The following is a 278,812-nucleotide window of genomic DNA, read 5'->3' as shown; positions in this document are numbered from 1 at the left end:
CACCTTAATTCCCTTTGTTCCAGGTTTCTGCCTTGGCACATCCCACCTCAGCAATGGGACAAGTGGTGGTCGTGCGAGGCTTCGATGAGGCAGGAGAAAAAAAAAAAAAAAAAAAAAATCACAGAGAGACTTCTCCCACCTTCACCTACCACCAAGATTTCTTTTTCATCCCACTCCAAGCCCCAACACAGAACAGACAAAAACTGCCAAAGCCTCTCTGTTTAGAGCAGGGAGCCCCGAGGCCACTGCCCTAAAGTGCCATACCAGGAACTCATGCAGCCACAACTCCTTGTCTCGTCCAGAAAAGCTGCAGTGGAACAACTCCAGGCTCACACTGGCCTAAATGAGGCCCCAGGTGTCCAGATTAGAAAGGCATCCAGCTGGCTCCCCACTCACGCAGCTCCACGAGTTACTGCTCCAAATCACTCCAACCCGCAGGCTGAGAAATAAAGCAGCAGGTATGGGCAGCTGTCTGGCTCTGTCCACCTTGACGCACGCCCATCAAAAAGGCAAATATTTCACCTCACCTTCCTGTAAGTACACATATCCCATCCAGAGACCACCAAAACCACCGTGAGATTGGAAACACCCCCTGAATGTCAACAGGTATTCCAGGATGTAACTCTGAAACACAATTACCAGCCCTTACTCCTCATGCATGGTCGTGCAGCCAGCCAGACTGCAGCAGCAAGACAGGTGTGAAGGTGCTTCCCCCCGGCTTCTCACTGGGGTGTTTGCTTCAGAGTCTAATTACAGCCAATTAAAAGAGCATCTGTAGTCATGAAGTGTCTCTCTAATGATGTCAGAGTGAGAGTCCAGATTTATCTTCTCTCCCCATGCAACTTCTAGCATGAGTTTTCTTCCTGAACGAGACACCAGCATAGGCGAGATGCAACCACCAGTAAGGAGCAGGTCACCCAGCAAAAAGATTTACATGTAATCCTTCAGCTCCGTCCCTGGGCCGGGAGATGTGGCAGCCCAAACTCCTCCAGAGCACACGAACAGCAGCAGGCTGTGGTTAGAGATGAGGTTGATGAGGCCCTGCAATATGAGCAGCTTAAGAAGTTACCACCCCGCAGCCACGAAGTGGGAGCCGACTGTGAGAGCGCTCCTTCTCCTGCTCATGGCTAAGTTAAGCTGGTTGACGACAGGCACCCCCAGCAGGGTCACTCAGATTCTTTCAATCACATGGATATATTGCAAACACTCAACCAACTGTGCCCTCGCAGCTCTGGCTAGCTGGAGCTCACCAAAGAGGCTGGGTTGTGTCAATACTACCAGCAGAAGTGACGCAGATTAGTGGGGAGCCAATAACTTTAAGCAAGAAGATGGCAATTTGACAGTGACTTTTCCTGACATGACTGTACTTAAAATGACAGCCTGGAAGTGTCTTGCTGATGAATGATGCAGCAGATGCAGAAGGCTAATGCTTTGATGCGGTAACAGCTGGGAATATGCCTCCCTCCCTGCTGAAGGTGGAAACTGTTGCTTCTTGATGAGTATATTCTACAGGGTGCAGAAATGCTGAAGCCAAACTAGGACACGCTCTGAGCTGTTACAGAACAGCGAATCGTCCAGAAATCTTCCTACTTAACCCACAAGACTAACACAAACAACAGGGTGAATTCCCTGCATTAAAAAGGCCAAATGTTAAGAATAATGTAATGTTTCCTTTGACTGTAATAAAAATGCGTCATTAGCAAGGGAGCTCACTGACACAGAACTACCAACACCAAACACTTCACAGGGATTCAGGGACAGGTTCAATATTTACATGACAAAGAAAGTGCCATCACAGTTTAGCAGTGTTAAAAAGGTCAGAAAAGGCTTTGCTTTAGTTTAGGATGCAAACCCACCCCTTAAGGAGGGTCACGCCACTTCACTACAGGATTTCTTTGCACCTTTTCCCGAAGCATCTGCCCCTGGACAAGGGGAGACACGGGTTCAACGCAGTCTGGCAGCTCCTCTGCTTCTACGCCCATGCACCAGGGCTGAGGAACGTGCAGTTAAGCAGCACTGTGGACTCACCCAGAGACCATCCACTTTTACCCCACAGAGGCAGAGCGTGGTCCTTTCCAGCACGGTCACACAAGGCTCTGCACAAGATGGTGAGAGGGCTCTGGAGCTTCCAGCCTCCCAGCTCATCTCAAATCCCCGACCACCCCCGGCTGCAAGTCTGCCAAAACCTCCCAGACGCTGTGGGTTCAGACGGGAAACCTCTGAGGACACTGACAATTCAGTGCAGGGCAGCCTGATCCCAACCACTGCTCTAACTGGCACCATATCATCTCAGCGGCTGTGGCCTGCGATGCCCCGTAGCACAGAAACACCAGGACTAGGTGCTAATGCCCACAGGGACGTTACTGACGGAGACGCTACGAGGGTCACGTCTCCTGCGTGACTAACGCAACCTGCGGTCCAACCTGCCATCACACCAGCTTGGCTTAAACTCTGCCCTAAGCCTCACCATCTGAGACACTGATGCCTCAGTAGCCTAAGGAGGGGTTGAAATGTCCCCCCGACACACCGAACAGCAGCTTGGCTTTTGCAGCTGGTCCTTCCATCCAGACTACCATGTTACAGACTGTACCTCTCCTCCACCAAGTCCTGCTGAGATCTTCCCTCCATCAAATCCCTCCAAGCTCTCGGTGGGCTCAGCTGATCAGATTTAGAGGTCTGTGTGCTGCTCAGCCTGCTCGCTCAGCTCACACGGGATTTCTGTGGAGCAACACCACTAGAGAGGTGAGCAGGATTTAACTCTACAACCAGGCATTAGTGTTAGAGCAGCACAGCCAAGGATGAGGCACCCTGCTGTCCCCTGGCCATCGCTCCTTTAAGTCTAATTGTTTAATTAAATGTTTGACTTGGTAATACAAATGCAAGGTTTCCAAGTAATCTCCCAGGAATCAGCTCTCTCACTAGCCAATTCTCCACTTACACCTGACCCATTTGACAGAAGTCAATATCCAATAACAAGTGTAATTGGCAAAGAAACCTGCCCAAGCGCAGAGGAGCTTGCCAGCCTTCCCCTGCAGCTCCGCTCTGCTCCAAAGAGCTCTCACTTCCCCTGCAATAAACAGCCTTCAGTGACTGGAAACGCTACAGGTTCCTGCAAATACGCTGGCATCCTGTGCCACCTCTCGGGAGCCCAGCACTTCAACCCCGCAGCAGAGAAGGGTCAGGGGGAGGTTCTGGGCTAGCGGCGGGGAAGAGGAGCACGCCTGCCAGCCCGGCACTGCCGCTCTGAGAAGGGCTGGCTGGAGTGCTCCATCTCCCACGCAGCCCGACGAGATGGGTTTTATTGACTGCCAGAGTTGTTCAGCGATTGATTCAGAGTCGCCTTGGGGACTCACAGACTGACTCAGCAACGGCGAGGACTGGAATAGCTCTGTAGTGCCTGCCTTCCTCCTGCTCTCCCAGGTCACCAGAGCCCTGCCTCCCCAAATCTGATCCCTCAGAAGGTCAGGAGAGTCTCTACCCCACATACACCCCAAATCTCATATGTATGCACACACACTTCCAATACTTAAGCCTGTTTTTGCCAAACTATTGGCAAAACAACAGTTGGCTTCAGCTAGCAGTGTGGGCACAAGATCTGCTCAGACGTTGGGCTGCATTAGGAAGAGCATTGTCAGCAGGTCGAGGAAGTGACCCTTCCTCTCTGCTCCACGCTGGTGAGGCCATGGCTGGGTGCTGTGTCCAGTGCTGGGCTCCCCAGTACCACAGAGACAGGGACGTACCGGAGAGAGACCAGCAAAGGCAAGAGACAATGGGCACAAACCAAAATACAGGAATTTCCATTTAAATATTTTTTTTTAAATACATTTTTTCTGCAAACGTGGTCAAACATTGGAACAGGTTGCCCACAGAGGTTGTATCCAGCCTTGGAGATATTCAAAACACAACTAGACGTGATCCTGAGCAGCCTGCTCTAGTCTACCCTGCTTTCAGCAAGGCAGGGCTGGGACTAGACAATCTCCAGTGGAGACCTCAACCATTCTGTAAGTTCTCACCAACACCTGACTCACATTTTCTCTAATCACCAAAGTAATGAATCCTATGGAGAAAACAGAGCTTCTACCCTTTGTAGGGCAAGGAGGTGGTACTCCCAGAATGAAAAAGTTCAAAAGTGCTCTTGGAGACTCACAGCAGGGGAGCAGTCGCCATTCATCCCCTGCCCAAACTTCAGTTCCACCCAAAGCCATGTGAGCAGAGGCCGTTTCTGGATCCAAGACCCCACGTCCTCTCTTCAGGACAACACAACTGACAGCAGGCTAGCTCTTCCCAAGAGTGGAAGAAGCAGCAGCTCCCTGGTAACAGTAGAAAGCTGGGGGGGGGGTATCAAATCCATAAATTTAAGGGGAAGTGATGTACCAGTGCCCTCTGCTGCCGACAGTTTTTATTCCCTGACTGAACAGAACCCTGAGGGCTCAGAAAGCCCACTCCCTGTTTCAGATGCTTGCTGCTAAGTAGTAACAGCATTGCTCAACTCTAGGTTTGTGTCTGTGCCAGCAGCTCAAGAGCAGAAAGCATATGAAAAACTGCAGCACTTACAGCCACGCTACAGGCTCACACAGCACTGAGAGGCAGGCGAGAGGGATCCACGCTCGGCTCGCTGCGTACAGGCAGCACGGGACCGCAGGCTATCGCTGCACAACCCCTCACACACCCCTTTGCAGCCCCACACTCCCTGCAGCAACTCCCCCTCCTCAGAGAGCCCTGGCCATTTTCTTGTTTGAGGACTCACCTTGAACCTGGGCACTCAGCTTCTCCAGGTCCTGCTCTGTCATGTGGGAAAATCTGCAGTTGGACCCAAAATCACACTGTCCTGGAACAAAAGCCATGGAGCAACATGTGAGCCACACACACAAGGTCCTCCCTTATAAATGTGCATGCAAACCCAAGGTCCATTACACCTGCATGCTGAATACACACCCAAGACCTTCAGTGCCTCCAAGACACACATACCTGGGCTCTCCAGACCAGCCTTGGGTCAGCTCATGAAGGTGCTGCTGGAGCTCAGGCAGTTATTTCTACCTCAGAAGAACTCACCTGTTTGCAGAAACTTCCGACAAGGTTTCTTGGTTTGCTCCTCTTGCAGGATAGCAGCAGCATCTGGGGGAGACAAAGGACAAACCAGGGTGAAGATCTCTCACACAGCAATACCCCATCCTATGGTGGTCCCAAACAGGTCAGTTGCCTAGTGGGAAGCCATTTGACATGACAACCAGGAGCTTAAGCCACAGCCAAATTGACAGTTAACAGTCCCTGTTTGCACCCCTGGCCTGAGTTTTTCACTGACTTGCAAATATCACCTTCTTTGCTTTCTGCTTCATGCTTTCTCCCCACACCAGGAGGAAGAAAGAAGCGTAACACAAAAGCAATGATGCTGCCGCACTTCTGTGCAGCAGAGAAAGACCAGGCAGACTCACAGAGCTCTCAGAAAAGCTCTGTGCAAGGCCTCACAGAACCCTGTGCTGAGTCTCCAGTGGACACCACTGAAATGGTCCTTCACCTCCCAGAGACGTCCTCAGGAAAGTGAGCCCCAAAGATACAGCAGCTCCCACAGACTGTGGAAGAACTTGCACTGGCTGATGCCAGGCCACGGAGTCTGGAGACAAGAGGAGACAAACCCCCTAATCAGGGATGGCATGAGGAATTTTATCAGAGGAAAATCAAGGGTTGCAGCCTGGTAAGAAGACAAGTACTAGGTGATCTGCCTCACCATCACTAACCCAGCTAGAACTGTGCTGGGCTGGGGCTGTTGGTCCTCCACACTTGGCCAGTACAGAGAACCTTTCCAGCTTCCACATGCGGGTAAGCAGACAGCAGAGCCACCCAGAGCTCGCAGGGTATTCCTCACCCAGCTAGCCAGGAGACAAGCACAGCCCGCAACTTCTGATCCCGAGGAACCAGAAGGAAGCAGAGGAACATACAGGAAATGGTTGCATGATCACTTTAACCCAAACTAAGTCTTTGCTACTGCCAAAATACCCACTTCTGCGCTCTTGCTCACACCCTGGACACACATTCCCACCATATTCATCAGGCTGGCACTAAGACACATGTAACTGCGTGGCGAGCCAGGTCAGAGCGCTGAGCTGGGTGAGAAGAGCCCTGTTAAACAGGCAAAAGACACAGGGCTTTCCTCCCAGCACGTCCTGACACAGCCTCCAGCCCCAGAATTCCTCCTCTGCCAAAACCTAAATGCACCTGGCCCTCCTCATCCTCCTCTGTTTGCCCCCTTTGCTAAGACAGGTTAGAGCATTCCAGTGCTTTGAGCTTCTTCCCCAGCCCTTTCATCCTCCTGTGCTCTCCAGTCAAGCAGTCACATCCTCAGCCTCTCCCACAGCCACCCTCATCACCGACATCTCCGCCCCGTGCAGAGCACTGCTGCCAGCTTCCTGCCCGTTCACACCACACGCTCCAGCCTGCCGTCCAGCCCGCTTTCTCCACCCCACCCCCCACCATTTCTTGCTTCTCCCATGTCAGAGGTCAACTCTGGTTTGCAGAAGGCACCTAACTCACCTTCAGAAACTGCAACTGACTTTGTTCTCTTGTCTCCCATCTCAGATTTGCTCATGATGCCAAGAGAGCTTTATCTTCAACTCCTGGTCTCAGAAACAACCTCCCTATCTCTTCCACCTCATTTCAAGTCCCAGCTGACATCTGCAGTTTCCCCTTCCCACATCCAGACACATGAGGATTTTGCCTCTGAGACTGCTTGACAGCAACAGTATAAAGTCCACAATTCACTGGCACAGACAATCTGAATATAAATCATCAGTGCTGATTTACTTTACCTATCCCCCACCCCACACCTCATCCATCACCTCCCCAGTCCCAGAATGGGAGGGGCAGACAGTTGGTACTACCCACCTCGGAATAAGTCGTACCAGACTCTCTTAGCCCTGAGATGCTGCACTCCATTGAGGTGTTTCTTCCTGTTGTGAAGGTTGTCCTGAAAGGACCTGTCACAGTAGTCGCAGAAGTATCTTTTTCCCATCTCTCTTCTGGCAGAGCAGCATCAGCGCAGCCTGGGAACCATCAGACAGATCCTCGGCATTCAGCCATGCCTGCCCTGGGGACGGAGGATCCAAGATTTACAGCGCCTGCTTCCAAAGGAGAACTCAAATCATTTAGGCTTGGCAGATGGAGAAAGAGGGGAGACCCAATAGTATATATTCTTGTCCACCAGAGACTGGTAAGGCAGCATCTACTGCAGGTACATGGGAGAAGAGGCTCGGAGCTGCATTTCTTACCTCCGTTACCCAAAGCAATGACATCTCTTCTGACAGAATTCTCCTTCCCCGAGCGCGCTGGAGCTCGGATCACACAAAGCAGAGACCCCAGAGAGCCAACGGCTCCCAGCCACCACCTGCACCGAGGAAGGTGCAGCAGAAACCATCCAATGTGTAAACAGGAGGAGCTAGAGGTCCGTGCCACAGCCTGGGGCCCAGGACTTTAACCCCAGACTACAGACAACCTCCCCAGGCTGCCGTGCAAGAGGAAGGAAATTCCCCTGCGTCCGTCTCTACAACATAAGGAAGAAACTCAGCAACTCCTCAAAGATGAAAAAAAAAGCTGATCTCATCTGTACTGCAGGTGGGAAGCTGCATTACAAACACTAAAGGACATACCATTTTGTTCAGTTCACCCAGCCACCTATTTACTCCTGTACATCATGGACTGCTCCCCTCATCCTCGTCCTCCCCAGCCCGTGGCAGCAAGATGTGTCTGCTTCACCGAGTACAGCACTTGCAATAACTAGGATCACAACAGCCTTACAGCCAGGAGGAGAGAGCCCCCATCTCCACGGCCACTGAAAGCAACCTGGAGATGCCTGGTCCTTCTCCTCCCACAGGGGAGAAGGCCTTATCACACATGTACTCGCAGTCCGGAGACTCTGCTGCGGAGCATCGAGAAGCAGCAGGACAGAATTTGGCTGCTCTGATCTGTGCTGGGCCTGGAGCAGCCCAGAGCCTGGCAGGGCAGGTGGGGTTTGGGATTCAGTGCAGCCCTGTCCCCATCGGCTGTCCTTGCTGGAGGTGCAACAGATACCCTGAAGGAGCTGTAAGTTCTCTCCTGAGTGATAAAAAGCTACCTGATAAATGCCAAAGATGGATGGACTGGGAGATAAACTCCAAAAGCAATTCTCCAGTTTTTGACACCTTGACAGCCAAATGCATTAAAAAATGGCACGGAGACCAGCGCAAGAAATAAAGATTTTATAAATAAAACAGGGTCAGAATCAATCACAGCCTCCCTAACAATTCCTCCAAATCAGTGGGCAGACCAGGAGCAACAGGCAATCCCTCAGAGCCAAGCACGCTGAGCTAAGGCAGTTCTGCCAAGCCCTCCTGCCAGCCATCCATCCTGGCACCTCACGAGCAACTGCGCCAAACTCCTCTCCTTTCCCTGCTCCCGAGAACTGCTGCTTCAAAATCAAGTCCCTGGAAATCTCTCAGGCCTCACACCACAAGTTAAAATGTAGTTTCCTCCATCTGCATTCAATGGAAAGATCTTCTCATTTTTTTTTGAATCAGCTTGCAAAACTCCACACCGAAGGCAAAACATTCAGAGACTCCAAGTAAACTCGAAATCTCTTTGTTTTAAGGTCCCTTCTTTGTTCTCCAGGTGAAACACCTCGCTGGGAGGTGATGCTGATCAGCCAGCCATCTCTCTGTGATGCGGCTGCAAACTGCTTCACCTGCAAACACAATCAGACCTGGCTCCTGCTTGGAAGGTAGAACTCAGCTTTGTAGAGCTTGAGGTCTGAAATTGTCCTACTCCAGCCCAAGAAACTAAACCCAAATGCTGCTTAATGAACATTAAATTATAATTTTCCCTCACCCTTTAGTAGACCATCTGAGTTTTGCAGCCAGCCTGGCAGCCAGCTTTGCTGCACTGTGCTGGGGCTGCTGGAATCCAAAGAGAACGCTCCTACCCTCAGCGTCTGGCCCACTGACAGGCTCTGCTGTGGCTTTTAAGTATTGAAAAATCCCCCTTCTGCATCTAATGCCATAGTCTCCCAAAGTTTCTGGTAACATAAAAGCTCCCTGCTTCAGCTGCTGGCTCCTGCACTCCATCTCTGCAGAAGCGGCTGCTGTGAACGGGGAAAACAAATGAGATTCTGCAGCGGTCCCACACAAGTTTCCACAGAGCTCAATGGGAATTCTGCCTGCAGAAGCCCAGCAGCAGCCAGGCTTTGAAATTGTATTTCAAACTTTTCCTTTCATCACCCCGACAGCAATAATTGCAGAAGCTTGTTCCCCCTCCTTCCCCACAACGAGGGCAGAAAGCTCCTACAGATTTCAGGCAGCCAGACCCCACACCCCAGAGGTGCTGGCTCCCAAATTCTCCCAGCAGTTCCCATAGCAGGGGATGAACGGAATAAAAAAAGCAATTAGAGGAGCATCAGATTCTCCCAGAGACTGCCCCCTCCAAAGATTACACCGAACACTTATTTCCATCTTTTTAAGAATTCAATGGATTATCTTGGCTGGATTCTGACAACTCTGCAGTATCAGCAATCCACAGTGCTTTGCGCTGAACTAGTACGTAGGAATAAAAGCTGCTTCTGAGCAACACTGGCTAACCTATTTCCATTTTCCCAAACGGCTCAAACAGTAAACAAAGAGCATTATTCAGTCGAAAACAGAGATGTTTTCTAATTAAATCCATCTTAGTCATTATGAAATAAAGTAAATGTAGCTGCTTTATAAAGAACTGCTTCAGCTTGGCCATTTCCTCTTAACGTTTCTAGACCCTAATTTGCAATTGAATTCGGGCAAATAGACCCCTGGACCCACAGGCAGCCATAAACGATTTCAGACAGGCTTTGTACCAGCTTAAAAGTCTTTCTGCATAAATCCAAATACAAAAAAACCCAGGGCTTTGTCTTGTATCTCGATGCTTAAAAGTATTAACAAAAAAATCCTCCGCCGTAAGCCTCTTGGAGGCTTACATTGGCGCAATGTTTTATAAGAAATAGCATGTTCTAAGACACCTAGCCAGTGTTTCACTCATCTAGCTGAGGTGCTTGGTAAAACTCCAGGCAAGATCTCATGTGCACCATCCTACATTTTTCCTTCTCAAATTGCTGCCAAGACACTCCACCTTGCGCTCTACTAGCTACAGATTTTATTTAGGACTCTCGGGGGGTTCTTTCACTGATTTCCCCGAGATGTGGACAGAGACAAGAAGGTGACCCAGAAACAGGCATACGGCAGACTTGTTTTCATCTGGGTGTAACTGCTTTTCTCCACGCTGAACCCTGAGAATTGCAGCTGGGCCTTGACCTCAATTTCCTGCTTTCTTACAGCCCAGGCTTGGGGCCATTTCAGCCACTTTGGGTATCCAGACAGATGTGAAGTTAATTAAATCCAAGTGTCAAGCTTATGACTCTCAGCTGCCAATTTAAATGTGCTCATATCTCTACGGGAACACGCAAAAATACTGGCAGAGTCTGCCAGCACCTTCACAATGACAGAGGGACAGATTCTGATTTTCACTACACCTGGCATAAACCTGGAGCTCGATTCAGGATTAACACCAACCTGACGGTTACACACACCCATCCTAGGGGTAGCGGTCTACCGGCTGTTGGGGAGATTTGTCTTAGAGACAATCCTTAGCGGTTAACTTTGAAAAAATAATAACTGAGCTTTTCAAAGGGCTGGCCTAAGGGATAACACTACACACCAGGCACAGGAGTATGTCAGGTACTCCCAGCCTCTGTACGGGCTTCTAGCACAAGCAGAGGCTTTGTCCTACCCCAGAAATCCCACAGATCTCCACAGTAGCTGCATGCAGGGAAGCAAACATAAATAAATTAAGAGAAATGACTATGCAGCCAGACCATGTGCTCTGAGTGGCTGAGACAAATGAAACAACAGCGAGTGTCACTTGAGGATCTGCTCTGAAATTTAATGTAGATGCTTGTTCAACAAGAATGCTGCTGAGGGATGACTTCAAGATTCCCCCACCCCCTTGTCTGTCCTCCCTTTCCAACCCCAAATCCACCTCCCCATCACTGCTTGAGTCATCTCGGGGCGCCTTTGCCCTCGCTGAGGTGAAACGGAAAGAAAAACGAGAAGGTGACAAGCAGGAACGGGAACGTTTTCACTTCAGTTATGGCACATGGAGCCATGTCAGGCTTTTCTTGAGGTCTCTGGAGCAGCCGCCTGAGCATCCTCTGGCTTTTCAGAGCCACAGCACCCGCTCGGACTACACTGACAACACTTACTGCCCCCCGCAGCTGGTCCGAACAACGAGAGAACACCCAAACACCGAGGGGGTGAGCAGAAGAGGACACGAACGCAAACCCCTCTTTCTTCTCCACTTCACCCCTCGCAGGTGACCCTAGCAGGGGGTGTCCCCTGCCCCCCAGCAAGGCGCCCCACCCTCAGCCGCCCCTCGGGGCTCCACAGCCGGCGCCAGGCCCGTCCGGCGGCCGGGGAGGGCGTCCCCCAACACGCCCTGGAGCTGGAGCGAAGGGTTTAGCGCAGCGGCCTGCGCCAGCGGGGCTGACTTCACCTCAGAAAAGCAGGAAATAAAGACTCGGCGGAAGCCGCTGAAGGGAAGGGGACGGCGCTTTGCACCCGCAGCCCGGGCGAAGCCCCTCACACCGCCCCCCCCCCGCCCCGCCCGGCCGCACTCACCCGCCGCCGCCAGGCCCGGGGCTGGGCCGCGCGCGCCGCCTACACCCCCCAGGGGGCCCCGCGCGGGCCGCGCAGGCGCAGAGCGCGCGGCAAGATGGCGCTGCTGCGGCAGGCGTACGGCGCGCTCTTCCGCCGCACCTCCACCTTCGCCCTCACCATCGTCCTGGGCGCCGTCCTCTTCGAGCGCGCCTTCGACCAGGGCGCCGACGCCATCTTCGAGCACCTCAACGAGGGGGTAAGGAAGGGGCCGCGCCGCGGGCCCGCCCGGGCGCAGGCCTTGGGCCTTGAAGGTCAGGCCGGCCCCGCCTGGGCACTGCCGCGGGGCCCCGCGCCTCGGCCTGTCCCCGGCCTCCCGGCGGGCGGTGGGCCCTCCCCCGGCTGAGTTGCGGCCTCCCCGAGGAAGCCCCGAGCGCCAAGGCCGCGGGGGGCCGCAGTCCGGCGCTGCGCCGCCGGTGGAGGCTTTGCCGGTGTCTTGGCAGTTGGGGCTTCGGTGTGTTCACGGGTTTCCCCGGCTGCGGAGCCGCTGGGGACAAGGTGTCGAAGGCGGTGGGGGGATGCAGGGAGGTTAAAATGGATTGAGCTCGCTTTGCGCTCAGTGTTCCTCTGCCGTTCACGATCTGCCCTTAGAAGAGGAGGGATAACGGCTGGTGAACGAGCAGCCCTGTTGAGACGTGTCCGGGACGCGCAGTGCTGCGCGGGGCAGCCGAGCGTTAGACAAGATGTGTCAAGTCGTCCTTACATCTCCAGGTAGAGCTGCAGTGGGATAAGAATTGCCTGGACACTGGGTCATATAACGGCTCCCTGGACAGGATGAGGTGATGCAGTGTGTACTGTGAGAAAAGTCAGGACGTGCTGTTATTTTCATCTTTCACCAAATACAGAAAAACCTTAGTGTGTTGCACATTCCCATCTGCAGCACCGTGGTCCTCTTCTCTGGCCTGCAGTGCTGATGTGCCTCGGGTCTCTCAGAGCACGCAGGGCAGTTTCCCGGGATAGCCAGGTCACCTGAACAGCTCTGAGGCTGGAAGGAGCTGCCCTGCGCCTTCCCTGACAGCACCACGTCTGCTCTTTGGCCTCCTGAACCAGGTCATGAAACCAGCTGAAAACTCATACCGCCCAAAGTGACAGCTTCACCGCCCAGAAGGAACGCCCCAGGGGTTGGGTGAGCTGAGGAAATACAGTGAAGAGCAAGACCAGGGTCCCTGTCTTCTCCTTTTTAGCAAAGGTCATTTGTTAAAAGCTAACATGAAATCCCATCTGAACTTCAGCTTTGCACTCAACTCCTTTTTTTAAGCGTAGTATTAATTTTCTGTGTGCTAACGTCTTCTCAAGCAGGGTTGGAAAATAATCAAGAAAGTTAACTTTTTTTAAAATCTAAAGCATTGCCTACGACAAACAGCAAATCACGATACGTGCCTTGCCCTTGTGCAGCGCTTCCCTTGGTTGGGATTGTGCTGGCAGATTTAGTCCCTCCAGATTTTAGTCTTTTGTGCACCCTGTATCTCTGGGAGCAGAAGTGCCCTCTCCAGTCAGTGTGGGAAGCCGAGGCAATGTGACTGGAATGCTCTAATAACCTCTTGCTTGCAGAGTAGGAGAACAGGGATGTCTGCAGCTTCCTCCCTGTCTAGTCTAGAAGCTGGGGAGCACCCTGCGTGCATTCCCTGTCCCCAGACACAGCATTCCGTCTGCCACCTCCTCCATGGGCAGGACGGGTGTGGGGAGCTGAGGCATGGCTAAGCCCCGAAAGAAGGGTAAGGAAGGTGGAGGGGACAGACAAAGCAGTAGGAGAACAAACTTCCACAGCAGAAAGCCGCCAGAGGGGCTCGTGACTTCTCAGCTGCTGTCCAGCTGCTCTCCCGAAACCTCTGTGTGGGACTCGCTGTTGCGGAGCAGGAGGTGCAGGGTGACAGGGCCCATGCTGTCCTGTACCCTCGTGGTACTTGTGGATGTGTTTTTGTACAAACTCTTCTTCCCCCCCTTGCTGTTGCCTGTTACGAACAGAGGTTTCATGATAACTTGCACTTTAAAGTGAAACTTTATCCCAGGACCACTGAAAAGCTGGCTAAGATGACTGTTTGGGTTTTTCTTGTTTGTTTTGCATACAGAAACTGTGGAAACACATCAAGCACAAGTATGAGAAGTGAAGATTGAAATGCTCAGCAGCGGGATCCAGCAAAAGACACCGCAGAGAAGGATGCGGCCTCCTGAAACTGGTTGTATCAAACCAGAAATGGATTCCTCACTGAACAACTCCGAGGCAGGTTATATCAGCCACCTACTGATACGATGTAAACCAAGATGGACTCAAGGAGTTCTGCTGCTGTACTCAAACTTACTGTATTAAAATAAAAACTTCTTGGTCCGTGCCTCATGTCTGGGTGTTCACCTGACTTATCCTTTGGCCTGCTTGTAATTTGGACTAGATGATCTTCACGGTCTTTTCCAGTCTAGATGATTCTGTGATTCTTACCCAGGAGAAGGCGAATGTTTCAGTATGGCCCTCCGCTGTAGGAGCTGTGGTCTGCTGACACTACCCGTGGCTTCTGCCTGGGGAGATCTTTTAAGAGAGGGCTAAGGAGCTGTCTGCTTTCTTCTAGTCTTGTTCAAAGACAAGGGACTTCAAATCATTTACATCTTTGATGCAGGATTGGGCCAGTTCCTGGCCTGTTATCCTCTCGCAGCTGCCAGCCCTGCCTTACCCAGGGAGAGCTGCCTTGCCCCTGAACTACTGCAGGCGTGTGCTGGGGTGGTGGGTAACTTTTAGCCTCTATTGAAATGGGATGCAGATCTCTTTCTTAGCTCTTTCTGTGTCTTCTGGCTCTTCAAACGGCTTGAGGGACAGAACTGTCTTGCCAGGCTTCTGTAGTAGCTACAGCCTCCCTCCTCTGCTCAGAGGGGAGAGGAATGGCTTGGTTCTGCAGCTCCAGCAGCACACTGTCAGTAACTCTCTCCTCAGCGACCGAAGAGTCCACCCCCCCTTCTCTGTGGCCATTTCAAACATCCTCATGGGGAAGGGCAATTCAGGTAGTGTTTGGGGTAATGATTCAGTTAATCACTCTGGGCTCTCAGGCAGCTGTAGGAAGATCTGGCTGAGTGACTCCTGCTCTTCCCACTATACCAGCCCAGAAGCCACGCCTTTCCCTCCTCACTATATTTTCACTAATAAGGAGGAATTTTAGCGATGGATGAGGCAGAGCAAATTAGAGCCTGCACTAATGAAAGCAGCTTTATAGGGTTTGCAAATAGGTGTCAGGAGTAAAGCTTACTCTAAGAACACAAAGAGGACTTTAAAAATCATTGTGCTGGTGTTTTTTTGAGCAAAACACAACTACAGCTTTCACAGTCCCAGCTGTGCTTTTATAGAGATGCTTAAGAGGAATGGTTTAAGATTTCTTGGGATAATCTTGTACAGTATAAGACTGCCTGCTTTACTACCAGCTCTGCAGTGCTGATGATAGCTTCACGCTATGCTGAGCAGGTGATAGAGATTTGCAGCTGCTTAGAAGCAAAACTAAAGATGAATGCAGTATTAGGAAGGGGGAGACAGCATTGTAGCAGACTGGCAGAGAGTAAATGAAGCTATTAGTCCTGAGAACAGTAGCGATAGAAGAGTAGAGAGGTGGTTATCCCAGCACGTGATTTGCCTTGACAGTGGATTTGGGGAAGTTGGTAAATTCCACTCCCTTTTCCCTAGGCTGTGTCATTAGGGGGTTTAGGCAGTACTGATATGCAAAGAAAAATCTTGGCCTCAGAGCACTCAAGACTTCATCTTATTTGCATAACGGTGACAGCCATTTCTACACTTTCTGAAAACAGCCCCAGCACAATGGTGTTTGGCAGCAGCGCTAATCATACAGCCCCCTAGTCCCCGCCCTCTGCGTAAAACTAGGCAGCAACCTACGTGCCTACAGAGCTTATTAGCGAAGTGCTCCTTCTGCAGCGTTCCCAAGTAGCTGGAACAGTAGCTCTACTACTACATAACCCGCTGCTCATTTGCTCAGCACGTGGATGACAACCACAGGCACCTTTGCAGTATGAGGAAAAAACACAGAGTGTGGTGGTGGGGACATGGCACTCGGAGCAGATTAACCAAGCAAAGCCTAATTGTTTACCTGAAGTTCATCTCCATGATGGGGACAGCACTCCAAAAATGTGCTAATGCTCCCTGACAACAGTGACTGCAACAGTTTTACCACCAGCTGCTGGCAGATACTCCAGGCTCACCTACGTCAGGGCATTTAAGCACCTTACTAACAGGTTACAAAGTCAACCCAGTACTTTGTGTGTCTCCCTGCCTAGGGAACAACTGCATAACAAAAGACAGCCCTCAGGAGAAGTCCTTTCAGCAACTACAAACTGCTGTTTACTATTAGCTCCCAGCCTTCCCAACAGCAAACATGATGATCAGGGCAGTTCTGCTTCACAGAGTGTGACAAGTGGTTATTGAGGAGGCAGCCCCCCAGGGACTCTGACCCTGCTGCCTTCAACTCCGATTTCCATATTATTGTCATCTTGATCCCGATTTTCAAGTGTCTTTAGTCTCAGTGGCTGTGGCTAGATCTCATTACACTAAACCAACACAAAACAGCAACTGAATTTCACTGCCTGCAGATACAGCACATTAAAAGGTTTGTTGAGATTCCTCCAAGTTCAAGATCAATACGGTTTGTAAGAGCCTAAAACACCAACTAAAAGATTTAAATCATTTATTTGCACGTTCTGTTTTCACACGCCTCACTCAAGGGACAGAAATTTATGATAAGGTTTTATTTGCCCGAACTCCTGTGTCTGTTGGCAACGGAAACAGCCTGAGTGTTTTCCTTCAACCTTCAGGTTGGACTTCAGGATAAGGCATTTCAGTGGAGCAGAAAGCTGTGAGGGCTGTTCCAGGGAAGCCTTGATCTCAGAGCTGCCCGCTGCGGGGCCTGGAAGCCCGCTTGATTTGCGGAGAGGGCGCAAGGAGCCAGTATGAAAATAAAATTCTCAGAATTATAAATAGTACAAAAGGAAAGAACCAGCTGGCGCAGCCTGTCCGAGGCATGGCGGCGCAGCCCGCTGTCACCCACGCCGTCACCCACACTGTCTCTACGAACTGAGGAGCAGTCAGGGTCTGCCTGGAGGGGCGTCCGCCCTCCCCCAGGGCCTGCAATTCCGCAGGAGCCGAGGCGCCAGGTATTGAACAGCCAGTCCCCTGAGCAAAGGGAGTGCCGAGGGAACGGAGCGCAGCTGCCTCCTCCTAAGCAGAGGACTGGGGATGATGCAACGCCTGCGTGAAGAGTCTTTCAGGAAGGAATCATGCCTTTATTCCGCTTTCTGTCAGCCATGACTCGCCGATTATGGTTAGCTCTTGTGCTTTTGTTTGCTTCCTTCTTCCTTCGTTCCTGCACTGTTTCCCGGTTCTGCCCGTGGCCCTTCACATTCCCAACAACAGCAGAGCTGTCGTGCTTGTGCCTGGGGTACACAGAAAAAGGACATCACAACAAGCACACTGCATGTTTGGGGGGCAAAATACACCGATCCTGTGAAACAAGTGGGTGTGAGGAGTTCAGCTGTCAGGCCTTGAGCCTTGGCTCTGCAGGGCTTCTGCAATAGCTGAGTATCAGCATTAGCCACACAATGACTGCATCCTTCTACACATTGAGTCTGGCAGCTAAAACCAGCTATTAAACTGTCCTGAAATCCCTGTGGGAGCTGTTCAAGCTCTGGGAAGCTGTGCTCTCCAAGATCCTATCTTGCACAGGGTTCTGCTGCTTATGATAAAGGGACAAGCCCACCCATTTGATGGGATAGAACAACCAGCAGTGAAGTAAAAGCTGGGTGAGGAAGTTACCACCACTGTGGCAGTGACCCTGATATACAGGAATGTTAAGGAACAGGTATACCCTCAACAATTCCAGTCAGCAGCAAAACACCTGCTAACTGCAGAGCCATGGTTTCACCCCGCAGAGGGAGATGCTTACTTACCCCTTCCTCGCGAGGTAGGCCAGCCGCCTGGCTTCAGCTCTCTCCCGCAGCACAGCTGGGTCCTGCACAAAATGGTCCTGCCATGGGAAGGAAGGAAAGAGGTCAGTAAACTCATCAGCATCGTGCAAAAGGCTAGAGCAGGAGGTGATTCTGTCGGACCATGGAACAGAGTCATTGTTCATTATCTCTTCCAGATGAGCCAGCAGCGTTTGGTGTCAGTGACTTCAAACACAAAACCTGGCAGAAAACCTGAGACTTCTTCCCACATCCTACCTCTGCCAGCAACACCATCAACATCACTATTTTCAGTATATCCATGACAACAGAGCATTAGTGACCCTCAAAGTGTTCTGCTGGCATCATCTGCCTATGGAATAAAAGAGATTAAACCTCTCCACGGAGTAAGTGTCATTGCTCCAGTATGGTTAGCCTGGGAAGCAGCGGATGGCTGTACTCAGGGGACATTTCACAGTCCAGCAGACCGCAGAAGTAGCCACTCTGAAAAGCAGCTCACTCTCCACACTGCTGTTAAAAGATTCACTCTCTGAAAGAGGAAATCTGCTCCATATCACTCTGCAAGTGAAGCAGATAAGACGTATGTAAATCTTAACGCAGCTCCAACCACAAACTGAATGTCACCTTTGTTCTTTCCTTTTCAGCTTCCTCCTCCTCCTCCTCTTCATCCTCTTCCTCTTCTTCCTGTCCTTCCTCCTGTCCTTTAGGTCTCAAGACCTGGGGAATTGTGAACGGCCTGAGAATTAAGACACAAACCAGTCAGCAATGAAGACAGTACAGCCACAAACATTTCACTGAACAGCATATCCTTTTCGGTTTGCATCATGTCTTTCAAAAATGAGAATCTACAAATTTCATGGACTTGTTTCTGAAAAAAGAAAAAAAAGAGACCTAATAGCTAATGACACATTTACTATGGGCAATTAATGAATACATGTTCTTCACTGGGGAATGTTCACTATGAAGTTGTTACTGAAAATAATAATAGTTAAAAAAAGGAGCAGGTCAGGAAAAACCTGAAACCTCACAAGGAATTTCTCCAAGGAAGCAACTGCTTCCTCTGGTAGAAGAGGATCCAGGCACAGCCCCAAGGCATTAGTAAGGAGCATACTTTGCTAGGCTTGAGCTCACCAGTCAGGGAGCATCTACTGTACAAAGACAAACCCTCAGACCTCGAGCTCAAACTCAAGACAGAAACATTAATGTTCTGAAAAGTGCTGTGCTCTAAATCCTCCATGACTGGTCAGTGGTTATCCATGGAGCCCCAATTTCATTGCTGTGCCCCAGTTTCATACAAGGGGAAATACTTGGAGAAATCCATCAAGCTTTATGAATCACCCTGAACACACAGAGCAGCAAAGGGCCTGGGGGGTTGGAGGCAGAATTTACCACATGCCTGTAGCTCTTCTTTAATATATACAGGTGTGTGTGTGTGCTTAAATTCTGTTGGAATTCAGATCCACCATTCCACTGCCAAAGAAATAAATGTTAAAGCAGAAAAGCCTTTGTTACTTCAAACCTATAGATCTAGCTTTTAGCAGTAACATCCACTAATTGCTCCTACTGCCTCTCTAGGAGCAGTGAGCACTGAGCACCTGAAAAAGGGGAAAAGATGCAAGTGCCACACTGTTACAGGCAAACGCAAAAAGGATTTAAATTGAAGCCTCACCATGCTTTAGGAGGAAAAAAAAAATAAAGGAAAACGGACAAAGGAACCCCAAAGATGCATTTTGGTTTGAGGTTAGAAATGGTGGCATCTTCATAATACATCAGAATTCAAAAGGCCACTTTCAGAAATGTTAAACCAGCTTTTAAAACATGTTTTCAATCTCCAACTCTTATTTCTAAAATATTCTACAACCCCCAGCCCAAACTAACCCTTTGCTTCCTAAAAGTTAATTGTCTTCAGCTGTCAGTCATCGTGCAGAGAGCTGTGCAGTCCATCAAGGACTGAATTCCAGGCATGGGCGCTCTGAGATGTCAGAGGGGGTTGGCAAAGAGAAGTAGTCCGTCTCTACAATTTTCCAAATTTTGAAGTTTTCCTTTGCTAACCCGCCATTTTACATGCCCAGCTACACTCAATCCTGGTTAGTCAAGATAGTCCATTTTCCCCTGCTGCAGGATAGTTTTCTGTAAGCAGAAGCACTGCTGAGTGCAGGTTTCAACACAATGGCAAATTCCCCTCTTAGATTTGTTAATTAGTTGACACAAGGGCTGTCCTGCAGACACAGAAAGTGGAAGCCTGAGAAGGGCCTGGGTGCATCCCATGGCAACACTCCCTACCAACAGGAGAACAGAGACCCAAATATTAGAGACCCAACGTTACAGAGAAAGCAGCAGAAAAAGGGGTGGTTTGAAGCATGCACGTCCTCATTGAGAAACAGAGCCAAAACCCAGTGTTGAACAGGTCTGTGCGAGCCAGACAATTCTAGGTGGTGATTCCCACCAACCTCCCATTCCCTGGCGCCACAGCACCTACCTCCTACTGATCAGCTCATCATCTGAGTCAGCATCGTTTGCCCCCACTTGGTTTCCATCGTAAGTGTCGTCGTACTCGTCCTCATAGTCCTCTCTGTAGAGCTGAGCCTCCCCTTGCTGCACAGGGATCTCCTCCACAATCACGCTGTACTGGCTGTAGCGCTCCTTCTGCTCAGCAACCAGGCGTTTGTCATTCAGCAAACTCCTGGTCGTGTCCTTCTCCCTCCTGCACTCCACAGCACGGGAACAGAGGGGCAGACACAGAAAGGCAGTGTAAAGATCTTCTACAGAAGTTACTTTTTTTTTTTTTTTTCCAAAGTGGAAGGTGAAGCAACAGAAGTCTCATCTCAAACTCCACAAGCACTACTTAAGCCTACCTATTTCCCCTCTGATTTATAACAGGGCTGTTTGTCTGGCTACTAAAACCGTCTACTCCTGGCTTGGAACAAAGTCATTTTTAAACAGAAGCCCAGCAAGATTACACAGCAGATAAGAACAGGAATTGGAGACTGCCACTGTCATCTGAGACAGAAAGGAAGCTTTTACAGGAGGCCAAATGCAATTATACTCAAGCTGAAATTTGGCCAATATCCAAACAACACAAGAAGTCCCATGAATCTTGAATGGCAAGCTGCTAGGGCTAAGACTCCAGTTTCCAAGACAGCTCTGCAAGGCCCAGAGTGCCCTCTAACACCATGCTGCAGTATCGTCTCACTGCGGTAGCACGCACAGCTGCAAATCACGGGCCAGAGCTGCATTAGAGTAACTGCTGCACAGACACGTATGTTCCTGTAGTCAAGAACCTCAGCTTAGAAATGCGAGATGCAAAAGAGGAATGTAGATGGGAAGAGCCAAAAATTTACCAGTGCAGCAAGTAAGGATTAGAATAAGCACAACTAACAATGAAAAGAACAAAACAGAGGTTGAATCAATCGCTAGTCTACTATCTCAAAGCACTGCACGTACAAATTTTTTTAAGAAATTTAGGAGGCAAGTAAATTACAGTCATTTTAAAGAAGGGAAAACCAAGAAACAGAATTTTGCCAGAGGTATTAAAAAACAGCCACCGACATGCTGTGTCTCAAGCTGCACAAGCATAAACTCTTTGAAGTCCCATTTTTCAGACCAGCCAAGTACATCCTCACAGCAAAGCAACAAGGGATTCCACCGTCAAGTAGTCACAGGACAATTTGCAGCCCTCAAAGTCTAGGAGGAACATGCATCAGTGGTCTATTTGGCATCTGGATATTATCAGAGAAAGAACCCATCCAAGGCAGACTGTCAGCGACTCAAGAATGGATAGGCTTACGTGACATACTAGCAAGCACTGGGGAAGTGATCTAAGCAGCCTGATTTTCATTAAGAATCTCAAAGCAAAGTAACACTGCAGATAGATGTGGTTCCCCTCTCTTCCATGACTCACTCTGTTACATACCTGCATTTATCTGCAAAATGCCCTACAAGGCATGGGGTTAGTTCACACATACCTAGGCTGGGATAACATCTTCTGGTGGTATTCAGCATGAGACTGCACTAAGTATTAGATAATTGTTTCCTGTTGAGCTGGTCTGATGACTGCAGAAGAGCTGCAATGAAGTGTTTCAGACACCAATTCCAGGAAAAACAGTGGAATAACTCCTCTAGTCCCGTGGGGTTCAGGACACGCTCTGACTTCAAGAGACAGATTCACCTAGCAATTATGGCTGGACAGGCACAGACAAGCGTGATCACTTTTCAGGATCAGCAGAGAATCACGTATATGCTAGTACGTTCATTTCCTCATGCTTCTGTCCCTCCTCACCCTGGTGTGGCTTTCTCTTTCACATTAACAGTCCCTGCCCCAAACTGCTTCCACTTATCCGCACAGCAGCTAGCGCAATGGGACCCGACCTGATCTGGCCCTTGAAGCACTAGTGTAACACCATGCTTAGGCAGCAGCAGCACTATAAACACAAGCAGAATTTGATGAGCAAAAGATTTTAAGACGGAGAAAAAAAAAAATTAAAAAAAAATACTGATACAATTTGAAAGCAAAGCAGATCTCAAACTAACTAGGAGAACCCTGTTACCCCGACGCTTGGGTAAAGCATCAGGCTTCTTGCTTGTAGAACAAGGACTACTGAGGAAGTTGCACTTTGAGTGATGAAAGGACACGCTTCTATTTATGGAGTTGTGAATGTTAAATCCTAGAGAGCAAGGTACTATAGCTTATCCTTTGACTTAGGTATGGTCAACTTTGGGCATAGGGTGTACATTGCAGATCACAGCCAGTCACCTCCAGGTTTTAAAAACCACTCAAAACATAACTAACATGTCTGGAGTCCTGCAGAAAGAGTGTTCTCAGCATAAGAACTGTTTTGAAATGAAGACATAGCCTGAGGGAGGCCAAGAGACACCAGGAACAGCAGCAGTAAGAGGATAATCCCAAGAGGTCACGTAACAGTTACAGCAGAAGAGCTGACAACTGTCCCAAGGAGTGGTGTTACCACTGGAGAGGAGACAGAGGCTCCCTGGCAGCAGCCAGAGGACAATGCCACAAGAGCAGGGTCCCGCAGCCCAACTCAGGGATGACTTAAAAGCTTTCAAAGCTCTCCAAGTGATCTGCAGAGAGAGCTCCGAGCAGGGTTATTCCATACACTGGATGCACTGTGCTGCTCTCGGGCTTTGTTACCCACATGGGCAAGACTTTGGGGAGATGGGAAATAACCAAGCACACCTGGGCACAATGTCCTGCTGACAAGGTGCCTGCCTGCACTCTGAGCAAGGCAACACGATGAGGACAGAGATCGTGTCTATGAATTCTTAGCTATGGACACTTCAAAAGTCATTGCCTTGGCCAGAGAGAAATTATTTTCTTGCCTAGCCAAGCCAGTATAAACACTATAGCAAAGCTGCCGAGAAGCTGTTTGTCTGGACTTCAGGACAAAAGTGGTTTTCTCCTGAGAGTTTGATACAGCTTTGCATCCAAAACCTTAACTGGGAGTGCCCAGCGTCACGTGGCTCAGTCTCCAGCCAGACTTTTATTTACATTCTGTGTAAATATGTACAGATATAAAGATCACACTTGGCTGGTTAGAGAAAGAGTTTAAAAAGAATTTGAAACAAGTCAACCATATTATAAAGATACAGTTGACACCAGTGGGAGCCAGCAGGGCAATGCCCTAACCGAAATTCGCACGGAGCGTGGCACAGCACAGCATGCCAAACTAGGCAGAAGGCAAAGGAAAAGCCTTTCTGCAGGAAGCCTACAGCAGCACGAACAACAAAAGTAGTCTGAGCCACTGAGTGTCTTCAGGTTTTGAAGTAGATAGATGTTGAAGCTTCACCTGGATCTAAACCAAATCATTATTTATTCTCAGTTCTGAGTCACGACCCCAGGCTCATAGAGACGGTTGCTTTTCAAGGTTTGTTGTTCAGTACAGGTTTAACATTAAGACCAAGAAGCGAGTGCCTGACATTACAAATGAGCTTGGCAGAGCAATCTCTAGCAGCATACAGAGGAAAGCCAATTAGGAAAAACACTAACTGAAACCAAACCCCTAATAATATTTCATTTTACCTTCTCAGAGAAACAGAAGAAACAGGTGGGAAACATTTCTGATAAGCCTTACCCCCTGCCAACAAATTCCTGCGGGAGGTTTGTACGAGAAATGAATTTGCAGGTTCGCAGATATTTATTGCTCCTGACAGACAGGGTTAATTAAGGGTGCATGATACTCACCGCTTGCCTTTTTGTATCCGAGAAACATCCACTGAATCCCTACTGAAAACATCAAACTCATCATTCTGGAAAACATTATAGCGAGAAGTGACTAGAGGAGTAGGGTCTGGCTTCAGCTGTCTGTTAAAAAAAAAAAAAAAAGAAGAAAAAAGAGAGAATAAAAGCAAGGGTGAACTAAGGAAGACCAAGTCCTCTCCTTCCTAAGACCTTGGTTTATTCTTTGCCAGTCTCAAAGTCATCCACAGCACGCCAAGATCCTCTTCGTGGTGCTGGCTGACTGGGTCACGGATTCCAATCCCTTCATTTCATATAGTACGTGCACAACCACTACATGGCACTGGTCTAAGATAAAAGGCACAGTTTTCAAAGCTTATCTTTGTGGGGAAACTAAAGCAACTTACAGAAATCAAAAAGAAAATTCTTCTGTTCATTTAAGAATAAATAAAACTGTACAGCAGCATGGAATATTCAACAGACTGCCTGGTCTCAAAACAGTGACTCAGTAAAGCCAAACACTAAGTATGATGAATTACACGCTGGAAAAAATTCCAATAATTTGCCGTTGTTGATTTCTGGATATTTATCTCCCTATGGTTCCTTCTTAATTCTTTCTCAGGGTTCCAGGTTTATGTTTGTTCAACTTACAAGTCAAAAGACCATTATTTCTACATTCATTTTGTTGGTGCTGTTCGCTCAGCTGGGCATCTGAAAATGCTGCTGTGCTCACTTCTAAAACCAGCAGTGATCAAAATTCTACATTTGCTATTGAACTGACAGTTTTGTTTCAAGATGCAAAAGGCAGGAAAAAAAATCCAGCTCCATCTTCTGTAACTGCTGGCTGTGCAGAAAAAAACCCAGCCCTTCCAAAAGCCCACCCCACGTGATTTGTGCCAAAGTCAGCAGATCTGACTGTGAAAGCATGAAGATTGTTGCAAAACTAAGATTTTTTACATCATTTTTCTGATAAAGATGCATTCCTTTTTTAATGCAACAATGAGACAGTCTGCTCATTCCTCCATGAAATGTGAACAAACAGCACATTCACATCCTGACACTCAGTCAGAAACTGCTGTTGCAGCATAAACACACGCTAGCAGCTGCAGACAAACTAAAACAACTCAATTCCACTGCCAGCTATAAACTCTACGTCCCATGTACAACCCAGAGAAGCAAGCAAAAGCCTGGCAGGTTTGTCAAAGGGTAGATAAAAATGGATCTGAATTGCTGTTTCCAATCTCTTTCTGCTTTAACTTCAACAGCAAAACAGTAGCCTGTCAAATACCGGATTTGACCTTGCATGTTGAATTTCAGCTGAATTAGTTGCTTTGAAGATGGCCTTTCCTGCAGGACAGCTGGGATTTTAACACCTATGACCCTGTTCTCTGCAGCAAAATAACTTTTGAAGGCAACACATTCTATTGCCTGGCCCAGGCTAAGCCAGTGTCCCCATGATGGAATTTTAATGGTCCTTATTTGAGCATTTAATGTACAAGTATTTTTGTCCCCATCACAAAACACAACCCAGCACCTGCTCTACTGAAATGCTGAGCAGTGAACATTCCAGTTCTCTGCAGGGACACAACCAGGGCAGAAAGCGAGTGGCAGATGGCAATGAGAAGCTCTCGCTGCAGCTATCCACCCCAAGAAAACACACATGCAACTTCTTAGAGCTCTACAAGCATCTAACCTTCAGTAAGACTGATGTTAAATGATAACCCACAAACAAAAGGCATCAAAGCCGTGCCAGAAGTTGTCCCACACCTTTGCATTGTTCGATCCAGCTTATCCAAGTATGGCACCAGCTTATCTTCTAGAATGTTGTTGATCACTTGCTCCGCATTGTAACTGTACTCTTCCAGGCAGGCCAGGATGAAGCCCTCACCAAGGTCTGGCAGCAAGTCTTTCACTTGAGAGATCAGAGAGTCCAGCTCCACCCCTGACACCTTGGCAATGGGCGCAGCAGCTGCACCAGCACACTACATGTACCAAAGAGAATTGGTGGCGTTACTGGAAAGAGACAGCAGCTGAGGGAAGGCACGTTAACAAAAGGGAAAGCAGCAGTCTGGGTCATCAGAATTTAAACACAAAGAAGTCAAAGACTGAAGTCAAAAGAAGAGAAATCAGCTAAGTTTTTTATACTACACAAGGCCTATGACACAGACTTGGGCATACAACTACTTTTGTCTGTCCCCGAGACAGCAAGGATACTCTGGAAAATCCTCTCCTCAAGTAACATATGAGCTGTGCATTTAAAAAATACCCACATGAACTACAGTGATGAAGCACAGTATTTGAATAAGCCACAGCAACAGGAATCCCAGGCAAATGGGACTTAGAAGCAATTTGCTCAAAGATAAAACCAGGATTCAGGCGTAGCTTTGTTTTTCATTTCACAAGGCACATGGGCTGCACTGAAGTCTAGCAAAGGTAAGAAATGAGACTAAATCTCATGTAATCCCCAGAACCAAGCAAACCAATCCTCTCTGCACAGATGAATGAAGGACTGAAAGAGCAGAGCCCAGCTCTACTCACCTCATCCTCTGATGCATATGCAGCCCCGAGCTCTTCCATGTCCTCAGCAGTGCTCTCTGCTATTGCTGATGCTCCATTAGATGCTGCTGGTGGTGTTGGATCTTTAACGACTTGTGCTTTTTTCCTGTCTACCCCTTCCCACGCACTTTCCACTGCTTGGAGGATATAGGCTGTCCTGGTCTCATCTCTAAGAGGACAGCATTAAGGACATTTCTAGATGCACATATTCAGACCTTGCCTTGAGGTAACTATGCTATTTGCAGCGACGCCCAAGACTGTGACTACATCAACATTCTCCCCGTGACCCCTTTTTTTCTTTTCAGAGAAAACTTTCCATCACTCATTGCCAGTCATGCAGCTTAACCAGAGGCAGCAACAGTGGAAATGCCACAGGCGTGAAGGAATCGAAGAGCAGCCAGGTCTGCAAAGCCCCAAGGTGACAGCAAAGGATACAGTGTGGAGGATGCTTGCTGAAGCAGACTGACATCATCCTCAACAGGAAACAGCTCATCATAGTCACGGAGAAATCTGAAAACGCAGAAGCAAATTTAATCAGTCGAACTTAATAAATTACCAGCAGACCTGTCACACACTATCATCCCTGCCATGCCACTTCGACTTCCTCACTGCTCACGGAGGAAGACATATATCCTCTCATGCAATACTGGATTCCAGCGTGTGTTGCCATGTCTGATTTTGCTCCCATTATACTGCAGCAACACTTCTCCCCAAGCCATCAGAGCCAGTTGCAACACTCCTCATGATGTTAAGACCTGTAACCCAGTGCTGCATTACAGAGAAAATATGGTTTATGGTTTGAACATGATCAGAATGACAGCACTGTCAGGAGGACAAGATCAAATTCCCAGTTCTGCCACTTACTTTGCATCCTCAGCATTAGCACTTAATATCTTTCTGGTCTGGTCACCCCACTTGAAAAGCACAGATCAGTAATAATAGTCTAACTTGTCAAGGTAGCTAACAGCTAAATTGCTATCCTCCACTTTGAAAGCCTGGATTAAAGAGAGTGAAGAATAACATTCTCCAGCGTCATGCAATATCCTCCTCACCTTTACAGTAAAGTCTACACTGCAGTCTGAAATCCTCTCGCAGCAGTTCTCCCAACTAGTTAGAATGATTTCTAACTCCCAAATGCATCATAATGCCTCATAATAATGTCTCGGGCAGTTCTATTGTAAAGAATGGAAGAGGAAGGCAAGCTGACCCTCCCTTGGGCCTGTTTTCAGCCAGACTCACCTCCTTTCCTGAAGCACCGAAGTGAAGATCTGTAGAAATTCCTCAATAAAAGGCTGAATATTCTCACAGCTGCAGAAAACAATGGCACAACAGTGAAACACGCAGTGGTAAGCCTACCACATTGCACAATCTCCCCATTCTGTCTCACTAGCCAAACTATTCCCATTTATACATCAAAGGAAAATCCCATTTGAAAATAGATTTCAGACCACTTTTTGGCTTTCACAGGAGCAAAGGGTCAAATGGAAACAAGTTTCTTTTATGGCTTCAGCAAACATTTCAGCCAGCTAGATCTAAAGCTGTATCACAGTATTACAAAACTTGAGACAGACTTTACAAATCACAGTTTGATGCCCCAGACTTGCAACAAGCAGAAAAGGGTGTGTAACGCTTTTGTAATTGTGCTCTTATTATACGCCTTGCGATTATACCAGTGAATGTCCCAGAAAGTATGTGCTCACCTATGTAAGAACACATGCCAAGCAAACTCCTATTGCAACCTTTCTGTTATAAAGCCTAAACCTCCCATTGCTGCTGATGCATCAAGCCTCACAGCAAGCCAGAATGCTCTCTGCAGTAGATCAGTGTTAAGAAAAACGTATTTCTCTAGACGCCAGACACATTTTCACAGTAGCCCCAGCTCTTGTCAAACTGGCAATGAGTTTCTGGAGCTGTCCTTTCCTACCTCTGAAGTACATATAGTCCTTAATACTGTGGAATCTGAACACGTTACACTCTTTGGTTCATTTATACTTTCAATATTCCGGTGGGTACCAAAAGGCAATACTCAGGTAAGCGAGGGTAAGGCAAGACCGCTACTGCTCCTTTACAGCCTGGATTTACAGCACAGACAGATTGGGTGGTAAGAGCTCAGGTCTCAGAGGAAGTCAAGGAAGCAAATCCAGGGGTCTCATAAGAAATTCCACCAACAGACCCTCCTCATCTTCTCGGACAACTCTACTGATATCAAACCAGGGAAAATATTCAAGCAGAACAAGAGCTGCAGAGACCAGTAATCTAGAAAACCTGTAACAAGTACAGGCAAAGAGAGACCAGCCCAAGGGAGCACTGGCCTTGCAATCAAGATCCAGGTTCTTGGCTCTGTCCCCGATATGCAGCACGATTTTGGGTCATTTCAGTTCATTTCTCTATTTTAAAATAAGGATGGCTATACTTGCCTTCCTTTTGAGATTACTCATAGATCTGTCAGTTAACCATTTTCACAACAGCAAGGGGGGAAGAACTAGGTCAAGGCACCACTACCTAGACTTTAAATGACTGTTTTCAGTGATCTATAACACTGCATCACTTTTATCATGGCATCTCAGTCAAGGTGTCTACACACACCATTAGAATTTGCATCTTTGTCATAAACTGAGTTTAGAAAGCTCGTTGGACCACAGCATTATCCCACTCTAGTGGGGTCAACACACAGCTCACCTCACCAATTCTAAATCATACAGCTTCATCTGGAACATTCCTGCTTTGATCGGAGCCAAAGTCTTTGGCTACAACCCCAAAACAAATAACAGTATCTGTTCATTTTTTCCAGTAAATCTGAAAACGAGGAAACAATCTCCCCCACAACGGCAATCAAATAACTGGCTAGTACCACAGAGCCCAAGTGCCAATACCTGCTTTCTAAGATGGGCTGCAGACAGACTTGGTTTATTAGGATGTGAAAAGCTTCTATCATCTTCTTTCTGGAATGCGAAATTCTCCTCCACAAATCAGCAAAAACACTTCAGAGAGAGTAAAAGACACTGTTGGTGTCAGCATAAGAAATCTGAATCTTCAACACACCTTCACTCCAGAGTTAACACTCTAGAGGAGGAATTTCATTAGCAGAATCACTTCTTTGCTGTAAAGACCAGAGATTAGAGCCATTTCACAGTAATTAAGGAAAATCCATGCTCTAAACAAAGTTGGTCTCAATCACCAATTGTCCTGACAGCTAGACACATGATATCTCAACTGTACCAGGACAGTCTGTGCCTTAAAATGAGACCAATCTATACGTGGAGATATCATTCATGTTTTCACAGTGTTACAATTTGAATGCATCTCCCATCAAATTTCTTCTTAGACAGCAGTGAAAGAAATCATTAGTCACCCTACTGCCCAGGAAAATTTAGAATTAGAAAAGCCATCTCTTAAAGAGTTCTTTGAAGCAGCATAAAAAAAGATTGAAAGACTCCGCAGAGGTGGGTAAAGCACCATGAAGTGAATTTTTAACTAAGCCCTGGGAGAGCCTTACTGAAAAGGCAAGCCTTTGAAGACATTTTCACCTGTTATCCTCATAACGCCTCTTCTTAATTGCAGATTCCAGCTCAGCAACTGCCAATTCATAAAACGAAGCCAATCTGTAGAAAGAGGCAACAAACCAGTAACTGTCGACTGACGTTTCAAAAATCATTTGGTAAAAAGACAAATCAAACGGTTAACGTCGTTAAATTCTTCTCACTAGCAGTACTCATTAGCATTACCCCATTTTTGTTATTTGTTCCCTGAAACACAAGCAAGCAAATGTGCACTAAAGAGCAGCACTCTAAGGAAACCATCAAGGTATCTTTGAAGATGTAGGCAAAGAAACGCATTTGAAAAGCGCCACGCTACCGACCGGAAGAACAACCTGCCCACCTGAGAAACACCCCAAACACAAATCTGTAGTCTGCTAAGAGCCGATGTGCTTGAGTCCATCCTGAAAAAGCCCCTCCTGCTCCAATATCCTTATGGGCCTATCTTGCTGTATGTTAAAAAGGGGGTATGAAACAGGGTATGATTTCCAACAAAGTCCTACCGGTCTTGCTATTCAGATCTGCTCTAGGTGGGCATTTAGATGAAGGGATCCAACATGCAGAAAGCCTGAGAGAATTTTCAATAGGATGGGGCAGGGAGGCAACAAAGAAAGTCAGTTTGCTCTAGTTTCACATTTTCCGTGCCAGGCAGCCCACGGAGACCCTTTCCATCAGGGATGGAGCACCAAGAGATGCTGAGAAACACCCTCATAGAGTAACAGCCAGTACTGCTTCATCAGTAGCTAGATGTTACAAATAAGGGTTTACAGGACTTTGCGCAAAAGCCAAGCTGAACTGATGAGCGGAGGCTCCATTAGGAACATTATGTCCATGTCTCATATTAAGAGCCAAATATGTTAAATGGGTATTCTTGAGGCAAATGTAGCAGAAGCTGGTTGATACTTTTAGTCAGGGGGATAAATTAGCAAGTGCCAGCAGACTGATTCAGACTCAGAGGTTCCAAAAAGATGACACGTAAATCAGTTTTCCCTCCCCACACTCCAAAGACCCAGCCATTAGTCCATATTGAGAAGTAATGAAAAGGTTGCTGTTGTCCCACTGCACAGAGATCAAGACTATTTTAGCACATCTCTGACATCAACAGTAGAATTAAAAGCAAAAGGCTTTCCTCCTCTGAGTAACCAAGCATGTAAGCAGTGCTGCTTGCCAATCCAAACAGCCACCAGCAGTCCACCAATCTGCTCTTCTTTCAATAACCAACTCAACAACATCCAAAGAGGACAGAAACCTGCACACCCCAGAGCAGCATTACTCAACCTGTGGTCCTTAAACCACTGGCAGCTGTAAGACTTCAGAGGTCTGCAACACGATTGGAAACAAAAGCAAGAGACAAATGTGTGTTCGTTCACACTAACAAGCAAACAAAACAGGGGAAATAAGGACAATAAATTAACACTCCACTTGGTCCTAAACAAAGGCTGTTATGGCAAGACTCTACAAGATGATCTGGGGGCTTAAAACACCTGGAGCACGCCGGGTAAGTGCCACTTGAGGACTCGCAGCCTCTGTGGGAACACACTCTGCTGCCTGGTGTTTGAGCCCATCCTGACTCATCACCACCATGATCCAGAGTTAGACAGGGAGTTAGCTGTCAGCCCAGCTGTGACAGCGCTGGCTTGTCATCCTCTCCCAGACACTCAGCTTTTGCCAAACCTCAATAATATTCTCTAGCATAAAACTTGGGCATAATATCAAACAAAAATGTTTATTTTCAGACCTTGATGGACTATCACTCTGAAACACTTTCTACTTCCCTTGCTTTGGGTCCTACGGCAGGAAGCTCCTTATGTCCACAACTCTTCTGCTCATCCCTCTCCACCCTTTCCAAAGCACACCAAGTACTGTTTAGCTGGGTTTTGAAATCGTCACGGCTGCTGGCTCTAGGATCACTCATACATAATGATGAGGGTGAACATACAACAGACAAACTCTAGACATCCCTATATTAATTTTTTATTATTCTATATTCCTGTCAGCGTGAACCTAGCATCCTCTAGTTGCATTAAATCTATCTATGCTTTTAACAATGAAGGGACTTGGACAGGACACAGCAGCACATTCAGTATTTTTACTTTGCCAAGACAAGCTCTGTCTGCAGTCCAAGATGTACCTGTAACAAAACTCATGTTTTTGGAAGGTCTGGCAAGCCAACGGGAAGACATCAAGAAATGCCCAGAGTGTCGTGCAAGTGTCACATAAGTACAGCACAATATCCTTCAGCTCCTGAGAGAGAAAGAGCAATTACTGAGAGAAAAGCCAGACAAGTTTTCCTAGGAACACATTATAAGTCACTAACAGGGACACATCATGTTCAGACCAAGTCTTTTTCCTGACTGCACAAAGAGACTGATACCAATTATAAACACATGTTACTGGGTCTAGAGGCAGACACCACACCTCTACTAAAATTTCTATCCTTTAAAGAGCTATAATGCAATTCCAGCTGCTCACTCTCATTAAAGATTCTGTGAAGTTATGAGAATCCTCATCATATCCTGTTTTGGACAGTGGTTTTGTCCTCAATATATTTTCCACATAGAGTATTCCTCCCCATCGAGCTGGAAGCACTGCATAGCAGTAATACAGGAATTAGAGGGAGGATTTCTGTGGTCTGCTTCAGTGCAAGATGCACTTTCAGGGTGGCTGTAACTCCTGCCACACACAAATTGTATGACTAAGATTTTGTAGATGACCATGCTCACTGACATGGGGCCTGTCTTTATACAGCACCCAGCACAAAAAAATCCCTCTTAATTATCTAGAGTACACTGTTGTTAAACAAACATTTCTGAAGAAAAAAAGTCAACTCTGATCTCACTGTCAGGGTTACATGGAGACTTCTGCTGGATACTCCATTACATTACTTATAAGCTGTTTAAGCAAAAAAGATGCCAAGTTTAAAAAGAACCCACAATACGTGGATATGGCTGAAATGCACACGAGCAAAGCAACCAGCTCACGGTGGAAAGGCTTTATCATAAGTCATACGACAGTGAGACAATGACAAGGAACCACATGCTGTATGAGCCACAGGTACCTGGGATGAGAATGACCCTCTGGACTTACTGCTCCATTGGCCGTTTAGCCTGCAGGACTACAAACAGTAAAGTGCAAGAAGCAGTGGTTCTACCTGGAGGGGCATGTTCCCCGGGGTCACACTGACTTTTTCTTCCAATTTCTGGGGCTCAGCAGAGGCTCCTTCACACTGCAAACCACACTTATGCAAAATGTTGTTGAACACCTAAACCAAGAGAACGGAACAGTGTTAAAACAGATGGGAGAAAGCAGTGGGACATGTTTTATCATGTCAGCAATCACTGTTATGATGACATATGCAATGTGGGACTATTTCCATAGATCACGGAGCTGTGTAAGATGAAAGCTGCAACAGACTCTTGCAGGCTACAGCTGGAAGGGCCACGCTGCGCTTCTGAAACACCATGCAACTTGCAAGTCATGTAAGTGGAGCTGCATATGCTTGTGGGGCTGAGACAGGGATTGCAGCTAATCCAAAGCCTTAGCTATGTGAGAAAAATCAGCCAGCAAGGCCAACGCTGGGAGGCCATGTGGGATCCCTATTTGCAAAGGAGTACTGGGGCAGCTGGGAAGTTAACACCACCTCCTGCTTATGAGCTAGTCCCCAAGCCTTCCTGCCCTCTCCCCTGAGTTAGCAGGACAGATTTTGTGGCTCTTGTTTAGGAACAAAGAATGTGGGTAGAAGCTGACAGAATTAGGTTCCGGATTGCTAACAACCTTTGGTGTAGGACCGCCTTAAAAGCAACTCCTCCGCATTTGGACCTTGAGAGATCTGTCAAACCCTCCTCCCAAAGGTAGGTGAATGGGTGGCTAAAGGTACTGAAGTTGCATACTTGAGATTAATGTTACTATTCTACAGGGCATGAAAGCTCCTAAACCTGCACAGGTATCGACTCCTTTCAGTGACAGTGTAAGCACATAAATAGTTTTATGGACCAGTAATGACACGTCTTTGTTTGAGTTGTTATATCCATACACTTGAGACACGCTGGCATCACCCTGCAATGCTTACCAAAACACAGTAAAGAAATCAGTGTTCTGCAGAGAAACTGCCCTGACATGGTACATCACAAAAAGCAAATGGAATCTCTGCTCTCCTCCCCAGTAATTCATTTGAAGGTTTGGTCTTGCATCCTAGAATATTTTTCAAACATGATACCACCTCTGAGATTTACCTCTAAGAGTTTCTTAACACACGGGAAAAAAAGAATGTGGGCTTCCAAGAAGTGAAGTGACATTATAGGTGCCTTGGGGTAAATGGTAAAATGGGTTTGCTTACTTTCGTGCATAGGTGAGCTTTTTGAGGACACAAACATGACGTAAACATGATGTTTTCAGGGTACAAAGATGTCAAGGCACCTTGATTTCCCCTTCAGGTTAAATGTGAATCCTGCTTACCGAGTCTGGGGAATATAAAAGCTGCTTATAAAAATGAAAGCTTAGACATGGAGAGGTGCTAAATACCTTTTATATGGCAACAATGCATCCCTTCCAACAGATTTTCATTTACTCCTGAGAACCTGCAGTGTTAACGCTAACCCACTCTACTACATCAAGTCTTCGCTACCTCTCACGGTCTCTATTTTGTTGTTTTAAGTTTCAATGCTCCCCCTGCTTGGGGGAGGGGATACAAAGAATACTTTTGGAACCACCTAATGAAAATTCCTTGAGATTAACTGCAGAGAAGGCCAGAAGCTGAAGGAAGGTAATAGGAAATCACTTCTAGATCAATGTTCAAAACCTGCTGACACACATTAGCGTGAACTAGAGAAAGTAAGCAATAGCAAATAGATTCTCCTTGCCTATGACCACATCTGCTCCCTTCCACCCTCTAAGCCATGCCACATTTCCAGATGAAATCCAAGCCCTGGGCCAAGCAGGAAAGCAGTACCTGGAGGACAGTGGGCAGAGTTTCGTCTAGGTCACTGAAGTAACTTGGTTGCTGAGTGAAGATATTTTCTGAGAAGAGAGGGGGAAGGAGACCATTTGCCATTAGTTCAGGCATTCATGCCAGCAAGTAAGTCTGCACCAGAAGATGTACTTGTATTATTACTGACACCCCCACCCCCTGCAGATAGAGCTAATAACCATTTAGGACATGGGCACGGGCTCACTTCTATAAAGCTGGCCCATCAACTCTTTAGTGCAACTGGAGAACTGGTAATGAGAATATGCTCATCAGAGCAGAGCAAACGAGATGTTAGATCATTCATGCCCCAGAGGCTGAATCAATGAATAATGCAAATACTATCGCTAAACATTCCTAGTTCCTTTATTTGACAACTGGAGTTGACTTTTAATTACTGATAACAGCTCAGCATACACTGGAAAATGTTCTGCAGAATATTTCTTAAAGGTAATGAGGCTTTAGTAATACCTGCTATTATATTACTAGGACTTCATTATCTTTACAAAATACTTCACTGAGTAACGGCATACCATAAATCCTCACCAAGTAAGCACAGAGGCTGCCTATTTTCCTGTGAATTACTCTTCTGACAACGAAAATTAACAGAGTTCTCCAGCAAGAGCAAAGGTAAGAGTTACAAGACGAGGTTTCAGAAAAATTTATAGCCTGAGAACAACCTAAAGTTTATCAAGTCATGAACTACACACCAGAACTGCTCATGCCATTACTGTCACAACATAATGCAAATAATCAGGTGAGCAAATCACTGGTCACCTGCGTGCAGCATTACTGTGTTGCACTCCAGAGCATATGTATAATTCAAATGAGGTTTCATACACTCAGGTCTTCTCTGGAATATTTTAAGATCCAGATAATCTAAGCTTCACATCTGAAAGAGAACTATCAATCTTGTCATGCCTTCTTTCCACCTCTGAGGCTTGACAGATGAATTTAGAGTGGAAGTTACTGAAAAAAGGATAAAGCGATTAAAAAATGCAAAGGTTTATCTAAGATTTTCTGGTCTGGAAATTTGGCTGCGTCACATGATCTCTAATGCTTCTCATGTTAGTCAACTTGGAAAGGAGACAAAAATAACTACCAAAGAAAAAGTTTCATTATGTGAGCTGCAAAGTGGGTTAGAGTTTAGGAAGAAGAGCTCACAATCCAAGGTTAGGTACTCTTCCATCTGTGCTCAGGTGGATGTTAAAGATCACAAGTGGTTCTCTTGTGAAGAGAGCACAGGATAAACACAGAAGCTAAACCAATATGCCCTGTCTTCATTACGCAGGTTCTAGCGTCCAAGACTGAGGTGTTACTTAATATGCACTTGCCACTAAGACTGCCTGTATAGATACAGAGAAATCCAGGGATAAGCACAGCTTGAGCAATGCTCTGAAGTGCTTTGTGGTTTGGGGGCACTATATAAATCAATGTCTGCATTGAAACTTCAAGTTCTCCCACATCATAGACCAGTGATTACCTCATGCTGCACGTTTCACCTGCCTCCCAACTCTGGGAACAAAAGCACTCATATGAGCAGTTGGACTGTGCCCCATCTTCCAACCCTCCTCCCTTCCTGCCTAGGAATTGAGTTCCCATCTCTACCAGAATTTTACAGAGCCCTCACGGTCCTCTTACAGTGGCTCAGGACACATTTAATTGGCATGGGAAACAACTGCTGAGGTATAACTGAGCCTTGGATCATGCCTAACGCCACAAGCCCAGCTCAGGACAGCTAAGCAGCAAGACACGATGCTTTCCTTGACATAAATGCAGTTCAAAAGAAAAAAGTCATCTGACCTAGAAATTGATCTAGAAATTACAGATTCTTGCTGCTACTGAACAATTCATTTTCAGAGCGGTAACACTGGTATAAAACATCACTTGCCATTATACGAGAAAGTAAAAGCCTAAATGCAAGTTGTTTCTTGGCTTTAACTAACCAATCATCTTCTGGAGCAGGAGACCATTTCCTTTCCCAAAAAGCACACAGAGATCCAGAATCTTAGGGATGTCAAACAGGAAGTTATTGTAAATAATTTCTCCAAAGACAGAGGGAGTAATAAAATGATCCTACAAAGGGGAAAAAAAAAAAAAGTAATTTAAAGGATGATCCATATCTTACTCGACAAGAACTCCAGCATTATAAAAACACCTGTAAAAACATCTCTCAAAGGAGTATTAAGGATTTTATTTCATAGAAGGCAGCAACTCTGCTTACACCAGCTCATGCAGAGCCCTCCAACTCCACATTCCCAGCTACTTGTCACTGCCATTACACCATCCACCCCACTGGCTTCACACCACCTGCAGGGCCAGTCTGCCCCGTGAATTGAACCAACTGACATAAACGTTAAAGCAAAAAGCTAGCTACAGTGTGTTCAGTTCCCAGACCTGGCTCGTGACGTGGCCAGATGAACAGCTGAGCTGACACAAGAACAGCTCAGCTCAAGAGCAGGAATGAGTAACCAGGCATAGGCACAGCTTTACTGGCACTGACACTGAAAAAATACACGTGAGATCACAGCCTGAGGTTATTGGTACCCTGGAAGAGTAAAATCAAGGCACCGAAGACGACTGCACCAGCGACAAGTAGGAAAAAACCCCAGGAACTGCAGTTCTACACCCTGACTGCTAGAACACTCTGTCAAAAACACGTGACTCGTAACATTGAAGGAATTTCTTCCAAAACTCTGGATGACAAAAATTTCCATCATCTTTGACACTGAGAAACAAGCAAGCTAAAACGTGACTTTGGATTTTCAAAAGACACATTTGCCTGTGATAGCAAATGTTTTCAATCACAGTGAAAGGTAGTACGCACATTTTCCCTGCTAAAGCAGAGGGACAGGGCTTTATGCTGGCTAGATTCAATTTCTAGAACTCCTGCTGACTGCCTGCATGACAACAGACTATTCATTCTCTTCAAATTACTCAACTATAAAATGGTTTCAAATGCTTGTCTGCCTCATTGGAGTGGTAAGATTTAATCAGATCCTGGAATGAAAGACACCATAGAGGTGTCGAGTACTTTTGCTGAAGTGGTGCCAGCTGCAGGCTCCAGCATTCCTTCTACCTATTCCCACCCCAGTCCGCCAACTCCCGCTCCAAGACCTTTCCTCAAAATGTCCTGAATGTCACCACTGTGATAATCAAGAGAATCAATACATCAGTAAATAACACATCATGAACCAACGAGGATACGAAGGGAGTAATTGCTAAAACACAAGGTGCCTCACTCATCCTGCCCAAAGGCCTTGTGAAAATTCCACAGCTCCTGATGGGAGTTGCACTCACACAATTAGGGCTGAGTACGTTTTTCAATTATGATGCCAAGAAAACAGTAATTTAGAGCAATTTCACTGTGTGTCCAAAACTTAGGGAAAGTTCAAGGAGAGATAAGTATGAGCACACATGACGCGACCCTGCATGGCACAGAGGAAGCAGCACTGAGGGAGCAAACACTCAGCTCCTGGTGGCCTGCAGGGCCTCTGTTCCATGCAGCCATACAAAGGCCAACTTGCTCTTTCTTCTCTTACAGCGATGTATCACACCACCACGCGTGGCTAAACTGCTATTACTTAGTTGATTGCCTGGATCTCCTTCCTAAGAAATCACTGCATAGTTCAAATCACCACTCAGAGCTGAAGTATCATCTCCATACGGAGAAACAGACTGATAAAAATAGCCAGGGAGAGGAATGCAGTTGGACACGCAAGTAAGAAACACAATTAATTTCTCTAATTGTCTTTTTTCTCAAGCTATACAGCCCGGAGCACCTGCAAGGCAAAGAAATATTTACCTTGGACTCCTTGTGAGTGGACATTCTGAGGAACGTCAGGAAGACACTCCGATGAAGACATTTCTGCATGTCATTCACCTCTGGATGGCAATCCAACAACACATCAAACTTGCGAGGGGCATAGCACAGGTAGGAATCCAGACATTTCTGAAGCGTCTCATCAAATATAACCTTGCACAACAAAAGATAAGAAAATGGAAAGAAGGGAATGTCACACATCCATAGGTTGCGCTCATGGGCAGCCCAGTGAAATTTAAAAGCAATCCAAATCATTCAAGAGTGCTAAAAGGACTCACACATGTATCAAATACAAGCAAACTCCTAAAACCTATAGGGAAATACTACTTTCTTTGCAATCTAAGGTGCAGTAATTGAAATTAAAATGCTTGACAAATGACATGATAAGCATATACAAGTGTTTCTGAAAATGATTTAAAGTTTGTGGCTTTTACAAGCACCTAGATTGTTCATGGTTTGTCTTTAGTCCACAAAACAATTATTACCTGGCACCAAAATTTGTCATGAGGCAAAGCCAGAAGCCAGTTCAGGTCATCTGCAATGAATTTTGCTCGCTCCAAGAATTCTTCCACTAAAGCAGGGTCTCTGACAACAGGTGGCGGTCTGTATAGCACAAAAGACCGATCTGCTTTTATTTCTGGGTGCTGCAGAAAGCCAAAACACTGTATTAAAACTACAGATCAAGTGACAAGAATGCCCAGTTACCGTTTGCACTGCTCACTGAATTTTAGGAAACCAACACAAAATCACATTTTAATACAATCTGACATTCAGTTCCCTGGTAACTTCCCATTTTCTGATCTTTCAAGGCAGCAGATCAGTGGGTTTGTACCCTTATTTATCAGCAATAGTTTCAGACCTTCATGATTTGGTACACGTTGCTCCTTGCATTCTATTAGCCAAAAGCCTTTCAAAGCAATCCTCCCACACCTTCAAAACAAACAGCAACAGCTTAATGTCATGCCTTTGAAATGTGGCCTGCACTCTCTCTTTTTCCTCCAAACTGGTTCTTGCACAACATTTCATGAAGTCAAACCAACTTGACCACCAAAAACGGAGAAGAAACATTTCACTGCCCTTCCCAAGGGTTACTGAACAGGCTTTGCCCAAATACTCCCATCCTAGAATGAGAATCATGTCAAGCAGTGAGCAGCAGCTTTGAGCTCTGCCTCAACCCACACGTATGCCCAGGGTAAACCTCCTCACAAGCAAGCAGCGTTAACGGCAGGTCTCTTCTGCAACACGCCCAGAAGGCTCTCTCCATGCCTTCTTATTTCTGGGAGAAAAGGGCTACTGTGGATTTAATTTTTTGATTTCACCAAGCTGAAGCCACAGGGCAGGAGGTCACAGGCTGCAGTAAGTGGATGGACTTATCCCAGTGCTATAGCTCAGACTAAACTTCACACAGAGCTTGCAAAAGCTCCCAAAGCATTCTCTCTATTGCAGCAAAGTTTATATTGCTAATCGGGCTGCTCCTCAGAAGAGTAAGTAGTTCTGGGAGAACACAGTTTACTACAGATTTTGAACACAGTAAAGTTTTTGGGTTTTTTTCTTCCAATGGCAGGTAAATTAAATGTCAGCTATCTGAATGCACTAAAACACAAAGAAAATTTCACTAACAGGCAAGCTAACCAAATTTCATCATATCCTGGACCAAGGGATAGTTTTGCCCAGGCCTCAACATAAGACAATTATTTCTTAAAGGTTTTGTCTGGCTTTCAGGAAAAACAGAGCTCACCAGTGCCGGTAAAGTTCTCAGCTTTCCTGTCTTGGGATCCCTTTCTGTCAGCTGGAGTTCATCCAGAGGCAATGCTGGCATTGTGATGACTTACTCCTGTCTTCAGCAAACAGAAAAACAAAAGCAGCACAGGATACATTTTACAAGGTCAGTCAACTAAAACCATAACAAAAGAGGCTACAGCCTTAGTGTAACACACATACGCACAGCAGCTGGAAATATCCTTATACAAAGCAATTTATACACCACTCAAATGCCAAACCTTGAGGGAACACTCAGGAGCCACCTGCACGTGCCTCAGAAGTAACCTGTAATGTGGTGTTATACCTTCATCCCTGGTCCTCACTGAGAGGCCACAGACACCTTCCAGGGCAACAAAAAGCATTTTGGGACATAGTTTAATACGGAAGTTTGATATTTAAATCCAGTTCCTGAAGAGTTAGGCTGAACTCTCTGCTTTTGCAGTCTTTTTTAACGCTTGCAGTCCATCTCCTGACAGTATAAATGGGAGACGCAATCAAAACACATCCTGACAACATACTATTAAAAGACTATTTTTGGTGCTTAAGTGGCAGAATCACTCAGTACTCATCCAGATAAGGTACACAGGGTGAGCCTACAAAACACAGCCTTCCTTTCCCCTGCCAACTCCCACATGCTCACAAAACCATGGTTTAATCTGCAACAACATTTTTAGGCTCAGAAATAATTCAATTAACTTTCTGAAATTAACTGTAAGTCAAACATTAGAGTAATTCAAAAGAAAGTATGCTGTTACATGCATTGTTAAAAAAGTTCAGGTATTAACAAAACCCAAAAATTGAAGGTTAACAGAGCTTTTAATTTCTTGGGGAATTTATAGTATTATGATTTCTGCGAAACGGCACTAGAAGTTATGTTCTTGTTCAGGTCTAAGATCACAAGTCTCCTCATATACATATTTAATTACATACACATTGCCTGGGCAGAATAACAATTAAAACAAGAAAAGTGTCTCTCTAGCTGGATAATACTGATTCTGGAGCAAGATCACAGTTTAAAAATGTTACTCTTTCATTTGCTGTCTAGTTCCAGAGAATTTGTCACCTATGGATTTAGGCAAAAATTATGCCATCTAACTTTTTAGAGTTCAATTAAAAAAAAAAAGAACAAAATTACAGTTGAGCAATGCCAATACACACAGCTTAGAAAGCTTAAAATAATTATGTCTTTCCAAGGGAGTTTAAAGATTAGAATATTGACAAGAGTGTTTTCAATTTTTTTATGAACAATTAAAAAAAACCCCAACAAACAGCTTTTCAGTTGAATAAGCCAAGCTGTTTAGTTCTCGTCATATATTTAGTTTGGCTTTTAAAATTTCTAGAGTCATTCTGAACACTGTGTGTGCTTGCAACAAGGAAAAAAGCATCAAGTGTCTCATTTCGAGCATGCCAAGCATCAAAACCTCCTGTCCAAGTCAAAACCATCTTGGAAGAGACAGGCCCCCTGGGTAAAAGCTTATTCATCTGGAGAATAAACCTGAGTACGGAACGGCCTCAGCGCAGAGAATTATCCCCCATCACTCTCATATGCTTTTCTCCCCAAGAGCTTTGGTGTAAACTCCCGGGACACGATTAATTTGTTGTACTCTGTGATTTCAGGCACGCAGTGTAAGAGCCAGACACGCCTGACAAAGAATACAAAGAACCCGACTTTTGCCAGGGAAAGTTCTCTTCCCAGGGACAGCCAAGGGGCCAGCCAGGGCCAGGGGTGCGCTGCTGGGGCCGGGGCGCCCACCCGAGCCCCCCCCCGCCCCCCCCCCCCCCCCGTGGCAGCGGGGCACGGCCCAAGAGCCAGCCCAGGCCCTGCCTTCTCCCCTTTTCCAGGCCTAACCTTCCCCCTGCTACTGCCCCCCTAGGGCCTCGCCAGCCCCCGCAGCACCCAGCCCTGCTCCCCGCCTATCCCCAAGCCAGGCTCCGAGCCGAGCTCTGCCCGCGCCTCCCCTCTGTGCCACCGCCGCCAGCCCCAGCGCCTCGGCAGCCGCTGCCACCGGCCTCAGGCCCGGGGCCGCCTGCCGGCCCCGCCAGCCCCACCGCGAGCCCCAGACACTCTCTCCGCCCCCGCCGGTTAAGCCCAGCCCTGTCGCTCCAGGCCCCGCTCTGGGTCACTGCTGCCACCGCCGCCCCCCAAGCCGCGTCCCCCTGCCCTGCCTCCGCCTTTACCAGGCCCTGCCCGGGCCCTGTCGCCCCGCCCGGCCGCAGCCACGTTCTTCCAGGCCCAGCCACCCCGCCGCGGTGCCCCAGTCCCCGTTACCGGGCAGCCACGTCCCTCCGCCGCCAGCACGGCGCTTCCGCAGCCAAACGGCCCTTCCGGTGCCGCGCGGAAGCGGGCGGGGCCTGGCGGGGCCTGGCGGGGCCGCCCCCCCGGCCTGTCCCGCCGGGCCCCGGGGCCGCCCCGCAAGGCGGGTCCGCCGCGGCCCCGGGGAGCCGGGAGCCAGGGTTGGGGCTGGGGCACAGGAGCAAGACTGCGCCTAAACCAGGTGGTGCTGCAGTACCCAAACCAGGCGGTTTTAGCCCCGAATCCCACGCCTGTCTGTGCCCGGCTACAGCGCTGGTTTTGTGATGGCAGTCACAGTCCATGGCGTTGTTTTGTGAGGGGAAGAAAGGCTCCACCTGCGAGGTGGTTAGCTGACTTTTGAAACAAAACCGGGTGGCTCACGAAGTCACCTTTTCCCTAAAGCAGGACTTACCAACCCCACGGCACCGACCCGTGCGGTGCGCAGGCGGGAGGGACACCCGGGACGGGATTCCGGGGGGACAGGGGGGCTGTCACAGCCCCCGCAGCCCCCTCACCTGCTCCCTCAGCTTTGGCTTCTCCTCGGGGAGGTTACCGCGTGTGGGTGTGAGGCTGCGGGACAAGGATGATTCTTGTCCGTTAACACAAGCGCCGTGGACGTTAAGAAGAGATGCGGTCAGTGACGCTTGTGGCACATGGGAACCCCGGAATCGGGTGTTCCCTGGCTGGCGGGAGGACGGAGGGGTGCGGGGGGCACGGACACATCTGACTGTCACTAATTTGGGTGCTCTGAAGGGTCTCGGTTCTCCTATTTGACCCCAGGGAACTCCTCCTAAACTTAGGCCCGAGTCCAGGTTTAGATGGTAAAGTAGCCTAAAAGAAAAACCACACCATGCCCTCTGCATGTGGCTAATTAGGGCTGTAATGAGGTTCCCGCTCCCCCAATCCAAGTAGTCGGTATTTTGACTTCCCGCCTTCCAGCTGCGTGCACTGGCGTTGGGGTGCCCGTGACCCCCAGGAGGGGCACGGGGACACCCCCCAAGGGCTTCCCGCAGCTCCCTGCTCCTCCCCAGCGCTGCCCTGGCCGACATCTCCTGACTCGCCGGCCGACACGCGGGTAGGCTCTGTGGCCGTCACATTTGGTGGAGTTCTACTGATTTGCACTTTAAATGTCATGACAGGTTGTCCGGAACCTGCCGTTTTCACCCTTCCTTTGCCATACCTTTTGAATTACTAAGTTTTACATAAAATATTTGTTATTTCTATTTCTCAAACATCACTACATGAGCCAGGCCCTCGGACTGGCGCCCCAGCACCAACACGCTGTGCAGAACGACCTACCAGAACAGAACTCTAGTAATGATGTCAGACCCAAGGTTTGCTCCGATTGTTTAGCGGAGGATAACATTTGGCAACTGAAATATGATTCCCTTGCAAAGGCATCTGTTTATTTCCTCTCCTGTGCCAACCTTCCTCCAGAGCAGTGCTGGCAAGACTCCAAGTGACTCAGTGGGCTTTGAATCTGTCATCGGGCTGTTTTGAATCACTATTCCTCTTTTTGGTTTGTTTTTGTTTTTTTTTTCTTGTTACCTTACCAATTGTGTATTACCTACTTGATTTCCTAAAGCACTGTGAACTGTTGGAGCGTCCAAAACACTGGTGATATTAACTGTGTATGTATAACCCAGTTAGATAATTATATGTATACACATTATTTGTACAAATCAAGTTTAATCTGGCAAACCAAAAGTGCATCTGTTCATCTGTGTAAAACGTGCCAGAGACCTTTAACACTTCACGACAGTAAAAGTCAAATCTGAACTCATAAAGCAAATCACATCTTTCCAATCCCAGCCACACAGGGCAACTGCTGGCCCCTCTTGCACAGATCAGGCAAAGCATTAAAAGCAGCTCGTAGGCTGCTGGGCTCTGCTGAAAAATCCCTCTTTCAAGGGTTGACCCAGAGAGGTCCGAAGGCAAGCAGGCTTCGGATCAGATCCCATGTGGAGAACTTCTCCGGACAAAAAGCTTTTGGAAAAGGAGCTTTTATTTAAAAAAGCTTCTTTGGTATGATTCACGGGCAGGAGGAAGTTGTTCAGTGCTGAATGTAACAGTGCAGATTAGCAGATGTCACAAGTCAAAGCCTGGGAAGAGCGCCCTGGTTCCGGCAGCACGGTCAGCGCTTGACAGATACATACCAATAACCTCCCGGCCTCTGTTTGCGCTGAGAACGCTCCCGGCTCGGCTAGTGATAACACACAAAAGCAGCTTTTTCATTTCAAGCAGCACAAAAAGCACCAAGAGCAGGATTGAAACGCTGGAGCGACCCCAGGAATGTGCTATTGGAGGTCAGTCTGGTCTCTTTGTCCGTCTGTCACGAACGCTGCAATGTGGCACTCTGCTTCCTGAACAGCACCCAGATTTCCACAGTTCTTGTGTTTTCTCAAATTCCATCTGAGTCCCAGCGGATGGCCCGGGGGCCGGTTAGAATATCTGCTTCACTTCAGGGCAGTCACGGAGGATGGCAGTTTCTCCCCTCCTCGCACAGCAGTCTCGGCGGTTAATGGGCCCCGTGACCTTCTTCCCCACACGCAAGCCAGGCGAGGCACACCTGCTGTCCCCTCTTCTCCTCCAAAAGGCCACCACAGAGGGGTTAAAGCCAGCAGCCTGCCCAGGCACTGTTTACACGCAGGTCTGACGGCGCAGGAAACCCTGAAGGACCGTCACTTCTAAACACATTTAAAAAATAGAATAAAATGAGTTATGAAATAACCAGAGGAAAATGTCAGTGTAATCTAAAAAAAGACATAACCATAGTACTAAATTGCAAAGTTGTGGAAATTGGCCATTATATTTTCTAAGCAGCTGAAGTGCAATTACAGTAAAAATGATGAATCAGTATAGCCTTGGGCTTGCAATTTTTCAACCCAGCTCTACTTTTTCCTTCTTTACATTTTATTTTAGTGATATATACGTTAGCTTATCAAGGACTAATGGAAGTTATAACCCTTCCACAGCATGTTCTTGATAGTCATAGAGACAGAGTTGTTATCATTAAACTATTGACCTGATGGATCCTACAATAATTTATTAACTATTTTCCCAATTTCCCATTGTTCTCCAATTAACCCCTCTAAGTATATTCTCGGCATAAAGTGTCATCGTAGGATACTTTTTATTTTGGTCACTAATGAAAGACACCAGGGATGGCCCAATATACTTCTTAGTTCATTCTCTGCGTGGCGCTGCGCATGCGGGGGCAGGAACACCAGTTCTCTCCTCCTCCGAGAGGCTGCGGGTACAGCGATCGCCTGGCCCCCGGAACCAAGGAGTTGCTCAACTTCTCAGAGCTTTAACGGCGCAAGTTCCTGTGGGTGGGAACTCCCTCCTCTGACACTTGCGCACCACAGCCGGCGTCCTGAGTGGATTACCAGCCTATTTCTACAGTAGAGAATTTTCACTTAAGATATTCAGTTAAAATAATACCATTTTCTAACAATACTTGAAGCAGCTCCTCTGAGCAGGCAGCTTCTTAGCCTCTCTTTGCCTGGTGTTTCTCTTCTGAATGATAGGATAGTAACAACTACCCAACTTCAGGAGAATTAGACTACTATAGAATATCACAGGATGGTTTGGGCTGGGAGGTAGAGATCATCCAGTTCCAACCCCCCTGCTACAGGCAGGGACACCTTCCACTAGCCCAGGTTGCCCAAAGCCCCGTCCAACCTGGCCTTGAACCCTTCCAGGGAGGGGGCAGCCCCAGCTTCTTTGGGCAACCTGTGCCGGTGCCTCGCAGTAAAGAATTTCTTCCTCGTATCTAATCTGAATCTTCCCTTCTTTCAGTTTAAAACTGTTAGCCCTCATCCTATCACTCACTCCCTGATCAAGAGTCCCTCCCCATCCTTCCTGTAGCCCCTTTAGGTCCTGGGAGGCCACTGTAAGGTCTCTCTGGAGCCTTCTCTTCTCCAGACTGAACACCTCCAACTCAGCCTGTCAAGGAAGGATCTTAAGTGTGCTTATTAAGAAAAATATATATGCTTTATTATTAAAAACATTTTTCAGGCAGCATTGTTGTAGCAACATAGCACATAACACAGCTTAAAGTTGTGTCAGTTAACTTTTCTGAAGAAAAGACATGCAGCATTAAATGCTTTGAACATTTTACTTATTTTTAGCTCACTAGGCAAACAGTATGGATTATTAGTCTTTTTAAGTATAAGAAAATAATATAAGCAGACATAAAACATGGCTTCCAAACATGCTGCCCTCATCGAACTGCTGGCATATCTTCAATATTGATGTCTTCAGCTTTCACTTCCAGGTACAGAAATGCCTTGCACAAACAAGGTGTCATCCATCATCCGCAGAGCAATGCTCTGTGCTCAAGGACCTGAGCAGAACTAGTATGTTCAATATAAATTCTGGAATGAAGTGCTGTCTGGCCTTTCACAGTCGGGTGTATCATGTCTCTGGCTGATCTGGGGGATGGAGCTGGGTTCTCACAGGCCAACCAGCTCACGCGTCCTCGCTGTGTACCTGGAAATGCTGCCCCCAGAGCCGTTTCCAGTATTTGCTCAAAAATGTTGTAGCTGTTCCCCTGGGCTTGAAGTTCTCAGGGTCCCGCAAATCTTCGTATTTGATTAGTCCTGTAATAATCATCTTGATGTGTAGCTGTAGCCATGTGCTAGCTTCCCTTCAGCAAAGCGTCACTAATCTTGTTTTAAAACAGGGTTATTACAAGACAAAAAATCCTAAAATGAGACTGTGGCACAACGTTCTGACAAAAATTATATGTAATAAAAATCTCATTATTTTCAAATTATTCATCTACTTTTCAAGGGAATGAGTCAGAGCACCATTTTTTTGGGCCCCATCAGGATGACTGACAGGGTGGGTGCCTCTCACCTGGCACATCTTAATCAGGGGGTGGCCTCATGCTGTGCTGCCCTGATGTCCCCCCCACCCGCCGTTTGGATTAAATGCACGATGAAATAACTGCTTGTTTGAGGGGAGCAGAAACAATGGAAGCACCTACACAACGAGGAACACAGTATAAATACAGTGGTCAGAGTTGGGTCTGAGCGCAGCATCCTGTTCAGGCGTTCGTAAAACAAAAGGAGGGTAAAATGAGTAAAACATCAAAATAAGGTAAAAGATGAAAAAACAAAATGGGAGAGAAAGGATGAAGAGAGCTGCTTTTGGGTAGGAAACTGGCCAAAGAAGTCAGTTTGGAGTCCTGAGAAAGGAAACTACCCTGCGTTTCATGGTCTGACTGTTCTAACAGAATCAGGACTTGGTGTGTGTTTTTTAAAGACATATCTGACCTTACCATCAGTTTTTCATCATAACAGCCCACAAAGTCTGAGTTTGGCTGTTTGGATCACACGAATAAAGTGTATCAAAGGTTACTGGATGGTAACAGGCAGGAAAGTACCTGACACACGCTTGTTTTCACCATTTCTCGCCATGCCAGGTGCAGATTGCTCAAGGATTGCATCTCACGTATGGGGTGGGCACAAGAGCCGGCTTCTGTGGGAAGCTGACCTGGGGCACCAGGGTGGGATGATCCAGAACAGGACGCTGTCAGCCTCCACCACGACCACACGCAGATTTTAAATGCGTCCTTGCTGAATGCAGCCAGTAACTCCAATGACATTTGGGTTGTGACTGCAGCCCGAAGAGTATCTTTCCACATCAGGTGCCCCTTTTCATAAGAAGCCAACTAGTAACTCAGTGCCTGCGTCTCGGACAGTAAGAGAGGTTTGGAAAGGACTTGTTGGGTCTTTCGGGTCAGTTCTCAGCTGTTGGTAGCAACTGCATCCGGGTAAGGCAGCTCTGGGAAGGATGACCCAGAGCCTCAGGACTCGAGCTGTTGGAAGCTCTGGTGTTCTCATGTTTCAGCCCAGACTTTTCATGGCCATCGGATACTTGTTTTCTCTTCCACTAACATCACCCTTGCTCTTAAGGGAGATGTGTTTACTTCTGTGTTTACTCCCTGAAGTTTCATAGAGAACAACTGTATCTCTTCTCAGCATTCAGTTTTTTGGCTAAACAAATTATTTCAAGATCCTTACATAAGAAAAAATCAGGATTACCCTGTCATTATTCTCCAGTCACATTTTAAGTTTGTCTCCCTTGATTAAAAGTGACCAGAGCTGCATGCATAATTCCAGAGAAGGTTGCAGCAGAGCTTTGTATACCATTTGTAAATGGTATCAGCATTTTCCCCTTCTCCTGGAAGTATCTCAGTTGATATCTGCTTCTCCTCAGAGCTGCTTCATATTGGGTGTTTGCAGTCATCTTGAAATCAACAAATACACCCAGATTTTTCTTGTCTTCTGTCATTTCCAACCGATGAGCTCCCAGCTTGCAGCAGAGATTCTCATTAGTAATTCCCAAGTGCGTGACCTTGTACTTTCCACTATTAAATTTCATCCCATTTCCAATGTGCCAGCACTCAACGTTATCCACCTCTTCCAGCAATACAGCTATTCCCTCTGCACTGCTGGTGCCACCCAACTTTGTGCCATCAGCTCACTCCTACCTTTTGTTCCAAGGCCTGCCTGAAAAATATTGTGCAAGATCAAAAGAACGGAAGACACACTTCGCAGGGTCAGCCTGTGCTCCCCGTGGTCCAGCACTCCATCCCTGAGAGGGGCAGCCAGTGATGCTGTTTAGGGCGAGCATCGGAGCCCAGCCACTTCCCACTCTCTCCTCCCTTTGCACTCCCCGCACATCCACAGGTGGTGTCTGTTTGACATGAATTCCCTACTTTTCCACATGGCTATTTTTGTATGAACCTGCTCTCTATTAATCTATTGAATTTTTGAACCTGCCAATAGTCTCCAAGTCATTTCTTAGGGAGCTCAGCTCCACCCTCAGAGTCTACCTTTCCACCCCAACTATTGTCACCCGTCTGTAGTAGCTAGCTTCTTACCTACCACATTGCTCCCCAGATGAACTATACATTTCCCATGTGGCATTGTTTTTAATATCTTATTCAATCCAGTTAGATTAAATCTATTATACATCCATTGTCTAGAAAACAAAGGTATAATCTTAGTTAAAGGCAATCTATCTTTTGTAAAGCTATGTCACATTTTTACTTTATTTCCCACTTGTCTGTCCCCAACTACTGTTTCCTTTCCATTTTTTTCTAAGCTTCTGCTGTTCTTGAGGTCAGACTAACTGGTGTCTAAATGACTGGATTGTTTTTCTCCCTCCTGCTTAACAACAACTAGTGATTCAGTAGTTCCCCGGTAATTCATAACCACCCTCAACCTGACAAATTAAAAACTTTGTACTGGATGAATGAGGATATGTTCCAGATCCGTCGGAACCACGGGCTGGGGAACACCTCGTTCCCTGAGCAGCGTGTCAGACTCTCCCAGGCCTCACTCCCCCTTTGGGTACTGTAATTTCCATTTCTATAAAATAATTGTTATTAGCTATCATCCTTTGCTCATCATAGAAAATAGAGGCAAAAGTAATTTAACATAGGGCCATACCTAACATTTATTAAAAAACAGACTGGAACACAAGAAATGGAGACTCCGAACACTCAGACATGGATAGTCTCCACACAATGTGTTTAACTGTATTGGTAAAGATAATGCCAAAGATGACGATTTGTGTCACTGAAATAAGCAGCTGGAAGTGCACAGCTTTTCCTGTCACAGTGATGGCACTCTGGCTAGTTCCCCCCCTTTAAAAACCAGAAGGAGTGACCAGCAGGTTCTGCTGCACCAAAGCCCCAGGTCTCCAGGATTTGACTTCCTGAAGTAGGTCACATTTGATCTCCGTCCAGGCATACTGCAAAAGGCAACTATTTAACAGGGACTTTTCAAAATTCATATTCTGCTTCCTAATGCTGTCAACACACATCCTTTTCAGATACAGCTATACTGGGTGAACATTTTTTCATTGCTTTTGGGTATAAACAGGGCAGGAATCCTGTTTTTCCCTTCAGTTACCTGTATTTCTTCCAAAGTTCCTCTGAAGGTACATATTGACTTTCAGATCACATTTGCATTCAGATGATGGCTTGTTGTTGGAAAAAATCCCTTTAGAGGGGCTGATTAACTTCCTTTCAGATGTTTACTGTCCCTGACCAAGGGAGCAAAACTAGAAAACAACTCACTGCGTGGCTTATATCTGAGTTTAAAGACATGGGATCCTGTATTTTGTATTGTTCTCTCTGAACATTAATGCTACTTCTAGCTTAAACATGACTTAATGACAGACTGAAGTCCATCTGTTACAATGACTAGCCTTGGACTCAGAGGGAGAGTCCTGTGGATAATTTAGGAGTGCGTTTTATAGTTACTTGCAAGCAAGCATTTCATTTCAGATCAAGGCGAACATGAGGAGCAGGTGAAAATATCTCTCAAAAGTACAACCTGACCTACATACACTATTGTAAATTAAAGATATGTATAAAAATAAAGCATTAATGATCCACCACAGTTGCAACAAAACCCAGATATAAATCTTGCTGCTGAAAAGGAACTCCATTGCACAAGGCTTAGTTACAGCTTCATTTTGGAAGCTGCAACGCTTCCTGCCAACTGTACCCTGCTGCCTCCGACACTGCTGCCTTTGCCTCCCAAGCTTTCTTGTGCCTTTCTGTTGCTTAACGCTCATATCCCTTTTATCACTTGTCTCTCAATTTCCATGTATTTTTTGGCTCTTGTGCCTCACGTTGGCTCTCTGCTCTCCATTACCTCATGCTCTAGGGGCTGCAGGCTGCTCAGGGTGGATTGGACGGTGCGTCTACTGATGGCATAGGGCCACACATGTTCTTACAGCTGAGCTGAATGTCACAAAAGCAAAGGAGGAAAGCCTCGGCCAGACGACCTGGTGCGCAAGAGCAGCTTTTATAGTCAGGCAGGGTGTTTCTCCAAGGGACACGTGGGCTTTGGAGGACTCCTAAGGAGGATCCCAGGGCTGCAGGCCCTGCTGCCTGGGGATGCTGCGGGGTGTGGGCAGCCCCCGGCTCTGCAGAGCTCCTCGCTCCCGCACCTCCCCTCAGCACTCAACTCCAGCCCGCCTCCACCTATTACCTGTCTTACAGGTTGGCCGGAGCGGCCGCAGAGCCTTCTCCTGAGGCTCCGTCTGTAGCACCGCATCGCACCTCCTGCCTCAGCGGGGCTCTGGGCTGCCCAAGGCCGGGCCGAGGGCCGCCCTCGGCCAGCTGCGGACGGTTAAGCACCCCCCCAGGGTTATAAAAGGAGGGAGGGGGGAGTCAGCGTCACCTGCCGAGGGAGAGCAGCTGCCGGGTTGTGGGGATAGCCGCAGCTCTGGCGAACCCGGCGGGGAGCGGCGCTGCCCACCCGACTCCCCGCTCCGGAGCGGGCCCGGGTGGGGGGGCTGGGTCCCCTCAGGGCGGCGGCTGGGCCGTGGAGGGCGGGAACGGCGCGCGCCCGGCCCCGCCCCGCGCGGGCAGGGGAGGAGGGGGCGGTGTCGGGCGCGCGCCTGGCGCTGCCGTGCGGCCGCCATGTTGTTGTGGCTGTGAGAGGCGGCGGAGGCAGCCCGGAGCCCAGCGACCCCGGCCCAGGCAGGAGGCCGCGCCCCGCGGGGGGGGGGTGTGGGGGCTCCGCGCCATGCCCTGCCCCGCGGTAAGGAGCCGGCGGGGGCGTCCGGGCTCGCCCGGCGTCTTGCGGGGGGGTGGGCCGGCCTGCCGGGCCGGGGCCTGGAGGAGGGCGGCCGGGCTGTCAGCTGCGGGGCCGCGGGCCCGGCACGCCCCCTCGGCCGGCGGGGTGAGGGGCAGCGGCGGGGACCCGGCGCCGGCTCCCTCTGCTCCGCGCCGCTCTGCTGGGCCGGGGCCGCCGCGGGAGGAGGCGGCAGGCTGAGGCGCTCGCCCGGCCCCGCGGCCGGGGGTGGCGGCCTCCTCCCCGGGCAGGCGGGGATGCCGTCCCGGGCGGCGGCGGGCCGCGGGCTGACGGCGCGTCCCTTCGCGGAGGGCTCGGGCGGGGGAAGGCGGGCTCCCTGCCTGGTCGCTGCCGGTGTCCGTGGCCCTGTGGGCCTCACCTAGCGCCAGCCCCCTCCCTGCCCTTCCCGCGGGGGTGGCTGACTCCCTGCTGCCCGCGTAGCTGAGCTGAGGGATCGCCTCATGCCGCTGGCAGCTGTGGTCCCGTGCTCGGCTTCTCCTGCTGCTTTGGCCGTGGTATCAGTTGTGTTCAACTGTCCTTGTGCATGGGGCCAAAATTTCGCTTCCTTTTATAAGTGAGACTTGTTAAGGCTTTTTTTATTTACGTAGTTTTGGGGCTTTAATTGTGCCTCTTCCCCGTGTTCCTCTTAACAGTCCTATTCTTTTGATGGGAACTGAGCAGATGTTGCCCTTCTCTGGTAAGTAGTGGTTTGCGACCCCCTCCTGCCACCCCCCAACGTGGATTTTTAAGTTTTTGCATTGAAGTTGTTCCTTCTGCTGTTCATTCTTTTAGGGAATGTTGTTTTATCAACAGATGAGACCTTGTGTTCCTTCACATCTCTCTGTACCGGAAACTGATTTCTTTCCTTTCCATACACACTTTCCTCACTGGGGGGAAGGCTGAGTGTAAGCTTCTAACTCTTGCAGACTTCAAGTCTGATAGGTGCTCTTCTCCTGTGTGCTTCACCTGTTTTTCTGATGTGAAGAGCCCATGTAACTATGGGCTTTCTTTTAGAAGAAAAGAGCCAGTCTAGTGAATCATGTCAAGTAGTGCTGAGTGTAGTGGTACAGCTTGGCTTTATGATGAATATAAAGGCATATTTAAATGCCGAGGTGAGTCCATTGGGAAGGGATGGTAGTGTGACTGAAGGAGCTATGGCAGGTTTCTTGTAATACCTGTCATGCTTTAAGCTCTAGATAAAGGGCTGAGGTGCCTTTTGTCTGTTATTTAAGCATGTGCTGTAGTACTTGAAAATTAACTTTTTGGTGCAGGTGAAAGAATCTTTATGAAGGAGTGCTCGTAGATAACTTCAGGGGAGGAGGCTGACATCTGATATCTACATTGCTTCAGCGGTTACCGATCGCAGTGGTTTTGGAAGATAGAAAAAATGTTTTCTTAGTACAGGAAATACTGTGAACTGTAAGTGTTGAAACTTTCTGCAGATAAGTAAAGGCAGGTCATGGGATTCTAAAATGCTTCAGTGACAAGTGTTTGTGTGTGCTTGCTTTGGAGTTTGGGGAGGGGCAAATGTGCAGAAAGAGTAATGTTGAGCAGTGGTGGGCTTTTGAGTGGTTGTGCTTAAGGGTGCTTTTGTCCTGCTTAACTCATAGGAGTGATATATTGAGAATCAAGTTTAGTTCTCTTGCTGGCAGTGTTATAGGCACCTATCTAGGATACTGTTAATATCCATTACAAAAACTGTGCTAGAAATCAATGTCAGCCTACTGAAGTAATATGCTGTGCAACCCACAGATGATACCAAGTAGGTGGAATAGGTCAGCTTGATAAGCTCTCTTTTTTTTTCATAAAAATGGCCATCCACAGCTGGAGGAGATGGAAAAGGAGCATGCCCAAGCTTCTGAAGATAGATACAATGTTTTATCTCAGATCTCATTCCACCTACATGCAACCCAGGATGGTGGAGCGAAGTATGTTGTCAGCCTTTCAAGAGTAGGAGGAACGTGGCTATGCAGTGCTTTGCTGGCAATTAACCCGTAAAAAAGGAGTAACTCAAGGAAGAGGGTATTGTTAGGCTGCTTGAGTAATGGGCAGGAGTCTGACAAGTCCACTGTAGCAAGGAAAAAGGAATTGTCTTCATGGAGTGAATTAGAGGAACTGGATTAGCATCCAGCACAAAGGTTGAGATCTTTTCACCTGCAGAGGTCAAAGGAATGTGATGGCTGTTCCTGCTCTCGTAGCTTCCTACTGGGATGTGTGACTGGATATGAGATTGGACTCTTCTACTTGGTATTGGTGGTGTCTTCTGGAGCATGTGACTTCAGATAGTGCAGTAGTACTTACCAAATACTGTAAACCAGGATGAAAAGTCCAGATACTTAAATATGTTTGTTTCATAGTTGCTTTCATTGGCTGAATCAAAGTAATATATGTTTCTTTCAAAAATAAGCTTCTAAGTACTAAATTATCTTAAGCCGTAACGTGCAACTGTTCTGCATTTGTCTCGAGCTCGAGTAACTGGTGATGTAAAGATCTGCCTGTTAGATGCCATATGGGTTTTAACTCTGAGAAATGAGCTTCATGATTTGTAATTCCTCGCTTCTTCTAAACATTTGTGCCACAACTTCCCAGTGCTGTTAGGAGAACTTTAGGAATATGCCTAGCACTCAATTCATGCTGTAATTCTTATGAATTAATGGGATTGTTAAAAGGTAACTATTTATCTTTGTGGTGCTTCACATTTACAGGGTGACTGAGTGGCTTGCATGAAATCCTAGAAGTGAAGTTAGTGCTAATTCAGGAATGTGAAATACTGACTTTTTACTGAGGCTTGCTATGCCCAATAACAAACTGAAGATCTCAACTCCTAATGCATCACAGCTTCTGCCCTGGATGCAGTAATCCTGAACGGTGCAGGGCTGCCGTATCCCGACTGGTGTATTGACTTGCATGCATGTCAGCTCCTTGTATGTGCTGCTTGTGGGATGGGAGGAGGTCACTAGCTACAGCATCGTTTGGTGCCAACTGTCCGTATTCAGAATGTAGTTGGTAACAGAAACAGCCAAGATTTTGTCCCCCTGCTTTGGGGTGAGCAGTTGAGAAGGCCTGACAGGATATGGTACCATAGAAATCTAATTGTAAGCTAGAGCATGAGTAGCCCAGACCTGTTCTTCCCCTTGTCTGATTAGTAGTTTCTGGTGGTGGTGTAAAGGAGGTGAACACCAACTGGCTGTAGTGATTCTGGAGGTAATGTTTTATCCCATGAGGAAGGCCTTAGGTCAGTCCCTGCTGATCAGAACTAGAGAGAAGAACAGCCTGTAGTAGCAGAGAAGTGTGGCATTATCTTGTTGAAACCAGTGATATCTTTCACCTTTAGTCTGTTACGAAGTGCCTGGGTTGTGTTGCTCTGAGCTAGAGGTGCTCTGTTCACCTTCACTAAGCAGGAATATGTGTCTAGAAGTGAAGCTTGGAACTGCAGTGCCACACCATGCAAAGCAAGCTAGGGAGGAAGAGCAAAGCAGAAGGCTTTCTGGAATGTTAATTGAAATGGATAAGCTATTTCTGGAGTCATAGATATCCATGCAAAAGCACTGTTTTTAAAGGCTTAGCTTAAAACACAATTGCTGATTCCTGGCTTTGGTTCAACTTCTGAAACACCTCTGACAGAATATTAATCCAAAGTTTAGAAAGCAGCAGTTGGTTTGACATGTGAATGCGACTGCAAGTTAAGCTGTTAACTGGAAATATGCTCTGTGGTCTTACTGGGGGGCAGCTGAGTGCCTCAGCATTAACACCCATGAGGAGGAACAATGCCTCTGAAAATAGTTGCAACAAAGTAAGCTTAGTATGATCCAGTTTGAAGTTTTTCTGAAATTTGTGTGTGTATGTCCATGAGCGAGGCAAGTAATGACACTGTAATAGCCATCATGTAGGTGGTGGAACCCTTCCAAACTCTGTTAAGGGGGGGGTGGCATGGGGGAACAAAACCCCCCAAACTCTGAAAAAGTCCCTAAATAGGTGGTTCTTGCCCTTCCCTGGGAGAGTTGGATTTCAGAAGACTTGAAGCTGGGTGGCCTTTGTTAAGTGATATTGTAGCTAAACTTGTACAAGCTGCTGTATTGAAGTATTACCACTTCTGAAAAAGTTAATACTTTGAATAAGATTTTAGTGGAACTGAATTTTAGAGAAATTAGTCTGTTATTTTTCCTCTTGACTAGGAATGAAGTGAAAAGCTGTAAAGCAGCATTGATAGGATGGCTTGGGGGCAGGCTGTTGTACCAGTCATGCCAGTAATGGAATGTGTCCTCAGTAACATGTGCTGATAGATCTTAAGTAGCATTAAACCCCTTTTTTAGATAAATTAAACCAAAAATATTGAATTGTAAAGACTTTAAAATAGAACTTTGCAGTTCAGTGTTAGTTGAAAGAGGACAGAACATCAAAGAAACCAAGCCTTAGAGAAGTGCTGGAAGGTGAAAAGCAAGGCAAGTTGTCTTTTGCCTTGCTCAGCACATCTCGCTGTTTTCAGTGTTCATTGTGATGGACTGACTGGCCGCGATGAAAATGATGGGTATGCTGTTGACGGCTTTCATCTGAGATGCTGATCCAGCTGATGCTTTTACTGACTTTTGTGACATCAATTCTTCATCAAATTGTTGTCCAGTGTGCGAATAGCATGGTAGTGGTCACCTCCAGGGTTTTGAGCTGTTGTGTATCTTGTGAAGCATTAGAACTAGTGCTGGATGTGAAGCCTGAGCTTAGCTTGGAAAATTATCCTGTCACCTGTGGAATTAGCTTGAAGTGAGAATGAAATCAGAAACTTAGTGTTAGTCCCTGGCTACTTAAGAGCAGCTGAGCTTTTGGAAGGGCAGTCAGAACGGCCCACCACCCTGACTGGGGTGTGTCTTTTATAGTGAGAGCTGAGATGGGGGTTGTTCAAATGTTTGAACTTTGGAGACTGGACAGCAAGGCAGGCTGCCACGGGCCTCTGGGCTTCCAGAACATGGCCTAGAAGACAGTGAATAGCCATGTAGGAAAGACTTGTGTTCTGGTACTTGAACTTTGATATTTAACTTCTTCCTGTTGTGTATGTTGATCTCAAGCTGTGTATTCTGTGCTCCCCTCCATTTGATTTTTAGCCCAACCACTCCTGCAGTTTCTGCAGAGTGACAGTTTCTGCAGGGTTAGGCAGGGCTTCTCACAGAAGCCCCTCTAGTGTGGCGGCTGGTGCGTACTTCTGGGGGGAATAAGTGGAAGCCTCCAGCGTGAGGAGAGCTGGACAGCTCTTCATAGGCAAGCACATGAATGTCAAAGCTCTTACAGTACTGTCTTTTTTTATCTTCTGGAAGAGCTTTAAAGTAAGAAGCTGTGATTGCATTTTGACTTGGTTACAGGAAGAATCAATTTCAATGTGCTTTTCTGCCTGCTGGATTGGGTCCCTGAGAAGGCTTGGACTGATCAGCATACTATTAGATCCTGTGAGGTAGAAGCAGGACTTAGGTACTTGGTTTCTTGAGTTGGGGCAGTTCTGCAGGTGCGTGGATCTACAGCTGTAGGTACTCAAGGCTGAACATACTTGGGGAATGTTGGATATCTTGCGCTTTTTTTTGTCTTGGTTTAATGTCAGAACTAAAGTTATGCTTTGGGACTACCCCTAGCAGATGTGCAGGATCTACCCTCTCAGCTCCTAATTTGTTTAGCCTTTACTGGGAAAAGAATTGGAAAAGACTTTTTTTCTCTAGAATCTGTTTCCTACTTTTCAATAAAACAGCATTATCAAAATAACTTACTATCTGTATGTGCTTCTCCCATGCTGTGAGTACACCATCCCCATGGATGGGACTTCTACCAAAGGCTCTCGTTTGTGGTATTTCGTACTCTATTTTAAGAGCGTGGAAGGATTTTCATCAGGAAAAACCTGTGAAAAGCTATACCTCATGCTTTAACTGAGATTTCTGAAAACTAAATAGCTTGATGTAGAGATCTCTAGCTAGGGTGCCTGTCTGTATGATGAGGTCTTTTGCATATACAACTCTAATAATCTCTTAAGTATTTTTGATTGTTCTGCTACTTTGTAACGCTTAGTTCCTAGAATATATAGTCAGTATGGGGAGAAGTAATGCACTTCAAGTTGAATTTGTGGAGAAAAGGCTGCTGCATTGCCATGATTAAGTCTTTGTAGTTTTTCTTTCTAATACCAGAGATTTGTGCACTGGTATAGACATTATTTATAGAAACACTGTTAGAACAGTTTTCTGTTGCCCTTTTGTGGGCCTCATTTGCTTCTCCAACTTTGGGACTGGAAACTAGGGCTATAATCAAAGCATTAATTCTGTAGCGTTACCTGAAAGGACAGCTTCAGGAAGAAATAAAAATAGTTTCTTGTTTGCTGTGCCTTTTAAAAGAAGGTTTTGACTTCTCTATCAACCAGGAAAGGGCAGGCTCTTGACAGAATGAGACTGCTTTCAGGAGTGCTGCTTTCTCCACTCGTGGAAGTGCCTGGGGGAGACAGCTCTCAGCCACCTGTGTGAGGAGAGGACAGAAGTGCCTGTCTGTGTGCTGAAAGGCGTGGGATGAAATCCAGTCTGTGAAGACAAGATGCACTTGGTTGGCTTTCTGACTACCCTTGGAGAGTGGAGCAAAGGCAGGACTTGCCTGCAGGGCATGTTGCATTTGCCATCTCCCCAGCTCACCCTTCTGAGCAGCCTTTTATGTAGGGGAGATGTGGATCACAAGCCTTCCAAGTCTTGTGAGTATGACTCCTCAGTTTCTCTGTGGTTTGACTGTCCTGCACAAATAGGAGTCTTATTTTTGGGGCATTTCTGTACAGCTAGTGGCAGGATTTCAGAAAATAGATGGAAAAGCAGATCATTCCTTGAGCCTTTGTCATGTAGAGTTTAGCACCTCATGGATCAAGGGTAGACTACTAGAATTTTGATTTCAGTTACTTAATTGCTAGAAATTGTAGTTGAAAGTATTGAAGAGTTGAGTGAAAGTGAAGGCTGAATTAAAGAAATGGTAACAAAAAGACTGAACACCCAGAGATTAGGAACAATTTATTTGTACCTACTGTAACACTGGAACTGCTTATGACTGTGGGGTCTTAATACCTTTAACATCTTACAGTAGATGTTACATGGTTAAGATAACTTTCAGTACTTTTGGAATGAAGCCTCAATTTTGTTGTACAGAAAATGTTAGAATGATCCAGTTCACTAGTTGATCTAGTATTAAGCTCTGTCCTATCACTCTTATGTTACCACTGTGTGCTTTCAAAATGAGTTTAAGTTCCTAGCTGCTCTGGAAGTGGTTGCAGCTAGGTTTGGAATTGGTGGAAAGCGTTTCCCTGGAATTTCCTATCTGGTAGTTAAAAGGGGACCAGCGAGCCTGACTCTCCTTGTTCTCTCTGCAAGTAGATCAGGAAAGGGAGTAAGCCAGTTGCCCTGGAAGTGTGATTTCATCTCGTAGCCGTAATTGACCTAAATGTGTACCTGTGAAAGCTTTACTTATTGCATTGCTATCTGTAAGCTTGTAATTGCTATCATTGAAACTTAAACCTGAGATAAAATGAGATGCTGTGAAGTTCTGTTTGTAATTATACTGTTTGTTGCATCCTTGATAGGGTGTTTGCTTTAAGATCTTTTCAGACCTAGTTCTGGATTTGTTGCAGCTGAAAACTGTCCTCAGTTTTACCTGCCTCCAGCCTTCTCTAACTTTCAAAACTAGTGTTATCAAAGCTGACTTACTGTCCTGTGCGTCCTCTGTAAGTTCAGGCTTTTAAAATACTTGTCTATCTCCTGATAAGGAACAGATGAGCCAAAACGAGAGGCTATGAGAAGAAAACTCATCTGTCATGTTGCAGAGCAGCTTTGCTTGAAAATCAGTGTGAAGACAGTGCTCTCCAGTCTGCAGTTGGGTTGCTATGGTCTGACTAGAGTAGAAACGCCTTTTCTACGTGTTGTGAGCTGATAGCTTTGATTTTATTGTTCTATTTGAGTTTTCCTTATTTCCTTTTTTTACTTCTGAGAACAAATATGTTAGTGTAATGTAGGCATTCTTGAACTCTTGATCCAGTAAACCTGACTAAAATGTCTAAACAGGTTTCATTTTCAGGTTATTTTGATTATTTTCCTTTAACAAATGGAAGCTGAAAGCAAGTGAGGTGTACTTAATGTAGACTGCAGGCAGAAGCAATAAACTTGCAAGACCTTTTACTTCTTTCCATCTAAACACTGTGTATGTTTTTCTAAGAGTGGATAAGATTTTCGTCAAATTAATGACTAATCCTTATCAAACAAGTGTTCATCTTTATGATTAAGTGTTCCTGTTCTTTAATTGTATGGTGACTGATGGGCATACTAGTCATGAGTGCATTTGAGAATTCAGATTCTTCATTTTCTCTCACTGCTGGTAGCAGGAATTTGCTGTGAACAGGGCATTATATTCTGGTTGGATACCCATTATTATTAAATTATCATCTTTGTCTATGTTCAGTGAACCTTTCTTTGAGTAACTTCCAAAAGAATGCACCTTTTTGCACTTTGGGAAAATCTGAACTCTCTGAGGAAAAAGGAGGAAGATGGAACAAGGTAAATATTTTGAGGTCTGCTAGGCTTTCCTTGTAGGTTTGGCTAATGGATTATGGTCAAGGCATAGTTGTTTGCTAATGCAGAATACAATAGCTTGCTTGTTTTCTTTTACTCTGGGCTGGAATCTCTTAATCCCTTCAGACTCAAGCATGAGTATCACATGATTTGGAGGTGTTTGGTTAGTGTACTTCATCGCTGCAGAGCATCCCTGTACATAACTGATGAGTAAATTTGGACTGCAGAGAGAAGCCACGTGGAAATTTTCAGTTTTGGAGTTCCATGTCTTAAGTGTTGAATATTTTGTTGCTGGGTCGTGTTCTGGCAAAACCAAGGGGAAGCATCTGATCAGACCTCTAGTAAGGAGATCAGATTTCTACTCTAAAACTCCTTAGTTCGTGATAAAAGGACTACAACTTCAATATACTAATAATTTATCTATATGTTTGGTATAACTAAAAATGCTCAAGCCATGTATTAGGGTATTTGTATGGAAATTTCCTTGCAAGAAAACTGTGGTGGTACAAGTAATCATGGGTCCTTCTTTCAGAATCTGTGACAAGATGGGACATCAGTGGAGGTATAGCTGTATAAGTAATGCTAATAAAGCCTTCTTAAAGTAAAAAAATCATTATTCATTAATAGATCATTTCAGAAGATAGCAGTTTCTTGTGTAGCTGCATAATAGTACCAACGTGCCTGGTCACTGTTACGTTGCTTTTTACCTCCTTCAGTTCTGCAGGAACTATCTGGAACCAAAATGTCTTCCACATGTTAAACTGGAATTTTGGCTTTTAAATGACAGGATGAATGCTGGTACTTGATAAGGATAACTGCTGAACACGATCTAGTGAGAGGACTAGATGAGTATGTTGTTGGGGTTTTCTAAAATAGAGTAAGATTCCCTAAAATGCTGAAATATGATAATGAACTGAGGATGGTAAAAAATCTCCAGTAATTTAGAAGATGCTGATCTTGACTCTTGGTGCTACTTTTGTAGAATTTGGTACCTTAAGTACCAAACTTTGCTTGGAGTAGCTTCAGTAACTGATTCTACCAGCAGCTGAAGCCTGCTTCTTCCCAAGCTGTTTCATTTGCATTGAAAGAAATGCAAAAATAATCAGGGAGCTCTAGTCATAGTGGCTCTATACTTAGCTCATTACTCCAGGCAAATTATCTTTTGCTTCTCCAGTGTTGACTGGTAGGCTGGTTTAAGAGCTGTCTAGCTTTCCATTGCTAGGTCATTCTAACTCCTCTGCAGTATTTTTATTGCATGGTTTGTATGAACTCTTGAAAGGCTGGCAATAATCTAACAGTGAAAGGGTCTGAGGATGGGAATTCTTAGTAATTCACTGAGAGAAAAGCAATGCCAAACCTGCTGTTGTAATCAGCTTGGAGTAGGAAGCAATCTTGAAACCTGCTTGATATGATGCTCACCTGCGGAGGGTGGTTAGGTTCATTACTGTCACTGCCCTGGCTGATGCCTGAACTGGGTGGGTGTGGTGGTCATGTGGAGGATTCAGCCTGGGGAGTTGTGGACAAAGGATGAAAGGATTTTGCTTGATTTGACAAGTATAAGATTAGTATAACAAGGACAATAAGAGCTATTTCTTGGTTTCATTTTTTTAAGACAAGTTTTTTCCTAAGCTGTTTGTATAAGGTACAAGTTTAGGTGCTCCTGTCCTTTCTGAGGGTCACGCCCAGAGAGCAGTCCTATTAAAATTAATAGTGCTATTGCATCATTCCTTAGACCGCCATGTTCTCATTCAGCACTAAGGTATGAAGACTTTTCCTCTTGCATAAGACAACTTGATTTGTTCTGGTTGGGGAGGAAACGGTTTGGCAGCTCACTAAAGAGTAAGTTGTGTGCTGCTGTGCCCCATAGCTTATTTTTCTAAACATTACTATTTCAGGTTATTGTCCAGCTTTCTAAACTGTCTTAGTAGTATGTATAACTGCCTGAGACTGGACCACTGCTCACACAGAGGTAGTGATTATCCGGCCAGCCCTTGCTGAATGCAGTTCCTTTACTGCTTCTAGCATACTTCTTGCTCCTAGACTCAAATTGTTTGGCATTGAAATTAGACACCTGGTAGGGCTAAGCCTTGTGTACTTGAACATCCTTCAAGAGCCCCAAAATTGCAATATGGTTTAATCCACCTCATCTCTTTTCAATTTCTAAGTGTTTATAACAACTGTTATTGTTTTTTTCTGGTTCTTCCAACAAAATTCAGTTTTTGGTCTCATCATAAACACTTGCCACTGTGTGTCAATCCCAGCAGACCAAGTATTATACTGGTTAAGAAATATTTTTTCTAAAAACATGCTGCAGATAGTAACATTTGTTATTGAGCTAAACTGACTTTAGTTACCAAAGGCAGGGAGTGATAAGTTAAAATATGCCTTGTTAAAAGAAGTCTGTATTAACTGACTTGTATAATGAAAAGGGCAAGAACGGACTTAATATTTTTGGTGAGAATTACCATGTTAGAAGTAAGCAGGTGGGCTGGGGAGTATCTGGTTAAGTTTACAGTTTAAAAGAAATGCCTAATGCCAAAAAACCTTCCAGAAACTAATTTATGTGCTTAAACTCCACAGTTTTTATACTAAGTCTTGCCAAGACAACTAAAGAGTTCCTAGAGCTAGTTTGAATTTCCAGGCTGGGTTTGGAGTGCAATACTGCTTCTGCAGGTGCAGAGGACACTCAGGTCTGTTCAGGTAGGTTGGTGAGTCTTGGTTTTATTGCTGGAAGGAGTTTTAGGAGTCTGAAGATGTTGCTGTGAAGCACATCTGTGGCACAGTTGCAAATGTAGCCAGCTGGGTTTTTTTACTGCTTGTAAAAGGTCAGCTTTTGAACTTTCATGGATTGATGAACAGTGAACTTTAAACTGGTGTTGTAGCACCTGTTTTCAAGAACTTCAAGCCTCCAACTTCCAAGACTCTGGAAAACTTAGGAGGAAGGGTCCCTGTGTAGGGTTGGTGTTCTTAAGATCTGCCTAACTATTTGTAGCTAACTAAAATACAAAAGGTGAAGAAATACCCTGGGGGCAATGCAGAGAAGCTCGTTCAGCTGAGTGAAGATCAAGTGTGGTAAAACAACTCGGTGCATCCATCATGCTTGCAAAAGAAAACACAATCAGCACCATATTTCAATAGCAATTAGTCAGGTTTTGCCATTGTATTCTCCCCTAGGTGACTTTATGCTAAGTATTGTTGAAAGAGTTGACTTAGCAGAGTTTGTACATGTTGAAACAAATATGATGGCTTGAAACTTGTCTGAAGAATCTGCTGCTTGTTAGCTGACTTCTGAAGAGCTGCTTTACCTGTAACCCCTCAAAAATAATGCTGATTTGGTTACTTTTTTAATAACACTTTAACCAGAACTCATAAAGAGTTTAAACAACATACTGATAGTTTATTGCATATAAGAACGTGGAAGAGAAAGTTGTGGATGTTTGAAGCGGGAATCAATAGATCGTGCTTAGCAAGTGACAGCTCAGCTTCTACAAGGAATTTGGAGCATCTTTGCCATAAGCTTGTTGCCTGGTGCTGATCTGTTCCTCCAACACAGAGCTTTTTGTAACCTTTAAACTCTTCAAGTATAGAATAGGAATTTATCCTGTCAAAACCTGCATTTGTTTAAAGAGTTAGCTCCTACTTACTCACCTATGTCCTACATCTCTAGATCTCAGTTATTTAAATACCAAGGTGTGTGTCACTCTAAACTTACTGGGTAGGTGTTTCCTTTAACAGAAAGAAGTAAATGTGACCTGTAGCAAGCAAGCAACTGTGCCTATCTGGTTACACTTTTTTCATTTTTTTGTTTTGTTTATGTACAGTGCTGAACTTCTAAATTAGGACTTAGGAGTTGGTCTGAGGGTGAGTTTTTGCCTGTGAAATCCTGGAGATTTGTCCAGATACTTGAAGTGTCTAACCTCACCTTTATCTTGAAAGTGATGTATTTTATGTTGTATCTGATGTCAGTTTTACAGGTTTTCTTTATTTGGGAGGAATGGGGAAAGGTCCTTACTAATGTCTCATCTAAACAAAATAGGCTGGCTGAATACTATAATGTATACTGGGTGTATGGAATATCTTAAAAATTAAGTGCTTGATGATGAAGTTGGTTGAATGGAAGGGTCTGAAGGCTTCAATTCTGAAGTAAGGAGTAAGTTTTCTAGTTTGTCTAGTTAGGTTTGCCCCACTTTCAAGTCTCACTGAATTTTCAAAGGGAGAAGTAGGAGTTTTTGTGGAAAACAGTAGGCTTGAATTATATCCTTTCTTAGTATTTTGAGGTAGCTTGGTGTAAACTTTTCCCAGAAATGTTGCTCCTACTGAGCTGGTGGAATGGGAGTTAGGGTGAGTTAAGTTTATCACAAGTGAAATGTGGTTCTTTGTCTTCCTTAGTTTTTTAACTCCTTGTCAGAAGTGACAGTCTTCCTTGCAGTCAGATTTGAGGTAGAAATCTGCAACCTAACCTTTGTTTCAGTGTTGCATCAGCCCATTGCATCTTCTAATTTACAGACTTGGTGCCATGTTTAGCATGACCAGACTGACTTGCTCTGAAGGGGGATTTTTAATATAGTGCTTCTAGACCAGGGTTGCTGCAAGTAAGGCATTAAACAAGTGCTTCTGTAGGTAAAATGGTCCCTATCCTAAAGTTGCTGACTTACAGCAGCCTTCACTAGGTAGGGTGCTGCTAGTGTGCTGTAGTCTAGGCTGGATGTGGCGTAGTAGGAGCCTTGTGGGTTGTGCAACTCTGGAGCTAAGGGTACGGGGCTTGCCTTAGGGCACTGGGGTGTTGGGCTGAACTTCTGGTGCAGGAAGGTCTAAATGCTGAAAGGGTAGCTCTTACTACTGATTTCAAATTATCTCACAAAAATGCAACTCCTGAAAGTGTTCTGTATCTCAGTCAAACTAAGTTTGAAAGTGTCACCTGCAGAGCATGCAGCAGCTCTCCTAGGGTTTGCCTCTCCTGCTGTCTGGTGCTGGGTTGTGTGCCTGTGGTGCTGCTTGAGTTGTACTTGAGATTTATGTAGCCAGTGGAAGCAGATTCATTCCTTTTCCTCAGAACTGTTTTATTAATTGTTAACTGAAACAGCTGAATTGCTGTTTTTTGTTTAGTATTTGTGGTAAGATTTGATGTTACTTGATATGCTCATGTGTTTTCTGCAGATAAAATGTGCTTAGTCCTTGTGGGTTATGGAGTAGTGGGTTATTGGATTTGTGGATGTTAAGGTGGCTGTGTATTTAATTCAGTAGTGAGAGCTAATGCACTGAAACTTCATACTGGAAAGTTATTCAGTAACTCTGTTTTCGTCACTGAGCTGCAAAAAATAATGCTGGTGAACTTGGCAAGGTTAAATGAAAAACATTCAAATCACAAATGTATGTATTTCAGAGCTTGTTACTAGGGGTAATAAAGCCTTCATTGGTAACTGTGCTCAAGCAAATATTCCTTTTGGCTCTAACAAGACAAAGTTATTAATGTTGTTTAATACCTATACAGTTAGGACCTCTAGCTCTTACTTCTGAGGTTTTACTCATTACCTGTCAGCTTACTGTAATGCCAAAAAGGCATGACTTGCTTCAAACTTACAAGGAAAATAGAACATATGCATTGCTGTGTTTGCTCTGGTGTAAGTTACTTCAGAGTTTTGGCAGATCTCTTCCATGAGATCATGTATCAGTCTGAGGTAGAAGCTAGTCTGCTAGCACATTTAATCTATTTTTGATTTGTCAAGATCTCAGAGGTAGAAACAAAGAGCGCTTTGTCCTGGCTAGTCTCAGGAAGACTGACACTTAAATAACTCTTTCTAGTTGTCTATTCACTTATTTTCTGAGCATGCTGCTCTTGCTGAGTGAAGGGCATTGTTTTGTAGAAGTCGCTTCCACTCTCTAAGTTCAGAGGCTTTCATCTATAGGCTGAACATCTCATACTGGCGATTTCAAATGAGGTACTTGTTTGAACAGTTCCAGGTTCAGCCTTGTCAGTGTAAGTCAGTGAAACTTCTCTGACAACTGGTAGCCCCTTCTGTAAAATAAGGCTGTGCCAGGGCTGAATCTTACTGCTGCTTTCCATCACATCCTTGACACTATCTGCTCTATTGTATGAGAAGAGTATGACTGAAAGTACTTTTTGATCAGTGCAGAAGAAGCTCTAGAGAACCAGTATCTCTGGAGTTTTGGTGGACTCTTCAGAGAATCATTCATACTTACTTGTGCCTTATTGCTGAGAGAATCAAAGTCTTACAGAATATCCTGGAAATATTGCATCCACTTTCTGTTTTGTTATATATTATAAACCTTTCTTCATTGCTGATCCCAAGTTGTCTAGATAAAGTAAAAAGTCTGAGTCTTTACCTTGCTGTTTAATTTTCACGTGGTCATTTTCTGAAGCTAATCATCAGGGCTTTAAATTTCTTGTGCATGTTAGAGCTGTGTGTGAATTTTCCTGACACTTCCAGGTGATCATGAAGTATTCAGTTTATCTTTAGGTAGTTGAGCTTGGTTTCCTACTGTGTATTTCATGCTTTTCAGGTTTCTGTTTGCATTTATGTTAGTTAAGCAATAATAATTAACTCAGAGCATTGAACTGATTGAGTTATCATATTGGGAGAACAAACCAATAACCATAATGTAATAAGCACTATTGCAACTTCCTGGTAATGAAAATTCCAGGAGTGGAATACTTGATTTAATTTTTAAGCTTTGAGAAAATAGTGGTGGTGATAGAATGACTTTGTAACTGACTCTCACTGGAGCAGCTATTTAATGCTAGTGAAAAGCTTGGGGTCTGTGGGAAGAACTGCAGTGGCTTTACAGCTGTTGAGGATTAACAGCTGTTATGTTAATACGGGGAATGTCTGGTGCCCTGCTTGTCCTTCCCATTTGAACACCAAAGAATGCTGTGTGCAGGTATGTTTTTTAATTACTGATGCTTCCACAGACAGTCTGGATGACATTGTTTACTTCCTTCTAGTGATTCTGTCTAGATGCATTTAAGCTGGAAACTGCAGTGTCAGGACACTTGGATAATGCTGTCCTGTCCTTCCACTAAACCACACAGTTGAATCAAACATGTGTGTCCCCTGAAGTGAGTGTCCAAAATAGAAAAGAACTGCTCACCAAGTGATAGAATGTGGGCCTTTTTAAGAGACAAGGTCAGACACAAAATCTGGCTTTAGGTGAGAAGAATCTTACTTAAGGCCTGTAGGGCAGTTCGTGTGTACAGCTGGTGTGGATGTGGTACTGAGGATGCTTCCAGTAAACATTAATCACTTTTGGCTGCAGATGGCTTTGGCAGTTTTCTTGGCATGAAGATTTGGTTAACCAATGCTGCTGTAGAAATAGTATAGATACAGCCTCTTAAGACCCCACTGGAAAGCTCTGAAGAACTTTGATGTCTTGATGCCTTATGTAAGGACGGCTCTGACTCAGTGGGGGATGTAAACACGTGATTAAACTCAAAGCAGTATCACTGTACAAGTCAGAATTGTTAAGGCTTCCAGCCTCACAAGTGAAGGCATTGGTTCTGTCCCATTACCCTCTTAAATTGCATGCTATCTCAAACTTGTTTCTTACCTCACTCTGTACTACTGTGCTTACCTTTAGGCATTGATTTCCAGCTGTGCTCTGCTGGGCTGCTGAAAGGTGAACGGGCTCTGGCTGCTGGGGGAGCCTCAGGACCTTCTGCTTGGCAGGAAGTGCCTGTGTGGAGGTGGTGAGCAGAGGCTCAGGCGGTGCCTGCATGCAGCAGATGCTCTTCACGTGCAGAGGTGCTGTTCCGTACCGGTTCAGAAACTTCTAATATAATAGAAACTTGCCCCAAAGCCACCTTTTGATAGTTCAGCTTACTGAATTTTCTATCAGTTTTACAGATACCACCATGGGATTAGTATTGTATCTTAAATATAGGTATTTTGAGCAATTATTCAAGAACTTAAGATGAATGCTTATAGAACAATAGTGGTTTAGAGTCTAGGATACCTTAATGGCATTATGGAAGCTAGCTATCATATTAACAGAACCCTGCTAAATATACTTCAGCATTGCATTCTTGAGAGAGTAGTTGTGATGCCAGGACTTGAATCTGAATACATCTTACATGTGCACACTCATGTGAGAACCACAGAACAGCACATGCTAGGCTTGAAGATAGTGTTTCCTTCAGAATGATTTGGAGTATGGTACAATTATCCTTTGCTTTTGATGTGTTATGCCAACTCAGTAATGCGTGGCTGTTCAGAAGTGACTGCAAGCTGCAGGTTATGGGAAAATCTGACTCCTTCAAAAGAGAATGCATCTCAGTTTGTGCAGTCCATGCAGAGAAACCTGCTTGCATTGGGTGCTCTCACTGGGTATGACGTGTCAGGAAGACAGTTCTGTTTTTCCATCTGCATGATGTCTACCTTCTAGCTTTGGTCTTGCAGGCTTTCTGTTTTTAACTCTTACTTAGGTTTTTAGCTTGCTTGTGTACTAGTTTATTCCTCATCAGTCAAGTTTTTAAAGGGTAAGTAATTACCTAGTAATACTTGCAAGCTTCTGTGATGAATTGTTATGAACTGGGCAAACGTCTGCTGCTTGCTTGTCTCTGAGCTTGCTCCAGACTGCATAATTTAAAGGAAGTTTGGGGGTGTTCTAGACAGGAAGGAACATGTATCCCAAGAGTCAACCTATCTGAAGGGCACTGCCCAGCATAGCTGTCCTGATGTCAGTGAGGATGGACTTCATGGTTATGAAATATGCAAAATACCATCTCTAAACATTGTCTTAAACTGCCTGGTCTCCTTGGCAGAACTAGACAGTCTTTTAAACATACAAACTCTTCAGGTAATCTAAAGCTCTTTTTTTTTTAATTGCAGGCAAATGTCTTGATGACCTGAAGGAGAACTTTGGTAGGCTGAGGAAATCTTTCCTGCAGTGGTCATCCTTGCTACCCATACTAGCAGGAGACGGATGTGAACATCTGCTTGAAGTCATAAGGCATTAGGTTCTGTAGTGAAAAGCATTAGTTTAAGTAAAAGTGAGGTAGCCTTGAATGCCAGAAGACAGGACTGCCAATGACTGGTGGAGGATCTATACGTTGTTTCACACTTCCCTGTAAGTGTCTTGGGTTTCTGATGGAGTTCAATAGACAGATTGACTTAGGTAGTACTAGAGACAGATGGTAACTTGGAGTGCAGTTGAGACTGCAAAAGTGGAGGGTGAGGCAAGAGAAAAATGTGAAGAGCTCACACACTATTACTGCATTGGTTTCCATACCTGTGCAAGGCCTATACATTACAAGTATGCTACTAAAAACTTCCCCCTCCTGTAGTCCCTTCTGCGGAAGCAAAATGACAGGCTTCAGTTCCTCACTCTTGATGCTTAATTCTTCCTAAGGCTGCTGTCAGAGTATCTCTACTTTGTGCTCTGGCAGTCCTGCTTGAGCTGCCAGTGCAGCCTGCAAGCCTTTCACTATGCACGCTGCTGGTGTAGCACTTGACTGAGCACTGGAAGCCTGAGTAAGTATCACTGGCTGGTTCTCAAGTCTGACATCATATCCAAGAATTAGATGGCTCTCTTTCACCATGGGGATAATGAAATAATTCCTACTGTGTTATTCATTAACTCACATTTCATTCAGTGGCTCCTAAGAGGATAATGAGCATGTTAGAGGTGAACTTGCATAAGACTTCGGACATCCTTTTGATAAGATAAACAAGAGTTAGCTATGGCAGACAAAGTTTAAGCATGGCAGAGATGCCTCACTGAGGCAGGTGGCATGTAGTGTATTGCATGTAGTGACTTCAAAACTAATTTAATGGCTTTCTCTTTTTTGCTTTAAAGAAAATAGCCTGCTTCTAAAGTTGATGGAGAAATAACTAGTGCCCAAAGCCAGATGAAGGTCTTAGCGTGGAGGCTGCACCTGGTTGGTTGTACAGAAAGGTGATGTTCAACCCAGCATTGCAGTGCTTCAGGGCAGGTGTGGGAACCCAACAATTAAACTGGGAGACCTGCAACAATAAAAGCATATGGAGGGAAAACATCTTAGTGAAGGACAGCTGCTCCTGTTTTGGTACAAGAGCCTGTTGGACCTTGTTGGGTTTCTAGTTTTAGCATTAATGTAGCTTGAGCATGTATAAAATTTGAATATCCCTTAAGTGTTAGTGCCATGCACGCTTCCCCCTCATGTATGCAGTTTTGTCAGCTTAAACTGCCATATGCTACTCTGCAAGAAAACTTTAAAGGGGAGAAAGATAACCTAATTTGCTAAGGGATTTTCACTGACGTTATGTTCAGAATAATAAAACTAGACAACTCTACCCCTAGCTTTAGGGCTGACTGTTTTAAAGGACCTCTATGGGAATTAAGTGTATTGACTCATTTTGGCTCTAATGTGAGTCCTTGATGACCTGAGCTTCCTGATAAATATGGCTGTAGCTGTTGATTGAGCTACCACACCAGATGAGTACTGTTCTATTCTGATGGCTAGCCAGGGAGTTCATCTCCCTCCAAAAGAGGTTTATCTGTACTGTGCAATTGAGATAATAAACTAATATAATCAGATTAAGCTGTTGGTGGGAGGAATGATGATTGGATATTCAAATGCCTAACAAACTGTCTGATCTTTTGACTGTTGCTGTGAGTGCACTGGCATCAGTAGTTCATCCCCATGGGTAATAACTGAGATAATCTTAAGAGGCTGCAGTAGGCTTGGACACCTGAAGAAATCTAGAACTTCTAGGTGGCCCAGTAAGATCTTAAATTACCCAGCATTTGTAGAAGCACTGGGTGAGGGAATAGTGACTTTAGGAAGAAGTTCTAGGTGGTGGACTGGTGAGTCAGGTGACAGCCATCCTGGGGAACTAGCTGTGTCCCTGCCCTGTTGTGGATTGTGGTGTGGGCTAGGAAGTTACTGGAAACTCTTACAGGTGTGTGTAGAGTTATGGCTTTGGTGTTAAATACACAACTCCAGACCTGAGTGCTCATTTCTGCAGCTCAGACCCCCAGCTAGTGGAGTTGTATTTCCCAAATACATAGCAGAATACTGTAAAAATTGGAAGTATTTGAACTAGACTTTAGGCATCTGTTCTGGGTACCAAAGCTAGAAGATCCTTCTGGTGCCTTGAACTCTTACTATGCGTAGTTTTTCAACCTTTTAAAAATACATTACTACCACTTAACCATATGGGACAGTGTGAAAACTGTGGTAAGCACTGTAGATCTTTAGAAGAAGAGGTGCTATAAAATGAGCAGTGTAAAAAAAAAAAAAGATTGACTTGATTCAGAACTCCCCACTGGCTACAAGATTTAATAAAAATGAATATAAGTAGAAGTTGCGGATTCAGGGAGTATTGTCCACTTAATTTGCTGAGCATGGGGGTTTATGGGAAGGAAAGGATGGAGAAGGGAATTAGGGGTCATATTATGTTCCAAGAGAAGCTGAACTAAAAGCATCCCAGGTGACCTTAGTGCTTGCATTTCCTAATGTGTAATTCTTCACTCCATGCTTTGTATTTATAGACATTTTAAGATGCAGTTACAAGTTGATTTCCCCAGCATGTATGAGTGGTGAGAATATCTGCCGTATCATTAGTACATGGGTCTTGGGCTGTCAGCTTTGCCTCCCTTGTTTACTTTATTGTGCAACTGCATGTAACAACCTAGTCCAAAAATCCATCACCAAAGCATGCCTGCCCTGTCAAGGATCTCTTCTTCACAGCAGCATTTACACACCAGTGCTCTGACTTCCTGAGCTCTTGTATGTGAAGCAGTAAAATGCCAGAACAAGCCATTGTCTCTTACCTGTTCTTTGGAAGATCTGTTTTTAGCACCGGTGGTAATGGGAGCTGGAAAAAAGATCATCTTTGGTTCATGTCAAGCTGTTCAGCCTGAACATAGAAGTCTGGGTGCAAGTGCTGGTTCATGGATGTCGTTGGTTTTTCTGGAAGCCTCTACCATCAGGGAAGACTTTCAAAACAGTTCTGTCAGCTGGAGCTGAAACTGATGCAGAGATATTAACATTTCCAAGCTAATGGCACAGATGTGGTACTTTAATTAAACATACATGCCTTAGATCCTTGTACTTGATTGACAGACTAATTTAAGCTTGCCAAGTAAGCTTTCCTACATAAAGATGTAGTCTTTCATCCAGGAAAGGAGTTTGGCTGTTTTTTGGCTTTTGGATCTAGATGTGCAAAGCTGTATGCAAGTTTTCAGAAAGACAAGGCCTGAATGCTGAGGTTGTTCGTACAGCGAGCTGTTGTTTATCCAAATTATAAACGCTTTTTCATCTCAGCTCTGAGCTTCTGGTACATCTTTTCTAAAACCTGGGATTAAACCATATTTAAAATGAAAATTACCTTACCTGATGCATCAGTAACAGTCTTCACATGTCGATTTGTTGCACCAACTGCATAACCTCTTGAAATAAGTGAGGTAGACGTACGTACTCTGAACTATATTGTTCTTATCCTTGTTTTTTTCCCTGTTTTTGTTCAGAGTGTGAAGGCTTCCTTTGCCTTTGAGTATTTTTCTGAACTTAGTTTAAGATCCCAACCCTAATATTGGAACAGGTTGTCTAGGAAGAATGGTGATATTCAAACCTTGGCTGGACAAGTCTTTTTTTGCAACTTGATCTGATTGGAACTGTGTCAAATAGGGGCTTGGACTAACTGGTGTTCAGTTGTCCCATTCAACCCAAATTGTTCTGGATTTTTTTGTGTGTGTATCTGTCCTGGTTCTTTATACTTTCCTGTTTGGACTTAAAGGAGCAGAGTGACTTCTGCTTTTTTTGTAATTGAATATTGAATCGTGTTCCTGTGACTGTTAACAGCACAAATGTCTGGTGTTGAGTTGAGTCTCTTTCAGAAGGAAAGCTTTCTGTAAAGTTCAGTCCTCCTGGACCTGATGGCAAGCTTTACTGCAGGCAGCTTTTATTTTTATAGTTACGGGAAGGAGAGAAATTCCTGCCCTTTTTTGGTTTGGACTTTGACCAAGGTTGACACCTCATAAGATCTTTAAGGAGATCCTGGAGTACCTGAGCAAACTGAGTTTCAGTATTGTGTTCCTACGTTGTCAGCAGCTTCATCCTGCTTATGCATCGTGAAGCAAGATGTTGTCAGTTGAGGTCAGGGGTTTTTTGCCACTTGGTTTCATCAGGAGCAAAGCAGTAAATAGGACCCAAACCTCAAGTACTAAGCCTCTTATTGCTCCTTATTTACATTGTATCTACTTTTTTCCAAAACTTTTCTGAATTACTTTTTGTATCTAAGCAAATCAACTCGAATATTTTACCTTCATGGGTTTAAGACTGACATTTCTGAGTTTGTGTTCAGTATGTACAGACTTGGATTTGATACTAAGTTGGTTACCAGAGGGTACTTCAAATTGAAGGATAAAGAATAAAAATAGACTAATCTAGTTAATTTTTACTGTGAAATGCTACTTCTGTGTATTTAATTGAAGCTTGATATCTGCAAGTCACAGGTAAGAATTGAAGTGTTACAAATGTGTAACTTGGCTATTTTCACATCTTTAAGCAAGCTCGTGGACCAATATGTACATGTTCTTGCATGTCTGTAAAATACTTGTAAAAAAAGCTTGAAGAGGACGTGCTAAATTTACTGTAAGGATGGTTATAAATATTTATATTTAAAGGAAGGTTAAGTCTTGCTGGATGATTCAAATGCAAAACAAAATTAAAGCGGATAACTGAAGTTTCCTGTGTACTGATGTACATCTTTTTTTAAAATCTGGGATTAAACCATATTTCAAATGAAAATTACCTTACCTGATGCATCAGTAACAGAATTAGCTGTTGAACTGCACTCAGTTCTACAATGCCTCTGGGAAGGATGTGGATGCGTTGTGTTTAGGTAACTTGCTGAAGAGCCCAAACTTGTTGGTACTTTAAAATGATGATTTATCTCTTAATTACAACAAAGTCTTTTTTAGTAAGCTAGGTTTGGTTAGTCACACAGGGAAGGAATGAATGTTCTCTAAAGGATAAAACACTTAAATGACTTATGTTCTTTGTATATTAGTGTTCCTCCTTCTCAGGGTTTGTTGTATCTACCAATATGAAGGAGTTTCTCTAGGGAAAATAATTGAGAGAGGTTTTAAATCCAGGTTTGCCTGACTTGAATGAATCCACACTAAACCAAATTTGGGGAAAAGTGTGTTCTGGATACTCCCATTAGAGTTCACCAGGACCTAAGTGTCTGTATATAGAGGCAAATGCATTGCTACAACAATTCAACACTAGAAGCAAAGATTGCTGTAGATAAAGTGTTTCTAGTGTTGAATTGTAGCAATGCATTTGCCTCTATATACAGACATTTGTTACAGTCTTGCATTATTTTGTCACAATTTTTTTAAAAGGGCATTTAGTATCAAGTAGGATACTGGAGTAGTACCTCTTTTTGGTAAAAACTGACCATCTGTACAGAACTTAGTGTGAACTAGTCTAATTCTAGAATTAGAATTTCATTAAGTGAACAGGTAGAAAATCCAGACTTAAGTCTTCATGTTCCCTAGAGAAATTAATTCATGTTGGTTGATCTTGCCATCAAAACAGTGATTTCAAAGGAGATACAGTAACTATACAGGATTGAGTTCTTTTTCCATGTAAGGCAAATATCTGCTGGTATCCTCCTGAGGAAGCTTGAACATTTGGTGGGTCAATGGATTTTTAACTGTAGGAAGGGGGAGGGGGAGAGACTGTGGCTAGTAAATATTAACTGGGGATATATCAAACCTTGTTTTGCTATCAGTTGCAGTCTACTGCAGAAATTAATTTCAAGTCTAAGTGAAACTCAGTGTTTTGATATACATATGTGCCTTAAACAACCACAAAACCTTCTTTGGTGCCTCTCTGAGTGCCTAAATATATTTAACTTTGGCTTCATGCTGTTTAGTTTTTTAGAATAAGCATATTCTGTTAATCCAAGTAAATTCTTTCCTGGCTCTGAATGTCTGTGTAACTTCAGAGTAAACTGACAAGCTTTTATACTTCCAGTATTATGGAAGTTGTTACATAGAGAGATTTTTAGGGAGTTGTCATGCCTGAACTCAGTTTCCCTGGGTTGTCTGGAAACATGACTTTAGAAATTGTAATTGTTCTTGCCTTTGATATGTTAGATTTGAACAAGATGGTTGCATAGCATACTACCTCAGTTTAGTAGCTGGAGGGTACTGGACTTAAATAAGCTTAAACTTACATAATAGAGCCAACTAGTTCCAAAACACCAGTGCTGTGCCTTTAGAGGAGTAAATTTTGCAGTGTGGCAAAATTAACTAGTCTGTTGAAGACCTCTGTACTAGATACTTGTATGTAATTGCTCTTCAAAATTAGTTATGGAAATTAAAACACACTAAGACTAGCTTCAGATTTCTGTAGGTGATACTAAGAGATGCAGGACTGCTTAGTGTGCCTCCTGCCTCCCGCATCAAAGAACGGCCATGTACAAATGCTGCTGAAACCCTTGGGATTTGATGATGCAGTCTTGGCTGTTCAGAGCTCCTCACTGTAGCTGGATATGCAGATGGCTCAGTGTGCTTTCTCTGCATATGTTTTAAAGACTATCTTTGCCTTTTGTTTTAGTTGTGGAGTCCCACCTTCAGGTCTTATTTAAGTGCAACTTGCAAATGGAAAGTAGTATTTTGCCAGTTACATTTCCTGCTTCTGAAAGTAACTATTACTTTCCATGAATGGAAAAAGATGAGAATAAACAACTGTCTTAATATTTGGAAGACACTGAAGTGATGTAACTACAGGAGAAAAGGTATTTGGTCTTCCTGCTTTTTCTCCTTTAGTGAATTGAATCAGCTGACCAAAGGGAAGGACATCAAGTTGCACGTTTCTTGGAGGCAGTGTGCTGGTAGATCAGCCAAACCAGTTTGCCCATTGTGATCTAAATATAGGGAGTCTCCTTAACTGGGAAAGGCATCTGAGTTCTGGTATGTCTTAATACACGTAGAGAGCCAAAGCTCTTCACTTGTGCCTAGCTGAAGGGTGATCCTAGTGTGAGTTTTCTCTCTCTCTCTGTAGAAACTTTGACTAGTAACAGAGTGTACTGCAGAAAGTTTGGAGAAGATGATACTGGAAATGGATTGATGCAATAACCTGTTTGTTCTAGTCTGGAAGGGCTTAGCTGCTCAGATGTAAGGAAGGCAGTAACCTGTTCTGGTAAATCATGTGTCTGGCTTTAAACTGGAATTTGCTATCTAAATAGGAGCTAGCAGAAAATTCCTTATACTGAAGCTGCTAGTGTTTCCTTACCCATCTCTTGCTGGTCTCCTTATCGTGCACAAGCACACATGGTCTTATCTCTTAATAATTTAACTTTTGCCTTACAGTATTTACACGCATTAAGTGGCTGGTTGAACAGTCATTGAATGCTGTTCATGTCTTGGCAGTCTTGTGGATGATGCCCAAACAAGTGTTTGGACTGCTCTCCAGAAAACATACTGTTTATGATCCTAGAAAAGCTAGCCTGATCCTTGATTAACTCCTGAAATGTGAAATTTAGGTGGTCAGTTCATAAAAAGGGGACTCTTGTGACTAAAACCTGGCTCTCTACCTAGGTCAGCTCTTTCCTAGTGACAATCAAATCAAGTAATCATATTGATTGCTTTGCATGTACTAAATAAATACCTGAACAGTGCTTTTCTTGAATTAACTTACTATTTTATACTGTAACTAGTAGTACTAATGCTGTCATCAGATGTACTTATGCCCTGCCATGGTTGGTTGGAAGAGACTAGCTCTTCATCCCTGAGTTCACAGATGCTGACAGAAATCCCTCTGTAAAATTACCCAAAGACAACTTGAGTTCCTGTTGGTACAGGATACAGTTATATGCTGAATTTTTGAGGGTAACTGGTATTTGAACTGTAAACTCTGCCATTTAAAATTAGTCTGCTTAATGCTTGGAGAAATAAATGTGTAAATAGTTTGAGATGAGCAAGCGAATTGACCAGTTCTGTAAAGAAAATGTCACTTCTGCAAGTGTTGAAATGATTCTTAAGCTGCCTCAAACTATAAATTCTAAATGTCATGCAGTTGCTTTCAGACTATGCTTTTTACCAGCATCTGCTCTGGAAGCAAACAACATGTACAACACTATAGAGTAGTGGTTCCATAATCTGATTTCTTTCTCTCTTGTATCTAGGAGCTAGATTATGTCATAAGGGGTCTGAAATGTCAGAGTTGGTGTAAGATAAGGGGAGCATTTTGTTGGGGTGGAGTATGGGAGCAGTACTCTTTCTGATGGCTCACCATGTTTCAGAGAATGCAAACATAGTCTAGTTTAGAGCAAAACCACTCTAAGTGTCACATTAAAGCACTTCTGGACTGTGCCACAGTTTTACCAAGTGCTAGTGCATTTGAAACTATTAACTTTCATGCTTACTGTATAAGGTAGTCTGGTGTAAGTCATTGAACACTGAGTGCTCATGGCTGCCTCTTCCTAGATGAAAATGGTGGAGGTGGATGTGCATCTTACTCAAATGACCTCCTTGACAGAACAGGTTTTTTCAGTGCAATTTAAGAATTAATGGATTAAAACAGTAGTCAATAATTACACTGTGCAAGGTGTGCAATAAAAGAAAGTGTCTTATTGGCCTTGATAACAGAAAACAGACTTTTTTTGTCCTGCCTGTTCCTAGATGTGTAGCGCATCAGTGCTATTGCTCTGAGTCTGTGGGGGGCTGAGTTTCCTGTTATGGACACCTTGTAATAACTTAACCTACTTAATACATTAAGAAATATATGTTTATTCATAACAGGTGTTTGGTATTTCAATAGTTTTCTTATGACAAAAGCATTGAGTGGTATTTTGCTGAAGAGGTTTTAAAAGCTTTGTGCCAGACCAAAGTATGGTGAAAATGATGTCAACTTACACTTGGGAGCTAATACTGTAACTGTGTGTACATTGTCCTAAAGTGGTTCAAGGAGGGGGAGAAAAAATAATCCCATGGAAGTGTAACTTGAAAGTCCTAAGGAGTCTTCAAATCAAATTTGCTTCTTGGTTCTTCCTATTCTCAAAACTTTTTTATTGTAGATTTCTTTAGTGTTGCATTGACTTTCAATAAAATACAACATGGCAGGAGCCTGTCTTGATGGGTATTGTGTAATGCTGCTCTTCTGGAACAGCAGCTGCCTTCTTCCAGTAGTCATCCAGGTAACAGAGTGGCCTGGGTTAAAGCAAAATGTAACCTCATGAGGCAAGGGGGATGAAGAGGTGGTTTTGGAGGATGAGTAAAACCTGTGATTAACAGCCTCTTATCCTTGTTTGTTGCCTTTCTTCTAGAAAGGAAAAAATATGGGAGGGAGGGTGACTTATGACAAAGGGGCTGCGAGGACCTCAGTGGAAAAATGGGAAGTATGAGGAGTAAAATTATTCCCTTCTTATTTTGTTCTGCCACTTCAAATGGAAACTTTGCTGCCTGGTCTCAGTCTTGCTGACTTGCTTTTTCTGTTTCACATGCCTTTTCACATAATAGCCCCTTCGCAGCACACTTGGGCACCTTCCTAGCTTAGACCCTACACAAGTCTTGAGTTTCCACCAACTCAGGCCCTGGCCTGTGTTCTGCATCCCGTCAGCTTTTATATAGGACTACTTGATTCAGCCCCCATCCTTGCAGCTCTGACTGCAGTTCAGACCAATGTGTGTAGCTTGTTGGTCCTTCTTGATAGATACTACTTGTCTGTCATGCACATAAAACTGAAGAATATGGAGTAATTGAAATAAAATGAACATAATAGAATGGGTTATTAATTTGAGCTTTAAACTTCCAGTGGTTTATCAGAACATCTCTGATGGGTAAATTGTGTCCTGGCGTATGTATGAACAATTGCAGCATTTGGATCTCAGCTTTATCTGAATGAAAAAGGAATTAAAAACCTGAAATCTTACAAGAAAGTATCATTGTCTTCAGATTTTGGTTTCAAGCTTCCTGTGATCTTTTGACCTGTGTTGTTTTGAGATCAGTGAAGCAGAATATTAATATATACTCTTTTATTCAGAAACTTTCCTTAAAAAAGTCTTACTGGAATAATTAATACTATAATCCTACCTAAAGTGACACTGATTTTTATTCTTTACATCAGTTATGGAAAAATGGACCTTTCCTAATGCAAGATAAAATTGCTTTTACTACCATTAACTGTTGTATAGGTGCAGTCTCAGAAGTGCTTCTACTGCCTTCCATACTGCTTTCTTCTGCCATTTCAAGCTTTGCTTACTGCTTGACATGGCTTTTTGGTTTAACTTTGAACCGTTGCTTCTGTATTTAATTTTTGAAGAGTGTAATAAGTGATCTTTTTTAACTAGTATGCAGAGATAATCAGCTTCAACTGCTTTAAAAACAGATGAATGCCTCTTCTGAGTGGGAAGACGAAGAAAGCTAATATGCCTACCTGTAAAGGGTTCTACAGGAAACTAAATTCCCTACCATTAATGATGAGTCAGTGCAGTGACAGATGTTGACAAAACTTTTTTGATGCTTTGGACTCTTATTTTTCACTCACAGAAGCGTGGGTATAGTGGAAGATGGACTAAGATGCTTTTGAAATGCTCTTACATAGGACACTTCCCATCTGTGGTGAGGGAAAGTAAGATACTCAGTATGGCTCTTGATCTCTGCTTACTCTGCCGTGCGTTTGAGTATAGATGGGTACACTCCATATTCAGCTGCTTTCCAAAATGGAAATTATGTAACTTCATCTGGGGAAGTGTATGACAGAGAAGACACATGGCAGTAGAAACCAGAAAATACCTCCCTGAAGATCAGCATTGCCCCTTCTCTGTGTATGTTTTAAAACTTTCTATTAAGTGGTAACCTTGCACTATCCAGCCTCAGGAGTGACTGTATTCAGGGTAGCAGTCCCAATGCTCTCATCCCTCTGTGGTTTTGAACTCAGCCACAAGCTAACCACGTCACCCCAAGTGGTAGGCAGCTGATAGTAGCATTCTGTTCCTTAGCACACCAAGAATGGGGTAAAAATTAGTTGGGGAGGGGAAGCAAGCTAAAATCCACTGAGAACAACATAAAAAGGAAAGAGGAGGAGAACAATCTACAGCCAATATCTTCAGGCTAAAGCTGAGCAGAAAGCAGCCAAACCAAAAGGTGACGAAATGGTAAGTGTGTGATAATACGGTGCAGAAGGAGGTTCAGTCACTGCAGAGCTTGGTTATATGGGACCAGTAATACTGCGGAGTTAGAAATGTAAACAGAAATAGAGAACTTCTGATTAGAAGCTGCACTTGCATAATATTAAGGTTGTGACATGGTGTGGCATAACCAATGCAGAAATGCTGTATTTCAGCAAAGGGAAGAAAAAAATACATCTTCAAAATTGTCAGTTGCCAGAAGTTTGGTTTGGTTTTATTTGTATGCATCTTTATGAGGATAGCTTTGTGGCTAGAGAAAACTTGAATTTGTTGTTTTCCAAAGCTATTCTTCTCTTCTGTCATTCCACTTTATGCTTGTCAAATCACACCTCTTCTGTTCCTGCCAGATAGAGCCTTTCAGCTAAGAAACTGAAGTGACAACTTCCCAATCTCCTAATTAAACAAACATGTTTATTAAAACTTCTCAAGAGATTTTTTCCTAGTTATTTGCCAATGTTTTGTTTAAATAAATGTCAAGCAAAGCATGGTCACAGACTCATGGTATAATTTAGGTTGGAGGTCATGTAGTCCAGCACTGCTCGGAGTAGGGCCAACTTTGATGCTGGATTGTGTTGCTTAAGGGCTGCTCAGGTTTGGAACACCTTCAGGGATGAAAGTTCTACACCTTTACAACCATTATTCTGAATTTTCCCCTGCAATTATACTTGTTTTACTGTTACAGTATGACTGATATCTCATCCCACCACTACTTCTCTATAGCATCTTCTAAGAGAAAACAATGGAGCCATGACCTGTGTGGTAGTTAGTGTTCACCTAATGCCCAAGTTCCTGAAATAATCAACAGAGAAGGATCTGAAGAAGGTGGTTCAGAGCAAAGTCTTGGTTTAAGTGTTCATGTTCACATCACCCTAAGTACTGGAGCTTTGTGGCAGAATTTGTTAAAAATTGGGCAATGTTAATATGTCCTTGAGCACCTGTGCTTAAATAAAAATCTAAACCAAACCAGCTATGAGAATGTGACAGCCATTATAATAAGAAAGATGGTGCAGAGCCAATTCCTTTACTAGACGTGTTTGACTTGTAGGATTTACTGAAACCGTCCTGTTCCTTTGCTTTCTGTTCTTTGTGGATCCAACAGAAGAGCTAACGCAGAGGAAATGGTGGGAGCACAGGGAGGGGGAGGCTGCGTCACCCTCCTCAGCGGCAGCAAACTTAGATGTGCTTAGCTGTATTAATTAAACAGTTATACACCAGTACTTGGGATTGCTCCTCCCTTGAGTAATTAGTGTTTTTGAGATGGTAGTAGAATTCAGAGCAATGTTTCTTCTTACAGTCAGCTTTTTTTTTTATTTTGGCACAAGTTGTTGACTTAGGAAGTGATAACATTTGAGGTGCTTATCTGTGACTAGCAGCCTTGCAAGAGGAATGCTGATGAGCGTGTCATGAAGTGTTTTTTGAATACTGGCAGGAATAAAGCGGAATTATTAACACTTATATTGGAACATTTTTCTCCTGTTTTTAAAACTCTCTACAGAACGCTTGAGATTCAGTGGCTTCTTCCAAACCTCATTAAATTCAATAAAAAGCTTGTTGCAGATTTTGTGAAGGGTTTTTTTTCTTGGACCTAAAACACGCAAAATAAGTCTACCTCCTGCTGCCCTAAATGTGTATCTTGCCTTTTAAAAAGCAAGGATCTAGCCAGAAAACTGTCTCTGAAGAGTAGTTCTAGAGTTGCGTAGTCTGCTTTCATAGCTTTTTTTTTTGTTTAATAAGCTTGCGAAGTATTCCCGTCAAAGGTGACTTTGTACAACCAAGCAGCTGTAAAGTTGAACTTGTTGCTTGATCAAACTGGTACCTCAAAGTAAAACTGTGTCCTTTCTGCTTCGTGTGTTGGATTTAATTATCAACCCATAAAGCTCTTGGAGTTGGCATTTGGCTTGTTAGTTGAGAGAGGTTTTAAAATTTAAAAAGTTGACCTCTGTTGCAGGTAACCAAATGTTGCTTTTAGAACTATTTTACAAAATTTTGATTGATGATTAGTTGAGGTTTTTAACAGCTGTGATCATTCATAGGGTGTTTTCTGTTAAAGCAGAGCATTCTAATGTCACAATTTTTTAAAATAATGGCTGAATGTCAGTACCTATGAGATTCCCCTAAAGCGTGTCCACTGTGTGACATGGTAGAATTTCTTTTGCTTGATGCATTTAAGTTTGTACTTTTAAAACTATTTCTTTCTACTATGTCAGTCCTGAAATTACATATCCTTTTTTTGTGTACTGAAGGCATTTTTTATGTTTTCCCTGTCATAAGCCATAAACTAAAGGGCATAATAAAAGCAAAATAGAGAATTATTTTTTTAAATGGAAAAATTATCACTAGTTGTGGCACATCAGAGTACAAGCAAACTATTTGTAGCAGTAGGATTATATGTTTATAGAAGTTAGACCTTCCAGGCACATACACATGCAGCATGCTATTGGGATAGCTTCCAAGTTACTGTGAAGAGCAAATCTTTTGGTACACTGGATACAAGGGAGTGGTATTCCATCAGTCTGGCTGCTTGCATGCTTTGGGAATGCTTGGGTTTAGTCTGGAACTTTAATTCTAGGGTTTGGGGTATTTTAGCATAGAACTTTGTGTCCCAGCAGTCATTCAGATGCTATAGAAATACCTCCTGAAGTGACTGCATAGGAATGAAGCAAATCAGATATTTTCTCCATATAATTTTTTTTGACAAATATATATTTGTGACACAATACTTAAATTTATTTTTGAGGAAATATATGTTTGCGCAGCACTTGGAAAGTCAAAAAGATAGGGCTTGGGAGGAATGGTATCATATGAGCATTGCTGTTCACCTTGGCCTTTTTGCAGCTTTGTCTAAAAGTACTAAGGCAATAACCACTGTTTGGAGGTTTTCATCTGCTTTCTTGGGGGGCAACAAAGCTAGTTTTAGTGTAAAATTAAAAAACACTTTTGAAGATCGATAGAAAAACAGTTGAATCTCCTATAAAAGAGTTCTCCTGTAGCTTATATTGCTAATTAATTTTTTTCACTTCTATGTACCAAAGAAGTTTAAAAAAAAATTTGAATGGCTTTGTGGCCACCACTTCTGAACTGTTCCTTTCCAGAAAGAGGCCTTAACCAGCACACGTGTACCTGTCAGAATCCAATCATTGAATCCCTTCTTTGGGTGCATTAAGGTCTCAGTAGTTATGACTTATATAGTAGTTAGTACTTTTTACTTTTCCTCTTTAATTAAGACAAACTAACATAACAGTTGAGCTTTGTATAAGTTGCTAGCTATTTAAGAAGCTTTTTTTTTTTTTTAAATGAAGGTTCATGTTTTGAAGTACTGTCCTTTTATTTGCAGTTGCCAATGTGAAGTATTGGAGGAGTATCGTCTGAACCTTTCTGGGACAAAGAGGATTGTTTTATTACCTCTCATTCTGTGGTAAGCTAATTGTGTCACTTCGGTAAAATGAACTGCCTGTTGAAGGTGGATTCTATGGTTATCATTGATTACTCTCTTAATTAAATAAAGCATTTTCCAAGATGTAAAACAAAAATCAATATTTTACTGAGTTGGAATTTGCAACCTCTAATTATATAAAAGAAGTGACTTCTGATTCTTAGTTGTACACAGTCTGTACACAGCGTGATTCTTTGTCTATCTTGCTCGTATTCCTGAGTAACGTGCAAATGTCCATATTGTTAGCTACTTCCCCAGTAAATACTTTTGAAAACTATTCAGTTACTTCTACGTGTGGTGCCAGGAAAGAGCAGGGAAACCTTGCTGTCAGGGATTGAAACGTGGGAAACTAAGTGTTTATCCTTATCTCAGAATAATTTCCTTCCACCTGTGAAAGGGGAGGAAGTGTTTTCAGTTTGTAACAGAAGCATCTTTTGCTAAAGCTAGATCACATTCTTGAGTTATTTAATTCTCAAATTTTCTAATGCTTCTTTGTCAAAACCTTTGGATTCCTATCTAAAACTTACAGGGCAACTGTGATACAGCATGTAAATAGCTATGTTTTGAGACTGAGGGTCAACTCAATTCGATTTAGATACTAAAATAAATGGAATTCAGGATCTGGACAGGGAAGTCAGGGGAACAAAGTGAAATGATTGGGTACTTCTTTTTTCCTTCTTTTCCCCTTCAGTTTTTCTTTCCCTTGCCATAAGTCCAACTACATTTAAATATATCTGAATTTAAATGATCCTTTATTTATATAATCTTTGTTGTTTAGAATCACTGGCAGACAGATGGTTATTGCTAGTCTTAATTATATACATAATTTAGGCCAGAAGGCACATCTGAAACGAAAGGTAATTAAGATGTTCCCATACTGGCTGAACAGAGTCTGAGGGTTACAACCTTTACTAATCATTTGTCTTTTCAAGCAGAACATAAGCACGGTGAATTAAGAAGACTAACCTCTTTTTTGGTGTAATTTAATATATATGAAACTACAATTGAAAGGGCAGCACAATAGATTGATGACTTTTTCTGTCCTCAGTCCTGACCACAAAACCCCTATTTCTAACAATAAAAGCAAGTTTCACTACACTACGTATAAGCTATCTACTATTTATATGTGATTCTATTTATAAGTAGGAGCCTGAATTTGCGGATGCTTTTTATGAAGATGTTTTCTTGGTCAGTTATTATCTAAGCTGTATTTGAACATTTCCATTTCATTTCTGGGAAATGGTTTTTACTGTCATGGAAGAGCTGATTATTTGCCAGCTGCAGTTAAAACAAGAATTCTGATTCCATTCTGCAACTAATTAAAAAAAAATGGTACAGGTCAACTGGTCGAATGGTGCAAGTCAGCCAGTTGTGCTAGTCTCACTTGGTATCAAGCTGTCCTTCAGAGCAGCACAGTGTGTTAATTATCGTGGGTAAAATCCAACAGAGTGGCTTGCTGGAGTTGACGAAATGAAGAACGTTCGTGTTCTCACTTCTAAGGTAGTGCTCTTAAAGTGGGGGCCAGAAACCCCCTTACTAGGTGTCACACAAGCACTGTGATCCTTTTTCTATTCACATGACTAACCTGGAAGAGTTAGTCATGGAAATGGATTAGAAAGCTTTGGTATAGAACGAAATTGAGGTTGAAAGTGTGGTTTCAGAGTTAATTCACACAATCTCAGTATGGGCTGCTGCTGAGAATAGTGTGTGGTCCCTGTCCCTGGTCCCCGTGGTGTATTTCCTTTCTTTTGTGCTCAATCCAGTCATTGTGAGATCACGAACAGAGTGGAATCAGCTAGTTGACATGATGGGAAATGAATTATTTCTTTTGGTATACTCACTGTCCATCAGATCAGTGAACTTCATTCTAACAATTCAACGTTTCTTGCTATTTTTGCTGGCAACTTTTAGAAGTACTTTTGTGTTGTGGCAGTTGAGTTGGTGAAGCATTTCACTAATACCTAGGAGCAGCGTGAGACTGCAAACTATTTGTTTTAGAAACTGTCTTAATAAGTTCTTGTACCATTTGTCTTGGCAGCATCACCGTTTATATCTGATAATCCTGATTAAAACTGAAACCGACATATTTTTTTCACACAGCTTTCCCAAAATTCGCCCTAAAAAGGAAGATTCTCACATTCATGTAAAAAGCCACAGTATTATAATAGAAGCTGTTTTGCAGCTGAATGCAGCAATTAGAATAATAAACTTGTTCTGCAGTAATTTGGATAGTCTCTGTTGATGGTTTATGCTGGATTTTAGGAGAACAGCTGTAAGAAATTTTAAAAGACCTAATTTTCTAAGCTAATACTGTTTTTATTAATGTGTATATGGTTGTATAGTAAACTTTAAAAATAAATATATCTAATCAATCTGAAGTATAAAAGAACAATTTTGTTACAGCACAGTGCCTAATATATTAAAACTTCAGCAGTAATACTAAGCATGCTTTAGATTTGTAATAAAGCTCATCTTTTTAATTAGGTCCATGTTTCTTTGATAATTGTGCCTGAAGTTGAAGGAATTTTCTGAAATAGCAAGGTATTTTTCATATTCAGAAGGCTTTACTATTAATGTTTAAAGCTTTGTTCAAGTTATTCATAAATTGTCTAGAATTGAGCTGGAAATGTTTGGTCTTAATGACTTTAATAGTGGCTGCTATTCGGGAAGAGCAGAACTGGTGCTGGTGGAGAGGTAGTTGGCTGCAGAAGGCAGTTGTGCCACCAGCCTGCAGGAATGGTAGCTGAGCTGTCCTCCTCAAAAATGTTCATATAAACACGCCCGAACTCTTCATCGCTCTTCCTGCTGGCTGGCTCTAGACCTGAGAGCTGAATCTGTAAGCTTATCGTTATTTTAAGGATGGAGAAGGAGATTTGTGTAAACCTTACAGTTTTTAAACCCATCTTCTCGCGAATCATTAGTCTTCATTGTATCAGGTTGTACTCTAAAGTTAATCCAGTCTGCACCCTTCTTGATGGATGAGCTGTAAGATAGAGGTGGATTGGATGAATGAGCCTGTTGCTTAGCCAGCCATCATTTTAAATTTGATTGAGCAGGAGGCTCAGTTTTTAAATCTTGTAAATCAAGGAGAATGGAGCATCATGTAATCTTGAAAAACATCCAGTGAGAACCAAAGGTTAGAAGCTGAAACCAGATGCATTTGAGAGACCTGCTAAACCCCTCCTTTCCCGGTATCTTCAAGTGAAGAGTAGACATGTTTTTGGAAGATAAGTGTACCCAAACACAACGTACGTAAAATACCAAGTCACGCTGGTATGAGCACGAGATCTTGTTCTGAATACAAGGGCTGGAATTTTATGGCCTCTGATACGTTAAAGATCAAACCTGATGAATTTGTGTCCTTTCTAGCTTTGATCATTGTGATTCTTTGAATACTCTCATTGGATACAGCGTGGGTTACATATGGACCATCTTTCTTCTGCTTCTTTTGAAACAAAAACGTTAAATAATTCTGCCTTTTTAAAATCAATATTAACAGTAGTACAATCTTCATCTTGCTGTTGGTAGATAGCATTTCTCGATTTCCTTCATTTCTGATAACTTAAAAGAATGTTTCTATTTTCCATTGTTCTTGCAGGTGTGGAAACTTCTGTGCTGTTTTTTAATTCTTCCTTACTGATTTCCATAGTTGATAGATTCAGACTTCTATCAAGTCTTCTAGGTTTTCTTGCTTGTTCAAAATTGGGGGTTTATATTTACTTTTTGCATTAATTTTTAGTGAATTGCTGCCAGTTCCAGCTCGATTCTGCTCATCATTCCCTCCTTTTATATAAATATATATATATATACACATACACATACATGTCCTTCTGCAAGTTGTGTGATTTTGAACCAACTTGCAAGCTTTTATATGCTGTTTTTCCCCTACTCTGGGGACATACAGGCAGTTTATTGTGACGTTCCTATTTAACAGGGATTTGGGGGACAGTGTAATGCTTTCTTCTCATCGATCATTTTTAGACAGTGGGGTGTTTTCATTTCAGAATATGTTTTAAAATCATCTGCTCCTTTTCCCTTTGTAAATATTCTGTACAATATACAGGATGTAGTTAGTGCTTCCTGCAGTGGTGGTGTGCTTGTGAGCTGATGGATTTGAAGTATTTTTTCTGTCAACCACAACACTGATAATTTGTAATATTTTTGTAATTAGGGTGACGTATGAACTGAGAACTGACTGAACTCTACTGATGTGTTTTCATTTGTGTTTTTTATGTGCTGTAGACTGCAAAACCCATAAAATACCTGAATGAATCCTATTCTTTAAAAAAGAACCTATCTGAATTTAAAAAACTGAGTATAAGATAAATGGCAAAATCAAATTGTAACTCCAGTATCCACTTCAGTTGTTAAGTTCCTAATAGGGTCAGTTGTATAAACTTCAAGACTGTATGCTCTTTAATATTTCCAGAACATTTGCAGATGATAAAAGATCCGGGGGATTGTTCGATAGTGGGGAGAGCAGGTTGCTAGTGTATAGTGATCTGGAGCTCTTGAAAAGGTTGGTGCAGCAAATATTTTGATACATTCATGGATGTAGAAGATGAGTCATAACTGTAAAATGAGGAATTTTATCCGTACATGAATTCTAATTCATATGCAGTAGTTGAAACAAGATTACTCCAGGGGGATCCGACAACCTGTGTTACATAACGGGTCAGACTAAATGATCACAGCGGCTGCGTGGTGCTTAGTTGTTGGCTGGGGTTAAACCACGACAGTGATCTAGAAAGATGAACATGTTTTAATTTAAATTATATAAACATTGGTCTAATTGCTGCATTCAGATGGGTATTCTCCCAGCACTACATTCAAAGATGATTTTTCAGAATGAACAGAAGGAGCCAGACACATTTTGAAACAATTTTGTCTCTCAGGAGAGTTGGTTTATACGGATTTCATCTTTTCGTAATTACTGTTTGCTTGCAGTTTTCTAACAGCTGAATTCTCAGTCTTTGAAAGTTAATTTGTGTTTTTTTGCCGAAAGAAAATGAATTTAACTTCATCATTATACTTTTCTGGTTTTCTAGATTTTAATAGTAAGTGAAGAAGAGCCTCAAAGTATTTTGAGTAAAGACGAGGATTTCTCCTCCTATCCAGGGCCTGTCATGGTAAGCAAAAGGGGTTTGTAGGGTCTGTTACAGAGCAGAGTAGGCTAAAATCTGAAAAACAATAAATAATTAATGTTTACATGGGGAGTTGTTGAATTTTAAGTGTAGTGCCAGGCTAGCTAATGCTTTCATTCTAATACTATTACAAGTCTTCGTTTTTCTATGACTTTACTAATTGGGCTGCAGGAGGGAAACCGGTTTCTAATATTATATTTAGTTGTTTGAGTGCTTGTCTTTGTAAGGTTAGTAACTTTAGTAAGTTACTGATACATGAATTCTCTAAGCACTTCATCCTGTTTGAGCTTTTCATTGGTCATTTATAGCTTGCTATGTGGTGAAGAAGGCAGCAAGTGACAGTGCTGAGGTTAACTGTAATGCTTTGTTTCTCAGGATGAAGAGACTCAGCACAGCCTTGAATGCATCCAGGCTAATCAGATTTTTCCCAGGAAGCAGCTAATCCGAGAGGATGAGAACCTTCAGGTAATCGCCACACGGCTCCTTGCCAGTTAAGCTCACCATATCTCTAGTTGACCTATGTATTCTCTGGCCTCTCCCATAGAATTTTCACTGGCAACTGAGCACAGTAATAGGAGAAACATATTTTCTTTTTAAATACTCACATACTGTTGGTAGGACAGAGAACTTGTGCGTTATATTACAAGAGATTCCTTAGAGTGTCTGAAAAATATAGCCATTACTTGTGCAGTAATTTCAGGTGCTAGGTTTTATTCCATAGTTTAGAACTCCTTGTTTTTTAAAAGAATAATACTAAGCTAGTTAAATACTACCATAACTTCTTGTTACTGAGAAGCCAAAAGTCTTATGTTGCACAAAATAGATATTTTTTGGCTTCATAATTTTCCAAAGCTCCTTTTGCAGTCAGTTTAGTTCAAATGATTTATCCATGTAGACACTCTTATATCAACTGAAAAGGTAGTTTGTTTCATTTTAATAGAAAATATTTTAATTGATTTAAGCTAAGTTGGTGTAAAAGCAGGTTATTTTCAAGTTGAGCATATACACTTTTCACCCAGCTCAGCTAAATTGGGCTTAAGTCACATTTTAATTAAACACTTGCAATTTCTATGTGCGATATAATACAACTGCAGGTTTTCTGACTCATAAAACAGCAGTATGTCGTCCATTTTCATATTTGCAGTGAGAAATATGAAGCAAAAAGTATGATTTGTCCAACTGACTTAATCTGTGTGGGATTTAAGTATCCAGTCTGAGCTGGTTAGCCTGAGCTTGCTTAGTGAATATTGGGGACCAACAGCGTATAAGATTATTCATCTTACATGTTTTGCCTACTTTAGGATGATTTTAATAACATTATGGAAATGTCACTCTCCATTAAGTAAGGAATGAGAGCATAAACCAAGGGGTTGGTCAGACTGCTTGCCAAAATGTGAGGATATTTTGCTCAGATTTTTCATTAAAATTCATTGTTTTCCCTGACCAAGCACTTACTACTCAGGAAAATTAAGAGAAAATGAGGAATAATTTTTTAAAAAGGCTACAATTAACCTCTGAACCAACCTTACCCAAGACTTTCCTTCTCAGCAGTAACAGCTAGGCTGAATTCTCAGCAGTGTTTCATTTTGATTTTATGATATTGTGTGCTTGAGTGTATGCTTACCGGAGGTACGTATTTGGTAAATGGTTTCTGAAAGATTTTTATTCCCATTCTGAAGGTCCCATTCATTGAACTTCATGGTGAGAGTACGGAGTATGTAGGACGAGCAGAGGATGCCATCATTGCGCTATCTAATTACAGGCTTCACATCAAATTCAAGGAGTCTGTTGTGAATGTAAGTGTTATTCATGCTACTATGGTAATACAGGTATTCTGAACGCAATCCAAATAAGAGAATTTAGGATAAGAGTACGGTGATCCTGCCTTTTTAAGGTTAGTGGTAAGGAAAATTTTCTTTATGATGTCAAAATCCCATTTTTCAGGGAGAACAGATATGTATTTAGGTATCAAAAGATGACTCAGCACCTCTGAAAATCAGGCTTCATAAGGAAACTTCACATCACTCAACTTTACGTTCTTTTTACAGCTGGTTATGTCAGCCATGTTTTCTCCCTAATGTCTGTATATACTCGGTAGAGAAATAAAAGGTCTTCCAAAGAGCTGTTTGGAGCACCTAAGCTGGATTCGTGCCTTGCTTGAAGCTTCAAAAGGTGGAAGTAGGTTCAGCTACTGAAGTTACATGCCTGAAGTTGGATATTGTGAGTTGGATATTGACGTAAGAGATCTGTGAATTGGACCTCATCTTCAGATGCCTGCCATTTCTTTCAAGAGCTTTACTCTTATGTATGCAGTCTTAAAAATTGTTACGTATCCAGCTACTCAAGATTGTAGACATAAATGGGCATTTTATAGTCCTTTGCAGTAGTATAATGCTGACATATACTAGTCTTGCTAGTTGTAATACCATGTGTGAACTATATAGAATTTGATAGGACATTATACATGGCACAGAAATACTTTTGTGGATATCTGTAATAAACCCAGTAAAATAAAATCCAAAGAATCAAAGCTTCCACCCCCCTGATGATGGGCTTTTTACTAGTCTCCTTATGTCAAGACAAGTCCTGACCTAGTTCACAACTGCCACATGTCAGTCACAAATCCTGAACTATGCAGTGGTGAGTTAAGTGTAAAACACCAAGACTGCGTGTTACTCCAAAGCTGAGAAAAGCAAGGGAAACAAAATACAAGAATTGGCAAGAGTCCAACACATACATGACTGAGACACAAGTGACACAGTGATTGGGCACATCAGTGAGATCGCCTGTGCACCTAACCAATTTAATTTTTGATGCCATGTCGATCTTAAATTCAAATTGTTTTTTTATTGTTTTGTGTCAGAACCGAATTATTAACTCTCTAAAAATGTTGTGTACTAACTGAAACTCAATCTTTACTGGTTTATGTTGTCTCTAATCATATAGTTATGTTATCTCCAGACTTTGAAATGTGCCTGTGTCATAGTTATTACTCACTTCAAGTGCTGTTTTAGTTCATGAATTGTCTATGTAGTAGGCTGAATAGGCATGTCTGCTAGGCTGGTGAACATCTGTGTACAGCATTAAAGTGCTGAAGTTCATGATGATGTGGTGTTTTTCAGCAAATAAAGGTATTATTTCTGAACATGGCAATTATTCAAAATTATGGCAAAAAATTTAACTGGAAATTTAAGGGCTATTGTCTTCCACTGCTGACCCTACAAAGGAGATGATAGAAGTATGTGCAGATGCAGAGGTAGCATAACTTTACTTTTCACTTCTCTGACTCTGTAGTCAATCCTGAAGTACAACTGGAGGCCTACAAGTTAAGCAGTAGGTGCCACCACGCATCGGAATGGTGGCCAGGGGTCAGCTAGGTGCTGGGATGCCTCGAGTGCAGTCCAGCCAGATGCATCTCTACATGCTGCTGGCAACAGAGAAAGATGTGTTACGAGGCATGTGTTTTATAGGATTCCTTTGCTGCTTTGTGATACAAACATGAATTCTGGGGCTGGATTCTGCCAAGGGGCCTGCTACAATAAATCTATATATTCTATTACTTACTGTTAGATTTTTTTCTTAATTCAGATCTGAATGTTGTATGAAATTGACACTAGAATTGACAAAACAAAGGACTGAATATTTAAAAACAACTTGCTGAGACATGAGAAACAAGAGTAGCCCTAGAAATCGAGAGTTTGTTCTGAGGAATGCCAGGAAATGAGAGCTACTTTATTAGAGAAGCCACTAATGCATGTACTGCACTTACTGTCATATCTGTCCTTAGGATAATTGGGGGTATTAATTTTTAAGAATTTTCAGTTTAATATTGTTGAGCAGTAACAAGAATTGATGTTTTCTTAAATAATATTCTTTGTTTGTGTTCAGGAAACAGTCCATAAAAGTTTTGTCAGTATTACCAAGTTAATTTTGCTTCCCTGATTTCATATCCAGTATTCTTCCCTCTCGGTCTGTCTGATGTCTCCAAGGTTGTTAGTCCTGCTTCATATGCCATCATTAACCAGAAAGATTCAATTAGATAGTGTATGAGGTAGAACAGAATATAGATTATTCTTCTGTAATCATATATGACCATCACTAATAGCATAGTCTGAACTGTATTGGAATCCAAGGCAGACAGGATTTGGAGTCTCTTTAAGGATAGAACATAGTTGCAATAATTAGGAACCATATTTAAAATGTTAAATTTTGGAGTAATAATCACTTTGGTTATCGTTGATCAAAATTATTGATCAGATGGTGATTTTTCTAAATTAAGTCTTCACCGAGTAATTTTTGATTGAGTTCATCTTGATTCTTTCCTACTGTTTTTATATAGCTAGAGCTGTTTAGAAAACACCTGTAAGAAGACCTTTGTAGAAATGTATGTTTACTAATGTTAGGAGTTGGGTTTTTATTATTTTGAATGATTTTCATAAGAATCACTATCCTAAGTCCAGCCACACTAATGACCTTGTCACCTCAGCAGAGAGAAGTGCTTTTGTGTAAGAAAGAGGATTCTTAGCAAATACCTGTATTACAGTACTTGCAAAACAAATTGATTCCCTGTGTCTGAATGTGCAGCTGTTCTGTGTAGGCATCTCCTCTTGAAGTAGATGGGATATTCTCATGGTAGAAATGGTCCTCCAGAGAAAGCAGGATGCATGTCAACTACTTGCCCCTTAGTAAAGGCAACTGCATGAAGGAAACGGAACCCAGTTCAAAATGGATTCCTGGTCTTTGGTTTTTTTACCTCACTGTTCTCTTTTTGTTTACAATTCAATAGACTGGCTGTCAAAATGATGCTTGTGAAACCTCAGTAAGTAGCACAATGCTGCTGGATCACTTGCTGCACCTGTGCTTGAAAAGAAATACATTTTAAAGTTGCTAATGCTCACATTGCAACACTGCAGAAAACGGCTGTATGCGTAAATCTTTTCCATGGATAATTTCCTAGATCACAGTAGTAACAGGAACATGGTGTTTTAAATGCAAAAACAAAAGATCCAGTAGACCATGCATAAATTGAAGGGATTATGACATTCAGAAGTGTTGACTTACATTTATCCATGGGATAAAAACGCAGACTCAACAGTGATCTCTGGGTGCATGGGAAGTTTGGTTCCCAGGCTGATCACTATTGATTGTCTTTCCTTAAGAAAAATCAAACTTTGCAGCTGGTGTTTCTGTCTAAACACTTTTCTCCCTGTAACCTAATTGCATTTATGAGAGAATTAACATTTTAGTGTAGTTTATGAAACCATGGGCTCGTATGTAGCCTCTTTCACATAGTAGGTTTTGGACACAGTAAAAAAAAAAAGTCACACTGGCAAGCTGAGGGAGACTTTCAGTCTTGGTGATTAGGTGAGTTTTAGTATGAGCTTTCCCTTGTTTGGCCTCTAATGGCAAAGTGGTTGGTTTGGTATTTTCCTTACATACGCAGCACAGCTGTGCTTCGTCTGTGCTGAACAGTAGCTTAGTCCTTGTTTCATTCTCGGCTCCTGATGCTCAAGTTGTTCACACTGCCTGCATGTTAATTGTGAAAGCAGAAGGGGGACTGAATGATTGCCTTCAAGACAAAACCTAAGTGTAGTTGTAATTAAAAGCAAAATTTGCCTCAGGTACTCCTTGTAGGTTATATGAATAAGATCACACCTGGAGGGATGTGACTCCCTCCACTTGGAAGAGTCCTTGAAGACCTGCTGAGCTGACCTTGCATCCTCAGTTCCTCCACGTGTCCTATTATACCATGCTTCAGGACGTACAGCACGTAGCCTTGGCCTTGTGCTGTTTAAAGTAACCAGTCTGTAACATAACCCTGACATTATTTCAGACTCAGAACTGGGAAAACAAGAAGAAAGTACTAATTACAGCTCATGGCCCCTGGGTGCCACATGGTATCCTGGAGAGAGTCAGGCCAAGTGGTACACGGGGTAGAGTGTATAGCATAGTCCCTCGTGAAAGGGCTGGCTTAGAGCAGCCTGGCCATGGTCCACTGCATACTGCTTGGCTTTGTGGTCAAGGGTTGAGCCATGGGTGGGTTGTTTCAGCAGCATAAACACAACTTGTGCTTTTTCTAATTACAGAGGTATATTTCTCTAAATATATCTTGTACTGCTGTTAGATAACAGACAGTTCCAGTAATTAAAATAATAATAAAAAATGTTCAAAAGGAAAAAGTTTGTGTTGTAGAATGTTGCTATTGTTTAAAATGAGATAAATTTAAAGAAGAGACAGTTAAGAGACAGATTCTGCAAGAGCACGATGCTCTAGTACTCTCTATAATGCGATATGATTGGCCTTGGATAACAATGCATGTTTATTCTTATAAAAGCAAAAATTACTGCTTCTCCACTGCTTTACTGCGATAGCCATTATTACATGGTGAAGTGCCTGCAAATGGAATTGATGGCTCTTTCAAGAACAAGCTAACTGCACTGGGTGTCTGACTTGCTGCATGCATCAGCCTGAAAAACATAATGAAAATGGAAGGTTATCAGTGGGAAATAATGGGGAATGAAGGCAGATAATTTTACAGAATTTTACTGGGAGAAGAATAATGGGCAGGAAGGAGATTGAAAATTGAAGAGGATCAGAGGACAGATTTTTATGACCGGAAAAGAAAGTTAAAAAGATTGATAGGAAGTTTGCCCTGAAGAAAAACGGGCAGATTCTAAGGAAATTGATGGTGAGCTGCAAGTAGACTGTCAAGAGAAAAAAGAGTGGCTGTTGAGCAGAGGGCAAATTGAAAGGTCATAGAACAAAGAGCGACTTTGAAAGAAGAAAATTAAAAACAATGCAGGAGTAGAAGAATACTTAGTATGTCATTGGAGTGCAGGCAGGAGGAACCAGAACCAGACTGCTAGGAGGAGGGAGCAAGGTGAAGAACTGCTTAAATGAAGATGGACATGGGAAAAATTGCAATAAAGGCAGGCTTGAAAAAAAAAAAAAAATATTAACAGAAAAAGCTGCATTTGACTAAAAAAGCAAGTCTTCTAGAGTCTTAACTCTTTTAACTGGGGAAAGGTACCTTACTTTCCATGTTGGTGTCACCTGAGTCAGTGGTAGATTTAAATAATTCATTGCGTGTACGCGAGGCTGTCCAGTTGGGAAGAAAGAATGGAAGATTCTCCAGTCAGGTCCATTCCAGTCCCTTAATTTATTAGACAAAACTATCACAACAACTTACCTTGCAGGCTAGAGTCAAGTAGGAGAAGGCATGGAAGAAATTGGCAGTTAAAATAAAAACATTAACTTATAGCAACAGTACATCTGATCTTGTCTGTAATGCATTTAAATATCTGTTACGTTGGTATCTAAATACTCTCTGCAGTCAGGTTGAGCTTAAGGATGGCAAATAAAGAGGAGGCTTATCTTGCAGGAGGGAATCCTCATTTCATGTGCCCCTTCATGTTGCTAAGTTAGGTAATTTATATCAGACTATCACAGATCTTAAAACAGTAATAATACTGAAAACATGGACCAAAATTCAAGTTCCAGCTTTATTTGAATATTCAAACTACTGGGCTGTCAAGTCTCCTTGTGCATGAATTTTCTGTTCTTTAATGGAACAAAGAATAACTTACCTGTACCAGCCTTGCTGATCATGGGAGATGAGAGTTAGTACTTTCTCCAGCTAAGGAGAGTCCAGCACTGTTCTTGGTTGTGGTCTGGCAGGGGCAAGGATAAAGTTTGAGTATTAAGACAATACCTGCCTGTTGTATTTTGGGGATTGTGAGCTCTGGGCAACGCTTTCGCATTCAGAAAAGGACTCTGGACTTTTGAGTTGGCAGGGAAACACGAGGTGTAGCTGGGAGCTGTGTGCCTGCCTTCCCAGGAGACACGGGAGTGTTGATCACTCCCCTGGGCGCAGCATTTACCACTAGCTTTCACTAGGCATCTTCATGCTCAAAGTAAGTTTTCTTGGGGTTCATATTTCTGAGACGCCTCTTGCCCTTGCCTGCTGTTTTTAGTTCCCTTTCCTTTTATCATTCCACTGAAATCAGGTACTTTTTAAGCTTTGTGGTGCCTGAGTAGAAGCTATCTTGATTCCTCAGCCCAGATCCTTGATTGGAGGTGACCTTCAAGGACTTGCCCAGAGTCATATGGAAAGGCACTGGCAGAGCAGGGTCTTACAGCCACATCTTGTAAGCCCCAAGGCAGAACTTAAACTGCTGGATCATACTCCTCTGATGGCAAAAGAAGGTAACAGAGCATTTGAATGTTTCTCTGATAGCCTTTGTATTGAAGGATCTCCATGGCAGAGGTTTTGTTGCCTTGTGTAATATTCAGTATAATCTAACAAACAATTCAAACAGTTTTACACTTTATGTTTATTACAGTAGCTAAAACTCTGTGTTTGGAATTTAGACATTTATGTATGAGGTAGTTAATATTTAACTTTTATTCATTTAAGCTAATGACACAGATTTGCCTGTCTCAGGTAAAGGTCCAAAAATATGAATGAAAACTAATATTTTCATCTTGTGGTTTCTTCTTATCTTTAAAGGTGCTTACGTGTTCAAGCTTGTGCTAGTTACATGTGCCATAAAACATAAGTGAGTGTAACTACACCTTTCAAAATGAATGATTCAGCATTATTACTCTAAATATGGCTGCTTGGATCGTGAGTGTTGGTTTTTCCCTGAAGAGGAAATAGGGGATATTTCCATACAACAAGCACTTAGACTGCAGCAGTCTGTTAAGGGGGATCTTGCTTAGTGGTTCATTTTTGACACCAACAGCTAAAATGATATTCCCAAGATGCCTAAATTTTGGACCTACGAGAGAGAAAAATGCTTCCACGAGAGGGGAGCTTGTGCATTTCTGCTGCTTTTCCTGCCTTCACATTTGTCACTAGTGCTGCAGTCTTCTCGGCTGTTTTCATGTGATCCCTTAAGGTTTTTGGGCTATACAGTAGTGGAGCTGAAACTACTTGATACGTGGTGCTGTACTTCAGAGCTGTTGAAGGAGCTATACTTACTTTTTCTTTGTTTTTATCTCTGTCTTTTCACATTCCATGTAGTCCTATAATAAACCCTTGTGAGATATGCAAAGAAATTACGGTGTTAGTACTGTCTGAAATGAAATTATATAATCTTTTTAATTGCAGGTTCCATTGCAGCTTATAGAAAGTGTTGAGTGCCGTGATATATTTCAACTTCATTTGACTTGCAAAGACTGCAAGGTTATAAGGTATGAATAGGCTGAATGTTGAATGGGGGGTAACTTTGCTTTCCATATGCTGTGGACAGCTGTAACGTTTTAAGGAAATGGTTTTTCTTCCTTAGTGGACTTGCTTTCCCTCAAAGATTTTCTTTTGTCTGATTTCATGTGTGATAGCTGGGCATTTTTGTAAAGAGGATGGGAGCAAGATGGTCTGCATTCTTGCTTGCTGTGATACAGTGTAGCAGCAAACCTTGGCCTCAGCCTAAGTGGCTAATCTTGATTTTATTCTGAAATTAATTTTATTCTCACTGAGTTTTCCCTGCCTTACAATCAGTTATAATGTATTGCTTTAATTAGTTACAAGATACAGAACTAGATAAATGCACTGAAACACATACTTCTTGGAAGAGTGTTTAATCAAGATTTAGGGTTTGGAGGGTTAAGGTTCATCTGCACAAGATGGGTTTGTGCAGTTCAGTGTGAAACCTTCAGTCTGGGGTAGCATCAGCCACCCTGCATTTTTAAGAGCTATGGGGGTACACTTGCTGTCCTTAAGACATAGTAGCCTGTTGGAAAAGAAGGGTAAAGCCGGGTCTGCAACCCACTCCATAACCCAGTGAAGTAGAGAGCGTCATGTAGAAGGGAGCACTTATTTATGTCTGTCCTTCAGCAGACTTCAGAGTCTGCCCCAGGAGTCTCTGAGCTGCTGAGCCTGAGCTACAGCTATTTCCTACTTTTCTGCTGCAGAAATGAATTTTGATCTATAAACTTTAATTAACAAGAAAGGAACATTTCTTTTTGATTAAATGTTTGCTGGCAGTACCTTTTGTATAATGAAATGAGCCCCAGTCATATCTAAGCACTCAGAATGTTTAACAGGCCAGCTGCTTCCTGAAATGCTGTATTTTGATGAGGACTGATTTTACTTTAGAGGTAATATTTAGTTTAATTTGAATTAAATATTTAACTTCCTCTTAACTTGTAGCTCTTGACATTTAAAAAAGTCACCCTTCCTCTCTACATTAATTTGTTATTTGTCTTCAATTGTAGAATGAATACAAATTATTTGTATTTATGCCCTTCTTTATGAATTGCCCTTCAGAATTGCGTCTCTGAGAATCAGTACTTGGTGACACTGGCAGCTGGAAGATCATGAAGTGTGGGGTTGAGATACTGGATTTAGAACATGTTCATGTTCTTTTTCATGAACAAGGTAGTTCATGAAATGTGTGTTTTGAATAATAGGGCCCAAGTGAAGATAGTGCTTGTTATTTGCAACACTAACTTTAAAAGAATTTAGAAAGAAAATGGGATCTTGTCTGACTCTGGATATTTAATAGAGAATTATCTCATCTAAGCTGGTAGTCTCGGCTTGCTTTATAGTCAGTGATGGGAAATAAAGACCTCCAGGCTGCAGTTCCTCACAGCTATTTAGACACGTTTCGTGAGTCGAACATGTCTTTTTCCTTCCACTGACTGACTTGAAGATATTTGCAGGTAAGGGTAATAAATCCTGCCCTTAGAGAATACAGATGCTGTCATTAACTATGAATGCAGTAGAACACAGACCGGGCTGAATGTAAATACTTGGTGAATATTTTATAACGATAAAATCTTGAAGAAATCTGTCAGAGCAAAATAAATCACCGATCTTTCTTCCATCCTTTTATCCTAAAGGGTCCAGGAATCCTCTTTGAAAAGACAAGCTAATGTAATTTTAATACACTGCTCTGAAGATTAGTTTCTCCTGTGCAAGGAATGTTCTCACTAGCTGTTGTTGTTAGTCTGTAATGTTAGGCAAAGCTCACTTTCAAAAACATTGTGCTTCCCACCAAGGCCAGAAGGAGAATCTTAACATGTGAGATAGGGGAATAATGTAAGATTTCAGATACTGGAGTTTGTCCTCATTATTCTCAAATGAAGTATATTAATCAAATAGATATTTCTCCTGTGTCTGATGAAAAATGTGTTCTTGTTTACGGGAATACGATGCATAGATTATAATGTATGTGATGGTTTTGTGAGTTTCCATGTGAGACCACCAGTCAGCAAGTCCCTGGAACACATTCCTGTATTTGATTGTGTGAAACTTGCAGACCAAACTCGGTGATGTTGTCCTTGGTTTTTATAATGAATGTATGCATAAATGGCTTCATCATTCATGACTAGTAGGGCACGCTGCTGGTTTATTCACAGTCACAGAACATTGCTTCCGAAGTGTGTATTTCTTTACTAATATCCAAAGGTTTCATTTTTACTATCCATTAGAACGTACATGGAAGCACAACTAAGTTATCACTAAGATGTTCTCACTTTTTGCTTCCACGGATGTTTTCATAGCCTGTCAGATCTTATAGTCTGGCATCTTTTACTGAAAGTTAATCAGTAAATGTTTGTTTCTGGGACAGGTGTCAGTTTTCTACTTTTGAGCAGTGTCAAGATTGGCTTAAGCGACTGAACAATGCCATCCGCCCTCCTTCGAAGATAGAAGACCTTTTCTCATTTGCCTATCACGCTTGGTGTATGGAGGTATATGCTAGTGAAAAGGAACAGCACGGGGATTTGTGTCGGCCAGGTACGTGCAGACACTTCGGGGATCATCACAAATGCATTGACTGGTAACTGCTGAAATCCAGAACTTAGAAAAAAAAGTTACAAACAAATTCAGTCTGTGCTGTTGTAAACTGAACCTGGAATATTCCAGTATGGAAATATTTTTTGTACATAAGTTCTTGCACTTCTTCACTAGCTGGTGAATATACCTTATGTGGTAATTTACACCTTCACTTACAGCAAAGTGTCCTTTAATGTCTTGCATGTCTGCCGCACCGAGTTTTGTTCTGGCTGAACCAAGGAGCTACTTTGGGGTCAATATGCAAAGCAGTACCTGAACATCCTGAGGAAATTACTGTGGTGGATTTAGTTTAATCAGTCATGTATGATACTAATAATGATTTGTTCACCATGGCAGCAACTTTCAATCTAAAACGTTTCATAATGATTGTGCCCACTTTCTGTAATTGCCTAGAGCAGTGGTCTTCAACATGGATGTTGAAGAGCAGGAGGTGAGGGAGAAGGAAGTCCCTGAGCTGCTCCTGAGGTTCATTCACAGCTGCAAGACAACGACCTATTTTAGTGAAATACCACCCTTGCTGGAAAGTTTTAGAAGCCCACAAGTAAATAAAAGCCAAAAATTGGGATGCTGGTGTTTATAGCACTTGTTTGAATATAAGGACATCTGAGTTCCAGGCCCTCTCCACTCACAATTCACTCATGACTCACCTTGCTGGGAAAAGTGTCCCAGTTACGAGGTTGAGGAATGTTAGTGTGATTCTGTCCTTATTACTGAAGCTGGTCTGGGGCTGACCAAAGACTATAATCTCTTTGGTGCCTCAGGAGGAGCAGTCAACAGGTAGTGTGCAAGTAGGAGGAGGTGCTCTGTGTTTCTGGTTCCTGTTGCTGTACTTATGTTAGTAGTTACTGAAAAAAGGCAAACAAATCCTCAGAGCAGAATGTGAAACCCAGGTCTTTTCCCTCCTATTTAAATTCAGGAGCTGGAAGGTAGCAGACATGTAGGTGGATTGCGAAGTCTCCTTCTAGTCCTTTTCCTCACTGAAACAGATGAGCTTCACCCTAACATGAGGTTAGGATGAGAAGCAGCATTTAACTTTTAATTAACTTCTAGCAATCAATTTTTTTCCTTGTAGGTGTGCCTATCAACTTTTTTTTAACGTAGTAACTTTTTCTTCCCTGTAGCTTGCTTTTTTCTGGTGGTAGGCATTCTCCTTTTAAGAGTTGAATTATAGTTGAAATAAATCTATGGGAATGTAATTATGTAATTGAACAAGTGAATCCGAAGACATTATAATTTATTTTTTTACATCCAAGGAGCCCAATATTTGGTCGATACAGACTAAAATACTAAATTGCTTCAAAATCTACCTAAGTATCAACTTCTAGGGAAAAACTGTAAATTGTTATCAGCATATTTAATGGGAGATATGAACTGAGGCTCACAAGATCAGCTTTTATAGTCAGAAGGCACAAGTCCACAGAATGTATGGCTTGCTTTTTCTCTGCTTTTCAGAGTTGATAGGGATGCTTCGAAAATATTATCCATCTTGGCTCAAAACGCCTCTTAAAATATCAGTGTTTCATGAGGAACAGACAAAATGTTAGCAAGGCTAGGGTTTAATTTCTCAGAGGAAAATGTATGATTTCATGACATGCACAGTAGCTAAAAAATTAAGAGGGAGAAATCAAACAGAATATTTCATTTTCATATAGTTCTATGTGTTTTTCTTAAAACCCACTAGCAGTCTGCAGCATTGATGACTGGGAATATTTCCAGTATTCTCATTTGCTATCCAGAAAAATCCTTAAGCATGTATCAGAGTTTTAATGGCCATTCCTCAAAGCACCTGATAATGAACCCCATCCTCACATGCTGCAAGAGCACGATGCTGTTCCAATAAAAGGATTTTTTTTTAAAAAATAAAAAGTCACTGCTAAGGAAGAACATGACAGCGGTTGTTGTCTGGCTGGAATGTATTGTCCCAGTTTCACCTCTGCACTTGACAAAGGATCAAAGGGCTCCTCACAGAGCTGCCATCTCTCCAGCTTTTGTAAAACAGGGACTCGAGCAGCTGATCTATTTGAGTAGGTGGCTAGGAGATAATAAATTCAAGCTCATGCAGAGTTCATGGGAGAAGCGGGAAATTGTTGGCAAGCTCCAGTCTAATTGATCTGGTGATAGGGAAGGTAGAGCAGAACTACAGTGCCTGTGTAATACTGAGACTAGCCTTCTGCAGAAAATGCATGAGACAGGAGGCAGAACTATTTCTTTTTTATGGTACTGTTGTACCAGTGGCATAATGTAAGGGGAAGAAGTGATGAAGGTCACTCAGGTCCGTAGATTTTACCGCCATGTGCCTTCAAGAATGAATGTTCTCCATTTGCACACAGTGTCATTCTCACATTTTACCTTTCAAAAAGAGTAAGAAAAATAATCTCATTATGCAGATCTCTTGCACATTGTCCATGTTGTAAAGCATGTCTGGATTTGCAAAGTACCATTTTCGGTGTATGATCTGACCGGTAGGAATGAATAACATTACAGCTTTTCTTTCACAGTTAATTTAAGTCCTGTAGTTAGGCTGCTATCTTTATTCTTAATTTACCTATTTCTCTATATTTATGTCTCATTGTTCTGTAATATCACATAAAAAATTGTTTTAGACATGTACATTTACATCTTTGACATAAATATGTATCTACATACGTCTTGGGTATTGAAAAACTTTAGGGGTTTTCTGTAATATATAATGGAAAGATGTAATATTTAAAGCATTAATTTTTCAACAGGTTTTTTTTCCCCTGTTGCGTGATGCTCTGCCTCGTGATTTAATGATACAGTAATTTAAAGAGACAAGTAATGGACAGACTTTCAGAATCTTTTTATCTCGTGGTGCTCACATGCTTATTAAATTTATCACATTTTGCAGCTCTGAACCTGGAAATTTTGTACGTTATTCTCTGCTACATGTTGATTGAGTACCTTCTAATTCTCTAGACTTTCTGTCTATCAGAATAAATATTCTTTATTGCCGTTGTATATTTTTCAGTTGTATTTTGATACTTTTAAAAAAGCGTTTAGGAAATAAATGGAGCTCATTCCAGTTCCTTTAATATATTAATCCAGGAATTTGTGAGGATCTTGTGACTGATATTCGTGCCAAACAATCATTTATGCATTTATCTTCATATCTCCACATGACTCGTGGAGGAATAATGTCCAATTTACAGATGGAAAACTGAGATGAAGGTTAAATTACAGGGCTTTCCTACAGTCATACAGGAAACCTGTGGCTGAAATTGCATACTAAATGGAGATCACCCAAGTTCCAGACCACATTGCATATATTACCCCTTCCAAGTATTGGTCAGTCCAGAGCTTCACCTTCTCTTTGATACAAAATTCTTCTGAACTTCAGAAAAGAGAAATTACTAGCGTTTTCCCACTAAGACTGCTGATGGATCTAAATTGCTTTTGCTGATGTACTTGGTTCCGGTCTGCAGCGTTATTCTTTCTTATATGAATTTACAGAAGCTGGTCATTTCAGAGAAAAAGTCCTTGATGGACTTTGACATTTCTGGAGACTTGACCACAGTACAAGCTGTGGTTCTCCCGATATGGATTTTCAGAATAGGATTCTGAAATGTAGATTGTGTTTTTGGACTGTTCTTTTTTTTTTTTTTTCCAGTTTTTAATGAGTACAGTGATGTTTTTCTCTAACTATTTTGAAAGGTAAGACTCTTACTACTGATTTCGCATTTATTTTCTCTCTCTGCTTTTGATACCCAGGAGAACATGTAACTTCAAGATTTAAAAATGAAGTGGAGCGGATGGGTTTTGATATGAACAATGCCTGGAGGATTTCCAACATCAATGAGAAGTACAAGTAAGTTATGTGGGCTGCTGATTCACAGCCAAATGACATCTCAAAACACCAATTTTGTTGTAGCAGATTACTGGAACTTTTTCCAAGTTCTACAGTCCCTAATAAGGGACAATTAGAATTATGATTTTTTTTGTTGTTTTATAGAAAAAAATGTGCCGTAAAGTTTAATATATTAGCTGTTACAATTTTTGTGGGCTTAGAAATACCAGATTTTGATGTGCTTGCTGGAGGGCTTCTTAGAGAATAAGCATTCTAATGGAAGAAATGAAAGCCTTAAGTGAGCAAAGAGTGGGGTTTGGCTGAACTTTTAAAAACCGTTTTTTTTTATTGTGTCTTAATTCTTATGACAAAGACTTGTATTAAAAAAAAAAAAAAAGTTGGTTTGGAAGAGTTAAGCTTGTAGATCCTGAAAATAAGAGAAAACACCTCCTGTGGTCCTGAAAGCATAGACAGATGTCCTCTTCTCTAGCTGCTGGAGCGGAGGAAGGTGTTCCTCCATTCACGGTTGCTAGGACAGAGTGGACTGGCTGATCCCTAATCCAGTTCAGAGCAAAACCAGCAGTAACACTTTGTGATGAAACATGTTTCATTGCTCTTTCTTTGCAGGATAATGACTTGCAGATGGTGGTTGGTGTCACTGCAAGAAGAATAGCTGTCTCAGTCTTTAAAAATCTAGGGGAAAAACATAGCTCTCCCTTACATATTTAATACTGAAGAAAAAGGAAAAAAAACCTTACATGTCATATGGAAGCAGAATAACACAAACAACTCCTTTCCTTCTTGTGGCCAGCACTTGAGGAAAGAGCATTTTTTCAGGATGATTGATATATTTTTCTGAATGGAAGAGTCTTAGACACGTGTTCATGTCTGTCCTTGTGCAATAAATGCATCTCTTTAAGGGGATGGACTGGGGATGAACTAGTTTATGATTCAGCAATGTATTGCAGTCACTACTGACTGCTTGCCCTGTTCTCATTGGCAGTCATGGCTTTATTAGTTAAGCAGTGGAGTAGGAGATGCATCTAGTAGAAGAAAGTTCCAGTTAGCCAGTCAGATATGATCCACTGCACTCAGATTCCTGCCTTCAGCAAGGGTTGATTAGCCAATGGACTTTTTCCACACTTACACAAGATTTATGTCCTGTATCCAGTAGCCCAGGGTGGCTCTGCTTCTGTATTTTAGCATGGAGAGGTGTGGAATTTCTTTTCTGAGGTCCAGTTTATTTCAGCAGCTGGAGTTAAAAACCACCTACCTGCGAATTTCCTGAGAAAACACCAGGTTGAATCTTCTAATTCTGAAATGCATGTATGCACCTTGATGTTCACAGTGCTTTTGTATACTTGAAGGAGGAGTTTATTAACACACAATGAAACAGGAATTAACAAAATGGCAGTTTGCTGAGATGAACAGCTGTCAGGTTGCTTGTACTGCTTATTTGTGTGTATTGTCTGGGAAGCGTGTAACTGCTCTGTATCACTTACATTCAACCCTTTGCACTGCTTTTCTCACAGGCTCTGTGGTAGTTACCCCCAGGAAATCATAGTTCCTGCCTGGATCACGGATAAAGAGCTAGAGAGCGTGGCAAGCTTTCGGTCCTGGAAGCGCATCCCAGCTGTTGTGTACAGGTGAGGCTCTTGTAGGTGGAACAGCTTTCAGCAGGCTGTAAATGCGGTGTTCTAGCAAATAAAAGCTGAAGTAAGTTGTGACTGGGAAGCTTGGCTTGTAATGAAAGGTGTTCTGGGCCCCAGATGTCCCCTCACTGAACCTGACAGACTTCAGCAAAAGTGTTAAAGGTATTTGAAAAGAATATTTTTATAATTTATTCAAAGTAAAGAGCAGCCTGGCTTGCATCTTGCTGTGTTTTTCCATGTATAACATGATGTGGAGGGATGCTGTGTGAAGGCCCAGGACCTGCTAGGGTAGAGTTGGAGAACTAGGCTGGGAAGAGGCAACAAAACAGTCTCCTCCGTGCTGTCCGGTGGAGTGGTACCCAAGCTGATCCACCCTGGGACTCTGGCTGGGGTGAGGTCCTGCTGTTCCACTCCAGAAGGATCCCAGAAGCGGTGTGGAGAACAGGACCTTGGAACAAAACACAAACCACCCTAAGGGTTTAGATATTGAACAAGGATGACAGGGAACCCCTCTCATGAGCAAACATTCAGACCTGCATTTAACTGACAGCAAAGTATGACCTGTTAGGCCTGATAGCTTGGGGTCTTTGTATTTGCTACTTTTGTATGTATTGTTTTATACCTATTCAAAACTCCAAGAATGTGTGAGACAGCAGCACACGTTGGCCCTTGTCAAGCCATAAGTGAGGTAAGGCAGACTGACTACACATTCACATTCTGAGTGGGACTAATGCTTTGTCTCTTGTAATTCCAAACACATACTGTAGGAGCACTCAGCATTTGCATCTCCTGCAAGTCATTCCTAGGGTAGTCACCTCTGTTAAGATTGATTTTATTTTTTTTTAATATGAAAATGAAAAAATGTAAGATGAAGACATCAAAACAGCAGAGGAAATGATAAATGGCATCTCTGGCTAGGTGCTCCTTGATTTTTCTCTAATTGTCATCTGGCTAACATTCAGACTGCAGTATAAACAAGGACAAATACCAAAATTATTTAAGGGAGATAAAAACTCAAATTAGAAAAGAATGTACATGCTAGCTCTCTAGATATTTTAGATAGTTTTAATCAGTCCATCTCTTCCTTAGATTGAGTCCAGCAATTCTTCATAACAAAATTGCTTTTCTGAGAGACTGGTTTTGGCAGTTCTTTACTAAGAAATATATTTCAGTGTCTGTTTGTGTTGGGTTTTTTTTCCCAAATATTCTGGAACCTGTCATTTAATACCTTGGCCATTTTCCTGGTGTAGTTATCCTCCCATAAATGTTTAAAATCTCTTCAAAAAATCAGATGACAAAGGGATTAAAAAGATAATGAATACTTGATAATTCCATTAAGGCTGCCTAGCCACCCATTACTTCTAAACAGACAGAAAGGAAAGCTGTTCTCTGAGTGGCAAGCTAAATTTAGAGAGCAGTAAATCTGACAAATTTGTACGGCCTGGGTCGGAGGAGCAAGTGTACAAGAGTTAAGAGTGGGCCACAAAACATTATTTACCTAGCTTAAGAGTTCTTGTTCTATGAAGGGAGAACAAATTAGCTGGTGGCAGCAGACCATTATCTTTAAATCCTCCTATCTTTTCTCCTTTTTATTCCAAATAATAAAGGGGTTAGCACAATCTTTTTCTGAATGTTAAGGAATTGCTCCATCCTCTGTTCAGCTCTGTGAGGGGGGAAAAGTGCTTTCCAGCATATGCTAATTTTTTAAGACTTAAGGTATTTTATTATTATGGTCGTACATAAAAATGTGTATTTTATATATGTATAAAAGAGGGTGTAATTTATATGCGGTTTTGTGTTCAACTTTGAACACTGCATTTCAAGCCATTTTGTGCCTTTTATGCAGTTGTCACATAATTGGGGGACACCTCACCTGCAAGCATGCTTAACACAGGGAAGCATCCCTCCTCCTTTCATGGCTGTACAGGAGAAGCAAATCACTCCCTCTGCGTTCTTGGGTACAGCTTGCCTTCTGGGGACGTTATGGGGGAGTGATTTAAGTGTTCAAAAGACCTCATAGACCGAAATTGTTTAATCCCTGGCATTCAGTTCTCTGCGGTTCTCATGAGACTATGCATGTTAAATTACCACATAGTTTTTCATTTGTAATCTTAAAATCAGGGGGAGAAACATTCTTCTCTTTTTTGATTTCTCTTTTTCCTTATCTTGACATTTAGTAATAGATTTTTCAAGACATCCAGTTCATCATTCTGTACTCTAATAGAACTCACATCAGCTAGTGGTTGATGATCCGTGTGATTGGAAATCCACGTATAGTTTTCTCTCAGTATATGTTGCCATAAACCAGCTTTTTTTCTTATTTTTGGATAAGTAAGGGACAAAAGCTCATTCAGCATTTCTTACGTGTTGAAGGTGATTTTGGGACTGCTAGTTTCATTATTGATCCCATTTTAAAAATCTGCTCTTTTTGCTTTACCTCAGGGGAAAAAAATGTGATAATGATTTTTTAAAAATTTGTCCAATAACTTGTCTCAGATACTGAACACTGGGACAGAGAGAGATGAGAGACACAGAAACTTGGCAACAAAAACCTCATTGTCTGTTGTTGTAAAGCATTCAAGAGCTATGACAGTATGAGCGGGCTGAATTCAGAGGCAAGCCTCAAAAATACTCAAGTTGAGATTGGACTGTCAGGAACATTGCTTCTATTTTATGATAAGATTTCTAGAAAAATCTCACACTCAGCTTCTGTGGTTTTTCTCTGTGATTACAATTTTTAAAAATCTAGGCGTATATTTATGTAGATAATTTTTAAAAAAAAAAAGTCTAGGCACATATTTACATAGATAAATCTGTCTTGTAACATGGTTTTTTGTAGCTTATCTGTTTTGGTCCCAGAATATCAGTGTTAGGGAGAAGCCTTTTTGGATTTTGTGGCCAGACGATAGAGAGGACTTCATACATTATATAAACAGCCTCTTAAACTCATGAGAACCTACTTGCAAAATATCTGTGTTGAAGGCGTCTTTTTGTCTTGCCCACTGCTGAAGGTTGGTTACCCGCGCAGGCAGCGTTTCTGCCAGCACAGGAAGCAAAGGTAAACAGAAAATTGCCACGTACCATGCTTGCTAAATTATCTTTGTGAATTGCAGCAATGATTTTTTTCAGTTGCAAGTGCGAGTAGTTAAGTCGTGCTGGGGAGGGAGCTATTCAAACCTTCATTAGTCCTCCCTGTCTTTGCAGTTACAAGGACGTGGTGGATTTATTGTTGTACTCAAAAGGTTGCTTGAACACAAGGAAGATTAAGCATGTGCAGAGGTGTACCGTACATCAGAGTTACACAGTGCTTTATAAAGGGCTTTAGAGTTATCTAATGGTGATTTACTATTTTGTTTCTGCAGGGAGGCTGCATGTTGCTTTGTCTCTAGAGGGTTAGGAAATTTTCAGTGGTGGGTTTGTTTAAATTTTTTTTTAATCTTTTTTTGGTTGCTGAGATCTGAGTGACACCATCTTATCCCCAGCTCTATCTCTAGGGACCTCAGAATCACACTTGAACTATTTGCTATTTTTCGTTCCCATGACCAGTTGGAATGAGTATGATTCCTTAGACCTCCAACATTACCGTAAATAGAATTGTTTGCTGATTTCTGCTGGTACATCTGAACATTGCATATTTGCGGAGGCTTAGGAGTGTTAGGGCTTCACAGATATCAATGAACTCAACTTTTGGCCTAATGATTCTTTATTATTTGCGGTATAAATGGGAGCCAGGAATCTGGAGGTGAAAATATAACTGTTTATGAAGCTATGAAAATGATTCCGCTGGCAGGTAGTAATGAAATCTGGGAGAACATACGGAAAAATAAATGAGCTTATCCAAGTGTTCAAAATAGATTTCTTATGTGTATAATGATGTTCTATTTTCTTTTGTTATTTGTGCAAGCATAGCAGGGAACTAGGTGGCCTTTCAGTGATTGGCACGTATTTTTTTCTGAACTAATTTGATATCAATAGAGCTGTTTCTGGAAGGCTATTCGTTTCAGCAGAAATACATTTTCCTTTGCATGCAGTCGGCTGGCACCTGGTGTAAGTGCCGTGGCATTCGGATTGTGTTTCCTTTGGTTCAGTTAATGCAGTGTGTCAGTTGCTTCCTCTTGGTGAAGGAATTTTATATGAACCAGTTACAAAAGAGCTATGAAAAATACTTAAAATACCATATCACAACCTATTTTATAATTCTAAGTTTTGCAACAGGGAGCCTTAACCCGATGTAAGTGTTGCTTTTGAATGAGTAGCACGAGGCAGCCGCTGCCGCCTACTGCTGTGCCCCGCAGTGACACTGCAGAGGTGGTGCTGCTCAGCACCTGACGGGGCCTTGACAGCTCTGACAACAAATTATAAACCAGCTTGTCACACCTCCATAAACATTTGTTACAGTGGTAAGAGCAAAAAAAGTTAAGATTTATAGGTTTGGGCGGGCTTTCTTCCTGTTCAGGGCTGTCCAAGTTGAATTCTTAATTTGCTTAAAGATTCAGCTGACCCTCACCATTCTGTGTCTTATTAGAGAGAATTAAACAACTCTTGGTTGAAATGAAGCTGGGATGGCCAGTTTGTTTGCAGGAAGACTCTGAAATCCTTTGTTGCATCATAACATATAGGAACTGTAATTGGTGTGTGCCTTCTTTATAAATACAGGGTTCTGGTGGGTCTCCTGAGCAAGAGCAGCATCGCCTAGAACCGCCTTTGCGTAAAGGGATGTGTATCTGATGGAGAACAGCACTGTGTGGATAAGTGGTAGGGTATTTCAGACGTGACATGAGGCAGGGAGTAAACTTTTCTAGGTGTCCCATTCCTCAGCATTGTTGACTTGCCATGTGGCCTGAGAGAAGTTGTGTCTCTCCTCTGCTTCGGCCACTCCACCTGCAGCTCCTCTTACTGACAGCTGGGCTTCTGCTTACTTACCTGCTGATGGCTGACCTCCTGCCGTGGCTGAGGTCCTCAGAATTCAGGGTACTGCTAGTGAAGGTCAAGGAGAGCATTGCTGATTCCAGATGTAAACACTTCAGTGAATGAGGAATTACATTTCTGTTGGCAGCAGTGGGATGTACCAGCATGGAGGCAGTAAGTGAAATTACAATGATAATATGTTTCAGTACTCTTTCTTTATAGTAGATTATAGGGGAGAGTTTTAAAATCTTTTTTAGAGTATACTTGCAATGGTTGGATATGCTTTAATTATTTCAAACCAGTTCTTTATGTGTAGTACAAGAAGCTAGCTCAAATTTAAGAAAATGACTACTAATTCTTCAGACATTTAAAAAAGAAAATCTGATTGATTTTTTTTTTTTTTTTAATGCCACTCCCCAGAAGATGGCTACGGTCAAGTTAGGTCATTCTTCAGTTATCTCCTTGACATATTTTTTTATTGATAGACTCATCTCTCTACTCCATTTGCCAGTCCTCTGAAGTTTTATCAGTATATAGAGTGCTTGCAATTTATATTATGTTTTAGAAGAAAAAAACTCTGTTAATAAACAATATATCCTTTTTTAGTGCTACTTAGCTGTCTGTAGCAAAATTTACTTGCTTGTGGACTTTGTTATTTACGCCTGGCACCACACTGGTGTTTACATCTAAGAGCTGCTGTTGCTCTTCATCAGCTCCTTGGTGCTCTTCTGCTAGATGCGATCCGTGTTCGAGAGGCAGCAGGTGAAACACCACCCAGGGAGGTTCTGGAAGAGGGATGGAGAAGACCCCCACGTAGAGCTGAAAAGGGGATGCTAGAGCTACTCCTTTCCAACAGATGCTAATACCAAACTTCAGAATGAGTAGAACTGCAGATGTTTAGCATCCTTTTTGCTAGTGAAACAACACCTGCAATACACGGGCTTCTAGATATGGTTCTGCAGTGTTCAAGGGTCGCCTCCTGTGATTTCTAGGTGATGCCTAGAAATAGATACCATCGATGTACAAGAGTAAGGGTTTGGGTTACCATTAGACGTCATCGGACAAAAGGTGTGCCCCATTCTGCCAGTATTTCCTACCAAAATCGTAACATTCTTCAGATTTAATTAGTGGTATGTTTTGATTTTAAAAATCTCATAAAAAAATTAATCTGTGGTTTTACTCCTGTCTTCTAGCTTTAAGGTTAGCATGAGTTAAATTGAACTTTCCTATTTACACTGGTATTACAGCAGTAGACCTGACTAGCCAGCAGGTGTTGAATACCTCTTTAATGCCTCATCTGCTGTTCCAGAATGTTCCCCAGCTTTCACTGGCCAACAGGCAACAATATTGAGCAAGAAAATGCATTGTTTTCTCTTACTGACCTCGGCTTTGACTTCTACCTTTCAGTGACTGTGGGTCACAGTCAGCATTTTGAAGGGAAGCATGTGGAATACATTGCCACTGAACCACAGGTTGAAGATAACTGCTTAAAGGTAGAGAGATCCCCAATGGGAATTAAACTACTGGAGTGCACCATTTAATTTTTCATGCCCTCTGTGTTTTTCATCCCGATTCTTCAAGTCATGCACCGTTGTTCTTTTTATTCTTTTCTTTTTCAGGCACCAGAGCAATGGAGCAGTTATTTCCCGCTGTGGACAGCCTGAGGTCAGTTGGTGGGGCTGGAGGAATGCAGATGATGAACACCTTGTCCAGTCTGTCGCCAAAGCCTGTGCCTCAGATTCAAGGTCCAACAGTAACAAATTAATGAATGGAAATTGTTCCAGAGATTTCTCCAATGGAGGAGACCTCTCTGACGTGGAATTTGGTAAGTTTGTCACTGTTCTTTTTCTGTAAAGGGCAGAGCTTTATATAAAAGCTCTTATATGTACTGTAAGAGATCCAATCCTTTGTATTTAATCAGGCATTCTCCAATTTTTGTATGTGCAATGCGTATGCATTGTGGGGCCTGAATGAATCATTGGTGCAAGCAGTGTCAGAAATATCCTTTTCAGTTACTCATCAGTTTCATATCCTCTTCCCCAGACTCCTCAATCTCTAATGCTTCAGGAGCAGAGAGTTTGGCAATACAGCCTCAGAAGCTTTTGATCTTAGACGCACGATCTTACGCAGCAGCTGTGGCAAATAGAGCCAAAGGAGGAGGCTGTGAGTGCCCAGGTAAGCAATGTTTCTTCTTAGTTTTCTATTAATCAAAAGGATTTGCTCAAATATAATTATACTGATATACTTCAGTACTGCATATTTAACAGACTGCGTGGATGCAACTACTATTCATCTATATGAAAGTTCTGGATCACTACAGCTATCACACAGCCCTTCAAAAGGACAGGTTTAGCTGTTAATTAAGTCTGTTTCTCAGAGCATAAAACCAGCTGGTAACAGTGTTCAGTAAATGCTGAACTGTGTGGAATATGCTGATTAGCTTTCCCCTGCTGAGTCAAATATATAAACTAGAGTGAGACAAAGGTGTCCAGTGTGCTAAATGTCAAAAAAACTCCTGAACAAACTTGTAAAAATTCACTAACCGTAGAGGACAATAATATTCTAGAATGGTTCTTCACAGTACAACTTTTCAGCAATTTTTCTACAGCTGAAACATTTTTCAGCATTTGTATCATAACCCGAAGCATCTGAAATCCTGATTCATCTTGTATTTGTAATACACTTGCAATTATCGCTTTCTGTGTTCTTTGGCATTTGTAAATTGTTGGTATTATAAACAAGATGTTATTTTATGGTCACTATTGGATATGAATGCAGCCTGTTAAAATTCCATGGGTGGAGAGTCTAGAAAAAAATACCAGACAGAAAAACTACAGATAAGATAACAAGACCATATATTCTTGTTCTGGTCTTTGCTGCAGTAGCTGCACTTTGGTATCTAGCCACCAGTAAGAAAAGATGAATTTTCCATTTAACACTTCAAAACTACTAAATAACTCATCATCAGAGAGTAAAATTTCAAAACAGAAAAGCTGAGTATACAGGAAGTTTAATTTTCTTCCTATATATTGGTTCTTGAATTCTTTGTAGAAAATTTCCGAGCAGCTTGTCACCTTCAATAAATTTGACCTGCATTTAAGTGCTTCCTTTTTGCTGATAAGTTTTCTTCAGATATTGCCAAGTTTGCATCATTCTCTCTATAAAAATATCTAATTTATGTTGTGCTTTATATATAACATAATTCAGTAAAAAGACAAAAAAAAATGTTTGAATTGTCTGATATTGCCAGTCACTTCTGACTGGAGGTGCATAGTCCAATCACTGACAGGATCTTCTGGTTTGGGCCAGAATTTGTTGGGCTGATAAACAGTTAAGAAATCAAATAATATAAAACATGCTCTTTAAGAGGCTGCTGCATTTTCTTGTGCAAGCGCTCCATATCCCCTATTTTGAATCTTGATTAATTTTTTTTCCTCTTGTGGAAAAGGTCATTTGTCATTTTTGTACAGACAGAAGCATCAGGACAGAGGAAAACTAAATCTAGCAAAGACTATCGATTTTATTATTTTTCTGCATCTTCTTAGGTGCTGCCTCTGAGTAGCAGACCCGGTCTGTACAGAGGCTGCCTGCCCAGTAGAGCAGAGTTGCCTGAGTACATCCCATAGCAACGTCTGAAGGCAGGCTCAGCAATTCTATTGTCTGTTTTCCTGAGCTTTGAGTGTTTCTCACACGTGTGGTGCTTGTTCCTCATAATAGAAAAACTCAGAATGAAGCAACCTTTCAGCCTTTTTGAGTGGTTAGGAAAAGGAGTGTATAACTTATATACATTAGTTTACCACATTTAAGAACATCAATAATTACCAGTTAAGTATTGTTTATGCTTCGCAGTCTCTTGTAATGTTTCTCAGCCTTTTAAAAAACATTCTATAACCTCAAGCACAGCAATATCACTATTCCCATAAGTTTGTACTCTCCTTTTTGTAATGTGAAGTGAAACACTGAAAATAAATACACAAACTCTTTGCTAACTCTTTCCTGTTTTGCTGTGCTGTGTTGTAATGTCTGGAATACCTACCGAACTCCAAGTACTAGTTTCTCCTTACAGAATATTCGTAAACAGATTATTTCATCTGTCCACAGCAACAGTGGCTTGGTTTTATGAAAAAGCTTCTTTTAGAAATTAAACTTAGCTTAGTTTTTAGTTTCTTCCCTCTTTCTTGATATTTCCCTACAGAATATTATCCCAACTGTGAAGTAGTGTTCATGGGGATGGCAAACATTCATTCTATCCGGAAGAGCTTTCAGTCACTGCGTTTGCTCTGCACACAAATGCCAGATCCAGGAAAGTAAGTGGATGTTTGGTGGTTTTTGCCTTTGTTTATGTGTTTCTGCAACTGCATTCTTTTGCTGCTGATTTGTAAACTGAAATTCAGTCTTTTTTCCCTTGGTGACTTTCCTGTGTAATAACACTAAGCTGTATTTTTTTAATTTCCATTGAATTTGAGCTAAAAGAAGCCATTAGTTTATTATCATTGAAGTAAACCTAGAAAATGAGATCTGAGATTATACCGTAGCCTTGAGTATTATTGATACAAGAATGTTACTACTTTCAGGTGGGTTTCTAAGTGCTAGCACTTAAGCTTACCTGCCATTCCCAGTTCTTTAATCTTTACAGCTTGGCTCTCCAGAAAATTCTAATGGTGTTCCATGTACTTCACGCATTTATAGCATCATTTCAGGAGATGTATTTCATAGCCCTGCAATGCTATGGGATGACTAGCCTCTAATGGCCCACCATCTCGGGAGCTTCTGAGGTTGGGTCTTCACTAGGACACTGTAGTTGCACCAGTTCTTTTTCCCCTACCACTTCCCTGGTTTGAATTTGCTGCTAAGAGTCTTTCATGGTTTCAGAGTAGATCCAGAATGGCCACCCTTGCTAAACTGGATATGTGTATCTTCAGAGGGTAGAGATTCTTAAGATACCTTCAGCGCACCTCGTAAAGCCTGGGAATAGTTGAGATACGGGGGATTTCGAAGGCACCTCAGGCTCCACCCTTATACTGAAGCGCAGAGTTGTCAGGGGCGTATGGCAGAGTCCCAAGACAGCCAGTGGTGCTGGTTCTGCTGTGTGATCTGAATCCTCAGCTCAGAGGAAGGGAGACAGCAGAAGCTCCTGAAAGTAATGATTTCCCAGTAGTGCTTACACTGTCCGTTGCTGGTGACATGTTATGCTCTTGTCTGGGAAAATGTTATTTAAGCTGCTTGCAAGTCTTACGCAGCAAAGCACATACCAGAGACTGGCTGTTCCTGAGGTGGACTGCGTGGCTTTGTTTCTTACAAATCTGGGAAAGTGTTAACGAGACGTAATGAAAAAACAATCAAGAATGCCATTCACAGCTTATTAAAATAGGAGCTTTGACTTGATAAATTCAAAGATCCAAACCTGAAAGCATTTTAAAAGAGCAAAAACTGTCTTCCTTTGTTTTCCTCTAGTTGGTTATCAGCTCTGGAAAGTACCAAATGGCTGCAGCACTTATCTGTGCTTCTAAAATCTGCGCTACTCGTAGTTCACGCCGTGGACCGAGACCAGCGACCAGTCTTGGTTCACTGCTCAGACGGCTGGGACCGAACCCCCCAGATAGTGGCGCTGGCCAAACTGCTGCTAGATCCATATTACAGGACCACAGAGGTTTGTAAACCATCTGTTAGTGCATGAGGTAGTTCCTGGGCTTGGGTCCTTTTCTGAGGAAGTTTGTCTGTAAATTATTTCAGTTTTTTCCACTAGAGAGGGCACTAAAGCTAGGAGTTTACAAACAGTAGTCTGCAGATACAGTTACATATAGGTGTAAATATAGTCTGTAATTCAAGAGCAGATTATATTTTCCCCCTTTGCTGTAACTGCACAGTCATGGTCTATGCTTCCACATATTTAGTTTAGGAATACGTAGTACAAAGTGCTACATATTGCAGTTTCCATTACACCATTGCAGTTTCTCAGCCAACTATTGAAACAAAGCCTTTCTCTTTTCTAGATTTCCCAACTGCATGTTTTTCCAGTTTCACATTTTCGTTGTCCTCTGTCACTTAGTTATATTTCTCCTGGTTTTTCAGCCCAATTTTTTTCCCCCCATCACTTTTCAGCATTGTGTGATATGTGATGGCTGGATTCCATCTGCCAGCCCACATGCAAGATGCCTTTGTTGTCTCGAACAGAAGCATATGTCTGAACACTGTGCTATAAACTGCTGCTTAAAGCCTTGGATGCGTGAGGACCATAAGTTTAAACTGTAGCCAGCAATGTCTTTTGGATGAAATTGTGGAGATCTCTCAGATCCTTTTTTCACATGTATTCTAGAAGTTGGCATCCATTAGGTCAAAATATATTGCTCTGCCCTTGGCACCGAACCTCCTCCTGGTCCGCTCTGAGAGTGCTGTCATTGCTGGTCAAAGTGCAGAGTTCTTCTGTACATGCCCTTTGCCCCGCTTCTTATCGCCACCGCATCAGAGGAAACCATAAACTGTGGCTGTTTGTACAAGGATCAGAAATGTTTAGGAAAATGAGTCTTCAGCATTGTCACATTTCAGGCTTTTCAACTATCAGCTATTATTTTTGCTCTAATTACAGCCATTGACTTATTAAGCATGGTCTACAATTTTTCTTTCTGCTAAGAATCAAAACCTTCCTAACCTGTGATGGGGCTTAGGTCCTGTAAGATGAGGTGTCACATTCAGGTGCTCAGCTAGATACTGTTTTAAAATGTTCTTTGCCCTTTTCGTTTGCATGAGAAATCATGCAGGTCAACCCTTAATCAGTCTTGGTGGCTGTGCTGCATCTGGTGTACACACAGGCAAGTGTTCTCTCTGAGCATGGGTGTCCCGTTGTGGATGAATTGTTTTCTTTTATGACAGACAGACCTGCCCATCATTTTCAAGGGAGAGCTTTAAAATTTCCTCTCCTGTCCAAATGTTGGTTACCATGGTCCAGATGGTTTTGATCAAGATGAAGTTCCTCCTCTCCCCTGTCTGGCCAAGATAGGTCTCATGTCAGGATCTTTCCTGCCAATCACTGAGGACTTAACCTGCCTTATTCCCTTTCCTGTTCACGTAGGTTTGGGAATTCATATCTGTCCTGATTTCATTGTGCAGCATTTCAGAACACAGAGGCATTAGGTAAAGCAGTAAAGATAAGTAATGAGGCCAGTGCTGAAGGGAAATAGGAGTGAGTGAGGACACAGTAATAAGGTGATTCCCATGAGTCTCAGACCGTCTTAGAAAATTGAACTCAAGAGAAATAGGAACTTTTCATTTGTACTTTCATTTCTGCAGGGTTTCCAGGTGCTAGTGGAGACGGAGTGGCTGGATTTTGGCCACAAGTTTGCAGATCGCTGTGGCCATGGTGAGAATTCGGATGACCTAAATGAGCGCTGCCCCGTGTTTTTACAGTGGCTGGACTGCGTCCATCAGCTCCAGAGGCAGTTCCCTTGCTCTTTCGAGTTTAACGAAGCATTCCTTGTGAGTTGTGGCTTGAGAGATTGCTGTTTTATAGACTGCTTCTAAACCAGTACCCAGTACTAACATACTAGAGAGCTCCAAGGGGTTTTTGATTTTCCCATCTGTGATATGCTACAGCCTGATAACGGTAACAGGAAAACTGCCCAGATAGAGAAGACAAAAGTACTTGTATGCTTCATGGGACCCGAGTTCTGTTCACTCTTAACACAGAAGCAGGACTGTCAAGGACTTCTTCTAGACTTTTAAAGAAACAAATAAATGATACAAATTTAATAGTCTCACCTAAGAGGTGCTGAAATAACTCTGGTGTAATACATCTACATAGCATGAAAAAAATCATAATTACTGACAATATAAACTTCCCACTACTTTGATCTTGTTTTGACTTGTAGACTCCTCTAAAAACAACCTGCCCCTTACCTTTCCATTCATTTTTGCTGTTTCTTTGCTGAAAAAGTTTGGGATATTCGAGCGGTGGTTTATTTTCTTTTGAAGTGAACAGCACTCCTATTAGGAATTTGCCTAGGATGGTCAAAATCCGTTCTCAAGGCCAGAAAGCAGGTCTCTGAGAAAGTGGCAGTCACTGACTGCGGGACTGGTAATCTGAAGAATAAAAGTTTTTATGAAGTGTCTGATCCACTAAGAGATTTAAAGCGCATTCCTGTGATTGTGGTTGACTTGAATTACCACTTGCCAGCTCAGCCATGTAACCGAGTATATGTACAGCCCTAGCTTAGCTCAGTTGTGAAATGAGATACATAAGGTTATAACTGGCTTCACAGCACACTGCTAATCTACCGGAGCTGTGTGTGAACATACTCTTAGTATTCTGGCCTTCTTAGAGTAAACCTCTTAATTTATTAGAGTATTGAAGTACTTGTCTTCATTTAAACGTCTGAATAATCCTGTGGAAGTCATTTACATGCTTAAAGTTAAGTTCGTATTAAGCTGTTTTGTCAGACTGGGGCCACAGCATGGAGTGAATAATGATCAGAATTTCTGTGCTGCAGTAATGTTTTGTAACAGAGGTATCATGATTCTCTTCGCCTATCCTACAGGGCTGTGAGTTTGAATCAGCAAGACTTCTGTACTTGGTTATGAACAAATATTTTGTCTTTATTTTTTTTTTTCCTGAATTTTTTTAGTTAGGATTTTAAAAGATTCTGCTATGCTTGAATTCTTTTGAAATTAGTTTATAAGGAGGTATGCAAAAAATGCTGGGTGCATTTGATGTTCAGGGGGTGTTCAGGGAGCGGGCGTACTGCCCTGCAGAGGAAGGATTTGTTGCTTCTTAAGCCTGAATGTTGATTCTCACATTAAGCTGATGTCTTCTGCCATGTGACAATATTTCTGTTGGTCTGTGCAGGTCAAATTGGTGCAGCACACCTACTCTTGCCTCTTTGGTACATTCCTGTGCAACAATGCGAAAGAGAGAGGAGAAAAACACACTCAGGAACGGACCTGTTCTGTCTGGTCTTTGCTGCGGGCAGCAAACAAAGCCTTCAAAAACCTGCTCTACTCCTCCCAGTCCGAATCTGTATGTATCCTCCATTCCCCCCCACCCGGGGAGAGTCCCTTTAGGGGCTCCCAGGTACAATGTTCTCAAAAGTGTGTACCTTAAGAAAATACCCAAGCTTGCAGCAGTGGGACATCATAATGGCTTAACTGTCACTGTGAATACAGCGCAGAGAGAGGCATTTCCAGAAAAGTGTGCCCAGCTCTCCTCATCGATGTTTACCTTCGAACAGTGTGTTCAGTCTGAGGTTTCAAGTCTTGCGTTAAGTTTGGTGATATTTGAGGAATGTCAAATGCAACCTCAGAAATTTCTCTATGCTGGAAATGTGTTTTCTGTAACTAAATGTTTTGCTTTATTTTTTTGTAACAGAAAACATTTCAGTGTTTGACAAGTGGACCTTTCTAGAGAACTAAGCTATGTCAGAGGAGCGTCATAAAATTGATACAAACCTAGGCACTGTGTCTATCTTCATCTTAAATCTAAACAGAAAAAGTAACACAGATTATTTAGTATATCTTTGTTTCTCTTAATACTTTCCCATTTTCAGTTTGGCTCTTCTGTAGTAATAGCTCACTGAAGCTTCTGGGAAGGGACTTACAGTTACCTTTTGTATATTTGATAAAAGGGCACGTAAGGGATTTAGGGATGCAGTGTGGTGGGCATGTGAACAAACAGGCAATCATCGAATGTCATCATGATTAGGACAGCAAAGACTTTTATAAATATTTAAACTCTTTTTGTTTATAGAAGTATCAGATACCGTAAGGTACCTGTAAGGACTGTGCAATGGTTTTGCATATGATAGACATGAAAGCCATTTGTTCTTTAGAGTAAAATTAAAACCCGGCTTAGTAGGAAAGAGTTTATGCCTATGTTTGTTACAAAAAGACTAATTTTATATTCACATCAGCCCTCTGTGGCTGTCTGTCTCCCCTGGACGCTGGATGTGCAGCCTGTGCTCAGACTGTGTGCAGATCCCATTTGTCATTGCGACAGGCAACGTCAGAGAGAGCCCTTCAAGACTTTTCAGCCTGACGTTGTCATCCTCAGAGTGGATGTGATAGCTGAAAGCATGAGATATTGCAGATAAATACGGCTTGTGAGGACTTCTAAAGCTATGGACGCTTCTAAATTTCCTGAGAATAGCAGCAGGTTTGCCCAGGAGGAGCTTAGAGAGCGCTCGTGAAGCGGGCAGTGCCAACAGGTTCTGTCCTTGGGCTGCCCCTCTGTGCTGTATTCCGCAGTATAGATGTGGTCTAGGTGACTTGACCTCAGTTCTCAGTAAATACTACACTGTAGTCTACTGAGCTAATTAGGATAATTTGTCTGTACGTGGGAGTTTCGGTAACTTCCTGTCTTGTATTCATCTTTTTGTGCTTTTACTTCAGTGTTTAAAAGGTGCCTTTGTGATGTAGCCACATTTGTTATAAAACCAGTCGTTAAAGAGCAGCATCCATCAAAGCAAGCCACCCCCCAGCCCTCCCTCTGCTCAGCGGCGAGGAAACCTGTTTCTCTGCCATTGCCTGCTTTTCCACAAGAAACTTGCCTGGGAAGACAGTAGAATTGATAGAATGAACCAAAGTGTTTTTAAACTGAAACAGAAAGCATATTCCACGGTCAAGGAATCCCTTTTAAGAGCAAGCTGCCTTTTCAGCAAAGTATTTCTGCATGTACTTAATTTTTAACATATGAGTGCTTCCATTAAAGACAGGGTTAGCTTTGATGAATTGGAGCCTGTAGGAGGAGGTTATTAGTTCAGCTCTCATATGGCATGGTATAATACAAAGTACAAGGAGATCTCTGCACTAACAATGGGCCACTGAATTCTTCAGCAGTTTAAATTGCTCAGAAGCATTATTAAGGTGTAGATTCACACAGAGCACATTGCAGTAATTCATTCATGAGAAGCTGAAAGCCGGCATTGTTATGCCTCAGCCTCTGTCTCTGAAAGAAAAGATAATTACATATCCAAGTGTAGCTGATTAAAAATGCCATAGCTGCTCACTGGCCTTCAGAGTTATCCAGAGATCTAGCAAAGCCTCCCAGCTGCAAACCTGAATTTTAATAAACCCAGGCTACCACAATCAGATTTGAACACCTCTCTGCATTCTGGGAGTGAGCAGTTTACCGTTACTGAACGTTGTGTGTTCTCCCCTCTCAGGTGCTGTATCCAGTGTGCCATGTGCGTAATTTAATGCTCTGGAGTGCTGTTTACCTGCCATGCTCTTCCCCCTCTACACCCGCTGATGACACCTGTGCCCCATACCCTGTTCCAGGCTCTAGCCCTGAAGATCAGCCTCTGGGCAGGTGAGCCTAGAGCCCAGAAATCCCATCCTGTAAAGTAAGATCAACAGAGAATATTGTGGGATATAAAGAGGAGAATACTGTTGGTGGGAGGGAAGTACTCTTCACAGGCTTGTTTGTGGGACTGTTTGACTGACCTGCCCAAAAGCAGTCTCTCATTATTTCCGTTCTGAATGCTGTTACATTTCAGAGGTGATAGTGTAACAGAGAGAAGAGTAGCAAGCTCTGGGTATTGCATAGCCTTGTAGGATTCCTTATATCCTTGTGGGGTATGAGCTTTCATCTGGTTGTCTTCAATTTGAGTTCTTTTTTGGTGTTGCATAACTATTCCTTTGCTTTTTTGTACAATGATTCTGAGCACATGGTAATTAGGAGGTGTGACCAGACTGTAAACATTTGTGCTTTGTGGTAAAGGGATTATTCTGGGAATGTTTGAAGTCTGATTGAACATATTTTCCTGATGGCAAACAAAGTACTGGAGCAGCTCTGCACTACAGATGGTCAAAATGTGCTCCCAGATAAGACTTCACAGAAGTCCATTAGTTAGCAGACTGTTACTGTCTTAATTGGGGGAAGAAGTTTTTAAACCATAGTAACTAATTCTTTTTAAAAAAAAAAAAAAAAATCCCCTGACTTGGGATTCTGAATATTTGTACCTTTACAGGTTACCAAAGACAAGATCATTTGACAATCTGACAACAGCCTGTGACAGCAGCGTGCCTACAACCAATCGACGTAGCAGCGACCCCAGCCTCAATGAAAAGTGGCAAGAGCACCGTCGGTCTCTGGAGCTGAGCAACCTCGGTAACCCGGGGGATGATCCCTTTGATGGAGACAGCCTGGGTAAACAAGGCAGGGCTCCAGTCGGAGCAGAACTCTCTGTTGCAGCTGGTGTGGCAGAGGGACAGATGGAGAACATTTTGCAAGAGGCCACTAAAGATGATGTTGGTCTGGAGGAGCACTTAAGGGGTAGCCTAGAGACAGCAGGCAAAGGGGATGAGATTGCCCTGGATAAGAAGAGAACTGAAAACCTACATGGGTATGTCAGCGACCTCTGTGAGAAAGCTGAGGCGGATAAAGGTATTGCAATGAACAATCCAGCATCCAATCCACATCCAGTTTCACAAGGTGCTTCTGAGCTTAAAGGACTCCAGGATGAGCATACTGATCTCAGTAACACCATCCAGAAGTTACCTCAGGCGAAAGGACTACAGACTGCTCCTTTGGAGGGCTTTGTAAATAGGGATGTGCAAAAGAATACGGAGGAAGAAGGTGTTAGCAAACTTGAAGGAGAAGCAGAGAGCCTGTACAATACAGCACAGGCTGGCCTTCCGTTACCTCTTACAATCCCGCACGAGGCAAGAACATCCAACATTGAAAGTTCTACAGAAACCTTAACGGAGAATGAAGCGAAGCAAGAGCTCATTCCAAAGGGTCCCTGCCATAGACCTCACCTGATCAGCAGCAGTGCTGACGAACTTTCTCGAACTATTGAAAATAGGCCAGAGGGGGAGAGCATGCTAGAACTTCAAAAACTGGGAACAAAACTACACAGGACTTCTGGTAGCAGCAACACACACATCCCGATGCCTTCCCCTTGTGCCTTGCCTTTAGCTGAATGTAAAGATGAGATTGTGTGTAACGGAGAACTGGAGCCTGAGAACAAGATGACAGAGAAGCCCGCGGGGTTTAGTATCCCCCAGAAATACCATGCGACAAACGGACACTGTGTGAACGGAGAGGACGGTCGGACCAAAGCCTCTCTGAGTCGGCAGGTCTCCACAGCTAGCTGTAGTTCTGCACAGTTTCACTTGAGGAACTTGCACCAAAAATGGATGTTTAGTCATCTTGGTAAGCAGCAGGCAGCCAGCAGCCCAGACCAACCTGCCAGAAGTCACCTGGACGACGATGGGATGCCTGTCTACACTGATGTTATCCAGCAGCGCCTGCGCCAGATAGAAACTGGCCATCAGCAAGAAGTGGAGACCTTGAAGAAGCAAGTGCAAGAGTTGAAGAGCCGGTTGGAGAGCCAGTTCCTGAATAGCTCCTTACACCTCAATGGTGATTATGGAGATGAAGTGGTAAGTGAAATGGTAATTGGGCCACTGCTGGAAACAGTGGGCTAGTTAGGCACGTTCTGGATCTTACCAGATTCTCAGCTCTTGGTTCATTGGTCAGGTAGTGATTTTTTTGGCCATGCAGGCTTTTGTGAAACTTCCAAGATCATTCTGAAGAGGTCAAACGACCGAATGAGTACGTGGCAAGTGGCAATTAATGATGACTAATATTTTCACTGTATTTCAGTTTGACCGTAAATGTACCAGAGGTTTATTTCAAGATGGGTGTTTCACAGTGTACTCGCATGTACCTGGACGTACTTAAAACACCTTTGTTTGCCATATTAAAAACCCCCACGTTTGTTTTACTGTTGTTTTCATATACAGGCAAAGATATTTTTCTAAGGATGTGAATGTGTCATTTATTGGGACAGTAGCATAGGACAGATCTCTTGGTGCTTTGCATGCTCGGGGTAAGAAAGATGCAGCAGTGGCTGCTCTGTTCACTCAAAACCTTGAAGATCAAGCTGTCCCCTTTTCAGATGGCTGGCCTGCTCAAGGCTCATTCACTGGAATAAATTAAGAGCTTTTGTGTGACAGCCTTATGTCAATGAGGGTTTTTTCCTCAATAAATTAAGAATTTTAAGGGAGCTTTTAAACTGTGCTTTTACTTGAAAGTGTTTAAAGTCATAAAAGTAGAGACTTAAGTTTGAGGTGTGATTCAAATATGGTACGCTAATTTCTGTAGTGATTAAATGATCTATGTAGTCCAGGTTGCAAAAGAAATTTTAAAATCGGAAATTAAGTGTAATTCCAAGTTCAAGATCTCAGTAGCTAGCAAGTTTTCTATATGTCTCTGTATGTCTTGGGTGGATTTTTAAGTTGCTTCTCCCCTACCTGTTTTTTTCCTAATTTCTCCTCCTCTTTTGACTAATAAATAATAATAAAAAGTCAAAAGAAATACAGTCACTGGCCTTACACTGTTGCTTGAATGTAACACTGACGCAGAGAACAAACAGGAGTCCTGTTCTGTAGAGGCCTTTGAGCGGTTCTGCAGGTTGCTGCAAAGATTAAGGCCCAGTATTATTAGCTAAGTAAAATAAATGAAGAGGGGAGAGCTCCTTAGGGAAGCAGGCAGGCACAGGAGGAAGAGGAAAGGGGCGTGAAGGGGAAGGTGAGGAGACCTGGGATGTCTGAAACAGAGTTTGTGTCTTCCTGCGGGTTTGAGTGCTGAGCAGAGCATTGCCCTGTAATTCCTGCTGTTGACAGTAACACCCATCAGAAATCTTCTTTTCCTACGTACACATTGTAATGTGTTTTATATGCCTGCAAAATTAAATTATAGGAGGTTTCCAACTTTTGTTTGTTTAATTTAATATTGTTTAGAAGTGGCAGAGGTGCTGGATAGTCCCAGGTACATTTGATGTGGGGAATCCTCAGAGCCTTCTTGGCTATTCACATTGGAGACACCAGCACTAAGTGCTCCTTTTGGGCATCCATTTCAGCTCGGCGTCATTTCAATTGGCTGTGGCTTCTGTCACTGGCAAAAGCTTGGATTCCTTGGAGAAATTTGGTGCTTTGGCTTAATTTATTATACTCCCATTTTTAAAGGGCCTTCACAAACTGCAGCGTAGGGCTGGATGTGAGAGCACGCTGTCCTCTAGAAAAATTAACCATTTCTAAGAATTTAATCTCTACCTTCTGTTTGTGCCTCAGCTTGGGAGTAACAGGTTTTCTTCTGGAGCTCCAGAGATGTCCATTCCTCAGGCACAAAAAGACATTAAATTCAGATTTCTTGATATTTTTAATGTATTTTAAGGGCTGGCTGGGTTTTAAGCCAGTTGAAATAGAACTCTACCTGGATAGACTATATTAAGGAAGCATTATTTCCAAACAACGTATATGCGGAATATATATGGCTCAAATTCTGAGTTTCCCACGTGTGATTTGGCTTGTATTTTTGCCGACAAAAGGATACGTGTATTACTAATATTAGTTTTGAAAGTGAAACGACCTTGGAAAGGAAATGCGACCGTGAAATTGGAGCCACAGATAGCAGCTTTTTTTTGGTTAATTGCCCAAAGTATTGCCAGAACTTTGTGCTAACACCGCAGAAAACAGATTTTTAAATCCATTCTACCTCACATCATCCTGTCGTCAGAGGGCCAAAAATTGACCTGTTAGGGTTTTTTTTTTTTAGCTGGTGGGGCTTTTTATTTTTTTGCAGTTCATTGGTGCACAAACCACTTCAACGAGTGGCATTTATAGTCCCATTCAGAAAGGTCCTCTGGCCTTTGCTGCCACGTGTGCACTGTGGGTAGGTGACTGGTTATGACATTTGCCCTTCCAGTGCAAACATAGCGTGCTCTTTCTTAGCAGGAAACTCCACTCCTCCCCACGACTGTCCGGTTTTTATTTGTATGGAAGTAGGAATATGGGAAGGTTCTGTTCAGCTGTGTTTGTTTGCCAACAGACTTCTATACCCGACTCGGAAAGCAATCTGGATCAGAACTGCTTGTCTCGCTGCAGCACAGAGATTTTCTCTGAAGCCAGCTGGGAACAGGTGGATAAACAGGACACAGAGGTACAGACTAAATCCCTGTAAATCGCTTATTCTTCCGGTAGGATGGGATATTCATAATTCAAATTATCCTACAGCCTTTGGTCATGTGCCACTTCTTGTGAACTATCTTCCTTGCGTTTCACTTGTGTCTCATACTTTAAATATCAGTACCTGTGCCTATGAGCCCTCTGCTGTCTGTGTATGAACTCTCTGAGAAGCCGTGGAAGGGATGGTTAGCTGAAGGAGCCTTAGGTGGACACGTGCTTGGTGAAGAGTCTTGGCCTGGATACTTTCAAAGCACAGGAAAAAGACCAGGGAATTGGACTTCATGACTTAATTTCTGTTTGTCTAAGGGGAATTTAGTGTATCTGTTCTCAAAGGGAAGGTTTCTGTCGTCTGTCTTCAATTGTTGCAAACACTGAATTGGTGCTCTTAAAATAGAAGCAGCACTTCCCTCGTGGTGCTTTGCTTTGAATTTGTGAGCGCAAACGAGATGGGTTTGTTTCTAATTAATTGCCCTCTCCTTGATAAATTTGGCTTTTCTTTCTCCCAGGTGACACGATGGCTTCCAGACCACCTGGCTGCGCACTGCTATGGCTGTGACAGTGCGTTCTGGCTTGCCAGCAGGAAGCACCACTGCAGGTAACCTGTGCGTCGGCAGAGGACGGGAGGGAGGGAGGCATGGCCACGGCTTGAATTGTTCCCTCTCCTCTTAAACCAGGAAAGGGTTTTCTTTTGACACGTGATTCCTTTCCCAAGGATGGATGTCAGACCGAGTGTTTCAGAGTCGAGCTGTGCAGCTCCTGGAGGAACCGAGCGCTTTGGGAGGACAGAACAGTTTCTCCTGTTCGGTTCCAGTTCATGCAGTGTATATATTTAAAAAGCCACATTTGGTATCTGCTCCACCTCAGCCTAAACAGATCCCACCTTTTTTCCTCAAACTCAATTTGGAGGCAGCTGCTTGTTTAGCTTTTTAAGAGGGTGTAAGTAATAAAAAAAAATACTGATTTGTCTTCTTTAGCGTTCAGTGATTCAATACTGCAAATATATGAATAGCATCTTCTTCCCATTACTGGTTGTAAATCTGCTCCTTTCCTTCTTTAACCATTTTTCCCTTTTCATTAAATTGCTCTTGTAAGAGAATGTGAAAAGGACACCTATGTGAAATACAAGTTTAAGTTTTCTGGATTTTTCTTTGCCAAACATACTGCCAGCAGAGGCTGCACCAGATAATGCAGACACCAGGGACTTAATGAAGAACAGGTGGCAGAGGCCTTTTGATTAGATCATACTCTAGTTAAAGATGGAGAATCTCAGATTTCTAAGTTCTGTTTCAAATAAATTCCTATTCCCAATTTCTAGACATGAGAAAACTATTATAAGAACCTTCATTTAAATAAATGAGTTACCACATTTTGATGCTTCATTGCTTTTTGAAGTTGTAGAGAATTATAAACATCTTTCTTGGTTTACGTCCATTGTATATTTTGCTCCATTTAGTCTTCTTGTAAAGATAAACAAACTCAGGGAAGAATAAATAGAAGTTGAATGGCTTTGATTTTTTGTTTTTCATGCCCATTGTGTTTGTGCAAATTTATACGTCTTAAGGCTTCAGATGAAAAATAGAATTACTAAGCATACAGTTGTACACATCTGAAGGGTTTTCTAAGAGTTAAAGAGGTGTTTTCCTTTGTCCTCCTCCTAGTGGTACCTGTTGTGAAGTGTACCCACTCAGCACTGTCGCCCTGCCTCCCTAGGCTGACTGACACTTGGCATCTATGGTTTCCTAGGCCTGGGCTCTGGAGAACTTCTAGTGCATGGATGCACACAGGGCACCCCCAAGACCATGAGAAGTTAAAATTGACTCAGGGTTTCCCTTGAGTGTCTTTGTTTCTTCAGCTTTCAAATGTCTAATATCTGGGTTGACCGTGCTGTCCACATAGGCTCTGGTTGTTTATGGTAGAGACCACTAAGGAATGGCAACCAACAAGAAAACCAAGTATTCCCGTAGCATACGGTTTCAAAAATGCCCGTGATCAGTGGCAGTCTGCTCAACATCTTCCCTGAGAGTGACAATGAGTTGAAACCCATACAGGCCTTGAGCAGGATAAAAACATCTGGCTTCCTTCGTTGCCCCTGTTTGCTGCTTTCGCTCGTTCCCCTCTGAGCTCTTTCTCCCCTCCTTGCAGGGACACTGAACGTGTTGATCAAGTCTGGTGAGCATTTACAACAGCCTCTGTCTGTTGTCTGTCTGCGTTTTCTTGGTAACTTCTCCAAACTAACTTGGTCTCTTCCCCCTCTTTGTTTTTCACTTGCCTAGAAATCACTAGAAGTAAGTTGTGGGTGGCTAGCACAATCTGTTGGATGTTTAGATCCTGTATAAACAGGCCTCTCTTTTCACAGAAAGGCATTTAGGACTTGGCTTTTGGGAGCTTAAACTGGGATGTGGATCACACTAACACCTCACCATCAGTAAATCGTGTGTTTGAGTAACTGAGAACGCTTCACTTCTAACTCAGATGAGACTGTCCTTCAAGTTTAGCCATTATACATTTATTTTTGATTCTTTCCCTTTTTTGCCTTATTTTTGGGAGAGGTCCACATGTTATCAAATGACTCCAATATTGCTGTGCAGTGTGTTGACAAAAAACCTACTGCTTATTTTAGGACTGAAAATACTGTGGCAGTAACAGGTAACGCAGAGCTGGTCGAGGGTTAGTATCACAAAAAATGGATAAACATCTGTGACTCAGTAAGAAGAGGAGGTGTCGGTAGCATGATTTTAATTCACCCTTCCTCAGAGGAGCAAGATTGCTTTTCCAGTGTGTTTTTTAACATGTCTCTTTAATCTCAAGCGAAGCAGAGGACCACCAGGGTAGAAAGAATGAGTCGTTCAGAGCTTTTGAAAGCTCGGGGGAGAACAGTTACAGAACACTATTATCTATCACAGGATAAAACAACAAAAGAGTCCAAGCATATGGTAGGAAGCTGGTGAGCTACAACAAACAGATATTTGTTTTAATCACTCTGGTTCTTTTTTGACCTCATCTGTCAACAGCAACCTTCTGCTGGATAATCGTTCTTTGTGGGTTGTCAGAACTGCTTTTCTGCAGGGTGTTTCTGTATAACACCTCATGGGACTGTTTTCGCTCCTGCTTGTTTTTCTGATAGTAATTTCTATCAGAAAACAGGGCCCTTCAGAAGACTTCAAAACCACTGCAGAAAGGCTCACCGTTGTGAGCCTCCTAGTGCTGGGGTTACAGCTTTGAGACCAGGAGCCGCTGTGTGGAGCTGAGAAAATTAGCCCATTGAAGTGAGAAATGGGATTTCTCTGCTGACTCTTTCCCCATCAGTGACCAGCATCTGGAAATCTTGTCTCTTGGCAATGAAGGATTAATCAAAGCTGCTGGGTGTAGGCAGAATTCTCTGTCAGTCTGTTGGCAGCAGCAAATCTTTTCTAGCACAAAATAATAATGGCACAAAATCCTGATGCCAAAGAGTTAATGAAAAGGGCATCAGGCATGAGGTAAACTTGCAGGATTCAGGTCCCTGGAGTGCTGTTCCAAACCCCTTGTAAGAACTGATGAGCTTGGAGGACAGGGCACACCAGCTAGCTAGAGCAGCAGCAGGTTTTGAGGGGGGCTGCAAGAAGGGAAGGTAATTATTTTCAAGATTTAAATTTTATCCCTGGCTCCTGTGAGGTGCATGCGCCAGCGTGCCTCCACCAGCTGACATCTGACAAGAATGCGTATGAGACTGCTCACCCTGCCGCAGCGTTGCTGTCGTTTCTGAGCATGAAATACCTGGCTGCCCGTCTCGTGGCTTTGCATGATCCTTGTTGACTCAGTTTACTTTTAAGTGTGGGCCTGCCGGGAACGCTGCAAAAGGGACCGCGCTGCTGGGGCAACGGGAGGATTGCATCAACCGAAACTGGGTTTTAATTTTTTTCAGCTGTCCCACGCTTAAACTTTCCAGCAGTGCACTGGAAAGAAACAGAAGAAAATGTCTCTGTGCTGGTACTTACCAGCACCCACTTTTAGAAGAGTAAAGGAGCAGACTCCTGCCTCCTCCCAGGACTGGAGTATCCGATCTGTCTCTAACACAAAGTGGATCAGTGGTGTGAGCAGGGGCCAGAACCCCGCATTCCCCACATCCTTGTGGGGGAAGGCCCCTCGATTGCTGCGTTTTAGCCCCCCTCTTAGCCCCGTGCCCCCAGGGCAGCAGTGACAGTGGCAGCATGCCCAAGCTCCTGCAGACGTGGGAGAGAGCTTACCCCTGTTCCATGGGGGGTCAGTTCCCTCCGGTTTGACACGAGACAGTGTTGTACAGAAGAGTTGTCACTGCAGAGACGTTTAATGAGCTGCAGCTCTGTACTGTATCAAGAAGATCTGTGCTCCTTTCTGGTGCCCGTTCCCTAGAGCTCTGCTTCAGCTTTAGAAGTGAGTAGCCCAGGGTGCAGACACTGGAGGGTTGTCTTTGCACGCATCCTGGTACGTGGGGAGGAGCAGCTGCAGTCTCCAGGGCTGGCCCCGTCACAACACTCTGAATAATATAATTTTAGAGCGTGGATAACTTTGTCCAACTGCTTCTAATATTGTTTTTTTCCATTTCTCCTCTATTCCCGATGCAAGGAATTGTGGAAACGTGTTCTGCTCCAGCTGCTGTAACCAGAAGGTGCCCGTTCCCAGTCAGCAGCTCTTTGAACCCAGCAGAGTCTGCAAATCGTGCTACAGCAGCTTGCACCCCAGCAGTTCCAGCCTTGATCTCGAACTGGATAAACCCATCACTGCCACATCAAATTAAAAGTTCCAGCCTTGAAGCAGCGGGGGAGCCGCCGTGCCGACTCTTCCCCGAGAGACAGGCGGATTCTCAGTGGGCTGAGGCTGGGAGGCTGCGGGAGCTGTGCACTTTGGAGGTTGGGGCGTGGAACACTGCTCGGCGGGACAGGCCTCGAGGACGTACCGCTGGATTGTGGGATTCTCCTTTTCCAGCTGCTCCCCTTTCCTTTCTGTCCTATCTGTGTGTATGTGTCTACGCGCGTGCGTGTGTGTGTGTGTATATATAATAATATATATATGTTTGTTTGCTGGAAGATTGTGGAAGTGGGAAGGGACCTGGCGCCAGAACCAGGTTTCCCTTTTGTATTTAACTGTCCCACTGCTGAACTGTTGCAGACAGACGATTTTGTGGAGGAAAGAAGAGGGGAATCAGTCCAGCCAGTGTGCAAAGCGTGAATACCTGTAGCGTCAGTGCTAGTGCTTTCAATCACTCCTGTTACTTCCAAACAAGAAACTGCTGTTTGGGAACCTGTTGCTGCTAGAAGAAATGGGAATCTCTTTCCCAAGAGAGCACTCTCCCTCTCTGTTCTTAGAGTGGGCTTAGTTATCCTCGCTGCGTGAAGGGGGAACCAGTCGCGGATTTCCACGCTCGGCGGCTCTGGGCTTGCCTGCGCCGTCGGGGTGTGGTGTGGCCACCAGCCCTGCCGCTGCGGCTCCGAGCGGCCACACCTGGGCAGCGCTCGTTTGCCAGAGGCCAGGGGGGCACTGAACAGGCTGCCGGGCTGAGATGGGTTTTACACTGGCGCCTCTCGGAAGTTCTCTAAATGCAATTCATTATTTAAAACCCAGTGGGAAAGTAGAAGACCTTCAACTTCTATCCTTGCCCCGTCTGTAGGATGGTTTACTCGATGCGAAGCTACTTTTGGAGCAGTGCACTTGTCATGGTTCATGCAAACAGGCCGCCGTGCTGTGGTTCAGACTCGCACTTTAATGAGACTATCCAAACCGACGGAAGAGCAGCCGTGATAACGCGGGTGTTTTCGCTGGGCTCGGCCCATGAGGAGTGCACTGGTGCCTGTAATACTCGTGGGATGTCTCCTCCTTTTTCAGTCTGTATTCAGTATACTCCAGATAGGAAAAACCTGCCTGAGGATTTTACAAAGACCTGAAATACATCATGGATTCCTCTTCTTCCTTCTGTCCCAATCTGAGTCGCTTTTAAAGTCACCTCATTAAAGTGTGAAGCTATTGAATATATGTTTTTAAATGAGCGTTAGGTACCCAACCCCTTTTCCTTTTGATAGAGCCTGCTTAGTGCAATTTGGCAAGGAAGAAATGTAGATCCTGCTTCGCAGTGTGTTACCTAGAGAAAGTTCCAACTTCTCTTGTGATATTCTCAAGAATCCTGCTGGAGTATTTGAGAGTTCTAGCTACAAAGGCTCAAAATCTAAGAGACCTTGGGAAAGGAGCACTTCCCTTCCCTGGAATGTCAGCATCACATAATCCAAACCGAGAATCACACAGAGAAAACCATCTCAGAATATTTGTTAGGTCTGATGGGGAAATGTCAAGGTATGTTATTTTTGACTTTGAACTTCCCACACCCTTTGCAAGAATCGTTACACTGCTGCGGCGTAAGCTGAAGATTCACAAGACAAAAATGAATGTCGAGGAGGCTGGTCTGGCATAGCAGCCTGCGCCCTAACGGGAAGGGGGTCTGGGGACGAAGCATCTTGGGATCTCCCCGGTACGGGTTTTGAAACATTTTTTTTCAAACCATCAGGAGGGAAAAGCAAAGATAAAGACGGGTTCTCCAGTCGAGTTGTATCTAGAAGTATTTGTTCGTGAGCCAGTGCAGTGAGTATCTGGAATAGAGCTGTAGGCGTTGCCGTTCCGTGGGAGGCGGAGACGCCTGGAGCAGGAAGAGGGTAACACACAGCTCCCGTCTCCGGCTCCCCGCGGAGGGGGCGAGTAGAGGTGTGACTTTAGGGGACATGGTGTAGTTCTGCACACTAACATTGTGTGGGTTTGTGGTGCAAATAGACAGTCAAAAAGAAGTCTAAGATTCTGCAGTTCCTAATGACAGGTGCCAAGAGGTTATGATACGGGTTTTTGGGGTCTGTGATGTACAGTGTGAATAAATGCTTGCAGCTCTTAGTCTTTTTTTGATCGATGAAGCACTTTTTTTATTAATATTATTTTTCTTTGTATGTAAAGGAGGAAGCAGTATCTCTCCATAGCTGTATATATAACCGTTCTCTCCTAAAGAGAGTAAAGTGCTCCTATATTTTTCATTTTTGTCAAAGCAAGAAGTAAATACTTTAGAATTGTTAAATATATAAATAAAAGTGAATAAAGTTTAGACTTTTGCATGGGAGCATTTGCTAACACACTTTCTAATTTTTTATTTTTCTTTCCTGTCCTTCGTAGGGGATATATTTGAGGTTCAGCAGAAACACCAAGGCCTTTGAAAAGGAGGCTGCAGCAGGCCTCCTCTTGCTTTCTTTTCCACTGTGTGGCTTTGCAAGGAACAACAAACTGTTGCTCCTAAACTTAGAAGAAAAAATATTAAGCTTGGTTTTCCTGGTGCAAGAGTCCCAGGGAGGGGGAAAAGACACAAACCACGTGCACCACCAGGTCCTGTCAGTACAATCAGCACGGGTTTCTGAGGCTGGAGAGCTGCCTGAGAGTCTCATCTTCCTCGGTACCTCGTTCTTCTTTTTCCCCTTAACCGACCATCATATTTCAAAGCGTTGAGCCGATGATGTTAGCCCAGATGCAGGGACTTTGCCCTGCTTTCAGTGACGTTTGGAAAAGGGAGCTCGATGCCTCCCCTCCCGCGGCAGCGCGGGGAGGGGGCTCAGAGCTCGGTTCTCATTTGCACCCTTTCTGCCTTATTCTCAGTGCTGGGTGGTGGAGTCGTGGCTCTTTGGGAACAAACCAAACTCACTCAGGTTTAACGTCTTTCAATCTTTTCCCAGAAGGTGGAAAACTCAACTGCTGTTTGTCCTGCAAAAGTCTCCTGCACAAGGGTCCAATTATTCTCGTTTTCCTAGGACTGCTTGCTCGTTTCAGCCGCTTGGCTGCGTGCGCTCCCATCACATAAGCTCATACGCCATCACTTATTTCTTTTCTTACATATTTGAAGTCGAGAGAGAGGATTTGCCCTGAATTCTCAGGGGGACTGAAGAGCTCCTTGAGCAACTGCGAGTTATTTTGGGACAGGCCTGTTCTAATCACAAGACGTTGTGCACAATTGCTTTATAATCTCATGGTATTTATTTAATCAAAATTGCAGATTCTGGGCAGAGCTGCGATCACAGCTGGTGGTAGTATTTACAGCTTCAAGAATAAAAAAGCAAGGCATATATAATGTTTTGCACTATTAAGAACATGCCAAGGAACAGCAGGTTTTCAATTATACACCAGAATTTGATTTTATATAGCTCCTTTCATACTTGAGTTACTTCTAAGTGCTTTTTCAGTAACTCATTACTCTGTACCGCGGCGGCTGCAGACGTTATGTGCACACCGGTACTCCCAGCCCCGGACACCACCCTGCTTGGATGTTCTCTGCTTCAGAAACGCTGAGCAAAACCCCGCGGGTCTCCTCTGCCGCTGTCGGAGGGAGTTAGAGAACTTTTTAATTTCCACGTAGCGTGAAGCCATTATTGTGCAGAAGGGCTTCACGTCGGGGGCATCAGCGGCCTGGCAGCTCTGCACGGCCGACACCGTGCAGGGGCTCATTGCCCGGTGATCAGTTCTTCCTAACGAACGTCCTTTCCTCTCTTTTGTTGTTACAGCTCTCAAACAGCACAAGAGCCTCAAAGGAGGCAGCGTTACTATCGCGATAGGCAGCTTTGCTGCTGTCCTACATGCTGCAGAACAATCTCCTTACGCAAAGGTGACGCTTATGGGGAGTCTTGCACACAGTGTTAGTGGCTGAGGAACGAGACAATCTCTGAGCACCGACGGCCCCTCTGGTCCCCAGGTAGGACAGCAGCGAGCCCAGCTGCTCCTGGCCCGTGGCCGTGGCACAAGCGCTGCAGGGGTGGCACAGGAGTCGTTCAGCAGCAGCCGTCTTGCAGGCTGGGCAGCGGGGAGGTGATCACAGCTTAATTGTCCGGGTGAGGTTCGGTGGCGGCAGCAGGTAGGATGGAAAACCAAAGGCTCTGTGGTGGTGAAGGGGAAGACGGTGCCGGGAGCCACTCGGCTACCTGGGAAAGGGCCGGAGCCCACGCTGGGAGGGGCGTTGAGCTCTCAGGGTGATAGCCACGTGCAGGAAAGCTGAGCAGATTCAGAGCTCATTTAACAAGCGGTGCAGGTGGTTTTGGTTAGTCTATAATTGTCCCCCTAATAGATCCTGAATTACTCAGCATGAGGTTTTGAGAAAACTGTCCAGAGTCGGTTAGAAGACGGCGTTTTCCTGGGCTGTGCTGAGTGAAGGCCGGGTCTCTGACCTTTGCTCAGGTGCAGGATCCAGATCAGGTTTTACACCATCCTTAGAGCTGCCCTCAGCTAGATTCCATCACTGGGAACCAGCTCGTGAGCTCCATGGAATTACCTTTCTTGGTTAAAAAGCAAAAGCAGCGATTTAGGCTCATTTTGGAGTCGCGAGGAAGGCGGGTGATGCAGCCTCTGCTCATCAGACCGGTGCGGTCTGTGCTGCCAGGCACTGCCTTTGCTCCTGGGGTTTTTTTTTCTGAGGGGCAGCACAGCACCCTCGCAGGAGGAGGCCGCCCAGAGCGGACCCAGGCAGCTGAAGTTTCTTTTGTAACAATTCAGCTCAGTTTTTGGTTAAAGAGGGAATCCACCAGCACTAGAGCAAGGATGCAGAAAGAGAAACGTAACCTTTTAATACAGCCACGTCTGTACAAACGTTTGTCTGTCTCGCTGTCCCTACGCCATACAGACAGGCCATCTCCTGGGCAGAGGAATAAGGAATTCCCATCCCTTCGTTTTACCCACACAACACAGGCAGCGGAGCTCGGATTGTTGCATTTCGGGATTTAAGATATTCTTCGGACTTTCAAATTTTTTAAATGCTGCTAAAGTTTTATCTTACTATTTAACAAATATGTTTTTTAAACTGATTTCCCACAGTTATGTTATTAAATGATTTTTACCTTGCAGTGGCAACAGGTGATGCATTTGATTGTACATTTTTTTTGGTGGAATTTGTATTAAAATGACATCAGACGTCTTGATTAATTACTTCAAGAACATTAAATGTTTTAAAACATGCAAACCTATGAGAGCAGAGAGCTGTTTAGCAGCAGTATAAAGTGTTAGACCCTAGTGCTTATTTGTTTGTAACAGCATTTATTCTGCTGTAGCCTCAGAGTGAATATCTAGATCTTAATAAATTTGTCATTTTCCTACACAGTGACAATTTTACAGTCCCTTGTGTTTTCTGTTTCGGTGGATCTGCAGGGCTCCCAGTTTGTGGGGCTTATCTTTAGGTAAATTATAGCTCATGTATTAGGAAAAAGTAACTCAGGCGTTCAAAAGAACATGGAAAAGACCTAGGAAAGAGGTGATCTGAACTCCCAGACGTGCAGCGAGCGTGGAAGGCACCGCTGCTTCCCAAAGCCCCGTGCTTTGGAGACGAGCACTTGGTGAGAACGTGGGATCCCGATGGTTTATCAGCAGCTCCACAAACCATTCCAACAGGACGACTTCTCCTTCATGTTGCACTCGCCGTGTGCTGCCAGACCCTCCTGCCCTTCCCGTGTGCAGATCTGGCGATGGACTTCGCTGCTGTCACCGATTAGAGCCACGTGGTTGTTCTCTCACTTCCCCGTTTTTACACAGCACGACGGCTTCCTGTGCTTTGACACCTGGTAAGGCCTTGAAACCCAACAACTACAGGGACGTAGGAGATTTTCAAACCCAAATATTTACTTACATGCGCACCTAACAGAAGCAGAGTCTGGGGGCTTTGGCCTCAGGGAAATGCTGGACAAGTCTAAGCTCAGCAAACAGCTCCTTTCCTCGCTTCCCCCTGGTATCCTGGCTGCTGCGGCCCTTCACAGCTCTATATTCCAACTGGTTTTGCTCTATTATTGTTTTTCTTCTATTATTAGAACTTATTAATTAAAAACTTTTAGTCATCAGGGCAATACCAAGCAGGTGGATTGATGGGCTGAGGGTGAAGAGAAGCCACAATATTTAGGTGTTTGCTTCGGTGGGGGATTACTGGATTTCAATCTAAAATTTACGTCAGAGTTGATGTCAGTGTGAATTGCAGCATCGTTAGGACACACACATAAGGAATGAATAAGCTTGCTGGAGGTCATAGAGAATAAAGTTTTCTTAAGAAAAATTAAGAAAATGAATACTTTTCTTTAATTTTCGTACCAACTTATACAGTTTTGATGTAGTTTGAGTGATGTAATTGAAATGACATTACAGAACAGCTTGGCACAGCAGCGTTGACGTTGACACTGACCGTTTACGGGGCTGCAGACAGCAACTCCCTGTGTCCCGTGTTCCAGAGGCAGCGGGTTGAGAACGTTTTTCTTGCCTGTCTCGGCTGACTGTGGAGCTGAGTGAGCAGCTTCAGCAGGGACACGGTGTGTGAAGGGAAAGCCTCTCCTCCAGCTTAATTTAAAGGAAAAAGCAAAGCTTGTTGGAGACAAGGTAGAAGGTAAAAGGAAAAAACCAAAAGCACGAGCTAGACTAAGCAGTGCCCCGTGCCTGCCTTGCTTAACGCTGGCCTTGGCTGGGAAAACGGGAAGTTTGGGTTACAAAGCCCTTGTTTTACCCAGCGAGTTGCCCAGATCAGGCGCTGAGCTGGGGGTGTCCCAAGCCCAGCACAGCGGTGTGTGAAGGGACGTACCCCCCTCACAGCCACGCTGGGTGTAAGAGGCTGTCTTGGAAGAAACCCCCATCCCTGGCAGGTGCCGGGGCGGACGACCATGTGAGCATTGGAAAGCAAGAAGGTGAACGGGGAAAAACAGTGTTTTTTCTGTATTTAATCAGCTTCAAATAATTTTCAGTTTGATTTCGGTAGCTTTTCTTTAAAAAGAACACCAGTTGGCACTTGAAGAGCTGCTGCTTCAAGTCATTATCTGCATTTGACCACTTAGTCTTTGCCTAAAACACGGGCAGAGCATGTCAGCATTTCAGACTGAATTTCACCGGCTGCATCTGCGCTTGCAGGTATCGGTGCAAAATCCGTGGATTTCAGCCCAGAGCGGAGGGTTACTCCGGAAAGGATTTGGTCTGGTCTGGCCCCTGGGGGCATGTCCCCACCATCCCTGTAATTGGCGGTTGGCTGAGGATTTCTGGATTTTTTGGGGATTTCAACCCACCTCCGGTTTCCCCAGGGGCTGGGACTTCCCGGTCGCCTCTGGCGAGTCAGAGCGGGGCGCGGCGGGCAGGGCTGCCCTCGTACGCCAGCGCGCTGTCCGTGAGCGCTGCCTCGGCCTCGTAGCTGCTGTTCTCTGACTCAGTGGCCACAGGACACAGCTCCTGGTTGCACCACCTGAACAGAGAACACAAACCGTTCATCCGAGCCCCGGTAACGCAGACAGTGCTGGTTTCAACTTGAGGTCTTGCTTGGTTTGGGTCCCTCTCACCACTGCTAGAATTCAATTCCCCCTGGCAGGGAAAAGCCACGATGTTGACAGCAACCAACGCAGAGTCTGTTTGTCTCCATCAATCGTGACACAAGGTTTGGCTTTTGCCACGGCCGGGGGTCAGATCGCTCGGAGAGGCAGAGCACAGCCTGCTGCATTGCATGAGAAATCGCCTAAACCCATCAGGGCTCGAGGAGGTTCTGCTTACCTTCGAGCGGTGGCGATGTCGGTGGAGGAAGCATCAGGCCGTGCTGCGTGTTCGATTAAAAGAGCCCCTGTGGAAGAGCAGGAGACATCAGCATTCCCGGGCTCCAGCCAAAACAAGCGCTGGTGAGCGTGGGGGGTGCTGACTCCTCCGCAGCACTCGCCAGGCTGAGCTGCCTCAGTTTGAAAGCAGGCGGGGGCTGAGCTTGGTTTAAAACTCCACCCTTTACCCAGAATCCGAGAAACCAGGCCATCCTAGGAACACCCAGCAGGCTACAGGCTTGGGGAGGAGTGGCTGGAGAGCTGCCAGTCAGAGAGGGACCTGGGGGTGTTGGTTGACAGCCGGCTGAACAGGAGCCAGCAGTGTGCCCAGGTGGCCAAGAAGGCCAATGGCATCCTGGCTTGTGTCAGCACTAGCGTGGCCAGCAGGGACAGGGAAGGGATCTTACCCCTGGACTCGGCACTGGTGAGGCTGCACCTCGATGAGTGGGTTCAGTTTTGGGCCCCTCACTACAAAAAGGCCATTGAATGACTCGAGCGTGTCCAGAGAAGGGCAACGGAGCTGGTGCAGGGTCTGGAGCACAGGTCTGATGGGGAGCGGCTGAGGGAAGTGGGGGGGTTTAGTCTGGAGGAGGCTGAGGGGAGACCTCATGGCCCTCTCCAACTCCCTGAAAGGAGGGTGCAGAGAGGGGGGATGAGTCTCTTGAGCCAAGGAACAAGCACCAGGACAAGAGGGAATGGCCTCAAGCTGCGCCAGGGCAGGGTCAGACTGGCTCTTAGGAAGGATTTCTTTGCAGAAGGGGTTGTTGGGCGTTGGAATGGGCTGCCCAGGGCAGGGGGGGAGTCCCTATCCCTGGAGGGGTTGAAGAGTCGGGTTGACCCAGCGCTGAGGGATCTGGTGGAGTTGGGAACTGTCAGTGCTGGGTTAACGGTTGGACTAGATGATCTTCAAGGTCCTTTCCAACCGACATGATTCTGTGATTCTGTGATTCCTAGCCCTCTCCTGGCCTGAAATCCATCATTTTTGTCTTCCCCACTACCTGTGTAGATCCTCGCCAGGGTGTAGGAGAAGTCTCTTGCTGCTAGCTCCATGGTCGCTGCCCCCTTGGAACCAGCTGCCTGCATGAACCGCGCGAGGCTGCTGAGGGCGTCCCGCGTTTGCTTCACGGCGGGTTCCAGCTTCGCAGTGCTCGAAGCCAACTCCAGTTTTTTCTGCAAAGAAAACAATCGCAGGAAAAATGACAGCGTATTTACCTTCTGCAAGGAAACGGGGCTGGTGAAATCCTGAGCACACCCAGCAACCGCTAACAAAAAGCTTAAATCAAGGTGGCTGTAACTGGCGCTGCCGTAGGGGGAGCGGCCAGAGCACGGCAGCAGGAAAGGGGACGTTGCCAAAAGGAAGCTCGCAGCCTTGGAGCATTCCTGGGAGCCAGACCCAGCACGGGGCGGTTTCCTTGCTGGCTTTAGAGCCGCAAACGGGGACCAGATCGCATCCCCAATTCTCTCTGATCACATACCTGTATCAGGTTCTAATTACAGGCTATCTCCCCCGTTTTTATATTTTCATTTCTGGGAAGATGCTGGGGCTGTGTCCAGGCAGGAAAATGCAGATCTCCTCAAGTTGTGTCAGTGGGAAAGGCCCGGGACCAGAGTGGCTCTTCTGATGGATGTCAGGCCTTTAACTGTGCCTAAAAGCACCACCCAAAAGCTCCCCTGGTTGAGCTAAGCTGCTGTTTCTCCAGTGTCCCAAATATCTTGTGAAAGCACAAGTGATGCTCTGCCGAGAGAATCTAAACCAGCTGCTCTTTTGACATGGCTGCCTTTAATCTGCATTTCCCATGTCGTTCCCTCTTAGGCAGGATCGAACGGGAACATTGGGCAACGGAGCTGGTGCAGGGTCTGGAGCACATGTCGTACGAGGAGCGGCTGAGGGAACTGGGGGGGTTTAGTCTGGAGAAGAGGAGGCTGAGGGGAGACCTCATGGCCCTCTACAACTCCCTGGAAGGAGGGTGCAGAGAGGGGGGGTGAGTCTCTTGAGCCAAGGAACCAGCGCCAGGCCAAGAGGGAATGGCCTCAAGCTGCGCCAGGACAAGAGGGAATGGCCTCAAGCTGCGCCAGGGCAGGGTCAGACTGGCTCTTAGGAAGGATTTCTTTGCAGAAGGTGTTGTTGGGCGTTGGAATGGGCTGCCCAGGGCAGGGGGGGAGTCCCCATCCCTGGAGGGGTTGAAGAGTCGGGTTGACCCAGCGCTGAGGGATCTGGTGGAGTTGGGAACGGTCAATGTCAGGCTGATGGTTGGACTGGAGGATCTTCAAGGTCTTTTCCAACCTAGACGATTCTGTGATTCTCTGATTCTGGGAAGAGTGTGCCTTCTGCATAGAGCTGCCAGGCTGGGGGCACAGCTCGGTCCCCCCGAAGTCACACGTGTGGAGGCAGCTCTCGTCCTCGCGGCCACCCCCGACCTCCAGGCCCTGCGTCCCCCCGCGGCGCTGGCAGCTGAGCTCTGCTGCTGCCGACCCCAGCCCTGCCTGCGCTGCCTGCGGTCGGGGCAGGCCCTGCCTTCCCTGGGGGCTCAGCCCGGGACCTCGGGTGCTGCACTAACAACGCTCACACCCGTCTCTGCAGCAGAACCCAAGGATTACCTTGGACAGAACCGCAAAAAGGAACCGTTGCATATTTAAGTGGTGGAGCAGGTGGTAGGAGGTGCTTTTCATTAATTAGTCTCATTTGCAGGTTATTTAGGAAGCTGAAGTCTGTAAGTATCTGCTGCGCAGGACAAATTTTTTATGTTTTTGAGGCTTTCAGTGCTTAAGTGCTCATGCAGCTCCTCTTGGTAGTATGTGAAAATGCAGCTTATTTGCACAGTAGGACTCCAGACTGCACAAGCCGAACCCAGTTTTGTTTTCGGCAGTATGTCTGTGCCTGACAACCTTCTGCATAACCATTGCCCTGTATTTTCTGACTATTAATACAAGAAAAACACAATCCTCAATGGATGCTATTCTGTGCTCTAGGCAAAGCAGTACATAAATACTGACAGCATATGCTGTACAAATACAAAAACACCATCATTAAAGCGGTTAGGTCTAGTGCCAAGATAAAGTCCAAAGAACCCTCCAAGCCCACAGAATGCTAATAAGAGGTTTTAAAAGTAGCTTGGAGCTTGTTGCTAATGAGGATCAAAGACCCCAAAGGCATAAACATATTCCCAGCAGCTTGGGTGGAAGCCAGATCACACAGGCCAAGCGCAGAGACAACATTCGCGCTTCTGTCAGCACCCTCGTGCTCGGGGCTGGGGTACGAACAGCTCCGTCCCACGCTGCCTTGCTTTTTAAGGTTTAAAGACCTTTTAGTATGGACCAGGAATATAAAAGCATCATTTTAACCTTTGGGGGAAAAAAAAAAAAAAAGATATTGCATTCTCTTTGCTCTCCAGTAATTTACTTTTTTTTTTTTTTTCCAGATTACACTCATTCTTTTCCTAACCAAAAGCACTGAATCTGCTGAGAGATCAAGCTGGTTTTTTCCACATCCTCCCCTGCATTTGAGAGCGAGAGGCTGTAGAGCTGCTTCAGGGACGGTGCTTGAGGCAGAAGCAGCTCCTGTTTTCTCTCCTGCATGTTGATCTGCTCCAGTTCCTGTAGCGTGTAACCGCAGGGAGGCACACGCACGCGGCATCGCTGTGCCAGCGGTACGGCCCTTTTCTGGCTGAAATCGTCGGAGAGCAAAAGAGCTTTTAGAGCTCCAATATTTCTGATTCCTTCAGTTTTTACTGAGGAATTTCAAGATGCCACTCATTTGTTTGCTCTCACTAGCTACCAAGAGTGCCAGAATGGTTTTTACTTAAAAGATTAATCATGAGTATTTAAAAGTACAGCAACAGGGAGAGTTTCCAAAACAGGGCTGGAAGCACAAGGCTCGTATTAATGCTTCAAGCAAATATGTAGTCTCACTTTAATAACCTACTTTTATTTCCTGCTGTGTTAAAATTGTGGTTATGGTCTGAAAAGGACTTGAAAACACTATCACGTGTCTTAGATTGTATGTCTGATCTACAGCGAGAGTTTCAGCCCTGCGCAGTCATTCCTGATGCCCAGGACAGCCGATTCTGAGCTCTGCAAGGTGCGTGCAGGACTGGCGCTCAGAAACACAACGTGCCCAGATTTAACCTAAAGCCACTAAAATGCAATAATCAAATAATTCCCTGGTGCTATTTTAGAGTCACTTTGCAGATTGTAATTGAATTCTAAAGTACACCCAATGCTCTGGCTCAAAATTCCAGCAGTAATTTTTTAGCCGTAACATGAAATAACCACCCCTGAGCAGTTGCCACCCGAACAGCCAGCGGCTGAGCTGGAATCCAGGGCTGTCTCTCACACTTGCCACGTGTTCCCCTGAGACTTTGCACACTAATTACCTCCGGACAGGAGGTTTGTAACAAACTTGCCTGTGTATCAAGGACCCTAAAAATTCAGCTTCTCATAATCACATTGTGCAAGGATGAGGAAGTTCTCTGTATTTCCCTTTTCCTGAGGATAATTACAACATTGGGTTCCTGCTTCTAGATCACAGCAGCCCCAGCGTTGGGCATCCCACCATCTGCAGAGGCAACTGACACTGGATAAAAGCAAAAATAGGTTGCAGTGGGGTCAGGGGGGAGGTTACTCTGTTCTCTGTTCAGAGAACAAAGTGTTATGCTGTGCTAACAAAGTAGTCACTGGGCACAAATCCTGCAAACTGAGAACCTTGGTGGGCAAACATAAAATCAATTGTACTAGTTTTCTGTGCATCAATAAAAAGGAAACGTATTGGAGCAGTAAAAATCCCTTTATGAAGGGCTAAATGATTTCCTCACTAGATGGGAATGGGAAGGATGTTTCAAAACGAGCCAGACTCTCAGAGACTGAAGGAATTTAGACACCTGGAGCTCCAAAAGAGGTTATCACCTGCGAGTGAAACCCTGATGCTGGTGTAGAAACTCGGCACGTTCCTGCCTGATGCTGCAGAGGCACTCTGCAGAAATACCTCCCAGTCTGCCTTCCCAGCGCCCGGCTGCCGACGGCGTAAGGGAGAAGCTTTGTGATGTGTCCAGGTTGAATTTGCCGGGTGTGATCTATCACACCCAGAATCAGTGCCCCAGCGCTGCCCTCCCGGCTCAGCCTGGTCCAGGCACTCGCTGTGCAAATGGAGGAGGCCCCAGTGTGACAGAAAGCAGCAAATGCAACGGCGCTTACTGGAATTTATTTTAAGGTCAGTGCTCGCTTGTTCGCCCTCCAGTCTCATCTACAGCGTGATTTGTGGGAGTGCAAGAGCAATGATGGGCTTGTTAATTAATAAATCTCAATACTCGGTGTCACTGCTGTGCAGGTACCTGCTCTGAATCGCATCGCTGTGTTCTTTAATGCTTCTCTGATTATGCAGTTGCTGGGGGGGCCCTCTCAGCTACACCAGTGAGGAGCTCTGGTGACTACAGCACGGCCCCTGTGTGGGGTGTTCCTTTAAATTACCCTAAGTGTAAGTAAGTCTCTGGAGGCCAGCTTCTTTCCCAGTTACTTTTAGAGCCTACCACTGGCTCCTTTCCTTCTCCACTCCATTACCTTCCGTGGCAGACTAAGCTGCTTTTTATCAACAGCTGGCCCAGCTGGCTTTTTAATTAGCAGGTGTGCTCAGTCCTGCTTATGAGCAGATTTGGGTTTCTTGTTTAGTAGTCAAATTGTTTCAGGTATTTTTCCTTTATCCAAAGTTGTCTGAGAGGATGGCAAGAAGACATGTCTGGAGGTCGGAGAGGTGCTCTGTACAGAATACAGCCGAGCTGGGGGGTTGTGATGTAACAGAAGCTGCCCAGTGGCAGCCACTGGTGAGAAGGAGTCAGGCTCTTGCTGGTGTGTTTTTGAAAGACCCATCCAGGTGCCAGTGCTGCAGGGAGTGCGGTGAGCCAGACCTCTCCCTCCTCGTGGCATCTGGATGAGACAGCTACACACAGTCGCATCCAGTACTCCAGGATTCCCTCACTGTATCTGGGCTAACGTAATCTGGATTGCTCCGCCTGGATTAATAATGTCACCTCTGAAAGAACACCCTCCGATAGGCTGGTCAGGCTGGTTCTGGTCTCCCTTTATGGGATGTATCAAGCCAGCTGATGCTCGTTTACCTTCAGGAAATTCTGAGCTGCTTTGACCTCTCCGTGACTGCCTGTCATCTAAGCACCTTTAACAGAGCAGCCTGTAGGTAAAGCCAGAGAGGGCAAATCTAAAGAGGCAGCAATGGAATTCCTTTGGCTCTTTCCATCTTCTCAGTGGGAATAAAAATAGAAAGTCATAATGCAGTAGGAAGCCCTAGTGAAGGTTTAATATTCAGCAGTCTTGTGGTGTTTTTCCAGTTAAGAAACAAAACCACAAAATTATTTTGGATTCAGGAAGGTGACTCTTTCACGTTAAAAATACACTTCTATTGGTGCCTGTCATGAGGAACTCTGACAATGCAAAACTCTTCACTGCTGAGATGAAAGTATCTGCACTTTTTGTAGCACACAAGGATCCCAAAATGAGCACTGTCTGCGTTCTGCTTTTGTAAGTGCTATTTAAAGAGCAGAATTATAAGACACCTTCTGAATACCTGTCTAAAGCTTTCGGTTTGGTCATATTCCCTGCCAGTCCCAGCCAGGAGCATGAACACCAAACCCGACTCTGCCAAGGTGGGAAAAATCAGGCTGACCTGTGCTTTTGGGGTGGGCTCACCTGCACTGTGGAGAAGAACACAGCCATTGCCTGTCCTTGACTCTTGGTGAGGGATCTCAGGACATCAAGTGACAGGATATTTGTTGTTCCCTCCCATATGGACAGCACCTGTGGGGTAGAAGAGACTGATGAAGAGCCTTTTGGAGGGACTGCAATAAAGAAAGGGGAACGTGAGGGAACAAAGACATGGGGCAGAGCTAAGGGACATCAAGGAAATCTCCAGAGATGACTTCCACAAGTGGAAAGGAGCAGTGGTGATGAGAGCATGGAGCCCAGCACCATTACTGAGCTAGGAAACAACCCCAGCACAGGAACGAATCACATCCCCTCCCTGGTGAGGAGGGGGCTCGGCAGGAAGGCAACTAGGAAAGAGCTGCCACGCCTGGAGTGAGTCTGGGGAGGACCGTGTTTTCCCTTGAGCGTGTTTTCAGCAAGCAGCCACAGAGTGCTGTGCCAGGGACAAGGTGACACACAGGAGCTGCTTCTGCTTCTCCTGCTGCCTTCTTACCAGAGTGTCACGGACTATGACCGGCAAGCCTGTGTCCTCCATGTAGCCTTGTCCTCCAAAACTCTCCATTGCCTCAACAACAACAGCAGAAGCCTGCAAAATGCAGAGAGCTGACACGATCCACATTGCACGAGGGGAAGGAGCAGCCAGAGACTTCCAACATCACACAGCAGTTCCTGCTGGGATGGGACGGATCCAGATCCCTGAGGCAGGTTGCTCATCATATGCAGGAGGAGGAGCCTGGGGAATGAAGGCTGAGTAACACTGAGAGAGGACCTGCAGGAGCAGTCAGACCTTGGGAGAAGATCCAGGGAGAGTCTGTCTCAGTACAGTCCTCTCTAGGTAAGGATAAACCTCTGGTTTGTTTGGTACATGGGAGTATGTGTCTCTAGTCCAGGAGAGTTATTACCTTCTGCTTGCTTATGGTTTGTCAACTTCTGTGTATTTAAGCAATTAGAAGAGGGACAGACCCCTGAAGTCAAGGCTAAGCCACTAACACCTTCTCTTCTACGTATTCATAACTAGGGAATGATATTCCCTGTGGCTCAGTGCCTGACCTTGGTCTTGGGGCAGCCCGAGCAGCATTTCTCTGTGGCCCGTGGAGTACTTCACAGACAGTGCTGGCTCCATCTGTTCTGATCAGATGGCTGATCTGTGGCCTTGAGAGCAAAGGGACAAGTCTCCTACCCACAAAGTCCAGCCTCGGTGCAGAGCAATAATCGCTGCAGGCCCTGCGGGTAGAGGTCACTGCCAGTACCCCCTGCTATCGCTGCCCTCCACGTTGGCCGTGTCCACCACTCCTCTTTCCAGCTCTGTGGTTGCTGATGTGCCACACAGCCCCACTCTGGGCTAATCAAACTGCCTGTTCCATACCTGCTTCCCAGTGTACAGTTTGGCGACTGGTGTCAGCAGTCTCAAGAGAAGCTGGTCTTGCTCACTCGCCATGTTGGCCTCTACAAGTCCAAGCAGACGAACGACCTCCATAATCAGAAGAAAGGCCCCTCGCGTCTGCACCTGCAAGCAGAGGAGTGGGGAGCTTCACTGGCAAGGATCTTTGACTCAGGCTGGTTCCAGCCTGGTCTGCTGAAGTGCCGTGAGTCTATCTCAAAGGGATGTGCAATACTTGGACCCAGGCAAAATGCCACCCCTGCCTGTACAGACCCACAGCTTCAGAGACAAAGACCACTGACCAGCCAAGGCACAAAGCATGAAATATTAAAGGTAGTCTGGAGCTGCTGCTCTTGGACACTGCAATTTAGCATGAGGAAAGGGGCAATGCCATTTCATCAGGCCTCCTTGGAGCCTTATCAAAGCTCCTATCAGGCATGCAGGTCACAAATCCACATCCTTTCCGTGGGTAAGGGACATGAGACCACACCTCTGATGGCCAACCTCTGAGCACCAGGATCTGCAAGGTCTTTGACAGATTTCTTGCTGAGCAACTTACTTCCCTGGCAAGTTGTGATTTGGAAAGCATTGGGATATGGAGCTCTGCAGCCCCTGTGCTGTGGGACTGTATAGGATCTGGCCTTTCTTTCAGAGTTGGGGTTCTGGCCACAGGCTAAGAGACGCTGGAGCTTTAAGTTATGTTTGACAGATGTTCACCACTTTCCCTCTCCCCCACCTTGCAAGAGGATTTTTAAATACTGTTTTAAAAATTTGCATGAACCTACTGCAGCCCAAGGGCAAGCTCTGGTGTTACACCACTTAAAAGAAGTAGTGCCCGGATGGGTGAGAGGAGAACTGTGTGTCACTGGTTTGAAGTTTTAGTAGGGGTGGGAAGCCACCCGTGTCCTGTGGATTTTGTGAGCTGCTACAGCTCAGCGTTGTGGCAAAGTCGTGAGACATTCTGCCAGGAGCGAAGGCCCACGTGTGAAATTCCTCCCAAAGCCCAGAGCCAGAGTGCCAGTTCACACTGCTCTCTCCTCCATTGCCTGTTACTGCCTTAGATGACATTCACATCTAGAGGCTGTACTCAAGCTCAGCACCTTGTGGTGATGAGCACTGTGCAGGTACGCAGTGAAGACAAACTTCTCAGAAGCTGAAGTGCATGGTGACTACTCAGGAATTCTTCAAGCCTGCTGGGAACTGCCCATCTCCTGGTCCATGAGCTACCAGGGAAGTTGGATGAGTCTCTGCCAGTCTTGGACAAAAGTCTGTTAACTGCAGTTTAGGAGACTGGTGTCATGCTGGGACTCTGATACTAACAACCAACTTCAGAGGTCATGGCATATCATAGCAGGTGTGTGCATGAACTCTGGCACTCCTCTCAAGACAGCTCCCAGGTAATTGTTGTTTAGGATAACCTAGCAGAGAAGCTAGGTCTATCGTCAGATCAAATCCCACTAGAATAAGGCAACTGCCCTGCAGCATATGTCTCACTGTAGCAGGAACAGCCTTCTCCATCTAACTGTTGCACACAGGCTGGCTGTGCTCATTAGCGGCTGAGGATCTCTGCCCTCTTTCCTCCCCAACAGGTTCAACTGGGCTCCCAAAAGCCTCACCTCCATCCGGGCCATTGTCTGCATGTGTAGGGGATGGTCCTTGAGGAGCTTCCCAAAGGCAACCCGCCTACGGGCATATTCCCTGCTCAGACTGATCATCCTAGAGAGAATACAGCCAGGGAAAGAGGTCAGACCAGCAACCTCCCACTTCTGAGCTCTCCCTCCCAGCCACCCCCACTGGAAGAACCCTGCTCAGCCGTACCACACCAGCCTAGGTCCCCCCTCCACAGGCCAACCCTCTCCAGCACTGCTGGCCTCCAGACCCGTGCCTGCAAAGCCATTAGATGTCAGCTGGCTGCAAAGCTGAGCATTGCAAAGTCCCCTTGACCCGATAAGCTCCTCCTTCAGCTCTGGGGGGATCCGTGCTGCCTTCACCTTCTCATGTAAGCTACTGCACCAATGGCATTGTGGATCCGAGTTATGTTCAGCATGTTGGAGATGGAGGCCACGCCGTGACCCTCTGCAGAGATCTGAAAGCATCAAAGAACAAAGGCTGACGTGAGCCTTTCGCACAGCCCTGAAGTGGACGCGTATCTAAGTGAAAGTTGTGTCAACAGACAGATATAGGCTGTCCACTCCGTCTCTGTCTGTCCTCAGGCACCACAAAGATCTGTTTGCTTTAAAATATGGCTGTCTCATTTCAGCCAAGTCTGTGGCATGACCATGTCAGCACGATCAGTTCTGGTCCCTGTTGCTTGTTCCCACCTGCACGCTACACAGAACTGTCTCTCAGCTGGGTCAATGCAACTGGATTAGGGTAATGACCAGCCTAAAATTACTTTTCTTTTTTTCTTCCCTCCTGTCTTTTCCTGAGCTGTTCTCAGCTCTGTCCCACACACAGCCCCACTGGTGAAGCGTTCTGTGAAGTGAACAGCCAGACACTGAGGAGGAAGAGAGGAACTTTTCCAGCTGGTATCACTGCCAAAACCCCCACGAGTGCCAGGCCAGCCCAGTCCCAAGCGGAAGGTGAAACCTTTGCGTACCAGCTCTGCTTTAGCTCCATCTAGCCACAGCTCTGCTGTTGCCATCTGCCGCGTGCCCAACTTGTCTTTCAGCCTTTGCACTTGGATGCTGTTCAGCTTCCCCTCCTCATCTCGAACCCTCAGGAAGAACAGGGACAGGCCGCTGGAACCCTGGGGCCATTGAAAGGCGTGCAAAGAGAATTTCATTACAATGAAACAAGGAAGAAAAAGAATGCCCCTGCTCCTTCCCCTGGTTCCACCATCAAACAGACCTGCTTTACTTCTCCTTCAGCATCCGCTACTCTGGCCAGGGTTAACGCCACATCAGAATCAGCAGCTGATGTAAACCATTTAAAACCATAGAGACGGTATGTACCGTCTGGCTGCCTTCTGGCCACTGTCTCGGTGCCATTCGCTGCAACAAAGGAGAAGATCATCTTGGCTTTACAGGAACTTCTGTATGCTGATTTTCAGTTTAAGCAAAAGCTCTTTCAAGTCACCTCTTGCTATCAAGATGGAGTATGGATTAGCTGCTAATCTCTTGCATTGACCCTGGATAAGAAATGCAGCCAGAGTTAAGCCCTAGAAAGGAAATATGCTCTGTTTAACTGTGAGCCTTTCCAGCAATTGCTCCAGACTAACAGCTGGTAATAGCAGTGCTTTGTAAGGAGCATGCACCGCAGTGTGGAATCCAACACCTCCATTTCTTCAGGAGCTACCATGACCAAGAACAACAAAAGGTGCTACAGAATCCTGCAGTGATGCACATCTTTCACTCCACAGCTCACCCTTTCACTTCTTCCACCAGGAAACAAACTGCAGCTTCATCAGATGCAGGTGACTCCCCTTCCACCTTTCTGTCTCCACAGTGGAGTTCTGAGGTTTCCTGGCCCATCACGCTATTACTAACCAAGGAATAGAAGTTGAAGGCCAAGAATGCTTTCTGGGTCCCAGTTGGGATGGGTCTGACTGTCTTGCTCAAGGTTTAGAATATAGAGCTAGGCATCAGTGTGTTATCTGTGCAAGGAACACAGCTCTGTACCTGCCTGTGTGTACTGCGTGCATCAGTGGACAGAAGTTGGGACTTTTGTTGGCTAAAAAGCAGAGCTATGCAGAGGATTTGGATGATTCCCGTGAAAGTCTCCTACAGAATCATCTAGGTTGGAAGGGACCTTGAAGATCATCCAGTCCAACCATTAACCTAGCACTGACAGATCCCAACTCCACCAGATCCCTCAATGCTGGGTCAACCTGTCTCTTGAACACCTCCAGGGATGGGGACTCCCCCCCTGCCCTGGGCAGCCCATTCCAACACCTGACTACCCGTTCTGTAAAGAAATACTTCCTAATATCTAGTCTAATAAAAAAACCAGCTACCTGGCGTTGTAAGTTCCCCACAGCCTTCATTTTCTCAGTTCTCACTAACACATGTAGTTGCTGATGCTGCAGTTGCTTCCCACCTCAGAGCACGTACCAACATCAGAGCCTCCCCTGCGCTCAGTCATCCACTGGCCAGAGGTCCAGAATTTCTTGGGGTCACGGGAGGTCAGGTGGTCAAAAGCGTTTTTCAGAGATCCAGGAATACCTAGTGACTATTTTGGGGGAGGGAAAGAAACTAAGATGATCATAACACAGCAGATGAAATTACACAGTTGCCTTAACTACCACTGGTGTGTCCCAGGCTTGGAACAGACGGTCCCCAAGCAGGCAAGGGGGCACTGTGTGTCCTGCACCACCGTGCATCCGCAGGGACTGTCGAGAGTCCCTGAACCTGCCCAGCTCCTGCGTGGCTGCTGGAGCACCGTGCAGACAGAAGGTGCAGACTTGTGCTGCAAAGGAGAGCCCTGAGCATCCCTACACCCCTCGGATTTCTGCCCCGCTAGACATCTGGACAGAGAGCTTTCAAAACAGTACACGTGCCAGGGTATTGGCTTACGTTCATATTTCTTTTTATTGAATTATAATGGCTGGGGTAACTACTTAAGAACTAGCTTTTCTCTGCATCTTACATAGTGCACTACTGGCATAGTGCAAAGGGTGTCACTAAGATGCAGAGCCAAATCTTCAAACTGGGGAAATTCTTGCTAGTTTGTTTAATTTACATCAGGTATGGATCTGGCCCAATACATTTAACTGCCACTCCACACAAGGAACAGCACAACAAACTATCTTGTAGTAAAAACATATGGGACAGCTTTCCAACTACCTGCAGCGCCACAGGTTTTATGTGCAGCAAAGGCCTTATTGTACACGGTGTTGTAAGTGAACATAAAAGCTAGCCTGGCACAAAGACTTTGTGACTAAAGGAGAAAGGCAGTGGGAGCCGGAGCTGAGTCACAGAGCAAGGAAGGGCCGTGCCCAGAGCCAGATGGCAGATGAGCTCTCCTCCATCCTTGGCCAGTGCTCCAGCCCCTACCCAGCACTGCCAGGACGTGGGCTGTGCCCTCAGAGACCAGCTGAGCTCATACCTCAATGACTTTGGCTGCCCCATCAGTCATGGCCAGTGGACAGCTGAAACCTCCAGATAAGCTTGAAAATAAGTACACTTTGACAGCCTGATGCAGACGGCTAGAAAAGAGAGTGAGTGAAAACAGACAGGTTATGCAGCAGTTCAACAGCAGGAGGGAACGAGGAAGAGAGGAACAAAATACAGCCAAACCAGGTGAGAATGAGACCACTCATTTCTGAGAGGGCAAAAAACTGTTTCAGTCAGGAAGAGAGAAGAGGAACAGCAGAGTTTCTCAGTCCCAGAGGGATTGTCAGTGCAAGGCTGGATGGAAGGCATTGCCTGCCAGCTGGTGCACATTAAATGCAGTTTTTAGAAATAAGAAATATGGGTCTATCTCCAGAGGCTGGATGCAATGAAACTGTAAGTAGAATCCCAGACCTTTAGCTGTGTTAATGCATGTAAAGCTGGAGCAGTGCAGGGAACTGCCAGGCCCCAGAATCAGGAAGGTGACATCAAAGAATATTATGATCAACTGTAGGCCATTAGTCACGGCTTATCATTGCCGGAGTGGAACATTACAGTGGACAGACACTGCTGTTCAGTACAGCGGTAGGTGTGCTTTTGTCCATGCATCATCTGTTACCCATTATACAACAACAGTCCTACCCTGCTAAGAATAGCCAGCAAGGCACCAAGTCACTCCCATTGTCCCCCGGTTACCTCCAGTTGGAGTATCTTCTCTCATAGGCCTCGGCAATCAGCCCCTCTTCTGCTGCAATCTCCTTCATCCTCCTCCAGGCCGAGCAGGTGACAATGTGATCCACCCGCCGCCCCCAGGCATCATACTGCCGAAACACAGGGGGGTTCAACTCGCATTCCCATCCTAGAGGTTTGATCGTGGTTAGCAGACGGTTTCCAAATCTCTCCAGATCCTGATTCACCTCCTCCAGTACCTGTGAAGCAACAAGAGCAGCCCTTCAGCATGCCCCTGGAAGGCAAGGCGCCTCGGTCCTCGTTGGAAAGGCAGAGGACTGACCGTATTGTCCTGCAGTGCTAGTGGTCTCTTGCCACTTGGCCCTTCCATGCGTTCTGTAATGCAAGCAGGACAGCTCGTCTCTTAGCCTCTGCTGGCACAGCTGTGCTCAGCTGTCACTTTTTTTTTTTCCCAAAAAATCATTTTTTCAAGTTACTTTTGGCAGCATCTCTGGATTGTACGAAAGACAGGAGAGGTTTTGTATCAGGGCTGAGAATGACACAGATGCACACGAGCAGGAGGGCTGGACAAGACGATCTCCAGAGGTCCTTCCAACCTCAGTCGCTCTGTGATTTACTGCTGGAGAAGAATGCCAGGGGAAGAGCTGCCAAAAATGGAAAGCCTTCATCTGTATAGGAAAACTTCCACTGGGCTCAGTAGTTACCTGCCTATCAGGTTAGAAAAGGAGGGATGGAGCAATCATTTGAGCTCCAGCCTGGCACCCAGGGCGTCCAGATTCAAATTTCCACCCTGCATCCAGCTTCCTGAACGGCCCTGGATAAGGATTCATCCTCGATTCAGCCAGGCTCGGCTGACTTGGACGGAGTAGTCTGTCCATGGTTGAAGGAGGAAAACCAGCACCCACCGAGGAGTGATTCATTCCAACCCTCTTAGACACCTATTTCAAGGTGACAGGAACCGCCTTCTGCAAGTGCTCTTCACTGTCTGTGGCCAAAGCCTAGTGAAGTTGCCCTGACTTACATAACCTGACTTGCAGATAATTAAAATTAGGCCAGGTGGACTCAGCCTCTACCAGTGTTGGATCCTCGTTACCATAAATACATCCAATACTGTATTGGGGGTCAGAGAAGCACCTGATCTAGATTTGCTTTCATCAGAGGAGTATTTTTTGCTGTTCTCTGCCCCTCAGGAGATGCTTGTTTCCTCCTCAATATAGCACTTGTGGAGGTGAGCACTGTACTTGCTGTACCCAAAATGGTGCAATTATAAAACACATTAATTTGCTGTTTATAACAAACACTGCTTTTTCCTTTCCCTGCCTCCCCCTGTATTGACTTTTCATTAAGATTCTTTCATCCCTGTGCCGTTCAGCGTGTGTAATGAGGATCCAACACACACCTTCCAGTTCCTACTCTGAAAGTCTCCATCCTCAGACCAGCCAGTTTTCCTTCAGCTGAACAGTGAAATAGTGTTTAAAATCACAAAAGAAGGCAAAACCATTCATGAGAGCCCCATCAACTGGTACAGGTCCCACTGCACTCCTGTTTGCTCTCAGGGGAGCTCAGCTGGGATGGATGTATGCCTCCAGTGCTTATCATATCTTGACAACAATTTGAAGGTTGTTTTAGAGGCATAACCTAAGAATCCAAGGTTCATGGCCTTTGCTGATCCCTGAAGCACAAGAACCTTTGAGCTGTTTACCTGGTGGGTTTTTGTGGGCAGAAGAATGAGTCTACCAAATAGGTGTCCTGGTCAGCACACTACAGGGAACTCAAACTACAACAGTCCCTTTACCTCATCCACAGTTTCTAAAAAAATCCCTGACTGCCTAGCTGTGAGCTCATGCCCTGACCACACGCAGCCTTACAAACCACCGTGTTACCCAAGTGAATGTGTTTATTTTCATGGCAAAAGAACAAAATCAGAGCTCTTACATTTGTGACTGCTGAATGCAGCCTGGGCGCACCAGAAAAACGTACACCAGGATATGGAGAGGGCACCTGTAAACCATCAGCGTCAGGGCTGAAGCTGCTACCTCACAGCATCTGCTGGGCGGGCTCATTCACCCTAATCTGTCCTTTGATGTCCCAGGGATTAATACATTGGAAATGTGCAAATTATTGCACATTAAGAGTGCAAACAGATGATCCTTTATATTAAAGGACATATTTTCAGGGGGATCAAAGACCAACAGATACCTCTCCACAACAGTGCTCAGAAAAAGCAGGTGCTTTCCTCTGTGTTCTCCAGAAATCGGCTTCAAAGAAAGAAAGAAATCTTTTGCTCCGTTCCAGGAAAATGAGTCTGTCCACCGCTGAGCACAGGTGAATAGTACAACAGGAATCAACCTCCAGCGTGGTGTCTGCTCCAGTGGGACACACAAAGCTTCCTCCTGCTCTCCTGGAGAGGAGGTGTTCGTAGGGAGAGCTGGCTCTCAGGCTGCAGCCAAGCGGGTGCTGCGTGAAGCAGCCAGCAGACTGGGCTCTCCTCTTCAGCGGCGAGGCAACACTGCCCCGCTGGGACCAAGCACAGAAACGTAAGGGAGATGCTGCTGATGCTCTGGTAGATTTTGCAGCTGCTTTGTCTCTTTGGGGAAGGAGTGGAGAGCAGCTCTCAGCTTTGGCAAAAGACATCACTGATCCTTTTAAGTCCTCAGGAGATCTGAACCTACTTCCAAAGGTGCAGATGAGGAGCAAGATTTTTATGCTTGCCCAAAGGCATCCACCCTTTCCCCCATCTTCTCTTCTGGCGAGAAGGCCACACTGCTGCTTAGGGAGGCTTCATTCCCATCTTTCACAGAATCACAGAATCATTCCGGTTGGAAAAGCCCCTCGGGATCATCGAGTCCAACCCTCAGCCTGACTCTACAAAGTTCTCCCCTACCCCACATCCCCCAACAGCTCATCTAAACGACCCTTAAACACACCCAGGGATGGGGACTCCACCCCCTCCCTGGGCAGCCTATTCCACTCTCTGACCACTCTTTCTCTGAAAAGTTTTTTCCTCATGTCCAGTCTGACCCTCCCCTGTTGCAGTTCAAAGCCGTTCCCTCTTGTTCTGTCACTAATCCCCTGTGAGAAGAGACCAGCACCAGCCTCTCTACAACGTTCTTTCAGGGAGCTGTAGAGAGTGATGAGGTCTCCCCTCACCTTCTCCTCCTCACACTGAACAGCCCCAGCTCCTTCAATCTCTCCTCACAGGATTTATTCTCCAGGCCCTTCACCAGCTTCGTTGCCCTCCTCTGCCCTCGCTCCAGCACCTCGAGATCTCTCTCGTATTGAGGTGCCCAAAACTGGACACAACCCTCCAGGTGTGGCCTCACCAGTGCAGAGCACAGGGGGACTATCCCCTCCCTCCTTCTGCTGGCCACACTATTTCTAATCCAAGCCAGGATGCCGTTGGCTTTCTTGGCCACCTGGGCACACTGCTGGCTCATGGTCAGCTGCTTGTCAATTAGAACCCCCAGATCCTTCTCTTCCAGACAGCTCCAGCCACACCTCCCCAAGCCTGTAGCCATGCAGGGGGTTGTTGTGGCCCAAGTGCAGGACCTGACACTTGGCCTTGTTGAAGCTCATCCCGCTAACGTTGGCCACCGATCCAATCTATCCAAGTCTCTCCGTAGAGCCTCCCTGTCCTCATGCAGATCGACACTCCGGCTTACCTTGGTGTCATCTGCAAACTTACTGATGACACACTCTATGTCCTTATCAAGATCATCAGTAAAGATGCTGAACAGAAATGGTCCCAACACTGAGCCCTGAGGAACACCACTTGTGACCGGCCACCAGCTGGATTTAGCTCCATTGACCACTACTCTCTGGGACCGTCCATCCAGCCAGTGCTTGACCCAGCAGACCGTTCGCTCATCCAGGCCATGGGCAGCCAGTTTTTCTATGAGAATTCTATGGGGAACTGGGTCGAATGCTTTTTGAAAATCCAGGTAGACAATATCCACAGCTTTTCCCTCATCCAATAGTCAGGTTATCTTGTCATAGAAGGAGAGCAGGTTTGTCAGGCAGGACCTGCCTTTCATAAACCCATGCTGACTAGGCCTGATCCCTTGGTTGTCCATTATATGACTTTTAATGGCACTAGAGATGACCTGCTCCATGACCTTCACTGGCACCGAGGTCAGACTGACAGGTCTATAGTTTCCTGGATCCTCCTTTCTGCCTCTCTTGTAGATGGGTGTCACATTTGCCACCCTCCAGTCCAATGGGACCTCCCCAGTTAGCCATGACTTCAGGTAAATCATGGAAAGCGGCTTGGGGAGCACATCTGCCAACTCAGCACCCTTGGGTGTAACCCATCCGGTCCCACAGACTTGTGTGCATCCAAGTGGTGTAGCAGGTCCCTGACCACCTCCTCTTTAACTGCGCTGACCTCATTCTGCTTCCCCTCCCCATCTCCCAGCTCATGAGGCTGGGTGTCCAGGGAACAGCCAGTTCCACTGCTAAAGACTGAGGCAAAGTAGGCGTTGAGCACCTCAGCCTTTTCCTCATCCTTAGTTACCATGTTTCCCTCTGCATCCAGTAAAAGAGGGAGATTTTCCCTAATCCTCCTTTTGTTGTTAATGAATTTATAGAAATATTTTTTATTATCTTTAACAGCTGTAGCCAGGTTGACCTCTAACTGTGTTTTGGCTCTCCTAATGTTCTCCCTGCATAGCTTCACTACATCTTTATAGTCTTCATGAGATACCTGCCCCCTCTTCCACAGGTCATAGGTTCTCCTTTTGTTCTTGAGATCCCTGTTTAGCCAGGCCGGTCGCCTTCCCCACCTGCTTATTTTTTGGCACGCGGGAACAGCCTGCTCCTGTGCCTTCAAGACTTCTCTCTTGAAGTATGTCCAGCCTTCCTGGACTCCCATATCCTTCAAGGCAGCCTCCCAAGGGATTTTGTTAATCAATCTTTCATGATGGCTGTGCCAAAAGCAAACTCCCAGTGCTGCCACCACACTCTTGCAAGGCCTCACAGACCTGGAGAGCAAGCAGTGGCAGGAAGAGAATCTCTGAACACCAGGTTCTGCCCCTTTATTCACTAGGTGTCATTGCATTGCTTCTGCTGGAATAAATCACGGAGAGAGGTCACGCTCTGCTCCATGAGATATGGTCCTTGAAAAGTGGGAAACAGTTGCAGTCCTTGGGGTGACAGCAGAGGACAGCCAGAGAGATGAGCTGCCTCCTCCCAGGGGTTCCTGTAGGACTGGACCTCACAAAACGGAGACCCACAGCTCGGGGTCTTACCCCACCTCTCTGCACCCCCGCAACCTGTACAAAGCCTTCCGTGTCTGAAAAACAACCCAGAAAAGCCAACAACCTTTGCTAAGAACAAGCAAACCCCAAGGGGCCTTTGCATCCTCTTGAGCACTCAGCTAAGAACAGCCTTGTTCCTTCTGAGAGGAACCTCCTTAAAAAGCCCCTCTTCCCTGGGGGCAGAGAAGCAGAAGAGCACAGCAGAGTTTGAAGCACCTTAGTTTTTTTCCTTTCTCTGAAATTTCTTTCTCTGGATGACCAGACAACAAATGCCCGCACTGACAATCCCAAAACAACACTCTTGTTGCAACACCCAGACCAGTCACAGGAGATCACTAAGCCACTTCTATTTCTGTTTACGTCCTGGTAATATTTTTCACCCCTGCACTGATTCAAAACTAACAGGTTTTAAAGAATGCTGATAAATTCCCCCCAGTTAAATGCTCGAAGAGACAAAAAGGCTCAGAGAAATGTTCAATTCACAGTCTTAAACAGTGACCTAGCCAGAACCATAGTGAGTACACACAGAAACACACACATGCACGCCAGACCTTGGGAGGAAGGTGTGTTTTCAAGTAACTCTGAAGCAACGCATCTTCCAAATACTGGTTCCCAGTCTCGGGCTGCTCTTGGAAGAGGGTCTCCGTTTCTCTCCTTGCAAGAGGCATTTCCAGATCTTCTAAGACTTGTTTCTCCTGCGTGCCAACCTGTTGCCCCTGCCCCGCGGTCGTGTTGACTCCTTTACAACCTGGTGGTTGGCACCTCTCCCAGACGCGAGGCAGAAAGGCACCCGGCTGCCATAGCTTGCAGGTAGCACTGAATCCCCACCGAGGCAGGCGACAGGTAAACATGATCCTGCAAAGCCCGGAGTGTGTCACACCAACAGCTCTCAGCGCCAGACCCTTCCTCGGTTGATAGCAGCACCAATCCTGTTTTGTTTTAATGTTGTGAAGTTATTCCTAAAAAAATCAGTTATGTCTTTTCCCCTCCCGCGGGGAGGAGCTTTCCAGCAGCTGTTGTCAACTGAACTAGGGGAAAGGTCTTTGGAAAGAGATCAGAAAACTGCCTAGAAAAACACAAGTACTCTTCAGAAAACACTGTGTTCTCTCCTACCAGCCGGGCAAACCATCATAACCAGTTGACATTTCCAGAGCTGGGGGAACCGGGGCAGTGTTCCCACCAGCATCCTCCTGAATTGCTTGGGATGATAACAGGGGAGAGATGAGAAGGAAAAAAATACATTTCCTTATCTGAAGGATAATAAAATGCCTGGAAATGGGATGAAATGGTTTAGGTGGGTTATTCTGTAATTAAGATACTGGTGAAATAAGAGAATCCATCCTCCTTGCCTGGGTTGTGATGCTAGCTCCAAAATAATCTGCTTCAGATTAAGTCCCTGATGTCTTTGAGTCGGGATGATATTCAAAGTCTCCCTTTCCCTAGGGAAGTACCAGAATATTCTAAGAACCTGCCTTCTGGCTTTGAGTAATTTAAAACCTGCACCTGATTTAGGCTGATACGCTGCTAATAAAAACAGTATTTTGCTTTACAACAGTTTTAAATGAGTATGATACCAAACAGCTGTTCCAAGCTGTTGAAGCATGGGGTGAAACCCAGGGACGTGTCCCAGCCCCAGCATGAACTTAGATGAGCTGGAAGTGAGTTAGTGAAGCAAAGACCAGGCAGCTTTCACAGAATCACAGAATCATCAAGGTTGGAAAAGACCTTGAAGATCCCCCAGTCCAACCACGAACCTCACACTGACCGTTCCCAACTCCACCAGATCCCTCAGCGCTGGGTCAACCCGACTCTTCAACCCCTCCCGGGATGGGGACTCCCCCCCTCCCTGGGCAGCCCAGTCTCACAAGGCCATGCTGATTTCTCGTTTCAATATTCATGTTCTTGTTGGGTGGCATCTCAGTCCTTTCTTGACACTGGTGCGGTGGCCGAGCCAGCCGAGGTGGCTGCGCTGCAGCACCCACCGTCCCCGCCATGGCCCTGCAGCTCGCTTTTCCCCGGGGTCACCTCCTTCTGCCTCAGCTGCGGCGCGAAACCCCTTGGCAGGGCCTGGGGAAGGACATGAAACCCCCCCGCGAGAGTCCCCCCTCACACCAGCCCTGCGAAACACCCGCAGCCGCCTTCCAGCGGCCCCCGCCGGCGCCTTCCCGCCCGCTAGGCCCGCCATAGCGGAGGTGGGGGGGGAAGCAGGGGGCCAGGCCTCCGCCTCACGGCGAGGCCGCCGGGCCGGGCCGCCGCCGCTCTCCGGCCGCCCCCAGCGCCGCGCAGGCCCGGGGAGCCCCGCGGCACCGCGCCGAGGCGGGGGGAGCCCCCGGGACCGGGGCTGCCGGCGCAGGTACCGGTACGGCCCGGCCCCGGCGGGGAGGAGGCGGAGGCCGCGCCTCAGGGACCCCCCGCGCCTCAGGGGAGCGGCGGGTGCCGCCGGTCGAGCGGCAGGACCCGGCACCGGAGGGCGCTCGGCCGGGCCTGAGCTTCAACTCAAAAAAAAACCCAAACCAAACCCCAGGAGGAAAAACCCCCAAATCTCTTAAAACTACGTTTGGAGCCGTGGCTGCTTTTTGAGGGCCGGCTGTAGCCTCACATCGCCTGAAATCAGGCATCAGGTGTGTGGGCGCAGGGCTGAGGGCGTGAAGTCCCCAGAGGGGGACGGGTGCCTGGGGAAGAGGTTTGGTTTTTCCTAGTTCGTACTTATTTCCTGATATTCGGTGATAAAGGGGCTCCTGAGTGGGTGAGGGTGGGGCTGTGGGGAGCTGGGGCACCTTCTTCCCTCTCTCGCGGGCCAGGAACACGCACAGGCTTGGCGAGGGTGCGATGGTGATGCTGAAGCCTTGGAGCCTACCCCGTACCAAAACACCCGGGTCGGAGTAGATAAACTCAATCTAGGTGATGTTTCCTTTGCACAGTAAATCAATTATAAGTGTGGTATGCTGTAGGAAACATGTTTTCTTATCTGACTTGCTTAAATCAGCTTTATTTAGCTAATAACCTCACACTGGAGTAATGCCTTTGTCTGCTTTAATTGCATTCTAGTCCTGTTCACAGTGCTTAGCCAATCATGAGTAAAAAAAAAAATAAACTTTCCTAAAATATTTAACATATTAAAAATTTTGCAGGTGTATATTTGTTTAAATATACTTTTGTAGCTGTAATCTGTCCTCATTACTAAATGAAGTGCTAAATTTAGCATAAAAGCTGTCAACATGTTCCAATCAACATGTCTTAATGACTGCCAACAAATGGAAATTAGGATTTCATGGAAAAAAAGCTGAAAAGGTACAAATGCAGAACAAGATTAGATCAACTGTTTTGATAAAAGTCCGTTGCTCACTGCCTTAGGTCATGATTTAAATCCACCCACCATGTTTATGCTATTATTTTATTTGTTAATAGAAATATTGACTGGCTGCGGACAAGGCAGCGCTCCTCTGGGGACCAGTTTGTGGTGTTTCCTTTCATCAATGTCTCCCTGTTAGCAACTGCATGTTGAGATTTCCCAGCGAGCCATTTTTCAAACTAGTTAACGCGTGCCTTGTTAATTCCATCTAATGGAACTTTTTAATCAAGATGCCAGACGGTGCTAAATCAAGCACCTCACTGAAGTGCGAAACATGTAATGTCCACTTATTGCCTTTATCAATTAGCTTTCCATTCTTGTAAAAAGAATATTTTCCTCTTAAATCCAGGCTTGTCTAACAGGGCCTGCTTTCATTGGAAACAATGTGGACTTCTTTTTTTTTTTCCCTTTTTTTTTTTTTCTCTTTTTTTTTTTTCCTTTCAAGGTGTCCCAGAAGAATCATTCCTTTATTCCCACCAAGATTGATGTTAGTGCGTTTCCTGCTTACCCTTGCTAAAATATTGGCTGCTATTGGCAGACTTCCAGTTCTTTCACATTCCCCCTTCGCACTTTTTAATGGCTGTAGGAATTAACATTTGTGGTTTGGAATATGAGAAATGCATTTTGAAGTGGCACCAGCTGACACCAGGTACAGTTGTGGCCCTGAATTTCAAATACTATTGATCATTTACCAGTGAATAGGGAGTTTTCTTGCTTTGCAGACTCTCAGACAGTGCTATGGAATATCCTTGGTTTGCTTTGCTTTAGCTGACCTGCCTGGCAATTAGCTTTCAGACCTGAATAAGCTGAAAAATCTTGTTCTTAGTTTAAGGAAGATGAGCAATAGAAGTGACTGCGTATTTTCCAGGTGTCTCATATCTTCTGGGTCTTTTTTCAGGTTTTAATTACAAGTGGAAGGCAGGTCTTTGAAATACAGGATGGCTACTCATCAGCTTTTACAGACTAAGCAAAAGAAAAAGTCCTCTACGGTAAAAACCTTGAAATGTGATGGTACTGACAATCTTAGCTCTCAGCTTTGGACCTGGCACGTCTGTGCCTGGTGAGGTTGGAACACTCTCTGTTGTCTGCACTGTTCTCAGTTGGATTATTTCCAATTTAATGAGTCCAGGAAGATACAGCATGGGGCTTTGACATGTATTTGACTAAATAAATGTAGGCTCATTAGGTGTGCACAGAGCTTTTTAGCAAGAAGAAAAGCAAGGAAGTAATAGAGGAACTAAATTTAGTGTACTTTCTGCTGAGATTGTTCATGTTAAAGTCACACAGTGGTTAGTATTTACATTAGCTCCAGTCATAGACATGTACTGTTTACAACTCTGAGTTAAAATCACTCTAAAAACTAGGTCTGTGTACAGCGTTGACAGGCTCAGTCTGCTGTCAGATCTCAAAAAAAGCTGTGACAGGCAGTGAACTTTGGTACAGCAGAGAACACCACACCAGCACTGGCACTTGTTTGGCTCCACAGCTAACTCTGTAGAGCTAAGCTGGCAGAAAACTATATACTTTTCTTTTTTTAGGGGTGGTTGTCTGTTAAGTGCCAGCACTGGTGCAGTGGAGGGGGTGGGAATGTTCAACCATGATAAAAGAGGAGGGAATGATCGACCAATGCAGTCTGCATCTGAGTAAATCTTGTCAGATCTATTGATAACTATCCTTAAAACATTTAATCCCACCCATGTTAGACCTGAGTCTTCCCTGTGTAGTATGAAGACCAGAGAAATGTTAAAATTACATTTCTAAGTTACCCTCTTTTTCCACCTGCTGAGAGTTGTTTGTAAATACAATCCCTGTGACACTAAAATGGTGCTATTTTTTGCTATGCCTTTCTTTTTCAGGAATCAGTGTTGTTTCCCAACAAAATTGCTACTGAGCAGCAGTCTGTGGTGCTGGTGAAAAGGCTTCTGGCCATCTCTGTATCCTGTATAACATACATGAGAGGGCTGTTCCCGGAGAGCTCTTACGGAACTCGCTATTTAGATGGTAACGCTTCAATTTGTGCTGAATTCTTATTTCTCCTTGCTATATTTTAGGTATAACCTGTTTTACATCTTAGCTTCCAGCTGCTCATGCACATCTGAGTTCAGTTTATTAGGAGGTTAGCTAACAGGCCTTCTCAAGTCTGGATGCAGATGGTTCTTCTGCGTCAGGTAGACAGTGTAGAAGACAACCTAGAGCTGTTGGCAACTCGTGGCTTTTCTGTTAGTGTTTCTTTTGGTTTATGATCATTCCTTGGCATTGCCAGGCCCATGAATCTCGAATACTGGGTTCAGTTTTGGGCCTCTCACTACAAAAAGGCCATCGAATGACTTGAGCGTGTCCAGAGAAGGGCAACGGAGCTGGTGCAGGGTCTGGAGCACAGGACTGATGGGGAGCGGCTGAGGGAACTGGGGGGGGGTTTAGTGTGGAGAAGAGGAGGCTGAGGGGAGACCTCATGGCCCTCTCCAACTCCCTGAAAGGAGGGTGCAGAGAGGGGGGATGAGCCTCTTGAACCAAGTAATGAGTGTTAAGACAAGAGGGAATGGCCTCAAGTTGTGCCAGGGAAGGTTTAGACTAGATATTAGGAAGTATTTCTTTGCAGAACGGATTGTTGGGCATTGGAATGGGCTGCCCAGGGAGGTGGTGGAGGCCCCATCCCTGGAGGTGTTTTAAGAATAGGGTTGACATAGCACTTAGGGATATGGTGTAGTTGGGATCTGTCAGTGCTAGGTTGACAGTTGGACTAGATGATCTTCAAGGTCCTTTCCAACCGAGATGATTCTGTGATTCTGTGAATCAGGTCTCAGAGTTGGGAGATTGACTTAAAAATCAGTAAGTCTTAAAAAATTAACTCTGATTCGTGTGTTTTATTTTCTTTTGTACTTTTGAGTCCTTGAGATTCACATTTTCAGCTTTCCTTGTGAGATTGAAAGTAGATTTGTTTGGTTTATTGTGTTTGTTTTTTTTTTTTTTCTTAAAATCTCACATACCTACATGTGCTTGGGCATCGGAACTTTAAGAAAAAAAAGAACTTTGAGAACTAAAGTCTTGTCATATCATCACAAGACTTAGTGATACTTTGATTCATCGATATTTTTGTGTTCATTCAAGATGTGTTGGTAAGGTGTGAAATGTCTCCATGCATTCCCATCTGTTTCCATGTTTGCACTTATGCACTTAGTTGTCCTGAAACATGGTCACTGTACTTTGTGGACTTGGTTGAGGGCACGGGAAATCCAGAACTGGCTCTTGATCACCTAACGCTGAAAAGCCACTAGTCTTTCTATTCAAATGTCAGGTCTTTCAAGTGCCTTTTTGATCAGGAATGTTAACATCTGGCCTGCTCATGCCTTTGAGGGCTCTGTGGTTGAATCCTAAGGTGTTATTAATTCACCTCTTGATTTGCAGGATGGGTTTCCCCTTGCCATTCTGAATGCCTGAAAACAGAGGTAGAAGGAACTGTGTGGAAGAGCTTAACAGAAATAATTTATTCTGTGAACAGTCATTTATGTTGTATGCGTGTAGGTGACGTCTGAATGCAGAAGTGAAGGTGTTGTTAGGGGATGGTGGAATATGTGGGAGTGGAGAAGAGGAGGGAAGAGAGGACAGAAGCTGCTGGTGTTTCGAAATTAAGCCATAAGTCTGGTGCTTTTTCTGGGAGAGCCACAGAGCATCTTAGGAAAGTCTTGACATTTGAAAATGCAGCAATAAGCTTGTGTCAGCCCACCTGGGACTCAGTGGAAAACCAACATTTCCGCTCAGGAAGGACCTCCAGATAATGCATTTTATCCAAAAAAGGGAGGGTGACTGGCTTAGTTCCAGTGTTTGCCCAACAACTGTGATAAGGATTGTAACTATGTGCTAAATCTGGTTTTGCAGACCTCTGTCTAAAAATTCTCCGAGAAGATAAAAGCTGTCTGGGATCATTGCAGATAGTCAAGTGGTAAGTGAGTAACAGCGAAACTAAGACAAGATTGTGCTGAATAGCAAGACATCTACCCCTCGCATTCTTCTTCTTCCTGAATTTGAAAATATTGTGCCCAGTAGCACTACCAGCTGTGCCAGTGCAGCTCCCACTGCCGCAGCGTGTGTGCTTGGCCCTGTGCGTAAGCAAGACAGAATTAGCTGACCAAGATCATGTGAGTCCAAGGTCTGTTGAAGTGTTGGCTGTAGTGAGGTCATGGTCAGGCCCCAGAGCACACACAGGCAGCGTAGGTACAGAGGGTAAAGAAAATAATGAGATTGATTCTGTTGTTGTTTAGTCTTTCCTAGTTTAACTTGTATAGGGATTCTTGTAGCTTGTTTTTCAGTATGTACAATATTTTATCTCCCTGGATATTGCGTGTCTAAGTACCCTACAACTTCCTTTAGGATGTATTTCAGAGTTGGCGTGTTCCCAACAAGCAGAGTCTGACTTTGATGTGCTAAGGAGATACCTGGCTGCACATCCTTTGACTCAGAGTAAATATCTGACCATTGCGACCTCAAATAATATTTACTACTTTGAGAAAATCTGTAGCTGTAAACTATGCATCAGATAGCAAAAATTTACAAGACCAGACATGTCAGGCTCTGTTCAGAATGAAGTTTCAGCCAAATTCTGTACACTGCCAGTGGGAAAAGAGCCATTGGAGAGCAAGCTGGGGAGCCAAAGTAGAGCACTGAGCAGAGAGCCACTTGGAGCCAGCCTTAAGCCTCGAATCCTTGTCTTCATCTGGATTTAAGTGGTCTCCAGGCTGACAGGATATGGCCCTAGAAGTATAAACAATGCACAAATGCAGAAGGGAGGACAGTGCCTTTGTGATGGTTGACCTGAAAAGGACTTTACAAGCCCAAAATGTTGCTAGCTGCGTTGTCTTAATTCCAGAAAAAAATGCACTTTAAACCGTATCTAATGTGTTTACAGATCAGGAGATAAATACTGCTGGTTAATATTAACATGTTTTTCCCTGGCAGGATTCAAGGTTGTTTTGATGCTTTGGAGAGGCAGTATGTAAGTTTTTTTTCACATTTTTTAATGGCGTTTCCTATTTCTTCATGAATTACGGACAAAACTGTCTTTCCATTCCTGCTTTATATTTTTGTAGGGATCTTGCATGCACACAATGCACATGTACAGCTGTGGGACAGGGGGAAGACATGTGAGATTTGGAATTTTATTCCTTGAGCCCAAATACTGACCGCTGGTGCTGTCTAAGCTTGCCTGTACATGGTGTGTGAACTAATCTGCAGCCTGAAATGGATTTCCCTTAGCTCTCTGTTCTACATTTGCGTTCTCTAATGTCTGGATAGAGACACTGCCAGTCAGAACTGAGATCTTGATCTCCATGCCTGTTTTCTTGAGAGAGGTTCCTCTGTGCTGCTGCTTTCCTTCATCTCCTTTCCCCTAGTCTTTTCCTTCTCATTTTCTCTAACTCTCCTAGCTTTTCCTCTTGGGTTCAGGATTTATTACTTTTTTTTTGGAAAGTAATTAATGAAGTAACATATATAACTGGTTCCGGGACAAAATCAGCTAGTAAGTAATCATATTCCTTGCTGATTCTCACATAAAAACTGCTCTGCACAGGAAAAAGCACCAGCTGTTGTCATCGCTATCAGCACTGTTCATCAGACCAACTCTCATCTCGATCAGATGAAGTGGTGTTAGTTTCGGCACTGGTGATCAGATGGGCTCTTGTGCATCAGTACAACTGTCAGTGTGCATAAGATAATTCAGAATGTTGTGAACTCGGTTTATTGCTTGCTGACAGTTCTAGGAGTTATTTAGTCCTCTGCTATGTGTGAAAGACATAAATTAATTGTTATTTGACAGAGATATTTAATCCATGTTCTAGGATTGTTTTCAAGAGTAGTCCCACGTGCATTTTCTTGCTGTAGCATAAATAAAATACCTTTGGGGATTTTCATAGCAGAGAGCAAATACTAGTCTTCAGTAGGTATTGGTGCTCTTGTAAGAGAGTTTTAAATAGGCACAGCGTTTGGAGATCTGTTTAGAAAGAGGCCCAGGAGAGAAGTCTGCACATGCAGTTGTTTTCTTGGGAAACTGCAAGTAAAGCCAAGCGAACTGGCCACTAGGTGTTGCTGATGCTGTGCTATGGAAAATCTGCATAAAGGTTTTTAGCTCCTGGTTTGTTGAATGTATCTATTCCTTCACTGTATGTAGGCAGTTAGATTTTGATAGGTCTGTCTTTCCCTTGCTCACTAAGGTTAGATTTTGATTTTGTGTTTTGGTTTGGTTTTCCCTCCACAGTTACACATTGCTGTCCTCGCAGTAAGTAAACAAATACAACATGGTTTTCTTCCCCCACCCTGCTTGAAAGAGATACGGAGTCAAGGTTGTGTCAACCCATTTGTGCCTTTTTTAAGGGGAAGTCAAAAATGTATGTGGTTTTTAATAGAGTGGTGACCTTTCTTAAATATGGTACATACGAACTTCCTAGGCTGTGTGGGAATATTTTTCTGGGTATGTCAGACTTCTGACGGAGGCCTTACATGCATCCTTAAACTCCTAGAAGTGCTTTCATGTGCTTCATATTGTCACTTCCTTTAAACTCTTGTCTCCCCCCCTGGAAGCTGCTGTGTCTTCTCCATTTTCCCCTGCAGAAGAGCCCTCCTTATTAACCTGATCCTGAAGAAACCGCACACTGGCCGTTACATAGCAAGTCTTTTGCCCTGCTCCTTTGTAGAGCACGAAGAGCTATGCTATGCATCTATTCCGTGCATAATCTGAGTAGTTAAATCTCAGGCATCCATAGTTGCCTGTGAGGGTTGGAATGGGAATTAACCTCATTCCTCCACAGTTACACAGATGAGTGTCCTCTACCTGTCTTTGAAGTGGTAAGTATTGACTGCTGATAGAGGAGGGCAGTTTCTCAGCCATTCCTTTCTCTAATCCCATGCTAAAGATAGTACAAACTCTGCTGTAAAATGAAAATATCATTGTTTAGTCACTTTTCACTGGTTCAAGCTATCCAAGGGGAGAATGCCCTCACTGTGCTTTCTTATAACAGATTTACACCAATCCCAAGGAACCGGAGGTAAGAAAGAGTCTTAATTAATCTCTGAGGCAACTGAAGGCATGGGTGAGTAGATTTGTATTCAGAGTGGACTTGTAGGCTTAAATTCTACCCTCACATAGCTGCTTGGTGACCCTGTTTCTCTTCTTCTGCCTTCACTCAAGAATGACAGCTCAGTGAGCTGGATTGTGATCAAACGCTCCTACCAGGCACTAGGCTGTGGGCCCATCTAGGGCCTCAGGCAGGGATGTTAACAGGCAACTAATGGGCATGTTCACAATTTTGTTTTTCTTTCCCGAAGAGAAGAAACAGGAAGTTCAAAATAATTCTTTTATGAACCACGTTTTTAACAGCAGTGTTGAAAAGAGAGCTGTTTTTTCATGCAGAGAGGTTTAGGACAGAAGTTAGGAATCACTTCAGACCTGGGATGTACGTGTTGCATAACGCCTGTCCCTATCCTTTCAGTGTTTTTGTTTTGTCTGGATCGAGCTGGGTAGTGTGATAGATAAGCAAGGTTCTGCATCCATGCTGTCTCCACAGAGCTGGGGAGAGAGCAAGAGTTTAGTCCGTACCAAGGCTGGGATTTGCGAGGAAGGCTCAGAGTTAAGGGCTCAGCTCAGCTCCTACTAATTGACCTCATTGCCTCTGGAAAAACTGAATTATAGGCATGGAATTGGACTACAATAGAGCCTTTCTCTGTGGTGAAGCAGTCTGTTCTTCCTAATTATTTTATTCTCTGAAATCATAGCAAATCCTTTCCTTTTAAATGGAAAATCATCTAGTTTTTTTTATCTCCCGCAGAAAACTCTTGAGACCAGTGAAATTCAGCAACTTTTGCCCATGCAGCATTGTTTGTATTTCCTAGCAGGAAGAGTCCTTCAGGCCCTTGTCTCCGTACAGAACTCTGGGCCAGGCTTTCTTTGACATTGCATCACCCGTGAAGCCTCACGTTCTTCCTTTTAATAAGGGGGACGTACGTACATTGTGATGGTTGGCTAGCCCCGGTGCCTCCTTAGAGATTTAGGCCCACAGAGGAAGTGGAAGGAAGAAGCAGGAAGTTTGTCTTTTTTTGTGATTCTTTTAGTGCTAGGTAAGCTGTGGTGGTTAAGAAAATTTGCCAAAGCCTGTGCAAGCAATAATAGAGTTAAAGCTGTCATTGTGTCATTAAATTAATGACGTGCTCTGGCATAAAGAACTGCTAGGTTCAGTATGTGTCTTTAAACTTGTTATTGAAAGAGACCCATTTCTTCTTTTCCCCTCTCTTGTTAAATCTCTAGACAGTGACTGAACTGTATCAATTCAAATTCAAGTACAAAAAGGAGGTGCCCCAGATGGACATCATCAGGTAATGCTTTGGTTTTATTTCTCAGAATTACACTGAAAACTATGTTCTTGAAGCATTAAGAAGAAACTACACTTTATGATTAGAGCGTGTCTGAGTTGCTAAGCAGCTGTAAATATCATGAGAGCTGAGGACGGTCACCCTACAGGATATGAACTGCCGAGCTGATGAGCAGAAATGCTGTCACATAGCACGGTGAGGCACTTAAAGTGCACCAGAACTGAGTTAAAGACAATTTACAGAAATGGTGCCTAATCAGGGCAGCGATGCAGAAACCAGCACTGTTGTTGAGCTTGCTACTGTCTCAACTAATAACCAGTGTTATTCCACTTTCACAAGAGAGCCTTGTGCTTTCAAATGAAGATTTTTCAGGTTTGATCCCTTTTACCATGATCCTGCACCCAGGATTTTTTTTCTCCTTGGGCATTTGCAAACACGTATTCTTCTTGAGCAATCTTGCGTGGGTGACCTCAGAGAACTTTCGCTTATGGTGCCTGAGTTGATGCTGCAAAATGTGGGCAGGAAGCAGCAGCTTTTTGCATTTTTTTGTCTCTCTCTGTCTGTTAGATACTTTAAAGCTGTGTTTAGTAGGCCATAATCCTGTGTAGTTTAAAATAAATACTATCAAAGGCCGTTGGGTATAACCAAAGCAAAGAAAAATAATTAACCCAGTTCTAGTTTGCTTCTGCAGTTGCCGTTGGTGAAAGATGGATCTTTGGGCCTTGGATCCTGTCTGTACAGCAACAGAGCTCTGCTGTCTCAGATGCTTCTCAGGAGACTCCTCTGCAAAGCTCCTGTAGTGTGTCATTTGCTGCTCTAAACACATTGAAATAATTTGTAGTATGTGACAAAATGATTTTCTGTTGGGAAAATCTGAACTATATCTGAGTCTAGAGTGTCCTGTTGGCTGTACCTTCTGTTTCTGCTTTGAAGCTGCTGTCAGTTGTCCTCACTACACTGAGGGGAAGAGGAGACCTTTGGGATTTAATAGATGGCTCTTGACTACTTTGATTTTTTTAATCAGCCGTAGTCAGATCAGTCATTAGTTCCTAGAAGTAACAACAGTCCCCAGATAGAACTCAGCATCCCTTGGTGTCCATCGTGCTGGCCGAGGAGAGGCTAAGTAATCTTGCTGTTGTGTTTCTATCTGCTCCATCAAAATCTCATTACTGCTCCGAGGCTTCAAAGCCCGTGGCATCGGATTCCTGAGCTCTGTTCTGTTTCCTCAGTGACTGACACTGCTATCGCAGGATCATGCGTGTGCCTGCAGTCATTAGTGAACTGACGTTCTGGCATTGATCAGAGTATTGTGTCATCTTTGTTATCAGCTCCTTCAGCTGATAACCCTGCTTTTATACACCTGCAGCGTTTATTGTCATGTGCAAACTCCGAGTTAATCATTCTGGGAGAGATGTTTTGTGGGGCTGCATCATCATATTTGAAGGGTAAATGGAAACTTTTTCCTAAATGATCCCTGCCTTATTTTAGATGGATTTTGGAGGAATTCCTTGCCATGGATCCCAGTCCTTCAAGAGAGGTTCAGTTCCTCACCTTCTACCTTTTGACACATGCCTGCATCAAATCCACGGTGTTATTCCTGTATTGAACCAGTACTTGACCTGTTAATTCCAATGGAAGTCTCACCTCTTTTTTTGCTTATACTCTTTCCCCTTACCATTTCTACTCTGCTAATCCCGAGACTTGTGAAGGTGATGTGTAAGAGAAGGCCTACCTTCTCTTTACTCCACCTTAGGCATTGCCAGCATCTGTCCTCTCACTTGATGTACGTTTCTGAACATACAGGATTTCATCTAAAAGCACAGTGTGCTCAGCACAGTTTTGCTGTTGGCAGTTTGGAGCCTACCAAACCATGCCCTGCGTACCCTAGGATCCTGGTCAGGCTGTTCCACAGCCACTCCATTTCCATGACAAACCAAGAAGCTTCAATTGGAAGCGACACTGTACCTTCCAGTGGTTTAATCAGTCACATTTAGCCCTGGAATCCTCTGCTCTCTTAGCTTATGTACTGCTTTTGAAGCAACTTGGGATGATTGTGTTAGGGACCATCCAGCCAGTGGTCTTCCAGAGACGTACTGAAGGACCTACTTTTTTTTTTTTTTATGGCCCCTTCTCATAGAAAGGTAAGGAAGTTTAGGTTCCTTAGTCACACAGTGATTCATCTAGTCCATCTTCTACTGTCTAAAGTTAGCTGGCTGATCTGAGTTGCTCATCTCATCTACTTCTGTAGTCAAGAGGAACAAACTCCTCCAGAGGGCGATTCATCCCACTTCTGTTAGACGTTTATCTCAGTCTAGACTGCTTGCTTAGACTAGCCAGCTGACATTTGGATGGGTGAAGGAGGTGAGAGGAATGCCCCTTAGTCACTTTTAAAAAATGTGCTTCTGAGCTAGTTTTTCTTACATGGAATTGAAGTGAGAACATGCAATTCACTTCTCTTCAAACTGCAAAATGGACTTGAAAATAGCCCCTGTGATGAATCGGCTTTATATGGGATTCTCACCTCATTCCTCTCATTCCTGAAATTGCTTAGGTGAAAGGCACTTGTTTTATGGTCCTTTGATCCAATTTAATCATGTTCAAACAAGTGAGTCATGACATTTGAATAATGGGGTCCAGTGCCCCAGCTACAGAGTCTGTTCAAATGTAAATGGCATGTCTCTTAGTTTAGAGCTGTTGTTTTGCTGATGCCACCCCATCCCTGGAGTCTGTTTCACTTCCCTGTTTATCTGGAAATTACATAAAGGCATTGTAGCTTTGTCACTGCTGGTTTCAGATGAGTCAGTGGGTGCTCTGTATTTGTAATTAGATCGTGAATATTCATGACTGAGGAAAACAAATCTGTTATTCTTCTTCTGATTGTAGCAACCAAATGAACTTTGTGAATGGGGTGTGCAGCGAGGATGTTAAACAGGCCAGCAGGCTCCTGATCCGTAAACTGTACCTGTTAATGCAAAACCTCGAGCCACTTCCCAATGATATTACCCTGACCATGAAACTCCTCTACTACAATGATGGTAGGTGGAGAACAGTGTGTGCTGTGGGGAAGAATTCCCTTTCCATCACTTTCTATAATAATCGTGAGCCCCTGTAAAGTAAATAGAGCATAGAGAGGTGAAATGGTAGAAGCTGTTAGCTGATAATAGTGAGAAATGGTGTAAAACACAGTAAAGCCTTCTGACACACGGGGATGGCAGATGCTTAAAAGATGCTTAAAAGAAAGGTTTCAACAATCCATGTAAGAAGTACAGCTGTGCAGTGTGAAAAGGAGACATCCTTCTCCTTTACTGTTGGGTTTTGGTTTTGTTTTTTTAAGGAACAGGCAATGTCAGGTTCTGCTTCAGAAAGTTGAGCACATTAGTGGTATCTCAGCATCCTAGTCATTCTTTCTTTGAGCTCCCTGATAACATTTGATCAGCTCACTTTTTCCTTTGCGTTCTCTCCCTTCTTCCTGAAAAAAACCCCAGAATATTTTTAGTAGTTGATGTTACTCGAGGCTGGTATACACTTGTTCTTTATAAATCAGATTAAGGAGAGATGGAACTCGATTTCTCTGACATCAGTGGGTTCCTTCTCCCTCTGCAGTAACTCCCAAAGATTACCAGCCCCCTGGCTTTAAGGAAGATGGCAGCCCCGGTGACCTGTTTTTTGATGGCGATCCTGTCAACCTGAGAGTGGGGTCAGTCTCCACTGGCTTCCACCTCATGAAAGTGAGAGTGACAACTGAAAAGAAGAGAATGGGAACAGTTGAGAGCAACCTGATCCAGAAGAATGGCCCTACTGAGATCTCCCATCAAGGGTTAGACTGTGATGAAGAGGAAGAGGAGGGGAGCACAAAGGTACAGAAATAGCTCTGTTCAGTTCTCACTGGAAAAATGGAGTTTATCTAGCAAAACTCTCCTTAAGAGAAACATTTTCTCTGAATCCTAGTTTAATAAGGGTTTCAGGTTGTGTGGGACAGCAGCGCTACAGCAGATTGAACGCTGAGGCTGGAAGTCCATAGACATAAAATTAATTTCATTCCAGGGTACCTACCGATTTTCTGAGTCTGGTGTGCTCTCCCAGAAGAGGGCAGTGACTGTACAGAGAGACCCGACACGTGCGTGCGTGCACACACACACACGCACTTATACACAGACATGCACAAAATGGAGAAAACTGCAAACAATTTTGCATTTTCACTTGGTGTTTCTCAGGACTAAGCCACGTTCCGCTGTGTAGTTACATGGGATTCCTTCCACTTACCTCTAGGCATCTAGAAGTTGTGTGTTGTGTCTAATTTCTCTAGGCCCCCCCTCTGCGCTTAGTGGAGGAGGAGGCAGCTTTAGCAGGTGATTCGGGTAGTTTCCTTAGACACCAAGGTAGGGTCCTCTGGTGGGGCCTCTCTCAAAGTGGCAGAAGGGGCAGCCTGGACTGGTAGCTCAGAGTTGAGAATTTAATTTTAGGTGGTCAGTACCAGGGAATAAACCCCTACATAATTAACTCCTGAAAACAGGAAACCATTTAGGTCAGAATTGTCTCTTGTCTTAGAAAGTTTCTCTCTTGAAAGACCCATGGGCTTGAGAGAAGGAAGGCCTGGACACTGAGGAGCTGTGAAAATCTCATCCCTATTAGTGATGGGTTTATGGATTTACCCCCTGGGCATAGTTTTTAGGTTATGCTATTAAGACAAAACATCATTTGCTTTACAGAATCACCCCCTCCCTGTCAGAGCAGATTCAAGTGAGCGTGAAGAGGGCAAAAGTGGCACCCATCCAGGCTGGAAACCAGAATCATCTTTTTACCTTCAAGATACAGGTAAAGGCCTAGTTTCAAAACTGAAGGAGCTTGTGCTCATGACTGTTATCTAGCATAATAGTTAGGTTTTCTCACTTAGTTTGAAATGGGTGAACAGAGTTTGTTAGGCTGTTTGAATTTTGTGTCAGATCAGACTGAACTGTAATAGGGTTTGTTGTATGCTTGGTTTGTTAACAGAAACATTCAAATTTTTATCAATATCTTTCCTCTTTATCTCAGCAGCTTTTTTCAGATATGGAGGAAATGCAGTTCATCAATACTGAGTAACATTATCTACGTTTTCACCAAAGCTCTTTTCCTTTAGCAGTTACAGTTTGATTTTGCTAATGACTTCCCTATGTAAAAACATACATGCAAATACATGAAAAAAAGCCTTTTCTCTCACTTCAGTCAACCTAGCTTCTGATATACCATGCTGTATTTGACCTTTGAGCCTCTCAGATATAGCCTGTGGAACAATACCATCTAGTGACAAAATGGTAAATAGCATTCCTGAGATCTCCAAGCAGTGCAATAAAGAAGCTTGTCTGCCTATGAAGTCACCTTTCCAGGTCTTTGTCCTGCAGATTCTCCGATGACTAATAAGGGGTGAACTCATACTGTCACCTTTTCCACTCTGGGGATATTAACTGCATCTTCCTCCTCTAACCAGCTGCCTGTTTTCATGAAACTGAGGCGCTTTGGGACCCCCATCAAATTTTATTGAAACTGTCTAATAAGGTCAATAGTTATTAGTCAGAGGACAGCTCCCCTCCTTCCCCATACGCACACACACTTGGACAGAGCATATGCAGGCATAAGCTTTGTTTTCTTAGAAACCAGGTTAAAATGGAGTTTAAGTATAATTGATAGGAACTGCTGCAAGTTGATGTGTTGCACATTGAGATGACACTTTATTCTGAAATCTATTTCCAGGAATAAACTGCCAGTGTTGGCAGTGCTCGAGAGCAATGGTTACGCTATTTCAGGTCAGGCATGGGATTTTGCTACAGTGGTTTAGTCAGGCTTCTGGATTATTTTTTTTTTTTCAATCAAATACAGGGTTTTAACTTCGGACCTAATTTTGATTTTGGATTGTAGGTGGAAAGAAGACGACAGGAATAAAGGAAATGGGCAGGATGTCTTGCTCAAGGGCATCTCAACAGGTGAGGAAATTTTAGTGGCTCTAAGATACACCAGGCAAGGTGGAATTCATTGCCACGGAACATTATGTCATCTAGGATGGCACAAGATTCAACTAACAGTGCATTTATTGTGCAGTATCAAAATACAGAGAGGCTACAAAGTATTAGGGCATAGGGATATAAGCATGAACTAGCATTTAGGAAGAAACTTCCCACAGTCAGCTTATTTCATGCATCCAATACAAGAATTTTGTACTGTTCTCTGGAGTTGGCCCTTGTGATTTACACATGCAGACTAAATGTGTCGCTGTCCCAACCGGGATGGTTTTGGATTAAAATTTTGTATTGAAATCACCACCCTGTTTTAGGTTTGAAGGGTTTGTCTGTCTGTTGCCTAACATGGTCTTCACTTCTCCTTCCTTGCTTCCAGACTATCTTTACGTGTGAGTCACAGGTACTTACTGGATCCTATCCCTTTTTGGCTACCTCTCTAGGATAGAAAGAATTATCCCCTGGAGGTGCTGATCTCTTTTTCAGTGGTTGTTGGGGCAACCCAAAGAACTAGGGTAGACCAGACTTAATTTTAGATAAGTAAAGTTATGTGAAATTAATTCCATCCTGAAGGCTGCCCAGCCCAAACCCTGAGTCAGAATCAAGAACTCGAATTCATGGGCTTGTGCAGAGGTTTTTTTCAGTGACAGGGCAAATCTTTCAATACCACCAGACTTGCCACTTGATCCTCCTCCCATTCAAATTAGTTGAAAATCGTGTGAGCTTGAATGTTCAGAAACTGAATCTTTACAGGATAAGTTAATGAGAGTAGGAAATTGCTACTAAAATTTTCCCCGCCTCTGTTGAAAAGAATCCCGGGGTGTCTAACCCAGACAGCAACTGGAGACTACAACTTAACGTGTCATTCAAAAGGCATCTGTGAAGTATTTGCCTTGACTGTGGATCTTAGAAATGAACTTCTGTGCCTAGGCTGGTATTTTTCAAACTTTAACCACATTTTTTTTTGTGTCACATCCTCCAGTTTCCTTCTGATCATTGTTTATTCTGTTGTCTGTGTGAAAACAGGAGCCTTTTTTGTTTGTAACTCATGGTTGTCCCACTGATTCATGCTCTGACATTCTTTCGGGTCTGTCACGATTGTAAGCAGAGCACCAGACACCTCTCTCTTGCAGCATGTGAATTTCATTAGAATACAGTAGCAATAGTGAGAGTGTCTGAAGGTGGTGGAAACAGCATTAGTTGCTGAAAAATGGAAGAGTCACTTTATCCATTGTACGTTTCCAAAGACTTTAAAAAAAATAATCCCAGGCCCTCTGCCTGGTAGATTCTGCATGACAGAGGGTTTTTTTAATGTATTCTTTGATACTGTTTTTTAAACCATCACCGCTCAGAAGTTGGCTAATATTTCAGTCAGTTTAGGGAAAAATGCAGTTAAGTCACTAGTTAAAAAGTGCAGATCATCATTGTAAAGCCAGCACTAATAAAAATTTGACACTATTTTCCATATGAGAGGGACTTTCCCTTCTTTTCTGAGGGAAGTGGTTAAAACAAGTGACCATTGTCTATTCCACTTGAATCAGGAAGCCAAACTGGTGAGTGAAGTTTGTCTTAAAAAATGAGGACAAGCTTGAGTGGATGGGAAGTTTGAATTAGGTGTTATCTAACGGGGTCAAGTACAGGTAAGGTGGGTAGAAGTAGTCCTGTTGGGGTATGAATGCAAACACCTTGTTGCTATCCAGACTACAGTGCAGTCAAGAAACAGTGTTTTCCAACTGCTAGGTGTGCTCAGAGAAGCTCTCTGTTTTAAAGAGCTGTAAGGTCTCTTGTTTTCTCCTGGATTTCAGAGTTTAATTAGCCTGGTCTGTGAGGGGCCTTGGGGAACAACATAGCCTGGGCTGTGGAGGTGTCGCTTTGTTGGGGCAGACATGAGTCCTTAGACTTGCTGTGCTAGCGTGTGACTTTGAGTGTTAGGTTTTTACCAGAAGATCCCTTTGAACTAGCTGATGGAGTGATTGCTCACGTACCAGCACTGCCGTAAGGGAGCGAGCAAGACTGGGTGGCGAGGAACGGGCAAAGAGGGGCTGGGAGGGAGTCCTGCCCTTCTGGTGGCAATGCAGTGTTAGCTGTTCAGCTGTCCATGGGGCAGACCTCAGGGACTTGGGTTTAAAGGTGCTCTCTGTACAGTTAAACGTTCAGGCCGAGATTTTCAGAACTAAATAAAACAGTTTGGAGCGTCCCAGAGTTTGATATCAGCACAAGGACTTGATATTGAAGAAGTGCTGAGTTCAGAAATGGTACCCACAGTCACAAGCTGCTTTTGGAAATGTGAACGAGCCCATTCCTGCTCTTCATCTGAACTGCTTTATTCCTTCTGATTCCTTGGTTTTCAAAAATAAAAACTGTGCTGTTGGAACTGAGTTTATTGGTCATTATCTTCGTGACCTATAGCTCTTCAGGAAAACCAGGAATGAAGGTATTAAAGGCTTATTTTTATCTAATCGACATGGGAGAGTCAAAGGATGCGGATCTGCCAAAAGAGAAGCAGCTATTCCTGTCCAGTTAGAACTGTGACTGGCCTTCAGCGATGGCCACGCAGAGTCTCTGACAGAGGGCTTTTCAGATTGGAGAAAAATTTACATGTACTCAACTGGCTTGTTATCTGCAATCTCATGATTGATGATACTTAGGATCAAATGAGAGATTGCCCTTTCCCAGCAAAGCATCTCTGTACTTAATCATCCAGAGTTAGACACCAGCATGTAAATTAGCCTACCTCTGCTGACTTCGGGAGAGTTTTTCTGATTGCATCAGCCAAGGATTTGGCTCGGTGTGCTGTCTTTATGCGTCTTGCTACTTTCCACTGGCATTCTAGGAGTTGTGAAGAGTTGGGTAAAATAGGGAATTGCTGCCCATTGGTTTAGCTTATAGAAATCTGCTGATGAGAATGGGGTCCTGCACTGAACTTAAGATAGTTTTTTGAATTCTTCAGCATACTCCTTTATCCACTTGTGAATCCTTTAATGTTCTTGGTCTGCAAATTGGTTTTGGTCAGCTTTGTCTTCATGTGAGCAAACACGTTGCAGCAGAATGAGATTGGAATGAAACAGAACTAGAAGATGAGTAAAATCTGACCATGTGGACGCCTCTGCAGGGTTTTATCTCCCATCAGGAAGCTGTGGGCTGAAGTTCTGGGGTGGTCCTTAGAGCACAGAGTCTCACTGCAGTGACGCAGCCGTGCAGAGAGCCCTGAATCGCCCCTGACTGAGCCTGCGCCAGAGCTGGAAATGGTGTGGCCGTATCAGCACAACACAAGTCAGCTCTGCCTCCCAAGTTTCTGGCTTCATTAACTAAGCGCCAGACACTGCTTATGCTACTAGATTGCTGTGGGACATGAGGAAGTGTTGACACTTGGCATTGTGTGGACATACCACTTTGGATCAGTGATAGCTCAGGGATCTCTGCACAGCGATTCACTGCCTGCTGTAGGCATACTCCTGCCATGCGGATTAGCTCTCTTAACTGGAGCTGTCTGAAAGTTAGATGTCTAGGGAGAGACTCATACCTAAATGTTGTAAATCAGTGCTGTTTTAGACCTCAGAGGACAGCCTGTCTGGCCTCCAGCTGCTGCTCCTCACGCAGAAGACTTGGCTACCTGGCCATGTCCTCTTTCTCCGAGGGACTGTGGCAGCGATGGAAGCCGGTCTGAACGCAGTCGTTCATGGATAGCAAATTGTGAGTAATATCTGTTGTGTTTGCCAGAGATCAGTGTCCTGTTGGTGCCCAGGACCATGGGTACCCTGATGGAGGTTCTTGTGCCTTTGCTGAGCTTCCATGTTGTACATAGCTTCTGTCTGAAAGTGAAGGTCAGCACAAGTGGATTCAATTGCAGAATAACAGCTTGGAGATCAAGACCTTTGTTGTCTGATTTTTCCCAGGCAAACCACTTTTAAAATTGCCATGACAGAAAGCAGTTGAAGGGTGAAGCCTGCCATTTGCAGAGCAATAGAAAAGCATTTTTCTGTGGCAATGTCATTATCTTGAACTTTTGCAGAAAAGAAAAAAAAGGAAGGTTTATCTCTAACTGTCTATCAAGAGAGCTGTATCTGATGAGAAGTTCCCAGAACATTTTCTCCTCCAAACCAGCTGAGGCTACACAGACCCAAACAATGAAGAGAAAGATTCAGAGATGAGCTTGCCTCTCTCCTTCCTGTGAGCTCAGGCCATTCTGGGAGGAGTGAGACAGGGAGGTCAGGAAATTCCTGGCTTCTCTCAATTCACGTCAGATCCTTAGCTGTATCTTGGGGCCATTCATCCCTTGCATGAGTTATCCCAGTCTAGTGTGCAGGAAACGGTTTCCTAGTGATCTCTTCATTCAGAGGTGAGGCCCATCACCCTGCGGATCCGGGGAGATTTAACCCTTGCGCCCTCAGATTCCCTGACAGCTACCCCAGAGACATCCACGGGAAGATGTGGAGCTTCCACGCTGGCTGCCTTTGCATATGTTCATAATGTACATGCTAGGAACCAGACCCTCTAAAGAAATCTGCATAAATTAAGGTTGGACAGGTCTGGGATCCCATGAGGGCCCAAGCTGGGTAGCAGCCTAGTAGGCAGAAGGAGTGTCCAATGCTTTTCGCCTCCTTGATTACAATGCTGTAATCTTATGGGGAAGGCTTCTGGTTTTTGGGAGCATACTGGATTGTGATCCAGCAGTCAGAATGGCTGGCACGACAGTGTACAGTGTGATTGAGGGCCCTGGAAGAGATTATAAGGAGAGAGATTGATAAATATTTTTTTAACAGGTATTTTTGAAGAATTCTTTTACACTCTGGAAAAATCTGTTCATAAGTCCTTTCAATACATGAGGTACAGAGTAGGCCTGTGAAACTTCCAGTTCATGAAAAAGAAATTGCATTGAATGTCAAAGATTTTAACAGTGAGCTATGGAAAAGGAAGAGGACCAGTGGTAGTCAGTGATGTGTTGGCATGGCTTCCTGGAGACAAAAATGTGGCAAGTTTCCACAGAAGCACCACAGTGAGTGTCTTTCATTCTTCCACCTGCGTAAATTGGCTTTCATGCTAACCAGCATGATTGTCCTCCACTTGTACAGATGAAAATCAGGATTAATTCCACTGATGTCAGTGCAATGGCTTTACTGGAAACCGATATGAGACCAGTGCTGAGCCCTGCATTGAGCGTTTAACCCCTGTGCCACCTTTGCAGAATCACTGAGGTCAGAGTGGACAATTGGAGATTGTCATGTGCGACCTACCTGCTCAAAGCAGAGTGAAGTGGAGCAGGTTTCTCAGGACCTTGTATAGTCGTGTGTTGAATTTCTTCAGGGATGGAGACTCCACAACCTCCCTGGACAACTTTTGCCAGTATTTGATTGTCCTCACAGTAAAAAAAATAAAAATGTCCTTATGTTTAAATGGAATTTCCTGCATTTCGGTTTGTGTCCATTTCCTCTTGTCCTTTCACTGGGCACCATGATGTACCTTGTGAACCTCGATTTCTGCTGTGCTTGGAGAGCATGGGGCAGCCAGCTGTCAGTGAGTAGATGGGAGTTACTGCCTTCAACCGGAGAGAAATGGCTGTTCACAGGGATGCCTCAGGTCTTAGGGGATCGATTTAGTCACTGGCTTGATTTTTGAAAGTGGCAAGCATTTGCCATGCTATCGAGTCAATGTTAGCTGCAGCTGAAATCACAGGATACATCAGGCAGTGGCTCTCTCAGATTAAAGTTTCCTGATGAGGATAGACGTCCCCTGCAGATACTGTTTATTGTCCTGACACCTGAGGAGCATTTTGCCTTATTTTAGCAGTGAAGTCTCAGTCCTTATTCTTCTAGCTCGCTTGATGGAACTGGACTTCTTTTGACATTAATGCGCTTCTGAATTTGTCAGGATAGTTACAAGGTACCAAACTAAACACTCCGTGTCCCTGACAAAGGGAGCTCTTTTGAGGGCATAAAATTTGCCAAGTGCCAAACCTCAGCATGGGGCAGGCCAGGGACAAAGAGGGACACAGCCGAATGCTCTTGTGCAATTCTCTACATAGGATGCCTTGGGAAGCAAAACACATGTCAGAAGAGCTGTAAATTTGCTTCGATTTATGCTGGGAATTTTTGGCCGGAATATGTGGGGACACTGGGGATTGAAAATTGCAGAGCACAAAACTAGGTCCTGATTTTGTCTATCTAAGAATAGCAGTGTAGCTGTGGTCTGCTCATTCTGTTTCATCCACCAGTCTGCCTTGGGAAGGCTTTAATCTAAGTCTAATCTATTTTTAGCCTGATATCTTCTCCAGACAATGTGCAGCTGTCCTGTTAGTTTTATGCCAGAAATTAGTAACACTTGTATGATTCACAAGTTAGCTGTATTTTTACAGAAAAATTCTGTGGCAACATACTACTTTTTTACACGTAGTTCAGTATTGTAAAACAGGAGATTCAAATTCACTGTGTGTTCGTGGTATGACCTAGACCCAGAACTGTGCCTTGGACTCAGAGTCAGGAGGTCACGGAGCTGTTCCTGTCTTTGCTACTTGATCTGGACTTGTCCCACCTGTCCCGTGGTCAGCGTGTTCCCTTCGCAGGGTAAGCGTGTGAGGGCCTGCGCCGGGTCCTGGGTGCTTTTATAGCACCTGGCTCATCAGTGGAGCCAAGGGCCTGTAGTGGTTGTATAAGACAAAAAACCAACATTCATACAGCGCAAGCTCTCCCGTCAGTTATTCTAAGTCAAGCATCCCAGTACATGGGAAAAATCAGAATCAATCAACTTCTGGAAGCTTTGATTGTATGTTTAGTCAAGGGGAGGGATTTCCTGCTTTTCACCACACCGTTTAAGAGGTTTACTTTCTGGTTAAAGTCAAATAAACATACGTAGCATCTGACTTAATCCCATTTAGAGCAACATTTCTGTGGAAGAAGCTTGAGTGTTTGGTTAAGGATGGGACCTGGAAGATGGACCTGGGGTCTGTTCCTGGCGCTGAGTTCCTACGTGAACTTGTAGCTGGGCAGGGGCAGGACAAGACATGTTGGCTTCGGTGAAATACCTCACACAGTTGACATTCATTCAATAGATGAATAGTGCTTGTCTAGAGCACTTGATGGCTTGCGTAGATGTTTTTACTCTTCTCAGGTTCCTGTTAGGTGGTCATGCTGCCTGTGGTAAAGGGGAGGAAAACTGTCGGAGAGTTGAAGTGGACTCTGCGTGAGCAGCTGCTCCTTGTGGCTGTTTCTTCCTCCTCAGAAGTATCCTGTCCATGCAGAAAATTTAGGAGGAATGGCAAAGGGGTAAAAACTTTACTGAGTAGTTGTCTGTGCTGCAGAAGATTCATTCCTCAATAGAGGAAATAAAAGCACCAACTCTCGCTGATGCTTTTTTTTATGTGGTTTAGGCTAAAATAGAAGGAGAGCTGCCTTATTCAGGTGACTGGGGGCCGGGAGACTGGGGATCATTGCTTTGCTTTATTGTGTGGCCAGCAGGACAGGGTACAAACCCTGCAGCTGTGTTAGCACTGGAGAGGTTTTGGATGCAGTGTTTCCCCCTCTGGGCCCTTTACTTCAAAAAAGGAAGCAGACAGGTTAAAACGATGCCAGGGAGAGGAAAGTAAATAACTGCCTAAAATGCCAGTTTGAGCAGCTGGATATCAGGTCAGGAGTTGTAACACAGAGATCTACTCATCACTCTTTCCTCAAGCAAATACGCCTTGGGCAGTGTTGGAAGTTTTGTCAGCCTGAGTGTGCAGGATGAAGGGGAACCTGCCTGTCCCACTGCGGCAGATTCTTGTTTTCTCTGTTTTTATGGAAAGGAAATTGTACTTTCTGCATTAAGCAATATTGTCTTGCTCATAATGAAGAGGAGGGAAGAGGGGAGGAAAAACAATTTGAAACATGATAGAGAGGCGAAGTGAGGTTGTTTCAAACTATGTTGCTGTTAATCCACAATCAGAGTTATTTCACACATTGGAAAGACCATTGCTATGTAGAGATTACCGAAGCCTCATACCAAGGTCAGATAGAAAGAAAGCCTTGATGACGTGAGTGGGGAATTCTGTAATGACCACATCTTGTAATCTAGAGACCTTGTGCTTGTCTCCAGGATGCATTCTGGAATAGCTCTTTATTAACCCCTTGTGTTTATCCTGCTTCAGTTACAGGATTCCTTCCTCATGCTTTATGGTGAAGCTGGAGTAAGGTACTCCTGTTTTGGAGCAGGAACTTGGTTAGCACTCTTCTCCCTCTTCATTCACCTTATTTTCATCCAAATGAACTTTCATTTGGAGGCAAAGTTGAAGCAGTGTGCTGTGGTGTGTCCCTTCAGCTCAGTTCCAGTGAGAGCAACAGAGGTTACATTGCCAGACTGTGTGCTTTGTGCCTTCTGGGTGGGCGACAACACACGTTACTCTCTGCAGCTCCACATTATTATTGTAAAAATGCAAATATGTTATGTGATAACGGGGATAAGTGAGTTTGTCACTTGGCACAGCCAACACTTCAGCTGTTCTTCTGGCTGTCCATCTCTCTGTGGTCCGTCTGAGTTGCCTGTACCATTGACCCATTTATACTCTAACATATATTTATCTGGGGTTTTTAACACTTTGGTTTGTAGGCCCCTCAATATTTTTGAGGGAGGTTTGTGTCTTTCTAGAGGGAAGTTAAGCCTCTTGGAAAAAAGCTTGCTTTGCTTAGTTATTTTTTGCAGACTCACAGGTAGTCTTTGAAGTCTGGGATTGACCAACTCGCGCTGAAATTCCCTGATGTACAAAGAGAGGTACTGCATGTCTCCTCATGAAGGGTTGTTTCCAGTGACCGCAAATTTGACATAAGTGCCCCCCTTCTTTTATGTACTTTTATGATTATCTGAGGTTGGTGAAACAGGCTGTGCCCTGTAAGCTATTATATTTCTCAAAGGTTTTCTTGCTTCTGGTATTTTCTGTCGGTGGTGGGGAGATGGGTACTGTTCCTTTTTGCCACCAAAACCATTCTCTGTCCCTGCAGCTGGACCTGTTGCCTTCACAAATCTTACAGTCCCAATCCTATCCAGTATTCCAGTTTTGATTCCTTGCCCAATTGCTTTTCTGGAGAACAGGATCACACTGAGCAAACCCAAGAGGATCCAGGAAAACACATTGTAGTTTTGGAAGGTGTATTTCTTGACTCATCTAACAGGAGCCTGTACCATGAGAATGATCACTGTTTCTGGTGGTTCTTACAGATAAGCTGCCTGACCCTTGCGTTTAGCCAGGAAGAGGTGATAGGACCCAAGAAGAAAAGGAAGGTCAGTGAACCAGAGAAGCTGCTTCTGGAAGGCAGGAAATGATGTTCATTCTGACACACAATACATTTTGGAAGGTGTGAGTTTGCATTGTCATCTGACTAGTAAAGACCTTTACTGTCATCCAGTATTTAATTCTTCCACATACCGCATGTATTTCTGCATGTTTATTTGTCTAATGAGAAGTTTGGATTGTGAAGAGACACCAAGCACCATGATTGTCATGACAATGTCAACCAAGAGCACTTGTTTGATGTTCTAAAGTTGAGGATTTATGTTTCCATGTGAACGGTGTCTGTGTGCTTCTTTTTCTCTGTCTCTCTCCCTCACACCCCTCCCCTCCCACGGGCTAAACTTCCTCCTCTGTGGCTGGACTGTCCTTTGCCAATATGTCATCAATATTTAATGGCACTGTTTCAGGATGAACTCTGAGGTAGCAATGCCAGCAAGCAACAAGTCTCATGATTCACTAGATTGTTTACCTTCATCCTATCTACTGTTTCCGGAGCATAGATTTTTTTTTTTCAAAGCAGGGTTTTTATCTATATTGAATACAGAGATAAAGTAATCTATACACATTTTCTGCTGGTGCTGAATGTTTTTTTTCTGACTCTGCAAGTAGTGTTGCTATGACTGTATTATCAGCTTATTTCTAAAACAGGAACCCACCATGTACCAAGGGGCTTAGGCAGTTGTGCGATATAAATTGTGTTGCAATACACCACATTTAAAACCTAACTTTAATAAAGGTACCTTGTGGTTGCAAGTACAGGTAAGGAGAGCAACAGCAACAAAAGAAAAAAATTCTGTACCCCTTGGAGCAAAAGTGCTATGCTTTGTGTCATGTAGATTGCCTGGCAGGCACTCTGTCCAGACCCAGTGGCTATTACTGGAGGGAGAGGAGTAAAATGGTCTTAATTGATCTTAGACATTTTATAAAATATGTTCAGGGAATAGCCTTTGCATTAATTTAGACACATCACAAAAGAGACTCTGAAATTTGAAACAGTGAAGAAGGGAATGTAGAGCACCCTCTTCCCAACGTAATGTTGATTGCCTGAAGTGTTCAAATCTCATGGTGACAAAGCACTAGAGCACAACAGAGTAATGCACCCGGTAGGGTAGCAGCATCCCTGACATTTCAGATACACAAAAAAGGCATTTCAAGACAGGACTGGAAGAGCAGCAGTGGTTTGGGATGTCAAGTGTTTCTTTCGTGGTGTATGTCAGACAGCTCTGTAGAAAGCAGCCAGGATCCCTTGACAAGTATCTGCCCCGTAGTGTCTAGAGCATCTGATTGAAGGGCCTCAGCCACCAGTGCCATCCTTTGGCACAGCGGGTTCCCCGTTGCCATTAGCAGGGTGATGTCTTCTGCCGTGGCAGTGCTTAAGGTTGGCTCCAGACATCAGGGATCTTCCTCACTGCTGACACAGCGATCTTTCCTCGACTAGATAAAAGCTACCAGGAGGTAGGGATTAATGCATCTCTCTTCTGCTTTTACTTTGGCCAGAAGGAGTTGAAAGCCCAACTGGAACTGGCTGACTGAGTAGAGATAATGCTGAAACAGAACGCCCCTAGATGTTCAGTTGACCTCCAGGTAGCTGAGTAATGCATTGTGATCCTAATGCTCATCCCACAGCTGTCCTCACTCGGCCCAGGGCAGACAGACCACTGACTGTCCCTGAGCCTGCAGCAGCGTCTGGCAGGTTTCATGGCTTGATGCCTGTTTCACAGAACTTGTAGGACATGAGAGTTCTCCGTTTTCTCCTCACTTTCAGTCCTGTGTTCTCATTTTTGCACCTGTGGCCTAATAAGCCAGTTTGTTCACATGCCAGAGCAAACCAGAAATCTTCCTTCTGCCCAGATTTTGTAATGATATTTGCTCTCACGCCTGCACATCCACGGGAGGCTTGCGTTCTTTGCAGGACAGCTACAGCTCAGGACCTGCCTTGACCTGAAAGCTCTGCCCTGGCACTGCTGGGGTGTGTGGCCTCCATATTCCTTCAGCCCACTGACTCCTGCCTGCACCCAAAGCCTTGTCGTGTTGTTGCATCGTGCATACAGGAGAAAGTCAAACATGTCTATGACTGTGGCTACTCCCACCAGAGGCCTTTGGCCTGTGCGCATGACGCCGCGGGGCTTAGGGGCACGCTGGCTTAAGATGCAAAGTGTCTCGTCCCACAATGAAAGTGAAGCAAATTATCTTGTGTTACCACAGAGTAAGAGTGTGCACCAGACACCACGAAGTAAATCCACAGCTTAGTTGACTGCACGATGTCTTGGTCTTGTAGCCATGGCCAGAGACTCACTGTCTCAGTTCACATTGGCTTCTAATCAGCTAGTTTACGGTAATGACTTGTAGTCATTTTCATTTCAGGCTTGGTTAGAAATAAAGTAACTTGTGATGAACTGCCACAGTAAGCGTCTGATTTTTCTTTCCCACAAACTTGTGGTTACCATCAGATTCTAAGAAAAGCCTTTCCACTGCAGATTGGAATCACATAAGCCACTTACACATATCCTTTTATTTATTAGCAATTCTGCTGGGCTAGCTAAAGGTAAAAAAACCTTTTTCTTGTGTTTCAGTCGCATTTCTAGTTAATACTCATTAACTGACTTAATGTATGTTACACATCATCAACCTGATTCACTACTGACATAAAACAGAAGCAATTCGTTAGTAACGGTCCCTTGCCAATTAGTGAACTAAATTACGTTTGAACAATTTTCTTCAAAGATTCTCCTCCTCCCCCCATGCATCATTTGGCAAGTCCCCTGAATGCTTACAGTAATTATGTGCGTGCAGTGAAAGGAGACTGTTACCTCTTAAACCAAAATAAATGAATATGTGATCTTTGTGCTAATGCAACAGTGAGTAATACAAAGAATCACAGACATCCTCCCTTTGATCTCCCAAAGATACGAGCAGCAATTAGGATTGCAGGCCGCTTTAAAAACCAGAATATTGGGAACATTCTGTGAGGGGAAAGTGAATGCTTCACAGGGGTTTTCAGAAAATCACAGAAGAAGGGGAACCCTTTCTTGTTTATTGTGACCACAGGCTTTTTAATAGATATAATGTGGATATCCTTAACCTGCTGAGCCGCAAACAGGTTGGTGGTGCTTCTGAAAATCGTTCCTTGTTTCTGGGATAGTGTTTAACAAGAAGAGTAGTATCTCTGTTTCAAACTGAAAGTCAAACTGAAGTCAAACGGAAAGTGCATTGTCTCAACCACATCCTTAAATACACTGTCCTCAACAAGAAAATAACCCCCGCCCCTGGTACTGCACAGTATGGACAGGTGTCAACATTCGTTTTTCACCTGAAAACAGGATTCTTTTGGGATTTCCACTGCCGTGTGTGATCTAGGAAATCATCTGATCTGATTGCTGCTGCTTTCAGTTTTGGAAGTAGAGCAGAGAGAAGAAATGAAACACAGCACAGGAGTAGGAGAAATGAAAATTCTTTCATGCTTAAAACAGCAGAATTGAAAGAGTTTTGCATTGATTTCCCTGGAGCGTGGAGGGACCTCTATCCATGGTGGTAATACAGAAATCATACTGTAACTCTGTCCAAATGAGCTAAGTGATCATTTTTTTCCTCCAGTGGATTTCTGAAGTGATACCAATAAATACCTTGGATATACCTTGCTATAAATGTGGTTAGAAATCAGCTAGTATTTTCACAAGTATAATTCTAACCATAAATCTTTACCTGAAGAACTGTTCCATGAGATTACCATCTCGGGATTTTGGCTGGAACTTTAATTTTTGTAGGTTCTGCATTCTTCCTCTTGAGTCAGCAGGTAAAGTATGTGGTTGTGGCCTGCTGCAGTGGAGTGCCTGCATTTGTCATGCCACAGGGTTGCCGTTCTTGGGGGCCAAGAGCCTCGTGCCAAAAGCATAATGTCACCCTACTGGAATCCCACCCACGTGTGTCCCTGGGCAAAGTCTTTTTTGTTAATGGATGAGTAAAATTTCATCAGGCTTTTGTTGTCATCACGAGGTAAGTAAGAGGGATTCGCATCTGAGCTGGCACATTTTCCATAAGCAGTTTCCAAGGCTAATTTAAGTCAGGTTGGCACGTATATCTTTCCTTTAAGCGGAGGCTGAGATTCCAAAGCCAAACAGGAGTTTTCCATAGGAAACGCCGCCCTGGGTATCTGTGTGCCAGACATGCCTGTATGGCATTTCCCGGAGCATCAATGACCTTCTGTTCTGATGCAGAATCGATTGGCCACCTTGTGACGTCTTTTAAATACCTTGCTGTGGAGTTTGTCATTTATATGCTAGAAAAATAGGAATTTAAGATACTCGAGGTGTAAAATATCCGTGGATTCAACGGAGTGATGGTATGGTCAGGTTGTAACAGAAATAATACAACTGTCCCAATTGACTTGGCATGGTTTGTTTTGGAAGGGCTAAGGATTCCCTGTGCAAGCCTCCTGATGTTTTCTTGCCTGATTAGCTAAGGGTTTTAGCTCTGTATTTAACACCGTGTTCAGGAAAGGATCTTTGTGATAGAGAAGACATACCCTTAAGCATAGTTCAGGAAGGTTCAAGGCCTGTTACTTCGGTTTACAAGAAAGCACCCAAAACCTGCCCTGGAGGACTTTGAGAAGGCACTTACCAGTGGGAGAAGGGGGATGTGGTAGGCAAATACAAGGTACTGGTTTCTTTTACAAGCATGTCATGATATATTCTGTTCATATTACTTGTATTTCTTTACAGGACGTGCAGTGAGGGGATGTTTATTCTGATGAAAGTCTAGGCTTGATAACAGGAAACCAAGTCCTTTGTGCAGTAAATTGACCTCGAATCACACACAGACCTTTTTTTCAGAAACAGAGGGTAAGACTGTCTAAAACACAGGAAAATGGTGTCTCTAGAAAACAAAGTGGCATTTTGAGTTGGCTAGAATCTCCCCAAGCCTTTGCCAGCCTCAGAACTGTGAATGTCAGCCCGAGCAGGTGGTAGAGATGCAGCCGCGGGTCAGGGACTTGTCAGGAGAGCCAGGGGGACAGTTGCTTTTTGTCCCTGAATACTTTTTCTTAAAAGTTCAGTCTAACCAGTAAATTGAAACTGCCTGTCCCTGCGGGTGAGGCACAGCACTGGGGTGTGGGAGACCTCTCTGCGTGGGCCAGTGGGGGCATTCAGTGGTTTTGTTGAAGGCCTCCCTCCCTTCCACTCTTCCCAGTCTGTGGAGAGCACTGGCCTTTGGCGACAGGAACCACATCTCATGAGCTCTGGTAGGAGATGTCATACAGGGCTTTGATCTCGTCAGATGTTTCAGATAGTTCCACAGCATTAATAAAACAGCATAATGGGGTGCAGTTTCATTAATGACTTTTCATTAATGTATTTCCAGAGTGACATTTCATTAAAGTATTTCCAGAGTGAAGGAGCTCTGCTTACATGCAAAAAAAGGTTATTTTTTTTTTTCTCTCTGCTGTTCCCCCATGGCATCTGAGACCTTTGCTGAGCTCTGCTCACACATCTCCAACTGTCCTCTGCTACAGCTCTCCAGTTCCAGCATCTTCCCCCCCCCCCCCCCAATTTATTGAAGACTGGATCTTGTTCATTGGAGGCAATTACTTGCCATTCCTAGTAGTCCATAAGATCAGTCATCAGCAGGGCTTTGGTGATTCCTAGCTGTGTCTCCTAAGCAGAGAGCTGGGAAGGGACAGCACAGGTACCTTACGACTGCTGCGTTACCTGTCTATTCTCCTAGAACTCCTGGTCAACTACGTATTTGTTGGGTTACTTTTCAGCCAGAAGAACCTTTGCTTGATCTGGCTCATCCTGTGGCCAACGGGCTCATGGTGGTGCGAGGAGAATGGTGAAAACAAGCTCAGAGGACCTCTGGCTTTGGCACCAACCTCCACGTAGACCGACCTCAAGAGGAGCAGGAGACTGTAGCAGCACAGCACAAGGCAAAACTCCCCTGAAACAGTCTCGGTGTTATTCCATGGTAAAGAGGTTCTGAATCAGTGCAGACTTCAGACGCGTGGAAGATATTGGTAAGCACGACATCTAGACAAAGCATAGTTGCCTGTACACAACCAAATATTTCCTTTGGCTTGTGGTTGCTTGGCAGTTACCTGGTTTCCCTGCAGATGCAGTGGAATTACACTGAAGTAAAAAAAGAATTAGGCCAGTTGCCTGACAGCATTTACTTTCTATTTTCAAAGTACTGCAGAGAGAGCTTAACCTGAGGCTTTGGGGCAGGAATATCAAAAAAACCCCAGACACTCTCAGCATCTCTATATGTTTTGGATAAGGCCTGATGGGCTCATCCAAAGATGCTTTCTGCTTGTGTAAAGTTTGGGGAAGTTTTGTGTGTTTAGAAGCTTCCGGTGACTTGGAAATCAAACCCACAGTCAACCTACAATGTTTCTGTGAAGGAGGTCCAAGTACGAGCAAGGATTTGACACGGATGCATCGATTTTCTGGTTTAAAACAGATGTCAGTTTGCAAGTAAATTTGCCATGGCGGTGGTGTTTCGGAGGGCCATTACCTACTTATTTTCAGAAATTATTTAGCCGTTTGGCTGGCCAGCTTTCCTTTTCCCAGGCTGTTTGAGAGCATGTAAGAGCTGAGCTACTTGGCTACAGGAGATTTTCTTCTCTGAAATTGGCAGCTGCTCATTCCGGAAGAGAATCAGCATATTTGGCCACTGATTGCAAAGGAAAAGGGAAAACCATTATTTTTCCATTTCACTTATTTAACTCTCCAGTGGGAGACATTGACTCTATTTGGGTGACCCTCATTACTAAGGCATTGCTAAGGCTTCCGTCCTCTGCCCTTCACTTAAAAGTAGAAAATAAAAATATTCAGTTCTCAAAAATGCATATATTCTCCTTGGCTGGATTAGGAGTTGACTGGTGCCAAGTATCTAATTGTATCAGGCCTTACACATCAATATATTCAACGTCACGGCTTCATGAGTCAGGATTTTCTGTCTGAAAAGGATCACGTCAAGAAGCCCGGACAAAAATTCCCTATAGCCCAGCAACAGAGCTTGCTGTGTAAGAAGCTCTGTTAGGAAAGAGAGTTAGATGTGAAAGTCAGATATTTCTGCCTGGGCATCCTTCCACGTTGGACAAAGGAAGTACTCAGTAACGGTCAGTGAGGCTTCTCATGACTCAAGTGCTTTGATAATTGCTCCTGGAGCACAGTGTGTGAAACTCCACAAACCTGCAACGCAGCCGGCCGTGCCGGTGGCAACGCGAAGGGTGGGTTTGCTGATGTCAGGATGCCTTTGAAGTCACCCCGCGAGGGCCCTGCCGCCTGGGTTTCTCGAGCTGAGGAAATCGTATTAGACTGAAGCGTCGTGGCTGTTGTTCGGACTTGCTGTGATCTCACGGTAGCGTGCCGAGAGCTCCTTGTCGTTACGTCACGAGGGCTTTGCTTGTGTCGTAGTCAGCCCCATGTGCATCACCGTGGCAGGAAATGCTGCCTGTGGGCAGACTTGGAGTTTTCAGTGTCCTGCAACTGGTATTTCCTCTGCTTTCCGACAGTAATTCCATTAGTCCATCAGTACTTATTTCATCTGAAGATCACAAGGTTCTTTGCAAAGGAGGTTGAACATCTTTGTTCCTGCTATAAAGAGGGAGAAGCTTAAATTCAAACTGGAAGCGACTCTCCTGAGGTCACACGACTCTGCCAGGAGTGATCACAGAATCACACAATCGTCTAGGTTGGAAAGGACCTTGAAGATCATCTAGTCCAACCTTTAACCTAGCATTGGCAGTTTCCAGCTACACCAGATCCCTCAGCGCCATGTTGACCCGACTCTTAAACCCCTCCAGGGATGGGGACTCCACCACCTCCTTGGGCAGCCCATTCCAACGCCTGACTACCCGTTCTGTAAAGAAATACTTCCTAATATCTAGTCTAAAACTTCGCTGGTGCAACTTGAGGCCATTCCCTCTTGTCTTATCACTCATTACTTGGTTAAAGAGGCTCATCCCCCCTCTCTGCACCCTCCTTTCAGGGAGTTGTAGAGGGCGATGAGGTCTCCCCTCAGCCTCCTCTTCTCCAGGCTAACACACTCTGATGTGGCAGAGATCTCGGTTCTTCAAGGTGCTGCCATCAGATGCTCATCTGGAGTTTCTGATACTGCATACGCTTCTGTTGAGAATTTTCTTTGTTAATCTGGAATTTTGCTAGAGAGCCTTGTGAAGCAGGGCTTTGTGATATAAAGTTTTTGTTAAATTCAGATCTTTGCTGGACGACATCTCATTTTTGTCTGGGGTCTGCACCTTAGTTGTGTGTTCTGGTGACATTTTATATTTGAGGGAGGCATCTAAGAGAGGTCCCTAAAGAGGGGTACTTTGCTGAAGCTGAAACGCTTTCTGATGGTGTATTCACCCTAATTTGAGATGTTTGAGGGGTCTAGCTGAAGGCCAGTGGCCCTAAACTCCGTATTTGGTCAATGAAGAGAGATCAGCTCTTTTCCAGGATGATTCAGAGCAGAGATGGACTCTTTGTCTGAATCACTCTGAAAGAAGTCTTTCATCTCTCTTTTTCTGTTATCTGTAGAGGGACGTTTCCCCCCTAACATTGGTCTTTGAATGAGCTGGTGTGAATACCCATCCTCATCACACTGGTCTTGACTAGCAGAGCCAGTGGACTTGCTGCTGTGCCCTTGTATGGGATGATGAGAAGTCACGCACGGGCAGATTATTTTGCCTCTATGCACCGAGGAGGCTTTGCACCTTCCTCTGGAGCATCTGGTGTGAGTTACTGCCAGAGGCAGGGACTGGCTGCATGGGCTTTAGGTCTGATCCAGCCATTCCTGTCTTCCTTTGATCTAAAATAAGGTTTAGCCATCACTTACTGGTGCAGGAAGGACAGAAATGTTGCTGACTTTAGTATTTCTGCAGCCTTTTGAGAAACAGAGTCACTTTCTTTGGGTTTGGTGATCCCAGAGATTAGAGTTGATCCCCAGAAATCCTGCAGTGTATACAGCGTTCCTGGGAGGTGTGTACAGGCCACCTGCCCCGTCCCCTGCGAGCGCAGCCTGCCTTGGGCAGGCTCATCGGGTGGATGCGGGGCTGGCGAGATGGTTTGGCACATGGCAGCAGAGCAAAGATGGAATGGAAATGTATGGGAATCATTCAGGAGTCTGAGCTGTGGGTTGTCTTTGGGTGGTTTTGGTGACTGTTTCCCACTCCTCAGAAACGCAGTTTTCTGGTGAAAAAAACTGACTCATGGAGAATTTGTGGGAGGATGCTCCTGTGAGGCACTTCAGGAGGCACGCTGCACGTGTGGGATGGGTTTTTGAGCCTTATTTACTGGCATTTTCTGAAGAAGACGGCGGGCTAAGGAGGGTGATAAAGTTCCCCTGGGTCCAGGCTTCTGCTTCCAGGATGCAGCGAAGGCTGCGCTGACCTACTTAAGCTGAGGAAGAAGGGAAAAAATGTTCTTCATTCTTGGGGGCCCACCTGCTCTTTTGCTGCTGTTCCTGCAGCCAAGGAACATACCTTTGCTAAGGAAACGCATGAACAGGCAGCTCTTTGCAAGGAACTAAACCCATCTGCGTGGGCTGGGAGGCAGAGGGAGGCCAGCCACAACAGCTGCCCCTCTGGTAGGCAGGAGGTTACAAAGAAGCCTTGATGCCTTCTGAGTAAGAGCAAATTCTTAAGCAAAGCGAGGGTGCAGATTCCCCTTCGCTGGGAGCAAGGCAAGTCTGTTCTTGGTGGGAAGTCCCTTCTCGGAGATTCACCTGGGGAAGAAGAAGGGGAATATGGAAATCGCCAGGCTGCCTGGGACCACGCAGCCGCAGCCTGCTCCATTGATGGGGCAGAGCGGGTCCAGCCCTGCGGCAGGCAGCGGTGGAGTGGCTTCCCTGGTATGTCGGGAGCGAGGTGGCTCTGTGCCCTTGGGCTTTTGGGCTAGACATTTTACCCAGGGACATAAATGCACAAACAACTTTGCAAAGAGGGTGGAGGACCTTGGATTTTCCCTCGCCTAAGCTGCTCTGCTTCCCGGTGCTCTCCTATCTAGAGTCAAGGAGGAGAAGCTGCCTTGCTCTTCCCATCCTCCTCCCGGTGTGGCACGCTGCCAGGAGGGAGCCATCCTCATGGACCCGGGCACTCGGCTGTGTCCCTGTGTCAAGGGTGGGCAGCACCAAGCAGCCTCCTCCCCTCTTTTCCCCAAAAGCAACCGCAGTTCAGGGCCAAGAGATGCCCGAGCTCCAGGCAACAGCAGGGTTTCACATGGTGCCTCCTTCCCGCGCTCCTCCTCAGGGTTGCTACTTACTCAGTGTCATGCTTCATGCTTAGACCAAAATCCTGGCCTTTAGACCAGGCTCAGGGCCTGAAAGTTAACTGTGCCAGCACCAGCTCGTGAGCAGGTCTGGATGTCTCCCAGCACGCTGGGCTGCGGGCTGACCCCACGGGGCTGCGCTGGCATCTGGCATCCCCATATCCCGGCGCGGATGGTAGATCACCACCGGCTGACCTTTGGGGCTGGGACGGAGCATCCGCCGCCTGCCCGCACGTGGCGGCCTGTCCCTCCCCGCCAGCTGCCTGCAGCGCCTCGAGGAAGCGGCTTCGCAATTCGGAGCAGCGGAAGTGGCTGCCGGCACATTGAACCGCTCCTGGCAGCGGCGCAGGCCACCGCCAGCCCTGGGCAACCGTATTTCCTTCCCCTCCAGCTCCCGAGAAGGGAAGCTGCAGCGCCTTTGCCCTCCAATGCTGCCCCAGCAACGTGCTCATCAGCAAAAAGGCTTCGGGTGCTGCGCGGGGGCACCGCATCTGCCTCGCTGCCTTTTGGACCAGCCCCGAAGGAACTTTGCAGAAATTGCCCCAAAAGGGGTGAATAACAGGATCGGGAGAGCGAGGGGATTTTTGTAGGTTGAATCCAGCCAGCCAGCCGGGTGTGTGTGGGGCTGGGGAGGGCTGGGTGGGAAGAGTTATTACCTCAGGTTATTTTTTGGAGGAGTTTGGATATTTCTAGGGAACTGCCCTGCCTGTGTTTTCTGCCCAGCTGGCTCCCTCCTCTCCTGTGGTTATGAAAAGATGTTTTTCAGCCAAAAATGACTTGGTTCCCCAGCCCCTCTCTGCAAGCCTTGTGACACTGCCTTTAGCGGAGGCAAAGTGGTGGTTGGTGCTCAGTCCTTTCCCACAATAGGCTGGACACTGCTGTAAGGAAGCCAGAAAAACCTTCCGGCTCCAGAAGGGATTTAGACCAGCAAACCCATTCTGCTGCCTGAATTCAGCGCCTCGCCCTGGATGTCTCCGAGTGGCTTTCGCCTCCATCCACTCTCAACCAAGCCGGTTGCACATCCCAGCCAGGAGGTTGAGGTTGGGAGAAAGTTTGTGGAATTGGGGACCGATTCTTGGAGATGCTGTGGGAGTGAGCTGTCTGCTCTGCATCCCTGTCCTGCCTCTTCCTGGGGCTCTCCAACAGGCAGCAAACCCAGCGCATCCCCAGCCTGGCTGTAAGAAAACCTCCCCTAAACACCTCTCGCTGTGGTCGAAGCCCAGAGTTTCTTGTCCAACCCTCCGCTGACGGATAACAGATTGCTCTGCCCTGTTCTGCCGCAGCCCCTGCGACTCCCACCCCACCTTTTCCAGGCTAAACGAGTGCCAAGCTTTTCCATCCTTTCTGGCAGGCTGTTTCCCATGCCAGCTGGGTCAGGGCTTTCTTGAAGTGTTCAAATCATCCCATGAGCTGGCAGCTGGGAGAAGAGGGATTCCTGTGCCCCACCAGCTGCTCCCAGGGTCACTGCCAGATCACACTCATCCCTGCTCCAAAACCTGCCTGCACCAGCCCTTCTTCCCACTGCTCTCCCATCCTCTGGCACCATTTTGGTGGTCCCCATCCATCTCGGCCCCTAACCCTGTGCCGACACCTTGCTGTCTCCCGGCTTCACCTGTAACTGAACCTGTGCCCAGTGGTTACCTCCGGCTGGATGCCGCCGGCCGCGTGCCCGCTGGGACAACGGCAGCAGCTCTCCTCCCAGCTCGCTCCGGGCGTTTGCTGCGCAGCACTCGCATGCAGGCAGCTGGAGGACATCAGAGGAGCTGGTTAGAGAAAATCTGGGCAAAGACAAGGGAAAAAAAAAATCCTGGGACCTGGCAAGATCCTACGCAAGTTTCCGTGAGAAATCCAACGTGGCCATCGCCGGCCTGCGTCTGTGCTGGAGCCCTCCCAGGCCTCTCCCAGGGTCAGTGGTGCTGCCAATGCCCACCCAACTTTTGGTAGAGTCCCAGCCAAGCCTGGTCCCATGCCCATGGCTGCGGCGGCTCCGCGAGTCCCTTCTCCCACTGCCACCGCTGCCGCCAGTTCCCAGACGCCCGGGGAGCCGACTGCCTCTTTTTGCTCCCGTGACATATTTATTGCTATCAGTACAGTCTTTAATTTCCTTTGTTTCAGAATATCTGACGGCGCAATTAAGAAGGCCTGAAGGGAAGCGTGTGTGCTCGGTCATCATCCCTGTGGTTACTGTCTGTCTGGAAGCGGTGCTGGAGCAGAACAGCTCCAGGCTTCCAGGGAACAGCTGCCAGGCTTCCAGGCTTGTTTTCATTTTCTAAGAGGTTAGCTGAAAGCCCAATGCGCAAAGACACCCATACACACCCAGAAACCCCGCCACACACACAGAGCCACACGCACACATACGGAAACACACACATAAACACAGATGCGGGCTGACACGGGGAGATGTAAACAGACCTGTGCGCAAAAGCAGCCCCAGGGACGTGGGACAGGACCTGCACTATCTTTGGTTTTAACAGGTCACAGCGCAGCGGGACGGCGATGCCGCCGGCTCGGGGTGGGGACTGAGGAGCCTGTTGCACTTTGCACCTCCGAGCCGTGAAGTGCAGCTTGTTCTGCCCTGGCTCTTGGGGTGATGGGGCAAGTCCCTCCCGCCGCTTGTCCGAGACCTTTTGGGGGAAGAGCCCGGTCACAGTAGCTGCGAAGAGGCACAGCTGGGGCTTGTTTCCTCCCGGGCTTGGCTGCGAGGCGAGCATGCGAGGATGCGCGCGAGGATGCGCTCAGGGTCGGGACTGTGCAGCTCTCCGCACCAGCACTGCAAGACAGGCTGGTCCCCTCTGCCCAGATGCACTGGAAGGGATGAAGAAAGCTTTAATATTAATTGTATCAGGTTTAGAAAAGGAAAGAACCTTTCCCTTTGCCCCCAGGGGATGGTAAAACCTGGTCCTCGAGGGACTGTGGCTCCTGGTGCCCTGGGGACTGGTGAGGCCGGGGTGATGGGGACCAGTGGTGCCAGGGTGATGCACACTGGGGAGACCCACTGCTGCCCCACACGAGGCTGACGTACAGCAGCACCAAGATGGGGTATTTGGCAGCAGAGTTTGGCAGCAGAGTTTGGCAGCACCAAGGTGGGGTGACTGCAGCTTCCGCGTGGAAAGCCCCATCACGGAGCCCAGCGGGCATCTCACCGCGGATGCTGGGAGGAGACGGATTTCGCCCACCCGGTGCTGCCCTCCCTGCCCCACAGCCATGCGCGGAGCCCATGTGGGAAATGCCAGGCTGGGAAAAAAGTTAGCAGAAATCTTTCTAGGAGCAGACAAATGAGTCAGGCACGTTGTTCCCAGCAGGTTTGTGCCTCGCGGCACCCCGGCTGCGGAGGAGGAGAGTCTCCGGTGGCTGGTAAAGGCTGGGTTCACGCTGCAGCTTCTCCACCGCCGTGGGGGCTCGTTTGGGTCTTGCTACTCTCCAGCTCCTGTCTTCACAAGACCTGTAGGAACCTCCTATCTCTGGAGCCTCAGGCCCTTAGTCAAATCTGGTTGGCAGCCGCAGGCGCGCACGCGCTCGCCCGGCGGGATTGCACGCACACCTTGTTTTCTTAGGAACCGAGACTCAAAGAACCAGTTGCTGGGGAAAGGAGAGCGTGACCTGTGCCGGGTTAGCACTGTCAATGCATTTCATTTTGTTGCAATAAATTAACATGTCAACTGTTCTGGCCCTAAAAAGTATCCCAGATGCAGCTAAAGCCGGGAGAGATGCTTGGCATCCTTGCAGCGAGCTTAGCACCCAGGTGAGGGAGGTGCAGCCAAGCTCGGTGGGGATGGCAGGGTGCCCATCAGGGCTCAGTCCTGCCCTCATGCTGCAGTGGGCTGCGGTCCCCAGCGGTGGGGTCCTGCTGGGGTTGGGTGCCACGTGGTGATGAGCAGGGTGCTGTAGGGTCGGGCATCCCCCAGTTTTAGCTGGGAGCGTCTCCCTCTCTGCCCTCAGTGACGTGGGACTGGAGTTGCTGCCAGTCCCTGGGGTCAGAGAGCTTGGGGAGAGCAAATGAGTGGACACTTCAGAGATGGGCAGATCGGTCTTTTCTGCCATCTCCCTTTAACGTTGAAAAAAATCTTCTGCTTTCCATTTTCCCCGTTTCTCCAGGAATCTCCACTACTTTTGCTAATTTTCTGAGTGGGAAAAATGATGGCAGGGGCTCATCTTCCCACAGAGCCACGCAGCCAGAGGTGGTACAACCTGCTCTGCTCTGCTCTTCGGGGCAAGGGCCGCAAGCTGTGGCAGCAGGAGGGGCACGGGGTCTGCAGCAGTGTGTCCCACTCAGCCCTGCTGTGCCACCCTGGCTCCGGGGGCCCCGGGGACCTGCTGCTTGGTCCCAGGTCTGGTCCTTCCCCACCATCCCCACCGTCCTGGTGGGTCTCTCCCAGTGATGTCCACTCCTCTAGGAGCCTGTTCAGGGCTTGGTTCCCAACTCTTCACCCTTGCCAGTCCTCTGCCTTTCCTTGGGTGAGATCTGCCCCCTGAGCCCTGATTTTTCCCCTCCCCAGCCGGGGGCTATGTCAGTTCAGGCCATCTGAAATGCCTCTGTTAAGCAGATGCACCTCAAATAGCTTCAGCCCTGCAGGTCCTGCTACATTCTGGGCTTTGGGCTCAGAGGCTGCAAGGGAGACTCAGCGTCGCATGAGACCCTGAGCAGAGTGGGGATGGAAGAGCTGGGATGTTCGCTCCCTTACAGACACTGCCGGCTGGGAGCTCTGCATGCTATGTGTCTTATCAGGGTCTGGTGGGGTGCTGAGCATTTTATCGAGGCTCCTCCATCGGTGGTGAGAGCACCCGGGGCTGCGGAAGTTTCCCCGTCTTCTGTTTGAGGGCGATAGCTGTGCTGAGATAACCCCCACCATCAGATACCTGGATCCGGCCCCCGTGCATCACTTCTAGCAAAAGACAAAGTGGCACGTCTTGTCCTTGATGCAGCGTGATGGAGAAGGGTCCCCGAAGCCCTGTGCAAGGCGTAGGGGGGTTCCCCAGGCAGCCCCGAATCGGGGTGCGGCAAGGAGAGGCCTCTCCAGCAGCTCCACTGGAGCTGGATTTGACCCCGCTCCAAGCTCCCTCACCGCGAGACTAAACACTTGCTTAGCAAAGCTGCCGACAAGGGTCTCGGGGGACACTGGGGATGTGTCATCCAGCTCCCGAGCCAGCCCCGAGCTCCAGCGGTGTCACACAGTGAGTGACTCCACCGGGGGGTCCGGATCCAGCCCTGCCCTCCCCCTGGCTCTTGCTGGCCCATGCCAAGTCCCCCGCCGGGCACGGAGGCGACTCTCGGAGCCGGGTCCTGCGACAGAGGTTGCGTTCATCTCGCCTCCAGCCCATTGTCTTGTTTATTTGTTACGGTTGGTCTCCAATTAGGAGTTTGAGCCATTCGAGGCGAGGGCTGTTTCTTCCCATGCGAACGTGCGGTTCCCGCGCCGCTGAGCTGTGATGTGGTTGGGGACTCACAGGAGCATCTGCTATTGCAGCAACAGTGCCCGGGGACGAATGCGTTTCAGATGGGCTCGGCTCTTCTTTCCGTGCTTGGGCCAGTGGCCAGCCCAAGACGGTGAGGAAGAGCTGCTGGCCGGCCCTTTGGATGTGATGTTCCCCTTCTCGGGGACCCGCTGGGACCCTGTGTGGGGTCAGAAGCCTGACAGGGAGATTGTTACCAGCCGAACGTGTCTCCCAAATATCGGAGCCTTGGGGGGACCTCCCGGATGGGGAAGGGGCTCTACTGTGGGCACCAGCAGGTCTGACCCCAGCTCGGGTGGACACAGGGGCAGGTGGGATGCTCCAACCAAGATCTTTCATGGAATGGCCCAACCGCCATCCCTGGCTTTGCCCGCAGGGTCAGCCCTGGTTGGGATGCTCGTGCTGGCTCGAGCACTGGGGATGCAGCACAGGGCACCCACCACCCGCCCTGCGGGGGATGTGGAGCTGGCGGTGCCCCGGCACAGCACCTGCAGCCCACGGACGGCAAGTCTGGTCTGGCTGGTGGCCCCGGGGCAGCGGCGCGGACCCGTCCGGCCGGGCTGCGCGCGGCGTCAGTTAGCACATGATCCGCGCCGCGGGGCCAAGGTCTGAGGTCAGTTAGTCACACCCAGGCAGCGGCACTGACTTCACTGCGGGCAGGAGCAGCTCCTCACGTACTGTGCTCCCCGAAGGCAGTGCTGACCCGCCGCTCGGGGCTGCACGCCGATGGTCAGACCGCTCCGTTATCGGGGCGCAGGCATCGCTCCCATCACAATGAATGGCTCCCCGGAGCCCCCCCTGGCTCTCGTCCCAGCCAAAATCGTTTCTCCAGTCCTGAGGCTGAAGGAGAACCACTAACGGGGTCCTGCGGTCCCACCGGGGAAGCTGCAGCGTCGCTTCCCCCCTGGTGCTCGCGGGCCGGCTCACTAGGCTGGCCCGCTCCCACTGAGCACCGGCTGGGTGGGATCGGCCGCTGGCTGAGGTCATTGAAAGCCCTTTTCCATCTCCCTCGAGTCTGGGACGTACACTGAGAGCAGGGCAACGCATCCTGGCTCCCAGGAGCCAGGGCAATGGCAAAAGCCGGGGTTTGCCTCCAGCCCCAACCCCAAAACGCCGGGGGAGGGTGAACGATGGAGTTTTTGGAATTTTAGGGTCTCATCCACGCTTTGGCTTTTTCCAGGGAAGGAAGAGTTAATCCCCCGCCCGCCGCTAATGAGCCTTAACTGGGAATGACCCGACACAGGGGAGAAGTGAACCCATTGTCCTCGCCTGTGTTTGACTGTCTTCCAGGGAGACTCATGAAACGCAGAGCCCGGGCGTGAGTTCCCAATTTATGTCAGGAGGCTCTGATTTATTCTATTTATTTATTTTTGCCATCTGGTTGAGGAGGGACGTTGAACGCAAGCGTGAGAAATCCAGATGTGCACAGCTCCTCGCTGCTGTGCTCGCCGCGCAGGACCTTGTCCCCAGCCCAGCTCCCAGCCCTGCTGAGCTCATCCTGAGCCCCTCCAGTTGCTGCCACCCCTTGAACCCCCGGAGCCCGGTCGGTGGCACCCCCAGGCACCTGCCACGTCCCCGGTGGGGATGAGATGTGGATATTTACACGTAGACGGGCTCAGCCTGGATGTCCAGCCCTGAGCTTCCAGCGTATGAGATGTTGGCCATATGATGGCCAGACAGCAATGGCCATGGGGACACCAGCATGTCCCCAGCCATGGGGACGCGGTGACCTTGGCAGCCATCATGGTGCTGGCATGTGCTGCAGGGCCTGGCCCCGTTGCACGGTGCCTGTCCCAAATAGACACTACTTTCCCCTCCGAGGCTGTCGCCATGCCCTGCTCTATCTGTGCATTTAGGAGGGGTTTGTATCAGTTTGAGGACATCTTATCTCATGGTGCAGGCTGGAAACGGGCCCCACGGATGGGCTGTAACCCTGAGCAGGGCAGTGGCACAAGGGACACCCAGGGTCCCTTCCCTGGTGACAGGATGGGAAGATGAAAGAAAGCCACATCGTGCCTGCGGACCCACCACGGCATCCGGGGATGTCCCTGGGTGCCTCCGCCGTGGGACAGGGAAGCTGGCGTCATTTTGGGGCTCACCCCTGCCATGAAGGGACAGCAGGGCTGGGTTGGAGTTGGGCACCACTCCCCCTGCCGTCACCGCTGGCGTGGCACGAGGCTGCTGGAGGCACGAGGCTGCCCGCAGCAGTGCTGTTTTGGGGGGGCAAACCGACGCTGTGAAACCTCCTGTAGGAGCTGGGGGACACAACCGGGCAGCGCGACCCAGCAGGGCAAAGCAAGAGGGGTTTTGGGGGAGATTTTTGAATTTTTGCGATGGTTTTTTGGTCGGGGCTCCTCCGAGACGCGAGAGATGATCACACAGGATCTTAGCTCATCCGCTTGCTGTCTCATGCCTGGGAGGTTTGGCCAGAGGCCCGAGGGCTCCGGAGGAGGAGGAAAATTTCATCATCCTGCTCCAACGTCTCCTGTATAATCAGCCTCTTGTTAACCAATACAGCCCCATCCGAGACACTCACAGAGGACCAAGGCACTGGTGGAGCCTTAGGTGGTCTTGGCCCTGGCGAAGCTTTGCTGAGCCTCTCCCAGGGCTGCCTGGGAAGCGGTTGTGATTTTATCTGCCCCCCCTTCTGCACACTCTTGCTTGCCTCCCTCTGCCTCTTCCCAGCCGGCTTCAGCATTTCCCCATATCCCCAGGCACTGCCTGAGCGTGGATCCCCACACCACGATGGTCCCCACACCACGATGGTCCCCACATCACGATGGTCCCCACACCGTAATGGTCCCCACATTGTGATGGTCACCACACCGTGATGGTCCCCACACCATGACAGTCCCCACACCATGACAGTCCCCACACCATGATGCTCCCCACACCATGGTCCCCAAACCCTTCCAGTGCTCTTGAGCAGCCAGAGAGTGTGATTTAAACATCCCCTGGGGAAAATGCCTTCGCAGTTAGATAACATCCCGTAGGAGATGGGAAGGGAAGAAGGAGCAAGGGGACATGGGACAGGGACCCCCAGCCCACAGCGATGCTTGAGAGGTTTTTAGGGCAGCCCCAAGGGTGTTTTGGGGGAGAAGCAGAAGTGTTTGAGGGTGAGCACAAAAGGAACCCAGCAAAGAGGAGCAAAATACAGTCCATTTCTGTTGGTTTATTTAAAAAAAGGGGGAAAAGAAGTATAAAAAAATAAATATTTAAATAGAATTCTATTTATATATATTACCACAAATCTTATTAATAATTATTATTAATTATTATTATTAATAACATTATTAAAAGTCAGGTCAGAGCACTCAGTGCACCCTGGGCTTTTCACCGAGGCAATAAATAACCCTCACAGCCCGCTCTGGTGCCAGGAGCGAGCCAGCGCCTCCTGCCACCGGCCTGGGGCCCAACCCCGAGTCCCCGCGTCCCTGCGTCCCTGTGCCCGGGCCGCATTCGGCCGTGCGAAGCCCAGCCCTTGGCTGCTAGTACATTCAGAGCCCTTCCGATAGGAAAAGCACTTTTCTGAAGGGGAGTGACCGGCCCACTGCGTCCCGCCGTACCCGCGCAGGGGGACGATACTCCCCGGTGGGGCAGCCACTGGCTCTGTCCCAGCGAGTGGCCTTGTCCAAAGCGGCAGGACCCAGCCCCAGCCGCCACAGCCACCCTGGTACCCTCAGTTTGGCTCTCTGTGGGGGAGCCCAGCCTCAGAATATGCAGGGGGAGCATGTCCCCGTGTCCCTATGTCGCCACCAGCCACAGCATCCCAGTGTCCTTCATCCCAATCCTTTTTCCCAGGGAAGTGGAGGCTTTTGGATGATGCTCGAGGATGTCCATCAGATTGCTCTCCATGATGGAGGAGACCAGCCATGGGGGACAGAGTCCGGCCCCGCCACCAGCCCCTCGCAGCACCCACAGCTCCCCGCACCCTGTGGGAGCATGGGGATGGCCGAGATGCATCCCAGGACCAGCCCGGGCCCTGGCATCCCCTTGGGGATGTGCTGCCTCATCATGCTGGATGCTGGCCCCAGCTCTGCTCCACCCAGGACACACTGGACTGCAACGTTCACCCCTCAAGGGGCAAATAAATTACTGGAGGGTGGATGGGGCCAGCATAGGGTCCGGAGTAATAAATAGGAAGGCGGGAGTTCAGGAGGCAGCGGTGGGGGGATGGTCAGTGGTGGGGAGGCAGAGGAGCTGGGGCGGACGCTCACGGAGGGCTGAGATGAGGTAGGAGGACACGGGCCGCCTGGGCAATGACCTGCACGTACTTCCTGAGCACCTGGCAGCCCTGCTGCTTCTTCTTGAAGGTGCTCTTGCCCTTGGAGCTCTCCCCGTAGCTGACGTCCACCTGGAAGATGTTGTAGTTCTTGCAGAGGAGGCAGGTGAGGTTGGAGATGAGGCCTCGGGTGGTCTTGGTGGTGTTGTGGAGCCGGTCGAGGAGCTCCTTGGCTGTGGGGTTGAGCTCCTCCTGGTCACGCGTGATGTTCCCCAGCGAGGCGTTGAGGAAGGCGAAGAGCTTGTACATGGCCACCATGACCTCCTTCTTCTCGCTTGTCCGGTTGACACGGAAAGCGGGGAAGAAGACGCCGCTGGGGTTGCAGAGCTTGTCGGTCTCGCTGCTGAACGGCTCTCCCTGGCACTTCAGCTGGGAGGAGAAGCGAGCGTCACCCCCACGTCCCCTGTCCCCCCTCAGGCACCTTCTGCCACCATCCCCGCAGTGTCCCCAGCCCTCCCCCTTCATGCACTTGATGGAGCACGCAGCCCCAGGGGGTCCTGGGTGTCCCTGAGCACCACTTACGTAGAGGCTGAAGAGGTCCTGGGCGGTGGCGTTGAGCAGCGCGACCTGCCTGCGGGTCTGCTCCTGGACGTTGGAGCGGCACAAGCCGTGACCAGGGCAGCCAGGGCCGGTCACCAGCAGGGCCCGGCCGGCCACCGGCCGCCGCTGCAGCAGGAGCAGGGCCACGAAGGGCACAACGCCTGTGCGGGAGAGAGGAGAGTGTCACAGTGGGGACCGAGCCGGTGCTGATACCCCCATGATGCAGAACATCCCGCCGAGGATGCCCCCAGCCCCGGACACCCAAGAGGAGGCCGTCCAGCCCCCAGACCACCCCATTTTGCCATCCTGGCTGTGCCGAGGCTCCCATCCCGCTCCTGTCCCCCTCACCTGCCCCCCGGCAGGCGCTCCCCAGCCTCCCTTCCCGGCGGGGCGCCCCGCGGCATTCCCACATTTCGCAACTGGCCCGGTGACGACCTGTCGGGTTTGATCAAATATGCAAAGCACTTTCCCCTCCGTTATCCTCGGCCGGGCGCTGCAGGAGCGAGGCCCCACCCCAGCCCCAGCTGACTCAGTGGGGGCGCCCGCAAGGAAACCTGCCTTCGGCATACCCTCCCCGCCCCCTGCCTCCGGCCCCACCGCCTGCCTCAGTTTCCCTGTCTGTGAAGTGGGCGCAGCGCCGAGGAGCCCTGGGGAGAGACGCTGCAGCTGCCAGAGATGCCGGCCAGGAAATCTCTGGATGCGGAACAAGGGGACCCTTGAGCCACCAGCAGCTGGGTCACCCTGGCGTCCCCCTCCTGCCGGCGGGGTGAGAGCAGGGTGCTCCAACCCCCCATCTCTGGGGACTCCCCCAAACCAGCATCCCTGCTCGGAGAGGCCAAACCACCTCCGGACCCCTGCTACCGCGATCTGCATCCTTGGGGCAGGGTACCCCGGGGGGGTCCCCGCTGCCGGGTGACCCGGATGCTGCTGGCAGCACCCCGGCAGGGTGGGGGCCCCGTGCGATGCTGTGGGGGTGCTGCCAGGCGAAGTCCCCAGGCCGTGACAAGCGCCGAAGCTGCCCGCACTTGTCAGTGCCTCCGACACGCCGCCGGTGCCGGGTAATCCAAACCTTCCTTTATTTACCCTGCCCAGGTGGGAAAGGACTTACCTGGGCGTGTTGCGATTCCCGACCCGCTGCCGCTCCCCTTCTGTGCAGGGGGGGGACACCCTTCCTCCCCGCGCCCCCAGGGCCCTGGGTGCTCCCACGGGATGTAGATGCCCTGACCCCCCATAAGCCCCTCTTGCTGCGCCCCTCCCTGGCTGCTGCCTTCTGCCCATTTCACAGCTGGGCAGAGCGAGGCTCAGCACCCACATGTGCCAGGGGCTGGGTGGGTGGGGGGTCCCAAGTGGGTCCTGCCCCATGGGGCCCCTGGCACTGCCGCTGGGGTGACGGCTGCTCCCTCCAAACCCCCCTCCTGCACTTGGCAGCCTCCCCATCCCTCCAGTGCTCCCGATACAGCAGCGGCTCGCGGCATTGAGAGACCCAGAAGGAGGAAAAGCAGAAGGGGGGGGGAATATTAAAAAAAGCCAAAAAAGCTAAAAAAAAAAAAAAAAAAATCCCCCCCCTTGCTTGCTTTTTTTTTTTTTTTTTGGAAGCATTTCCAGTTATATAAGTGTCCAGATGTTGGCTGCACCGCGCCAGCGCCGCGCTTTGCTCCCTGCTGCCAATTCCCAGAGATGCTCATCCCGGGGGGGGACGCAGCGCGGCGGGAGCCCTCGCTCCGGCTCTGGTGGCAGCGATGAACTGGGACCCGCCTGTGCCCGAGCATCACCAGGAAAGGGGGGGGGGGGAGGGAGGAAAGAAGCGGGGAGAAGGGGAAATAATTTCCCCAAAGCTGATTTTTTTTTTTTACCTGCCGGCACGAACTTCATTGTGAGCCGCGTCCTGGGAGTGACTTAATAGAGATTGGTGTTGGCAGAGGAAGTTTTCAGAAATTCATGTTCATACTGGGGGACTTCTCGGGGTTTATATACCGGTCCGGCAGCCAGTCTGTGTTGTAAGAAAGGGGAGGAGGGGGGGACGCGGGGGGGAGCAGCACCACTATCGTTACTTCTATTGAAACTGGAAATCAGGAAGTCGAGGGCTTTGGAAATCCTGAATGATTCTTAGAAATAAACTTCTGATAAAGTTGATGTCACCAGGATTGTGGGTTTTGTGTTTTTTCACGCACAAGGTCGGGGAGGTGCTGGGGAAGTGGGTGGGGAGGGAGGGGGGGAAATATGAATTAAAGCCCCCCCGAAGGGAGGTGAGCGGCAGCACGTGGGGTTCGGGGGCGTCGCGGGGGGTGGCGGGTGCCGGCGGTGGTGTCGAGGCGCGATGGCGAACGCGTCGCGCCGTGACTCATGGAGCCACAAGCACTTTCACCCCCGGGTCCCCCTCCCCGGATCAGGGCTTCCCCGCTGGCTGCCGGAGCAGTCAATAAAATAAGGGGGGGGTGGAATATGATTTGGGGGTTTTGCGGGGTTTTGGAGGGATAAAAAGTGCGGGGAGGTGGTGGCAGGGTCCCCCGAGGGGTGCGGGACCCCCGGTCACAGTGGGATGGACATGGTGGCATCGATGTCCCCTGGCCTGCTGGCGGCTCATCCCTTTGGGCAAAAATATTAGAAGTAAAGGGTGGGTTTTCTCTAGGAAAAAGGACAAACCCACCGAGCAGGGAGAGGCTGGACCGGCCCCCCAGGGTTAACCCTTCCATTGGCGGGGCTGTCCCCCTGCCTGGCGCAGGCAGGGCGCAGGCAGGGCGCAGGCAGGAGGGTGCTGGTCTGCTTGGCAAGGTGCAAAAATCAGTGTGGGAGCAAACACCTGAGTGTGTGTGGGGGGGTCAACCCTTCATGGGGGTCCCGCGGGGGCAGGATGCTGTGGGGCCATTTGATCCTCGATTTGGGGGAAAAAGAGGTTAAAGGGATTTTTGTTTTTCTTGTATATATTTTTTTCCTCTCCAGGGGCACGGCTGAACTGAAACTTTTAATCAGGTTTAGCAAGTTTGTGCCCTGGTTACGCTGGCAGCGTGAACCCGACTGGGTGACAGTCGAGGAACGGTGACGCAAGAGCCGCCATGACCCTGGCTGTCCCCCATGGCAGGGGGTGACACATCCAGTGGGGACACGAGGACCCCCCTGTGCTGGGTGGGGGGGGTTGGTCACATAGCTGCTGCCTGCCTCAGTTTCCCCGTGCCTGAACCAGGAGACCAGGTTTGCCAGGTGGCTTTGATGCCCCAGCAGCCAAAGCCCATTTCAACCCAGTTTGGCCTTACTGGGAGGCGAGTGGGGATGGGGATGGGAAGTGAGGGGGCTGGGGAGGACGAGTCCCATGTCACCCCTCACCCCCCACCCCCCCCAGCCTCATGCCTGGTTTTACTGGGGTGCAGTGAGCAGCACATGATGGATATCTGATGGCCTGATGGCACGTAATTAGTTGGGGAATTGGTGTTTCTTAATTAATAGCACTAGGAAACATCCGGGGGGGGGGGGGGGGGGGGGGGGCGGGGGCTTGTGTGCAGGGATTGCCATGGGTTTGCCATTTTCTGCCCTTTCCCTGAAAAAATCTGTACCCAGGACCAGGCCAGTGTCCCAGAGCTGGGCAGGGCTTTGGGGTTTCATTTATAATAGATTTTCTAGGGGGGGTAGGAAAGGGGGGGGTGTTCCCCCTCTGCAGGATGCTCCAGCTGGGTGGGGGAGATGCAGGAGATGGGAGATGCCCGGGAATATCCCCTTTGGTAGCAGGAACGTCCCCGCGTGGGTCCTGCCCCGGTGTGATGCAGGAGCCTGGCGAGGTGGGGACACGGGTGGGGGGTCCCAGCAGGTCCCAGCGAGGCAGCGGGAGGGGGCTGGCTGGGGAGGACCCAGGAGGGAGCAGGGGGCTGCGGGGACGGGAACCTGTGGGGTGCCCTTGGGGTGTCCCCGGTTTGGGGAATCCAGCAGCGGAGCTGGGGCAGGTTGGGCAGGAGGCAGCCTGTCCCCGCTGTCCCCGATGTCCCTGCTGTCCCCACCACCCCCACCACCAGCCTGGCCAGGGACATGGGGACAAGCCCAGGGCGTCCCAAGGCCACCGCTGCCACACTGATGCTCTGCTTCCCCCATAGCTGCTCCCCGTGCCCCATCCCCCCCTGAAGTGTCCCCCCGCGTGTCCCCAGCCCGAACCCCCCCTCCTCTGTGCCCCATCCCCCCTGAAGTGTCCTCCCGCGTGTCCCCAGCCCGGATCCCCCCTCCCATCCCTGCCCCCCGCGCCCCATCCCCTCCGAAGTGTCCCCCGGCGTGTCCCCAGCCCGAACCCCCCCTCCCATCCCTCCCCTGTGCCCCATCGCCCCTGAAGTGTCCCCCCACGTGTCCCCAGCCCGGACCCCCCCGCCCATCCTTGTCCCCATGCTGCCCCCTGCTGCCACAGCCCAGAACTGGCCGCTCCACAGCCCAGAACTGCCCCCCCCCGCCATCCCCACCCAGAACTGCCCCATCCCCACTCAGAACTGCCCCACCCAGAACTGCCCCCCCCATCCCTGTCCCACAGCTGCCCTCTCCTGCCCCATCCCAGCCCTCTCCTCTCCCCATCTCAGAACTGCCCCCTCCTGCCCCATCCCCATCCCATAATTGCCCCCTCCTCATCCCCATCCCAGAACTGCCACATCCCCATCCCATAATTGACCCCCCCGCCCCATCCCCATCCCATCCCGGAGTCCCCTCTGGGTCCTTGTCCCATGTTGTCCCCATACAGGGGGACACACCGAGATCTCAGCCGGCACTGCAGCCCCCGGGGGGGGTCCCGCAGGTTTGGGGCCGGGGGGGGGCCATGCCAGGGGGTGAGTGGGGCCAGTGCCCCCGTGCCCCCTCCCCGGGGAAGCCCGGGACTGAATAACAGCAAATAACTGAATAACGGCAGGGCCCGAATTCCCCTTTGACTCACGATGTTTCCCTGCCTGGAGCTGCCTCCCTGCTGCCCCTGCGCCCCACTGGTGTCACCCCACAGGTGTGTCACCCCACTGGTGTCGCCCCACTGGTGTCACCCACCAGTGTCACCCCACAGGCAGGCACTCTGCTGCTTCCCATCCCAGACGGGTGGGAGGACCCCTGGCCATGGCGGGGTGAGCAGCCTTGGGGACCGTGGCCAAGGGATGTCCCCATTGTGGGGTGGCTTTTCCCAGGGATGGGAGCAGGGGGTGGGCAGTGGGGTCCCCCTGGGTGGCCCTGCAAGGAGGGAGCCTATCCCCACGGGGACACCAGGGACACGAGGACTGCCAGCACCCCTCCAGTGGCACTCAGCCTGCTGTGCGCTCCCTATTTGGGGGTCCCCCCACCCCTCCGTGCCGGTCCCGGGGTGGTCACATACCTGCGCCCTCCCCTCCGCAGCCCATGCAAGCTGCCTCCTCTTCGGAGCCGGGCGGGCAGCTCGGTGGGGGACAACAGCCGGCGGGTGGTGGCACAGTCACGGTCACCCACGGCACGGCAAGCCGGCCCAGGCTGCTTCATGGTGACATCGTCCCCACCCCAAGGGTCCCCAAATGGCAGCGGGTGCCAGCGTGGCGGTGGCCGTCCCGACGGCGATGCTCCCCACGACTGACTCAGGCGGTGGTGCCGGCGGCGGTGCCGGGCAGCCCAGCGGGCACCAGCACACGGCGGGGAACGAGTGACTCTGCGGTGCCACATGACCAGGTCTTAGGATTTTTGACTCAGCGGGAGCGGTGGCAGCGGGGTGGCCTGGTCCCCACGGTGGCCCTGGCCAGGCGGCAGGGATGTGGCGCTCTGGTTTGGCTGCGGCGATGGCCTGGCCCGTGCCGGGTCGCTTGCCACCCAGGGCTGTGACATGGCACGTGGTGCCATGCAGTGTTGTGCCACACGCCTGGAGGTGCCGGGCCATGCCATGGGATGCCACCTCTTGCCACGTCACATGCAGTGTGGCTACACCGCCCCGTGCCATGTGCCACGCCATGATGTGCCATGTCCTGTGCCATACCGTGTGCCACATCCCGTCGTGTGCCACCGTGCTGTGCCACATCCCACGCCGCGCCGCGTGCCACACGGTGCTGTGCCATATCCCACACCACGTGCCACAGCAGAGCAGGCCCCATCCCACCCCATGCTGCCATCCCACGCTGTGCCACGTGCCCCGGCGAGCACAACGGGCACAGCCTGGCCACCCGAATACAGCCCCTCTCTGCCCACAGACACCCGGACACCCAGACACAGGGACACAACCGCTCAGTGGCCCATGGGCCAAGGTCGACACTTTATTTCCTTCTGCTGTTATACAAAAATACGGGGGTGCCACATGCCCGGGGCAGGCACCCTTCTCACAGTATCAAAAAATATTGATATTCATAAATAAACCCTTGTTACATTCATAGTTTAACACCATACAAAAAAAGTTATCATAAAAATAGATATTTATATATTAAAAACAGGTCCTTAAATATTTCTCCCCACTGTGGGGATGTATTAAATTAACCCCAAGATTCAATAAATACAATAACCACACAAATATTAATGTATAAATTAGTGGGGAGGGAGTGGGTGCCACCACCCACCGTCACAGTGTGGTGGCCAGAGCCGAGCCCCTGCCTGACACAGTCAGGGCTGCAGCGACACGGCCCCGGGGGCTCACGGACACGGGGGACACTGCAGGTACAGGGATGCTGAGAGCATGGGGACACCAAGAGCACAGGGTCACCAAGCATGCAACAGTGAGCACAGGGACACCAAGCACAGGGGGACACTGAGAGCACAGGGACAGGACAGGGATGCTGAGGGCGTGGGGACACTGAGGGTGTAGGGACGAGGACAGGGGTGAACACAGGGACATTGATCTTGTGGAGGGACACCAAGCACACAGGGACACCAAGCACACAGGGACACTGAGCTTGCAGGGCAGGCAGGGACGGGCAGGCTGGGGGTGACAACACTGGTGGCACTCACTGGTGCCAGCAGTGGCCTCCGTGGGCCAGGGCCGCACCCTGCCGGCAGCGCGGCGGGTGCTGGGTGAGCGGCTCTTAGTCAGGCTGGGTCACCGGACCCATTGAATCACTGGAAAATCCATCAGGGCTCGGTGACAAGGGACGGCTCCATCCTGCAGCGCTGGGCACCTGGGGGACACCCGAGCACGCCGGAGTGCGCGGCTCCTTGCCGCACCGGGGCTGCCAAAACGTGGGGCAGGATGTGGGGGAGCTGCCAGGAGAGGACCGGGGCTGTCCTGCAGCCGAGCGGTGGCACGGGGACAGCTTGGTCCCCACGACAAGCCGAAGTGATGGCAGCTGCTTTGAGCGCACTTTTGTCCTCACCCGGGCGAGCTTAAAGGGTCTCTGCGGTGCATCCCGGCCGCTCAGAGAGTCTCTATCCTGGGGGTGGGATGGGCTGGAGATGGATATGGGGATGGGATGGAGCTGGTGATGGTGACAGGGACAATTCTGGTGGCAGCGGGGCTGCACTAGGAGCGTGCCAGCAGCCGGGAGCCCCGGCGCAATCTCTGCTTCTCCCGGCGCGCTCGGCGGTTCCTGGCCTCCAGCTGGGCGCTGAGCTTGGCCATGAAACGGGAGTAGCTCCAGAGGATCCGGCACCCCTCCAGCTTCTGCCGGAAGACCTTGGTGGGTGCCGTGGGGCCAGGCGGGGGCCGGCGGCTGGGGCGGGGGCTGGAGGGTGGGAAGAGCCCCTCCAGGTTGCTGAGGAGCCCTCGCACCTTCAGGTGGGTGCTGGCCAAGCGGCGAAGGATTTCGGCACCGGGGGGGTTGAGGTCGCGCTGGTGCCGGGTGATGTCCTGCAGTTCCTGGGCCATGCGGGCCATGGTCCCCCGCAGCCCCCGCAGCCCCCCGGGCCCTGTCACTGTTCCCCGCAGCCACTCGGGATGGCGGTTGGTGCGGCAGAGATTGTTGATGGCCAGGTGCTGGTTCTCCTCCTGCTCAGGGATGGCGGGGAAAGGTCAGGGATGTCAGATGGGAGCAGCATGGGGACCGCCCCCCCCCCCCCCCCCCCGCCGGCCCAGCCCCGTGTCCCCCAATGGAGGGGACAGGAATGACCCCTCGCCCCGGGAAGGGGACTCACGTAGAAGGTGAAAAGCTCCTGCGCGTCCTCGGCCATGTGCCTCACCAGCGCGTGGATCTGCTGCAGGGTGGGGGGCTGTGGGGGCCGACCCCCCTGGCCCGGCACCGCCCAGAGGATGAAGATCCCTTTGGTGACAGCTGGGGAGGAAGAGGAGGCAGATGTGGGACACTGGGACATCGCTGGGTGCAGGGAGTCAGCCCCCTCTCTGCGCCGGAAAGGGACAAGTTTTGGCGCGTGGGCATCAATGCCCCGGTGCCACGGTGACAGCTGCTGCAGGGACAGCTTGGCCCCGTGTGCCCATCAGCCCAGCATCAGGCCTGGAGGCAAGAACAACGTGTGCCAGGCACACACATCCCCTGCGCCAAAGCCTCCTGGTCCTGCCACAGGGACAAGTCAGTCCCTGTGCCACAAGGCTGCTGGGGACTCGGTGGGGAGGAGGAGGAGGATGAAGGTGCCATTGAGCAGCCAGGCAGCGCAGCTCAGCTTGCCCCAGCAGCTCCCCCCACCAGCATGGGCCACCGCAAAGGAGGGGACAGCAGTGACACTCCCGGATCCAGCCCTCAGACCCTGTCCTGGCCCCCCCATCACCCACGGACTTTGGATGTGGCACTGGAACGGCGCACAGCCCCCGGCCCGGGTGCACTGCGGGGGTTAAAGGGCTCAGGCAGGGTGCAGGATCTGTGCCAGCAAGCCCTGACCCTCTGCCATCTGTCCCCAAACTCATCCCAAAGCATGTCCCCTCCTGACCATCCCCTCGGGGAAGAAGAGAGCCCCCACGGGGTGTCCATCCACGGTGCTCCACGTGCCACAGGGGGCAACGTCGCCGTCCCCCACTGGCGCCCTTGGGAGGTGACACCGCCACAGCACGGTGGGGACAGCCTCGGCAACGACATCTGCCGCGGCGCGCCGACCCAACCCCACGCGGGCCCCCGCCGCCGCGCTCCCTCCCGCCGCTCCCGGCCGGCTCGGCGCAGCCGGCGTGCGAGCGAGAGGGCAGTTAGAGGACGCCGGCAGACACCTACCTGCCAGCACGCCCAAGGGCCGCCCGACGCACCGCATGGCCGGGGCAGGGTGTTTCGGCACGGGGCTGCCGGGTGCACGAGCGACTTCCTTAACTGCTCAGCGATGGGGAAGCTCGCCTTTTAAAGTGCACCCATTCGCCCCCACCTCCGAAGGAGGCACCCGGACCCAACGGCAAGCCAGCGAGAAGTGAAGCCGTGCCCCGGGGGCCAATGAGCAGGGTGAGCCGCCCCGGCGGGAGGAAATGATGCTGGCCGGCCGATGGGGTTGTTCTTCGATTCAGTTCCTCGAGGGAGTCCTGGTGGGTCCAGCCCGGGGAGCCCGCGGTCCCGCTGCTCGTCCTGGATCCGGCCGTGCCACTGCCACTGGATCCCCACAACCCAGCTTCTTGGGAACGGGCTGCTTTGAGTCACCCCGGTTTCACTGCTCGGCATCCCACGGGCTGGTTGAACCAAAACCAGCCTCAGCTGCCCCGAAACTCAAATGCAAAAGAGGGCAGCGGCAGTAGCGGGGCTGGCGCCCAGGGATGGGGACGTCAGCCATACGGGGATACCCGTGTCCCATCACGGGGCTTCGCATCCCGAGCCCAGCTGTGGGACCCGAAAATCTGGCCTGGGAAGGAGGGAGGTGGAAGCCCAGGAGGTGCCTCTGGAGCATCCCAGCATGGCAGGGGACTGTGCCCAGCCGCGGTGCTCGGCGATGCTCTGCAGGATGCTCTGTCTGTCTGTCCCTCTGCTCGCCCCCCCCACCCTTCTGGGTGATGAATTCGGGCGACAAGTGGGGGACACCGAGCAACACGGTTCAGCCCCTCTGTCCAGCAGCACCCAAGGGTGCCCCAGGGAGGAAACGCAACTACCCGGTGCCGAACAGCCGTGCTGTGACCCACATGGGGCCCTGGGTGTTGCCCAAGGGCGCGGGGGCTGAGGGCAGCGGAAGCCTGGCGCGGGCAGCGGTGCAGGCAGCACTGCCCTCACTGCGGCGACAGGCTTATGCAACACAGCCATGGGAGAAACCGGCTTGCACGGCCCCAGCTGGCATTGCCGTGGGGCTCGGTGCTGCCGGCAGCACCCAGCGCAAACCCTCTTGTCCCCCTCATCCCCCCTGTCCCGGCGGATGGAGCCCACCAGGAGTCCGGCACCAGTGGGAGCTTTTTCCACCCCATAAAACTGAATATATTTTATGAGCTTTTTGAGATGCGTTGCAATCCGGTTGATTTTGGTGACCATCAAAAACTGCTGGAGCGAGCAGGAGGAGCTCCCCCCCCCCGTGCCAAATTTGTGCATTCAGAGGGTTTGGTGGCAGCACGGGGGGACAATCCAGAAATGACATCTCCTCCAGGGCAGAAGAGCGTGTCCATGACTCACTTCCAGAAGAAGAAATGTTTTCTTTTCCCAAAATTTCCCCTTCCCAGCCACCCCGTGACCTGCAGGACTCCCTGCTGCGCGAGTGAGGCCAGTGCTGCTTCCTCCACCAGCTGCCTCCTCCTCCTCGGGGCATCCCCCAGCAGAGGTGGTGGCCAGGCTGGGTTCAGTGGGCAGGGCTGTGCCCAGGGCAGCCCTGGAGGGGTGGAGGAGCCAGAACATCCTTCTCTCCCCACTACTTGAAGTACTTTGTCCATCCATCTGTCTGTCTAGACAGTCTGTTAGCCGTCCGTCCATATATCCACCTGTCCAGCCATCCGTCAGCCTGTCTATCCATCTATCTATCATCCATACAATGAACCATCATCCCTCACCACCTCTACATCCATCCACTCATCCATCTATCCACCCGTCTATCTGTCTGTCCATCTGCTTGTCCGTCCATCCATCCATCCATCCATCCATCCATCCATCCATCCATCCACCCACCCATCCCTCCATCACCCCGTGGGCCCCCCCCGCATGTGCGGTGCCATGACAGGCCCCCAGGCCCCCTGGCTGGGGGAGCAGGACCATGCAGGCAGAGCGCACCCCCCGCCTCAGATCCCCCCCATGGCCACAGGTGGCCCTGGCCCCTCCGCATGGCACCGTCACCTCCCAGGGCTCCACGTGGGGTCCCTGTGGGGCCGGGCAGGGAGGAGGCCACCACGATGGCCACTCCACCAGAGGAAAGTGGGTGGCAGAGGACTGTGCAATACCCAATGGGGACAAAAATAGCGCCGGTGACCGCATGGGCCGGCTGCAATTTCTTCATCACTTGGGCGCACGTCACCAGCGTCTCATGACTCCGGACAAGAGAGTGAGACAGGAAAGAAAGCGCCCGGGGAGGTTGCAGAACCCGACGGCTTGCAAGCGTGTGGGAGCTGACGTGGGGAGGACCCGGCCAGGACCTGGGCACGCTCCCCGCTTGGTGCCTGGGGGAGTGGGGGCCAGTTTTTGGGGACAGGATGGCAGCAGAGCCGTGGTCACCCACTACCCACTGGCCTGAGCCCCGCTGAGCTGCCCACCCTGGGGGAAAGGACCCCGAAGAGGTTTCTGCCGCGCTCGTGCTCCCGCTGAGTCTCGCTCGGTGGCCAGGTGCGACCCCTGGGGGCACCCGCATGGGGACAGCACCCCCCAGGCGAGGACGGCCCCCATGCTGTCACCATCTCCCACATCCTCTCTCCTTGCTGGCCACCTGTAGGGGTGGGGACCATCCTCCCTGGTTTGTCAGGGCTGGTGACTTGCCTTTGCTTTTTTTTTTCACCCAAACTATGTGGCAGGCGAGCTGGCCACAGCCTGGCGACTTCACAGCGGGGTCACAGGGAGTGCCACGTCCCCCTGTCACATCCCAGCTGCTCCCATCCTACCCAGTGCCACCAGTCTGGGGCACCCCCCCGGGACTACGTGGGAATAAAAATAATAGGACTTTTATTGACTTATTAAAAACTATGTGAAAATACAGCTTGGGGGGAGCTGGGGGTCACTGTTGTCCCCCCACAATAGGCGACAGCCCAGGGAGGGGCATGGGGCCACCCTGGAGGAGACACAGGGCTGGGGCTGAACCTCAACCCCCCCCCACCCCTGCTTGGAGATTTTTGGGGTGTCAGGGGGAACCCCAGCTCCAGGGATGCTTTCACCCCCCATGGGGCCTGTCCACGGGTGCCCCAGAGCATCACAGCCACCTCCCCCTCCCACCCCTGTGGGGACACACACAGGGCAAGGGGCCACATCCCACCAACCCCAGGCTGTCACCCCCAGCACTGTGGTGGCACATCACTGCTCTCTGGCATGTCCCCCCCCATGTCCCCTCCTCCAGCGGGTCCCTGGGGACACCCACTCTCCTCCCGAGCCCCCCACCCCGGCCCGGCACAGGCAGGGCTGGAGGCAGAGGATGGCACAGGGCTGCCCTGTGGCCTCACCCGTGGGGTGGCACGGCGGGGACTGCTCCCCCCTCCCACAGGACACTGTCCCACTGCCACGAGGCCACCGGATCCCTGAAGCCACCATGTCCCCAGCAGGCAGGGAGCGATGCTGCACCCGGCTCTGCCCCACACCCGGGGGAGCCTTAAAATTAAAAAATAATGAATATAGGGGATGGGGGGCGGGGAAAGGAGGAGCCCACCGTGCCACCGCGCTGGGCCACCCGGCGTGGGGACAGCTGGCCGCTATCTGCCGCTCTCCTGGCGCTGCTGCAGCAGCTGGATGACCTCAGCGATGCCCTCCTCGGGGACCTGCCGGGGGGGGGACAGGGACAGAGGGGGTGTCAGCCCCGAGAGGACACCCCCACGCGGCAGGGAGGGGCAGGGGCTCACCAAGGCGTGATCAAAGTTGAAGGTGCTGATGTAATATGCCGATATGTCGGCGGCGGCCAGCGGCTCGGCGATCTGCGCCACGATGCCGCACTCGTCTGGGGAGGGAAAGGGACCCGGGGGTGAGTGCTGGCCCAGCCATGGGGACACGCAGGGAGAGCATCACCCCAAAGCACCCCCCAGGTAGGGGGAGGATGGGTGGTGGTGGCACAGCAGAGGGGACCACCGCAGCCACACTCACCGAAGCCGAGGGGCTGCCCGCCGATCCGCACCATCCGCCAGAGCTCCCCCGTCGAGCTGGTCAGCAGCAGGTCACTGGGGAACCTGAGAGAGGGGGGGACCTGAGTGTAACCCCCCCCCATCCCGGGGACAGACAGACAGCCCCAGGGACGGCACCTACCGCTTTTGGGTTTCGGCGTCCATCACAATGGAGATGTAGCCCTCGATGAGGGAGAAGGCGAAGAAGGTGATGGAGTCGAGGTCCTGGCTGCCGGCGCCAGCCTCCCTCGGGGGGCTGCAGAGCAGGGTGGGGGGGAAAGAGCCACAGGGAGAGGTCATAACCCCGAAATTGGGAGGAGAAGGGCTTGGTGGGGGCACTGGGTGTCTTAGAGCACCATGTTGGGAAGCTGCAGGGTGAGGGGAGGAGGGGGGACAGGAGGGGGCAGCAGGTTGCCAGCCGCAGGCAGGACAGGGGTGACACCGGGTTTTTGGGGAGTCCCAAAATGCCGTGGTGCCTCCAGAGCAGGAGGGTCCCACCAGAAGGGACCCCATCCTGGGGGACGCGGGAGGTCCCAGCCCGGAGCATCCTCTCGCCCCAGCACCATTCCCACCAGCCTGTTGCAACCCACCCCTCTCTTTTTTGCAACTCCCCTCCCTGGGCTTTGCTGCAATGGGGGGCTCGTCCCCCCAGCCACCTCGGGGGTCCCATCTCCCACGGTGGCAGTGGGACCCCCAGCACCCACATGGCTGCAGCCCCCCAGCACGCTTGGGAGGGCAAAACCAGTTTGCAAAACACCCAGAGCTTGAAAAGCCACTGGGAGCAAGAGCAGGGACAGGTCACCTCAGTTCAGGTGGCACCAGGCGAGGGGCCACCACTGTGTCCCCGTCCCAGGACCCACCTGTGGGAGTAGAAGAGGACGTCGATGAGCATGGTGGCAATGGCGGGCAGCGTGTCGGGGGCCACAGTCAGGACGCAGAAGCGGGTCTGGGGGCTCTGCACGGGGTGCAGCGTGGGGCTAGCGGCTGGCAGGGGGAGAGCCACCCGTCAGCCTTGGGGACAGCTTGGGGACAGTATCGCAGTGCCACCCCGTGGCCACCGCAGCCACAGCCCGGCATCCCTCAGGGCGCAGAGGGGTGGCCCTGGGGGTCCCCCCAAGGATGCGGGTACTGCCGGTGGGAGCTGGAGCATCTCGGCAGGGATGGGGCAGCCTTGGGGACAGGGTGGCCCTGGGGGACATGGGACCTGGCATCACTCACCCGGCTTGGGCTTGAGGAAGCCGTTGCTCACATCGTCGCAGGTGACAGGGACGCACTCGCCGCCCTCCTCCTTGTAGATATCGAACTCCCCCGCCAGCGTGTGGATCACCACCGGCAGGTCCCGCTCCCGCACCTGGCCAGGGGTGCAGGATCAGGGCCGGCACCACCACCCCCCCCTGCAGCCCCCCCAGGGACAGCGGGGTCCCCACCCAGCTCCGCTGGAGCCAGCACCCCAGCGGGACACGGCACCGGTGTCCCTGTCCCTGTCCTCGCCACACACTCACCAGGATGAAGTCGGTCTGGTAGGTGGAGAGCATCAGCACCGAGACGTGGTGCTCGGCCAGCGGCGCGATGACCGACCTGGCGATCTTGGTGACACCGGTGGCCTGGCAGCCGGAGGGCGCCCGCCCGTTGGAGACGACGCTGAGCACCAGCCACGTCGAATCTGCCACCTGCATGAACTCGGAGGGCGGCAGCTCTGTGAGGGACAAGGGGAAACTGAGGCACGAGGCTCCCGGGGCTCCGCGCAGCCGAACGGCATCTGCTGCCCCACGCCCTGTCCGTGCCACAGAGCTCGCACCGGCTGAGGCACCCCACGTCACCCTGTCCCTCGGGAGATGGGCTGGCCTGGCGGAACCAGGACAGGATCAGCCCCACGCTTGGGGCTGGAGACGCTGGTTTGAGGGCGCAGGCCAGCCCCATCCACAAGCGATACGAGCCAGACAGGGCTCAGCTGCTCCATGTGCTGAGACAGCACCTGAATTCGGCCGCAGGGATGAGTGGGGCTGAGGCTACGACCCCCCAAACCCGGTATGTGTCTCTTCTCCCCACACCAGCACCCTGGGCTGGGTGTGAGGGGGGGTGTCAGGGTGTGCTGCACCCCAAAACCAGTACTGCCACGGCCCTGGGGCTGCCCAGCTCATCCCCTGCTCCCTAATAGCCCCCAGCCCAACATCCAGCACCAGGGATGCTTGGGGGGACATGGGGCACCGGAGGGGACGAGGAAAGGGCCCCCCCACTATCCCAGGGGTGCCAGCACCTCGTGGCAGCCCGGTGGGGAGGGGCCAAGCCCAGGCTGGCCAGGGGCCAGGGCTGCCTCCCAAAAAGCTGCTTTTGTTGGCAGGGAGGGCGAGTGCTGGCCGGTTCCTTCCTGCCCCAGGATGGGGGGGAGGACGAGGACTGCGCTCATGTCCCCCCCACTGCACCCACCCTCCTGCTCAGGAGAGGGGCTGGCACTGCCGGGGTGCCCCAGGACTCATCTGGCAAAGGTGGGAGGCAACACCCACGGGAGACCCAGCCCTTCGGTGGGCACCCAGCGTCCCAGCCCAGCTGAGAAGGCAAACTCATCACACCAGTGGCAGAGGGGAGGTCGCCCCAGGGAGGGGTCTGACATCCATGGGGGGGGACCCCAGCACAGGACAGGCTCCGCATCCCGCTCCCAAACCACGGCTCAGGGCTGGGTGGGAGCGGGGCCGGATCCAGAGGCCTCGGCGGGTGTTTCCAGCGCCTGTTCCTGCGCAGGAAGCGCTCGAACGGCCTCGGCTCCGGCCCAGGGCTGAGCTTTAGGGCCGGGGGGGGACACACAGGGACATGGGGACCCGTCCCAGCGCTCGCCGCTTAATCGCTTTTCAACACCACCCTGGGCGAGGCCGTGAGCATGTGGGGGACACCCCGCTGTCCCTCTGCCACCCACCCCGGGGCTTAATCCAGATCCCCAAGGGAAGAGAGAGGGGGTAGCTCTCCTTTGCCGGGGGCCCCCTCCCTGGTCCCACAGCGGGGGGACGCTGGCAGCCCCCCAGCCCCAGGGGGGTACACACTGCGCAGCGGGGCTGCCAGCTCACAGGACCATTGTTCGGCACTTCCCGCCTTCCCCTCGGGATTGAGGAATATTTGTCCACAGGCCCCGAAATAAAACAATACATGGGGAACGGCTCTGGCTCTGGGGGGGGGGGGAGAACCTGGCCCCGCGGCCCCTTCCCCGAGCTGAGGGCTGGGGAGGGAGGTGGGAGCTGGATCTGGCCGGCGAGTGCCCCGCGGCCGGAGCGCTGACCCTTGTTCCTTGGGGCACGTCCAAGGTGATAAACTGTGGCCGCTCCTGCGGCCTCGGCAGGAAGGTTTGGGCGTGGGAAGCCAGGACAGGATCCGGACCCTCCGGCACAGCCCGTCAGGCCGGTACCCCCGGCAGGACCAGCGGTGAGGCACACGCTGGGTCACCAAATGACACATCCCGGGGAGGAGGACCAGCCTGGAAGGGCTCAACCCCACCCCAGGACACCCCAAACCCTGGTCCCTGCTGCCAGGCAGCACCCCCAGGCAGGGCTCAGCCCCGCCAGCCCGGACGGGCGCAGAATCAGCCCTGCTCTGCCAAGGTGCGGGGTCGCAGCCCTCGCCGGGCAGGGGGAAGAGATGGAAGCGGCCGAGGGAATGGTGGCAGGAGGTCTGGCAGCAGCAGCCTGTGCGGGCAGGGAGCCCGGAGCGCTGCCTGCGGGCATCCCTGGCGGTCCCTGCCCCCTGCCCGGAGCAGCCGGGCTTTCAGCTGGTGCCAGGCTCCCCACGGACCCACCCCACGTTTCACAGCCTGGTCCCACAGGCCCGTGGGGAGGCAGCTCTGCCTGCGAGGGGGTTATTAGGGCGAAGGCAGCCACGCTGGGAGAACCGCAGCCGGGCAAGCTGGTACATCCCCAGCGCAGGCGCTGAGAGGGTGGGAGCTCCGTGGCCAGGAGCCCCAGGGATGGGCACGCACCTCGCTACAAGCCAGGACTCGCTCCCTGCGGCCCAGACCCAGAGCGTCGCCGCGCTCGGGTGGGCTGAGAACGTGCACAACTCGTGTCTGCGGTGCCAGCCCACCCTGCGAGGGACGGGGTGGCCGTGGAAGCCACCGCACGGTACCTTTGAAGCCCTCCTCGTCCAGCATGATGGTGTAGTCCTCGGGGGTCTCCGTCAGGCTGAAGAACTTGCACCTGAAGAAAAACCCGTCGCTGCTGACCCCAACACCGCCGGGCACCGGGATGGGGCGGGGGGGAGCTGGAGCGGTGCGGGGCTCAGCGGAGGAGGAGGAGGGGGGGGAGGAAGGCCGGTACCTGCAGCGCTGGGGCAGGAAGAGCAGCTTGAGCAGCGGGTGGGTGTAGAGCCAGAGCCCGCGGCGGGCCAGGCTCAGCACCCGCACCCGGTGCTCCAGGATGTGCAGGTCCATGGCGGCCGCGCCGCACCGGCCCCCCCGCCGCCGCCGCCGCTATAAGCGCGGCCCCGGCCCGCCCCGGGCCCGCCCCGCGCCGCGGGAGGGGCAACCGCCCGCCCCGCCCCGGCCACCGCCCCCCCCCTCCCCCGGAGCCCCGGGGTGCCCGTCCCGGGGTCGCAGGGGGCCCAGCCGGACCCAACACCCCCCCGCCAGCACCAGTCAGGACCCGCTGGGAGCCCCAGTGCCCACCCCACCGTACCCCAGCACCCCCCCGGGACAAGGGGGTTTAGGAGGGAGGAATGGAGGTTTGGGCAGAATTCCTGCCTGCAGGGGCACCGTTTTGTGGGTGGAAAGCTGAGCTCTGGGGTGTCACAGGGTGAATTAGGGGTCTCCTGGCTCCGTTCGGCCACAGGAGCGGTGATGGTGGGAGAGCGGACAGGTCTGGGTGCTGGTGCTCACCCTGTGGCAGCCCCCCGAGGAGCCCCCCCAGGGCCTGGCAGCCACCGTGGCCGCTGTCACAGGTTGGGGCAGGTCTCAGCGTCCTCCCATTTGCACTTCAAACAGGGGCCCCCCAGGGCTGGGTGAGACAGCAAGGTCGGGCCAGGGCTTGGCCACTGGGGGTGGCTCCGGTGAGGCGGTGACAGAGGGTGATGGCAGCAGGTCCCTCCCCAGCACCTGCCCCCCAGGGCTGGAGCACCCAGGGGAGAGGAGGTCCTACCCAGGGTGCTCCCCCAAAGCTGGCACTGATGCAGCACAAGGTGGGAGGTGCCACCCCTCATCCCGTGCCCCCCTTTAACCTGCAGCACCAGAGGGCAAAGGGAAGACAGTGGGAGCCGCAGACGGTGTGCCTTTACACAATCCTGCTTTATTTTACCCCTTTGTACAAAACCATTTTTCCCCGCTTTATTTTACAAAGCCACCCCCGGCCCTTGGGGAGGGCAGAGGGGAAGAGAGGGGACCCCACAATGGAGGAGCACCCGGCCGCTCACCCATCCCGTCTCACCTCCGCCGGGCCGCAGGGGTGGGGAGAGCCCCGGCAGGGTGAACGCTCCCCCCGAGCCACGGGGAGCCCGGGGACAGGGCGGGGGGGGCTTTAGCCCCACGGTCTGGCATCAAATCCCACTGCCTCCGGCACACCCTGCCTGCAGCTCCCAACCTCGGTCCCTGTCCTGCGACGGTTACTGCCACGGAGGAATAATAAATAGGCTCAGTGAGTAGGTAAATTTGGTACTACATATAGGGCTACAGCTTGATATATCCTCACTAGATAAAGAGGAGGGGGGCAAGGGGTCCCCCTGGCTCCTCACGTACCCCCAGTCCCCCTGCACCAGGCGCGAGTGCTCGGGAACTGGGTCTGGGTCTGCCCGGCTGGCGCAGGGCGGGCAGGAGGGTGGGGGCTGCGGGAGGGACCCTGGGGGCAGCGGGTCGAGGGGCTCTGGGACAGGGACAAGGGTGTGAGGGGGCAGCCCGGCCCCCCCCAGCCGTGAGGAGGGAGCTCAGGTGGCTCAGCCACCCCCTGCCAGGGCTCCCACCGCTCATGGTGCCAGCACCCTGCCGGGGTGGGCACCCAGCACAGACCAGAGGTGTCCCCTTTGGTCACCACACCTGGCCAAGCTCCCGGGGATGCCCCATCCCGGCTCCGAGCGCTCCCCGAGCGAGCATCCCCGCACACGGGGAGCAGGGTGTCCGCACACGGGGAGCAGGGTGTCCCCACAAAGCCATGCCAGCCTGCCCGTCCCCACCCCTCCAGCTCAGAGCCCCCAGCGCCAGGCGCCACCGGTCCCCGCACAGCCCCTGCCGGTGTCCTTGAGCCCGAGTCCGTGCACAGCCCAGCTGAGCCCGGCTGCCCGGGGTGCGGACCCAGCGCCGCGCCAGCCCTACAAATACGTGTCCTCGCTCTCCCGGGAGCTCAGGCTCTCCTTGGACTGGTGGTGGGGGGAGACCTGGGGGTGCAGCAGCTCCCGGGCCGAGCCGGGTGCCCCGTTACCCTCGGCCCCGGGGCCATTGGCGGGGCTGGTCGGGCCCTTTTCTCGGCTCTTCTCCTTGCTCTTGCGGGCCTTGGGCACGGGAGCGGGCCCGGGGGGGACGATGATGGAGGGGACGGGCTCCAGCGCTTTGCGGGTGGGGGGCTCGGCCTCGCTGATGGCCTTGGCCCCATGCAGGCGCGGGGGGGACTTGCACTGCAGCTCCCCGTGCGTCTCCCGCCACTTCTTCAGCTGGATCAGGTGCTCCCGCTCGATCTGACGCTCCGTCACCGGCAGCTCGATGACCTGTGGGGACAGACTCGTGCCATCAGCATCTCCCTGGGCAGTGCCAGTGCCACCAGGGACCAGCTTGGCCCCGCAGCCGTTGGGGCAGGGTGTGGGATACCCCCTGGGGCAGAGGCAACCCCAAATCCAAGCCTTTTGGGCACTGCCCCCAGTGCTACACCAGCTCTGCCCACCCAGGGGCAGCCCAGTCCAGCAGTGGAGCCAACTGGGTGGCACTGATCCCCCATACTCTCCCCAGCACCTCACCTCCTGCACCAGGAAGGTCTCCTGCATGATCTTGGGGCTGAGGGCCCTCAGCCTCTCCATGGTCTCATACTGGCCCTGGCAGGACTTGAGCTTGTCCGAGGAGCCCAGGGTGTGTTTGAGCAGCACGAGGCCCACCCGGAAGATGATCTTCACCCCTGCAAGGGGAGAAGTGAGGCAGCGAGCGCCCAGTGGGACAGGGTGACACTGCCACTATGTCCCTCAGATGCTGTGAGGCACCAGGTCCCAGTCTCAATAGCAGTCAGGACACGCACAAGGGTGCATTTGGGATCCATGTCCCCCTAACCCCCAGGAAGAGAGCCCAGTCTCCACCCCAGGCACGTGGCTGCCCCAAACCTGCCCTACAACGGGTCCGATGTGCCAGGCAGAGGCAAGCAGCTGTGGCAGCGCTCCTGCTGCAGCCCTGAGTGCTGTTCACGTGCCAGGAGGAGGATGAGGATGGTGGGGAGCTTCTAACCTTCGCAGAAGAACATGTCCCAGACGCGCAGGACGGAGCTCCAGGGCAGCGTGCGGGAGAAGGCGCACATGAACCACTCCGTCATGTAGAGGATGGGATCGATCTTCTGCTTGCTCAGGTGCTTGTAGGCCACGGGCGAGACCTTGTGCAGCAGCGAGAAGAGGATCTGCCCGTCCAGCTGAATGGCCTCCTGCAGGGAGGGCATCGAGCCCCACGGAGCCCCTTAGCCCCGGCCCAGCCTTGGGATCAGCTCCCCAGTGCCCAGCCCCAGCCGAAGAGCTAGACCTAGACCCAGGCCTGGCTACGGGAGCAGAGCTGTGCCCACGGACGCTGGCAGCGAAGCTACGCTGAGCCCCCCCATCCCCGACTGCGGGATGCTCCTGGGGACCACGGCACAACATGGAGACCATGGGAGCACCCGGGATCTCCCCAAGCTCCCTTTTTTCTCTGGGGCGAGGAGCTGGGGGAGCTTTCGGCCTGGAGACATCTCAGATCCCTGGCACCACCGAAGGCACTGCCGGCCCTTCACTCACCAGCTTCTCACTGTAGTAGCCAGGGAGGTACTTCTCGCAGATCTGCACCAGGCACCAGAACGCTTGCTGCAAGCCAAGGGACAGCGGGTGAGTGCCCAGGTGTCCATGGGGGACGTCCCTGCAGCCCCCCCCCGCTCCCAGAGACCACAGGAATGGGCGGGAGGAGGCAGAGCGTGACTGGGGCGAAGGGCACCTCCCTGCACCAGCCGAGCTTTGGGGTGAACGGGTGCTGCGAGCCAAGCACCCTGCCCACCAGCATCACCCCGAGGTGACCCACACTGTCCCACTGGTCCCAGCTCTCTGGCCACTGGGTCTCTCTGCCCTCCCGGCTGCGTGCTCGTACCTCGGCCGGCATGTGCATGAGCAGGACGGCGGCGATGGGGGCCTGGGCCTGGCAGTAGCCCTCCTCCGGGCGGTACAGCGTGTACGCCTTCAGCACCCGAAACAGGTCCTGCTGCCTGCGGAGACACCCCGGGGAGGGAAAGGTGGAGAGAGGGCACAGACATGGCCCAGCAGCCCCCCCAGTGGATCCCAGCAGGCCAAATCAGCACTGGGCATCGCATGGTGATCCAGCACTGCAGGCTGGCCACCAGCCACCGCTCTTCCCCCATGAGCCTGGGTCAATCCCTGGCTGGGATCCCTCTTCCACACAAACCCAGGGCTGTGGGACACGATAACCACAGCTCTGCTCTGGGAAGCTCTGCCCACAGAGGCCCCATTCTGCCCAGATCCGAGATGCGAGGCAGGGAGACAACCATCTGCCAGGGATGCTGGCTCAGGGTGAGCTGTGGCCGGGCAGGGACCCAGCTGGAAGCACAGGAACACAGACGCTCCCTGACACATGGGGAATGGCATTTCCCTGGCGAAACGGAGACCACAGCCAGCTGCCCCCTCCCTCTGCCCTCCTGCCACGGCAACTCCCGCCCTGCTGGGTGTCGGAGCTGGTGCTGAGGGCTGCGACCCACTTACTGAGCTCCTAGGAAAGCCATCCTGTTTTTGACCCATGCCTGGACACCCTGTGAGCCAGGGGCTGTAAAGACCGTGGGGGGACACCACGGGGGGACACCGCAGCTCCATGAAGTGGGATAGACAGTGCCCACCCCACAGTGCTGGTCCAGCCCAGGGGCTGCTGAGGACCGGACACACAGTAGCTCCACTCACCCATGGCCTCCACGCGAGACAAACATCTCGTGGAAGGGGAACTGCCGATGGAGATCCCGCTCGATCACATCCAGCCATTTCGGGTCACCCGGGAGGAGATCCAACTCCTGGGGAGGAGAGGGTTAGGGTGAGCAACACCCCACAGCAGTACAGTGCCAGCCCCACTACAGTACATGGTCCCAACCTGGCTCTGCCCCAAACATGAGCCCCATCAGGTCGGGGGTCAGCCCACTCTGGCTGGGATGCTAGTAGCCCCCTTGGCCCCCCCACAGCAGGAACAAGCAGTGTCTGGGACCCCAACAGACACCCCAGCCCTGGAAGGAGCAGGAGCTATCCCAGCACTGCCCCCCTCCACCAGCACACCCTCCCCGGCAGTGCAGGAAGGTCCCCTGCAGCACTCACGTCAAACTTGCCCATGTTCTGCTCCAACTTGACCTTGCTCCCGGAGAGGTACTGCCAGGCACGGCCCCGCAGCGAGGGCGGGATCCCCTTCTGGCACCGCAGCCGGATCTGTGGGGAGAGACACAGCAGTCATGGGGAAAATCGGGGAGCAGTGGGGAGCAGAGAGGCCCCCAGGGCAAGATGGGAGCCAGGCCCAGCACCGCGGTCACAGGCTGGTCCCCTGCTGCCTCCCTGTACAAGAGGATGTGTCCCCACAGCCCTGGGGACAGGGTGCCCAGCCACGTGTCCCAGGACGGCGCTTGGCATTGTACAGACCAACGGAGACCTGCAGCCAGAGATCCTGCTCACCCCCTTCTCCCCAGCATCGCACTGAACACACCAGCTCGGATGGCAGCCAGCGCTGCACCAGCACAAGGGAGCTGCTGACAGGTGCCAGGAGCCTGGCCGAGGCTTTGTGGCTTGCAAACAGCTCCAAACAAGCCCAGCTCTGCCTCAAAGCAGGATCCTGCTGGGAACTGGAAAAGCAAACGCTGGAGCTAAGGTGGGGAGCAGGTGGCTCCCTCCCCACCCCAGCATGGCCCATGGGAAGCGCTGGGGACACAGGGGAGGGCTCTGCAGCCCCCAGTCCAGCCCTCCTGCTCACCCATGGGGCCATGGAGAGCAGGGAGATGCACCCTGCCAAGCACCCCAGCCTTTCTGCCAGTTCACCCTGGGCAGGCCTGGGCCCAGCTCCACGCACGGCTGGCTCCGTGCCCACCGTTGGCCCCTGGTTTCCTTGGCACAGGCCACCAGCCAGGACCAAAGTCCAGGCAAGGCAGCGTTGGTACCTACCCTGCAGTGGGAAGCTGAGCCAGCTTAACTCTGTCACTGCCAGCACCTCAGCAGGGACTAAAACCAGAGACCCCCACACATCCCGCTCCAACTCCGGGGGAAGCAGCAGCACCATCTCCTCACGGTCCTTGGCCAGGCCATGCAGCAAGATGGGCCCCACGAGACCGGTGCTTTCAGCACAGTTACCCAGCATAAAGCCCTGAGTGGGGACTCAGGTGGCACATGCCACGTGCCAGAGACATGCCAGGGCTCTGTGAGCCACAGCCAAAGCCTCTCCTGCCTGCCCAGAGCTCCTTTTCCCTGTTTGCTGGTGTAACTCGGGGGCAGGCAGTTGTGCTTCCAAGCAGCCCAGCGTGGTGGTAATGCCCCATCCCCGGGAGGGTTTGCTGCTCCCTCGCTGCAGCGCTGCTTGTTTACCCAGGCAGGTCCCGAGCCCCACAGGGCCTTTGTGCTCGCAGGAAACGCAGCGGGCGATGCCCAGGGTGGCTGCAGGCAGCTCTGCCGCTGCTGACGGCTCCTGTTTTGAGCCGGCTCCTCTTCCTGCTGGCTAAACTGCCAGGAAGGAAGCTGCCTTGCTGGGTTCAGCAGCCCCTCCAGCTGGCCAGGCTCAAGGCAGCCAGGGCCAAGCAGCTGAGCATCTCATCCCCTTGGCTCCGTACCGGCTCCTGCCATTGCCCCCGCACTGGGGGTATCCGGCCCCCGGGATCCCCCTGCGCCCTTCCAGGGAACCAGGAGCACGTCTGGGCTGAGGGATGCTGACAGCAAAGAGCAGCCAGAGCGCTGCCCGTCCCTGGAGAGCAGTGGGAGCTGCCCACACATCTGCCCTCCTTCAGTCTGGGTGGAAAGGGCAAGGACTGGCACGCGGCGCTGGCACAGCCCAGCGCCACGAAGGACGTGGGGTCGCAGCTCCGCTGGGATCCAGGGCAGGCGGGCGAGGGAGGAAGCGTTTCGGGATGCTGTAGCGGTGCAGGTGTGAGTGAGCCTGGCAGGAGCTGGCCCAAGAGATCCCCGGGCCATCAGCCAACCCCGGTGAGGCAGCCAGAAAAGTACCGGGGTTTTTCAAAGGCACAGGGAGCTCCTCTGAAGCAGCAGGGCCTGAGCCACGCGGCGTGGCCCCATACCAAAGCAGCCAGACTCCTGCCAGAGCAGGGACGGTCGACAGCATCCAAGGCCAGGCCTGGCACCCTTCCCCGAGCAGCCCCAGGGCTCCAGGCATGGAGCAGCTGTCCAGAGCAGACCTCAGAGGCTCTGGGCCTGGATTTTTGCCGCAGGACAGACTATACAGCACATCAGCCCCACAGAGACCCACAGGAGCTCAGCCCAAGCACAAGGGAGCTCCTCTGCCAGGCATGCGGCTGCCAGAGCATTCACCCGAGCCCGGAGGCCACGCTGTGGCATGGCCGGGGAGCAGCGGAAACTGCCTGCAGAACAAAGCGCCCGCCTGCCATGTCCCGAAAAGCTCTCCCAGATCCTTTGTGAGTGGCCAAGAAACAGATGAGGGATTCCTGCATCGTTCACCAGGCATTGAGCGGGGACGGTGCTCTGGGAGCACTGCATGCAGAGCGGTGCCAGGAGGCTCTGCCAGTAGCGGGGAGGAGGAGGAGGATGCGGCCCATTGGCCGCTCTCAGGCACCGCTGGCTCATGCCAGCAGCCTCACCGCTTCCAGCGGACACACAGCAGCATCCCAGGACTTGCTGCATCCCATCCCCGCCTCATTCGCAGGCTCAGGAGGTCGGGGAGTACCAACGGACCGAGCCACAAAGCCACCCAGCACACACCACCACGAGTCTCCTGGGGACCCCGGCTTGCAGACCGGCGTCACGCACATCAGGCTCAAACATTTCCTACTCAGAGCTTTTTTTGGTCTACAAGATGCTCAGAACAGAAGTTTCCATGACCGAACAATTCCCATGGCTGCCTGCAGGCAGCCAAAGAAGCCCTAGGAAGGCTCCAGCTCGGTGGGGAGCAGATGGGGGCAGGAGCAGGCTGGCTTGGGACCACAGGCTCAGCCCTCCCAGGCTCCAGCTTCCCTCCCACCATGAGAAACGTCACGGGGAGGGAACAGCCCAGTCAAGACCCCAGCACCAACCAAAGGCAACCAAGTCTGTCTGGGGGGACCTGGTGTCACGCAGGCTGCCCCAAAGCCTCAAGGGGACACGGCTGCACCTGGCTGTCCCTCCCTGCCGCCCCCCCCTCGCCCGCACAGCTGTCTGCGGGCAGCCTCAGGGGACAAGGCTGTCACTTACCTTCTTGTGTTTTTTGGCCATCCACTTGTCCCAGTTGTTGAGCATATCCAGCCATTTGGACTCCCGCTGCCGCAGCACCTCCAAGGGCACCTCCTCCAGCCTGTAGGACAGAGAGAAGAAGCTGGTCAGTGTGGTGCCAAGCTCTCCCTCCAGCACAGAGCCCCTCCCTGTCCTCTCCAGCACCCTGGGTGCCCCCCACAGCCCCCTCTGCAGGTGCAGAGCCCGGCTGGGACACGCTTGAGAGTGCCAGTGTTTCGGCAGTTGCTCGGCGCTGCCGGAAGCGCTCACCACCCGTGAAATCACCACGCCAGCGCAGCCCCAACTCCCCAGCAAGTTCAAAACCTCTCAGGAGCAGCCTGCACTGCACCCACCATGTGCCTGAGCATCTCTGGGGACCTGTGCCCAGAGAGAAGGGCACACCAGGAAGGCGGGGAACTGGGAAGCACAGCCAGAGCCATTAGCTGAGCTGAGCAAGGTCTCGTCCCCCCCGCAGAGGCTGGCTGCAGACGGAGAAAGCCGAGGCCATAAGCATCGTGTCATCTGCACAGCCCCAGTCATGCTCGCGCCCCAAAAGCTTGGCACTGCTCCAGGCTCGGCACTGAGCCCGGGCCGAGGGTCCCCCAGGAGGGAGGGAGGGAGGGGAGTGTTTTCCAGCAACAGCCCAGCCTAGCCGGGGAATCTGATTTAACCCTGCCGAGGCAGGCAGCGATGCTGCTGTGACGCCAAAGCCGGTGAGGGGGAAGCCATCACCGTGGCCTTGAACACCCCCCGCCATGCACCCTCTGCGAGGTGACAGGGTGACAAACAGCTCAGCCAGGCCCTGGGCATGGACATCCCAGGAAAAGCTCCTTCAAGCCATCAGTGAAGAAGGACCAACTTCAGCCAGACTCGATGCCTTCCTGGGTTCAGCTCCACACTGCCCCATGGCCATGTCAATCTCAGGAGCGGCCAGATTCTTTCTGAGGACATCTTCCAGGGAGGTGCAAGCACCCAGCCCCACTTCAGCACACACAGGCCCGGTCTCATCCCAGACCTCTCTGCATTAGGAGCTGGAAAGTGAACGGCACGAAGAGCCCAGGGCCGCATCCAGCTGGCAGCACTGCCCTGCTCCCTGCCCAGCCCTTCCCTGCCGGGTCCCACCCACCGCAGCGGGTCAGACGGGGCCAAGTGTGATTGTTTCAGAGAGCAAACCCGCTCCAAAGGGATCCACTTTGCTCAGGGCGGCCACCCCACCCTCCCCAGCACGGGCTGGGCACAGCCGGCAGCTCCCTGGCCAGCAGCACAGCCCGGCACGGGGATGGAGGGAGCACTGGCCCTGAGCCGGTGAGCCTGGGCTGCTGGAGGAGTTGGGGCTCTCTGAGGCGTGGGAAGCTCGGGAGCGCTGGACGCTGGATACAAGAGCTGGCTGTGGGCCTGCTGGAGCCCGGCCAGCCCAGACTGGAAGCTGTTACCAGCTGATGGCTGCTTGGCAGCGGGCACAGAGCAAGGACTGGAGACATTTCAGATGGCCAAGGCGGGGACGATGGGGTGGGAGCACCCCGAGAGGGAGGTGGTGAGATGCCCTATGCAGGGAAGGCACTCCTCCGCACCCAGTGTGGGTGACAACCCCACAGCTCAGCCCTTCCTAGTACCCCCAGACCCTCCACAGATGCTGGGACACTCTATTTGCCCTCCCTGTGCTTCCCCAAAACCCTTCCAGCTAGAGGGACACCAGCCATGGAGGCAGGCCATGCACTCCTGTTGATCCACTCCCAGGCAGACAGAGAGCAGATAAAAGCCCTGGAGAAGGGCAGGATTTGGCCCCAGCATATCTGCAGGGCACAGGAGGAAGGCTCTGACCCCAGCGACCACCACTCTGTTGGCACCCCCAGGAGCACACACTTGCCTCCAGCACCAGGAGCTTTGGCCAGGGGAGCTGCTGCCTGTTGAACCCCAGGGACATGGACATCCACCCCAAGCACCCAGGGACAGGCAGCCAGGACAGCCAAAATGTCCCCAAAATGCAGTGTGTGGCCGGGACGGGGTGCAGCACCCCGGGCAGGAGAGGCCACCACGCTCCTATGGTGCTGTGAGCCCAGAGGGCAGGGACAGGGTTTATCACCCAGAGCGATGCACCTTGCCCAGGACCAGCAGTCAAACCTCTGGCGCCTTCTCTCCCCGCACACCGGCCAAGTGACACCCGCAGGCTTACGACAGGCGAACGCTTTGCTCCTCATAGATGAGGAAACTGAGGCACGGGGCCCAACTGACACCAGAGCACGCAGGTGGGCAAACCTCAGCGGAGTAACGTCCCAACTGGAGAGGAGGGCGCTGCCACGCGCCGTCCCGCTGCGAGCCCCCGTTTCTTCGGGTGTTGCTGCAAAACCACGGCCACGAAGGCAAACACCAACCACGCTGCCCAACCAGCTCGCCGGCAGCTCGGAGCACATTCCTGGGTGCCGGCACCGCCCCGGGGCCCTGTCACGGGCTGCTCGCAGCTGATTTTTTCGGCTGCCCCGCTTCCTCCAAGGGCTTCCTCCGCAGATGGAGACCAGCCAGCGCCTCCTCACTACGGTGCCTTGGCCAGTGGCTACCGATACCGGTTTCCGCGGCAGGATGCCGAACAACGGCCCGGCCTCCCCCATTTGACGGCGGCCAAAAATACGCCGGAATCCAGCGCTTGGAGCAGAAGAGGCCTGGAGGTAACCAGACACTGACCTCGGCGAGGAGGCCTCGGCGCTGCTGGCAGCTCCCAGAGATCCCTCCCGCGCCCGGGGCGGCCGCCGCTTTCCAGCTTTTCCCCCCTCATCGAGGCAGGAGGGACGGGGAGAAGCTGGAACCGCTTTCAGGGCTCTCACATCCCGGCTGCGGAGGCCTCCGCCGCCGTGCCCCTGGGTACGGGCCCGGGCAGCACAGCCTGGGGACGGTGGGGGCAACCGAAGGCCGGGGCCCGGCTCCGCCGGCAGAGCTTAAATACCTCAGGGAAGGGGGCGGGGGGCGGCCCGGGGGCACCCCCCGTGGAGGCACCGGGGCACAGAGCAGCCCCCAGCCGCCCCACGCTGCGGTACTGGCGCCCGGGCGGCCGCACGGAGCCAAAGCGGCCTCGGAGCAGCGGTGTGGGCGCTCACCCGCGCCCCTGTCACCCGCAAACCCGCCCCGGAGGTGCTGCTCTTCCGGGGCGCGGGCCACAGCGGGGCCGAGCTGCCGGCGGGGCGCCGGGGACCGGCCCCGAAGGGCCGGAGCTGGGGGCGGTGGGGCACAACCCGCCCCCGGGGCGGGAAGAGCCGTTACCGGCCCGGCCCAGCGGCCGAGGCCCCGCGGCCCGGCCCTGCGGGGGCTGAGGGGCCGGCGGGCGGCGGCCTCAGCCGGGCCCAGGGCGGTTCCCCGGGGCCCTCAGCGCCCCGAGACGCGCGGCGCCCCCCCCGCCGGCCCCGGCCCCACTCACGGCCCCTCGGCGCTGCGGCTGCCCACGATGAAGCCGAACTTGTCGACGCGCCGCTCCTCGGGGCCGCCGCCGTTCACCTCGGAGTCGGAGCCGAGGGAGCTGAGCTCGTCGCCGCCCGGCTCGGCCAGGCTCTCGCGGGTCCCGGCCAGGCTGTGGTGGCAGCTGCCGGGCGAGCCGGGCCCGCCGCCCCCGCGGCTCTTGGCCATGGCGGCGCGGCTCAGCGGCGGCGCGGCCGCTCCTCCATGCCGCGGCCACGGCGGCGGCCACGCCCCCCGCCCGCCGCGCCACGCCCCCGAGCCGTCATTGGGCGGGAGCGGGGCAGCCCGCCAACCAGCCGCACGGACGGCGACGGGGAGCGCCCGCCCCCGGAAGCGATTGGCCGAGAGGCCGGGAGGGAGCTGTCCGTCAGAGCTTGCCCTCCGGGGGCGGGGCTAGGACTGGCCGTGGGGCAGCGCCGGGGCCGGGTCCACGGCGCGGCTGCACTGGGACTGCGGGGGGGCTGAACTGGGCCCATATTGGGAGACGGGGCACTAGGAGGATGCCTTTGGGCTGACCGTGCTCCGGTCGGGGATGATTTGAAGCCGGAGGCACGGACGTTATTCCCTTTATAAGTTGCACCGGCCCCCGAACCTGCGCCCCAGCCCCGGGGATGCTGCAGCCGGACCACCCCTGCTTCACCCCGACATCTCCCATCCACCAGCGGCCTCGTCCCCTTCAGCCCCGACAGGTAAAACGGGCCTGGCTCTTCTAAAAATACAGCGCAAAAGGATCTATCAGCGCTGGGTCTGGGATCTATCGGGACCTGCTCCAGGTGAAGCCTTCCCCGGGCAGCTCTGCAGGACGGGAGGTACCAAGCTCCATCCACCCACAGCTGTGAGCCCAGCACTCACTTTTCTCCCTTGAACAGCAAAGAACTGGGCTTTTATTAGAGGCAAGACCCGTCTCAAAGTGGGTAACATGCTGGGTAAATTGCCAAAGGACCAAGGGAACCAAGCTCATTAAATTCAGCAACAACTCAACCTACTTCCAGATTTTTCTGGCAGTCTGAGCCCTGCAGGTCCTCCCCACTGAAGTGGAAGGCTCCGATAACAGTTGTTTTGTACTAGATATACACACGCACAGTCTGTTACAACATTTATCAGTAATATTTAGATAGAAACGGGCTGGCAAGGCTCCACGCAAGCTATTTCTAGCAGCAAGTTTTCCTGGGGGAGCGCCGGGCTGGGAGCTCAGCCCTGCCAGGCTGGTAAAAGGGGCTTGGCTGAAAAATGTCACCTAAGCACCCGTGCAGCGCTGAGCCAGACCTCGAGGAAACACACATCAGATCGGGGAGCTCCTCGGGCACCGAGCACAGCTGGACAAGAAAAGCTGGATGACCTTAAGTACAGTCCCATCACGTTTGGGCCCCACACCGGATGTAAAAACATGACTTCTCCATTTCAGAGCTTTCTTGGCAGGTTGTTTTTTTTTTTTTTTTTTATCAGCTCTGGAAAACACCACTTGCTGCCCAGTTTTGTTTTCTCCAAGATTATACCTATTGTCTAGTTTTTAAAAGAAAAGGAAAGTCATTATCACACCTTCCTGCAGGGGAAATCCCCTGCCCACACCTGCTGAGATGCTCCAAATGTGTCGTCCTACACCTGGGAGGGGGCAGGCAGCCTTTGTGTGATGACTCGTGGGCATCTGTCAGACAGCAGCTGGCCACCGCGGCCGGGGACCGCTGGCCACCTGGGCTGGGCCACAGTGCCAGGCACCTTCCCTACAGAAACAGAGCTTCCTCCCGCCCACGAGAGCAGCACCGTGGGGATGCTGGCTCTTCTCTCCTGCTTCAGCTCTCTCTCCCCTAAGAGCAGAAAAAGGTAAACAGGATGTTCCTGTAATGCCACTAAAAAAAAAAATTAAAATAATCCATGGCTTTGGATTATCCCGAAAGAAGAGAGGTACCCAAATCACAGACACCCACCTCTTACTCAGCACCTAATTCTGTCAATTAACTTTGCTCTGTGGTTATGTTTCTATCAAACTGCAGCACAGCTCTGACTGAAGATACAGAAATAATCTGTTTTCCAGACCCCTATGCTCTCCAGAACCAAGCTGCCAGCTGCATGATACAAAGCGTAAAACACGTTTTCCAGTAAAAATCTCACTAAGTTCAAAGCAGTCTGTCTGCCCCCACACACAGACATAAGCATTCCTATATACATGCTTTACATTCAGGAATAACTGTGTAGCACTAGGGAAATTTTAACAAAACCCTTTTCTTGTAGGCTTTCCTGGAAAATAAAAGGATTTCCTATAGTAAACCACTTAATTACAAAACCCCAATGTATTTCCCTGGCAACCCATCCGAGTGTGCTGAAGCCAAGCACATCTCCATCTAAAAAACCCTAAAACCCAAGGAACGAGCTGCGACAGACAGAATCCCACACCGAAATGGTTTATTATTAAAACAAATCACAGGCTGTACAGAAGCACGAAGCCGTTCAGCGTGCACAGACCCAGATCTCCTTTACCACAGGCAACAGCCACGTACACTCATGCTGAGGGAGGATAAATTTCCAAGTCAGGGTCAGTGCAAGAGGCTCTTGCAGAGAGATCTGAGACAGAGAAAGAACGAGGGGCTTAGTAAATATGTTGAGAAGGAAGAAGTTTTCAATTAGAAAAAGGTTAAATGAAGCAGCGAGCACTGTAGTCAGCCGGATGATGTTCTTGGTCAGTGTAAATCCCTCAAAGGTGGATCTAGACTAAGCCAGGCATGACCTCAATGTTGCTTCACGAGGGAATTCAACGGAGAGCCAGCACTCGGCAAAGCATCGATCACTAACAGGCTGCTGCAGTTACATACTAGGTCACTACATTACACATTTCAGGGCTCTAACAACTTCCCCTCTCATCAGCCACGCAAACACGGGGTTCATAGTCTCTCTTTTCAAACTAGAGCTGGCAGGCAGTCGCAGTAGCCCCTAAAAGGCTGGAGGATTTCAAGGGTTGGGGTTACACAAGTGGCAACGCAGCCATGTTGCATCTCTGGGCTCCACGGCTCCTATTTCTTTCTGCCTCCTCTTTCTTTGAGTGCCAGGTGAATCAGAGAGCCACTTGTCATGTTGTAATAAGCCAGGGAGTTCGAATCCTTGATGAAGATGCCCTGAGGGGAGGAGGAAAGAAAAAACAGTCACAGCAGAAATCTTAATGCTCCCTTCCCACAAAACCCCACCCAGATGAAGCCCTCCTGGCTTTGAAAAACCCTGGAGAGTTCCCAGTGTCTCAGAAGATGGGCACCAGTGGGTAAACTGGGAATGATGCAAGAGTACAAATGGACAATATACACTATATACCTCTACAAACACATAAAGATGGTCACCACAACAAGTGAAGTTATTCAGGCTCCATTCCCCTCTTCCCCTCCCCTTTTTCTTTTTTTCCCTCGAAAAAAAAAAAGTTAAGCTTCCTTTCTTGCTAAGGGTTAACACAATATCTCCCCACAGATGAACCCCTGAGGAGATAAGTGCACAAAGTTCACTGCTTAGGCAGCAGGTTGTGTGTGTGCACATGCATGACTGGAACCAAGTTATTAAAAAGGAACAGCGCCTTTCTAACAGCTCCAGGATCCAGAGAAAGAGAGAGAGATCTCTTCCCTTTCATTTTTTTTTTTTGAGAAATTCTTTTCAGAGCTGCCAGGGTTTCAGGGCACTCTCGCCCACCTTCCAGAGCACACACGACAGAGCAGTGGGAGCAGACTGCTGCATTTAAATGTCAAAACCCCCAATAAAATTTCAAAGAAAACCATCAAGCTTGGAAGACTCATCTGCAGCAGTGACAATGTGAAGATCCACTGATGCCACCTATTAAAGGCCTGTCCCGCTGTAACAGTGTGCAGTTCTGCAACCAAGCGTGCTGTACAGACAGGAAAAACATTGCCTCTGCTCTCTCCGATCTCAGGAGGTACATTACCACTTTTCCTTGTAAAAAGTCAGTTTGTGTGTGAGAACGCACTGAAGTAACAAACAGCATCTGGCTTAAACCCACCTCGTACTGCAGCTTCTGCTTCCCAGCTGGCATCCCTGTGGCCTCGTGGATCTTAACCTTTATAACAGACACCTAGGAAGAATCAAAGAGCTTGCTCAGGCTTTTTTCCCCCGACTGCAGGGGCAGGCAGCACTGCTCCCCAGCCACGCAACCCTGCTGGGCAAGAGGCTGCGGTGTGGGGAACATCCAGAGCCTTACAGCTCCTGCCATGCAGGTCAGCTGCTGTTCCCAAAGCAAAGAAACTCAGCAGCACAACAAGAAGGGGTAGAGGCCAGGTTAATAAGCTACATGCCTGGTCTGAGAGCGGCAGGGTGAACACCAACACTTGGCCATTCAGTTTCCACTCCGTCTTGTCCTGCATGTTGGGAACCTGGACTTTGACCGTGACTGGACCCTAGAGGAAACAAAGATAACGTCTCTTACAGGCAAGGAAGCTCAGGACTATGATAGAAGAGCAGCAGACAAATTATTTATAGACACACAGCGGCAGATGAATTAATTATTTCCAAAACTAGCCACGTATCTCAACTTCTCAGAGAACACACAGAAACGTATTTGCCTCAACACTGAGAAAGTCACTTCACTGCTACCAAAATAAAACGTGTAGTTGGATTTCTCTCATTAGTCCCTCCTTCCGTGTGCCATTCACCAAGCATCACATGCACCCACAGTCTTACAGAGCAAACGTATGAAGCATTCAACAGAAGACAGCTTCTTTGTGCAGATGTCCAGAAAAACCATACAGCCTTCTTAAAGCACTTAAAACTCAACCCACAATGATGGCACTCCTCAGGAAGGAGTTCAGTCTAACATTTAGTTCACGTTGTTATGGGATATACCACATTACCACACTATCATGCTGACACTGATATATTAAATCTCCTTGCATCTCCAGCTTAGCAGTCCTCTGCTTAAAAGCTTATCAAGCAGCATTAGGTCTTCTTTACATTACTATAAGCCTACGTCTCACTGCCCTTAATTACAGGAGTACTATCTTACTACACGTCTGTGTGTAGCACTGCATTGCTCTTTCCAGTAAAATACAAAGCAGTTGCTTGCTCAGGAGCCATCTCAAAGTTGCTCCCTTGAAGTACATCAGCTGCCCTCTGCGTAGTGAACCGGCTTTACATCCCCTTTGGGCAGAGGAGGCTGAACAGCCCAGCGGGGTCAGGGCTCCGGCGCTTCTCAACAAGCAGCCAGCCCACACACGCACCTTGTTCCTGCGCAGAAACTCCTCCTCTGGAATCAGGCTATCTTCACTCTTCAGTTTCTTTGAGACTGGCTCATCCTCCATCGGTGGCGGCGGGTGAACAGGAGGCATTGGTGCTGGGGAAGGAACCGGAGCCACGGGAGGCGCAGGAACAAATGCTGAAATGGGATGGGGGACATAACACAACCTGTAGTCATCCACTGAGTATACAGCAGCCACTCCCTTAACACAAAAAACTTTTAGCAGACCAGTGAAGGCTGAAAATAAATGCCACAATACATGGAGGAAGTTAACATAACCAGCAGTAACATGCAAACTTCAAACGTTAGGAGATCTATTGGGAAACAGTCCAGGAAAAGACAACAAGCAGCATAAGAGCTTCCTGCAGATCTTGCAAAAATGAAAATGCTCTCAGTTTGGCACACAGCAGTGCCAGCACCTCGATTTAAAAAAGAAAAAAATAGGAAGAATTGTTTTTTACGTTGCGCTTTTCAACTTAAAAGCACCTCATGCTCTGAAGCTGCTATGAGGAAAGGGGCCAGACATCAGCCTCCTGCGGCAGCAACAAGCTGTAACACCCAGTGAGGTGCTGGCAGTGCCTCTTTACTCTGGTTCCTTTTGGAAAGCAGCACAGATTCTTAACCTTCACCTGGGCAGGCTCCCGGGGACACAGACAGAAAATGGGTGAGACAATTCTCTGTATTTCACACTGCAGGAGTCTTGAGCCCAAAAGCAGTACTGCTAGATAAGTCGTATCAAACACCCCAAAATTCTTAATGATGGGACTTAAGGCCCACAATCCCAATTACACGCCACTATCAGAGGTGCAAAAGAGGAAAAGAATCAGAGCTCCAGCCCACATTATACAGGAATTAGCTGACAAGTAACCAGAAAAAGCTGAAGTTACTGACCTGTTGGTACTATCATGGGAGGCGGGCGGGGGCTCATGATGGGCGGGGCGGAGGGCGGCATGGGGACAACGTTGATGCGCGGGGTATGGATTATTGGTGGCATGGGGGTGGCTATGACAGATCCTGGAGGCAAACGGACCACGGAAGTCATCGGGGGACGAGGCATGACTGGAACTGCAGAAACAACGGCAGCACGAACGGGAGGGGGCATCTGGAGAGAGAGGGTAATTTTTCTTAGCTGGTACGTGCAGGAATGCTCGGCTGCTGTTCACAATCCTGATTAGAACAACCAGGGCAAAGCACAGAGGATTTCTGCTGGCCAAAGACTTGCTGCGAAGCTCAGCGAGCCCACTGTATGGCCAGCCCAAGCTGCCTGTAAACGGGCACAGAAGCCTCACGAGCAGATTACAGAGTTCTTCCTTCCCTCACCACGCAGGTATCAGACCACAAGCCACGTAACAATCTCAAAGAAGGAGCTATTTCAGAGTCACGTAGCAGAACCCTTGGGCAGAAACAACGGGCAAGTGAGTCACTTGTGAACGTTTCTTGCCTGCGGCTACTTTTGTTCTGCGTCACGCCTTTTTACACCTAAAAAGAGGCCCCCACCCATTCCTTTGTTAGCCATACTCCCTTCCCCCAAGATCTCAGTGCCCAGGCTCTTCCTCTGCCCAGCTGATTAAGTCTGTTTGGAACCTCTAAGGATGAAGAGCTCCACTTAAATCCTATGTTGCATTTTTAACAAGTTCAACAGGGTTCCTCTGATGGTTTAACAGTCATTTGGAAACATGAACTTCACTTAAAATCTGTTTCTAAACCACTGCCCTGCTGTTATAACCCTTGACTTTCATCAGGACTCCCTTCTAATTAACTACAGCCACAGCCATTTGCTTTTGGAAGCCCAAACACTTACTGTGGGTGGACGAGGCACGGACGTGATAGGCTGAGCGCTAGCTGGAGGATTTGATGCTGAAGAAGGAGGGGGTGGCTGGGGTATTTCATTGGGTTTACTGGGACCGATCTTCTCCTTGCTGTCATCTTCTGGCACCAGTCCCTTGGCCTTGTGGATAGCTTCAATTTGCTCTTGGAGAGTAATATTGGCCTGAGCAGCCTGTTGTGTGCGGGCCATGCTGCCCGAGTGGCCATCCCAGGTCACCTGAGAGGATAAAATAAATCAGACTAACTGCAATGCGAGCTGCAAATAAATCAAGAGAGCAGCTCTACAGCAAGAACAAAGTTCAAGAGACTCCTGTCTCTCTGCAAATCCATAATACTACAGGAATATGTTAAAAAAACCACAGCTTCCACTCTACCTTTTCCTCTGGTTTCTGGATTTCTTCTTCACCAATCTTTTTACCAATGGCAGTCTCTTCTACACCGAAGATATCAGTACGGCGCTCTGCCAGCTGCTTCAAGCTGCTTTCAATATCCAAACCTGCAGGCAAAAAGAGAAATTCCCATCTCAAGTGGTATAATCAAAGATGATCAAGCTTCTGTTAATCTTTAAATTATTTGGTACCTAATGGCCGAGTGCTGCTTTTTTTAGAAAGAGACTGCAACCGATGGCTGGTCAGCAGCAGCTAGTGCTCTTGCCTTTAAGTTTACAGAAAGGCTTCAGTGTACTAATGACAAATATATCCACAAGATCGGCACACTAAGGACACCATACCATACACTACATTTAAGATGGTCCTTATCGGTGGGACTTGGAGGGGAGTAAGGGTTAAGCGTTCACCAAACCAACCCATCTAGGAACTCTGTTTTGCAAGCCATGTCAAATGCTCAGGCTGACCTGGGGCATAGACCTCATCATCACTCTGCTTTTCACGGATGGATCGATCACGCTGCTCCAACCATCGAGGATCCAGGAGACCAATTCGCATGTGTTCTTGCATTTTACTGGCAGGAATTTTCTCTCCAGTGATGGGGGAAACAAGATACTCATCTGGAGCTGGAGCAGGTGGTAATGGTTTTGAGGCTAGAAAAACAAAACCACACTGTTAAAAACATATCAGAGGATGCAGCCTAGAAACAAATGCTTTTGTGATTATTCAGGAAGAAAAAGTTTTTCTTTGTCACCCTGATTTACCTTTGGGATCATAATCTTTCCGCACAATGACCTGATCTGGCGTGGGAGGGAGAGGCGGTGGCATCGGGGTTTCTGGAGGAGGAGGAACCTTCTGACCTTCATCTTCATCATCTGAGCCCTTATTTAAGGGGGGGAAAAAAAAAATCTTAACCAAGTTCCTGTATTCAATATCAACAAACATGATTTGAGAAAGGCATAAAAATCCTATGCAGTGCTGGAAGAACTGATCATGCAGCTTCAAAGCAACAGTGCTATTTTGCCTCTGGACACCTATGCTGCAGTGGTTCCTCTGGATAATCATGATTCAGAAACTCAGTGGACCCAGAAGAGGAAGCAAGTACTCCTCAGCTTCCACATTACCACAGCACAGCAAGCAGGGGCTTATGGTTAACCATGCTCTTGTTCCTTGTTACCAGAAAAACAGCTTACAAAGAGTGGGTAGAGGAAGAGTCTAAAATGAGTCATCTTTCAGTGTTCCAGACTGTGCAGAAGAAAGCCCAAAAGGCTTGATCACAGAAATATAAAATCCACACCATTAGGTGACAAAATTACTGGATTTCTCTCTTGGAAACTGTGTTGTCATGGCAAACATTAAAAATACCGTATTCTAGCAGAAACGGGTTGTTTTGAAATTCCTTCAGAAGGAAATCTCATTTCCTCAAAAAACTGAGGAACTTCTTACAGTGAAAATGAAGGGCATGGTAAACCACACAAACTTTATGGGACAAAAGGAACACTGATTCTAGTGGTTAGTTACCTCATCCATATCCTGCACTTGTGTGTCTTGATCCAGCTGGGCTGGGGGCTCATCTGTTTTCTCTTGCTTTTCATCTTCCTCATCTGACTCTACCTCCATCTCTACCTCCTCACTTTCCCCAAACTTCTCATAACGCTCCTGGATCAGAATTCGAGCTCCCAACTCTTCTGGAGTGGTGGGAGGAGGGAAATTCCCTACAATGCAGAAAACAGCTTCTGTTTCTCTATCCCATTTTGTTGCTCAATGCATAGACAGAAGTATCAGTTTCCTGAATTAAAAGCAGTTTCTTTACAAAGCAGTGGCATTAAAATCTCCTGGGAGACAAGGTATATAAAAGGTATATAATAGAGTCTATACGGACCAACATCCATGACACATGAAGGTGCTTACAGGTGAAAGCACTGCTAGAAAGTGGGACAAGTTCTGCTGTCCTGGTGGAAGTGGAAAAGCAGACACTAGTGCAGTCCTGGACTTTGTTCAAGGAGAACATTACTGACTCCAGAAAAAAAAACAGTCCTGCACACTCTCACTAGAAGGCTTTCCCCTTCAGCTTTGAAGGACATGCAGCTGTAAAGCCCAGTGTCTGTCTCAATATGGCATTTCAGGACATAGCCCCTACTCAAAGGGAGCAGAATTTCATAGAGGTTACAACGGTTAACTTCAGTACCTTGCTCATTGGGCTGAAAGTCAACTGTTTCCACAACCACAAAGTCGTGCCAATCAATCTGGGCATAAGCAACACGCTCCTTTTCCTTCTCCTCCTCTTCCTTCTTTCTCTCTCGCTCCTGGAACTTTGCCCACTCCACTCTGTAATACACCTGCACAAGCAGACGTAAAGCACAAACCAAATGTCAGACAAGAATCACACCACAGTCATCTCTACAGCATCTAAAAGTTTACGCTACCAACCCTTTCAGGGCAGTTACACAAGCACCACTTCAGAGGCCTGGCACAACAAAGAAATACTTGTATTTTGTTTAGAAACTACAGGCTTGCCTATTGAGTAATGTACTGCACCAGCTTTGTCAAGCAGTTTTCTAAAGCTGGAACTGCAATCTTCTTGAGCCAAGACCAAGCCGTCCAGGTATGACATGACCCAGGTATCACTTAAGATTCACAGCCAGCAAACAGTTCACAGACACTTTATTCCAACGCTGTAACGCCACCTTCCCACAGCAAAAGCAGTCTTCGTGACAAAGACGGAAGTCAAAGTAATAAAGAACAGCTTGGAAGGACTACAAGTGACGGAGGTGTCATGGTGAAGTTGTCTTGAGAGGGAAACATTCTACTTTGTAAAGCACTTGGAAATGGTGTTGTGCAGTATTTATGCCTCTATGCTGCCACAATCCCCAATTCTAACAGTAGCTGGTAGTTTAAAGACAAGCTTGAGTACCCTGTATTCAAGTGACTACAGGGGACACATCCATTTTATTCTCTGTATATTTGCTGCCAATAAGTCAGAAACGAGAAAAAATTCAAAACATAACTGAAATGCTTCAGCAAGTTTGCAAATTTTTCATGTAATACCTGATCTAGGACTTCCTTGGGATTTTCAGCCTCCTTCTTGAGTTTGAGGAGCAAGCCTTTCGGTGGGATCAAGATCTAAAAGATATTTTGCATGACAGTTGGTGACAATTCTTTTTGCCATAGCCTCCTTAAAACCAATTACTCTCTCTGCACTAATAAAAATATCAGTAGACCCCTGGGGCTATGTTTCATTTATTCTATTGCAACCCTCTTATTACTTATTGCTCATACTTGCACTTAAAAATATTCACTCTTGCCCTTCCAACTACCCTCCATATTTAAAAACCCACAACTTGTAACAGCCCACTGTGTTCAGTGCTCTGCACATTGCCAACATCGTATGGTGCAATATATCTATGCTAAAGAGCAAGATTTAAAGGATGGACTCCTGGACCTGCACATATTTCTAGGCTGGCTGTTTTGTAGGGCTGCAGTAATCTTCAAAAATCACTACGGCTGCTGAAAAAAATCAACTCGACAGGTGAACTGCCAAGAGTACCTTTGTGTACTGTTCAACCAGCTTAGTGAAGTAGTTAAAGAGACTGTGCTGGGGGCGAAGGAAGTCAAACTGGTAGTTCCTCTGCTCCTTCTGCATCAGCTGAGTCAAGAACTGCCGCCCGTTCCGAGCCACGAACTGCGCCGTGAGCTTCACCACATCCAAGTCAAAGGCCGAGATTGAGGGAGGATCTGCAATGAACTCGAACTCCGGAGGTGGCTCTTTTGGAACGACGGTCTCCTGGATCACCTGGGCCTGCACCTGCAGAGCAGAACGGCGACACATCAGTGACTGCCCTCAAGAAACCCTTACCAAACACTTGGGAGAACCCATTTTTCCTTCAGCTGCTGCAGGAAAGAAACCTCAGTCTAGATATCCTGGCAGCTGCAAGGACTAAAAAAATTAGTACCACAGGGTATATCCGGACATCTGTATTTAGGTCTATTATTAAAACAACATTGCTCCAACAGCCAACAAAACTGGAAACTACCAGAACTTTGCTATAATCCCCCCGGACAGTCAATACCACACAGTGTGACTGCTGGCCATGCAGAGCATGTAAAAGACTTGGACTCAGTCTGTGTACTTTCCCCATCCAGTATGCATAAAGGCACAATTAAAAATCAGCAACATTTTGTACTCCACATTTTAAGAGGAAGTTGATCCTTCCGGCAGAAAAAAAGGAAACGTTTCTACAAAACAGTGCATGCAATAAGCCCAAACTGAACTCCAAGGGATTCTAAACACCTGCCTATGGCAGGAGTCCTAAACTCATACAGTCTGAGCGATCACTAGTGTAAGTGCCGTATCAGTCAATATGCAACTAAATGTAATTAAAATGGACCAAGCAGAACAAATATATTGACTCTTTCACACATAACTTTGAGTTACCAGCAACTGGGGGATGCAGATCTGCATCAAAACGAGGCCCCAGACACTGAACTCTAAGCCTCTCAGTGCCGCCGTTTATGCAAATGTGTAACTCCTTCATTTGCCTTGTCTTTCAGATGTCCTGCTTAGCATCAGGATGCAACACAACCAGTTAGAAGCCAAGTTCTCAGCCAAAGTGAAAAGGAATACTCACCTTCTGCGGAAGCTGCTGCTGAGCACTTTGCTGCTGTTGCATGACCTTGGGAATAGCAGCCGAGGGCTCCTGTGCTTTACCCTCTTTGAACTCGCTGACTTTGTGCCGGTAGTAGGCATGGTAAGGATCATTGGGATTCAAGAAATTGAACTTAGGGTTATTTATTTCATTCTGACGAATTCGAGCTTCAAATTCTGGACCATTTCTGTGGAGAAAAAAGATAAATTGTTTAGGTGAATGGGCAACAACTCAAGCTAAATGTCTGTTTCTTTCACAGTAAGATGTGTTGATGCATCAGCCCCTCAGAAGACAATTTTCTCTCCTAAATGGAAGGAATTTACCTCTAAGTAACACACACCCACCGTAGCAGCCAGCTGTACATGCACCAGTTATACACTGTATTAGGACAAATGCCTGTAACGCTTCACAGTGAGTATTTCTTAGGACAGCTAAAAACTCACACTCACAAGTGTTCCACAATCTCATTTGGCTACACACAAGCAAAAGCCCATTTACTGGATTGACTGTTTACTGGATGAAGTTTACAAGTTACTCACTAGACAGGGGAAAAATAACCCCACACATGATGGGCAGCTCATCTATCCTAAGAGAGGATCGGACTGTTCTCTGCTGGTATGCACTTCTCTCCCTCTGGCTATCAGGGGAGAGAGAGAGATGTCCGAGGCTTGGACAAACACATGTCCCAGCCGCTGTACACAAACAGGGATGGGACTTAACCTCAAGCTCAACAAGCAAGTGAGCACCCTCATACTGGAAAGTTCATCACCTACGACGTGCCTACACACTGTGAAACAGAGCCATGACTCCTCTTGGCTTTGTCACTCAATGCAGCATCCGTAACGAGGCTCCCTTTCTACCTGGAATTTTGTTTCCCCTTCAGATTATTCAGAGCAGGAACTGCTACCTGGTTATTGCAGCACATGCTATAGATTTTGCCATTAACTTCATTTTATTTACTACCACAGTTTTTCTAGCAATGCGTGTCTTACACCTCTTAAGCACAATATTGTCATTTTCTTTTCCATAGTCCCATCAGTACAGACTCAATCCTTAAAATCCCTCACATAAAGTCACAGGACTGTGACCTGCTTCAGTTTCTGGAGCTGCGCAGACATTAGCACTGAAGAGGATAAGCATGAAAATCCCAGGAAACACGAGACCACGCCGGTGTTGTTTACCTGGCTACGAAGCTGGCAGTCTTGTCTACAATATTCCTGACCTCTGGAGGAGGGTAAATAATTCCTACCACAGGCTTGGCTGGTGCTGCTTCCTCTTTTGGCTCCTCTTCTGGCTGTAATAAAAATGTATATATACACATATATACAGTCCTCTGTACTGCCGCCGCACAACTACAGCAACTATTCAACAGGTGAAGAGGTGGTGGCTCAGGAAGACATCTTTCATTGTGCTGTTTGCAATCAGTCAAGATAATTAATTCAAATAGCCTAAATCAAAGCTGAAAACAGGAGAAGGAACTTCAAGTAATATTGAGTAATGTACTATATATCAGCAGCAGGGGTGAAAAATAGCCCAGCAGGCTGCAAACCCAGACTAGGTTTATTTTCAGGTGATTGAGTTGGAAAATTCATCTTTCTCCTCTCTTATTTTCCTCATCTACATTGGGAGTAACAATTCTAACACACTTTAAAAAAATTGTGCAATCCTGTGCTTAATGAATGCTATGTAAGAATTAAGTATTCCAAATGGCACACAGGACAGACTATTCTCTTCCTCAGCCCAATCACTGAATTTTTCCTGACACAAAGCCCTGGTTTAACAATCTGCATCACCTGTCCCACAAACAAATTCCTCAGCTTCTCAGGGTGGTAGATAATGTTTGTCTGCTTGTCAAGGGCACCCGCTGCAGGGCCAGGCACAGCAAGACAACAAGGAAGGACCCTCCACGGGAGCCAAAACAAGCCTTCCTGGCATTTTTACTATCTCAGCCTTGACTCCGAGTAGGTTTATAAATACCAAACCAAGAGGCAGCACAGGGGAATGTCTGTAACACCACATCTAGGAATAACTCAGCATTGCTATACAGGTCTGAAAGTTATGAACGTTCCTAGAGACCTGTGGGACTACGAGAAACTAGAATCTATATTAAATACAATTAAACAAAACATAGCTTTGAATCCTATTGTGATTGTATCAAAAGCTGTTTCATAGAGAAAAGTTCTGCAGGGCATTTTTCTCACTGATATTATAGGAGGACCCAAACTAAAATCCCAGAACCCTCCCTGTGGACAGCTTTGTCTTCTGGCAAGACCAGAAGCTGCTCTTTGCAGGATACTAAGGATGTCACTCCTCCTTCCTCACCAAGCAACTTTCACAGGAAGAGCTGTTATAAAAGAGAACAGGTCTCTGGGAAATGTTTATAATATTAACAGGGATAGTCAGGGAAATTTTAAAATACCAGTAAAGCTACTAGCTCTGCAAAATCCGTTGGGGCCCCAAGGCAGAAAATGCTCTTGCGTCAAATACAACCTTATTACATTATTTTAAAATTATTTTTAATTAATAACTGAGTCAAATACAACCCTAAGTGTGTTAAGAGAAAGGTACCATAAATATTTTTATTTTTATTCCCACTCCCTCCAAACAACATCATATCGAGGAGCTAAAGGATAAGGCAACACCATGCTTGAGAGATGTTTTTACTTAACTGTGACACTGAGTTGCCTTGCTAACTTATGTGCATGCAAGTCACTGGGGTTTTTTTGGGGGGAATCACGCAAATTGGTCCTCCTAATTGCATTAGCTGGACCAATCACCCAAGATTTTCAATCAGACCAGCTCCCTACACTGGCTTGCTGTACGGCTGCTGATGCTGGTGTGTGAAACTGCTGGGATGTGCAGCCAGGACAGCAGCTCCAGCTACATCGGAGCTGAATTTCCATGTCGGGAAGAGGCTTCTCGGAGGTGAATATGGCTGAGACAGAAAAGAACCAGGGAAGGTACTGTGAAACATGGGACTGCTACGCTTTCTCAAGCACACTGGGACGGGTGTATTTAATCTTTTCCACGCATTTCTCCCGTTCGCAGGGCTGTTCCTATGCCTGACAGCAAACCCTCACAACCCTGGGCCGCTTCGAGGAAAGGACTCGGCCTTATGCCGTGCGTAGCACCCGCCCCCCCAGCAGCTGCGGGCGGATGAAAGGGGAGCTGCGAGCCATGCCCACGGCAATCAGCAGCAAACAGCAGGCCGGAACTGCCCACCCCCCAAAAAACCCACTCCAAGTGGGTCAGTGTAAGAAACCAGAGAGCAAAATAACCGTTCCGAGCCCAAGGCCCCCGGGGCACCCCGCGCTCCACCCCCCGCCTCAGCGCGGCCTCCCCCCGCCCGCGCGGCCCGCACCGGTTTGCTCTCCGCGGGGGGCGCTGGCTGCGCCGGAGGCATGGCTTGCACGGGTCCGGCCGGCATGATGCTCCCTCGGGGTGGCGGGGAGCGCTTCCCCGCCGGAGCCGCTCCCGGGCCGAGACAAGCGAGAACCAGAGGAAAGCGACGCTGCGACGGACAAAATGGCGGCGGCGGGCAAGGCGCCGCGCATGCGCGCCGGAAGTGACGGACGACGCCGGGCTGCCGGCCAGCCGCGGGGGGGGGGCAGCGCGCATGCGCCTGGGCAGTACCATTCGGTCACCGCAGGGAGGGGGGATCACCGCAGGGGGAGGCGGGGGCAGGAGGAGCGTACCATTGCGGCGCGGGGGCGTGACGGGGGCGTGGCCAACCGGGGGCGTGGCCTGCGCTGTTGCCATAGCAGCAGGCGGCTGCGCGGGCGGGTGCGTCTCTGCTGCCGCATCCCTGGACAAAACCTGCCCCGGCCCAGCGACTCCGAGACCCCCCCGGTGTCCCCCAGCCCCGGAGGCCACTGTGCTGGTCCCCTTCCAGCGACGTGTCCCCCGTAGGGCTGTCCCCTCCGTCCCGGGCCTGGCGGCCCTGTCGCAGCCCGCAGGCCGCTGCCCGCAGGCCTCAGCAGCATGGCGCACCTGCTGGGCCACGCCGGCTGCATGGAGAGCCTGCAGGCCGACCTGAGGGACCTGCAGGCCGCCATCGCCGACGTCTCCTCCCGGGTCGGGGCTGTGCGTTTCCCCTCCTGGAAGTTCCCCGATAAAGTGTCCTGTGACCTGGACCTGGTGGCGCTGCTGGAGCGGTACTGCTACACGGAGAACGACCCCGAATTCACCCAGCACTCCCATGTGGTGCTGCTGGAGCTGGTGATAGACAGGTGAGAAGGCAAAGCCAGCCCCAACCACCCCTCTTAAAAGAAGCTTGGCTGGCAGAGCGGCGCCTTCCTCCAGAGGGAAGGGGGCAGTTGTGTTTCCAGCCTGTCGAACGCGGCCAAGTGTTTTGGATGCTCTTTTCCCATGTTTCCATGATGAGCAGTGTGCTGGCACCTCATCCTCATGCTCTACAGCTCTACGCTGAGTTTTAAAACCCAACTCCTTTCCTTGCTCAGAGCTACCCGCACAAATGCTGGCCACCAAGGAGCAGAGCAAGCTGCTGCTCTGCCTGGGAGATGAGAGCACCTGGGCAGATGGGGATACACTGGTTAAATTGCCCCCCTGAAACCTTGGAAACACTCAGACACAGCTGCACCTACCGGCCTCCCAATGACTCTGTTTTAAAAGATGAGCCATTCCCACAGAGCTGTTGGCCCTAACAATTAGGGTTTGATATCGGCAGTGTGGGTGCTCCAAATCTTTTGGGAGACCTTCCCTGCAGCCTTCGGAAGAGGTTGGCTGCAAGCAGCATGCACAGCCTGCATCCCAGCAGCTGCAGGAGGATTCTCATCCCACCAAATACTGCTCCATGGAGTGATTCAGACCTGGGGGGCGTCACGGGGCACTGATACTCACCTTCCTTTGCCAAACTCGCTTTGGCCGGGGGGTGGGGAGCTGGGACAACCTCCCTTGCCTCGGCGCTGGCCCTTCAGGCTCACTGTGCTGTTAAACGCCATGGGCCCATTCCGCATTACAAATACTCTGTTGCTCTAAGCTGTATTTCATTTCTGTTGAAAAAGGCTGCTCCTGCTGCTTCAGAGCTTCACGGGCTACACAGAAAACCTGCTCAGTGCGCGAGCCATTCCCCCAGCGCAGACAGTGGGACCCTGCATGTCCATGGGGCTGACAGTGAGGAAGTACTGGTTCAGCATGCTGAAACTGGGGGCCTCCTACCAGCAGCTCCTGGCTGAGGTAGGACATTTGCGGGCTCTGACACCCCATGAGCTGAGTGCAGGGGTCACGGAAATGGCTCTTGCCTCACCCCCTGTGATTTGGACCATGCTGAGGTCACGGTCCTTCTTGGGGACACCCCGTGACATGCGCAGTGTCCACACCAGATGAGCTCCTGGCTCATGACCCTCCGAGTGCTGACCCATGTGTCAGACAGGACACATCTGTCCCACACTGTCCCCTCTCGGCCTGAGTCCCTTCCCTCTTCTACCCACCGCTCCCAGCTGTGCTGCTGGATCCATCCTCCCCCAGGCCTCCACCAGGATCTCGGGATGGGTGAGTTTGGTTGCCTTTATTGCTTGGAAGAATATTCTCCTGCCAACATGCTGCCCCTGCAGCTCTGCCAACCCCACTGTTTGTGGCTCAAATCAGTAAATAATTTGTGGTAAAAAGACTATGCCCCTCCTACATTTTTTTTTTTTTGCCCCAGAATGATCCTTCTCGTGGAAAAATCTCACAATAATTCATCTGGCATAACCAGGAGATAGTGCAGGAGGTGTGAAGGAAAGGACGGAGCAGGTTTAACTGCTGAGGCTTCCTGTTGTGAAACCACAGCTCCGCTAAAGCAGTGGTGACTGGACAGCTGCCTGGCAGCTTGTAAAAATTCAATTCCCCTGTACCCTGCATCAGGAAGTGGGAAGCAAATTCATTTTGCTTGTTAGCCATGTGTTTTGGTTGTAATGGAGCACAGTAAACAAGGAACCCGAGTGCTTGGTAGCTGTCCTCCTCCAAGCTCTGGGAACTTCTGTCCTCCCAAGAGGAGGGTTCACTGCCCTTGTCGCGCCTTGCCTACACTGATGCCTTGTCCCCACGCTTCACACCTCTGTATCTGGCCTCTTATGGAGCACCTCCCCTGTGAGGACAGGCTGAGAGAGTTGGGGGTGTTCAGTCTGGAGAAGAGAAGGATCTGGGGAGACCTTAGAGTGGCCTCCCAGGACTTAAAGGGGCTACAGGAAAGATGGGGAGGGACTCTTGATCAGGGAGTGAATGATAGGATGAGGGGTAAAGGTTTTAAACTGAAAGAGGGGAGATTTAGATTAGATATAAGGAAGAAATTCTTTATTGTGAAGGTGGTGAGGCCCTGGCACAGGTTGCCCAGAGAAGCTGTGGCTGCCCCCTCCCTGGAAGGGTTCAAGGCCAGGTTGGACGGGGCTTTGGACAACCTGGGCTAGTGGAAGGTGTCCCTGCCATGGGGGTTGGAACTAGGTGATCTGTAAGGTCCCTCCCAACCCAAACCATTCTGTGATTCTGTGATTTGCAGCTGACTGTTTGACCTGGGCCCTGGTTTTGTGCTCTCTCTCTCCACCAGAAGGCAGCTTGCAGGAAGGAGATCCCCACACCGCAATCCCCTCCCCAGGCTGGGAAACCTGAGAAGGAGTGCCTGAAACACTGCTTGCCTGACGTTTTGGAGTTAAGAGCTTTCACAGGAGTTTCCCAGTCCACTTCTCTGTGCCTGTCATCGAGTGTCCGTGCACCAGACGGCGATGTGGTGGGCAGCTCCCTGCCCAGGGCTGCCTGCAGCAGAGCCGAGAGCAGCAGCCGCGCCCCCACGCAGACGACAGGGTCACCCCAGGGGCCCTGCGACACCTGTGGCAGTGCCCAGGCCAGCCTCCGCGAGGTCGGCAAAGCCATCACCAGCATCTGCCAGAGCCAGAACATCCCCTCGGCTCTCAGCAGGTTCCAGGAGATGGTGGAGGAGACCACAGGGAAAAGGACCCTCTCTGCAATGGACATGAGCTACTGGGCCTCGGAGCAGAGCAAGGACCTCTCCCGGATCAGCAAACACCTCCAGATGCTACTGCAGCAGGTCAACCCTCTGAAGTCTGAGCTGGAAAAGTCAGAGAAACAGAAGAACAAGCTGCAGAAACAGGTTGAGGACTTTACCCGGTTGCTTCAGGCAGAGAAGGAGACCCAAGCGCAGCAGAGGAAGGAGGCTGAGCAGAGCCTGGAAGTAAAGAACAAAGAGTATTTAGAGGCTGTAGCCAGGCTGGAGAGGGATAAGGATGACCTACGGAAAGGTACAACCCTGTTCCCAGCATCCCCTCCCAGACCCATGGGTATTTGCAAGAGAAGCACAGAGTCCATGGTCAAATCTTGGTTCCACCACCATGAGCAGGGCTTTTGCCACTGATTTTTGTAGGTGCTGGGGGCTTTTCCCTGCTGTGAGACTAACCCCAGACAGCAGGAGCTGCTTGTCCATGTCCTTTCACCGCCTCCTCCCTGCTGAAGCATGGCATGATACATTCACTGGATGAAAAATGCTTTGGTGTGGCTGTTTGTGGCATTGTTTTAGTTTTTTTTGAGGAGCTGTTTAATTAGTAGAGTTTTTGCGCTGATTTAGGAGCTGCTCTGCTGGAAGAGCGATTCTCTGCCTTAAAGGAAGAGCTGGCTGGGAAGCAGGCTGCTGTGCAGGAGCTGGGTAAGGACCCCTGGGGCTCACCCAGCTGGGACATCTCTCCCCCAGCCTCACTCCGATCTCACAAGTGTTCTACACCCACGTAGCACCCGGCTCCCCCAGAATCGATCGGGTGTAGCGCTGGTGGGAATGGGCAGAGGACAAGCCTCCTCCATAGCGATGCCCCAACATCACCCAGCGCCAGAGTGGGCTTGTGCTGGTGGAGATTCAGGGGGCCACAGCCCTCCTGTCAGACCTGCCTCCCCCTCGCTGGGGCCTGCGGAGGGCGTGGGGCCCCCTGAAGACATCTCACCTGGGAGCTTCTCCCCCCACCCCAGCTGGGCTAAAGGTGCTGTGTCTCTCCCCAGAGGTCACCAGGACGACCTTGCTGGAGGAGATGAGGACCACGATGGTGTCCAGGAACCAGGTGCTGGAGCTGGAGGAGAAGGTGCAGCTGCTCACTGGCCAGCAGGAGAGCCTGGGCCAGGAGCTGAGTGCCACCACCACCCAGCTGGAGAAGGAGAAGGCCAAAGTGGAGAGCATGCTGAGGCACCAGGAGGTATGGCCGGGCCTGCTGCTGCCCCGCTCTGCAGCCCCACAGCATTCTGTGGGAGAGGGCTGAGCTCGGGCCAGCTCCTTCACACCCTGGCCTTAAGCCAGGGCATAGGAGGGGACGGTGTAGAGATCCCACTCGTGGTGCTGATCCCTGAGGAGCTCGCCCTGGGTTTGCATGGCTTTGGCTGAGCCCTCCTTGCCCCACACCCCTTCTCTGCCCTCTCAGCCACTGTCCTGTGTAAAGCTTGCTGCCCTGTACAGTCCCTGCAGGCCAAGCAGAGGACCCTGCTGCAGCAGCTTGACAGCCTGGACCAGGAGCGTGAGGAGCTGCAGGCCAGCCTGGGAGAGGCCGAGGAGGACAGGGCCAGGCTGGCGGAGCAGCTGGAGGAGAGCCGGGAGCAGAGCGGGCAGCAGCTGCGGGCGCAGCAGGTCAGTGCTGGCAGCCAGCACGCAGCTGTGGAGGCTGCCAGGAGCGGGGCTCCCCGGGGGGCAGCTGGGGTGGGACACAGTTGGAAAAGTCCAACCATGAACCTCACAGTGACCGTTCCCAACTCCACCAGATCCCTCAGCGCTGGGTCAACCTGACTCTTCAACCCCCCCGGGGATGGGGACTCCCCCCCTGCCCTGGGCAGCCCATTCCAACGCCCAACAACCCCTTCTGCAAAGAAATCCTTCCTAAGTCCTAAGTTTATATATACAGTCTGACTCCCCCAGACTGTACTGTCCGGAGATTTGGGAGAGCGCTCTGCAAACCTCACCCCCTCTCTGCTGTGTCATACAGGAGCTGCTGGACACGCTGCAGCGGGAGAAGCTGAGCCTAGAGCAGTCTGTCTCGGAGCTGCAGGCCAACGTGTCCAAGCTGGAGGAGCAGCTGCAGGAGCTGAAGGAGCGGGAGAGGCTCCTGGTGTTCTTCCCCGAGCTCCACATCCCCACTGAGACACAGTTTGAGAGTAAGGGAGTGGGCAGCAGCGCCTGCTTTTCCTGCAGTGGGCTTGTGCCTTTGGGGTCTCCCAGAGCTCGCAGGGGATCGTGCCAACCCCAGACACGCCAGCGTTATTTGTACAACACTGTTTGTCCCACTAATAGCCAGGAAGGGCTCAGGCCCTGGGCTGTGCTAAGCTGCTGCCACCTTAACACGCCTCCCTGCGTGAGTGCTGTTCATCCCACCTCTGGGCCAGGAAATAAAGCAAGGGCAGGGCATGGGAAGAGCTTTTTTTTGCCCTTGCAGTTTCCGCTGGCACTGTTTTGCATCCCAGCTGCCACCTCCCAGGCTGTGCTGGTGCTCCCTGGTTGGGGCAGGCTCCTTTCCAACAGGCAGCCACGCTGCTTGGGAGGCAGGAGGGCAGCAGCCAACACCTTCGAGCAGGCAGGCAGCACTGGGCAGAGCTCTGCCTCCTGCTGCAAGGACGTTGTGTTTTGTTTGCAGGCACCGGGAGCTTGACCGAGGACATGGAGAAGCAGCTAAAGGCCAACAGCCTCCGGATCAGCATGCTGGAGCAGGAGAACATGCGGCTCAGGTCTGCGATAGCCAAGGTGAAGGCGGCTGCTGAGCAGGGCGTGCTGAAGGTGAGGCTGCGCTCAAGCCAGGGCGAGCTGGGTGCCACCAGGGAGAGGAGGGCATGTGCCAGCAGGGTGCTGAGTACCCTGAGCCCACCCCATGGCCCCTGGCGCTGTCCCACATCCCCTGGGGACTGGTTCCCTGGTTAGGTACCCTTGCAGAGAAGGCTCTGGGGAGCAAAAGGCTGTGGGGCTCCTCACACAATGTCCCCTGCACCTCAGCAGCTGCTTCCCCAGCCTGCACCAGGCTGAGCTGGATAAAACCACTCCCAGAAGGGCATGAAGGCTGTGATCCTCCTCTGTCCCAGGGCCTGATCCTGCCTTCAGGAGCCCATCTCAACCTCAAGGCAGCTGAACTGCTCCCATCTGATACTTTCCAAGCCAGAGTGGCCAAGCTGATGCTGGGGCACTGCAGCACACACGGTGCTTGCAGCTGCCAGTCAGCCCCAGCCCCACTCCAGCATGGCACCAGTGCCAGGCTGCGGCCAGAGGCAGCTCACGAGGGTCACTGGCACCCCGGGAGCGAATGGCACGGGCAGGGCAGCACCAGGGGGCTGCTGCAACGCCCTGCCTCTGGGCCAGCCCCCCTGGCTCAGCCCCATTAGGTTTAGTCCAGCTCTGTGGTTTTGGGGTGTGCCACTGGGAGATCAGTCTGGTTTAACTGGTGTTTTCAGGGAAAGCGCCTTGGCCGAGGTGCCCAGGGCTGGTTCCCAACTCCCATGGTGGCCATTGTACCACGGTGCCACCGCCACCAGCTCAGCGGTGACAGCTGCCAGGGGCAGAGGCCGAGGGGTGCAACTGGAGCTGAACACACGGGGTGGAAATTTCACCCCCTCTTCTCTTCCGCAGCTCGTCCCGCAGACCCAGCTGTGGGCTCAGCTCGGCAGCCAGCACGGCGGGGAGGCCGGCCGGCAGAGCGCAGGGTAAGAACCCAGAGGAAGGAGCTGGGGAGCTTCCCTCTTCTTCCTCCCCTCTAACCGCTCCCACCCCCCGCAGGCAGCCGAGCAGCCGAGGCAGCAGCGGGGACAGCGCGGGGCTGCAGGGCCGGGCAGGCGAGGCCCGGCAGCGAGCTCCCAGCAATCGGCGGTTAAAACCGCTCTCGGCAGAGCCCCCACGTGAGGCCGGACCCCACCTCCCGCTCCTGGCTGTGGGGCTGTTGCTCAACCACCCCGAGCCACCGGGGAGAGGCAGAGCACGTCCCCCTTCCTCTCGCTGCACCAGTGGCCACCTCAAATAAACGTTCTTAGGATTAAGGCAGATGTGAAGCGTTCAATGAGAAGCTGCCTGCCCCCTGCCCCGTGGGACCTCGTGACCTGTTCTTTGGGCAGCACCGAGGCACCTTCCCTTGGGAAAGCCGCTCTCTGCCCGTCCCGCTGAGCCCGTGCGCGGTGGGCGTAGGAAGCCCAGGGAGACCTGGGCTCAGCTACCAGCCGCTGTGGCTTCGCTTTGTTTCCTGCAGCACCAAACAGGTCGGTGCAGTTTCCCCCTGCTGTCCCTCCCCGCTGGACAACGCTGTGGTTTGGGGTAAAACCGAGGGTGACGGCGCAGAGGGCTGGGCTGGTGTGGCCCTTTCTCCTCTCCCTCCACAGAGCAGCCCCGGGAGAAGTCCCGCTGCAGGGCCCGGGCTGGGGCTGGCTGACCCGGGGGAAACGCTCCCTGGGTGAGCAGAGCTGCCCCGCAGAGTCAGCTGAGCCCGGCCTGGGATGTTCCTGGGTGCTGGAGCTTGGTTGCCCCGAGCGGAGCTGCTGCTGGAGTCCCCGGCCCAGCTCTGACCGTGCCATCACCCAGACAAGGCCTGGGCACAGCGCGTTAGCTCACGCCAAAACCGTTCCCAAGAGGTGGCCGGGATGGGGCCACGCTGCTTGGAAGAGGAAGGCAGAGCTGGGGATGAGGGGCACGAGCCACGCTTAGCTCACCGCCACAGCCTGGGAAAGCGGCTCTCCCCGCACTGCCGACAGCCACGAGCGCCCAGAGGGGCTGGGGACCACCGAGCCGCCCGTGCAGGCCGGTCCCGAACCCCCGGGCAACCTCGCAAGCCTCGGGGAACGGCCCCAACACAAGACACGGCAGCTTGTCCTTGCTCTGTATTTAATAGACGGACGCGTGCGATGCTGCAGCCCAGCTCTGGCCGCCGTGTGGAACAGGAGCTGGTGAGGGCTCACGGCCACCACGGCACACCCGTGTTTGCTCAAACAAGCCCCGTGTTTGGTCTCTGCAGCTGACTCGTGCCGCCCTTTCTAATAAATTAGTATAAATAAAGCGTTCAACCCCCCTGCCCTCCCGCGGCGAGGCGGCGGGTCGCCCAGCAGCCCCACCCCCCCACCCCCAGATCTGCCACCCTGTCCCCCGCAGCACAGAGGGGCTCAGGCCGCAGCCCCAAGCCAGGCTCTGCCCACCCTACCACAGCCACTGGCAAACAGGAACAAAAAAGAAGAGACTTAGAAAAATTACTATGAGTGGGGAGAGTGCAGCCAGGCCAGGGCTCTCCCAGCCTCCGTGGCCCCGCCCTGTTACACCCATGGCAGCTTCCTTCCGTGGCACCCGCTCCCGCAGCCCCCCAGCACTGGCCGTCTGGACCCCCCCACCCCTCTACTCACACCCAACAGGGAGAGCCCCGAGATCCTTCACTCCCCGCAGGGCTGGGCACTGCGACAGGCACAGCCGTGCCAAACCCGCTCCGGCAGCGAGCGCTGCTTGCTGAGCACCCCCTGCCCTGCTCCCTCTCCCCGGAGCAGCGATGGGTCTGTTCCTGGAGCGTGTCTGCCGGGCTGGCTAACTCTCCGTGAGGCAGTTCCCTGGAAGGGAGAAGGATGGAGGGCCATCGCACGGGGGAGCCTGGGGGGCTCCGATTCCTCCCCAGCCCTTCTCCCCGGCACAAACACACTCCCCGTCGCGGCGGGAGGACGCGGTCAGGGGCCGGTGCGGCTCTCACCCAGGATGTTGCGCTTGCAGAGAGGGCAGGTCTGCTGCAGGAGGAGCCAGGGGTCCACGCAGTCCCGGTGGAACTCGTGGGAGCAGGGCAGCACCCGCAGCCACTGCACGGAGAGAGGCGGAGGGCAGACGGGAGCAGAACCGGGCGAGGGTACTGTGACCGCGGTGCAGGGACACCCCGGCCAGCGCTGGGAGGCTCACCCCGGGTGGCAAAAGGGATGGCAAGAGCACAGGTGGTCCCAGCTGGTGGCCAGGACAGGCTCCAGACCTCCCAGTGCAGCACCAGTCCCCCCCAGTCCCTACCTGGCTCTTGTGGAACTGGTCCAAGCAGACAGCGCAGCTATCGATCTCACAGGCCCGGCTCCGGAGCGGTTTGCCGGGATGGTACCGCCGGGTTTTCAGCGCCGACAGCCGCCGCCGAATGTGCTGCTTCAGGTCCAGCTGCGAAGGCAGGGCAGAGGGTCAGAGCCCGGCCGCCGGCCTCCCCGGCAAGGAGCAGAGCGGAGATGTTCCCACCTCGGCATCCTGCTCCGACGGGTCTTGCCACGACTGCCGCTGGGCCTGCACGATCACCCCGGTGCAGAGGAGCAGGGCGATCAGCAGGATGGTGTTCCACAGCTGCTGGAGGTACTTCTGCAGGAACAGCGCCGGTGGGCAGCCAGGAACCGCGGTGGGGGAACCGGAGACCCCCACTCTGCTCCCGGCCCCGCCATCGCCACTGCCCCCACGCCAGCAACCGCGGCTACATGAGGAGCCGGTGTCAGCGCACATACCTGGACCTGCGAGCTGTTCTCCCCCGTGCAGATGACCCCCTGCCACTCCCCGTAGAGGCCCCCTCGGGAGAGGCCGCAGGTTGACCACAGGGTGAGGGTCACTCCCTGCAAGGCAGGAAACGGCATTGCCGGTGGCTGCGACGCCTCACGGCGCTGCCCAAGGCCGGGGGGACCCGGCGCGCTGGGTGGATCACACGTGTTGAGGGGAGGAGGAACCGCCGGCAGCTGCCAGCTGTCCCGCTCCCACAGAGCGAGTCTCTGGGGAAACTGAGGCACCAGCAGCTTCCACAGCCTTCGTGGATCTGGCTCCTGCTCCCTGCAGCTCAGCTTCCCCACCGGTCAGGCACAGCCATGCCCCTGCCCTCTCACCATAAGAAAGGAGGAGGAGGTGGCAGACCTACGTACCAGGTTTTCCAGCAGCACCGCCTGGTATGTGATCTTCGCTGTAGCCCGGAGCCCCCTGTGAGCAAAAGATGAGAAAAGTGTCAACCTGTGGGCACAGCAGGATCTGGCCTGCAGCATCCCAGTGCCAAGGAGCACCCCCTTCCCCGTAGGGACGGGCGGCCCCACTGAGTCACGGGCAAGGGGGCCACTGAGGACAAAGGAACACGCAGGGGAGGTGACAGCAAGACTCCCCCTTCCCAGCCGTGCCCAGCCCTCTGAGCGACCTCTGAGTCCTCCTCAAATTTCCCTACCTGTGACACCGCAGCAGTGACACCGATTTCCCACGTGTAAGGACCGAGAGGGTCCTAACACTGCAGGCGTGGGGATGCCGGTGTGGTGCTGATACCCAGCCCGCCTGGCTAATTTGTACTGAGTCCTAAAGATCTTGGCTGAGGCCACTGTCAGCCCCTACCGCCGCGTGGGGACCCACGGAAGGGCTCAAGCCCTGAGGAAGGGCTGAATGTGACTCAAACCCTCCCTGGAAACACGTGTCTCGGCCCCGCACAGCACAAGCTTGACACCAGCCCAACAAACGCGATGCGCTGTGGGAGAGACCCGCTCCGGGCAGCCCCTGGCTGTCACAGCACCAGCCCCAGAGCTACGGCTCTCGCCCAGCCTCTCCCGCTGCCCCAGCCCGTACCGCAGCAGCGCTCCCAGCAGCTTGGTGACGTTGTCCGAGGACTGGATCACAATCACAGGCTTGGCAAGAAGCTGGGAAACATCCAGCTGCACCGGAGAGAAAAGCAACGGCTGTCAGTGGGGCACGAAACCGGCTCGGGGACCCGCCGCCGGGACTCTCCTACCTCCCGGATGGCGTTCTGGTTCAGCGCCAGGATGAGCAGGGCTGATGCCCCCAGCACCAGGGCTCGCTTCATCTGTGGAGGCAGAGGGCACAGGCTCAGAGGGCAGGACAGGCAGGAGGACGGGCAGCTGGGCCGTGCCCTCGGTCAGCTCCCATCCCACCGCAGGGAGCAGGCAGCACCCAAGAGGGGCTGTCAGGGACCCCCCTGCCACCAACCACAGGCCAGGACCCCCCTACATCTGGCAAGGAGACACCCCAGGAGGTGCCCTGTGGGCTTGTGGCCAGCGAACGCTGTGGGCCAAGCGGAGAGTCACCTTGCTGACGACGGTGGCGGTGAAGGACTCCTCCCTGGGACCCCGGGGGGCCTCGGCCGGCTCCTCGCCCACGGGCACCACACCGATCCAGCTGTCGGCAGCACCCAGCTCCGGCTCCGCGTCTCCCACCTGGGGGGCACGGCAGCGTCAGTGGGGGGGAGACCCAGGATGGCCTTTGGCAACCCCAAAGCACCTCCATTGTCCCCGGACACCCTGGGGAGCCAGGCACTGTGTGGGGACGGGGACAGCACTGGGGTGGCACAGGGGGACCTGGCCCCTGCTACCCCCCGCCCCTGCCTGCACCCACCAGCACCCCCTCGCTGCCTGCCCTGGACTGTGCCCCCCAGCACCCACTGCCTCCTGGAGCCCACTGACCCCCCATGTCCCCCAGGGTCCCCGCCTCCCCACCAACCCCCAGTGCCCCCCAGTTCCCACTGCTCCCCCATCCCCATTCCCTCCCAGTGCCCACCGCTCCCCAGTTCCCAGAGCCACCCCGCTCTCTCTCCCATCGCGCACTGCCCCCAGTGTCTCCCAGTGCCCCCCAGTTCCCACCGGCCCCCCCATTCCCCCCCGGTGCCCGCTGCCTCCCGCGGTGCCCGGCTGCCCCCCGCCGTGCCCACAGCCCCCCCCCGGTGCCGGTGCTCACCAGCAGCAGGCGGCCGCGGATCTCCTCCTCCTCTTCCTCCCGCGGGGCCCCTCGGCCCGGCCCGGCCCGGCCGCCCCCCGCGCCCAGCACGGCCCCGCGCAGCGTGTAGGAGCCGCCGGGCCCCGCGGCCGCCCCCGCCCCGCTCCCGGCACCGCTCCCGGCCCCATCCCCCGGCCCGGGCCCGGCCACCGCCACCTCGACGCGGGCAGCAGGCGCCGGCCCCGGCCCGGCCCGGCAGAGCGCCAGCAGCGGCGCCAGCAGCGCGGCCCGCACCGCCGCCATGGCCGCGCCCGCCCGCCCCCTCCCCCGCAGCGCCCCCTGCGGGCGCGGAGGAGCCGCCGCCCCGCCGAGAGCTGCCAGGGGGCGCCCGAGAGCCCGCAGAGGGACAGGGACGGGGACAGGGACGGGGACAGGGACGGGGAGAGAGGACAGGGACGGGGACGGGGAGAGGGGAGAGGGAACAGGGATGGGGACAGGGACGGGGACAGGGAGAGGGAGAGGGGACAGGGACAGGGAGAGGGGAGAGGGAGAGGGACGGGGACAGGGAGAGGGAGGGGACAGGGACAGGGAGAGAGGACAGGGACGGGGACAGGGAGAGAGGAGAGGGAGAGGGACGGGGACGGGGACGGGGACAGGGAGAGGGGACAGGGAGAGGGGACGGGGAGAGGGGAGAGGGAGAGGGACAGGGACAGGGAGAGAGGACAGGGACGGGGACAGGAAGAGGGAGAGGGGACAGGGACAGGGACAGGGACGGGAACAGGGAGAGGGGAGAGGGAGAGGGGACAGGGACAGGGACAGGGACGGGGACAGGGAGAGGGGAGAGGGAGAGGGGACAGGGACGGGGACAGGAAGAGGGGAGAGGGAGAGGGACGGGGACAGGGACGGGGACAGGGAGAGGGGACAGGGACGGGGACAGGGAGAGGGAGAGAGGACGGGGACAGGGAGAGGGACGGGGACAGGGAGAGGGGAGGGGGAGAGGGGACAGGGACGGGGACAGGGAGAGGGGACAGGGATGGGGACAGGGATGGGGAGAGGGAGAGGGGACAGGGACGGGGACAGGGAGAGGGGAGAGGGACAGGGGACAGGGGCTGAGACCCAGGGACAAGGGCCAGGACCAGGACGGGCGGCGGGACAGGGACAGGTATGGGGATGGGGAATGGGGATGGGAACAGGGACAGGGACAGGTACAAGGACAGGGGCAGGGACAGGGGCAGGGATGGGGATGGGGACAGGGGCAGGGATGGCGACGAGGACCAGGACAGGCACCCGGACAGGGACAGGGAGTGGGGACAGGAGCCAAGGCAGGGACAAGGGCTGGGCCCAGGCTGGGCGGTGGGACAGGGAGAGAAACTGGGAGAGGGGCAGGGAGCGGGACAGGCAGTGGGACCAGCAATGGCAGTGGGACAGGGACAGGCATGGGGACACACCCCACATGGCCCTGCTTCCCTGTGGGTGCAGGGGCACACTGGGGTACCACAGGGCTGCAGGGACACGTGTGCCCTCGGGGACACAGCCCTGGGTGCACGGGGACACGTGTAGCCCTGCACACATGGGCACCCCCCATCTGCACACCCCACATGTGTGGGCACACGCCTGGGTGACATGGGCACATGCTAACACCCAAGTACCCCAAAATCCAACTGCCCCCCCCTCACCTGACACCCCTCAACTGTCCCCATTCCAGCAGGTGCCAGGCAGCACCGCCGGTGCCGCTGTCCCGGCCACGTGTGCCGGGCACATGTGCCAGCGGGGGGATTTGCCGGGAGGATCAGCTGCCACAGGGCAGGGGCCACGCCACAGGGACGGGGACTCGGTGTCTTGACATCCCAGCTCCCACGGCTGCTGGATGCCCGCGGGACGGGTCTGGGTGTGTCCCCAGTGTCCCCTGCGTCCCTAACCGTGTTGCAACCGCGGGGGTTTAATCTTAGGGTGGGCAGGGCCCCTCCGCCCACGACGGGCAACCGGAGCCGGTTTAACCGCACGGCAAAGCATCCCTATTGCCATGGGTTCGGTTGTGCCATAAACAGCAGCCTGGGAGCCTGTCTGGCTCCGGGGCTGGTGGTCACCGATGTGGGGTTCTGCGTGGCTTTGGTGGAACCCAAAATGGGAGCCTGGGGAGCTGCTACCACGAGCGCTGCCCCACGGAGGGGACATGAACATGGGACCTGCGTTGTGGGAGGCTCTGTGGAACATCCACAGGTTCGTGGGATGTGGGTGGCTTCAGGAGACACCTACAGCTGCAAGGGACACATATGGCTTCATGGGACACTTATGGTTCCATGGGATGTGGATGGCTCCAGGGGACATCCATGGCTCCATGGGACATGCACAGCTCCATGGGACAGCCACAGCTCCAAGGGACACATATGGCTCCATGGAACATACATGACACCTTGGGACACCCATAGGTCCATGGGACACAGATGGCTCCATGGGCCATCTGTGGATCCATGGGGGACACATGGCTCTGTGGGACAGCCATGGCCCCATGGGCCACCCACAGCTCGAAGAGACATGTAGGGTTCCATGGGACATCCACAGGGCCGTGGGACAGATGCCTCGATGGGACGTGTCTCTCCATCCATGGCTCCATGGGACACGGATGGCTTCACAGGACATCCATGGGTCCATGGGACATACACAGCTCCAGGGGACAGCCACAGCTCCGTGGGACACACACAGCCCCACAGGGACCCTCACTGGAGTCAGTCTGTTGGTGCCAGGGCTGGGGTGTGGGACCTCTGCAGGGACCCCATCTCCTGGTCAGGACTCCCCCCCCCCGGCTGGGGTCCCCTGCTCAGGAGGTCCCCTCTCCCTGGGGAGCGAGGGCCACTGTACGTGAACTGGCGGTGGGAGGGTGAGCTCAGTGTCCCTGGTGCCTCTGCCCTGTCCCTGTCCCCTCTCCCTGGCACCCTGCCCCTGCCCCAGTCCCTTACCCCTGTCACCCTGTCCCCATCTCTGTCCCCTGCCCCACTTTCCATCCCTGTTCCCACATCTGCCCCCTGTCCCCATCTCCCATCTCTGGTGCTGTCCCCATCGCTGTCCCCTCAGCCCTGCCCCATGTCCCCCCCGTGTCCTCCCATACCTCCCATAGCCCCATACACTGCTGTCCCCTCCATACCCCCATACCTCCCACGTCCCTCCATACCCCCCCACCCCTCACCCCCCCCATACATCCCATAATACCTATGCCCCTCCATGTCCCCTATACTCCCCCATAGCTTCCATTCCCCCCATTCCCTCATACCCCCTATAGCCCCCACACTCCCTCATACCCCCCCGTACTCCCCCAGAGCCCCCCTTTCCCCCCATGCCCTCATACCCTATAGCCCCCATATGCCCCCATGCCCCCATTACCCCCTACACCCCCAGTCCCCCCAAGCCCCCCCATGCCCCCATACCGCCCCATACCCCAATGCCCTCATGCCCCCGTCTCCCCTATAGCCCCCATACCCTCCCATACACCCCAAGTCTCCACATGACCTCATACCCCCCAAGCCCCCCCATACCCTCTATAGCCCCCACACCGCCCCATACCCCAAGCCCCCTCGTTCCCCCATTACCCCCTACACCCCCAATCCCCCCAAGCCCCTCCATGCCCCCATACTGCCCCATACCCCAACCCCCCATTATGCCCTACATCCCCAAGCCCCCCACACTCCCCCATGCCCCCATACTGCCCCATACCCCAAGCCCCCCCATTACCCCTATTACCCCCAAGCCCCCCCATGCCCCCATACCGCCCCACACCCCAAGCCCCCCCATGCCCCCATTAACCTCTACACCCCCAAGCCCCCACACCGCCCCATACCCACGCCCCCCCGTGCCCCCCCGGCCAGCCCTCGGGGCGGCGGCGGGCGCTGACCGGGCGGGCAGGGGGCGGCGGGCAGGGTCCAAGGCCGGGCGGGGCGGGCCGGCCGGGCGGGGCGGGCCGGGGGAGGCGCTCCGGAGCCTCCGCAACCTGCCGCCGCCCCGGCCGCCCGGCAGAGGCGGCGCATCCCGCAGCCGGGGCCGGGGCACCATGAGCGGCCGCGTCGGGGACCTCAGCCCGCGGCAGGCGGAGGCGCTGGCCCAGGTGAGCCGGGACCGGCAGCCGGGGGATGCTGCGGGGGGGCAGCGGGGCCGGGGTCCCGGGGCCGCCCCAGGGCGCTCCTGCATCCGCTGCCCTCTGCGGCGACCGGCATCATCCCCCCCCCACCGCGGCGACCGGCATCGCCCCCCCTCCCCCGTTCCCGGCTCACGTCCTGGGGTGCTCCCGCTGCCTCATCCCCGCCTCTCCCCGGAGCCCCAACCCCCGGGCTGAGCCCCCCCGGGGCGCTGCCCTCTGAGGAAGGACCGTTCTGGGGGGGACCCCTTGCCAGCTGAACCACCCCGCCACTGGCCCACCGGGGTCCTGGGCACCGGCGAGCCCCCCATCCCTCTCCCATCCCTCCCGGTGGTCCCACCGACGGCTGGGAAACCTCCCCCCCACCCACCGCGGGGCTCCGGGGGCCGAGGATGCTCGGCCGAAGCAGTGGCGGTCACCCACCGCGGTGGCCGTGCCACCCAGGGCCACCCTCGACGCCTTCACCAGCACCTCGCCGCGGTGCCGGGCTTTATCCGGGTTTATTCCACCTCCCCAAGAGGGCAACGCCGGGGACTTTATCTTATCGCTGCCTTTCCAACCCAACCAAACTCCAGACGCGGGCGATGACCCCAGCGGGCTCCAGAGGCCGGGGGGTGGGAGCAGGCACGGGGCACGGAGCCGAAACTGTGCCAAGGCAGCGACCGGGAGGCAAGAAAGGCGAGCTGCAAAACCCGTCCGCCGGCCCCTTGTTTTTCTCAGGGTGAAGAAGCTAATCCCGGGTTTAATTACACTTAAATTCAGCGGGAGATAATCTAATCAGCCTCATTAAAGGGAGGTCCCTGACTGGTACAGAGATTTGGGCCGTAGCCTGGCTGGGGTGAGCGGGGCCGCGTGCCCAGGGTACCCTGGCTCCCCCCAATCCCCCCAGTTCTGCACCCTGCCACCCTCCTGCTCGCTCTGCCTGCCCAGGGGGGGCTGTGACCCGCTGGGGTGTCACCAGAGCAAGGGGACATGCAGTAATTGGTGATCGTCTCCATCCCAAAGGACGCCACTGGTGGTGGCAGAGGAGGGGACTGGTCTCTCTGGTCCCTGCGGGGCAAGGGTGGATGGTGGGACCCTGCCCAGGGGGTGCCGGGTGGGTGACAGCCCCCACTCACACCCTCGTGCGAGGGGACCGGCTTGGGGACACCCGGTGCTTGGTGGCCGGCCTGGGGATGGTCCCCTGCCAGGGAGGAAAGCAGAGACCGGCCGCTTGTCCCGGCTGGACGTGGTGGTAGGGACGGGGCATGGGGTGTCCCTTCTGCCCTGGGACAGTCTCAGTCCTGGCTGGGACTCTTTTTCTTGGGGGGGGGGACAAGGAGGGCACAAACCTCCAGCCTTAGGGCTTTTGGGGTGGGAGCGGGGATCCCTCTGCCAACAGTTCCTCTTCTCTCCAGTTTCGGGAGAACCTACAAGACGTGCTGCCCTCCCTGCCCTCCCAGGACGACTATTTCCTCCTGAAATGGCTCCGAGGTAACCCCGAGGTGGGGGGGTGGGGGCTGGAAGAGCCCAGGGGAGGCTGTGGAGCTGGGGGGTGGGGATGCTGGTGGTGGGGCTGAGCTCTCTGCTCTCTTGCAGCGCGCTCCTTCGACCTGCCCAAGTCAGAGGCGATGCTCCGCAAGGTGAGAGGGCACCCCGCTTTTTGGGGGGACCCCACCACACTGCCATCAAGCTCCCAGTTGTCACCTGGCATGGGACAGCGTGCCATGGGCCACCAGCCCACCCCCTCTCTCCCAACAAGGGTGACCTGCCCATGGAGTGCACCTCATCCCATGGGATGGGGGGGTCCCCAAATCCCCTCACCCTGGCTTGCTCTGACCCCCCTCACAGCATGTCGAGGTCCGCAAGCACATGGACGCCGACAACATCATCGCCTGGGAGGCCCCTGAGGTGGGTGTCCCCAGCCCCGGGGTGCGTGTCCCTGGAGGTGACTGTCCCCCCTCACCGGGGGGGGGGGTGGGTGGGGGGGGTGCGTGGTCCCCCTGACCCCCCCATGCTCCTGCAGGTGATCAAGAAGTACATGTCAGGGGGGATGTGTGGCTACGACCGGGAGGGCAGCCCCATCTGGTACGAGATCATCGGGCCGCTGGACGCCAAGGGGCTGCTCTTCTCCGCCTCCAAGCAGGACCTGCTCAAGAACAAGTTCCGTGACTGCGAGGTTCTGCGGCACCAGTGCGAGCAGCAGAGCCAGAAGGTGGGTGCCTGCCTGCCCGTCCCTGCCTGCCCATCCCTGCCTGCCCCCCCAGCCCAGCTCCCCACTGTCCCCACCAATCCGTGTCCCCACCAGCCAGCCCCATCAGTGCGTGTCTGGTCCATCCCCACAACCCAACGTCCTCCCCAGCCCTCTAGGTCCACACTTGGTCCATCCCCACCAGCCCGTGTCCCTGCCAGCCCCACAAGTCCACGTCCTGTCCATCCCCACCAGCCCACGTCCCCGCTGTGCCCCTGTCCCAGGACCCACACCAGCCCGCGATGGCCCTTCTCCCCACCCCAGCACTTGGGAGGAGGCTCTGGCCAGGGGGGGACCAGCCCGTCAGGGATTACCCAGTCCCCGGGGCCGGTGGGGAGCCCCCCCCTCCCGCGGGTCCCCACAGCAGCCAGGCGCTGCCTGAGCCCCAACCCCCCTGCCCCCCGTCCTCCTGTCCCAGCTGGGCAAGAAGATCGAGATGGTGCTGATGGTCTACGACTGCGAGGGCCTGGGCTTGAAGCACCTCTGGAAGCCAGCTGTGGAGACATACGGGGAGGTGAGGGGCTCCCTGCCTGACCCCCCCCTTCCCCGGTTGGGGACCGCAGCCTTCCTGGGCTGCGGCGGTGACACGGGTGACGCAGGGATCCGGGCTGACTCATGGCCCCGAGGGATGATGCAAGAGCAGTTCCCTGCTGGTGCCCTGCACGCCCCCCCCCCGGCGTTTCGGGGTGGGGGTCCCGGCCTGTGCCCCGCTGTGCTCCCCCCTGTGCCCAGGTGGGGACATGGGACGGGAGGATGACCTGAAGCTCTCCCTGTGTTGCAGCTCCTGTCCATGTTTGAGGAGAATTACCCCGAGTCTCTCAAGCGCCTGTTTATTGTGAAGGGTGAGTTCAGCCCTGGGGTCCCACTCCCCCCGGCTGGGTGCTGACCCCCACCCTAACGTCTCCCCCGTCCACCCCTCAGCCCCCAAGATCTTCCCCGTGGCCTACAACCTCGTCAAGCACTTCCTAAGTGAGGACACCCGCAAGAAGGTCGTGGTCTTGGGATGTGAGTCCTGACCCCCTCCCCGGGGTGTCCCCAGCTGTGGGGGGGGGGGGGGGGGGCGCCAGTGGAAGCCAAAAAGGGGGTGCTGTGTCCCCCTCCACTTGGGGTGAAACTGCAACTTTTGGGGGGGTCCCCAGTTGGGCTGGGGCTCCCCACAAGGGTCACAGCCTCCCCCAAACTCTGCGGTCCTCCCCCCCGCCAGCCAACTGGAAGGAGGTCCTGCAGAGGTACATTGACCCCGAACAGATCCCGGTGGAGTACGGGGGCACCCTGACAGACCCCGACGGGGACCCCAAATGCTCGAGCAAGGTAGGAGAAGCCCCCACTGGGTCCCTTAAGGGTGCACGGGTGGTCCCTCCCATACCCGCCTCCATCTCCATCCCCTTCTAGATCAACTATGGGGGGGACGTGCCCCAGCACTACTACGTGCGGGACCAGCTGGCGCAGCAGTACGAGCACACGGTGGTGGTCAACCGCGGGTCGTCCCACCAGGTCGAGTACGAGATCCTCTTCCCCGGCTGCGTCCTCAGGTGAGGAGGGGGCTCTGTGCCACAGGAAGGCGGGGACGACACAATGGTGGGTGTCCCCAGCTTGGCCGTGGGACCCTGACGGCTCTTCCGGCACAGGTGGCAGTTCAGGTCGGAGGGAGCTGACGTGGGTTTCGGGGTGTACCTGAAGACCAAGATTGGGGAGCGGCAGCGGGCGGGCGAGATGACCGAGGTCTACCCCAACCAACGCTACAACTCCCACATGGTGCCTGAGGACGGCTCCCTCACCTGCTCCACGCCCGGCATCTGTGAGCGCGTCCCCCTTCCCCGGGGTGCTGGGGGGGACCCCCTGAGCGCTCCCCATGTCTCTGACACCCCCCCCCTCCCCTTCCTTCCCGCAGACGTCCTGCGCTTCGACAACACCTACAGCTACCTCCACGCCAAGAAGGTGAGCTACAGCGTGGAGGTGCTGCTGCCCGACACCGCCTCGGCCCAGCAGATCCAGCAGCTGGGGGACAGGCTCAGCGAGGTGGCCCTCAACCACAGCCCCTAGCCAAGGCCCCGGGGCCCCCCCACACACCACAGGGCTCCCCCCAGGCCCCACGGCTGTGGCCCCCAGGGTGCCCCCCCCCCCCCCTCCCCGCGCAGGAGGATGGAGAGTGGGCGCTGAGTCCCGGAGCTTCACGGGCCGAGGCGGCGGGGGGGGACTGAGCGCGGGGCCCCCCCCTTCTCTGTGCCTTACGGGGGGCCCGCGCCCACCCGCTGCTGCGTGGGGGGGGAGTAAAGGGATGGACTGAGCCGGGTCTCCGCTGGTTTTTGTGTGTCCCCCCCCCGCTGCCCCACAGCGCCCCCCGGCCGCTCCCCGCACACCACGTGACCGCCGCCATTTCGCGCGCGGGGCGGGGCGTGGTGACGCACGTTCGGAGGCGGGGCCTGGTGACGTGACGCACGCTCGGGGGCGTGGCCTCGTGACGGCGGGGCGGGCTCGGGCGGCGGCGGCGGCGGGAGCGCGCGCGCCATGGGGGCGGCGGAGCCCGACCTCTACCGGGACACGTGGGTCCGCTACCTGGGTGAGCACCGGCACCGGGCACCGTAACACTGCGCTGGGGACCGGGGACCGGGCAGTGCGCTGGGTGCTGGCACCCAGCACCGACACCGGGTACCGGTACCGGCGAGCAACGCTGCACCCTAGGCACTCGAACTGGCTACCGGGACCGCACGCCAGGCACCGGGACCGCACACTGACACCGGTACCGGGTGCCAGCACCACACACCGGGCACCGACACTGGGCACCGGCCGCGCGCACCAAACACTGCCAGCGGGTACTGGCACCAGTCACCGTCACTGGCCCCGGGACCGGTCACTGGTCCCGGCGGTGGGGACCGGTCACAGACACCAGCAGCAGTGCGGGTCCAAGGTGACCCGGCTGCTCCAACCCCCCCCCCCCCCGCACCGCGCAGGATCTGTCCCTGCTCTCAGTGGCACGGGGACACCCCAGGGGTGACACGGCCGGTCCCCAGCCCCGCTGACCCCCCCCGCCCCCCAGGTTACGCCAACGAGGTGGGCGAGTCCTTCCGCCCGCTGGTGCCGGTGCCCGTGGTGTGGGCCAGCTACGGCGTGGCCACCGCCTACGTGACCGCCGATGCCTTCGACAAGGGCCGCAGAGCTGCCACCGTGAGTGTCACCCTCTCCCCCCCCCCTCCCCAGCTGCTTCCCCACACACACACTGACCCCCCCCTGTTCCCCCCAGGCCCACGCACAGGACCCTGCCCAGGCCACGCGGGTGGGGGTGGCCGTGGTGGACACCTTCATCTGGCAGAGCCTGGCCTCAGTGGCCATCCCCGGCATCACCATCAACCGCCTCTGCGCCGCCTCGCTGGCCCTGCTGGGTGCCCTCACCCGCTGGCCCCTGCCCCTCCGCCGGTGGGCCACCACCGCCCTGGGGCTGGCCGCCATCCCCCTCATCATCACCCCCATCGACAGGTAAGGCAGGAGGGGACAACCACGGGGACACCCCCTCGGGGACAGACAGGTACTGCCACCCCATCCTGGAGCGCTTCTCCTCCCAGGAGGGGCCTGGGGGAGCATGCGGTGACACGGGACATTTGGGGGGGGGGGGGGGGGGGGTGGGGTGGGGTGTGTGTCCCCATTCCAAAGGGGTTTTCCAGGGTCTGGCCAGGACACGGCCCTGCGGGGATGGAGATTAACAGGAACTGGGCGCTGAGCCAAGGATTAGTGAGGGGAGGCTGCCCTACGCCTGGTTTTGGTAGGGCTGAGGCATCGGTGACATTAGGGACAGGGTCCCAGGGGGAGGAGGGACAGTTCCAGCCCCCCCCCCCCCCCCCCCAGCCAATTAATTGTACCCCAAGGAACCCCCTGGGACCCCACTGACCCCCTCTCCTGCCACAGGTCTGTGGATTTCCTGATGGACTCCAGCCTCCGCAAGCTCTACAGGGCACCAGGAGAGCCCCCAGCCCCACACTGAGCCCCCCTGGTCTGGGGAAACTGAGGCAATGCTGCTGATTTTGGGGTGCTGTGACCCATCTACTGTGAACCCTCACTCTGGTGATGGCCCTGGAGTGGCCACCCTGCCCTTTGGCTGGTCCTAATAAACCATTTCAAGCCTGACCCTGTGCTGGGTGATGCTTGGGCACCGTTGCTGTGCCAGAGCCAGCGAGGACACATGGTGGGACACATGGGCCTGGCTGTGTCCCAAGCCCTGGAGGATCTCCCTGCATGCCCAGAAGAGCCCTGATCACCCCACCAGCACCCCCAGGTCCTAACTGGAACCCCTCCATCCCTCCACAGCCACTACCAGCCTCATGGGACATCCTGGGGACTGTCCCCAAGGAGCTACCACCATGTCTGAGATCTTCAGTGGTGCCTCCAGGGACCCCAATCCCCCTCAGCCAGGAGCCACCAGCTCCAGCACCACGGGCTGGTACCAGGAGATGTGGCTTCCAGGCATGGTGGTATGGTCCCACCCTGTGGGGACATGGTTGCAGCCCTTGGTGACATCCACATAGTGCCACCAGGAGAAGCTTTAGAGAAAAAAAAACACCATTTATTGGTTGGGGGGGGGGGGGGGGGGTGGTGTCACCAGCTCACGCCGAGCCCTGTGCCAGACTGTGGTAGTCAGGACCCACATCACCCCCTTTCTCTGTCTCCCTGGGGACTAGGGCCCCCACCACGCTCTGCAGCTCAGCGTGGAAGGGACAGTGTCGCCTCAGCCGCCGCCGCCGTCCCTGCCGGCGTTTGCCCAGGTGCCAGGTGGCCAAGGCCAGCCCCAGCAGAGCCCCCACCAGCGCGGCTGCCACCAGGGCGCTGCCCACCAGGGCCAGCATGGCCAGCAGGAACCTCTTCACTGTGCGGCATGGTGCTAGAACCAACAGAAAAAAAAATTCAGAGGTTGCTTTGGCACCTGGGATGGTGTGTTTGGGGCCGTGGGGAGATGGTTGGGGGGCTCCACTCACCTTCATACCACGGTGCCTTCTCCTTCTGCACTAGCAATGGTCCAACCGTCTCCCAGTGGAATGTCCCTTCTCCTGGGAGCCCTGCAGGAGGTCATGGCCAATAAATACAGTCTGCCCCCCAAGACTGCCCCCAAGACCCCAAAAACCACATGGGGCCACCACATCCCAGCCCCAGTACCTGACAGTTCTCCCAGGAGGATGTCACCAGACAAACAACCAGTGTCACAGCAGTGGCACAGGGCGCTCTGGGAAGGGTCCTCCGCGTTGTGCCAGCTGGGAGGAAAGGACAGAGCTGGGGGTGGTCAAGGGGTCCCCAGGCTCCACCACAAGGCCCACATGGTGCCATGCCAGCAGGTCCCTCCAGGTTTTGGCCTGGACCTTGGCCACCCCAGAGGAGATGGGGAGGAGCATGGTGTCACCTGGGGCACAATTCATCTGCACCAGGAGGGAGCCAGGATCTGTGGTGGTGCCACCTGGCTACCACAGCAGAAGTATGGCATCCAGATCACAGAGGGGTGACTTGGTCCCCTACATGGGTCCTGTTGACAAGTGGCTTCTGCTCCCAAAGCACCCATGGGTGCTCGTGTCCTGGGGCACTCACTGACAGGGAGCCTGTGCTGGGGCCGAGCTTACCTGGCTGTGACTTGGCTGTAGAAGCAGGACCTGGCACTGTGACCCCACGCCGTCAACAGGCAGCGCACATAGACCTGCCGAGACACCAGCCCCGGGCAGGACATGCCATCACCATGTCCTTCCTCGGGGGTACTGCTCTCCTCCCACCCAACCCCGTGGGGTTGAGACCACCCCAGCAGGAAGCAGGATGCCCCAGGAGGGATGGTGCTTTGGGAGCCGCAGGTCATCTCCCAGGGGACCTCTGTCCCACCACTAAGGACATCACCCCAAGCTCACCTCTTCCTCCTCGGGCTCATCCTCCAGCGTGGGGGCCAGGATGGTGAGCCAGAGGACAGACACCCCTCTCTGATGCTGGACAGACACACTCCCCAGCTTCTGCCCATGCAGGCACCTGAGGCAGGAGAGCAATACAGGGACATTCCCAGGCTGTCTCCAGGCCCTGGACATCCCTCCCCATCAGGGGGTCTTGCAGGACCTCTGGGTGCCTGGAGCAGCAATCCCCACCTCCTGCCCCACACGCACTGACCCATGGCTGTTCACCACCATGAAGACCCTCCTGGAGTGTCCCAGCTGCTCCGAGCTGGTCCCATAGCACTGGTCCACGTAGATCTTCAGGGAGATACCAGGACTGAAGTTGACCCTGGCCTCCAGGCGGATGGCAGAGCCGGGGCTGAGCACCAGCGGCTTCTTCATGGCACTGGGGTCCCCTGAAGAAGAAGGGAGGGTGGGTTCAGTGCGACATCCCCAAGCCAGTCCCACCACTCTTTGCCTCCACCCCTGTGAGGCAGGTGCCTGCCCACAGCTCCCTAATTTCAGAGCCCACCCCCTGTCCCTGGAAGCCAAGAGCTGCACTGGCTCTGTCACCTCATCCTGGCTTCCCTGCCTGCTCTCCAGAGCTACAGCACCTTCCCAGTCCCCCCCCCCTAGAGCTGAGAAGCACATCACCCATCAGAACGGGCAGTTGACCCCCAAAATCCAATCACAGCATCAAGCACAGGATTGGGAACATCTCAAAGCCTTACACCCTCTGCAAGACTGGGAGTGGAGGTCTTGTAGAGGTGGCCACCTTCTCGTGGTGGGCCCTAGGGCTGAGGCCAGCCTGCAGAAAGCACTGGGTGCTGCTGGTCAAGCCCAGGGGTCTTGGCTGCAGCCATCCTGTGGTCTCATTCCCCAGAGTTGGTACCCAACACAGGACACAGAGCACTCACCATCCAGGAGCCTCAAGGTGAAGTTCATGATGGGGTCCTCTGAGCCATGGTGAGAATGACCCCCATCAGGCATGGTGGCAGCAGCAAACACTGGGGCCACAGCCCTTGTCCCCATGCCTGAGGACACCACTGGAGCCACCACTGTGTGACCTGAGGACTCTAAAGCAGCTGGAGCCCTGGTGGTCCCTGCAGCAAAGGGAGGGTTTAGCCAGCATGGCTGAGAGTGCAGCAGCATGTCCCAGGCACAGTGGGGACATCCAGGTCCTCAGATGGTCCTGGGACTCATGGAGGGCAGGTGGCAGCAACACAAAGGAGGGAAGAGCACCCAGGAGCTCAGCTGGGTTTGGGCACATTGGGATGCTCCTCCATCCCCAGCTCCCCCAGCCAGAGCCACCCCTGGGCTTGGTGGTCTGGCCTTGGGGTGGGACCACTGTAGTCACTGTGGTGAGGGGGAGGGGGTGCTCCACAAGGGTCACCGCAACCCTCCCAAAATGCAAGGTTAAGTGTCCCCAGCCACCCCAGCACCAGGCACACCTGGGAGCTGCTCATGGGATGGGAGACCATTGCCAGCAGCTATGTACCCCCCCAATAGCTCTAGTCCCCCTACCCAAACCAGGTCCTTACAGACCTGCTGGGACCAGGGGGCACAAGGAGCTCCTGGCCAGCCCCCTTGCTGCCACCACACATCCCCAGAGTGCAGAGTCATTTTAAGAAGTCTCTCCACCAAAGAGACCTGTACCAGCAGATCCAGGAGGGGACCAGCACCCAGACAGGACCACCCAGCTCCCCCAGTACAACCAGTGGGGGGACTGAGGGGAGCAGCCCTGCTCACCTGCCATACCCAGCACAGCCTCACACATCAGCACCCACCAACACAGCCCCATCCTCAGGGAGCAGCAATTCCACCCCCAGCACCTGGGGGCCTTTAAAGACCAGGGTTGGGTGCCAATGGGCCCCAGCTGGTGCTGCCGGGTTTTGAGGAGTTCCTTGATTTTCTCTGCAGTCAATCAGCAGTCCCACGTGGGGGACTGGTCCTACACACCATCCCAGTTCCATCACAAGGATCTGCACCCATCGCTCAGTCCCCATTCCATCACACAGTCTCAGTCCCTCTACTCAGCCTGGTTCTGTGTGCGGTCCTGGTCCTGAGCAAAGTCCAGGTCCCACTGCATGGTCCCATGTCCACCAGTTGGTGCTGGTCCCACCATGCAGTTTTGGTCCTGCATGTGGTCCTGGTCCAACCAGTTTGCCCTGGTCCTATTTGCACCACATGGCCTGGTCCCACCACTCAGTCTTAGTCCCATGGATGTTCCTGGTCCCACCTCATAGTATGGTCCCACCTCATGGTCCTACACACGGTCACAGGCCCACCACGATTTTGATCCCACCTCAGTCATGGTCCCATACACGATCCCGGTCCCATCACACAATCCTGGTCCCCAATGCACCACCCCCATCCCATTATGGTCCTACTTGCAGCCCCAGACCCACAATCCTGGACCCATTGTCCCAGCTTTGTCCCATTTATTGAGAACAAAAGCCCATAGGAGGAGGCTGCTGGGTGCTGGGATGGGGGACTTCAGCAGGAGGACTTCCCTTCCACCCTTTGGCCCCAGCCAAGTGCAGAGCTGCTGTTCCGCACCCCAGGGTCGCTGCTGGCCGCTCTCCAGGACAGACAGCACTGGGGGCGCAGGCAGCCTGGTCGGGGGCAGCAGTTTGGTCACAGCCAGGCCAGAGACCTGGTGAAGTGCCTGTCTCAGATGGTCTGAAAACCCCATCACAGCGCCCTCTGCGTGGGTTGATCTGGTGACCTGGGCACAGAGGGACACAGAGCCCCACGGGGACGTCATCCCAGGTGGGCTGTGCAGCCAACACCCTGCCTCGGAAGGGGCTTTTCCACCCCCCATCTGCAGAGACAACTGGTGGCCGAGGTGGGATTTGGCACCTGCTCCCAGCAGGAGACCTCGGCATGTGATGGGAGACACTTGTGGACCTC

The 278,812-nt window shown here is 49.4% G+C and overlaps 14 protein-coding genes across 38 annotated transcripts in view; 6 read left to right on the top strand and 8 right to left on the bottom strand.

Annotated features, from left to right (window-relative positions):
- ZMAT5 (zinc finger matrin-type 5) overlaps positions 1-11,723 on the bottom strand; it is a 17,513-nt gene extending 5,790 nt beyond the window's left edge. For 2 of the 3 annotated variants that reach the window (XM_074886881.1, XM_074886883.1), the window contains exons 1-4: positions 11,664-11,716; positions 6,880-7,112; positions 5,053-5,115; positions 4,748-4,828 (exon numbers count right to left, since the gene is read on the bottom strand). In XM_074886881.1, coding sequence (XP_074742982.1) covers positions 4,748-4,828; positions 5,053-5,115; positions 6,880-7,006 — 271 coding nt within the window. In that variant the 5' untranslated portion in view covers positions 7,007-7,112; positions 11,664-11,716. Of the gene's footprint in view, positions 1-4,747; positions 4,829-5,052; positions 5,116-6,879; positions 7,113-11,663 lie in introns of all 3 variants that reach the window. The other variant, XM_074886882.1, reaches the window with a different exon arrangement.
- A 4-nt stretch (positions 11,724-11,727) lies between these two features.
- Positions 11,728-14,034, top strand: UQCR10 (ubiquinol-cytochrome c reductase, complex III subunit X). Its single transcript, XM_074886884.1, has 2 exons — positions 11,728-11,898; positions 13,769-14,034. The coding sequence occupies exons 1-2, from the start codon at positions 11,758-11,760 to the stop codon at positions 13,805-13,807; spliced, it is 180 nt and encodes a 59-aa protein (XP_074742985.1). The 5' UTR covers positions 11,728-11,757; the 3' UTR covers positions 13,808-14,034.
- Positions 14,035-16,352: 2,318 nt separating this feature from the next.
- On the bottom strand, positions 16,353-42,838 carry ASCC2 (activating signal cointegrator 1 complex subunit 2). Of its 6 annotated transcripts, none has more exons than XM_074886848.1 (19): positions 42,744-42,838; positions 40,452-40,551; positions 39,199-39,357; positions 38,696-38,866; positions 36,837-36,966; positions 34,876-34,943; positions 33,079-33,189; positions 32,059-32,171; positions 29,919-29,993; positions 29,265-29,372; positions 27,631-27,699; positions 26,827-26,901; positions 26,374-26,560; positions 25,603-25,817; positions 23,842-23,961; positions 20,122-20,346; positions 18,267-18,378; positions 17,628-17,704; positions 16,353-17,114 (listed from the first exon to the last, which is right to left on the bottom strand). In XM_074886848.1, the coding sequence occupies exons 2-19, from the start codon at positions 40,530-40,532 to the stop codon at positions 16,946-16,948; spliced, it is 2,265 nt and encodes a 754-aa protein (XP_074742949.1). In that variant the 5' UTR covers positions 40,533-40,551; positions 42,744-42,838; the 3' UTR covers positions 16,353-16,945. The 6 variants fall into 6 exon arrangements, with proteins under 6 accessions (XP_074742949.1, XP_074742952.1, XP_074742950.1 ...); XM_074886851.1 differs by having other exon boundaries at positions 40,452-40,547; positions 42,744-42,827; XM_074886849.1 differs by lacking the exon at positions 42,744-42,838 and adding an exon at positions 42,653-42,739.
- A 9,347-nt stretch (positions 42,839-52,185) lies between these two features.
- MTMR3 (myotubularin related protein 3) lies at positions 52,186-137,908 on the top strand. Of its 15 annotated transcripts, none has more exons than XM_074887735.1 (22): positions 52,186-52,342; positions 53,029-53,072; positions 84,415-84,495; positions 89,562-89,642; positions 90,033-90,122; positions 91,337-91,453; positions 98,770-98,852; positions 101,234-101,400; positions 105,190-105,286; positions 106,798-106,911; positions 113,445-113,650; positions 113,869-114,000; positions 116,021-116,132; positions 117,280-117,475; positions 119,113-119,298; positions 120,665-120,835; positions 122,976-123,121; positions 123,783-125,199; positions 127,649-127,759; positions 128,292-128,380; positions 129,928-129,954; positions 132,370-137,908. In XM_074887735.1, exons 4-22 carry the CDS (start codon positions 89,640-89,642, stop codon positions 132,539-132,541), a joined length of 3,636 nt encoding a protein of 1,211 aa, XP_074743836.1. In that variant the 5' UTR covers positions 52,186-52,342; positions 53,029-53,072; positions 84,415-84,495; positions 89,562-89,639; the 3' UTR covers positions 132,542-137,908. The 15 variants fall into 15 exon arrangements, with proteins under 15 accessions (XP_074743836.1, XP_074743849.1, XP_074743848.1 ...); XM_074887740.1 differs by having other exon boundaries at positions 52,262-52,281; XM_074887748.1 differs by lacking the exon at positions 127,649-127,759.
- A 933-nt stretch (positions 137,909-138,841) lies between these two features.
- LOC141951459 (acyl-CoA dehydrogenase family member 11-like) lies at positions 138,842-160,403 on the bottom strand. Its single transcript, XM_074887751.1, has 15 exons — positions 159,982-160,403; positions 154,182-154,414; positions 153,481-153,580; positions 152,487-152,604; positions 151,285-151,427; positions 151,034-151,183; positions 150,426-150,520; positions 150,051-150,150; positions 148,420-148,560; positions 147,547-147,639; positions 147,039-147,146; positions 141,344-141,515; positions 140,308-140,374; positions 139,833-140,005; positions 138,842-139,119 (listed from the first exon to the last, which is right to left on the bottom strand). Exons 1-14 carry the CDS (start codon positions 160,279-160,281, stop codon positions 139,879-139,881), a joined length of 1,947 nt encoding a protein of 648 aa, XP_074743852.1. The 5' UTR covers positions 160,282-160,403; the 3' UTR covers positions 138,842-139,119; positions 139,833-139,878.
- A 1,342-nt stretch (positions 160,404-161,745) lies between these two features.
- Positions 161,746-186,655, top strand: HORMAD2 (HORMA domain containing 2). Of its 2 annotated transcripts, XM_074887057.1 has the most exons (13): positions 161,746-162,051; positions 163,681-163,771; positions 164,639-164,783; positions 166,659-166,722; positions 167,736-167,772; positions 169,030-169,050; positions 169,790-169,816; positions 171,073-171,140; positions 174,021-174,172; positions 174,741-174,994; positions 175,847-175,952; positions 177,033-177,097; positions 186,311-186,655. In XM_074887057.1, exons 2-13 carry the CDS (start codon positions 163,721-163,723, stop codon positions 186,413-186,415), a joined length of 1,095 nt encoding a protein of 364 aa, XP_074743158.1. In that variant the 5' UTR covers positions 161,746-162,051; positions 163,681-163,720; the 3' UTR covers positions 186,416-186,655. The 2 variants fall into 2 exon arrangements, with proteins under 2 accessions (XP_074743158.1, XP_074743159.1); XM_074887058.1 differs by lacking the exon at positions 163,681-163,771.
- An 18,595-nt stretch (positions 186,656-205,250) lies between these two features.
- Positions 205,251-207,212, bottom strand: LIF (LIF interleukin 6 family cytokine). The gene is made up of 2 exons (XM_074887254.1): positions 206,898-207,212; positions 205,251-206,744 (listed from the first exon to the last, which is right to left on the bottom strand). The coding sequence occupies exon 2, from the start codon at positions 206,631-206,633 to the stop codon at positions 206,307-206,309; it is 327 nt and encodes a 108-aa protein (XP_074743355.1). The 5' UTR covers positions 206,634-206,744; positions 206,898-207,212; the 3' UTR covers positions 205,251-206,306.
- A 12,174-nt stretch (positions 207,213-219,386) lies between these two features.
- Positions 219,387-224,397, bottom strand: CASTOR1 (cytosolic arginine sensor for mTORC1 subunit 1). Its single transcript, XM_074887000.1, has 9 exons — positions 224,223-224,397; positions 224,032-224,102; positions 221,427-221,620; positions 221,143-221,275; positions 220,785-220,908; positions 220,067-220,180; positions 219,908-219,990; positions 219,670-219,764; positions 219,387-219,588 (listed from the first exon to the last, which is right to left on the bottom strand). The coding sequence occupies exons 1-9, from the start codon at positions 224,333-224,335 to the stop codon at positions 219,523-219,525; spliced, it is 993 nt and encodes a 330-aa protein (XP_074743101.1). The 5' UTR covers positions 224,336-224,397; the 3' UTR covers positions 219,387-219,522.
- Positions 224,398-225,165: 768 nt separating this feature from the next.
- Positions 225,166-236,170, bottom strand: TBC1D10A (TBC1 domain family member 10A). Its single transcript, XM_074887136.1, has 9 exons — positions 235,910-236,170; positions 232,486-232,585; positions 229,408-229,515; positions 229,006-229,112; positions 228,188-228,302; positions 227,845-227,910; positions 227,312-227,501; positions 226,837-226,991; positions 225,166-226,590 (listed from the first exon to the last, which is right to left on the bottom strand). The coding sequence occupies exons 1-9, from the start codon at positions 236,113-236,115 to the stop codon at positions 226,198-226,200; spliced, it is 1,440 nt and encodes a 479-aa protein (XP_074743237.1). The 5' UTR covers positions 236,116-236,170; the 3' UTR covers positions 225,166-226,197.
- A 2,160-nt stretch (positions 236,171-238,330) lies between these two features.
- Positions 238,331-251,572, bottom strand: SF3A1 (splicing factor 3a subunit 1). Its single transcript, XM_074886958.1, has 16 exons — positions 251,386-251,572; positions 249,206-249,318; positions 248,007-248,211; positions 246,926-247,183; positions 246,427-246,501; positions 245,567-245,717; positions 244,900-245,093; positions 244,143-244,260; positions 243,846-244,031; positions 243,367-243,488; positions 242,967-243,209; positions 242,057-242,267; positions 241,149-241,303; positions 240,228-240,329; positions 239,936-240,007; positions 238,331-239,054 (listed from the first exon to the last, which is right to left on the bottom strand). The coding sequence occupies exons 1-16, from the start codon at positions 251,449-251,451 to the stop codon at positions 238,953-238,955; spliced, it is 2,373 nt and encodes a 790-aa protein (XP_074743059.1). The 5' UTR covers positions 251,452-251,572; the 3' UTR covers positions 238,331-238,952.
- Positions 251,573-251,876: 304 nt separating this feature from the next.
- Positions 251,877-259,019, top strand: CCDC157 (coiled-coil domain containing 157). Of its 2 annotated transcripts, XM_074887289.1 has the most exons (10): positions 251,877-252,253; positions 253,049-253,220; positions 254,569-255,277; positions 255,601-255,678; positions 256,023-256,213; positions 256,471-256,638; positions 256,991-257,159; positions 257,636-257,775; positions 258,616-258,689; positions 258,763-259,019. In XM_074887289.1, exons 1-10 carry the CDS (start codon positions 252,006-252,008, stop codon positions 259,001-259,003), a joined length of 2,190 nt encoding a protein of 729 aa, XP_074743390.1. In that variant the 5' UTR covers positions 251,877-252,005; the 3' UTR covers positions 259,004-259,019. The 2 variants fall into 2 exon arrangements, with proteins under 2 accessions (XP_074743390.1, XP_074743391.1); XM_074887290.1 differs by lacking the exons at positions 256,471-256,638; positions 256,991-257,159; positions 257,636-257,775; positions 258,616-258,689; positions 258,763-259,019 and having other exon boundaries at positions 256,023-256,452.
- An 818-nt stretch (positions 259,020-259,837) lies between these two features.
- RNF215 (ring finger protein 215) lies at positions 259,838-263,958 on the bottom strand. The gene is made up of 10 exons (XM_074887291.1): positions 263,677-263,958; positions 263,031-263,159; positions 262,718-262,789; positions 262,555-262,640; positions 261,876-261,930; positions 261,471-261,575; positions 261,214-261,330; positions 261,001-261,138; positions 260,699-260,801; positions 259,838-260,561 (listed from the first exon to the last, which is right to left on the bottom strand). The coding sequence occupies exons 1-10, from the start codon at positions 263,956-263,958 to the stop codon at positions 260,539-260,541; spliced, it is 1,110 nt and encodes a 369-aa protein (XP_074743392.1). The 3' UTR covers positions 259,838-260,538.
- Positions 263,959-267,622: 3,664 nt separating this feature from the next.
- SEC14L2 (SEC14 like lipid binding 2) lies at positions 267,623-272,298 on the top strand. Of its 2 annotated transcripts, XM_074887388.1 has the most exons (12): positions 267,623-267,751; positions 269,179-269,254; positions 269,360-269,403; positions 269,612-269,671; positions 269,787-269,975; positions 270,430-270,525; positions 270,793-270,853; positions 270,933-271,016; positions 271,216-271,322; positions 271,404-271,543; positions 271,640-271,809; positions 271,903-272,298. In XM_074887388.1, exons 1-12 carry the CDS (start codon positions 267,698-267,700, stop codon positions 272,052-272,054), a joined length of 1,233 nt encoding a protein of 410 aa, XP_074743489.1. In that variant the 5' UTR covers positions 267,623-267,697; the 3' UTR covers positions 272,055-272,298. The 2 variants fall into 2 exon arrangements, with proteins under 2 accessions (XP_074743489.1, XP_074743490.1); XM_074887389.1 differs by lacking the exon at positions 270,430-270,525.
- A 155-nt stretch (positions 272,299-272,453) lies between these two features.
- Positions 272,454-274,130, top strand: MTFP1 (mitochondrial fission process 1). The gene is made up of 4 exons (XM_074887390.1): positions 272,454-272,571; positions 273,049-273,176; positions 273,253-273,485; positions 273,912-274,130. Exons 1-4 carry the CDS (start codon positions 272,520-272,522, stop codon positions 273,985-273,987), a joined length of 489 nt encoding a protein of 162 aa, XP_074743491.1. The 5' UTR covers positions 272,454-272,519; the 3' UTR covers positions 273,988-274,130.
- Positions 274,131-278,812: the final 4,682 nt, after the last annotated feature.

The sequence above is a fragment of the Strix uralensis genome, chromosome 17 (assembly GCF_047716275.1).
Source record: "Strix uralensis isolate ZFMK-TIS-50842 chromosome 17, bStrUra1, whole genome shotgun sequence".
NCBI lineage: Eukaryota > Metazoa > Chordata > Aves > Strigiformes > Strigidae > Strix > Strix uralensis.
This window is presented reverse-complemented; position numbering and strand designations above follow the sequence as displayed.

Excerpts from the sequence above, each read along its gene's own strand:
- UQCR10 (XM_074886884.1), top strand. The coding sequence starts at position 11,758 with ATGGCGCTGCTGCGGCAGGCGTACGGCGCGCTCTTCCGCCGCACCTCC. Across the intron at positions 11,899-13,768 it reads TCGAGCACCTCAACGAGGGG|AAACTGTGGAAACACATCAA; the intron begins GTAAGGAAGGGG and ends TTTTGCATACAG.
- ASCC2 (XM_074886848.1), bottom strand. The coding sequence starts at position 40,532 with ATGCCAGCATTGCCTCTGGATGAACTCCAGCTGACAGAAAGGGATCCC. Across the intron at positions 34,944-36,836 it reads CCTGCTCCAGAAGATGATTG|AAAATATCTTCACTCAGCAA; the intron begins GTTAGTTAAAGC and ends CTCTCTTCTCAG. Across the intron at positions 26,561-26,826 it reads CAGCAAGCATCCTCCACACT|AGATGAGACCAGGACAGCCT; the intron begins GTATCCTTTGCT and ends CTGTCCTCTTAG.
- MTMR3 (XM_074887735.1), top strand. Across the intron at positions 106,912-113,444 it reads ATCCCAGCTGTTGTGTACAG|GCACCAGAGCAATGGAGCAG; the intron begins GTGAGGCTCTTG and ends TTTCTTTTTCAG. Across the intron at positions 116,133-117,279 it reads CAAATGCCAGATCCAGGAAA|TTGGTTATCAGCTCTGGAAA; the intron begins GTAAGTGGATGT and ends GTTTTCCTCTAG.
- LOC141951459 (XM_074887751.1), bottom strand. The coding sequence starts at position 160,281 with ATGTTTACCTGTCGCCTGCCTCGGTGGGGATTCAGTGCTACCTGCAAG. Across the intron at positions 150,521-151,033 it reads ATGGAGCTAAAGCAGAGCTG|ATCTCTGCAGAGGGTCACGG; the intron begins GTACGCAAAGGT and ends TGATGCTTTCAG. Across the intron at positions 147,640-148,419 it reads AACTGTACACTGGGAAGCAG|GCTTCTGCTGTTGTTGTTGA; the intron begins GTATGGAACAGG and ends TGCATTTTGCAG.
- HORMAD2 (XM_074887057.1), top strand. The coding sequence starts at position 163,721 with ATGGCTACTCATCAGCTTTTACAGACTAAGCAAAAGAAAAAGTCCTCT. Across the intron at positions 163,772-164,638 it reads AAAAGAAAAAGTCCTCTACG|GAATCAGTGTTGTTTCCCAA; the intron begins GTAAAAACCTTG and ends TTTCTTTTTCAG. Across the intron at positions 177,098-186,310 it reads GCTCAAGGGCATCTCAACAG|ATAAGCTGCCTGACCCTTGC; the intron begins GTGAGGAAATTT and ends TGGTTCTTACAG.
- LIF (XM_074887254.1), bottom strand. The coding sequence starts at position 206,633 with ATGGTGGCCATGTACAAGCTCTTCGCCTTCCTCAACGCCTCGCTGGGG.
- CASTOR1 (XM_074887000.1), bottom strand. The coding sequence starts at position 224,335 with ATGGACCTGCACATCCTGGAGCACCGGGTGCGGGTGCTGAGCCTGGCC. Across the intron at positions 220,181-220,784 it reads GTCCTCTTCTACTCCCACAG|CCCCCCGAGGGAGGCTGGCG; the intron begins GTGGGTCCTGGG and ends CCTGCTCTGCAG. Across the intron at positions 219,589-219,669 it reads TCAACTTTGATCACGCCTTG|GTCCCCGAGGAGGGCATCGC; the intron begins GTGAGCCCCTGC and ends CCCCCCCGGCAG.
- TBC1D10A (XM_074887136.1), bottom strand. The coding sequence starts at position 236,115 with ATGGCCAAGAGCCGCGGGGGCGGCGGGCCCGGCTCGCCCGGCAGCTGC. Across the intron at positions 228,303-229,005 it reads GTCTCGCGTGGAGGCCATGG|GCAGCAGGACCTGTTTCGGG; the intron begins GTGAGTGGAGCT and ends GTGTCTCCGCAG. Across the intron at positions 227,911-228,187 it reads TCATGCACATGCCGGCCGAG|CAAGCGTTCTGGTGCCTGGT; the intron begins GTACGAGCACGC and ends CTTGGCTTGCAG.
- SF3A1 (XM_074886958.1), bottom strand. The coding sequence starts at position 251,451 with ATGCCGGCCGGACCCGTGCAAGCCATGCCTCCGGCGCAGCCAGCGCCC. Across the intron at positions 248,212-249,205 it reads ACTGCCAGCTTCGTAGCCAG|AAATGGTCCAGAATTTGAAG; the intron begins GTAAACAACACC and ends TTTTCTCCACAG. Across the intron at positions 240,008-240,227 it reads CCCTGCCGCTCTCAGACCAG|GTGTCTGTTATAAAGGTTAA; the intron begins GCATGTAGCTTA and ends GATTCTTCCTAG.
- CCDC157 (XM_074887289.1), top strand. The coding sequence starts at position 252,006 with ATGGCGCACCTGCTGGGCCACGCCGGCTGCATGGAGAGCCTGCAGGCC. Across the intron at positions 255,679-256,022 it reads GGCTGCTGTGCAGGAGCTGG|AGGTCACCAGGACGACCTTG; the intron begins GTAAGGACCCCT and ends GTCTCTCCCCAG. Across the intron at positions 257,776-258,615 it reads CTGAGCAGGGCGTGCTGAAG|CTCGTCCCGCAGACCCAGCT; the intron begins GTGAGGCTGCGC and ends TCTCTTCCGCAG.
- RNF215 (XM_074887291.1), bottom strand. The coding sequence starts at position 263,958 with ATGGCGGCGGTGCGGGCCGCGCTGCTGGCGCCGCTGCTGGCGCTCTGC. Across the intron at positions 260,802-261,000 it reads ACCAGTTCCACAAGAGCCAG|TGGCTGCGGGTGCTGCCCTG; the intron begins GTAGGGACTGGG and ends CTCTCCGTGCAG. Across the intron at positions 260,562-260,698 it reads CTGCAAGCGCAACATCCTGG|GGAACTGCCTCACGGAGAGT; the intron begins GTGAGAGCCGCA and ends TCTCCCTTCCAG.
- SEC14L2 (XM_074887388.1), top strand. The coding sequence starts at position 267,698 with ATGAGCGGCCGCGTCGGGGACCTCAGCCCGCGGCAGGCGGAGGCGCTG. Across the intron at positions 269,255-269,359 it reads CCTCCTGAAATGGCTCCGAG|CGCGCTCCTTCGACCTGCCC; the intron begins GTAACCCCGAGG and ends GCTCTCTTGCAG. Across the intron at positions 271,017-271,215 it reads GAAGGTCGTGGTCTTGGGAT|CCAACTGGAAGGAGGTCCTG; the intron begins GTGAGTCCTGAC and ends CCCCCCCGCCAG.
- MTFP1 (XM_074887390.1), top strand. The coding sequence starts at position 272,520 with ATGGGGGCGGCGGAGCCCGACCTCTACCGGGACACGTGGGTCCGCTAC. Across the intron at positions 272,572-273,048 it reads CACGTGGGTCCGCTACCTGG|GTTACGCCAACGAGGTGGGC; the intron begins GTGAGCACCGGC and ends CCCGCCCCCCAG. Across the intron at positions 273,177-273,252 it reads AGGGCCGCAGAGCTGCCACC|GCCCACGCACAGGACCCTGC; the intron begins GTGAGTGTCACC and ends TGTTCCCCCCAG.